Source organism: Cydia pomonella, chromosome 1 (genome assembly GCF_033807575.1).
Source record: "Cydia pomonella isolate Wapato2018A chromosome 1, ilCydPomo1, whole genome shotgun sequence".
Taxonomy (NCBI): domain Eukaryota; kingdom Metazoa; phylum Arthropoda; class Insecta; order Lepidoptera; family Tortricidae; genus Cydia; species Cydia pomonella.
In genome coordinates this window covers 1,917,799-2,206,156 of record NC_084703.1, presented here as the reverse complement: position 1 = coordinate 2,206,156, position 288,358 = coordinate 1,917,799, and the positions used below count along the sequence as shown (strand labels likewise).

Here is a 288,358-nt window from a genome sequence, read left to right as displayed (position 1 = left end):
AGATTATTTAATATTTGGCTGCACTTGGTTTTTTGGGCCCTTTCTATATTCGCTCGTGACCCACCAATGGGCCACGAATCGTTCGAAAAATGATGCTCTTAGTTATATCTTTTTATCCTAAATTAAAAATATAGAAAAAATCGTCAACAAATAGAAAGCTGTCATTGCACCCCTCAATTTCCGACAATGACTTTGAATTCCGATCCCCAGAGCCCTTTGCAACGTTCCATCTTAAAATTCATGGCCGACGAGGAAACAGGAGCCAACTTGCACAACCTTACCCGCGACGCTTAAATAAATGAGTGGGTTTGCAAACTTAGAATTAAGTTGGGACCCTGGGGAACCTCGCTTGAATGGTCCATTGTACTCAGATTATGTTATGCCTGTGTAATCTTGGTTATAGCTCAAGACCTAGGTACTTTAGACCTAGAATCTGGATTTTTAAAATCCTGGTCACGGCACCAAATTGTAACACCCCTTTTTGGCTTTATTCAGTCTTATCATCGAACTAGAATGTTATTCACTGTGGGCACGACTAACCTGATAGACTTCAATAACTCATTCTTGAAGTTATGTTAAAATGATATCTTTAAAAAAAAATGTGTATTTGTGTCTGTGTGTTCTGCACACAACACATTATTTATTTTTAATTCTTGGCAAAGAAAACAATACAACGAATAAGTAAAGTTTATCTGTTTACACATGATTTTAGCGATTTTTATTTTAACTTGAATGTAAGTTAGTAGGCATGTCTAAACCAAGTGACATCCAAAAAGAGGCGTCATTGCCAAAAACGAGATTTTCACCGCGTTATAACAAACAAATATTCACAACAATTATCATTACCTCTTTTTTTATGATTTATTTGTTGTAAAGTCAGGTACATAATAAATCAAGATGTTATACCATAAAATACAAGTCAGACCATGACACCCTGTAAGGGCACACAACATTAACTTAAAACTAAACAAAACAAGTCTTCTCATTTAAACATGACAATTAATAATATTACAAAAAAAGCATGTTATAAACTATCGTCATTAAGAAAATCCTTAACCGAATAATAACATTTATCAATTAATATTTTTTCTAATTTATTTTTAAACACTGTGTTCCGAGTTTCTAGCTTAATATTATTGGGAATTTTATTTGTTATTAAAATACATTTATATTGGGGACTATTTTTACACATCTCTAGGTTAGTCTTTGGTAATAGTAGTTTATTTCTATACTGCGTTCTCGTGTTTTCCTTGTCTTGTTTTAATGTGAATAAATATGAATGTTCCCGAACAAAAAGTGCAGCCTGTAATATATAAATACAAGGCAAGGTTAATAACCTATATTGAATAAAGTATGGGCGGCAACTGTTTGGGATACGCACATTAGCTAAGATACGAACACATTTCTTTTGCATCACAAACAGCTGGTCGGTCTCGGTGCCTCGGTACTCTTAAACAATAACTATTTCAAAAAAACTTAGTATAACATTTTAGTCTCTAATGCTTGTTACAAATGAACATTACCTACGTAATAAAAAACTTGTAGGTAATAAAAATTCAATTTCATAATTGTCTCTTACAACAGTTGTCTCAAATGTTTATTAGACAAATTTTATCCTACCGATTCGTATAGTAAAATCGCGAAGGCATACTTTAACTTTAAGTTGGTTCGAATCCCGGGTGAGCCAAGTGAATTTTAGAAGATCTTTGAATGCAGTTTTGTTTCTGTTTGTTGCCGCTTGGCAACTAATCCCAGGAATTGGAGTACTAGTTTATACGAAAGCGACTGCCATCTGACCTTCCAACCCAGAGGGTAAATTAGGCCTTATTGGGATTAGTCCGGTTTCCTCACGATGTTTTCCTTCACCGAAAAGCGACTGGTAAATATCAAATGATATTTCGTACATAAGTTCCGAAAAACTCATTGGTACGAGCCGGGGTTTGAACCCGCGACCTCCGGATTGCAAGTCGCCCGCTCTTACCGCTAGGTCACCAGCGCTCGAACAACATTAATGAGCAAAAAACAAAAATATTCTCGTGACGACTGCGCCATGTTGTAGTTCAACGGAATATGATTATAAACATCATATTTTAATAGAAATTTGATATTTATGATAACATTTAGAAAATCCTGAAGATAGGCCAGGTCAAGAGCACCCTAAACCGACGAGCGTGTATGAGGAATGTCATGAAAGTGAAGGAAGCGAAAGAGGTATGCCAGGATCGTAGCAAGTGGAAATCCGTGGTCCCTGCCTACCCCTCCGGATATTATAGGACAATTTTACACAGATTCACCTAGAGATGCTCAAAACGCTTCACTGAGTTGAAAAGAGTGATTAATATCTTTCACTCGCGGAGATATACATATATCACTCATTTCGCTTATTTTACTTAGTGGAGCTGTAGAATCTATTGTTCAGGAGAGAGTGGTCCGTGGTCTCTGCCTATCCCTCCAGATTTTATACTACGTCGGTGGCAAACAAGCATACGGCCCGCCTGATGGTAAGCAGTCTCCGTAGCCTATGTACGCCTGCAACTCCAGAGGAGTCACATGCGCGTTGCCGACCCTAGCATTCCCGCCCTCGTTGAGCTCTGGCTCCAGATAGTAGGCGTGATTATATTTATGTATGTATGTATTAACTAAGGTCATGCATTATCTTGGCCCGACTCTAACCTCCCAAAGCCCACGGTCCTACTCAAAGCACTTATAACTTCAATGTAATTTATATCATTTCAAATTGTAACACAGTTGCATTTCTTTCAATTCGTTCGTTAATGAAAGGGCCTAACCGGAAAACCATAATAAAATCGCCCCTGGCTGAATATGAAATATTCTTATGAACGTTTATTATTCGATATAATTTTAAGAAATATTATGCTTTAAATGCTTATTTTATTATTTATTTTCAGGGGTGATTTTTACTATGGCTATTAAAGGTCCTTTTTGGGCTCCGTACCCAAAAGGTAAAAACGGAACCTTATTAAGACTCCACTCTTTGTCTGTCACCAGGCTGTATCTCATGAACCGCGATAGCTAGGCAGTTGAAATTTTCACAGATGATGTATTTTTGTTGCCGCTTTAACAACAAATACTAAAAACGGAATAAAATGTGGCATTATCTAGGAAAAGAGACCTTTTTTGTCGATGGCGCTTACGCCGCACTGCGTCGCGCAGTGTATTTGTATGACGGCAGAAGCGCCATCGACAATAAGGTCCCATTTCATAGTAACGTCACAAATAAATATTTACGCGGGGCTCAGATACAACAAACGTGATGTTTATGCCGTTTTTTGCGTAATGGTACGGAACCCTTAGTGCGCGAGTTAAGCGTTGGGTCGGAGACCAGGCTAATTAAGCCAAATAAAAAACTGTAAAATACCCAGTGCACTTAGGGGGATAACCCTAGCCTCTCCCAGTCCCTGGATCGATGCAAAATGCCTGTTATTCGGGTCATATGCACATGTCTGCTCCCACGGCCCGACACGATATAGTAAATAGAAATAACGTAAATGGAACAAAGACTGATGGCTTACTTGGATTTTTATAATATTATTCCGTTTAATGAATTAATTATACATCAAACATTTATTCAGCAAAGGGGCACATTTACATGTCAATAAAAATAACCAAAAAATTACAAAATAAATTTACAAATATGGAACAAATGATATATTAGATTTATTAGAGATGTATACAGTATCTAAATGTCGAATTACACAAACAATAACTATGATATATAATAAAATAAATAAATAAATAAATATTATAGGACATTATTACACAAATTGACTAAGTCCCACAGTAAGCTCAATAAGGCTTGTGTTGTAGGTACCTAGACAACGATGTATATAAGATATAATTATAAACACTTAAATACATAGAAAACAACCATGACTCAGAAAAAAATATCCGTGTTCATCACACGAACAAATGTCCTCACCAGGATTTGAACCCGGGACCATCAGCTTCGTAGGCAGGCCAAACCGGTCGTCAACAAACAACAAATACTAAAATTCTTTAGAGATGTAAAGGGTCTTCAAGACTTGAATTCTTATATGAATAATTAAAAGACAAGAAATTAAATGAGAAAGGTATGTTGAGATGGTTTGGACACGTGGAAATAATGAGTGAAAGAAGGCTGACAAAGGGACAAGTAGACGAGGGAGCTGGAAGGGGTAGACCTCGGCGGACTTTCTCTGATCAAATCGGGAAAATCCTGAAGAGAGGCCAGGTCAAGAGCACCCTAAACCGACGAGCGTGTATGAGGAATGTTATGAAAGTGATGGAAGCGAAAGAGATATATCAGGATCGTAGCAAGTGGAAATCCGTGGTCTCTGCCTACCCCTTCGGATATTATAGGACAATTTTACACAGATTCACCTAGAGATGCTCAAAACGCTTCACGGAGTTGAAAAGAGTGATTAATATCTTGCACTCCCGGAGATATACATATATCACTCATTTCGCTTATTTCGCTAAGTGGATCTGTAGAATCTATTGTACAGGAGTGAGTAAGAGAGATGGCGAATCATTAGATACAATCCCGCTGTTTTCCCGACTCCCTCCGAATTCTTCCTAACCGCTCTGAAACTGTCGTTTCGCATATTCGCATCGTCTCACTCGTTTGGCTCGGCTGGCTCATTTGAATCATGAGTGGGCAAGAGCGAGCAAGTAACTGAGATAGATGAGTTACAGAACGAGTTAAATCTTCAGTGAGTTGAAGAGTGAGTGCGTTCAATCTATTATTAGATTGAACTCACTTGCTCGTGAAGGACATGTCGACTATAGTTTTTGCGTTAAGAATGCAGTAAAATCATCACTGCCCGCTGGCTTAGCGATGGTGGTGACAAATCAAATCGTTCCTAATTTGAAAATATGATTTCAACTGGTCACTGTGAACTTGACTTTCTGATTAGGAACGATTTGATTGGTAGCCGGCGTGGCTATATCGGCGGACATTAATGATTTTACTGCATTCTCAGCGCAAACGAACTATATTCTCACAGTAAGCTCAATAAGGCTTGTGTTGTGGGCACTCGACGTCGATATATATGTATAACATACATATAGTTATATATTTTGACGACCGGTCTGGCCTAGTGGGTAGTGACCCTGCCTATGAAACTAATAATGGTCCTGGGTTCGGATCCCAGGAAGGGCATATATTTGTGGGAGGAGCACAGATATTTGTTCCTGTATCTAAAATAAGGAAATAAATATTTTTCCATTTTTTCATTTTCATTTTCACAACATCCATAACTCAGGAACAATTTGTGATCAGCACACAAATATATTTTATTTATTTAAACTTTATTGCGCAAATTTACAAAGAAGAGTACAAATGGCGGACTTAACGCCTTGAGGCATTCTCTACCAGTCAACCATTGGGCTGAACAGAAACAGTTTGGTGGCTAATAAATGCCCTTTCCAGGATTCGAACCATGAACCTCCTGCTTCGTAGGCAGGATCATTCCAGACAAGGCTAGGAGAAGGGTGATCCAAAAATGTAAAGTTAATACGAGTAGGAATAATACCTAAATATTCCTTTTTCACAAATTATTTTAATCCATTTTGATTTTAACGGCGATCACTTCAGCATAATATACCGGGTGTGCCCAGTACCCCTAGTGTAAATTTGATCGACATCATAACGTGACGAACGCGTTTGCGTTAAGTCTCATTTTGTATAGGATTTTGAGTTTCCAAAACGTCCCGCTTGTGCGCGCTCTTTCTAAATCCAATACAAAATGAGACTAAACGCAAACGCGTACGTCACGTTTCGAAATCGGATTTATTTACACTAGGGGTACTGAACAGGGGCAATAAATTAAACTGTAGGCTGTACCCCTCAAACTGACCAACATTTGTTCAGCAACTTTTTAAAATAACTTTTGATTTTTAGAACACTTTAAAGTTTATTCTAAGACGCAATGTATTGCGAATTTCGTTAGGTTTAAAACGTGAAAATCAACGTCAATTACACAGATGACAGCGTACATTGAAAGTAATATTTAATTTGTATGAAAAATAGGAAGTCTAAAGAATTCATAATTTTCTAAACTCGCTGAACAAATGTTGGTAAGTTTGAGGAGTAGCCACAGTTAAATTTATTGCTCGTGTTAGAGGCCACGCCCGGTATTCTAGGTTTATAGGCTTTGCTTTTTAGGGTTCCGTAGCTAAATGGCAAAAAACGGAACCCTTATAGATTCGTCATGTCCATCTGTCCGTTTTCTGAAAAAACATTGTTTGTTGCGTGAAAATGTTAAAAAAAGGAAAACCTATAATATTCGTAGTACATTACGATACAAGTGCGAAAAATAGGAAATTCGAAACGAGTGGCGATAAATTACAACACGACCGAAGGGAGTGTTTTAAATCGACACGAGTTTTTCGCACATGTATCGTACAGTCAGCATCAAAAATAGCGGATCAAACAACGCTCCAAAAGTATCTAACATTCTGTAACAGCTTAACAAAAAGTGATAGTTCTAAATGTAGTACAATTTAGACTGCAAAAGATATACGTAAGGACGTACATTTTAGAGATTTATCAACATTTTGAAAATTTATCTGGAATATCAGATACTGTTGGTGCGTTGTTTCATCACCATCAGCTACTTTTGATGCTGACTGTACAACGTTTTACAGTACATATGGCCCTTTAAATGTTTTTTTATGGTTTTTTTTATACTACGTCGGTGGAAAACAAGCATACGGCCTGCCTGATGTTAAGTAGTCTCCGTAGCCTATGTACACCTGCAACTCCAGAGGAGTTACATGCGCGTTGCCGACCCTCTCCGCACCCTCGTTGAGCTCTGGCAATCTTACTTACCGGCAGGAACACAACACTATGAGTAGGGTCAAGTGTTATTTGGCTGCAATTTTCTGTAAGGTGGAGGTACTTCCCCAGTTGGGCTCTGCTCTAGATCTAGAATGACATCCACTGTGCTGTGCCCTACCACACAAAGCGAAATGACATTCACAATGCCTATACCTCTCTTTTGGACGTAGTTTAAGGTCATACCCGGGTCCTCAAGATGCTCGATCGATTTCCGCAAGGAAACTCGCACTCACATAATAAAATGCACCGAAATCGGCCCATCCGTTGGAGAGCTACGATGTCACAGACAGACAGACATTGGCATCAAACATATAACACCTTAACACTCTTCTTTTTTCGTCTGGATTTAAAAGAGTTATTTCAAGCCAACATACACACACACATTGTTCCTAAATTTTTAAAATTGGCCAGTACCGCACCTGAGCAGGGGTTGAGAACATTTTCTATTTTCTGACAATAATTAGAAGCACGTGCGGTGGTCAGGCGTCGGGGACAGCACTTCCGGCACGCAATGCCCAGGGGTCGGCAAGCGTTGGTCTTTTTCATTATTTGTATTTATTATGCTTTGTGTGGTTTTTAAGTTGTAAAGAGCCGTCGTTGGCGAAATATATAAGCTATATAATAAGAAAGAGATAGCGTTTATAGCTTGTTTTAATGTTTTTAACATTGCAAATCATAACGGCTACTATACAATACAATACAATACAAATCCTCTTTATTGCACAACCTGAGAATAAATGTACATGGAAACACATATAATACATGAAGATAGAGGTAAACAACAGGCACCCTTATCGCTACAGAGCGATCTCTTCCAGACAATCGTTAACCTGCTATATGTTCAAAATTAGGCATTATTGTGTTTTTTTAACTAATTACACCCCGAATCAGCTGGAAACGACTGCCTTATCAAACTACATTTTTAATGTTAAAACATTGGTCTAGTCGAATCAGGTGACAAACGACTTTATACTCAACGGCTAGTTGTCAAATTAATGGACAATGTGTCAATAAAGCTCAATTACTTGCCGTTGTTTCCATACAAAAGTATAGTCGTCTCCGATTCCGACGTAAATAATGTTAAGAAACGCATGATACTTTTTACAAAACTCGATCTATCCGTAAAAGTTAAGAACTGATCAAGTGATCAACGTCAAAATCACTATTGCAACCCCGAGCGGAGTTCACGGTGCCAAACGGCTTATCCAAATCCACTCAACCCAAAGAAATCTTGACCAGATCGATGAGACAGTTATAAAAAGGCTCGGCTCAAAACACAATCCGCCTAAGCCTCCCCTAGAAAAATATTTTCTTACACCAAGTAAGTTTTCCTTACCTACAACTTAACTTTTACCGTCCATTTGCCGACCTTAACACCCTAAGTCAACCGCATAAGACACATTGTACTATAGCACGCATTTTTACAGCTGCCATACGTAAAGTTAGCGTCTTTACAAAACAAGCAAACGTTTGCGGCTTTGGAAATGCTAGCGCAACTCTATTACGTGCACATACGAGCGTTTATCGCGTGGTTTTAGGTATACCTATTTTTATAGGCGTGTAGGGAACGTTAGGGTTGTCACCAGCTATCAATATCCCCTGTAAACTGACGTGCGGGCCTTAAATCGATAAAGTGTGTTCGAGATCCTTAGCAGTTCGGATGACTTTATTGGTAGCTTGACATGTCTGAAGTTGGGTCTGAATAAAACAATTGTTTGTTGGGTTTGCTGAATTAGGTTGATTAATGGGATAAAGTCGGGGCTCGGATAGTTGAGGGAGGATATTAGAGAAAAAACGTGGGTGACAGACTGAAAGACACTATAATGTTTTGTTTTTCACTTATAGTATGGAAATGTATGGTTACTATAGTATGGTTTCTGTAAATTATTTTTACAAATTTGATCAAAAGTTTTTAGATTGCATGCAAATTTTACAAGTCTAGTCAAATCATGTTTGTTTTTTTAATAATTTACTTTGATTTTCATTAATAAAAATAGCAAAATCATTGAGTTGTATTTTAAATTCGTTTCATCTACATTAACATGAAAAAATTAATTAATCATTTTATAAACACAAAATTATCTAGAATAGAAGAAAGAAATAATATCATTTATTTCAGTATAAGTACACAGTTATACAATACATATAGAGAAAAAAGAGAAAAAATTACTTATAACTAACTTGTACACTGTATATAATTATACTGAAAAAGGTGAAATTACAAACTGCTATAAAATTGTAATAAGTACAACCCGGCAAAACCTCTGTAAGTACCTAAATGCAAAACAACGTGAAACGTAATACGCAGTAAAATCCTCACTAACACATTAATACACCGGACAGCGCGAGCACGGTCCAAAATTACAGTATCCTTTATAAAATATTAATAATCTAAACGCACGTATTACACCGCTTAATGCCGCATAGCCATTAGAATGCGAAAACCCATATCCGGGTGGTTGTCAATCCCTGCCCGGAAGCGTGTAGTTAGGCAAGATGGCGGATCCACCCAAACATCCGTTCGTAACATCAAGTGTATAGGGTTTTATAATTGCGACCAGGTTACGTGTACCCCTGGCCGCGGCGCTAGCGTCGCGGGCTCCGTACTATTTGTATGGGGGTTTTTAGTTCCTTTTTCGTCCGCGTTTTCGTGCCTACCCCCTTTTTATTGGCCTGCCATCTGTTATGATTGGGGGTGATTTTTATAAGCGAGCTTGACATTATGAGTGTTTCGAGTACCGGTCATTTTGTGGCTGTGATTCATTGTGAAGGTGGTAGTTTTAAAAAGGGAGTATTCGTTCTCTTTTTTACTTTTTGAGTTTTTATTTTGTTGCTAGCCATAATTTTGACTCGAATAAATTGATAATTCGAGGATCGAAAGGAGATTAAGTAAACTCGTACATTGCCGAAGATGTGTTGTATTCTTGGTTTACAAATATATAGAAGAGCGGGTATTTACTATAAGCGCTGGTCGTCTAGCGGCAAGAGCGTGCGACTTTCAATCCGGAGGTCGCGGGTTCAAACCCCGGCTCATACCAATGAGTTTTTCGGAACTTATGTACGATATATCATTCGATATTTACTAGTCGCTTTTCGGTAAAGGAAAAAATCGTGAGGAAACCGGACTAATCCCAATAAGCCTAGTTTACCTTTACAGTCGCTTTTGTAACAGCTAGTGCCTAATACGCCAATTGTGGGGATTAGTTGTCAAGCGGACCCCAGGCTCCCATGAGCCGTGGCAAAATGCCACGACAACGCGACAAAGAAGAAATACTATTGTATAACAGAAACGTAATGAGCATTGAAGAAATTTTTCACTTCACGGCCATGTGACGGTTAGCGAAACGGCCAAGCCATATATTTTGACCAAGGTGTAGTTTGTAAAATTAGGGCTTGTAGAGCTTTTGAACACGCGACCTCCGGATTGCAAGTCCACCAGCGCTTATACCTTACGCTTTTGGACCCGGGTACGTCCTTCAAATACGTCCACAAGAGAGGTATGGGCATTGTGAATGACATCTCGCTCTGTGTGGTAGGGCACAGCGCAGCGGTCATTCCAGATCTAGAGCAGAGCCCAACTGGGGAAGTACCTCCACCTTACAGAAAACCGCAGCCAAATAACACTAGACCCTACTCATAGTGTTGTGTTCCTGCCGGTGAGTAAGGTTGCCAGAGCTTAACGAGGGGAGGGAGGGGTGTTAGAGTCGGCAACCCGCATGTAACTCCTCTGGAGTTGCAGGCGTACATAGGCTACGGAGACTGCTTACCATTAGGCGGGCCGTATGCTTGGTTAGCCAACAAACCAAGCAAGGTCGTCGGTACTACAGTCAGCATCAAAAGTAGCGGATCAAACAAGGTTTCAAAAGTATCTACATTCTGTAACAGCTTAACAAAAGTTGACGGTTCTATATGCAGAACAAAGAAGACTGTAAAAGATATACTTTTGAAGGTGAATTTTAGAGATTTGTCTATATTTGGAAAAGTTATCCGGGATATCAGATACTTTCGGCGCGTTGTTTCATCCGCTACTATTGATGCTGACTGTACAAGAACTATTGTATTTTTTTTCTTATACTAATAAGAACTATTGTATTTTTTTCTTATACTAATAAGAACTATTGTATTTTTTCGTATACTAATAAGAACTATTGTATTTTTTTCTTATACTAATAAGAACTATTGATAGTTCTTATAGTAACGAAACGGCCAAGCCACATTCGTACATATTAGCATGAACCTTACCATCCATGTTCCGTCTGCTCGTTTGCCTCCTTTAACATTAAAAAAAAACCGTAGGTGGGTCAGCAATTGTAGTCTATGGCCGTACCTAACGTACACTATACGAGTATTTATATCTGGTAGTCACGTGTGAAAATATCGATACGGACAAAGTGCCAAAAATATGTATACACGACCTTATTGCCCATATAATTCACTAACACAACTTAAGAATGCATTTAAATATTGATTATAACTGGAATTTGTTATTTGCTTAAATTTAATGTACTACGACGTATATGTAACGTATTTTCTACAGACGTATCAAATCACTGATTTACATATTTCAAGTATTTGTTATTATAAAATACAGATTTAAGCCTTTTTGTTTTTTGTAATAACCACGGACCTGTTTATATTTTATTTCTACATAATATGAAACTATAGGTCTATTTTTTGTCTATAAGTTTTGATCAAAAATTGTGTATGACTGTTTGTTTCTAAATAAATAGAAAAAAAAATTAAGGTGGTGTATACATATTTTCGGCACTTTGCCCGTATCGATATTTTCAGACGCGACTGTAAAAAGAAAGTGCGAGTAGTTATAGTATGTAAAATCAGACTAGACTACGCAAACAAAGTCACGGAAGAAGCTAGTGATTAGGCGGTACCACACAGAGCGAGCATACGCGCAAACATTTCCTCGCGCGTATGCGTAGAGCGAGCTCTGTGTTCAATAACTTCTGCACAGAATTCTCCTGTCTAACTTCGAATATTAATTTTAGTGCAATCGCTTCGTAACCAAGCCTAGTCTTAGCCCAAAACTAGGCAAATTAAATGGTCTTAAAACTTAGGCATCCTCTATAGTGTTTGGTCTAGATTACTCCTATTAGGTAATTAAATTGATATTCCTGTAAGATTACTAGTGCATGCCTCAGTGCACATAAATAATAATAAATGTCATAGGATATAATAACACAAATTGACTAAGTCTAACAGTAAGCTCAATAAGGCTTGTCTTATTATATCTCCTTGGATTTCACGGGCCTATAAATCCCGGTCTTTTGATAGACTTGCGTGGGAATATAGATCCAATACGTAGAGGCTCCTTGGAGAGCTTTAAAGTCATCTAGAACGCCTGCTTGAACAATAGACACCCATGAACCGGTCGCAGCAGGCATTAGGACTATTGTAGTAAAAGTGAACAGTATAACGGTCTATGGATTGAAGTTTGGGAGGACAATGAGACTGGGTTATTGCAAAGACGTCCGGACACCTGCCATAACAATGTTTTCACTAGTTATCGAGGCAGGCGGTGACTCGCCGCCAACTAGATGGGCCCCTGAAAATGCCTTCGTGATGACGACCAGGAGCAACACCGGTGTGAGCGGCTCAGGGGTGTCGAGAGGTGTACGCCGCTTTCTACCCAGTGGCTGATAACAGCCACTGTGCCAACTCGCGTCTTATGCAAGTTTTCACTTCCACCCCTGGAGCATTTAGCTTTTTTATATTATTATTATATCTCCTTGGATTTCACGGGCCTATGAATCCCGGTCTTTAGATAGGCTTGCGTGGGTATATAGATCCGACTCCTCTCTGGACGGCCAATGAAGGCAAGCCAGAGCTGAGAGTCCTGCGGGTCCCCTTGGAGTCCACTCCGACCGACGAAGACACGCCAGAGACGGAGACCCTGACTGACTCTCGGGAGTACTTGGGTCCGTGGGGTCGTTACTCCCCAACAGCTCGCCACAAGCTGCCCTGCGGATTATTAGTTTAATAAATTATTATAATTTTACTTATATTTGTATAACTTATGTGAAGTGCTTATTAGCTTACTTAAATAAATTATTTATGAAGTTGAAGTTGAAAAAACGTGTAGTACAAAGGCGAACTAATTGTAAGTAAAATACCCGGTACCATCAACATTAGACTAGGCCAGACAGATCTTTTTTGACGTACAAGAATAGAAACTTAGCATGTTCGAACTATATTTCGATTACCAAATGAATCGAAACAGCAAACAGCACAACTGTTTTAGCGTAGCATTTTGTGGTCAATTAAACAAAATTAAATCACCGCTAGAATAAAAAGCCAAAACTCGGGCCAGACGTCTGTCGGTCCATCGGTGTCAATCAATTTATTACATGCTTTCAAACGATTCTATTTAAAACTTTAAATGTACTGCCACAAGGTCTAGAATGTGTATACACAGTACACAGTGGAGTTTCGTGAGTACGGGTACGCAGCCTCAAATCTCAAGCCACGCCTTCTATCGATCCGGTCCGCCCCCTAGCGGGAATTTTCGTGTAGCTATCGCACTATGCTCTCCGCTTTTCGGTGTGTTTGATCAAATGATTCCCGCCATTGGCAACTTTGATTGGAGTGAATGTCAAAAGTTGAACGTACGGGGAAATGTGAATTTTTGAAAATGATTCAGTCACATCATTCTGACGCCAAAAAGCCGGTGCTGAAGTTACGCTCTCGTTTACAAATTACATGAAACTTAGCGTGACGCGTTTTTGGACCCGGGTACGTCCTTAAACTACGTCCAAAAGAGAGGTATGGGCATTGTGAATGTCATCTGGCTTTGTGTGGTAGGGCACAGCCAGTGGATGTCATTCCAGATCTAGAGCAGAGCCCAACTGGGGAAGTATCTCCACCTTACAGAAAACAGCAGCCAAATAACACTAGACCCTACTCATAGTGTTGTGTTCCTGCCGGTGAGTAAGGTTGCCAGAGCTCAACGAGGGGGGGGGGCGGGTTTAGGGTTGGCAACGCGCGTGTAACTCCTCTGGAGTAGCAGGCGTACATAGGCTACGGAGACTGCTTACCATCAGGCGTGTCATATGCTTCTTTGCCACCGACGTAGTATAAAATGGACATTTCATTCCGTTATTATTGATAACTAAATTAGCTTGAACATATTAAATATGTTAAAACAGTACCCCTAGTGTAAATTTGATGACATCATAACGTGACGAACGCGTTTGCGTTAAGTCTCATTTTGTATAGGATTTTGAGTTTCCAAGACGTCCCGCTTGGCGCGCTCTTTCTAAATCACATACAAAATGAGACTAAACGCAAACGCGTACGTCACGTTTCGAAATCGAATTTATTTACACTAGGGGTACTGGTCACTCACGTATTTTAAGTCGAAAACGGTCGACTTGTTTCACTCCGTACCGTGCGTCCGAACGTTTTCGACTTAAAATACCCGTTTTAACATAATTGAATACGTTGTTTTGTTTTCAAATTCGCACTCATTTCTTTGTACCTATTCCAATTTCTAACAACCCACAAATCGTTAAGAAAAATTTACTCTCCCATAGGAAATTTCAACATAAAAACCAGCAAAATGTATGAAATAGACAAAAAAAATCCGCGTTTCAATGTTGGTCCCATAGTAAAAGTTACTCACTATGACCTAAACATCATATGTTACTTAAATGTGCTTGTCATATTACATGATATTTCAGAATAAAGTTTGCGCAGAATGAGAGCGTATCCTCGATTATATGGCGGCATCTATGTTCGTGTTAATATTAATAATTTTATAAACCTATAGGTATATTATAGGTATTTACTATGGTTCTGGCCTGGTTGTGACCCAGTCTATGTACCTGATGGTTCTGGATTCAAATCCCGGTAAGGGCATTTATTGATGTGATGAGAACAGATATTTTATCCTGCATCGTAAGTGTTTTTCTACGTATTTAAGTATTTGTATATATATCGTTAACTGTATTTAGTTATAGGTAGCACCCCCCCCCCCCCCCGACCCCCCAATGTTATTGCAATGTACAGAATAAGTTTCATATTATATGTGTACCTTTCAGACATAGAACGCCCTCGAATGTGCACTATTGAAGTTTTGAATTTTAAATTTGGAATACAATATAGGTACAGTCAACATAGACGTTAAACTTGAGTTCTGTGCGGTCATTGACCTGATATACCCTTCGTGGGTGGCTCGTACACGATGGGCCATCATACTGGCCCACTAAGATGGGCCAGCGTGTAGAGAGGGTAGTGGTGTCGGATAGCGTATGATGCGGCGGGATGGCGATGGAATGGCCACAGCGTCGGCTTGTCGTTCGCACATCGAGGCTCCTCTACACGATGGACTATCATACTGGCCCAGGCCAGCGTGTAGAGAGGGTAGTGGTGTCGGATGGCTTATGTCGCGGCGGGATAGCGATCGGATGGCCACGGTGTCAGTTTTTCGTCCGCAGATCAAAGGTAGTGGGCCAGCGATGGTGCGTACGCATCTACACGTGGCCCATTCCATAGTACGTGTCCCATACGCTGGGAAGTCCTGTGCCGAATGATGGCAGTAAAATTGACTACAACATTTACTTTGTCCGTGGTGATGCGGATAAGGGGGAGCGCAAATAGCATCCTGAGAATGACAGAGAGGTGGGATTCCGATATTATCCGCCGACATACCGCCCTTCATGTCATACGACCTAAATAATCGGTATTTTTATAGCTTTTTTTTATACCACGACGGTGGCAAACAAGCATACGGCCCGCCTGATGGTAAGCAGTCACCGCAGCCTATGGACGCCTGCAACTCCAGAGGTGTTACATGTGCGTTGCCGACCCTTTAAAAACCTTTACACCTTTTTTGAAGAACCCCATACTGTAGACCCTCGGGAAACCTCGGAAGAGAGCTCATTCCACAGCCGGAGCGTCCGCGGGAGGAAATTCCTCTTGAACCGCACAGTACGCTACCATTTAATACGGCACAGACGGTGCAAGTGTTCAGTAAACGTCATAATTTCATAGAATTGTGACATTTAAAATAACCCGTGCACCGTCTAAGTTATCAAATTCGTTGCAAACTTATCTTGGTTTGACTCTAGTTGGCTAGACGCCGACGCTTGGGAGACACTAACCCGGCCCGTACTTTTCATGCCGTTGACGCAAAAATGACGTAATATAACATATAGGGAGTTAAGTACTACAAATTTAGATAACTTACTTATTGATGGGTATCATAATAAATACTTGTTACGTGAATAAAACCTTGTTACGCTGTTAAAAACCAAAAATATGTATTATTTCATAAATTAATAATCTATTATTTATTTGTGTGACAATAAAATGAAAGTCAGACGTTTCTATACTGATTGTAGTATATGTATACAAGTATATGTATCAGTTACCTAAAGAGGTTGACAAATGATTAATTATTACGAAAATACTAATTGGAATCATACTCTATGTAGCGTGACGTCATTTTTCTGTCAACGGCATGGAATGTACGGGCTCTGAAGTTAACAAGCCGCTAATAATCGTTTGTCCCTTTCCGACGTATTGGTATGATGGAAAGGGACAAACGATTATTAGCGGCATCGTAACTTTAGTACACGTTTATGAATAAGGCGGTAAGTGTGTCACAAAATTGATGATAATGGCGTTATTCATAAACGCGTTACTGGTCTGAATTAGCTATGAATCGTTTGTCTTTATCCGTCATTTTGACTTCTGTATTTGTCAGTAAGGGATAAAACATAATTTAACTAAATCAGGCCCGTAAAGTTTTATTAGTAAGACTTTATTCGCAGGCTCGAGTCCGTACGGTAAAATCCATACTAATAATATAAATGCGACAATGTGAGTGTCTGTCCGTCTGTTACCTATTCACGCTGAAATTGCTAAGCCGATTTAGTTTAAATTTAGTATACAGGGTGTTTATTTAATCACCTGCAATAATTTACGCGCTTAATATATAGGTCATACCTACTGAGGAAATTTTTGTATGGGACCAACGTCGAAATAGAAAAAACATATTACTCTATAGAAAAAGAGCGCTGGTGGCCTAGCGGTAAGAGCGTGCGACTTGCAATCCGGAGGTCGCGGGTTCAAACCCCGGCTCGTACCAATGAGTTTTTCGGAACTTATGTACGAAATGTTATTTGATATTTACCAGTCGCTTTTCGGTGAAGGAAAACATCGTGAGGAAACCGGACTAATCCCAACAAGGCCTAGTTTTACCCTCTGGGTTGGAAGGTCAGATGGCAGTCGCTTTCGTAAAAACTAGTGCCTACGCCAAATGGGATTAGTTGTCAAAGCGGACCCCAGGCTCCCTTGAGCCGTGGCAATATGCCGGGACAACGCTAGGAAGAAAAAAAATATTACTCTATAGAAAATGTAAAGGTCAGACAGCCAAAATGTATGGAACGGCCAATTTTTTTCGCGATTTCTGGGTTGGCCCCATAGTAATAATTACTAATGTAGATTTATAAGTGTCTTGTAACACTAGACCCTACTCATAGTGTTGTGTTCCTGCCGGTGAGTAAGGTTGCCAGAGCTCAACGAGGGGGGAGGGGGTTAGGGTCGGCAACGCGCATGTAACTCCTCTGGAGTTGCAGGCGTACATAGGCTACGGAGACTGCTTGAGATTGACCATCAAGCGGGCCGTATGCTTGTTTGCCACCGATGTAGTATTAAAAAAAACTAACAATCTGAAGAATCTGTTTTTTTTTTAATACACCTCTATACTAAATTATCTCTGCCTATAGTTAGGTACAATCTATATCCGAGCTATATTTATACTAAGGGGTGTTCGCCATAAGGCCATAACAATTACGCGTTAACGATTACTGTTATATGCCAGTAATGGCGGCTCGGTAAGAGGCAATCTCGACTCGTAATCGCAGATGGGTACTGTCTAAGTACCCTTACCACGAGTCACTCGGCCCGATTCGAAGAATGAGATACGATAACGATAAGTTCTCATTTAGATATCGTTTATATGTCGTATCATTGACATAAGCAGCTCGATTCGGGCAACCAATGACACTTTGACGTTAGAAATATCGTAGATAGATCTTAATGAGATCACAGCGGAATCGAAATAAACTTCAGTTTTGACATGTCGTTTAGTTATCGATCTTTTAAACGTGTCTTAATCATTCTTCGAATCGGGCCGACTGACAGTGTCAACACTGACATATACGCGAACGTCTACGTAGCTTTCTTTTCATCACACTTGCTCAAAAAAGATCATTTCATGCAGGTGTACTGAAGGATAAAGGCCTATAATGTTCCCGCGCGAGTTATGGATTGTGAGAAAAAAAGCTTAGTTTATTTTATGTCACTAATTCATACAAGTATAAATGAGTTTTACTTTTAAAACTTTTGTATTTTATTTCAATTATTTATGTTTTAATTTTTGTTTTTTGATTAATTTAATAGCCGTTTAATAGTACATTGTGCAACGAGAGAGGTAAGTGAAATTTTGGATACGAGAGTGGAATTAAAGACCCTAGTTTGCAATATTCCCAGAGTTACACACAATGTTTTTCATCACACTTGCGAAGAGAAAACTAAATTTTAAACGAAATAATTCTTAAATACGGTGACATATCAAACATTCGTCCGCCATTTTGTAATTTCTTGGCAGGTTAGCATCGAGGGCACAGACCTATTCGGCATTCAGCCACGATTGAAAATTATATTAAACGGCTGTTAAATTAATCAAATTATTTAATTTTAAACATAAACAAAAATATTAAATTATAATCGTCAGTATTTTAAAAGTAAAACTCATTTATGCTACTTGGTTTGTATTAATAAGTGACATTATTAAAAAAAAAAGCTATAACTCCCTAGGGGAAATTTTGAGTTTCAGTTCTAAGTATGGGGAACCCCCCCCCCCCCTTGTTTTTTTTCTATTTTTGTGTGAATATCATAATGCGGTTCATAGAATACATCTACTTACCAAGTTTGAACAGTATAGTTCTTATAGTTTCGGAAAAAAGTGGCTGTGACATAAACAGACAGACAGACGGACATGACGAATCCATAAGGGTTCCGTTTTTTGCCATTTCGCTACGGAACCCTAAAAAACTACATCAAATCCATTACATTTTCTATAATGTTAATCCAGTGAGGCAAATGACTGCTTTTGCATAGAGAAATGGTCCCGAGACGAAACAATTTTAGTATTCACACATCTAAATCTAAAACATACCTCTCCCTAGGTACCCCTAACTCACACCTGGACCCTCCAAAGTTGAGACGTTAAAAAAAATTGCAAAGCACTCAAGCTACAATTATACAGACATAATCACTCTTAAGGAGTTTCCCTTCTAATTCCCCCTTAATACAAGACTTTAGCCCTTTAAGGGAGAGGGCTTATGGAAATTTCGTATAAAAATAGCCAATGAGAATGGTTGGGGGAGATGGGGTACTTCGGAATAGATAATTATCTTATGCAGTTCGGATCGGTGGGTGAGAGGCTTTTATTATTTCCAGTAGGGTTTAGTGTGCGGTCACGTCTGAAAATATTGATACGAAGAAAGTGCCGAAAATATGTATACACGGCTTTATCGACGACCAGTTTAGCCCAGTGGGTAGGGACCCTGCCTACGAAGCCGATGGTCCCAGGTTCAAATCGTGGTAAGGGCATATTCGTGTGATGAGCTTGGATATTTGTTCCTGAGTCATGGGTGTTTTCTATGTATTTAAGTATTTATAAATATTTATATATTATATATATCGTTGTCTAAGTACCCTCAACACAAGCCTTATTGAGCTTACTGTGGGACTTAGTCAATTTGTGTACTAATGTCCTATAATATTTATTTATTTATTTATTGCCCACAAATTAAGGTAGTGTTTACATATTTCTGGCACATTTTTCGTACCGATATTTCCAGACGTGACTGGACCGAATAGGAAAGAGGTGAAATATGCTTTTTAAATTATTCTTTTTTATTTCTCATGCTCAGAATGTGTAGAAAGTGATACGTTTCTGCACTAGAGCGTTTTACATTACAAGTACTTACGTTTTTTTTTTTTTAATTGTACCATAAGCAAATAAAATTTGATTTTAAATGGATTTGTTGTATAATTTCCATTTTGATATTTAACTCTCCATTCCATAAATAACGATAAATTAACCTTTGTTTTTTTTTAAATACAAATGTATTTTTTTTTTAATTATTGAATATTATAGGGACAATCTTCAGTGGGCAAAAGAAAGGAAGGGAGACCTTGCAACAGATAAATAAAATAAATAAATAAAAAAATAAAAATAAAAAAGCCTTTTATTTCTTGCAGGTACTTAATTAACAAACATAATTAGCGAAAGCAATACTCTTGAATTAACTCTAGGCTTAGTATTTAGTTACTATGTTATAATATCAAGCAATTAAAATTTCGTTTAAATTTGCTTTTTTTTCTTTTTTCTATTTATTTATTTTTTATTCTGTAAGAACCCCTCCTGTGAAGGTGAAGGCCTTGCAACAGATGGGAAGATGAAATTAAACGCACAGCGAGTCCTAATTGGATGCAAACAGCGCAATCCAGAGAAGACTGGCTCATCTTGGAGAAGGCCTTTAACTGCAGAGGCTACTCTTACAGAATAACAAATTAAATTATAATATTATAAAGTATCTAAAATTCTTTTATAAAACTGTAACTACTAACTACTAAAAATAAACTACATTTTTTTCTCTTATTTGATACTAACAAAACTAACTTTGTAAACTAGCATTTCTGGAAGAAATAAAAGGCTTTTTAGGGTTCCGTAGCCAAATGGCATAAAACGGAACCCTTATAGTTTCGCCATGTCCGTCTGTCTGTCTGTCTGTCTGTCTGTCCAAGGTTTTGCTCCGTGGTCGTTAGTGCTAGAAAACTGAAATTTGGCATGGATATATAAATCAATAAAGCCGACAAAGTCGTACAATAAAATCTAATAATTTAATTTTTTTTAGGGTACCTCCCCTACACGTAAAGTGGGGGTGAAATTTTTTTTCGCTTCAACCCTAGAGTGTGGGGTATCGATGGAAAGGTCTTTCAAAACTAATAGGGGTTTTCAAGAAACATTTTTTGATAAAGTGAATATATTCGGAGATAATCGCTCCGAAAGAAAAAAAAAAATGTGCCCCCCCCCTCTAACTTTTGAACCATAGCTCCAAAAATATGAAAAAAATCGTGGAAGTAGAACATAAGAAAGACATTAAATGAAAACTATAGCGGACATGATCAGTTTAGGTGTTTTTGAGTTATCGCAAAAAGTTTTCCCTTCATAGTAAAAAGCCTTATTTTAATTAGGTACTGATTATGCAAATTTGCCTATTTGTTTAACTCGCGTGAAAGGTACCGTTTCATCCCTTGTTTAACAATTTACTATACTTTAAGCTCCAGTTTAGCTTATTGTGACGGAAGAGTAACTACGGAACCCTACACTGAGCGTGGCCCGACATGCTCTTGGCCGGTTTTTTATTTTTATTTATTATAGGTACAATCTTACACAAATTGACTAACGGCCCGATTAAGAGGCTGTCAATACCTAAAGCGCGCACACTGTCTATTTGTATCGGAGTAAATGAGATAGCACTGTCGCATGTTACTGGGCCTGGGCAAGGGGATAATAAGAAAATTATTTAAATAAAAAAAGTGGATTATTAGTATAATATTTTACTCAATAGCGGTTTAGATATAAATGTTTTGAAATTGTGATTTTAATTGCAGACCCATAAGTCAAAACAATAAAGACATAAAACCGTTTAATTGTGATTTTAAGACCAATCTTTGCAATTATTTTCTATCGAGCCGATTTCGTTCAATCATGTATCGAGTACAACCACGGTCTTTGAAATATAATTAATATGAACATATATTTTTCTTACTTGACTAAAACAAATAGTCTTTCTTAAAAAACTGTTTAAGTAACATCAATTTCAAGGACATTGGGTGTTGAAAGCCCCTTAAGACACGTTTAAGATCTTGGAAAGATCTTTAAAAGATCGATAACTAAACGACATGTCAACATTGACGTTTATTTCGATTCCGCTGTGATCCCAATAAGATCTATCTACTACATTTCTAACGTCAAAGTGACATTGGTTGCCCGAATCCAACTGCTTCTGTCAACTATACCACATACAAACAATATCTAAATGAGAACTTATCTAAACCAGAACTTATCGTTATCGTATCTCTTTCTTCGAATGGGGACGTAAAAGTTGTTATGTGTCAAAAATGGCAGTAAAAGTTGACTACAAAATGTACTTTGGCAATACGCCTCTATACTCAATTCTCTTTGGTATGAGCGTCGCTAACTGGCGCGGATGCGTACGACGGATTTCACTTACAATGGATACCCGCGTGCGTCCGCGAAGTGCATCCGCGCCATCTAGCGGACGGCCTAAACAACTCAAAATTTTAAGTGTACAAATGTACGTTTACTTTACCTACTCCTTACTTATTTCTTGTTTGCTAATTTTCTAGCCATCCAACTAGATTATACTAAATTATAAGTCAACAATTATTGCACCCTATACCTAGAAAGTAATAGCGTTGCATTCTCTCTCTAACACAAGCTGTAAGAAAGAGACGCATTGTCAGTGTTTTCTTCTACCACTTTGTTTTCTATTTTTAGTTCCTAATAACACTAAGCACTCAACTCAATAAAGTCATAACTCGCGTTAGTGACAAAGCGAAATAAACTTTATATCAAAGTAATAAAGCTGATTATACAATGAGTAGTTAATAGCAAGTATTTTTAATTGACATGTATTAAAAAAGGTGTTTAAGACAACAGCTATTATAATTTCCTGTATTGTTTAATTTAGGTTTAAATACTAGGATTTAATTAACAGGTAGACAATTTTAACCCTCTAATGCTGAGAACGCAAAAGTAAAGAAAAAGCTATAGATGCTCTAAAATATGCCAAAAAGCTAAAATGGAAATGGGCCGGGCATGTAGCACGACTGACAGACGGCCGATGGACCCTACGAGTGACATCGTGGAAAGGCCCACGTGGCAAACGCGGTAACGGAAGACCGCGAACAAGATGGGCGGACGAGATAAATAAAATAGCTGGTCCAAACTGGATGCAAATAGCCCAGAATAGAGCGAAATGGGCATCTTTGGAGGAGGCCTTCACCTGCGGAGGGGTTCTTGCACTTTAAATACAAAAAAAAAAAGTTAGTGTTATTCATAAATCTAGATTTAATGTCTTTTTTAGCTATGGCAAAATGTATAGTCTTAGTTTGCAGGAAATAAAACGCTTTTTATTTATTTTATTTTTATTATTTATAATGCTCAGAACGCAAAAGTGTCGTGGGCAGACCCCTTTATCAGTGATGAAAATTTATTGAAGTGTAAGTTGGCACTGCACATATTTAACATGTAGTCTTTCGGGGTAAGTGCACGCTGAGGATAAGAGGTCGCGGTGTACTGTACCCCAACTTTGATCGACATCATAACGTGACGAACGCGTTTGCGTTAAGTGTCATTTTGTATAGGATTTTGAGTTTCCAAAACGTCCCGCTTGGCGCGCTCTTTCGAAATTCAATACAAAATGAGACTAAACGCAAACGCGTACGTCACGTTTGGAAATCGAATTTATTTACACTAGGGGCACTGTACCCCTAGTGTAATTTTAGTCGATAGCGAAACGTGACGTACGCGTTTGCGTTAAGTCTCCTTTTGTATAGGTTTTTGAACAGCGCGCCAAGCGGGACGTTTTAGAAACTCAAAAATCTCATACAAAATGACACTTAACGCAAACGCGTACGTCACGTTTCGCTGTCGAAAATATTTACACTAGGGGTACAGATCACCGGCGAAGGTGATGGGAGCAAAGTGCGTATTAGCAGGATTTGAAGTTCTTTGTTTCGACATTTTGGAACCAAGTGCTGTACATTTAATGAAATCGAATCATAGAGTTACCACAAAATATTTATTGTGTGTACGGTCACGTCTGAAAATATCGACACGGGTAAAGTGCCAAAAATATGTATACACTTAAATATTATAGGACATTGTTACACAAATTGACTAAGTCCCACAGTAAGCTCAATAAGGCTTGTGTTGAGGGTACTTAGACAACGATATATATAATATATAAATATCTATAAATACTTAGATACATAGAATACAGATACTTAGATACACTACCCTAATAATTATATGGGCCATAAAGTTCTTTATACATATTTTTGGCACTTCTATCGTGTCGATGTTTTCATACGTGACTGTACGTCTGATTTTTTGTTAAAAATTATTTTCGAAATTGCATTTGGTTTATTATTGCATCGTCACTGAATCTGCTTAAATATAAAAAAAAGCGGCCAAGTGCGAGTCGGACTCGCCCATGAAGGGTTCCGTACCATTTATGACGTATTAAAAGAACTACTTACTAGATCTGGTTCAAACCAATTTTCGGTGGAAGTTTGCATGGTAATGTATATCATATATTTTTATTAGATTTTTCATTCTGTTATTTTAGAAGTTACGGGGGGGGGGGGGGCACACTTTTTTTCACTTTGGAAGTGTCTCTCGTACAAACTATTCAGTTTGGAAAAAAATTATATTAGAAACCTAAATATCACTTTTGAAGACCTATCCGTAGATACCGCACACGTATGAGTTTGAAGATTTTTTTTTTTTTTAATTTTATGACGTACCTATAAAAATAACTACTTACTAGATCTCGTTCAAACCAATTTTCGGTGGAAGTTTGCATGGTAATGTATATCATATATTATTATTAGATTTTTCATTCTGTTATTTTAGAAGTTACGGGGGGGGGGACACACTTTTTTTCACTTTGGAAGTGTCTCTCGTACAAACTATTCAGTTTAGAAAAAAATTATATTAGAAACCTAAATATCATTTTTGAAGACCTATCCCTCTAGATACCCCACACATATGGGTCTGATGAAAAAAATTTTAGCAACGCGCATGTAACTCCTCTGGAGTTGCAGGCGTACATTGGCTACGGAGGCTGCTTACCATCAGGCGGGCCGTATGCTTGTTTGCCACCGAACTAGTATTAAAAAAAAACTTACTTATACAGGATGTCTCCCATTATGGGCTGCAGAAAGTGATACGTTTCTGCTTTAGAGCTTTTACTTTCCAAGTACGTTTTTTCTAAGATAAGCAATTAAATTTATTGTACAGTTTTCATTCTGATATTTATTCCCCATTCTATAAATAACGACATTTCCTATGCTTTATTTGAAATGTCCCTCAAATATATTATACAATACAATACAATACAATACAATACAATACAATACAATACAATACAATACAATACAATACAATACAATACAATACAATACAATACAATACAATACAATACAATACAATACAATACAATACAAATAATTTTATAATAATAATAGATAATAATAATTTATAATTTTTTTTTTATTTTTTTTATTATAATAGAATATACTTAATCATGTTTTATTATAAATACCCATGCATTTAAAATTCCTCGTATTCGAAACCAAAAGTAGAGTCTTTCCATTTCCATTTCCATTATCCATCGGACACAGTCACTCATACCTCCCGCTAGGGAGGTATCGAAAGACACCTATCATCATCATCACGTAGAGACTAAAATGACTCATTTAAAACCCTCTGCAACTACCCATTCCCGCTGCAAACCGTCCATTTTCCATTATCCATCGGACACAGTCACTCATACCTCCCGCTAGGGAGGTATCGAAAGACACCTATCATCATCATCACGTAGACACTAGAATGACGCATTTAAAACCCTCTGCAACTACCCATTCCCGCTGCAAACCGTCCATTTTCCATTATCCATCCACGGTCACTCATACCTCCCGCTAGGGAGGTATCGAAAGACACCTATCATCATCATCACGTAGACACTAAAATGACGCATTTGAAACCCTCTGTAACTACCCATTCCCGCTGCAAACCGTCCATCTTCCATTATCCACCCTGTATATCCAACAATATATCTACGTATAACATTGTTTTGTAAAACCCCCGCAGACTAACTGTGACATCTCGGGGCTGCATAAATAATTAACGGAGCCCTTTGGAGGGCCTAAATGGCGAGACTAAATACCCTCCCACCCTTTCCCTTTCACCCTTAACTGTACAGAAATAAGGGTAACTTTAGCCCGATTTGGGGGTTGGAGGGTCGGAAAATTTTAATACATGGAAGTTTAGGTAGTTTAATCAAAATGTGCTTTTTAGGAGGATATTTGTCGTTGTTTGCGACGGTCTTAAAAAGGTTTTCAATTTGGTAATTTTTGGGAAATTCGAAATTATTTTGTTGGTAAATATATACTACAATACAGATACAAAATAAGAGCCTGTATTAAATCCTATACGACGATACTAAAGGTTGAAAACACACACGGCCCGATTCGAAGAATGATTAAGACACGTTTGACGACCGGTTTGGCCTAGTGGATAGTGACCCTGCCTACGAAGCTGATGGTCCCGGGTTCAAATCCTGGTAAGGGCATTTATTCGTGTGATGAGCATGGATATTTGTTCCAGAGTCATGGGTGTTTTCTATGTATTTAAGTATTTATAAATATTTATATATTATTATATATCGTTGTCTAAGTACCCTCAACACAAGCCTTATTGAGCTTACTGTGGGACTTAGTCAATTTGTGTAATAATGTCCTATAATATTTATTTATTTAAGATTTTGAAAGGTTTTTAAATTGACGTTTATTTCTATTCCGCTGTGATCCTAATAAGATCTGTCTACGATATTTCTAACGTCAAAGTGACATTGGTTGCCCGAATCGAGCTCCTTTTGTCAATTATATGACATACAAACGATATCTAAATGAGAACTATCTAAACCAGAACTTATCGTTATCGTATCTCATTCTTCGAGAACTAGGGGGCCTACACACTGTTCACACCCTTGCCGACTTATTTATTATCACATACGACTTATATATTATAAACATGTAACACACACATACCCTCATTTTATACATCTGCTGTGACCTGGGTTCCGGCAGAAAACCAGTGCTTTACTCGAAAGAGTGAAGAGTATCACTGAGCCGTGACCCTTTTGTCCTGCTGCAACGCACACAGTATGTAGGTAGGTAGGTACTTTTATTTTATTTTATTGTTTATTAATTATGCCTATTTTGTTGTCTCAATTTTCTTTTGTGCTATTTTTATTTTGTTCCTGTAATAATTTGTGTTCTTTATGATGATTTAAACTTTATATTGTGTGTTTTTGCAGCTGCCAAATAAATGATTTATCTATCTATCTATCGTCAAATCAGGCCGACAGTCTTTTTGAAGATAACTGGCAGCAGTCAAAGATTTGAATTTAGAACTATCGCCCAGCGAAGCTTTTATCGTTGGCTGTACTTTTCTTACTAAAAAGACATACGTAGATTTCTGCAAGGAATAGAATCTCCATATATTAAAAAGTGTCCGACAAAAAACCTTAAATAGGTGGCGCTACAATACCTAGAATACTTGAAAAAAAAATCAAATCATAGACAGCGCACTTCACTCCGCCAATAACGCCTACGTTCTTAGCTACTCTAGCGCTACTCTGTAGCGATATGGAACTATTATAGTTGGTCAAACCAATTTGTCAGTAAAAAAGAACAAATAAAAATATACTCATCGTTTTCTTTTGGGTGCTAGTACTAGTGTAAGACAAAGATAGTATGATTCTCTCTGTCTATGTTTCAAATGAGATAGTCCTTTGACAAACTATAATTATAGCTGACAGCTGGACACATTTGCAACAGTTCTGCCTATGGAGATTATATTCCGTACCTTCACCTTCCATACTTTAAGCAATATTAATGAACAAAAAAGAATTAATCAAGATGGTGCTCGAACCGGAACTCCGTGTATAAATAAATAAAATTAATGTCCCTAGCTGTCACTGCCAATGTCGAACTTGTCTTCAAATAAATCCAAGATGGCTGCCTTGTCCTCATCAAAGTATTTTTACCTGTAAAGTAAACTAGAACTATTAGGGCTACTTTATAACCCAGCCCACTTTGGATTCTAGACTTTGTGGCTTCAGATTAAAGTGGGTTTTAGACTGAGACCTGCATCTGCGAAGTAATTATATCGATTTTAGATTCAATGGGAAATTATGGTTTTTATGTGAGGGTTTCAACGTAGGTAAGTTTTTTTATGGAGTTCGCGTGTATTTTTATAACTACTAATATTATAAATACAAAAGTAACCCTGTCTGTATGTTACCAGCTTCAAGCCTAAACCGCTTTTTCATCCAATTTACATCCAATAAAAAAAAAACTTAAAATGTTATCAAGACGAAACCAAAAGGTTCGCACTGTCAAAAACATATCAGATGTCTTGTAGAGCCAAGCTTTTAACTCTACAAGCCCTAACTTCACAAACTGTATGTTCACAAACAAAATATATGACTTGGCAGTTTAGCCAGGAAATTAGAAAGGAACAAAAGATGTACCGCGCCGCGCGAAACTTGCGACAGAAGATTTGGCGATCGCGGCGGTTCCAACTTTTTACCTCAATATCTCTGAAATAATACTTCTGTTAAACATTTTGGGCCTCCGCTAGCTGGCGCGGGCGCACGGAGCGGACGAGCGGGTTAACGAAAAATAGTATGAGCAACGCTAACTGAAGCGGACGCGTGCGGCGGATTTTACCTACAAATAGCACCCGCGTGCGTGCGCACGCGGCGGGCGTCCGCGTCAGCTAGCGTAGGCCCTTACTTTTAGTCAAATCCCTCAGCTTTATCACTAGCTATTTTGTACTAAAATAAGACTACTATGGAATGCAGTGTAACGATATACAATAAACAGAGGATTACTATAACTAGCTTAAATCTAAAATAGGCCCTTGAGACATCGTACCAAGGATGCTGACGGCATTTCCTCGTTGTATCACATTACTGATACGTTGCCCGAGGAAGCCGCCAGCTCTTTGGTCACCAGTTAGATCAACAAGGCGCTTCGCAATTTCTGTAAACAACTTGTGCGCGCTGGGACTCCAATGAAAATAAGACATGTTTTCGAGATTTTTTTTATCGCGTCAACTTTAACTTTTCATGGTTTTGCTTAGAGTTTTCCCTCGGAAATAAAGTCTAGTCTGCGTTATAATTTTTTCATGGAATTTGCCCTTGATTAAAACGTGTAAAAATTCAAACTAGGTGACAGCTTTTCCATACTCACCACTTAGATGGTTGGCAGTCCTCAACTGTGCGTTTCTCCAGGAACTTTCTGCCTCGCACAGCTAAACTGTGGAATGAACTGTCGCTTGCGGTATTTCCGGACCGATACGACCTTCGTACTCCCATCTTAAAGGCTGGCAACGGCCTTTGGTGTTGCAGGTGTCCATGGGAGGCGGTAATCGCTTACCATCAGGTGATAAGTCTGCTCGTTTGCCTCCTCCTCCTGTGCGAAGTGCATGGAGGGGGTAAGTAAAGCGATCCCAGAGCATAAGGTGGTACAAATTAAAACTAACTGCGGATAGCGTCTTTAACATTTCGTACAAGTTATATGGCTCGATATGAAACTTTAATTTACGATTACTCCTGAAATATTCATTTAAATTGTATAGTGTAAGGGACCATTGTAATCTGTATGAAATGCTTAATATAACTAATGTATTTAATTTGATAATTATGAATACTGTATCCGTGTAAATAGCTTTACAAATGCCACATATTACGTGATCTTTTTCTAGAAGTTAAGAATAGGTATAGTAAGTTATCCTTAAAAGATAGACATTTAACATCGCGGACTTTTTGCAGACCTATGAAAGAGAGACAACCTCACCATACATTGTGTTGTTATAGCTCAAACGGATCAGGCAGCGTTTTCGATTAAAGCAGCCAGCGTGATTTTTTCCGACAACATCGTTATATTTCAACTAATTTACACAAAACCGTAACAAGTTATATACCTAAACCTTCCTCAAGAATCACTCTAATGATAGATGAAAGTCGTATGAAAATCCGTTCAGTAGTTTTTAGTTTTGGAGTAGTTTTATAAGATGTAGTGCATTGACGTTTTCCGCTAGACTTGCGGACGCTAGGTTGCGTGACAGTCGTGCACATAGCGAATACCTTGTTTTAACTCGGGCATTAAATTTAACTCAACCTAACAATTGAAAACTGTGACATATCAATGTCATTCGAACATCGATCGTTTGAAATACTACATAGTACTTACGTTTAGTAGCAAATGTATAGGGAGCGTGCATGAACTGTAGGAGGCAGCACAGGAGCCGTCAGATTTTTGGCGCGAGGCGTAAATGTGATGTTTTTTGTTCCGATGTAGCCCACAAGATGGCAGAACCTACTATGCACAAGAAAACACGTGACGTGTACATGTGCATGTTTATGGTTCCGATTCAGGCCACAAGATGGCAGACCCTCCAACGCGCACGGTCCCTATAAACGCGTACTTAATCACTACTCATCAGATAAAAATAAATTATTGATTTGATCTCCGAAATTGAAATAATTAGAATACCGGTGTCTTTGAAAAAGTTACTTAATTTAAGCTCAGGAATGCATGCTTGAAATATCACGGTGTGTAAATAAAAAAAAAAACACAAAATAAGACGTTTTGATAGTTGTCTAACTACGCCCCCACGGCCCCAGAGAATCATCTCTTCCAAAATGATCTAAGGCATTTTTTGGCGTTGAAACTCTAGGTCCATGGGGTCCCAGCGCGCACAAGTTTTTTGGAGAAATCGCGAAACGTCTGGTTGACGTAACTGGTGACCGAAGAGCTGGCGGCTTCCTCGCACAACGTATCAGTATTGCGATACAACGAGGAAATGCCGCCAGCATCCTTGGTACAATGCCTCAAGGGCCTATTTTAGATATAAGCTAGTTATAGTAATCATCTTTATATATCCATTATGTATATTGTTATTGTAAATAAATTAAGGCATTTTTGCCATGAAATTGTTTTCGGTTATAGTTATTATCCGCTAATTTTGATGCTGAGTGTACTTCCACACTTTGTCACAGCAAAGTCTCTCATAATTGCCTTGGTCCAACACTATTAATAACAGAACACCGCCATAAGTCATCCACCTTGAAATGATATCGTCGAGACCTATAATTCAAAATGGCGTCCGTAAGGCAATAATAGCTGTGTTAATCATTCCTCCAATGTACGTCAAAATACTCTTTTATTTGCCGGTAAACGAGGTGATTAGCGACCCTGTTATTTAAATGACCATTTCAGATAGACCTTTGCTCGTAAAACATAAGTAAAGATATCGGCACTGTCTCCTCCTTCTCCAATTGAGGGGGGATTTAAATCTTCGCTGGTCAGAGGTGTAGGGTTAGTGCTGGTGTAGCTTTATTTGATGTTCATAAGTATATTGTATTGAGCGCTGGTGGCCTAGCGGTAAGAGCGTGCGACTTGCAATCCGGAGGTCGCGGGTTCAAACCCCGGCTCGTACCAATGAGTTTTTCGGAACTTATGTACGAAATATCATTTGATATTTACCAGTCGCTTTTCGGTGAAGGAAAACATCATGAGGAAACCGGACTAATCCCAACAACGCCTAGTTTATCCTCTGGGTTGGAAGGTCTGATGGCAGTCGCTTTCGTAAAAACTAGTGCCTACGCCAAATCTTGGGATTAGTTGTCAAGCGGACCCCAGGCTCCCATGAGCCGTGGCAAATGCCGGGACAACGCGAGGAAGAAGAGAAGTATATTGTATTAAACACAAAAGTGTGGCTTGTAGAAAAATGATTTTATTGTGTTAATGATTATTTATGTTACTCATAAGTATTTTTATTCTTGAGATAAATATGTAAATACCTATATATGTTGCAAATGTATGTACACCTGAAAAGATAAAGTCTCAGTGTTTTTTTTTATACTACGTCGGTGGCAAACAAGCATACGGCCTGCCTGATGGTAAGCAGTATCCGTAGCCTATGTACGCCTGCAACTCCAGAGGAGTTACATGCGCGTTGCCGACCCTAACCCCCTCCCACCCTCGTTGAGCTCTGGCAACCTTATTCACCGGCAGGAAGACAACACTATGAGTAGGGTCTAGTGTTATTTGGCTGCGATTTTCTGTAAGGTGGAGGTACTTCCCCAGTTGGGCTCTGCTCTAGATCTGGAATGACATCCGCTGTGCTGTGCCCTACCACACAAAGCGAGATTAACGGAATGTGTAATTGTATATTCGACCTGCAATGTAACCTGATTATTATATACAATAAATAACTTTGAACTCTGAAAGATTCGTGTAAAATGAGCAATAAAAATATTTCGGTGGCGCCACCACATATCCGCGAGTTCTACCAAGAGAGTAACGATGCCCCAACGTTGGCTGTAATTTGGGTTAGTGAATATGTCATAGAAAGTTTATAATATGTGTGTAGATAAAATAGTGTACGTAACTGTACATAATTAGGGATTAAAACACTCGTGTGATCCTTTTAAGAAACTCACTTCGTTCGTTTCGTAAACCCACACTCGTGTATTTTAATGCCTTTTATTATGTAGCAGTCATATAAACTACTATTATAAATAGTTCGTGTCATACACGATGACGCGCAGATTTGTCAAATCTAACCTTTAATAACATGACATTACGAGTCAAGCCACGCGTCTTCGTGAATGACACGATCTATAGATTTGAAGTCACGCACACAACAACAATGGGTGGGATCACAAACACTGGGAATTGGCTACTTGACTGTTTTTTGTAAATAATGTCAAACGATCTTGATTTTCCTGAGGATCAAATGTCTATATAGGACTCATGGCATTTAAGCAACACAAAGGTCAGAAATGAGAGTTAAAGTCTGACGCTCGCACTCGACGATTGAAACGCCTCTAACAAAATGATAAGGTGATGTGACGTCACATCATATAAGTCTGTCCTAAATGTATGGAAGAACAAAGAAATTGCCATTTTGACCCTGAAATATTGCGTTTATGTGTATAGTTGTCATACAATTTATTTTTCAATAAAATGTAAGGAATCGAATGGTATTTTTCTTTTCTATCTTTGAAAGACAAAAAAAAATTATTTTTGAGATTTCGGAGCCTTGTATCTTTTTATAATCAGAATATAATTTTTTAAATTTCACTTTTTATAATGGATGGCTCATTTTCTATCCATTTAACTAAATTTTGTTATAATATTCAACATGTGTCAAGTACCCAATTTTGAAATTAGTATTCTTTTATCGTACCGATCTGCCGCCGCCAACTGCAAGATGAACCAAAAAGTTTCTTCAATATATTTTATCGTTTTTAGCCTAACGTCATGCGCTTAAGATCTGATTTATCAAATATTAGATAAAATTATCTGTCAAATAGGGATAACAGGCTCCCTTTCTTTCACAAGCAAGAAGAAAAAGAGAGTGTTATCTTTCTCTGACAGATAATTTTATCAGATGTTTGAAAAATGAGACCTAAGTCACATAGACTCATTTATTCATATACCTGTTTTTGCGATTAGTAGACTGGCGTGTTCAGTAAAGGTTTGCAGCGTTTTGGACGGCAACTGGCAACAGTTACATATTTGAATTTAGAATCATATCTCGCTGTTACATATTTGAATTTAGAATCAGGTGGAACGGGTGGGCCGGCATTCAAGGAAAGGCAGCCATTAGCCTAGCTAGGAGTCTAGTCGGATTGTCACGAAGCTAAAATGTTAGAAAAATAAAACGTTTAAACTGCAACGTATTTTTGCAAATAAATAAATGATTGATTGAACGAGTGTTTGTCATCCTCCCCGCTAGGAGGATTCCCCGCTAGATGCTTCCCTTACATCCTAACAATTCAATAATAAATTAATCATTTACCCCAACTGTCCTGGCAAAGTCTTACAATAGTTATTTGTGTCCCAAGGGAGGAAAAGTAAGAAATTGCGTGCCGCGTGTAAAATTGTTACCCGATCCGAAGGCGAGGAGGGCAAACACGCGGGATGGAATGTCCAACGTTTCCTCCCGTGCTGCGCATACTATTTTTCTGCTCGACGGAGGCGGAGAGCCGCAACTTCGTTTAGCGCAGCGGGAGCAAAGTTGACGCTTTCCGACCGGAGGGCAGAAAAAATTATTTTACATTATCGCACAAAACTAAAAAATCTAACAGTACAAAAGGCCGACTTAAAGCCATGAGGCATTCTCTACCAGTCAACCTTAAGGCTAGGCAGAGAGATTGTGAGCGCCTACAACAGCAAAAGCAAATCAAATAAAAATACATATAATAACATATAAATACAAATATATTATACACATATACTATAATAGTAGCTTGTTAACCAAGGGTGAGATGGTTATTTTTACCCGAGTTAAACACTACTTTTCATTTCGAATATGAGGAAAGTCAAACACAAACCAAGAAATGTAGGTTATGAGTTATGACTGCAGGAAGTGGCGACATTTACATTTTGATGAAAAAAAAATCTATAACCATAGACAATCCGATCTTAAATTGGGTTGTGTCTTTAACAGCCTAAATATGTGCTTAAAAAAGAGTGGAACCGAATGAATGAATGTAATGTAATGATAATATTTTAAACATTTATATTGATTTATTTACAAATATTTATGTTTATTTCATATAAGTATATTTTTTAATAATACTTGGTAAGAAAATGCGGAAGCTTATATGAGAGCTTGTAACTGAATTATATGGCTGTTAGCCGTTGCTCGAAGTACAAATAAAAAAATAATTACTTTCCACCCTAGGGTGGGAAATGCAATTTTCCACCCGGCTATCTGCCTATGAAAGGTGAACTTTCCGATAAGGAGGGATGAAAATATATAGTAAGTATATGTGTAAATAACGATACATATGAACCTAATAAATACATTAAGAATATTTTATTCTGCTAGCAAAGAAAGCACGTAAGTATTGTTTGAAAGCAAACTTATTTGGCGCATTTTTGATGTTAAAAGGAAGTCCATTCTAAAGAAGCGCCATCTATTACGTGTGACTTAGACTAACCACTCCTAACTACACTAAGAAACGTAGAGCTCAACCAATACTGGAAAACTTACAGAAAATTTGTGAATACATAAGTCGAATAGAACAAACATGGCGTGTCGCTCCAAGACGTTTACCGTAATCTATCGTACGGTAATTTTTATTCGATTAACCGTGCAAAAGGAAACATTACTGTAATGGCTGAGTTTTTTTCCAATGCCTACTAATGATTAAAATGAAATGAAAAATCTATATTTTCAGGCAACTATGGGCCCATAGATAAACACCTTAAAACTAGTATACTCGTACATATTATAAAATATATCTTAAAAACGTAAACACACACTATGGCTGCGATGCATTTCGCAACCCCGCTGTGTCAGGTACCCGGCCTCGGAACCGCCGAAACTTGACACCCGTCGGCCAAAACTCCTCCTTTCTTCAAGGTCGCTAGACGTTCAGTCGGAACGCTCACCACAAAAGAATTGAAATTCGCGTTGTGTCGAGATTCCAACTTCGCCTCACACCTTACATATTAATCAATTAAATAAATAAATATTATAGGACATTATTACACAAATTGACTTAGTCCCACGGTAAGCTCAATAAGGCCTGTGTTGAGGGTACTTAGACAACGATGTATATAATATATAAATATTTATAATAAATACATAGAAAACACCCATGACTCAGGAACAAATATCCATGCTCATCACACGACTACATGCCCTTACCAGGATTTGAACCCGGGACCATCAGCTTCGTAGACAGGGTCACTATACCCACTAGTCCAAACTGGTCGTCAAAAATTGTAATAAATTATTCATTATATGCATATTATTACATAATTATACTTACGTATTAATTACGCATACGTATTATTTTATCTCTTTTTGTTCAATAAATTCTTTAACTGTTTACGGTTTTGGCAATTTTTCCTTTATCTGTGCTATAATACGTTGCTTCGTACCAAATTTCAAGATTCTGAGTTCACGGGAAGTACCCTGTAGGTTTTGATTCCCTTGCGAGTGTCGAAAATTTGCGCCATGAACGGCTGTATCTTTTGATTGCGTTGGCTTAGAAGTTTAATTTTTTCACAGCTCCAAGACACAGTAGACCTGAGTATTTGATATAAATTCCAGCTTGATACCTCCACGCGTTCCTTGACAAAAGGGTCTTGACAGACAGACAGACGGACGGACAACAAAATGATCCTATAAGGGTTCCGTTACAATACATATTTTACATAATGGTATGGAACCCTCCGTGCGCGAGTCAGACTCGCACTTGGTAAATTTTTTCGAGTCTTTATTTTTCCACGAATTTACCAGGACATAATAACGGGTTAAAATGCTGTATCTTGCCATCCATCCAAGCGCAAAATCCTTTTTTGCCATTTAGCTTTACGCCGATCTTCATTAGCTCACGTCACAGTTTCACCGACAGACAGACAGACATGCGGTGTGTTATATACAGCGAGGCGAGGATAACACTGAAAGTTTCTGGAATTACAAAATCGATATTGATGAAATCAACGTTTTATCTAGCATCACTTTATTCTCTAATGATGAGAATAACAAAACATAAACTATTACTAAAATTAAGTATAATATAAATAAATAAAAACGAATCAAAACGAAAAAATAAAACTTATACCGACCTATCTTAGGTCTCCTAGGATCTGTCCTCTTCGGAAGGGTACCCATAAGGCTGGCCACATTCCCACGCTGAATAGCTATGCCTATTCTCTGGCATAGGAATGAGCCAGCCAGGGTCGCCCGTAGTCTCAATCAGCATTATTAGGCCCTGAAAAAGATTAATAGCCCTAGGGTCCCTAACGCGAACGCCGCCCACATTTTCCGACGACCGGTTTGGCCTAGTGGGTAGTGACCCTGCCTACGAAGCTGATGGTCCCGGGTTCAAATCCTGGTAAGGGCATGTATTTGTGTGATGAGCATGGATATTTGTTCCTGAGTCATGGGTGTTTTCTATGTATTTAAGTATTTATATATTATATATATCGTTGTCTAAGTACCCTCAACACAAGCCTTATTGAGCTTACTGTGGGACTTAGTCAATTTGTGTAATAATGTCCTATAATATTTATTTATTATTATTTATTTATTTATTTATTTATTTATTTTGTTCATTTAAAATTGAATCTATTTAACGGACATTGTGAAATGTATAAATAACGAAATAACGGTACATTTTCTATGAAATTTCATTTCAGGAGAAAACGTTTTCTACTAACTAAATCTTACCAAATCACTTTCATTTTGATGTTGATCGCTTCAGCATAATATATTCTAGGTTTATAGGTATCGCTTAAAAAAATTACAAAAAAACCTATAAACCCTGTTTAACTAGGCCTTATTATTAGTCCGGTTTCCTCACGATGTTTTCCTTCACCGAAAAGCAACTGGTAAAAATCAAATGATATTTCGTACATAAGTCCCGAAAAACTCATTGGTACGAGCCGGGGTTTGAACCCGCGACCTCCGCTAGGCCACCAGCGCTTCAAAATCAACACCAAATGAACGTTATTAAATATTTTTCATTAAAAAGTCAATTCTAACAATCTAAAGAAACAACCTAAAATGTGCATCAAATTACTTTGCATCTCCTGTGGATAAAATGCAACTTTCTTTTCAGTTTCTAAACAATAAAGAGAGTGTTTACCAGCTGGTATGGTTAAAAACTTATTAGCCTATTGTCTACCTTATTGTCAAGTCACAAGGTTCACAAATGGCCAGCCGTTGTTATAACTATTAATTGAATCATCGGTCTATTGGAACTGTTTGTTTGGTCATTAAGGACTCTGTTATGAAAAATTCATCCGTCGTTAGGAACGAAGTATAATAGGCTAGTTGCATAACATAACCAATCAATCCAGTTTTTATGAAAATGGTTTGTTACTGCTATTTTTAGGGTTCCGTAGCGAAATGGCAAATAAATGGAAAAATAAATGGAATGGAAATGGAAATCCCAAAATTTGGCGTAGGCACTGGTTTTTACGAAAGCGACTGCCATCTGACCTTCCAACCGGGTAAAACTAAGCCTTGTGGAGATTAGTCCGGTTTCCTCACGATGTTTTCCTTCACCGAAAAGCGACTGGTAAATATCAAATGACATTTCGTACATAAGTTCCGAAAAACTCATTGGTACGAGCCGGGGTTTGAACCCGCGACCTCCTGATTGCAAGTCGCACGATCTTACCGCTAGGCTATCAACGCACAAAATGACATTAAAAATTTCAAAGTCGTTTATCCAAAACAGGTCTAATCTTCATAATATTGTCCTTTGGCTTTCTTGTTTTCATTTTTAGTACACTTTAAAGATATTTTTGGTACAAGTTTTTATCGCTGACTGTACTTTTCTTTCCACAGGCAATTAGTACTCATCGAGATAATTCTAGAACACCAAACACACTTAGGTTACGTTGTTTTATCACACATTATGCCCCGTCATTCATTACGTCATTTCTCCATCATCAGATCAGCTCGATGGTACCATAATATTGCATTGTCACCCGACTTACATATGTATGCATTCTTTGGAAGTCGAGAATTGGTTCTCAAATTTACTTGCAAGATTTGACCCGTACAAAGATAGTTACCTACATACATACATACGTACATTGCAAGTTAATAAAAACTTGTAATAGTTATTTGTGTCCCAAGGGAGGAAAAGTAGGACATTGCGTGCCGCGTGTAAAATTGCGTGGCAAACACGCGGGATGGAATGTCCTACGATTCCTCCCGTGGTGCGCATACTATTTTTCTGCTCGACGGAGGCGGAAAGCGGCAACTTCGTTTAGCGCAACGGGAGCAAAGTTGATGCTTTCCGCCAGAAAAAACACTTATATGACTGGCTCACCTCCTGCACCAATCGCACGTCATGACTTGTCACTATAACAAGTGAAATAGACCCCCAAGCCATACAAATATAGTAGAAATGACACAACCATACCCTTTGCGTGTTTTTTTAACGTAGGCATGCTTCGTCCCGTTCTTGAATAATATATTATATGAACGTATCATTGAATTAAACCGTAGGTAACTATCATTATACCTACTACCGTCTTTAAACTGCCAGGGAGTAATGAATTCATGAAGAGTTATAACCAGAGATCGGACAAATTTGCGTCATTGCTCGCAAGAATGTGGACATGACTCCAAAGTTAATCAAATATGTAATCATTTAATTAATTTGTTACTTCTGTTCTTTGTTTAGTTTATCCCGATTTTGAGGTTATCGCCCACAACTTAGAACAGAAAATAAACTCTGAATTATACTGGAATAATAATATTCCTATAAAACTACTTAAGTTTGCCCCATTAACATCAGTGGAGTGCGAGCGGAGTTTTTCAGCACTTAAGTATATTTTTGATGTAAAAAGAAATACTGCAGAAAATTTGGAAGAAATACTGATTATTTTCTTTAATAAATCTATACTTTAACAAACTTTTGTATTTATTGACTAGGAATTAAAATTTAAGTCAAGTAAGAAATTAATTAAATGATTACATACTTGATTAATTTTGGAGTCATGTCCACATTATTGCGAGCAATGACGCAAATTTGTCCGATCTCTGGTTATAACCTACGTTCAACGCCGAGTCGGCTGTAGGCGGCGCTGGTGTAGATTTTTGCAAATTAGCTTTACCCTCTTACGTCGAAGGATAATTGCTAAGACAGTTCTTTGAAATCTCTTTTGCTTGTACGGTCGAGGAAATTGATTATTTAGCAGTTTACGGTTCACTTTACATTGGACATCTCTTAGCATAAGTACGTACAACCAAATTTACTTGAACCGCAAGTTGCTAAAGAATCAATTTCCTCGACCGTACTCAATTAAAAAAGCGGTTTTAACTTATTCATAGTGTTAATGATGGTACTTGCTGTATTTGTTTAAAATTTTAGGTACAGTCAGCATCAAAAGTAGCGGATGAAACAACGCGCCAAAAGTATCTGATATTCCGGATAACTTTTCCAAATATAGATAAATTTCTAGAATTCGCGATCAAAAGTATATCTTTTACAATCTTTGTTGTTCTATATTAAACATCACTTTTTGTTAAGCTGTTACAGAATGGTAGATACTTATGAAGCCTTATTTGATCCGCTACTTTTGATGCTGACTGTACCTACGTCTAACGGTCTTTGAGAAAAACGCATTTAACCGATTTGCTAGGCCGAAGTGAACTCATAATAGCTCCGAACAGTTTTGTGTGGAGCTGTAATAATTAACAAAATATGTTTTTACCGTATTTTTTACCTAAAATGTTACATTTCTAAATACATTCATATGAATAAATTAATATGGATTTAAAAAAAATGTCTACAAATATTTTACCTTACAGCTACTTATGTACGAAATATCATTTGATATTGACCAGTCGCTTTTCGCTGGAGGAAAAACATCGTGAGGAAACCGGACTAATCCCAACAAGGCCTAGTTTACCCTCTGGGTTGGAACGTCAGATGGTCGTCGCTTTCGTAAAAACTAGTGCCTACGCCAATTCTTGGGATTAGTTGTCAAGAAAGCCACAACGCGAGGACGATGATATGGTGATACACTACAGCGCCACCTATAGGTAACAATGATAAGGTACGCGGCGTTGAATGTAGGTTGTCAGTCTTATATTTACTAGCCTATTCTACTGTTCACTTTAAACCCAAGTTTAAGAATGGAGGTTAACGTTCTACGGCTAATTATAGAAAATTACAGCAAATTAGTTAAATTGCTTTAACATTGAAGTCTGTAAGTTTTTTTACTCATATAACTTTGTTTTAAACGTAAGTTAAAACGTGTAATGTTTATAATTAAAATATCCTGATAATATAGTCGGTCAACCAACTTTTTCTATAGAAAAAGGCGTGAAATTCAAATTATCTATTGGACGATTACCCTTTGCACTTACTTTTTTTTTAAATTTGTCGCTTTTTACAAGCTTTTATTTACTTTCACCTGACCGTTGTCTGTTTGTAATCAAATCTTGCAAGTTAAATTTGATCCACTTCCCGGTTTCCGATAGAGCTGAAAATTTGCATACATATGTAAGTCGGGTGACAATGCAATATTATGGTAAGTACCATCGAGCTGATCTGATGATGGAGACAGGAGGTAGCCACAGGAACTCTGTGACAAAATAAAACAACGCAACCTAATTGTGTTTGGGGTTTTTAGAATTGTCTCGATGAGTATTAGTTGCCTGTGGAAAGAAAAGTACAGTCAGCGATAAATGCTTGTACCAAAAATGAAATTTCTGCCAAAAACTTATTTACTTTCACCTGACCGTTGTCTGTTTGTAATCAAATCTTGCAAGTTAAATTTGATCCACATGCCGGTTTGCGATTGAGCTGAAATTTTGCATGCATGTATAAATCGGATGACAATGCAATATTATTATGACATAGAGCTGATCTGATGATGGAGACAGGAGGCAGTCATAGGAACTCTGTGATAAAACAACGCAACCTAATTGTGTTTGGGGTTTTTAGAACTGTCTCGATGAGAATTAGTTAACTGGGGAATGAAAAGTACAGTCAGCGATAAAAGTTTGTACCAAAAATTAAATATTTTCCAAAAACTTTTTATTTCGTGACGTCATTTACTAGTTCATATTTCATTTAAAATCCATAGTGGCACAACGTTTTGACAGTTGGAAAAAAGGAACTGTTTTGACTAGTAGTCAACTATTGAGTGGTGTAGCTCCAGGCAATCAGAGAATTAGTTAACTGGGGAATGAAAAGTACAGTCAGCGATAAAAGCTTGTACCAAAAATTAAATTTTTGCCAAAAACATATTTTATGTTGCTAAAATTATACTGTAGTGGAGAGTGTCGAGACTAAGTACGTAATCAATTATTTATTTGTTTGTTTAAACTTTATTCCACAAAATGCCTCTAGGCATTCTCTTTCAGTCAACCATAATACGAAACGGAAATGAGTCAAGGGGTGCGTCAAGCTATCTGCCTTGCCTACACGATTCATGTCCATTTTCTTTTGACTCAACTGTTTAGTTTAAATTAAACTGGAAAGCATTTAAATTAAACCGTAAAACATACAATTAAACCGTGAATTTTCCATGGATTCTTTAACTAAACAAACATCACCCAAACGCCAAGCTCCCGGGCGCAAGCGAGCTAATGTAAACCTTACTCAAAAGTGTGAAGGTTACTTTGACAGCGTCCGCCATAACACCTATAGTTGTCCTTGGCGCTGTGGGCACTAGTAACGACGACTTAGGTGTTCTTGGCGTTCAAAGGGTCAATAAGGGCGTCCGCTAGCTAACGCGGGTGCACTTCGCGGGCGCACGCACGCGGGTGCCACTGTAGGTAAAATCTGCCGCACGCGTCCGCGCCAGTTAAGCCCATCACAGACGGGGCGATAATGTACCAAAACATATTTTAGAGCAAGGCATCTTACGATATATATTACGTAACATTTGACAGGTAAGATATATTGTGATTAATACCTTGCGATATATAGCTCGGTATGTTACGATATATTTTGGTGCCGAGACGTCCGGGTGTTGGTGTGCCGAGGCCAAAATTTTCTTGGGCAAATTGGGGCGGCGGTTGAGGGAGAGGGGTCATGACCCTCGTTCCGGGTCATTCCTGATGCAGAGGCTGTCTATCGCGATTCAGCGCGGCAACGCGGCGAGCGTGATGGGCACCTTTGCGTCTGGGAGGGCTCGGGACGGGTTGTTTGATTAGTTTTTGTATTTGTGTCTTTCTTTTTGTTTACTTTTACTTCTATTTAGTTTATAGTCCATTTTAATGTTTTTTAGAGTAATTAAGAATGTAATCGTTTTTGTATGTCTAAATTGAAAAATAAATAAATAAATAAATAATATTAATTTATTTAGGTGAGTTAAAACGATTGCTAATAAAATATTAAAATATATATATATTTTGGTATATTTCGTCTCTCTCACATTGTAGGTGCTAGACAGACAGTGATATATATATTTTTATCGCTGGCGTGTCTGGTGCTTAGCTAAACTACCTATAAGATATCTGTAAGTACCTTACGGTATATGTCATACCTTTTAACGAGCAATTCTTGCATGTATATGACACCGTAATGTTGTACACCTGTTAGTTTATAATCTCACGTAGGATAGGTTAGTTTGTAATCTAACTACCGTCAGTTTATAATGTAACTAGCGAGATTATAAACTGACGATAATTTATAATTTTACGGTGACATATATATATTCATATATTTTGGGAATCTCGGAAACGACTCTCGATTTCGATGAAATTTGCTCTATAGGGGTTTTCGGGGGCAAAAAATCGATCTAGCTATATTTCTGGGAAAACGCGCACTTTTAGGGTTCCGGAGCCAAATGGCAAAAAACGGAACCCTTATAGATTCGCCATGTCCGTCTGTCTGTCCGATTATGTCACAGCCACTTTTTTTGTTTTTATATGTTTTCCGAGCAAAGCTCAGTCTCCAGATATGTATATTAATTAAATACACCATGTTTTTTTTTATAACCGTACATTTCAAGTGGGCATTCCTGGACTTAAATTAAGTAACTTTCTCAAAGACACCGGTATTCAAATTAATTTCATTTCAGAGATAATCAATAATTTATTTTTATCTTATAAGGCCCTTACGAGCGTTTACACTTGCCTTAGGGCCTGTTTACAAATTGATTGGTGTTTAGTACGAGTATGTACATTTTCTACTAAACGTGAATACTATCTCAGACGATTGATGGTTGAATTTCAAACTTTGAAATGACATCGATATGTCAGAGTTTTCAATTGTTACAAAAACGCTACCCATAAAAATATATTTTTTTAAACTTAACTATGACATTTAGTTTCCTTAAACGCACTTACCCATGCCCCGGAGTTAACGGAATTCAGTAAAAACACGGTGTATATTATCGATCCGTCTGTGGGCTTTAGCGTTGTTCATACTATTTTTCTTAAACCCGCTCACCCGCTCCGTGCAACCGCGCCAGCTAGCGGGTGACCTAATACATGTGCATGCGATCCATAATTATCTGTACAAACTTTGATTTCTATTACAGAGCCGGATACTCGAAGATGCGTCACTGATGTGTAACTCCTGGTCTCCGAGACATAATGTAAGTCCATTTTATTTATGCTTTCGTATGTCCGGATGTTCTCTAATACAGGGACGCATTGTTTTTGAATTTTTCAAAATGGCGGAGCAATAATTTATTCAGTTTTAAGTTAAGCTCGCGAGGTCTACACGGCTTACACTTTATCAGCTACACTTTATTTTATTTAAAACAGCAGATAACACAATATTATTTTAGTTTGTTAGGCATTCATTTATAACTTTTGAATAAAAATATTTTCATTATTTGCGTCATTCTCGTCTCAATTTAAATTAAGAACTATGAAAACTCAATACACATTAACATCGCAACCAAATAGTGTCCTTACGACGCTCACATAAAATTCATATTGCAATAACACGTATCTGAGATACGACTTATTAAAAAAATACGATTCCAAATTCGAATATAACCGTCAAATTAATATCGTCATCGTACTTGACGTCGGTAAATGGAATTTAAATGCATTGCAGAATGGACAGTTGCAAAACGAACCCTGTCTCGATATAATTAAAGTCCAAATTGAAAGCGATAATTAGTGACGTCTATATGCCTATTTGTTTTAATTTTCGTATTCCATATGTAACTGAAACGTGTTCTATTTTCAACTTTAGTCAGCGGGAAATAGAGTTTCAAATTGTAATAAGAATTGAAACCGTTTTGTTTATTGGAAATATTTCAATTATGACGAAATTTGAGGATTATAATAGTTTAAGCGTATAATTTAAATTTATTGAAAGACAGACTGTCAATATACAAAGTGGTTGTCAAATAAAATGCGATCCATTCCATTGAAGTGTCTGATGAGGCTTCATTGATTCAACACGTTTTAATCATTGTTGTCGTTATAACCAAAGAGAATTTAAAGTAGAGGTATATTGTCAAAGAAAACTTACTAGCCACGAAAATATATTTTACCTTTTTGTCCATAATCTAGCGTAGAAATGACATCTCACCTCTCTCGAAACGATGCCGCCATACCTTTGGCTTTTGATCTATTAGATGGCGCCACTTTTTGATATTTAACAAATTTAACACATATCAGTGAAAGAATAAAAATCAAAGTCAAATTGCGTTCTAAAAGTTCTAATCATGTGTCGAAAGATGGCAGTAAATTACTGTGGCTACAAAGGTTTCTTTGACAATCCACCTCTATTTCAAATTCTCTTTGTTATAACATAACTAAATGTGATAAATCGTATTATTTTTGGCATTAAATAATATGAACAAAAACATAAATAAAAATAGTACATTGTGCAACGAGGGGGGTAAGTGAAATTTTGCCATAATCTTGCGAGTTTGCAATATTCTTACCCCCGGAGTTACACACAATGTTTTTCATCACACTTGCGAAGAAAAAACTAAATTTTAAGCGAAATCATTCTTATTAGATACCTACTTCTCCACTATGTCGCCCCAGCGAATATACTAATACATAACTATACTTAATAACTACACTGTACCTACAATTATTTATTACTGCGTGCGTGTATCTAGCAGCAGTTTTCAAATACATGCAATCCAATCTGTTTGCTAACATACTCAGAATGCTGTTGGAGCTGGTCCTCACTCTGCGCACGAGGGATGTAGCTCGCTTGCGCATGGTGGTGTAGAAGCAGTCTACCGGGTAGACTGGTAGACTGGTAGGCGCGGGTAGACTCTACCCGCGCCTCCGCGAACATCCCCGATGCACTACAGAATTTGGGCAGACCCATCAGCACTCTGAAAGCGTTATTACTAGGACTCCGCTGTCTCTCTGTCTGTTCGTCTGTCACCAGGTATCTCATGAACCGTGATAGCTAGACAGTTGAAATTTTCAGACGTGTTTCTGTTGCCGCTATAACGACAAATACTATAAAGTACGGAACCCTCGGTGAGCGAGTCCGTCTCACACTTATCCGGTTTTTTACAAGCTTTTATTTAACTTTCTCTGTGAAAATGCTATATTGTGGTACCATCGAGCTGATCTGATGATGGAGACAGGAGGTGGCCATAGGAACTCTGTGATGAAACGGTGGGGTTTTCAGAATTGTCTCTATGAGTATTAGTTGCCCGTGAAAAAGTACAGTCAGCGAGAAAAGCCTGTACCAAAAAATCAATTATTTTCCTTTTCAACTCTAAAAACTGACCATTTTCATTGACTATTTAACTGATTTTAATTTTAAAAATATTTTTCAATACCGGTATCCAATTACCAATACCGGTATCGAAACTCCGTTATTGCGGCTCAATATCGGATTTGAATACCAGTACCTATTGGGAATCGTTCGATATTGGATGGCCTAATAAGGACATGGCGATTGACATATCACGATATGGCTGTTTCCAATCAACTTGCGATGGGCTTTTTATAAAAGCCTTTTTTTTTAATGTGTGTTTAATTTACTATATACTATTACTTATACTGGGTCTGAGCATGGGAATTAATAAGAAAACTATCGAACTAAATAAAATGTGGAATATTTGTATACTTAATATTAACAGTTACAAATGTTCTGAAATTGTGATTTTAATTGTAGACCCTAACCTATATGATTACCTACCTAGTTTCATAAAAGGATTTATTTAAAATCAGTACCCCTAGTGTAATTTTATTCGATAGCGAAACGTTACGTACGCGTTTGCGTTAAGTCTCATTTTGTATGGGATTTTGATTCCAAAACGTCCCGCATGGCGCGCTGTTTCTAAATCCGATACAAAATTAGACTTAACGCAAATGCGTACGAATAAATTTACACTAGGGGCTCAGATCACAATGGCGGTTGTCAGAAAAAAATGTATAATTCACTTTTTTTTCGAAAAACTACAAACTATTTAGTTATTTCGACTCAGAATCACGAGGAACATTGATTAAAAGGGAGAAAAAAGTGTTCCCAGTTTTTGATACAAAATTTGGGAGTATTTTTTTTTCTTTAAATTAATAGTCCATAATCGAAAAACTGATAGTTTCTCGAAAAGTACTCTAAAAGTGTACTTTTCGTATACTTTATTCTGAAAATGCTCTAATACCGACTGCAGTATTAAACCAGCTATATAAAGTACATTTTTAATTATATCCTTTATACACCATGGCCCAATATAACCCGACAGATTTTAAAGGTGTATTCTTGACCGCATTTAGAGATTAATATGCCATAAAAAGCAAGTAAATTGAACTTATGCTAACACAAAACAACTTAAAACTAAATATAAAAGATCTCCCTCAAATCACTTCCTTCCGGCATGGTCGCAAGAACGCTGGCGGCGTTACCCCTCTGCACCGCCAGACTTAGCCTCTGGGCAAAGAAAACGCCAGCCCTATGATCGCCCGAGATGCCTATCAGCCGAACTGATAATGGCATAAATAGTTTTCTGAAAGGTCTAGTTTTAGAGATAATGACAATTCTTGTGAAAAATTGTTTATGTAATAACTGTAAATAAAAAACGCCTTTTTAGATGCGACTCTGCCACTATGAAATAATAATTACGTCAATTATTATTAATTACGTCACACGTTTAGGGGGTGGGAGGGGGTCAATAAAATGTGACATGTTGTGACTTTGGAGAGAGGGGGAGTCACAATCTTTGTGATGTCACTTTAACTTCATCAGGAACCAGCGACTATTTTTTTATTCGCTTTACAGTTAAATAACGATTTCTTGGAATGATAATCATGTGTTTGTATATTTTATTTTCCTAATCAGCTACGTGTTATATTTCTAATATTGCTTTTATTAAGAATATTTTTTCATTAAAATATTGATACCATTAGAATCATCGATTTCGTTGAAAATATAATTGCTAAATATGTGACATCACACCAAGGGGGAAAGGGGTTTACCAAATGTGACAAAGTGTGAAAAGGAGGAGGGAAGGGGTCAGAAAATCTATAAATTCGTGTGACGTAAGTAAGTAAGTAAGTAAATATTCTTTATTGCACCACAAAGAAAACAAATTTAAAAACAGATACAATGTAAAGAAAGGTAGCAACAGGCGGTCTTATCGCGAATTAATGATTGACCCCTAAATAAAAAAATAAACTTTAGTTTTTCGTTGCAATGGTTTTTTTCGCCAAGATGTAAAAACAAATAATGTACGCCGTGCAGAAAAATACACACACACACATATTATTTTTGCCGAATTTGACCAAAAGTCATATAACATTGTTTGCTCTTCGTGACATCAGGAAAGCGTTGATGTGTCGTGATTAACATCTGTCGAGTTATGTATATATGTATAAACTCTTTATTGTACAAAATACGTACAGTTGTGTGCAATATAATAGCAGTACACTCTGCGACGAAGATCGTCTTATAGAAAAGTTTATTTTTTTCTGTATGACTTGGGTTTGGATGTAAAGCTTTGATTGGAAATAATAGGAAAGATTCTAAGTTACAATTATAGTACACAATTGTATTTTTTCGTAAGATTTTACGTTATTATAGGAATTTCCGCAACTTAGTAAAAACAGCCGATTTTCATGATATATTTGTTTCACTTCCAATATCATTTAAGTAAAGGTTACAGTTAGTTTTGAAACAATATACAATTACATACAATACAATTAATAAAAATTAAATTATATACAATTTATAAAATAGAAATTGTGTCCAAAAATAACTTCTGTCTACTTTTTTCTAGTAATATTCTGGTGCTTTATTTCATTTCAAGCATGATGTAACTTATTTTTAATACAGTGAACATCCCCATACATAACGTTGTTAACATATTATTGCATGTGCCTATGTAAAATAGTGCGTGTTATTTAACTTAATGTTAAATATTAAGATGTTGCTATATGTGAGATCCTATAATTGGCTCTGTGTCACTATTTATGTTGTTATTAGCATAGTTATAGCTGTTGGTTCTCCATATAAAATAAATAAATATTAAGTAATGCAGAATAATTATATAAAAAGATACAATATTATTGATCTAAAGTTATAGTTTTCCCTTAATTTACATTTTCTTATGTACTGCTATTATATTGCACACAGCTGTATATGGCACCGGATAAGCAGTGCAAAATTCAAAATTCAAAATTCAAAATTCAAAAAATTATTCTGCAAGTAGGCCTCAAGGGCTCTTTTACAAGTCAATACAACATTTATAGTAACATCATATAGTGACATGTGCAGGTTATATGGGCCCACGGTGTATAAGTACATACGCCTTTGAAGTTAAACTACAGATTAGTACAGTAATGTGCTTGTAACAGCACATCATACTAATCCAGGTACAGCCGCGCACACGAGCGTTACGGATTATATTATATTTTCTATATAGGGTAGAATTTTGCTCGAGGATTAAGCCTAGACGGGGCTTAGCACTAATGATAAATTAGGTATTAAGGCTTTTTAGCTTTGATTACCGGGTGTTTAAAACGCGTATAACGTAAAGTGTATATTTAGGTCATAATGAAGGGTGTTTTTCATTATCATATTGTGTGGAGTATTTAGATCATATTTAACAATACTATGGGATCTAATTAGTTAGAAAAAGGCACTCTGGGAGTGCCGAGAGAAGTGAAAACTTGAATCCAATCTCAAAAAATGCCAACATCCACGTGTATCTATGTATGTACATACACAATATATGTACATATACCAGGTGTTTCCTGTAACACGAGCAAATAATTAAACCATATATTGTACTCCTAAAACGATATAACTGTTGATTAACAACTTTTAAAAATTATGGAATCTTTATATTTTATCTTTTTCATCCAAATTTAATATTATTTTCAATGTACGCTGACATCAGTGTGTTTGACGTTGCTTGTCACGCTTTAAACGTAACAAAATTCGCAATACATTGCGTCTTAGAATTAACTTCAATGTGTAATAAAAATCAAAACAAGTTATTTTTGAAAGTTGCTGCACAAATGTTGGTGAGTGTGAGGAGTACAGACTACAGTTTAATTTATTGCTCCTATTACAAGAAACGCCCGGTATACGTTACGATAACGGTAATAGTTTCGCGAGTTCAATGGTCCCCATCTCAAATAAGTTTTTGGCAAAAAATTCATTTTTGGTACAAGCTTTTATCGCTGACTGTACTTTTCTTTTCACATGCAACTAATACTCATCGAGCCAATTCTAAAAACCCCAAACACAATTAGGTTGCGTTGTTTTATCACAGAGTTCCTATGTCCACCTCTTGTCTCCATCATCAGATCAGCTCGATGGTACCATAATATTGCATTGTCACCCGACTTACATATGTATGCAAATTTTCAGCTCAATCGGAAACCGGGAAGTGGATCAAATTTAACTTGCAAGATTTGATTACAAACAGACAACGGTCAGGTGAAAGTAAACAAAAGCTTGTAAAAACGCTACAGCGTATCGAAAAGAATATTATAGTTGAGTTGGGATGAAAATTACGCAATTGGAGTTTACTATACGAAATCTTAATTCAACCGTTACAGTCGACGTGTAGAAAAATATATTTAAAAAGCACGCTCAAACAGAAAATAACCGAGAAAAAATAACATTTATTAATACCGCTATAACCGGAGCTAGTTTACGACACTCACAATAAAAATGGCCGCCGGGACCACTAAGGATAGTTCTGTCATTTCATAAGTGAAGTTTTACAGTTACCCGGGACATGGGGTCCGGCGGAATGAATGTAGTTACTTATTTCCTAAATTGATATGTCTCCCATGTCCTCAAGAAAAGTCCGGGCAAGGGAAGTGAATATATGTTTACTTGTTGTTTATTCGCACGAATGGGATATCCATAATTGAATATTGCTAAAATTAATACAGGCTGTTTATTTAGTCACTGCGACAATTTACGGGCTGAATATATAGGTCATACTGAGCAACTTTAACTTTTACTAGAGAACCAACCCCGGAATACTCTCCCATAGAAAAAGACAAGGTCAGGCAGCCAAAATGTACGAAACAGCCAATTTTTTTGCGATTTCGGGGTTGGTCCCATATAGGGCTGCCATCCGTCCGGGTTTTCCCGGATTCGTCATAGTTTGGAGGCCGTCCGGGGGGGGGGGGTGCCAAGAAGTGTCCGGGGAAAACCCGGACACTTTTCATGTAAGGAGGCACATTAAAACTACATGTAAAATTAAAGGCCTTGTTTTTTAAAAATATTATTTTCGGACTCGCTCGGGGAAAAAATGCGAATTACGCCAAATGTCCGGGTTTTTTTAAATCTTTGTCCGGGTTAGGCGAAATTCGAGATGGCAGCCCTAGTCCCATAGTAAAAGTTGCTCAGCATGAGCTATATATTCACCCCGTAAATACCCTGTATTTTACTGCAAGAAATATGTGTTTTCAAATATTTAATAAGTAGGCTTGATTAGTACAAGGCGATCTAAAAATATGTACGTCAGTCACCTAGCCCGCAGCAAGCTCGGTTCTCCTTACATACGTAGTTACGCTGTGTGCAAAAATATGAAATACCCCGCGTTACCAACTATTATGGAGATAGAACATTAAGAAAAATTGTTGCCGTATTTTTTAAATAGTCTGCCTGAAAATATCAGACTTGAGCCCAATAAAATTAAATTTAAAAAAGCACTAAAGCTGCACCTAATGGAAACACTTGGGTGACAATTGTATGCTTGTGCCTGCAAATGTCACTCAAGTGAAGAGAGTTATATTCATGGTGTAAGTTTTAATTAATAATATGTTACGTTGACTATGTATGTAAGAACTTATAACAGAGACTCGCGCCTGTGTAAACAGTTTTGCAGGAAACTGTACTAGATTATAAGTAGTAGTCTTAGTAAGCAATTTAAATGGATACATAGTATATATATATAATAATAATAATAAAATGCTTTATTGCACAAAAAAAAATAATTTTTTTTTGAGGCTTCCTAGCCTTGTATTTTTTTATAATCTCAATATCATTTTTTAAATTCCACTTTTTTATAATGGATGGCTTATTTTCTATCCATTTAACAAAATTTTGTTATAATATTCAACATGTGTCAAGTACCCAATTGTAACAATAGTTTGCGTTTATGTATCAAAACTCTACACAAATATTTTGAAAAAAAAAATTCTTATACTTAAATCATTATAGTGTTACCCCCTTATTCATAAAGCTTTACCTGATTTAGTTAAATTATGTTTTATCCCTTTCTTACAAATACATAAGTCAAATGACAGATAAAGACAAACTGTTCACAGTTAATTTAGACCAGTAACGCGTTTGTGAATAACGCCATTAATAAGTGCCCAAAAGGTAAAACGGGACCCTATCACTAAGACTCCACTGTCCGTCCGTCTGTCCGTCTGTCACCAGGCTGTATCTCATGAACCGTGATATTTAGACAGTTGAAACTTTCACAGATGATGTATTTTTGTCGCCGCTATAATTTTTTGCGCTCCCGTGCATTAAAGGTGATTTTTCTGCTCGTTTTTATAGATAATGGTACGGAACCCTTCGTGCGCGAGTCCGACTCGCACTTGGCCGATTTTTAATGATAATTGTAAAAGAAGGATTAAAAAAGAATTCTTTGGCCATCCTGTAATATGTATGAGTGTTGTACCCGACAGTACCCATCAAGCTTGCATTTAGCTCCTGACATACGATACGGACTATGCTCCCCTTCATTTAATAACTATACGCATCTCACAAGTATAGAGATACGATCTTATAACATTTTCCTACTCCTCTACTGTTATCTGTCATTTATGCATTCATTAACACGAATATAAGAACATACATAAAAGGTTTCAAGAAAAGTCTATATTGTCTATTCCTCATAAAAGCTCTTGTGCTTTTAATCGCTATAACGTTACTGCGATTAATGGCTACCAACCTAACAAAACCAAAAAGAATACAGTTTTAAACTAAGTGCATTGCGGCCAACTTACAAAATATTCATTTGGTTGCATAGTAAAAATAATTACTTCATAAGTCAGAAACACGCATGTGACACCCGTAATATAGCAACACCCATAGACTACGAAGACCGCTTAGCGTTGCTTTTTAGTCTCCGTAGGCTACGGTGGCCATAATTGAGAAAAAACTGTCCAAAAATTTAATTTAGCAAGTAGCAAGTACCAGGGCCTCATGAGTTACGAGGTGTCGCTGACCGGCCGGCCGCGGCCCGGGGCGGGCTGGGCGCGTAACAAGGTATACTCGCGCGTCTTGGCTATATACTTTTGCTTTGTTTACCTAAATTAAGATTTATTTTTGTTGACTCGTAGGAAAAATATTGTATGCAACGTTGTATAAGTAGGTCAAAAAATGCTCGTGGCGTATTCCTTTACAATTTTCGCCTACGCCTTCGGCTCCGGCTCACATTGTAACTCACGCCACTCGCCTTTTTTGACCCTTCTTATACAACTGTTGCATAAAATACTATAAGAGCATTCCTAGCTGAGCAACTTTTCAAATCTCGAATTTTTGAAGCTTATGTTTCCATCGCGCTGCGGTGGGCGGGAGTGCGTGCGTGCGATAACTGCAGCTCGGACGCAAAAATCGAGGTTTCGCTCTCCACTGTTTCCTCCTCCAAAACGCAGCCAATCATAATGATATTTTGGAAACTGTAAGAGGAAGAAATAATCTATGCCGCTATGTTTTGATTTTTTGGATGTTTGTTGTCATGGTTGTATACTGCGCCTATTTTTGCAGCCAATTCAATTGAGCCGTTTTTGCAATTTTCGAGGCACAGCGCCTCAAGTTTCTTCAAAATAAAATAATCCAAAAAAGCAAAACATAGCGGCACAGACATTGATAATATTGATCTTATTTGAAAAAAATCATTGCTCTAGGTTAAAAATCCAGGGAGGAAACAGTCGAGAGCGTTTGTATGGAGAAATCGCAACTAGGAATTCCTCTTAAGGGTCTGTTTCATAATGTCCAAGTATAGTCTTGAATAAGCTACTTGCCACTTATCTGACGAATAAAGTCATCGTTGGCGTTTCACAATCTTCAAATAACCTTAACTGGTAGATAAAGTGCTAAGTTTTCCAGGAAGTTTTATCTGGCAGTTAATTTATTTGTTAATTAGCTATCCAATAATTAGACATTGTGAAACAGGCGCTAAATATTATAAGGGCATTCTTACACATTTTGACATCCCACGGTAAGGTCAAGAAGGCTTCTGTTGTGGGTACTCAGACAACGATATTATACAGGTTGACCTTAGCCATTGGACAAACCCTGAAATCCCACGTAGGGTTACTTCTCAGGAATGCTCTGACGTTAATATATTTTTTAATTAGAACAAAAGATAAAAAAATATTTTTCGAACAAAACTTAGTTGCAATAATCGACAACAAAAAGAAACACACTGTGTTAATCTTTGGCAGTGTTTTTGACAATTTGTTCGAAATATTTGATAATGATGATATTTTTCAAAAGTCAGAAGTACGGAAGGTGGAGGTAAGGAAATAAATCTCCATGTAACAAAAAGTGTCATCAAAAAACCTTAAATAGGTGGCGCTACAATACCTAGAATACTTGAACAAAAAAATCAAATCATAGACAGCGCACTTCACTCCGTCAATAGCGCCTAGGTTCTTAGCTACTCTAGCGCTACTCTGGAGAGATTTGAAACTATTACTTATTTATAGCTCTCAGCTGGACACTTTTGCAAAGAGTTCTACCATAAGAGATGACACTCCTCTTAATTCCACACTCCATAGTCAGAAGCTTATTAGTGTCATAAATAAAAAAGAAAATCAAAAAGGTCGAAGAAGGTTCCATACTATTCTTCGAGGATATTACCTTAGGAGCTACTAACACGTACAGGCTGCTCCAAAGTAAATAAATAACCGGCCAAGAGCATGTCGGGCCACGCTCAGTGTAGGGTTCCGTAGTTACTCTTCCGTCACAATAATCTAAACTGGAGCTTAAAGTATAGTAAATTGTTAACCAAGGGATGAAACGGTACCTTTCACCCGAGTTAAACAAATAGGCAAATTTGCATAATCAGTACCTAATTAAAGTAAGTCTTTTTACTATGAAGGGAAAACTTTTTGCGATAACTCAAAAACAGCTAAACTGATCATGTCCGCTATAGTTTTTATTTAATGTCTTTCTTAAGCTCTACTTCCACGATTTTTTTCATATTTTTTGGACCTATGGTTCAAAAGTTAGAGGGGGGGGGACACATTTTTTTTTTCTTTCGGAGTGATTATCTCCGAATATATTCACTTTATCAAAGAATGTTTCTTGAAAACCCCTATTAGTTTTGAAAGACCTTTCCAACGATACCCCACACTCTAGGGTTGAAGCGAAAAAAAAATTTCACCCCCACTTTACGTGTAGGGGAGGTACCCTAAAAAAAATTAAATTTTTAGATTTTATTGTACGACTTTGTCGGCTTTATTGATTTATATATCCATGCCAAATTTCAGCTTTCTAGCACTAACGACCACGGAGCAAAGCCTCGGACAGACAGACAGACAGACAGACAGACAGACGGACATGGCGAAACTATAAGGGTTCCGTTTTATGCCATTTGGCTACGGAACCCTAAAAATGGTAATTTGGTAATTTCTTCGAAACCGCTACACCGGCTGTTATGATACTTTGTACACTGGTTCTAAATACCCTAATGCATATGTACATTTCGGCTTTGTCCAATGGCTAGGGACACATTGTATAATACAAATACATAGAAAACATACAAGACTCAAAAACAAAATATCTGTGCTCATTCCACTAATAAATGCCCTTACCGGGATTCGAACCTAGGACCATCGGCTTCATAGGCAAAGTCACTACCCACAAGGCAAGACCGGTCATCAAACCTGTCACCGGTTATAATTTTTAACCCGCTTGTTATTGGAGCACTTGTTCAAAATGTATATAAATTCGCCATATTGCGGAATTTCATTGGAACAAAATTTTTCATACTAAACTGAACTGTCACTCTATACATGAGAATAACAGCGCCCTCTTGACAATGATCATATATTTCTGGTCGGGAATAATAATGTTGAAATAACCCCCCCCCCCCTTAAATCTTTATCATTCGTCAATATTGATAATTGTTGAGCTTAATGTCAACAATGAAACCACTTACAATTGAAGAGTCCTCACGACCCCTCACACAATATGTCAAACTAATCTCACTTACTGAAATGGCGTGGGAACTACAACATGGTCATTATCACCTTCTGCAGCATGTATTTTTGATACGAACGCACAATCAAAGGTAAAAAACTTAAGTAAGCCACCTGTTGTATGTAGGTAGTTGTGGCGTGTTCGAATAGACAATACATGTTTAAAAGACACACACAAACAAAACAAATGTCTATTCGAACACGTCACAACATACAACAGTACCCCTAGTGTAAATATTTTCGACAGAGAAACGATACGTACGCGTTTGCGTTAAGTGTCATTTTGTATGAGATTTTTGACTTTCCAAAACGTCCCGCTTACCGCTTAGGTACCGCTGATGTGATATCGTGGAGGCGGACCTGCGTCGGCTGAATGCCAATTCATGGCAGGAAACCGCGCTGGATCGGGACAGGTGGCGTTCTCTCGTTTCGGAGGCCAAGATTCTTTTTGGATCGCTGAGCCAAAGCAGTTAGTTTAGTTAGTTTAAAACGTCCCGCTTGGCGCGCTGTTCAAAAACCCATACAAAATGAGACTTAACGCAAACGCGTACGTCACGTTTCGCTATCGACTAAATTTACACTAGGGGCACTGGTGACTTACTTAAGTTTTTTACCTATAGTTAGTTTAGGCTACAATGAACTTACTTTCATATGATATTGAATTATTGATAGCACACTTAAAAGTTACTACTGGACAACGACACTTGACATTAGCAAAAACGTCATAGATTTGATGGACGCCATATTGTAAGCTGTTTTGTGACATCTACCAGCCGTTTTAGTCATTAATTTTTTTTTAATACCACGACGGTGGCAAACAAGCATACGGCCCGCCTGATGGTAAGCAGTCGCCGTAGCCTATGGACGCCTGCAACACCAGAGGCGTTACATGCGCGTTGCCGACCCTTTAAAAACCTGTACACTCCTTATTTGAAGAACCCCATACTGTAGCCCCTCGGGAAAACCTCCGCAGGAAGCTCATTCCACAGCCGAAGCGTTCGCGGGAGGAAATTCCTCTTGAACCGCACAGTACGCGACCATTTAGGTTCTAGGGTGTGAGGATGAACACCCTGCCGACGGCGAGCGGTGCGGTGATAGAAAGCGGCCGTCGGCATCATGTCAAACAATTCTTCAGAGCACAGCCCATTGTACAAGCGGTAAATTGTTAATTGTTCATTCGACAACGTCCAAAATAATACTCAATTTTGACACATTGTATTCATTTCATTAGAATCATCATCTTGACCTAAAATATCTTCCTTATTGTGTGTCAAATTCACTCTTCTCTCTAAATAGTATCTCACAATAACGAACAAACAGATATTCCATATAATTATATTAGTACAGATTAGTAGGGTTGACACAGTGTCACACCGATCACGTTACCCCTTTGGTCTCGCTTTAATCGTCTGTGAACGCATAATCGACTGACAATTACAGAGTGACAACCCTATTGTAGTTAAAAAGACACTTGACTATATTGAATTCGCTAATCCGTACACATTCTCATCTTCACTCTGATAATACTTCCCCATTCTAAACTGAACCTTATTGTAAGTAAATATGATTTGAATTTGAATGAATTAAAGATATGACTTTGCTAAAATTGACGCTCGATTTCGTATTAATGATTACTGGTAAGAACGACGTATGTTGCTAGTAGCGTTCATTGGAAATGCAACTTTGTTGAGATAAACTTAAGGTTTAGAGTAGTTTTGGCAGATTGATTATGAATTTGCGAGTACAATCGTATACAGTTTCAGGGGTGGCCCAAAATAAATTATGATTATTGTAATATATGTTAGAGTGGGTTAGAATGCAATCAGCAATTACATTTAGAAGGTCGACACGGTGTTTGGAAGATTGTTTAATATACAGGGTGTGTAATTTATGACTTGTGACATTTGAGTAATTTAAACTTAAATCATAAGAAATATTTAAAAATGCTTTTTAAAGTCACACGCATCTAGGCGCTACCATACAATTGAAGTTGCGCTCTAATTTTAAAACGACATGTTTAAATTGTGGAATTTAGCGGTAGCCCGCCGCGTTGAATTTCGCCGCTGGGGGCTCTAGTGTAGACGGGGTTCTTTCAAAATGTCAAATGCATAGTATTTTTGAGGGTTACAAGCTTTTTTATCATCATCATCATTCATAATTGTGGTAAATCTTATTTCTATTTTTGATTATTCATTGTAAACATAAGATATAGATAAATGGTAGTGGTTTCAAAACTGGCAAATAAAATATGTGCAAACTGAAACAGTACCCCTAGTGTAAATTTAATCGACATCATAACGTGACGAACGCGTTTGCGTTAAGTCTCATTTTGTATAGGATTTTGAGTTTCCAAAACGTCCCGCTTGGCGCGCTCTTTCTAAATCACATACAAAATGAGACTAAACGCAAACGCGTACGTAACGTTTCGAAATCGAATTTATTTACACTATGGGTACTGTACCCCTAGTGTAAATATTTTCGACAGCGAAACGTGACGTACGCGTTTGCGTTAAGTGTCATTTTGTATGAGATTTTTGACTTTCCAAAACGTCCCGCTTGGCGCGCTGTTCAAAAACCCATACAAAATGAGACTTAACGCAAACGCGTACGTCACGTTTCGCTATCGACTAAATTTACACTAGGGGTACACATATTTTTCTGGACCACCATCAATAGTGGCGCCACCTGGTGAGCACAAAAAGCGATGAATATCGCTGGCCCAGTGCCTTTGATGTGCGGACGAAAAACCGACACTATGGCCATTCCATCGCCATCCCGCCGCGCCATAAGGGCTCCTCGATGGCCCAGCGTAGGCCAGTCCAAAACACGCAGCTATGCGGTGAAATGAGATAGCAATATCACTTGCTCTCTGGACTGGCCTACGCTGGGCCATCGTGTAGAGGAGCCATAAGCCAACTGAAACCACTACCCTACACGCTGGCCCATCTTAGTGGGCCAGTATGATGGCCAGACAGAAGTTTTGGTGGCTTAAAGTGACTGACAAAATGAAACATCGACATGTCCGTTATCGATGTTACCTTAATGTTATAGATATTTTTAACATTGTATGAGAAGATAGCAAACGCGAAGTACGCAACACGTTCGATATCTTCTTTGATATATTGGTATTGTGTACTACAGTTTACGATTTTATTTGTAAGTACGAAATATTATGTACTTAAAAAAGAAATTATGTATATTCTTGTTATTTAAGCGCTGGTGGCCTAGCGGTAAGAGCGTGCGACTTGCAATCCGTAGGTCGCGGGTTCAAACCCCGGCTCGTACCAATGAGTTTTTCGGAACTTATGTACGAAATATCATTTGATATTTACCAGTCGCTTTTCGGTGAAGGAAAACATCGTGAGGAAACCGGACTAATCCCAACAAGGCCTAGTTTATCCTCTGGGTTGGAAGGTCTGATGGCAGTCGCTTTCGTAAAAACTAGTGCCTACGCCAAATCTTGGGATTAGTTGTCAAGCGGACCCCAGGCTCCCATGAGCCGTGGCAAATGCCGGGACAACGCGAGGAAGAAGAAGAAGTACATTCTTGTTATTTCTCGGTAATTTACAGCAAGTAGAAGTTACACCTTTTAATTATTAATATATGACTTATCGATAACAGATTTGTCGATGTTTCATTTTGTCAACCACTCGTAAAGGCCACAAAAACTTCTATGTCGTAGTGTATGTGTGCGTACAGGGCGGTTACTGGAAAAATCGAAATTCGTCAATTGCGGGCATTTTTCTCTGTCACTCTAACTACGTCATACTAAGAGTAAAAGAGAGAGATCCCCGCAATTTGCGAATTTCGGTTTTCGCGGTAGGCCCCCTGGAGCCACAGATGCCGTAACGTACTATTTTTGAAGTTAGTCTAAATATCATATCCACATAAACGTATTACGTCTCCTTCTGAATGTTTAAGCATTCGTTTGACACGGCGCGGGGGTCGTACAAATTCATAAATAATTCAATGCACTTTTAAATAATTCGCACTTCAAACATGTTCTTTGGCGGCCTCCTAGCCTAGTCGTTAGTGCTGTCTACGAGCAGGAGGTCCCGGGTTCGAATCTCGGTTAAGGCATTTATTTGTGTGTATATCACAAATGTTTGTCCCTGAGTGATGGTGCTGACACATTGGCTGTCATAAATATTATATAACAACGTGTGTGGACAACATAATACAACACTATCAATACTTTCATGCCGTCCCTCTCACACGATGTTATATCACCAGATCACCGGAGACACACCCCGCTAGAGTCAGACCAAGCTAAGTTGGCAGCAATCTTGATAGCCCAGCCTGTGCAAGTGTTTAGTAAACGTCATAATGTCATAGACGTTTGACGTTTAAATAACACTTGCATCTTCTGGTCTGTCAAAATCGCTGCCAACTTATCTTTTTTTTATACTACGTCGGTGGCAAACAGGCATACGGCCCGCCTGATGGCAAGCAGTATCCGTAGCCTATGTACGCCTGCAACTCCAGAGGAGTTACATGCGCGTTGCCGACCCTACCCCGACTCGTTGGTCTGACTTTATCAAAGTAGCCTAAATTCGCCTTTAGTACATAACTTTGCCTAAACTAGCATAAAATCATAAAAATTATAAGGCAGATGGGGTAGCGAAGAAAAGTTTTTTAGTATCTCGTACCATTTTTAAGCAACTCTTTTTATTGTAAATACATTGGATCTATTTCTTGGTAAAATATTATTTTAAATTTTACTTCAACGTCTTCGGGCACCAACGACAGCGTAAAGAGTTTTGGCAGCCCTGATTTTCTATAAATTGCAGAAATTATAACGAGTTTGGTTATACTCATTAGCTAGACTGCATTCGACATTCGAAATACAACACCGCTCGTAAACCGCCAAAATTTGAAAGGATCGTTCGAAATTTAAACTCCGATCCTACATCCACCATTCAAATTCAGGTCGCATCTCGGGCAAATCGAAAAGAAAACTATTCGTTTTAAAAGTGGTGTAGGCTATAAAACCGTGTGTTTGGGAGTCAGGAGGAGCTCTCAGGCCAGGGGTGCTCATAAATAATTTAGAGTAATACTCGACCGAAGGTTGAGCGCTCATGACTTCTTGATGGGATCTCGGGTGTGGACTTTTTGAATTTGAGGCCTTTTTTAAAGTTTAGCGCCAATTGTTTGTGATTACTGGATGTCGCAGTTTTTTTTTAACTACGCGATTTCAATGTTTTCTTAAATTAATATGAAGTTAATAGTACACGAGTACAGTCGAGTTCACAAATGTATTTGCAAACCAACGTTCCAGAATAGTACAATTGTGTGTTAACGGCGGTAAACAAGAATTTACGAACAAGTTTTAATTAAGTCCGAGGCGTCCGAAAAATGTTTAAGATTTTTTTTTTCCAGAGAGTCCAGGGGGATCTCTTTGATGGTCCAAACGATGACCTAATTAGTGACCTAAACCTTACCGTAAATTTTTTCTGTAATGGTGATGGTTTTTTTTTTACTTTTTAGGTGTTTTTGCGGACGGGTCATAAAAAAAATTACATTATTGGTAGGATTAACGGGGAAACCTTTACTGGCACCATTTGTATCTACCCAAGTACCAAATACCAATACGCATTTATATAAAGTTTAACTTTTTTCTCCAGGGTGACCTCTTCGGTGGTCTAAACGACGGCCTCCTAAGCCGGGCAGAGGCCCTCGCGGCGGTAGACATCAGCAAACACCAGAGCGGACCCCAGCCCGGACCCCTGCCGCAGCTCAAACATGACATGGTGTACCACCATGGGGTCGGCGGACCACCACCGCATAACGCTAGACCACATCAGGTATTATTGCTTTTGATATAGAAAAAAGACTAAATTGGCAATAAAAATAGCTACAAAATATTAAGCAATAGATTAGACCCTAGATGAGACCCTTGAGCAGCTCAAACATGACATGGTCTTCCACCATGGGGTGGGTCAAAAACATTAATAAGCATTAGAGTGGAGAGAGCCCTGCATAGCTCAACCACGACATGGACTGACCCCCGCTGCATAACGCTAGACCACATCAGGTATTATCACTTTAAATACGTCAATTTAAGAAAATAAAACAAAGAGAAGAGTAGGTTTAAGAGATGGCTTCAAGATTGGTAAACAAGTACAGTCAACCCAACCCAAACGGGTTTAAACTACACATGTCATTTAATACAAACAGCAGCGTTGTCAGGCGTACGAAAAATATTGGACATGTACGATCATTTGGGCTCGAGTGCGATGTACGTTCCAAGAACATTATCGTACGCAAAAGTACGATAATTTCAGCCCTTGGACGATGCCACCCAAAAAGTCTAGAATTAGACACAGAACATGACACTTTTCCTTAGAAATAGGCTAGGCTTTTAGGTATTCGGCTCCTTGGTGTAAGTCAAAAATGTCGAAAATTCCTGTAATTTGTTTAGATATATAAAATTACGTTTTTCTAAATTATATATTAGTCATGTAAGCTTATTTTGTAAAAATGTAGGGGCTTTTTGATAGGTGTACGATATTTTTTCATCTGTACCATAATTCTCTTCCGCTCACCTCGTAACACTGACAAACAGTCATAGAAGACATCTGAACCTTTCGTTCACATCCGTCATACCGATACCATACTCGTAGGTATTACTTTTAGTTTAGCATTTGTCGATAAATTGTCATCATGGTTGCAGCCCCTAACTCGTCTCATCACCCCGGCTAACTCTCTCATCGTATGCCAATCAAAAGTGAAGTAATGCATGGAAAAGATCACGACACTCTTCGTAGCATTTATCATCCCAAAACATTTCACTTTTCGATGTATGTTGCGAATGCAACTTATTATTATATAAAAAATATTCCCAATTCAATTCAATTCAAATATACTTTATTCATGTAGGCCTAGCAACAAGCACTTATGAATAGTAAGACAGTATTACATATAATTATCTTAATCTAATTATCAGAGCAATTTATTGATGTTGTAAATATTATTCCATATATAATACTAATGAATATAATTCATAGATCAAATTTAATACTAAAACTTTCACAAAATACAGTCATACAAAAAAAATGTATAAAAAATACTAGTCTAGATTGTTTCTAGAATAAATTCTAAATGTCAAACAAATATAATAAAAACAACAAAGGAAATACATGCATTGGAATATCCATTTCATCATCATTATTCAAATATAATAAATAATTAATCATTTCGAATCACAATTAATCCCACGTTGTTTTATCATTCATGTAGTCTTGTGTGGTATAATAAGCTTTAGAAATAAGTTTACGCTTTACATGATTCTTAAATTCATGCAGTAGCTAAACGCAGCCGTCGGGCTCGGCTACTATTCAGAGGCTTTTCAATAGCACCAATAGGAGCGCTCCACATATTCTGTATCCCGGCCAATTAGAAGCACCTAAATTTAAACCACCTTTTGTACTGATCAAATATTGCAAATCACTCTCTCGTCTTCCATACTATCAACAACCAACCACTTTCTACATTTAACCGTTTTGGCAATTTAAACCCTTGTAACCAGTACATTGGAAAATTATAACACTTCACTAAGAATCGAAGTTTTATTTGAGTCGTCGAGATCCTGACCTGCACGGCGGCTACAATGTACGCTTGTCATATTGCCCAGGACCATATTTAATGGAGCCCCCGTTAATCCAAAAATCAATCCTCAAAAGAGCGACATCACCCATCACTCGAGTAATCTTCAAAAAGAAAAAAACACTTAACTGGCGAAAATATTTCACCCCGACATTACTCCGACCAGATGCAAGTCTCAAGGCATATGCAGGGGCGTAGTCCCAGAGGACTCAAGCACGTAGGGGAAGGGATACAGTACAGTAAAAATTAGGTAATTTTATGCACTACAATATTGTGTTCCGCCCTTGCGATTTTGTTTTTTTATTCAAATGTGATGGTGATTTCTGCTCTTTGGTAATGCAATGTTTGGTGTACTTAATGTCTCATGTTGATAATCTTTAAACAAAATTAAAAATTAAAAAGCTTTTTTGATAAGTTGCGATCGATTTTATCAGGTTAGGGTTGTTGTTAATGCTTTAGAACGTATTTAAAATTGAAGTAAAGTTTAGTCAAAATTCCCCAAAATGAAGTGCCTAAGCTAATCATATAGTGGAGTTCAAGAGAAATTGCAAATAATGTAAACAAACCATTTTATCTTCATATCTTCGTAACCTCGCACTTTATATACCTAAATCTTTTATTCATATCAACTAATATTTAATATATATGTTAAAATTTATTAATATTTCAATGAAAATAACTATCGTAAAACTTTTAGGTCATACGTGAAATGCTAACAAAATTTGTCATATTTGTTTATATTATTTGCTATTTCTAATTGATCTCCACTTTACAAGCCAAATCGGCAATGACCTATAAATAATAAACTCTCTTATATGTATAAATCGTCAACCTTCTTCACATCTTCATCACCTCTTCAGTTAGAAATACTCATAACGTATGAATTATCGCTATGAGTCTAGTCATAGCCACAAATAACAAAAAGAATCAATAAACAGAACATTTCAAGAGAACGTCCACTATTACAGTTAGTCAAATGGAATCAAGCAGTTTAAAAAACTTACAAAGACAATGCAAGTTTTTTAAAGTACTAAAAACTAAATGCATCTAAAATCCCTAAACTACATATGATCAATAGGCGATTTTATGTAAATATGGACATGTTTTTTTTTCATTTCTACTCAGGATCACAAGCTTTTTTTATCCAAATAGGTGAACAAAACTATTTATCGTTCCTTCCGTTCCGCTACCGTCATACAATGTCTATGAATATTAGTAACGGAAAAGAAGTAAAAATCTTAGGACACTTTTTCTCCTTTGAGGATCAACGGAGCTAGAAAATATAAAAATGTACAAATAAAAATAAGTTTAGTTAAGTTAAGTTAAGTCCCCAATATAAGTTTATCACACCACTGTAAAGCCCAAAAAACCAATTCTAATAAGATCTAAATTCAATTTGTTCAAATTTTAGTGCTCGTCGACACCGGAGTCCCGCAAGGAGCAATTCTGGGTACGCTCCCTGCACCATATTTACAAATTAGGGTTCCGAAATTGCTACTGTTGGACCCGGGGGCGATAAAGCACAGGTTACGGGTTCCATACGAGGGGACTATATTGACTGTAGTCTTTATAATTGGTAGTGATACAATGATACAGTGTGATGGGATTGCTATGAACGCGGTTTGAAGTTGTAATTGATTAAGTAAAGGCGTTTGACAGGGTGTGTCGCTTAAAAGATTAATGTTTATTTAATTTGCTTTTAAGGAATTTTGGATTGTATCTTTTAGAATGGAACCTTAATGTTAAATTCAGAGAGGGTCCTATGGAATCATAAATAATTTATTGTAAACTAGCTAGAAGGAGGTGGAGAAGAAGGCTGGCTCAACTAGGCTCGATTGGAAAGAGCTGGAAGTAGCCACTCAGGATCGCACCAAATGGAAAATTCTTCTGCGAGCTATATGTCCCTGAGGGATGACAGGATTAGGACGAAGATGTTTTGATAGAAACTATCTGTCATTCCCCGGCCCTCAAACTAAATTCCTACCAAATTTTAGTGAATAGGTAACAGACAGATAGAGTTACTATTGCATTTATAATATTAGTAGAGAAGTCGGAATCTAAAGCTATACTATGTTACAACCCACTCCTTTAAAACAAAATAAATAAAATTACGAATGTGTAATACAACACAATTATATTCGCTAATTCACTAATTCAGTACCTAGTCACAAAATGTACCTAGTATGTATTATGCTACTAACAATATAAATATGATATGAAAAACAACATTTGCATTAAATATGTTTTGTTATTCAAACATTTGCCGACCGGTTTGGCCTAGTGGGTAGTGACCCTGCCTACGAAGCTGATGGTCCCGGGTTCAAATCCTGGTAAGGGCATTTATTTGTGTGATGAGCATGGATATTTGTTCCTGAGTCATGGGTGTTTTCTGTGTATTTAAGTATTTATAAATATTTATATATTATATATATCGTTGTCTATGTACCCTCAACACAAGCCTTATTGAGCTTACTGTGGGACTTAGTCAATTTGTGTAATAATATTTATTTTATTTATTTATTTGCATTCTTCAATAAGAGATGAAAAAGTCACCAAATGTTTCCAAAACGAGATATTCTTTGCTCATACAAATGTCTAAACTTACACGAAATGTAATACAATAAAATTCTATTCGCTAATTCACTACCTAGTCACAAAATGTACCTAGTATGTATTATGCTACTAACAATATAAATATGATATGAAAAACAACATTTGCGTTCTTCAATATGAGATGAAAAAGTCACCAAATGTTTCCAAGAAGGCATATTCTTTGCATTCACACAAATGTCTTATCTTACATGAATATCCCACGGTTTTACGTTCTTTTAAAAGTGATGCCATAGTCACACACAGACTGCATTTTACTTTATGATTATTTACTGCGAGGGGTACCATCGACAATTTTATGGGTACCCTTATTTTTATAGTCGCTGTACCATCGATATGATTGGTATGTTTTTGGGGTATCGTATTTGATTTTTATTACTTTAAAATTATATTTGAAGGGTCGTTGGACAAGTATAAATAAACTTATGCGTTTCTGATTTTCTGGAAGGTGAAACTTGTGGGAATCCGAAGACAATTTTGATATGGTTTGCGATTTATATAAAATCTGTGACTTTATGATTTTAATATAAAAGTATTTTATATTTAGAGGTTTTGAATGAAGAAGTCCATACACATACCTTATATGTAAATTATTACTTTGCAGCCAAATAACACTAGACCCTTATCATACTCTTGTATTTCTGCCGGTGAGTAAGGTTGCGCGGTGTCGTGCGGAGCGTTAGGGTCGGCAACTCGGCACCGCGCATGTACATAACTCCTCTGGAATGGCAGACGTCCATAGGATATGGAGAACACGCACTGTAGAATGGGCCACGTGTAGATGCGTACCGTCGCTGGCCTATTACCTTTGATGAGCGGACTAAAAACCGACACTATGGCCATTCCAATTCCAACCGGCCGACCGGCCGCCGGCCGGCCGGCCGGTTTGACGACCGGTTTGGCCTAGTGGGTAGTGACCCTGCCTACGAAGCTGATGGTCCCGGGTTCAAATCCTGGTAAGGGCATTTATTTGTGTGATGAGCATGGATATTTGTTCCTGAGTCATGGGTGTTTTCTATGTATTTAAGTATTTATATATATTTATATATTATATATATCGTAGTCTAAGTACCCTCAACACAAGCCTTATTAAGCTTACTGTGGGACTTAGTCAATTTGTGTAATAATGTCCTATAATATTTATTTATTTATTTTATTCCATTGCCATCCCGCCGCGGCATAAGCCATCCGACACCACTATCCTCTCTACACGCTGGCCCATCTTAGTGGGCCAATATGATGGCCTATCATGTAGAGGAGCCATTATGGATACTATGCTGTGGTTGTGTAGACAGGTGTATATACACCGTGGGCCGATTAAACCCGAAAGATTTCAAAGGTGTATTCTTGACCGCATTTAGAGACTAAAATGTCATACAATGTTTTCTGAAATCGGTCTTGTTTTAGAGATAATGACAATTTCTGTGAAAATTTGTTTCTTTTATAACTTAGTCAAAAACGCCTTTTTAGCTGTGACGCTGCTACTATGTGACTTGGTTTAGACATACCTAAAGAAATTTTTTTTTTCGGCAAGAAAAAATTTTTTTTTGACGAATTTGACCAAACCTCATATAACATTTTTTGCTCCTTATGACCTCAAGAATGCGTAGTTAAAATCTGTCGGGTTTAATTGGCCCACGGTGTATATTATAATTAGATTACTGACAATCAAAATTGACATATACACTATCGAGAACGTAATTTACTTTCTTTACATCTCGCTCGCACTTATATGCGAGTACGAGCGAGATGCATAGAAAGCAAGTTACCTTCTCGATAGCGTTTGTCAGTGCCGAACTGGTGGCAGTCATATAGGTTAAGATATTTTGCTTGTACTAACACTATGGATACATTGTTTGTACGAAATAAAGATTATCATTCTTATCTTAATAACAGTTTTTTATAGTTTAATTATGTATAATTAATACAAATAAACGAAATTGGTGAAAAAAAAAAAAAAAAAAAAAAGGGGTGACATGAAATTATTTGTGTACTCATGAATTTTACTTCACTGAAAATTACTCAAGTTTCTACAAAATATCTATAACACGTTGAAAATAACTAGAGTCTGCGAAACTGAGTCAAAGACTCAAAGTAGACTCAAAGAACTCAAGTGGTAATCAACACTAGTCTCAATTTCCTAGTCAAAGTTAACTAAAGGACTAGACCTAACAACTCACAGCCCACTTTTATCGTCTAAAAAATGTCCCCAGCAGCACAAATTGTCACGTATTTCGTCCCCAGGGTGCCCACCCTTTGTGTGTTTGCACTTCGAACAGAAGGGCTCTTGTGCTGAGCCAAAAAGTCCTAAAGCCCCACAAATGTGTTGGACTTGTGTGTTTTAGACTCGAAAGAGAAGGGTAGTCACGCATTGCGTCGGTTGGTAGCTAGTCGACCGTTAAAAGCATAGAAAACAAGTGTGTACATTTTCGTATGTTTTATGGCGTTATGTTTTGACATGGCTATCGAAATTTGGATAAGGGTAATATTACAAAGGCCCCTTACGTCCTTAACGGTTTCCTACTAAGCTAAGCTTGCACGGGGTACAGGTTATGTTTTTTTTTTAATACTACGTCGGTGGCAAACATGCATACGGCCTGCCTGATGGTAAGCACTATCCGTAGCCTATGTACGCCTGCAACTCCAGAGGAGTTACATGCGCTGCAGACCCTAACCCCTTCCCACCCTCGTTGAGCTCTGGCAGTCTTACTCACCGGCAGGAACACAACACTATGAGTAGGGTCTAGTGTTATTTGGCTGCGATTTTCTGTAAGGTGGAGGTACTTCCCCAGTTGGGCTCCGCTCTAGATCTGGAATGACATCCGCTGTGCTTTGCCCTACCACACAGAGCGAGATGACATTCACAATGCCCATACCTCTCTTGTGGACGTAGTTTAAGGACATACCCGGGTTCAACGGGTTAAAGTATGTAACTTTACTTTTGAGTCTGTTTTAATTTTTTGTCTTTTAATTATTTATATAAGAATTCAAGCCTTGGCGACCCTCTACATCTCTAAGGATAATTTAATGTCTTTTTTTATATTTTATCTCTGACACTTAAGAGACTTATACATCTCTAAAGAATTTTAGTATTTGTTGGTTTTTTTTTTTTCTTAGTTTTTTTGTGTAATTTGACATTTAGAGACAGTATACATCTCTAATAAAGTATTGATTATTTCATCGATTCCATATTTGTAATTGTTTTTTTGTAATTTTTATTGTTTGTAAAAATGGACATGTAAAAGTGCCCCTGTGGCCTATTTGCTGAATAAATGTTTGATATTGATATTTGATACTATTTCTAACACGTGCGTGTGTTCGAAATAGTAGGAAACTTTTTCGTGTTAGTAACCGTTAAGGACGTAAGGGGCCCACCGATTACCAGTTCGCCGGACGATATCGGCCTGTCAGCATTCTAAGGACAGGCCTTAAGAGCAAACGGGGCCAGCGGCGGTATCATGGTCGCATTTTTATCACTTGTCATGTCATGCGTCACTTTCACACTTACCTATTTGTAAGAACGTGACAGACATGATGACAGATGATAAAAAACCGACCATCTTAGCCCGGCAGTACAGTGGTTTCACGCACACGCATTCGAGCCAATCGTGCAGTCTAACGCCACAACGCGATTGATTGATGAGTTCGCATCACGCAAGCAATTAGTCGCAACTAGTTGCGTTAGACTGCACGATTGGCTCGAATTCGTGAGTGAGATCACTGAACTAGCGCCATTCTTAGTGCCCGTAAAGTCTGTCCATAGATATATGTCAATGCTTGCCAGCTATACGCGAATGTCAGCTTTTGCGAATAACTGACAGGCCGATATCGTCCGGCGAACTTCGTTTTATAGATATAAAGCATCACGTGACCACTGATTACCCGTCATAGAAAACGAAATGTTAGACGCCTCGGCCATGACCCGGACTGTTCTAGCGTAAGTCATCATTTACGCATGTTTCCTGTGCATAATTTTGTTTTCTTTAGAGTTCCGTACTCAACTAAGAACCCTTTATATCAAACATTTATTCAGCAAATAGGCCACAGGGGCACTTTTACATGTCCATTTTTACAAACAATAAATTAAAAAAAAAAAAAACAATTACAAATATCGAATCTATGAAATAATAAATACTTTATTAGAGATGTATACTGTCTCTAAATGTCAAATTACACAAAAAAAAACTATGATAAAAAAATAAAACCATAAAATACTAAAATTCTTTAGAGATGTATAAGTCTCTAAGTGTCAGAGATAAAATATAAAAATATATATTAAATTATCCTTAGAGATGTAGAGGGTCGCCAAGGCTTGAATTCTTATATAAATAATTAAAAGACAAAAAAATTAAAACAGACAAGAACCGAATGAAGTGTCTCACGTTAATGTCACTCAAAAGTAAAGTTACATACTTTAACATAACCTGTACCCCGTGTAAGCTTAAACAGACCGGTCTCCACAAACAGCACCCGTTCACGAGTATGACGTGTATCTCAGCCATCGCCTCCCTCAACCTTCATTCGGGAAAGTCTTCATTTCGTATAATAATATATACTAAAACAGTAAAAATGGAAATTCATATAAACACTTTAAAACTTTCGCACGTAACGCTTATTTGTTCGTCAACATGTATGCATAAGTGTCATTACACGAAAGCCCAGGACCCTAACATAAGGGATCGCATGCGTTATTTCACGCGCACTAATAATAACGCACTCATCATTTTTGTCAACCCTAGGGGCCGTGGGGCCACGAAACTACCGAGTTCATGAGCGGTTTCACTAGCTATCATTATTATAAATTCGTTCGAATTCATATTTATTTATATTATATATTGAATATTTATTTATTTTTATTTATATATATATGTATGCATTATTTTATGGTTATTTTTCTATCTATGTATATTTGTATCAATGTGTATTCAAAACGTGCATTTCATTAATTTCAGTGATTGTACACTTTTGTTTGTGTTTGTCATTCATTCACCGTTACTTCTGTTTTACTCATTTCCTCAAAGGTTAACTGGAAGAGATCCCATACAGGGATAAGTTCGCCATTGTTGTATTTAATTTACTCTGTAACTGTGTTTTTCGTTTTTTTATTTCTATGTACAATAAAGTATATACATACATACATACATACATTATATACAGGAGTTAAGAATTGTTCAAAAATGCACCAGTTATTGATCCTTTTCCGTTAGGTTTATTAATTAATGTTTGTACCAAGTGCGAGTCAGACTCGCGCACCGAGGGTTCCGTACAAACCTGTAGGTATATAAGTAAAAGTTCACCCATCACGACAATCGGGTCATGTCAATTATTATATTTTTATTTTATGATGTAACTAAAAATTTACGGTTTTCGCAATTATTCCATTATATGTGCTATAAGACGTTGCTTCGTACCAAATTTCAAGATTCTTTGTTCACGGGAAGTACCCTGTAGGTTTTTGATTCCCTTGCGAGTGTCGAAAATTTGCGGCATAAACGGCTGTACCTTTTGATTGCGTTGGCTTAGAAGTTTGATTTTTTCACAGCTCTAAGGGACAGTAGACCTGAGTATTTGATATAAATTGATACCTTGCCTCCAGCTTGATACCTCCACGCGTTCCTGAGAAAAAGGGTCTTGACAGACAGACAGACGGACGGATGGACAACAAAGTGATCCTATAAGGGTTCCGATTTTTCCCTTCGGGGTACGGAACCCTAAAAATTAACTCATAAATTTCCATAAAATATTACACAAATGGGGATGGCGACGGGACGGGATAGGACGGCTTCCCCACTTTGCGAATGCGGAGAGGAAGAGCAGACCATCGAACATATCTTCCAACGCTGCCCACTCCACTCATATCCTGGGCCTGCTGAGGACCTATACACTGACACCTGACCTGGTTGCCTGACTTAGCAACCTCAAGGCTACACTCTGATTGCCCTCAATGTATATAAAATGCCATACTATTAAATAAATAAATAATAAAATATTTTTAATTTCTCATAATAAATAATCTGATAGTTTATTACATTCAATTTGCATATTTTGTTATTAAAATATTCAGTGAAATGTATAATTTCAATCGCCATTCAATATCTATATGTTCAAATTTACCTATGGCAATTTCACATTCAAAATTCTGACAGTTCCTAGGGCTTTCGAGGTTCTTATCCGATTCCCCAATGATAATAACAATAATCATCCGCAAAAAGCGAAATTCGCAAATAACGGGATCTTTCTCTTTTACTCACGCTAAGACGTAATTAGAGTGACAGAGAAAAATGCCCGCAATTGACGAACATCGATTTTCGCAGTTATTGCCCAGTCGCTTGTTTCGTGGCCACACCCTCTGTAAATTCGGCCACTTGTCCAAATCATAACGTTGTGATACAAATCACTATTAACGGAATATAATTTATTTAATATCTAATAGCGATCAGGTGTAGGGAGGGGCAAATATCGGTATATAGAAAGGAAAATATCGATATGTTTTACAAATTCAGATTCAGATTTATTTCTTACACAACATGCATTACGAATTACATTCATGACAATTTATATGAATCTAATATTCTTCTTCTTCTTCTTAATCGCGTTGTCCCGGCATTTTGCCACGGCTCATGGGAGCCTGGGGTCCGCTTGACAACTAATCCCAAGATTTGTCGTAGGCACTAGTTTTTACGAAAGCGATTGCAATCTGACCTTCCAACCCAGAGGGTAAACTAGGCCTTGTTGGGATTAGTCCGGTTTCTCACGATGTTTTCCTTCACCGAAAAGTGACTGGTAAATATCAAATGATATTTCGTACATAAGTTCCGAAAAACTAATTGGTACGAGCCGGGGTTTGAACCCGCGACCTCCGTATTGCAAGTCGCACGTTCTTACCGCTAGGCCACCAGCGCTTATATGAATCTAATATTGTGATCATCAAAAATAAATTCTAATAATGACTAAAAATAACATAATACTCCAGATAGCAACAATTATAAAAAGGAAATATTTACTTGAAAAGCCAGATATTATAGAAAAACCATAATAAAATAAAAATAAAATAAAATCAATAAGAAACAAAAACAATGTCAAATATGGAAAAATAAATTATACAGCTATGTAAAAAAAATCACTTACTGAATATAATGGATTTAAGCTTTAACACGTTTTAAAATTACGTTTGCGCCGTAACGAACGAAACACTATCTCTCTCTATCGCACTTATAAGGAAGAGTGATAGAGATACAGATAGCGTTTAGCTCGCTACGGTGCAAACAAGTGTCATCCTAGCTAGGCTATTGCAATATTATATACCATTGTGAGGGATTTTTCAGGACTTTTTTTTTAATACGACATAAATATCAGTACTAATCTCACTATTGAGGTGGTGTGAATTTATTTTGAATAAATTTGTTTTCATACTGCCAAATGACAAACATGTGAGATATAAGTTACATTAATATTATGCTAGACATTAATCTCAGTTTTTCGAAACTAGGCTATAAACAATCTATATAAAAATTACAAATAATTATTGCAGTTATAAAAAAATATAGCTACTTGTACATAATAAAGTTAAAAATGCACGGAAATTGAAATGCAATGCAAGTTCAAAACTATGTAACAACAAGCGTAAAGAGTAAAGTAGGTAAATCTTACATACGTATAAAATAAAATAATACTACTTTATAGTCAGACCAAGATAACAAGATAAATATTTCATAGTCATGAATGACTGAATGATTTATTTGCATATGAATATTGGGTTACATAAGTAGGTGTTTGGTACAATATTTTGAATTAGTTTCTCCAAGATTCTACCTATACAGGTGTACATGCACTGTATATTGGCTCTATTCGCTGCTAACAGTATCAGAATTTCGTCACATTTCAGATTTTTTTTATTGATACTTAATTATAACATTTGACACCACAGTTAAATTATACCTATTTTATTTGTTCCAATCACGTCGGTGCAACGATAACTTAGATGGATTCTAGTTAAATATTCATTTATCGTATCGATATTATCGATAACGTCCCCTCCCTCAATCCACGGGGGAGCATGGCGCACATCGGTGACATGCTCACCAGCTCACCCCATCGTGGGGACAGCGGGGCAAGGATTCACCTGCGAGCCGCAAGTGCTGTTTAAATGGCACTTTTACTAGGGGCTATGTGGAGGTACTTTTCTACAATTGGTGTTGTGATATATGAATATTATTACCCCTTTGGAGAAGAATGGAGGGTATAAGCTGGAAAGAGAGGAAAACAAACACGGAAGTATTAGATTTGGTAGGTGAGAAGAGATAAAAAAAAAGCGCTAGTGGCCTAGTGGTAAGGGCGTGCGACTTGGAATCCGGAGGTCGCGGGTTCAAACCCCGGCTCGTACCAATGAGTTTTTCGGAACTTATGTACCTACGAAATATCATTTGATATTTACCAGTCGCTTTTCGGTGAAGGAAAACATCGTGAGGAAACCGGACTAATCCCAACAAGGCCTAGTTTACCCTCTGGGTTGGAAGGTCAGATGGCAGTCGCTTTCGTAAAAACTAGTGCCTACGCCAAATCTTGGGATTAGTTTTCAAGCGGACCCCAGGCTCCCATGAGCCGAGGCAAAATGCCGGGACAACGCGAGGAAGAAGAAGAGGTGAGAAGAGATCACTGTTGAGAACGATCGAAAACAGAAGGGGAAACATACGGCACGATACTTATATAAAAATATAAAAAAATATTATAGGACATTATGACACAAATTGACTAAGTCCCACAGTAACCACAGTGGACCCGGGTACGTCCTTAAACTACGTCCACAAGAGAGGTATGGGCATTGTGAATGTCATCTCGCTTTGTGTGGTAGGGCACAGCGCAGCAGATGTCATTCCAGATCTAGAGCAGAGCCCAAATGGTGAACTACCTCCACCTTACAGAAAACCGCAGCCAAATAACACTAGACCCTACTCATAGTGTTGTGTTCCTGCCGGTGAGTAAGGTTGCCAGAGCTCAACGAGGGGTGGGAGGGGGTTAGGGTCGGCAACGCGCATGTAACTCCTCTGGAGTTGCAGGCGTACATAGGCTACGGATACTGCTTACCATCAGGCGGGCCGTATGCTTGTTTGCCACCGACGTAGTATATAAAAAAAAAAGTAAGTTCAACTTATATTAAATCTATAATTGAAGGAAGAATAGAAAAAAAGGCAGGGGAAGACCGTGACGTGTTTTTTTTTGGATAAAACCAAAGAGGAAATCAGAGAAGTGACGTGTGAGACGCTCAAGACAATGGCAGAGAGAACGGGATGGCGGAATGGCAGAGGTTTTATCACACCAAACAGGATTTATAGATTAAATTATCTCGTAAATTACATTAATGAATATAACAATAAACTATAAATAAACTTAATAATAATAAAAAAGGCTACAAATAAACTTAAAGTAAAAAAAAAACGTCTCCCAAGTCGCTGCCGATGGGCAGTGTGCTCAGAAGGCTGGCCGCATTGCCACGTTGGATGGCAATGCTTATCCTTTGAGCAAAATACTGGCCAGCCCTCTGGTCACCTGTGGCATCTATAAGGCGCGACGCTAGGTCCTGAATAAATATAACATTTTATCGATTTGATCTCCATCCGTCGAATAGAAACACGAAAATATTAGCTTTAAAAAAATAATAATTGGCTGCTTGTTGATTTCGTTCGCGCCTTTGCCTTGCTCGCGCATTGGAATCGTGTGTTAAAAAAAAACGCGCCAGCCATTTTCCGTATTTGTCATCAAATTGGAATAGTTTTGCATGTTTTTAGTGTATATATTGACGAAAATGTCATTTTCTATCATTGAAAATGAAGAACACATAAAATTGACGCTGCCAGTAATACTAATAGAGGCAGGAGCCGAGAACGATAGCCTTTTACCATCAAAATCGGGTGAAAAATAATTGGCGGCATATGAAACTTTTATTCAATGAAAAATCAGCAAAAACGCCCAGTCTTTCTTTGAAAACGTATTGGTAGCTTACTTCAATGAACTGACGAATACTTATTCGTCCTACAAGCCCAGCACGCTTTGGTGCAATTATTCGATGTTAAAACTGTAAACCACCATTTTGACAAAATGTACTTTTACTGTGGTTTGTCAAAAGACAAAAAAAAAATTATAAGTTTTGTTTTTTCCTCGCAATTGTGTTGAAAAACGTCGTATGAAACGCGTATGCATTGGTTATTAACTCATTACCCACATAGGCTTTCTTATTGCGTCGTGTGTCATTCCACATTAACTGTATACATCTCTAATAAAGTATCTAATATTTAATTGATTCCATATTTGTAATTGTAAGGTAAAAGTACTAGTGTTCGACGCTGCACTAGTACTCGACATGGGCACTTTATGTCAAAGTGACAAGGATTAAGTTCGAATTATAGTGCTTCTTCTCGCATGGTTACTCTAAACTATTACTACTACAACAATCGGGATACTTGCAGGTACTCTGACCTAACCAGTTCATTACGATGCGTCCTCTTTGACGGCCTCAACCCAAGTGAACGAGCCTGTTCAACATTTACCGTGTCCCCACCACTTGCTAAAACTACCGTGTTGCCAACAGTACGTTATTTTCCCAATTACCCCTGTATTAATCGGGGTAACATAATAATGTTGTCACAGTTTAATTATTATTTAACTGCTATCTTAAATGTGAACATATATAAATCATGACAGAATACAGAAAAATCTTCGTTGTTCAAATTTAACCTATATTTCCATGAAATAAAGTGCCCATGTCGGTGACTAGTGCAGCGTCGAGCACTAGTAGGTACTTCTACCTTATTGTGTTATTTTTATGATAGTAATAATTTGACATGTAAACGTGCCCCTGTGGTCTATTTGCTGAATAAATATTTGTTTGTATGTTTGTAAGTTACACTAGCGAATACGTCAGTTTCAAAGCAGTGGTAGCCGTACAAATCGGTGGAAAGTTAGTGTAAAAACTAACCCTTATATCATTAATACTACATCGGTGGCAAACAAGCATACGGCCTGCCTGATGGTAAGCAGTATCCGTAGCCTATGTACGCCTGCAACTCCAGAGGAGTTACATGCGCGTTGCCGACCCTAACCCCCTCCCACCCTCGTTGAGCTCTGGCAACCTTACTCACCGGCAGGAACACAACACTATGAGTAGGGTCTAGTGTTATTTGGCTGCGATTTTCTGTAAGGTGGAGGTACTTCCCCAGTTGGGCTCTGCTCTAGATCTGGAATGACATCCGCTGTGCTGTGCCCTACCACACAGAGCGAGATGACATTCACAATGCCCAAACCTCTCTTGTGGACGTAGTTTAAGGACATACCCGGGTCCAGATTAAAAGCATCATAAACTTTATTAATTTCACATTTACATCAAAAACGCCCCCCAAACCAACGAACTATATGAATAATTATTCCCAAAACCGGATCATACCAGATCAAAGCAGATTACCGCGGCAGAATAAATGCATTATTTTTCGTCCTATTACCCTCCCCTTGTGCGCAAACACTTATTTTGTATGGGGCGTGTGACGTTGATCGTTGAAAGTATACATTGTTCTGTTTTCGAGTGTTTGTGCCCATATGTTGGACAATCGAGTCGAGAGGACGCCATTAACTCTGATTTTCTGCCTATTATGCTTATGTATCGTTCAGTGATGAGCACGGCATTGTTTTATGGGGAATTGCAACGGACGCTTTTTGTAGAAATTAGCTGTATTTTTGTTGTTGGCTTAATAGGGTTGTTTCCAATTTTTTGAAACGCTTGTATTACGTTCTATATTAACTAAAAGTTGCCCCAAAATTCAACTTTTATACTAAAAACGGCTTAAATATGTTAAATTAACAAAATATATTTTGACAGATGCTTTCGCGCCCAAAACGCTCTTTGAAAATTGTGTGACGTCACAGTTTACGGTTTGACACATAACTACATACACACGTAGAAGATACGAACTGTCAACTGACATTTGTCATTTGTTCTTTATCCCCTAACTGTCAACAGTGTCAATCCGAGAGTTGTGACGTCATCAGAATCTTCAATGACGTTTCGAGTTTGGTCACGTGACGTGTGCCAAAAGATATTTTAATTTCAATATTTACAAATATATGGTCATTACAGGTCCCCTAAAAGTAGTTTAACATGTTCTTATAATCCAAAAGAATTTATTGGGATACAATTCTGCCCTAAGATTTGTAGATGGAAACAACCCTATTGGAATTGTGATATATTCTAGCTAGATATATTATTCGATACAACTACTTTAAAGTTAAATAGTTATCATCGATAAGCGAATTATCGTTTTATTTTGTTCTTCGTCTCACATTGCCAAGTTAGTATATTATAAGAGACGTTTTCTAGCATTAGAAAGAAGGTACGCGATTTTGACGTATCACAACACTTTAGTAAAATAAGGCACGCAAATATATAACAATTATTAAATCATATTCGATCATTAACTTTCTATTGCTTTCATAAGTAACTGTAAGTACTATAGAGTAACTATAGAGTTTTTATTTTATTTTTGGTGGTGGGTTGTTATATTTATTGGCGTATTTATTTTTGCGGTGGGAGGGTGGGAACATTAATTGCATGTAAAAATACGCAAGTAAGTATAACGGGTTAGCACTGATTGACTAACACGTTATTTTCTCGCGGATTAGCAAAGTAATATTTCTTGCTTTAATTAGCATGGATTTCCGCAAAGTAACGCCTGATTCTATTAATTATTCATAAGTAATAGTTACTGATTTTTTTAAACCGTTTTTTCGATAAAAAGTCATGTCAAGATTGTTACCTTTTTTCCAATTCTAAAACGAACTATAGGAGACTTTATAAATTTGCATGAAATTTGTATTTCGCTCCTAACTCAAATAATAACAAAAAATCTAAAAAACGACAAACGATACTAATGAACTATAATTCGGCGGGGGGCGCGGAACATGGGACAACGGGTTTAGCGGTGTACGGTCCCCGCTTCCCCTTCGTTGGTAGGAGCCACAACAGTCAGTATAGAGGAAAATGGAGATTACGTTTGCATGAAGAAGTGGTCATCCACTATGCTCTTTAGCCATCTTAACCACAAGAAAACAATTCCAACCCGCCATTAGTTACCTAGTGGCATCGACAAGCCGTAAGTCCGTAATTTTGTACCCGTCCCTAGGGGGTTGTATGTCAGAGTTAGTGTTCTGAGGGAGCATCGGTGGCCGATCTGTCTTCTTTTATACCTAGCACACATACAATAGTAAGCGGACAGCGTAGACTATAGACGCTTCCTATTTCACATGGTCTAATGTATGTTGCTTGCTATTTAATAATATTAAAATTCTTAAAAATAGTACATTGTGCAACGAGGGGGGTAAGTGAAATTTTAGATACGAGGATGGTGATTACCGACAGCCGCAGGCTGGAGGGAATTAAAGACCCGAGTTTGCAATATTTTACCCCCGGAGTTACGGAGTTTTTCATCACACTTGCGAAGAAAAAAATTAAATTTTAAGCGAAATAATTCTTAAATACGGTGAAATATCAAACGTTCATCCGCCATTTTGTAATTTCTTGACAGGTTAGGCACAGACCTATTCGGCATTCAGCCACGATTGAAAATTATGTAAAAATATTTTAAACAGCTGTTAAATTAATCAAATTTAATCATTTTAAACATAAACATAAATATTAAATTATAAACGTCAGTATTTTACGAGTAAAACTCATTTATGCTCCTTGGTTTGTATTAATTGTATTAATAAGTGAGTTAATTAAAATAAAAGCTATAGCTCCCTAGGGAGCTATAGCTTTTTTTTGACAATCCATAACTCCCGCGGGAACAAAATAGGCTTTTGTCCTTCAGTACACCTGCATGTAATAAGATCTTTTTCGAGCAAGTGTGATGAAAATAACTTTGGCGTGATGTATCTACGGAGTGTCGGTGGCCGATCTGTCTTCTTTTATACCTAGCACACATACGATGGTAAGCGAGCAGCGTAGACTATAGACACTTCCAATTACAGAGGTGTTTTGTGCACGTTGGCTTGCTATTTATTGTACGGTCGAGGAAATTGATTCTTTAGCAATTTGCGGTTCAAGTAAATTTCGTTGTACATACTTATGCTATGAGCTTTCCAGTGTAAAGTGAGCCACAACCTGCTAAAGAATCAATTTCCTCGACTGTACAATACCAAACTAGTCCAAAATTTATTTCGCGTGGTATGAGGGGTGTCGGTCCGATCTGAGTGTATTCTTTTTCATCACACTTGCTCGTAAAATGTGTTATTGTATGCCAGCATACTGAGATGGAATGAGCTACATTATGTCCATGGGCGTTTATTTTATTTTTTTTATTTCGCTATGCCCATGGGCATATTTTAACTGTCACTAATTCATACGAACCAAGAAGATATAAATGAGTTTTAGTTTAAAAATACTGACGTTTATAATTTAATATTTTTGTTTATGTTTAAAATTATTAAATTTGATTAATTTAACAGCCGTTTAAAATATTTTTTACACCATTATCAATCGTGGCTGAATGCCGGATGGATCTGTGCCTTCGATGCCTAACCTGTCAAAAATGACAATATGGCGGACGAATGTTTGAACTTTGAAACGTCACCATATTTATTATAATTATTTCTATAAACGAAAACGAAACTACCTTAGCCGTGGTTATTTATTATTATTATTAGTTATTGACTTATTAAAAATAAACATAAATTATTTATTGACTTATTAAAAATAAACATAAAATACATTTGATTCTGGGTCTGCACTTATCGGTTTGCAATGTTTTGATAGTGGTTTATGTGACAGCTACATAATGAAAGGCGTTAAAATACGAGTGTGGGTTTATGAAACGAATGAAATGAGTTTCATAATAGGATCACACGATAATTTTGTACAGTAATATAAACTGCTTTATCTGATTCAATATCATAAATCATAAGCATCATTCATTTTATATAGTTTGTCAAAGGACTATCTCATTTGAAACATAGAGATAATCATACTATCTTTGTCTTACACTAGTACTAGCACCCAAAAGAAAACGATGAGTATATTATTTGTTCTTTTTTACTGACAAATTGGTTTGACCAACTATACTTACAATACCATTTGATATATTATGATAAATTTAATCCTTTTAGTTTTTTTAGAGCTATGCAATAGTTTTTATTCAAATGATTACAAAGAAATACAATTATGATATAAAATAACTATTAGAATTAATAATAAAAACTATAAGTAAAGTAAAACTAAAATATGACTAAATTAAATCTAAAATAAAACATAAATAATCTTAAAAATGGCCCCTGCGGCATAGTACCGAATACGCTGGCAGCATTTCCTCGCTGGATCGTTAGACTGATGCATTGAGCGAGGAAGCTGCTAATTAAACATCAAAATGGCGGTAATGCAAACTTTTTCGCGCATGCCACGCATCCGTTGTTTTTTTTTTTCAGAGACAAACTAGAGTCGTGGCCGACTGCCATATCGTTCGATATCAAGTAACATGCAAAATTTGTCAAAATTGTTTACAACTGGCACTTCATTTCTAATAAAACGTCATCTCGACTGATACTCGTATTAGAATAGAGGCCCAATCAAATTTCTTTGTTTCTCGGAGATGTTCTAAATTTGAACGTAATTAAGGAATCGGTTGTCGATAAAGTCAAAATAACGATGCACCTACATAATATACAGCGGCGGTATCATGGTCGCATTTTTATCACTTGTCATATTATGCGTCACTCTCGCACTTGCATACTTGTTACCTTGTTAGAACGTGACAGGCATGATGACAGATGATAAAACACCGACCATAATAGCCCTACACGTTTGTTCGTTTCTGAATATATTATTAGGTTATGATATAGATGTAGATAAAAATGCTGTATATGTATACTTACTCCATATTCATGGGTCACAATAAATATACACAACAAATTTTAAAGAAACCCCGTTAATTACCACGACTCTTTTATTCTATAATGTACCATACAATAAGTAATAAATTAAGCCATCTTCCAAACCAATGCCATAGCTATTGACAGTACGATAAAACGAATTACAAAAAGCATTTCTTCTCACAGATGGGCCACCACGGAATGGAGAGCCTGGACATGCTGGACCCGCTCAGCTCCTCCTCCATGACCACACTGGCCCCGATGGGGGAGGTCGCACCACCACATCACCAGCTACACGGCTACGGGATGAACCATGTCATGAATCACCATCACCACGCAGGGTCCTTAGGGCATGCACCACCAGCTCATCTAGCTCATCCTTCCGCCGCTCTCCATCCAGATACAGACACAGATCCAAGAGAGCTTGAAGCTTTTGCAGAGAGATTCAAACAGAGAAGGATTAAATTGGGAGTCACCCAAGCAGACGTCGGGAAAGCACTAGCTAACTTGAAGCTACCTGGTGTTGGAGCGCTCTCCCAAAGCACTATTTGCCGCTTTGAAAGCCTTACCTTAAGTCACAATAACATGATCGCTCTAAAACCGATACTGCAAGCATGGTTGGAAGAAGCGGAGGCCCAAGCGAAGAACAAAAGACGGGACCCCGACGCGCCCAGCGTCCTACCGGCTGGCGAGAAGAAACGCAAACGTACATCCATAGCAGCACCAGAGAAGAGAAGCCTCGAAGCGTACTTCGCTGTCCAACCACGCCCATCTGGTGAGAAAATAGCAGCGATCGCGGAGAAACTCGATTTGAAGAAGAATGTGGTAAGGGTGTGGTTTTGCAATCAGCGGCAGAAACAGAAGCGGATGAAGTTCGCCGCGCAGCACTGACCGGGGGGAGGCGGCGCGGCGCTGCTCTACCCGGGTACCGGGTACGGGTACTAGCCGCCCGCGTCATCTTACCCGGTCTCCCCCTGGGATAAACTACTCGTGAGCAATAATCGTTTCGATCTCATTCCTTTAACACATCTCAATTTGTAGCGTAGCTCCTTTTGTATTCTCATATTATATTTTTCGAGACACAGGGTATATATTCGATTATATACATATCATTACAGTAACTAGAGGTCGCTTCATCGTATAATTTCTGCCGTTTTGATGTTTTACTAACATCTTGTACATGAAAAATTGAAATTCAGGATTTTAAAGAGAATGTGCCTTGCAAATATCAATATTCTGTGTTTAATGTTAAAGTAACTTGAACGCCGTGTGGCGTCGATAGTGGCGCCGGCCACAGGCGGTAGCGGGGCGGGAGCGATCCGCTCTCCGCTCGAACCGTGCGTGGATTGGACAAGTAAAATGTCAGACGAAGCCTTACTAGATGCAAAAGCGTGAACAAAATTTAACTAAATCGCAACGAAACACAAAAGAAATGTTAATGTTATATATTAGTATAAAGTCTACATATTACTTGCCCGATTCGATAAAATTCGATCAATTCGTTAGTTCTGTTCTGACTATAAAACTGTACAAAGATTAATTAAGGATATACTATCGATTTTAGTTGTAGATAGTATCCAGTAGTTCATGGTTTAACGATCATTTAATATAAAAAAGCATTTCACGAAAGGCACAATTAAATTAGCTTAAGAAGTTACTAGTGACATTTAGCCAAAATAGTTTTAAAATTTCATTTGTAAATAACACATTTCGATCTAATAGGCATTTAGAATAGTTATATAATTCAAGTGAGTTAGTACAATGCAGGATTCGTGCCGTTGATTTGAAGCATGCCAAAAATAAGTGTATGATAGTTTTGAGGCCAAATCTCCGGACATTTGATGGAAGTTTTCTTACTTGACAAATCGTTATGGCAATAATATCAAAACAAGCCCAGAAAAATACAATTTTGATATGTCGAAAATATTCAAATCCTCTGAGTGGACAGAGGATAAAAATGTGATGTAGTCAATATTCAATTAAATATCAAATTAAACTTTGATGTATCTGGTTCACCAAATTTAACAACTTAAAGCTTATTGTTATAATGTTGGTATTGTTAAGAAAACGTGTTCACTGATTTTTCTTATAACGCTCCGCTTAATGCCGCATGGGCACAGCCTTATCCACATTACATTTCTACAATGAAATATTAATGAAACGACAAACTTTCAACGAAATATCATACTTTATATGTCCTATATTAAATGGAATTGTACCTGATCACCTTTGAAGAAGCAAGATTTAGGGTAAAGTCGGGCAATTGCGTACCGTGCACAATTCCATGACACTATACTTCATGTTATGTTGTGTTATGTTGTGTTATGTTGTTGTGTGTGTTATATGTGTTTATGGGGGGGGTTTACGGTCCTTGATAGAAAGCACCAATCGTAACTAAATAATGTATGAAAATAGTGATTTTTCGTGACATCTGTCATTCTGATACGTATTTTTTATTTATTACGAAAAGCATTTGACCACAATCTCACCTGATGGAAAGTGCCGATGCGGTCCAGGATGGAACATGCTTACCTAAAATATGTCTATTCACTCTCGAATTAATATTTTCGTTTTGCGTTTGTCAATGTACGATGGTAGTCCGGTAATAAGTTTTCTTTGTATATTCTTCCAAAAACTGTATGGCATGTTCAAATTGTGTTTATGTATAATTTAATTTAATAACGCATAAAATGAAATATATTATATGCTTTCATCGGAAATGATAAGAACTCAATTTGCACGATTATAAAGAAAGAGAATTTCCATCAATATTCATTAAAGATTATAAGCATGAATCCAGTTCGAGACAGCTTAAGAAACTAAAAAAAAAGTAAAAAAGTTTGCGAATTATAAATAGTATTTTTAAAAGATATTTTGTAAATATAGAATCTAAATAAGTAATCAACACGTGCAATTTAGACATCGGTAATTATTGTAACTGATAGTAATCTATTGTCTTACTGAAACTACCAAATAATGTTTTAAGTCAGGCAGTTGTACACGAGACTAACTAAAAATACGTCTACTACTTTTTTTAAATATTCTTTATGTAAAAATACGCAAAAACTGAAAAAAAATAGACTAAGAAATGTTACTCATATAATATGATCTCAGCCTCAAGTCTACGCAGCAGTGGAATCTCATGCAGCGCCTACAAAATTTTATTTGGCCCTGAAATAGCGTTTCTAAAAGCAGCTTAGTTACATATGCCGACCGGTCTGGCCTCGTGGGTAGTGACCCTGCCTATGAAGCCGATGGTCCCGGGTTCAAATCCTGGTAAGGGCATTTATTCGTGTGATGAGCATGGATATTTGTTCCTGGGTCATGGGTGTTTTCTATGTATTTAAGTATTTATAAATATTTATATATTATATATATATATATATATCGTTGTCTAAGTACCCTCAACACAAGCCTTATTGAGCTTACTGTGGGTCTTAGTCAATTTGTGTAATTAATGTCCTATAATATTTATTTATTTTTATATGACATATGGCAATAAAGTGGGTACATCATATAAAATGTCAGTACCGGTAGCGACAAAGACTAATTCGCAATCTTCTGAAGACGCCTTGTCTGTAATTTTCTGAACAAAAAGTCTGCCCATTTTTGCGGAGGAGAGGCACGTCAAATGTATGGCTATTTGTATGTAACGTACAAATAGCCATGTCAGATAAACGTCAGTCTATACAATACTTTTTTTTTATACTACGTCGGTGGCAAACAAGCATACGGCCCGCCTGATGGTAAGCAGTCTCCGTAGCCAATGTACGCCTGCAACTCCAGAGGAGTTACATGCGCGTTGCCGACCCTATACCCCCCCTCGTTGAGCTCTGGCAACCTTACTCACCGGCAGGAACACAACACTATGAGTACATATGGCATTGGCCGTGGTTTTCGACAGAGAGGTAACCTCTTAAAGGTGACTCCAGTTGTTAAATCCTCCAAGGCATTCCTTCGCCCTTTTATGTAGTTAAATGTTTTATTGTATTCAAAATATTTTTTCTTGCATCTTTGACAATCTAGGTGTATTTTTGTGGTATAATCGTTTAAAATTGCGAAATCATTTCTTCTTGTTTACATTGGTGACATTGGATGACATTCAGTACATTTTCAACATCTGTTGTCGAGTCTTGCCAGTAAAATAAATTAGTCAGAAGGCCAAATAAAATCTTGTCAAAGCAGAGTTCTTACTCAGTAAAAGGAAAAACCTACAGTTTATCATAGTCAATATTTAAAAACAATAATGTAATAAAAAAAAAATAATTGCGTTTGAATTGTAATTCCCACTTAACTATAATATTTATAAACAAACGCTGCAGTAAACTATATTAAAATGGACCAAATACATGGCGCCGCGGTCCAGTGATAAAGACACCAACGCGCGACTGAGTGATGTGTTATGCACTCGTCGATGTTTTTTGTACTACTGAGTTATCTAATTTTCTTTAATTATTTAGGTTTTATACTAGAAAAAGTATTATTTTAGATGTCTCGTAGAAAAAACATTGTATACAATAGTAATATAATCAAGCTTTTCATTTAAATGCTCTCTAGCACGATTGTATAAAATGCTATTTTAAATTGACGTGTTGAAATGAACCAAAAAACTAAGTCTCGTATACAACTAAGTTGTAAAACGCTTTCATCTGAAACAATTCTAGTCCTTTTTTTATTGTTTTTTGACGCTTAAAGAAACTTAGTGTGATATTATTTTTAATATTTATTATATTTCAAAGATTTCGATGTAACGAAACGAGTTATTTGACAACAATGCTACAGTCAAGGACTTTAATTGCTGAGCCATTAGGGTTTACTTTACATACCGTTAGTATTGACTACCAAATTAGCTTGAACCCTAGATGGCTCATCTATTAAAGTCCGTGACTGTACATTAAAACACTTTAATCAGATTGCCTTTATTTAACTGCCAACACATATTTATGTAAGAAAACATGGTAAAGATTCGAACTACTTAAGTTGTCATACGACGTCGCCGCTGCCATGAAGTTACGCACTCATTTTAAAACGACTAGCTAAGGTCTGTTTTTTATTCCGTAGACTAAAATGACGTTTCATATGTAAGAAATGACATTTCTTAGTACCACATGAAATGTCATTTTAGTCTACGGAATAAAAAAAACAGAATATAGATTGCTCTGAAACTTTCTACTAACAATAGGATAATATATATTCCTGTAATTAGTTTATGTAGCATCACAATTTAAACAAGTAACCGTCATAAAATTTTTGACACATACTTTTATTGCCGACTACACTTTCTCTTTTTTGTATGTCTATCAAATACTTCTAGAGACCTTTCAAATGAGTCTAAATTCAATGTGTTTACGTTTACCCATCAAAGAGTTCATTTGGCTACCTTCCGACTGCATCATCAGATCAGCTCCATGTTAGCATACTATTGCATTGTCATCGGAAATACGGAAGTATACCAAATTTCAGCTCAAACAGACACCAGGAAGTGGTTCAAATTTAAGTTACATGATTTGAAGCATATATATATATATGTAGATTTATACAAAGAAGATACGCTTTGAAGCTAAATAAAAGTGTGTATAAAAGTGTATAAATAAAAAAGTGTGTAAAAATAGAAAGAATTAAAGTTTTTCATACAAAACTTGTTTTTGCTCTTTTTTGTTTATAACTCATGTCATGGTATGTGCAGTTTCATTATAATCCAACACGTAATTTTAAAATGCATTTACAACAAAAACCAGATAAATATGTTACAGATGTAGTGCATGATTGTTTTCTATCGTATTTTTCTCGGAAACGTTCGTATTTATCATGCTACTTCAGTCAAAATGTTACCGAGACTCGAGTTCGAGTTCGTGTGTTTCCGTAAAACTATGACGATAAATAATTATGCACTACATCTGTACATCATTGTTCACAAGTTTTATGTAATGTCGTGTATCGTTTTAAAGTGAGAGCGTAACTTAAATTGTATGGGAGCGGGTTTCTTGGTGGCGGATTCGTGTGATACTGAACTGAAGTGGCCAATAGCTCATAACAAATAACTCGATTCAACAATGCCTAGTTTGTTTCTACATTTAGATTTAAGTTTTTTACGTTGTTTTTTAATTTTAAGAGAGGGATATGTCATTAATTTCATATTTTTTTACTTAAAGAAGTTTTTTTTACATAATTTTTAAGTAGTTTTCGTATTAGATTATTTATATTAACTTGATAAAAAAATATCAATACATTCATTATACTTTTTAAGAACATTAAATTGAACTGTAAACTATTTTACAGTACATATGGTGCTACTTTACCGCACTAATGCGAAAATTAGCATATTACGTTACTGTGTCGAACATTTAAAAGGCCATATGTACTGTAAACCGTTGTACGATACATGTGCGAATAGGTAATTCGCAACTCATGTCGACTTAAAACACTCCCATCGGTCGTGTTTTAATTTATCGCCACTCGTTGCGAATTTCCTACAATTCACAGTGTACGATTAATAAGGACAAATATTATTATAATTTATTAATTAAATATTTTAAGCTTATAATTTAACAATGGACGGTCCCTCTCTCGCATATATGACTGTGAATCGCTAAAAAAATCCGTTAGTAAAAAACATAGATTTTTCATCTCAATTGAAATAAAAGTAACATCGAATAACGTCAAGAAACAAGTTTTATTTATTACATACATAATATTACTGATTATTAACTAAACTTCGACAAAACCAAATCTACCATTAATACCACCATTACCATTACCATTTTATTGTTCAATTGAATTTTTATTGAATATTATCAAGCGCTCGCAACTGCCCAACTCTCCCCTAACCAGCAATATTTTGTTAAAATACGCATTTAAAGACAAGCATTCACGAATGAGAATAATTTCCAAGAAATTGGTTATATTATGTAACCAATTTCTCGGTAACTATCAAACACCATTTATTTCGCTTGTATATAACTGCATTTGTTATATTTATATACAATAATTTGAAGTTTTAGTTTAAAATTATACCGTGAAAAAAACAACCTACTAATGGATTTTAACAGCGTAGACAATTAGACTGTTTTTTTTTTAACAATTATGACCTGGATGCGAGTATTTTAAGCCAGTTTATTATTTTGATTTATTGTCATTTTCTATCAGCGATAAGTTTAAGTAGGGCCTAGATTCTTGCAATCATTATTAATTAATTGTTATGGATAATAAAACGAAACAATCTTATTTCGGAAACCAATAAAAAATTGAAAATAGAAATATTAGTAAACCCTGGTTTTATTCCGCCTTCAGACCTAGAATATGCACATACGGTCAACCAATTTGATTCCTAGGCCACTATACTCGTAGAACCATGTCATAATGACTTCTACGACAGTGCTTATTGAGTGATGCATGTCATGTATAGAATAGTTAAAGCGACAAGGTTCTATAGTGGCCTAGGATTCAAATTGGTTGACTGTACATACATATAATCACGCCTATTTCCCGGAGGGGTAGGCAGAGACTACGGATTCCCACTTGCTACGATCCTGGCATACCTCTTTCGCTTCCTTCACTTTCATAACATTCCTCATACACGCTCGTCGGTTTAGGGTGCTCTTGACCTGGCCTTTCTTCAGGATTTCCCAGATTTGATCAGAGAAGTTCGCCGAGGTCTATTCTTCCAGTTCCCTCTACTTCTCCCTTATGCAGTCTCTTTGTTAGCCTTCTTTCACTCATTATTTCCACGTGTCCAAACCATATCATCATTATATCTTGATCTAGAATATGGTTGGTTAGTTTAAATCAAAGTTGTACACAATTTCTGTTTTCGGATTTTTATATATCTACTCATCAGAATCAGGAGCTCTTTCGATCTTAATATGAAAAATAAGAATCCTAAAATTTCCATTCATTTTTCATACTTTCCATTGCGTTGCCAATGCCGTCACACAAAGTTTATGTTATGAAAAAACGACACATTACACTTTTAGGGTTTCGTAGTTTCTAGAAACCTAGTTTCGCCATGTCCGTCTGTCCGTCCGCGGCTTTGCTCCGTGATCGTTAGTGCTAGAAAGCTGCAATTTGGCATGAATACATTAACCATGCATGGCGGCAGAACGGTAAAATAAAAACTACAAAAGTTTTTGAGCTATTACAAATCTTCTCCTCTTAAAAAGACGTACAAAGCGCTGCAAAGGTGGTCCCTTATGCTTGTAATTTATATGATACTTACTAATAGCCCTCGTTTGGCCTGTTCTGACAGAATGGTAACTACGAAACCCTACACTAAGCACGGCCCGATGATGACCCATTTCGTCTCTTGATTCAGAGTAGATATAACGTAAGTATAAACACATAACACGTAAAATTTTGTGTTAACCACCAATTGTTTGTTAACCTGTTGCTACCGGTGGAAACCTATAATTGGCTCTCTATTACTTACATACATACATACATACATAGCTGTTGGTTCTCCGAATAAACATTGACATATATATCTAAGGACGGGCCTTACGGGCACTAAGAATGACGCCAGTTCAGTGGCGTCACTCTCGAATTCGAGCCAATCATGCAGTCTAACGGACCTAGTTGCAATCAATCGCGCGCGGGTTGCGAGCTCATCAACCAATCGCGTTGCGGCGTTAGACTGCACGATTGGTTCGAATTCGTATGCGTGACACCGCTGTACTGGTCCGATTCTTATTGCCCATAAGGCCCGTCCCTAGATATATATGTCAATTATAATAAATAAATAAGTTATGGAGTGTGGAATTAAAAGGAGTGAAATCTCTTATGGTAGAACTGTTGCAAAAGGAACTAATAGGGCCTCCGCTAGCTAGCGCGGGTGGACGGAGCGGACGAGCGGGTTAACGAAAAATAGTATGAGCAACGCTAACTGAAGCGGACGCGTGCGGCGGATTTCACCTTCAAATAGCACACGCGTGCGTGCGCACGCGGCGGGCGTTCGCGTCAGCTAGCGTAGGCCCTTAGCTGTCAGCTATAAATAATAGTTCCAAACCTCTCCAGAGTAGCGCTAGAGTAGCTATTATAAGAACCTAGGCGTTATTGACGAAGTGAAGTGCGCTGTCTATGATTTGATTTTTTTGTTCAAGTATTCTAGGTATTGCAGTGTCCATTCCTTACCTCCACCTTCCATAAAATAAGTACTCCCAAATCTGAAAGAAAGCGTGTGGTGTACAACTTTGAATTAAATTACCCTATTACGCTTTATAGTTCATGTCATCCACGATGACGCGCAGTTTAATCAAATCTAAACTTTAATATCTTGAAAATACAAGTCAAGGCTCGCGTCGTCCTGAATGACCCGATCTATATCGTCTGTCAGCGTAGCCGTGTTTTCATATAGGTACGGCAAATCTTGGTTAATCGGTGATACGTAGTTATTTGGCGATATACAGTTTTATCACAGTATGAGGTGGAAGTTGTCTTTAGACCCAGTAGTCCAACTGCGAACATTTTAAAATACTCGTTCGAATTCACCATCTTGCATCTTATTTGCATAATAATAATAAAGAGGAGATGGGTAAGTTATCGTTTGCGTATCGACTCACAGACCAATCCGAGCTTTAGATTTTAAATCATATTGGAAACATATCGTCTATTTAACAGCCGGTTAAAATATTTTTACATAATTAATCGTGGCTGAATGCCGAATGGCTCGGACGAAACCCTAAAAAACCTGTCCGCCCTCGGAGTAGCCAACTGGCGTGAAGTGGCGCAGGATAGGGCAGAGTGGCGCTCTCCTGTGTCAGGCCAAGATTATGTTTGGGTCACTGAGCCAGTGAAGTAGTAGTAGTATTTTTTTCAACCCTTATTTTCTTCTGTCACTTATCTCAGGTAGTTGGTAAAGAAATGGTTGGTCGAATGATGGTTCTTATGACAGTTCCTTCAAGTTTCTTTTGATTGCGTTAATTTTATTGAGTAACTATAGTAATGCATACGTTCTCCCGTATTTTACAAGCTATTATTTACTTTCACCTGACCGTAGTCTGTTTGTAATCAAATCTTGCAAGTTAAATTTGATCCACTTCCCGGTTTCCGATTGAGCTGAAAATTTGCATACATATGTAAGTCGGGTGACAATGCAATATTACGGTACCATCGAGCTGATCTGATGATGGAGACAAGGGGTGGACATAGGAACTCTGTGATAAAACAACGTAACTTAATTGTGTTTGGGGTTTTTAGAATTGTCTCGATGAGTATTAGTTACTTGTGGAAAGAAAAGTACAGTCAGCGATAAAAGCTTGTACCAAAAATGAAATTTTGGCCAAAATTTTCATTTTTGGTACAATTTATTACTTAAATTTTACATGAATGTGCAAAAATTTCATAAAATGTCTACAGAAATGTTACTTGACAGTTACTCCATTAATTTAGGTAGGAGTCACATAAACTACTATTAATTTGCAGTGGTAGAATAAATAAATAAATAAATATTATAGGACATTATTACACAAATTGACTAAGTCCCACAGTAAGCTCTATAAGGCTTGTGTTGAGGGTACTTAGACAACGATATATATAATATATAAATACTTAAATACATAGAAAACACCCATGACTCAGGAACAAATATCCATGCTCATCACACGAATAAATGCCCTTACCAGGATTTGAACCCGGGACCATCGGCTTCGTAGGCAGGGTCACTACCCACTAGGCCAAACTGGTCGTCAAAGAAGTTTGGGAATAATTTCAATAATTTTTATCGAATATTGCAACATCTCTATATCATAATCAACAAGGAGGAGTTTTGGCCGAAGGGTGTCAAGTTTCGGCGGTTCCGCGGCCGGCTCCCTGGCACTGTGGAGTTGCGTAATGTATCGCAACCATGTGATTTGTAGTGTCCAGTTTCTAAAGAATATATTGTTAAAATATATTGTTATTGGGCCTCTAGTCGCCTGAAATAAAGGTTTTCATTTCATAATCCCGTAAGGGATTCATGTAGGAGGTGCAAGGGCGTATAGCTCGCTCTTAGAGTTGGTCAAGGACGTCTAGTCTTACTAAGCTGGCATAATATATAGTCGAGATATTGGGACAGGTTCCGTAGCCTCGAGCAGTGTTTTTCAACGTTTTTCATGAGCCCCTTAGTACAAAATGTTTCGCTTTTGTATTGTTTTACGGCTGGTACCCACAGATTGAAAAATCACTGGCCTAAGGGTAGGATGGGTACGATTCATCTTTACAACCCGTCGTTACAAAACCGATCAAAACGACGAATTGATAGTGTATGTTAATATCGTTAACTTTTTACTTAATCGCCAACGATATCGGAAATCGCAACAAAATACCGTACAATCATGAATATCGTAACGACGAATCGACATTGTATGGTTCTTTGCGATCAACGATTTGGTTTGTCTCGATGTTTGTCAGGCGCCGCACGCATTGCATTCCTCGATCGCGCATCGATCGTAACGACCAATTGCTCTATGTATGAGCGCTGGCTGAATCCCTCGATTGAACATCGATCGTAACGACCAATTGCTCAGTGTGTTGACTATTATTTACCGATCGTCACGATTCTCGTCAGATTGATCGAAGCGATTAATCGTACCATGAGTGAACCCAGGGCTAAGGTCAGCTCTTTATTATTTGTCACGTTCTAACAAGTATGTAAGTGCGAAAGTGACGGGCATAGTGACAAGCGATAAAAGACTTAGCTGCGATAGTTAAACACACCGGTTGGAATCCGTCCTTGCCGTGTTAGGTTACATAAGTTGTATTTAGCCAGGTAAAGGCCGGTGTCCACTTGCGGCCGTGAGTTAGGACCCGCCAGAGCCATACGTCACGGTTCCCGAGGGGCTGGGGTTGTAGGCCCTTACCATTGTTACTATTATGGCGTCGTGAGTTCACGGTGCTTCGACGATGTGCAAGTTAACCCTCCGTAGCGTAGCGTAGTCATCTCTCTCTATCACTCTTCGATATTAGTGCGACAATGACACTACATTTCGTTTCTTCGAACGCAGCTTGCTGGGGGCCGTACCACGAAAATCGAAATTCGCAAATTGCGGGGATCTTTCTCTTTTACTCTCACTGAGACATAATTAGAGTGACAGAGAAAAATGCCCGCAATTGAAGAACTACGATTTTCGCGGATATAGAATTAAACGGACGGTCGTGCGTGATCGCGGACACTCGTATCATTGTTTTTTAATTGTTATATTTAGTCAATTTTTACAATAACTAAATGATTTGAAACTTAAATGACGCATTTTTAGAAACCATTTTCATATTTAATGATATTTAATCGCGGTAGACGCCGTTAGACGCATTAATATCATTAAATATGTGTACAATGCTATATCCTGCCGGTGAGTAAGCTAGCCAGATCTCAACGAGGCTGCGAAGTGTTAGCGTCGGCAACGCGCATGTAACTCCTCTGGAGTTGGAGGCGTACATAGTTCACGGGGACTGTTTACCATGCGGGCCGTATGCTTGTCACCGACGTGGTATAAAAAAAAATTAATCAGCTGAAAACAATTACGTGTCTGTTATTTTAGACCAGGGACGTCACGATTGTCGCATTCTTCTCGCGAATGCGAATACGAATGTCCAGGATGCGAATGCGAATACGAATGTCCAGGATGCGAGTGCGAATACGAATTTCCAGGATGCGAGTGCGAATACGAATGTTAGGGAATATGCAGTTGTTATGTTTATTACTAACTGGAAAAAAACCGGTTAAGTGAGAGTTCGTTTTCCTCGCGCGCCGAGGGTTCCGTACAAACTTTGAATTATCTCGTGTAACTATAAAGGAAAGGTTTTGAACAGAAGTACCTATACTAAGTATAATTCTGTACAGCGCCATCTATCGGCAAATTGTCTAACTAATTTGCGCGATATAATGCACGTAACTATGTTGGTTTTTTGAGGATAATTCTCTATCATGTGAATCGAATTCAATCATTGTTCTTTTATTTGAAATAAGATGTATTTAATGTTATCTCATAGAAATTTCAAGTGTTATATTGCAAACTGAATTCGGAAAGGTTTCTTGTCAATTAAAAAAAAAGGAAGCAAAATAGAGGTTGGATTATATTTTTCCTGTAAACTTTATAGCAATATTAATATCATGTAAAAATTTCGACGTAAACTTCGTAGATAAGGGGGGGGGGGGATATTTTTTTCGCATTTTCCTTCATATTTTATTTTTCTATAAAAAAAAATTGTTTTGGACTTGCACTTGACCTAGTATTTTGCCCCTTCTTCCAATTGTGGCATTTTCCATAGTTAATAAAAATAAATTAACAAAATAATACTTTCAATGTGGTTGGATCAGCGTTGTTCATAACTATTACAAATCAATAGCTTAAGTGGTTCTCGAGATATTTAGCGATATTACAGACGGACGGACGGACAGAGTCGCACCATATGGGTTCCTTTTGTACCTTTTTGGTACGGAACTCTAAAAACAGTACATAAAACATATGTTACCTTAGAACGGGATATTACAAAGTGTTGCGAAATGCAACTTGAAAGCAGTTTGCGCGCACTGCCCATACGTGAGTCGTTGGGAACCATGGGCGAAACAGGACTTGATGCGAATGCGAATGTATAAAATGATGCGAATATTCGTATAAACGAATGCGCCTGCTCTATGCTACTCTCAAACATAATATATCAAAATAAAACAAATCAGAGGCGGACAGTTGCGTAACATTCCTTGTGAGTTAAACTCGTAGTAGGAGCTTCGGCCGGCAAACTATACGTTTTACTGTAAGACAAGCCCGAATTAAATTATATAAGCTATATACACGGTATTATCTTGTGGCGTAGCCTTAAACTCGTAGAAAATTTCACCGTGAGGAACTTTTTCGGGTCATGTTCATTGAGTGGAAAATTTGAGGTTATATTCAAAATTCAGACGTCGTTAACATGTGCATTCTGTCTGTCAATTAATCTAGTATTAAGAATATGGAGTGTGGATTTAAGAGTAGTGAAATCTCTTATGGTAGAACTGTTGAAAAAGTGTCCAGCTCTCCAGAGTAGCGCTAGAGTAGCTAAGAACCTAGGCGCTATTGACGGAGTGAAGTGCGCTGTCTATGATTTGATTTTTTTGTTCAAGTATTCTAGGTATTGTAGCGCCACCTATTTAAGGTTTTTTGATGACACGTTTTGGTACATGGAGATTTATTTCCTTAACTCCACCTTCCATAATTAAGTATGGATTGGGCATGAGTCGTGGGAACTGATAGAACGGGATAGCCTTAAGTATCATCCTGCGCAAAAGCTAAAAGTGGCCAAGTCAAATGCTTACACCTACATTAATATGGCTGTGATAGTACTTTGTGCAACGAGGGGGGGTAAGTGAAATTTTGGATACGAGGGAATTAAAGACCCGAGTTTGCAATATTCTTACACACAATGTTTTTCATCACACTTGCGAAGAAAAAACTAAATTTTAGACGAAATCATTCTTAAATACGGTGACATATCAAACATTCGTCCGCCATTTTGTAATTTCTTGAAAGGTTAGCATCGAGGACACAGACCTATCCGGCATTCAGCCACGATTGAAAATTATTCCAAAATATTTTAAACGGCTGTTAATTCAATCAAATTATTTAATTTTAAACATAAACAAAAATATTAAATTATAAACGTCAGTATTTTAAAAGTAAAACTCATTTATGCTACTTGGTTTGTATGAATAAGTCAAATAATAGCTATCTCTCTAGGGAGTTATAGCTTAAAATTTTTGATCGCTGGCAACATTTTACCATAAACAAGAGCCATAGAGCAGCTTAAGTATAATTTTTCATTGATATTTGTTAGTTTGAAAATTAATGGCGCTATACATCCCATGACTGGAGCAAAAAACCATAGTTTTAACTGGTTAATAATATTGAAACCAATTGCAGTAGCTTTCATTAAATACATAGAAAACATAAAGGATGAATTAGACATTCAACTTTTAAAGCATAAAGCGGTTATTTTACAGATGTCAGTGAAATATCAAAAATACTCCAAAATTCCTCTTACATGTCAAATGGTTGGTGCCGTTAACATACATCTACTTCGGGGATCTAGGAAACGGCTGTAACGATTTCGATGAAATCTGCTTTATCGGGGGCGAAAAATCGGTCTAGCCTAGGTCTTATCTCTGGGGAGCTGCGCATTTTTGAATTATTTTTAGCTCCCAGTCCTCAGTTTATCATGATACTCATTTATGTAACTTAGAGGTTGATTTTTAGGACTTAAGGTAAAATAGCGCTTATACCGTACAGAATATGGAACTCCTATCCACCAAATTTTACCGAATAAAAAAACAACAAAAAACAGCCCTTAATGTGTGACAATACAAACAATAATAACCGAAAAATATCAAAAAAGTTAAACAAAGGTGCAATGATTACATAAAATAATCCGCGGCTACCTAAAAAAAAAAATATTTTACAGTACATATGGTGGTACTTTACCGCACTAGTGCGAAAATTAGCATATTACGTTACTGTGTCGAACATTTAAAGGGCCATATGTACTGTAAAACGTTGTACGATACATGTGCGAATAGGTAATTCGCAACTCGTGTCGATTTAAAACACTCCCTTCGGTCTTGTTTTAATTTATCGCTACTCGTTTCGAATTTCCTATTTTACGCACTTTTATCGTAAATAATCGTAATGTACTATTAACGCTTCTTCTTCTTCAACCTAGTGTTTTCCCGGCCTAGCGCCAGGGTCCGCTTTCCTACTTAATCTAAGGTTTACGCATAAAAAACTAAATTAAACGCCGGTACAAAACTAAATTAAATTAAGGGATTATAGCCCAATCAATGTGAAGTTTGTTTCAGTTTTAGCTGATGAGATGCCGTCGGCTACATTTGGGATGAGGGCGGTTGAGTAAATAGAAAATGTGGGCAAAAAAGCTGAGAGGTGCTCCTCGAGGGTGCAGTACGTTTTTTTAATTATTATTATAGGACATTATTACACAAATTGACTAAGTCCCACAGTAAGCTCAATAAGGCTTGTATTGAGGGTACTTAGACAACGATATATATAATATATAAATATTTATAAATACTTAAATACATAGAAAACACCCATGACTCAGGAACAAATATCCATACTCATCACACGAATAAATGCCCTTACCAGGATTTGAACCCGGGACCATCAGTTTCGTAGGCAGGGTCACTTCCCACTAGGCCAAACCGGTCGTCGGTTTAATATAATTACTTTTCATATATTATAGTTTTTTTTGTGGTAAGCGATTACCGACGCCTGCAACACCAAAGTTTGATATATCGTCCATCAGATCCCTTTGTTTGGCATAATTATCGAAAGTCATAATTTAATAGTCATATTATCATTAGTCATAACTCTGAAACCGTTCACTTTTCAGGAATTTCCTTAGGTTATCCTATAGATAGGTTAGGTTAGGTTAGGTTTGTTTTATGGCAATTCTGAAAAGTTACGCGTTTCTGAGAAAAACCAAATTATGACTAACGAATATGCGGACAAACAATAGATTATGACTTACAACTTTATAGGAAACAATAGAGAGCCATCTTCATTTTTAATAACGTAATAAAAGTCATACTAAGGTAAAACACCCAATCTTCGACAAGGCACCAATGTCCGACATTAAAAAAGTTTTCATAATAAAATAAGAATATTTTCTGACTTCTGAACGCATTCGAAGCATAAACTATAGACCAGGGTTATCTAGCTGTCATTGTGGATGACGTTTCATACATTCGGCCATTTTGTACAAAATGGCGTAATGATATGTTTAGTCCGCGGTAGATCTCGAAAGAAATCCAGTTTTATTAGTGAAGTCGTTAAGGAGGTGAGTAAGATTTATTGCCCATAACTTTTAAATGTTTTGCTTTATCGAAAATGTTAGTTATTTATGAAATTAGGATAGACATTCACAACTTTTTAATAATTTCATTAGAAGGGTGAGGTTACATTAAAATGTCAAAACACCCCTGTCGGTAATTGGAGATATTTTTTTTCCGTTTTCTAATCTTCGACAAATGTCGAAACATTTTTTTATTTTAGTTTGTGCACTCTATTATATTATTTATCTAAGCTTGTTCAGCACTCTAAATATATAAGCCTTTTATTCAAATATTCAAATTGCTTCCAATGATCGACAGCCGTGTCGATGATTGGATATACCATACGTTCCAATGACCGACAGCGGTGTGTCGATGATTGGATATTCTATATGCTAGCCTACATGTCCCAGTAACCGACATTATTTGCAGGTTGCAGGCATGGCGCCTTAAAAAAAATTACACGCCTCTTCAAATGGCCCAGGCGGTAGAAGCCTCATTAAGTCTCATTAAGTTTTGTTGATTAGTATTAAGCAAGTAAGTAGATGAAACTTAGTATTAGTAACCTACTTAAGTAACAAAAATGTGATTAAAAGTTGACATAATAAATAAGAAAAAACTATTTTATAATATAGAGGATTAAAAAAATTAAAACATTAACACCATAGTGTTAAAATTATTAGTTACTTAAGTACTACAATTACCAAAGCATTACATGCCAACATGTCCTTGTTTTTATTTAGCGAATTAAAATGATTAAAAGACTGAGTAAGACTTTTATTTGGGAATGGTGTTCGAAGTTAGGTCGATATTTGGATGACGATAAATAGGATATGTTGATTACTAGATCACGATTATTGGAACATGTCGATTACTGGGTGTCGATATATAGAATTTTGCTGTCGATAACTAGGCTAAAAAGAGCCTAAATCTATCTCGTCTTATTTCCTAAGTTATTAGTATTATACATCTTTTTACTGTAAAATAATATAGAATGAAGCCTAAAATTTCACTCAGTGCATTAAAGAACCATGTATCATCATAAAGAAACCAGATATTTAAAAAAATGCTCGAATCTCGACGTTAAAGTGTCGATAATTGGGTGTTTTACCTTACTATGTTACCTAATCAACGACATAAATAATTATTTTTGGTATAATTCTTATAGGATATATTTACACTTCCTTTAATATACAGTTCCTTAATTATTACATATTTTAAAACATATTTGTTCCAACTAGTGACATTATAAAATTATATTGTATATCAATAGAAATAAAAGATTCCCAAGGGGGGGGGGAGGGGATATTCTTGTTTTTATAAGAACTAGGTCACTAATCAAAACGGTTAGATACAGAATTTTCTCATTTCATTCGAAGTTAATAATGTATATATAAGCTCCATATGTTTTGTCGTTATTTATGTATATATTAAAAGTAATATAAGTATGTATATTTGTGTTTTAGAATCGCGCACTTTTAATAAAAACATCGTATTACCTGTTAAGTAGTTTATGTCAGCAGTAGTATTGTATTCATTTTGTTATTACTATTCCCTACTGGAAACAAAAATAATATGTAATTTGCATCACTATTAACGCTCCCTATTTTTTTTTTGTATGTATCAACTTATGTATGCATGTATGTATGTATATACTTTATTGTACATAGAAATAAAAACACGAAAAACACAGTTACAGAGTAAATTAAATACAACAAAGGCGAACTTATCCCTGTATGGGATCTCTTCCAGTCAACCTTATCTCATTAAGTGAAATGTAATATTTCTTTTGAGATAAATAAAAAATATATTTAACCCAATATTTATATGTATTATGTATGTATAGTATGTTATTGTATTATATTTGTTTGTTGTTGTCTAGTAGCACCGCCTACAATCTCTCTGCTTTGCCTAAAGGTTGACTGGTAGAGAATGCCTCAAGGAATTAAGTCCGCCTTTTGTACTATAAGGTTTTCTTTTGTGCAATAAAGATTAAATAAATAAATAAAGTTTTGTAACGATTGGTTAAGTTTTGGGGGAGGATAATGTCGAGAACGAAACTCGCCCCCCGAAGCCAACGCCGGAGGCCGGCACCACGGAAATATTTACCGGAAATACTGAAATCTGAGAAGGTATCTGATATATCCTTTTAAGATTAGAAGCAATTCCACAACGCCACTACATTAAGAGTTATTTCCACTATACTTATTTAATTATCAATGAGCGGAATTCTTCATAGCAAAAATCAAACTGTCAGAGGGATTGACATAACTGTTTTATCGACTTATCGATAAATATTTGTCACTTAACGAAACACAGGTGTCCCTAATTAGCTGACCGCTACTGTATTTTGGTATAATAGTAAAGAATAAAACAGAAAATACTTTTATGATGTAAATGAACGTAACATTTAGAGCAATATATTGTGGAAGAATCTTCTTTGAAACTGAAATAAGAATCTTTCTGTATCCAGTTTTTTATTGTTTTCTTTTAGGATTAACCATTTTAGTAACACGGCACGGAAATCACTCATGAAAACTCAAGTGACAAAAAAGACATATGTAACGCTGACATGATTTACTTTAATACGGAGATGCAAGTTGCTTATCAAAGAGGTCAAATGTTACAGAATAATCTTTTAAGTTTATTATGGATACCTAATGCGATATTATTCCCTAACATCGATAAGTCGATAAAACAGTTAGGTCAATCCCTCTGACAGTTTGATTTTTGCTATGAAGAATTCCGCTCATTGTTAATTATACATCCATCCATAAGTTATCCCTGAAGGTACCTGACCAACCCTTGGTTATTATTTATCGTAAGGGTCCTTGGTCAATTCAATTACTTGAATTTACGAGTATTGTTAGATTACAAGATAGAATTAGGAACGGTGTGATAAGAGAAAAGTGTGGACTGGACGAAGATGTAGTGACAAATATTGAGAAAGGTATGTTGATGGTTTGGACACGTGGAAAGAATGAGTGAAAGAAGGCTAACAAAGGGAGTGTATACGGGAGAAGTAGAAGAGGGAGATATGATATGATTTGATATGATATTTATTGGTAAATATTTACATTTACAAGTCATTTTATATACAATTATCTTGTGATAGATTTTACATTGGATGTCTATTACAAATAATGTAATTACTATATTCATGTATTAATAACTTTCGACTCGTATAGCATTAAAAATATTAATACATAGTAAGATAACAAGATGTTATTATACTCCTATATAGTTTAGTAGGTACACGATTGAGCCAATGACCCGTGGCCATCGAAAAACTCGTCAATGGTATAGCAAGCCATTTCTAGTAGTACAGCTTTTAGTTTGCGGACAAATATTGCATCGCTAGAAGCTTGCTTTATTTCATCGTCCAGTATGTTGTACAGTCTGATTCCCATTATATGCATAGACTTCCTGGTTTTCACGAGGCGACACGCGGGCACGACCAACTGATTACGCCTGCGCGTAACGCTACCTCGGAGTTGGCTATGAGTAGGGAGCTGGAAGGGTAGACCTGGGTGGACTTGCTCTGATCTAATCGAGGAAATCCTGAAGATAGGCCAGGTCAAGAGCACCCTAAACCGACGAGCGTGTATGAGGAATGTCATGAAAGTGAAGGAAGCGAAAGAGGTATGTCAGGAACGTAGCAACTGGAAATCCGTGGTATCTGCCTACACCTCCGGGAAATAGGCGTGATTATAATTATGTATGTGTACGTATTTTTTGTAGTATAGTCAATTTCAAGCAAACTACAGTTTAATTAATAAATCCAATTTCTTTGGATTCAGTTGGTCGGATCGAAGTTGACACAATTTTTAACAGGTAAACTTCGATCTTATGTGGCAAAAATGACCACCATATAACAATGATTTTAAACTTCATTTTAAAATGACAGGGTTCAATTTTACGAATTCCTGATACTCGTATGTCTTTTAAAGGGTTATAGGGACCGTGCTGGTTGGAAGGTCTGCCATCTGGTGGCCTGAATCGGAACCATAAACATGCACATGTACACGTCACGTGTTTTCTTGTGCATAGTAGGTTCTGCCATCTTGTGGGCTACATCGGAACAATAAACATTACATTTACGCCTCGCGCCAAAAATCTGACGGCTTCTGTGCTGCCTCCTACAGTTCATGCACGCTCCCTATATCACATTCTAAGCATGTTAAAAGTTAAACAAGATTTTCATTAAACTAAATCATAATATCAATAAAAAATGTATCATTTTTTTCCAAAAACTAACAACTCTTGGATTATTTCAACTCAGAATCACGAAGAAAAAAGTATCTCCAGGTGTTCATACAAAAATTCACGTACATTTGTATAGACTAACACGTAAAGTATGACTCACGCTAGAACGGAGCGAGCCCGGGCCGTGGCGTCCGAAACGCCTTTTTCTACGACGGCTGATCGGTACACGTGGTGCTTTCCATAAAAAAAAACTTACTATGTTTACATAAGCATATAGTAGAACTCTAAACGCATCACCTCCCCCATCCGTAGTCGGTATAATCAAATAGAGGGTACAATAACCGTGATTTAGTAGCATCTCAGATTTAGGGGATCGCTTGATTTATACGATACCATGTTACGGGTACCAGGTATGGCACTTAGGCGCCGATAGCCGGGTCCTTCTCATTTGTACCGACACAAAACGAATTTGACTAAATACTGATTTAAATTTCCACGATTTTTACACTTTATTAAATTATAGAAACGGAAACATTGAAATTTCAATCGGGACGAGGGTTTGGGGATCTCATCCACGTGGAATCCATTCATTAGTGTCTGTAAGCGGAAACGAATATCGACAGTCGAAAAATCGAATATTTTTAGAGTTGTGTGTCGACAGAGTAATATCCCTAGTGCGCAAAACGTTCAAGTTGATAAACAAGACCAAGTGCGAGTAGTTCGATATCAACTTTAGCCAGTCATCTCCGACACCACGGGGACAACGCCGTCCTCGAAACGTTGGAGGTAAATTAAAACTCAATACGCGATTAAACAAGATATTAAACAGTGCTGTATTGTCTTGTTTGCCATTACTATTAATATTAATATTACCAGCTATAGAAGATAAAGAACCTTCACTTAATCTCGTCTCGTCTCGTCTGCGAACAAACCATACTCTGGTTTGGCGGATGTTGTATTATATTTTATTTTATTAAATAAAATAAAAAAAGTCTCACATTTTGACTAAGGTTTAGAGTTTGTGAAGTTAGGGCTTTGAGAGTTAGTAGCTAGGCTCTACGTAAGATCGAGAACGTTTTGACGGTCTTGATAACATTTTACATGAAAATATTTTTGGTGGGATCACTTTCTGCACAATTCATAAAACAACAATGACCCACTTTTCGCGCAGGATAAATAAAAAATATTTTTCTCAAACTTGCAACGAAATGTTGACATGACTTACTCCAAAACAGGTCTGGGAACACCACGTATCCGGTGCAATGAGTGAAGATGATATGTAAAAAAAATCATACAGCTTTACACACCTAGGCCAGTAAAGCAATCTCCTTTTTTCTTAACGTTAAATTGTGACACATCGAAGCAACCTTCTTTTCTTTTTAAACGTCAAATTGTGACACAACGTCTTGGTATTCAAACGTCAAATTTAATTATGTATAAACCTACGAATAAAACAAATCGAACATTTTTCTTTTCATTGCAAGTTTGAGAAATGTTATTCTTTTTTATTTCGAACTGTGCGGGTAGACTTAGGAAGCGACTTAAACTTACCTTAGCGTGGAATTTCCGAAAAATCAGTCGCCTTCGAGGCATTTCTTCCTCTGTCTCCAATTTCGTGTCCAATCCGAAATCGATTGAAAAAGCTGTATTTTTCTCTCGTGTGATGCTGAATTCAGAAGTCTCGCCTGAAAAAAAAAACCAAACAGTTATTTACGATACAAGTGCCAAAAATAGTGAATTCGTAACGAGTGGCGATAAATTAAAACACGACCGAAGGGAGTGTTATAAATTGCCACGAGTTGCGAATTACCTATTCGCACATGTATCGTACAACGTTTTACAGTACATATGACCCTTTAAATTTTCGACATAGTTACATAATGTGCTAATTTACGCACTAGTGCGGAAAAGTAGCACCTTATGTACTGTAAAGTTTAATTTTCGATTCATGTGTTTTGCCAAATATTATGACCAAATTGCAGGAATTACGGCCTTTGCCCAGCAGTGGGACATTCTAAATAGGCTAGTAAAAAAACCGGCCAATTGCGAGTCGGACTCGCACACGAAGGGTTCCGTACCATTATCTATAAAAACGGCAAAAAAAACACGTTTTTGTATGGGAGCCCCCTTAAATATTTTTAGTCTGCTTTATAGTATTTGTTGTTATAGCGGCAACAAAAATACATAATCTGTGAAAATTTCAACTGTCTAACTATCACAGTCCATGTGACAGACGGACAGACAGCAGAGTCTCAGTAATAGGGTCCCGTGTTAGCCTTTTTTTGTGAATTAATCTATTTTTAAGGTTCCGTAGCCAAATGGCAAAAAACGGAACCCTTATGGATTCGTCATGTCTGTCTGTATGACGAGGATGTTATATGCGTGTTGCCGACCCTAACCCCCCCTCCCCTCGTTGAGCTCTGGCAACCTTACTCACCGGAAGGAACACAACACTATGAGTAGGGTCTAGTGTTATTTGGCTGCTGTTTTCTGTAAGGTGGAGGTACTTCCCCAGTTGGGGTCTGCTCTAGATCTGGAATGACATCCGCTGTGCTGTGCCCTACCACACAAAGCGAGATGACATTCACAGTGCCCGTACCTCTCTTTTGGATGTAGTTTAAGGACGTACCCGGATCCAAAAAAACGTACCCGGGTCTAAAAGTCTAAATATCATCGGATATATGGAATTGTGCCATATATAAGCGCTGGTGGCCTAGCGGTAAGAGCGTGCGACTTGCAATCCGGAGCTCACGGGTTCAAACCCCGGCTCGTACCAATGAGTTTTTCGGAACTAATGTACGAAATGTTATTTGATATTTACCAGTCGCTTTTCGGTGAAGGAAAACATCGTGAGGAAACCTGACTAATCCCAACAAGGCCTAGTACCCTCTGGGTTGGAAGGTCAGATGGCAGTCGCTTTCGTAAAAACTAGTGCTCACGCCAAATCTTGGGATTAGTTGTCAAAGCGGACCCCAGGCTCCCTTGAGCCGTGGCAATATGCCGGGACAACGCTAGGAAGAAAGATATGGAATTGTGCCAAATTTCAGCGAAGTAGTTCAAATTTAAGTTACAGTCAACGATAAAAGATTGTACCAGTTTTTTTGACAAAAAGTTATTTCACAGTCCATGCAATCAGACTTTGGAACGTTCTCCCACTCTCTATCAGACAAACGCAGACCAAATTCACATTCAAGCACATGTTGCGCAAGTATTTCCTTGACAAACTTTCTTCTTCATCAACTTAATGATTCACACTTGGTATTCACACAGGAAATTGATTCTTTCGCAGTTGACGGTTCACTTTACATTGAACAACTCTTAGCATAAGTATGTATAACCAAATTTAATTGAACCGCAAATTGCTAAAGAATCAATTTCCTCGGCCGTACCAATATATGTGTTTATTTGTATTAAGTATATATGTAAGTTTATCAATATATACTTTATATTCATATGTAGTCTCGGTTACAAATTCATTTACTTTAAAAGACACTGCACCTACTTAATCTTTCTGGTTTAACCCATTGGTTGACTGGTAGAGAATGCCTTAAGGCATTAAGTCCGCCATTAGTACCTTCATGTATTGTGCAATAAAGATTAAATGAATAAATAAAAGATTATTCCAACATGATATACGTACATAATGTAATTTAAGTGTATACACATGTATCCTCAATGTATTAATCAGTGTATAGCACAATGCGCGGGCAAACCCGGTGAGCAAACACTAGTGTTCCAATTAGGCTCTGTTAGATTAGCCAATATTGTTTGTTAGACAATAGGAACCCAATCTGAATGCGAATAGTAGGATAAAGATGTGGTACGCAGACCCGACACTTTCATTTGGCGTTTATATCTGTGCCCCTAGTGTAAATTTAGTCGATAGCGAAACGTGACGTACGCGTTTGCGTTAAGTCTCATTTTGTATGGGTTTTTGAACAGCGCACCAAGCGGGACGTTTTGGAAAGTCAAAAATCTCATACAAAATGACACTTAACGCAAACGCGTACGTAACGTTTCGCTGTCGAAAATATTTACACTAGGGGTACTGATATAACCACACTAAAACTAGTAAAACGATTCCGAAACATTTTTTTTTATTTAGACTTAAACACAAACAGGACAAATTTCATAATATAACAAAAACAAAGAAAGTATAAAGTGCCACGAAATGGCCTTATCTCAGCATGTTGCTGGTGGCTTCCAGCGCTGATCTTCCGACGAGACCATCAAAGGAGAAAAATCACGAAAGGTAACAGACAAGAAGAAGATAGTCATAAAATAACATAAAATGAACAAAGCTTAAATAGGAAAAAGAAAACGACTAAATTAATAAGGATTATTTATATAAATCAAGCATCGTACACATAACACTGTATCGGTCCGGTCCAACCATACCTTGGCTGAACATTACAGCTGCATACGGCACAAACGCCAACGGTACACGAACTAAAAAGCAAGGACAGACCAGACCAATATGGAGCATCCATTAGATCAATTTAACAAGATGTGTTTATTATCAAAACAGTATACTCGAAGACGAATACTAACATAATAATATATTTTTATCTTTGACACATCTGTTTCTATTTATTCTTATACCGATAACGAGCCAGGGCGCCCGCGGCTCGCAAACAGCCTCCGATATATGCCCGTCGTGACGCGTACTACGTATTTGGCTACTCGATATACAGGATGACCTTAGCCATTGGACAAACCCTGAAATCCCACGTAGGGTTACTTCTCAGGAATACTCTGACGTTAATATTTTTTTAGAACAAAAGATAAAAAAAAATTATTTCGAACTAAAGTTATTTGCTATAATCGACAACAAAAAGAAACACACTGTGTTAATCTTTGACATTATTTTTGATAACTTGTTCGAAATATTTGATAATGATGACATTTTTCAAAAGTCAGAAGCTTATTAGTGTCATAAATAAAAAAGATAATCAAAAAGGTCGAAGAAGGTCCCATACTATTCTTTGAGGACCTTACCTTACCTACCTTACCTTACCTTACCTTAGGAGCTACTAACACATACAGGCTGCTCCAAAGTAAAAAATGGTAATTTGTTAATTTCTTCGAAACCGTTACACCGGTTGTTATGATACTTTGTACACTGGTTCTAAATATCCTAATGTATATGTACATTTCGGCTTAGTCCAATGGCTAGGGACACACTGTATATGTATGATAATATGTGGTGATTGATTCATTTTTATCAGTATATTTTATGACACCTCTGCTTCTATTTATTCTAGCGTTTAAGACGTTCAAAGACTTCTATTCATTCATAAAACATATAACAGCAATACACACAGCAAATAGTTTACATATACATATATTAAACTACTAAGAATAACATTAAAATCTGATCTAAATAATACGTTTTGGCAAACATTTCATTTTTGGTACAAGCTTTTACCGCTGACTGTACTTTTCTTTCCACAGGCAACTAATACTCATCGAGACAATTCTAAAAACCTCAAACACAATTAGGTTGCGTTGTTTTATCACAATAAATCCAATGGTCACCTCCTGTCTCCATCATCAGATCAGCTCAATGGTACCATAATATTGCGTTGGCACCCGACTCACATATGTATGCAAATTTTCAGCTTCATCGAAAACCGTGAAGTGGGTCAAATTTAACTTGCAAGATTTGACCCGTAGGTACATATCTGCAATGTACCTATATTGCAAGATTTGCAAGTAAATAAAAAGCTTGTTTTTAAAATACATCTAAATAAGGGCGCCGCGGCATTGTGCCAAAGATACTTATGCGCTGCGAGATAAAACTGCCAGCTCTCTGGTCACCGGTAGTATCAATAAGCTTTTTGCTTAGTTCCTTAAATAGAACATGCGCGCTTGGACCCCACGGACTGAGGCCAAATGTCTCGACACCAAATGGCAAACAGTAAGCATGATTTCGTGCGGAGTTGATGTCAATCTGAGCTTCCTTAAGGTCTCTTCCGACCGCCAAGTGACGGGTCTACTTCCATGGTCGCGTGGCTGGGTTACAGGCAGGTTCACACCCAACTTACCGGGTGATCTTCTTCGCGTCCTTGGACGTGGCCGTGCCATTGCCATCCAAGGAGTTTTTCGTGGTCTCAAAAAATAGTTTATCACGTTACAAGATTAAATCTTCATTAGCTGCACATCCACGTTAGTTCACTGCATAATACACTATCAATATTACACTTTAATCAACATTAATGAGCAAATAACAAAAAAAAAAACTCGAGCACACTTCGCCATTTTGAACTTCAACTGACATATATGACATTGACATATTCTCTCGAGCGTGTACCTATAGGGACTGTGCGCGTTGGAGGGTCTGCCATCTTGTGGCCTGAATCGGAACCATAAACATGCACATGTACACGTCACGTGTTTTCTTATGCATAGTAGGTTCTGCCATCTTGTGGGCTAAATCGGAACAAAAAACATTACATTTACGCCTCGCGCCAAAAATCTCACGGCTCCTGTGCTGCCTCCTACAGTTCATGCACGCTCCCTATATTAGAAGGTAAGTTACGCAGACGTAAGCAGTTATGTCAATTCCAAAGGAAGAACTTTACGAATCAGTTTTCGACAAAAAAAAATACATTTTTGGTATAAGCTTTTACCGCTGACTTTCCTTTTCTGTCCACAAGCAACTAAACATATACGTATTATTGGTACTGTGCGAAGTGCATGGTGGGGGTAAGGGTCCAAGATCCCAGAGCCGCCAGACCTTACTTATTTTCTGTTAGTATAAAGTAAAGGGATCCCAGCGCATAAGGCGGTAAAAATTAGAACTAACTGCGGATAGCGTCTTTAACGTTTCGTACAAGTTATATGGCTCGATATGAAACTTTAATTTACGATTACTCCTGAAATATTAATTTAAATTGTATGGTGTAAGGGACCATTGTAATCTGTATGAAATGCTTAATACAACTAATGTATTTAATTTGATAATTATTAATATTGTATCCGTGTAAATAGCTTTGCAAATGCCACATATTATGTGAACTTTTCCTAGAAGTAAAGAATGGGTATAGTAAGCTATCCTTAAAAGGTAGACATTCAACATCGCGGACTTTTTTGTAGACCCATGAAAGAGAGACAACCCCACCATACATTGTGTTGTTATAGCTCAAACGGATTAGGCAGCGTTTTCGATTAAGCTCCTAGCCAAGGTTATTTTTTCCGACAACATCGTTATATGTCAACCAATTTACACAGGACCTTAATAAGTTATATACCTAAACCTTCCTCGAGAATCACTCTATTGATAGATGAATGTCGTATGAAAATCCGTTCAGTAGATTTTAGTTCTGGAGTTTTTTACATGATGTAGTAAATTGACGTTTTCCCCTAGACTTGCAGACGCTAGGTTGCGTGACAGCCACTGCGCCATAACACTTTTCGTTACATCTGGTTTTGATCCGAGCCCCTCTACGGGTTTCTTTTCTAAAGTTCACGTCAAAACGGTCGAATTGATAACCTCCTCCTTTTATGAAGTCGTAAGTATAATATATTCTAAAATTTATCCCTTATACTAATCAAATCGGAAACAAGCTATTACTAGCTAATTATGTCAATAAAAATTATGCATCGAAAGCCTATTATCATCAAAACGACCATAACAAAACCGTTGTTTCATCGTAAATTTACAAACCTATATAATACAGCTCTCAAAGGCGCTGCTATCGCTTAACAGAACAAAGAAACAACCAAACCGAATTAGTATCGTTGTAACCACCCGCAAATATAACTTTGTAGAGTTGAAGCACTACAATCGCGTGACGTGCGCCCATTCTTTTATTTACATTTGCGCTCGCTAACTTTCGAATCAATCTAAAGTAGTCTTTATATACAGTTGTGTTATAGTGTGTTAATAAGTTGTGTAGCTGCATTTGTAAGTTGGTACGGAGTCCGCAAAGCGTCGAGAAAATCACTGGCAAGCCTACTGAAGAATTCACTCGAAAAAACTGGTAATGAGGCGAAGCGATCAAAGTTTCATAGATAGGGAGGGGATGCAGTGGTCAGTTGCTTATCGATAAATGCTAATCAGAGGTTTTTTACTCCATTGACGACCGGCGCCTGGTCTACTATGTATGCTAGTTTTAAAGAGTATATCTATGGGCCACTAGTTGAAATTGTGGGGACCTTATAAATCTCCAAACTTAATGTATTAACCGTGGAGACTATACGACTCTGTCATATTGTATAATATACTTGACTTGGTACATACTAGTTATGTACAGAATGTAGCATTAGTTTATGAGACTGCTAGTTTAACAGTCCAGACGCGGTTTATTTATTTAGTATAAATTTTATTTTGACACTTGGAGAGACTTTACACCTCCAAATTTTATTACGTAACGTATCGACAGCGTCCCAACACTACCTCTTCCACTGCAGCTCGGAACTTGTCTACGCCGGCTCTTTTCTTTCAAAACTTTAGGTATTGTGAAAGAATACTGTACGTCCGGCTAACGGACATTATAGTTCCTACACCCCAGGCCAAAACTATGGAGACAAACTATGAACTATCTTATAAATAAATAAGTAAATATTATGTTAACGGCACCAATCATGGGATATTTAAGAGAAAATTTAGAGTATTTTGATATTTCACCGACATCTGTAAAATTGCTTTATGCTTTAAAAGTTGAATATCCAATTCGTCCTTCATGTTTTCTATGTATTTAAAGAAAGTTACTGCAATTGGTTTCAATATTATTCACCAATTAAAACTATGGTTGTGTGCTCCAGTCATGAGATGTATGGCGCCATTAATTGTCAAACTAACAAATATCAAAGAAAAATTAAACTTAAGCAGCTCTTTGGCTCTTGTTTATGGTAAAATGTTGCCAGCGATTAAAAACTAATGGTAAATACTTGTTTTACAGGATTTGTCTATACCATCCCATTACTGGTGCCTGTTCCATTATAGGGGTGTTTACTATATAGGACATCGTCCAAATTGACTAGAGAACTGTTGCAAAATTGTCCAGCTGTCAGCTATAAATAATAGTTCCAAATCTCTCCAGAGTAGCGCTAGAGTATAGCTAAGAACCTAAGAGATTAAAGAGATTAAGGCACGTTGTCTTCTTAGACTTTATTAATCTTATACGGAATTATATATATCTTTGCTATTATACAACGCTGACTGTACACTAATATTAGAACCTGGGAATATAAAGAAAACAGCGATGTGTCCATACTTTTGGCCTGGGGTGTACTTGTGCTAGTGCTTACAGAGAAGCTTAGCTAAAAAACTTAGCTGTTAAATAATAATAATAACCCTCCATATACACCCACTAGCCTACATCCTTCAGAAAGCTGTCAATAAAATGAAAACATGTTGGTTAGCACCTATGGTCCAAGATCCCAGAGCCGCCATACCTTACTTATTTCTCATGAATAAAATGTATGGGATAATATAGTGTTAGTACGTACTTTTAATGTCTGCATACTTGCTATATTGGCCCGACGGCCATTTGTCCGGTACAAGGTGCTAAAGGTTGGTAAAAATACTAACTTTTCTTAAAATTCTCATGGCCGATTTTTATGTATGTTTTAGAAAATATTGTAAATAAAAACCGGCCAAGAACATGTCGGGCCACGCTCAGTGTAGGGTTCCGTAGTTACTCTTCCGTCACAATAAGCTAAACTGGAGCTTAAAGTATAGTAAATTGTTAACCAAGGGATGAAACGGTACCTTTCACGCGAGTTAAACAAATAGGCAAATTTGCATAATCAGTACCTAATTAAAGTAAGTCTTTTTACTATGAAGGGGAAACTTTTTGCAATAACTCAAAAACAGCTAAACTGATCATGTCCGCTATAGTTTTCATTTAATGTCTTTCTTAAGCTCTACTTCCACGATTCATATGTAATAGATAAGCTTCAAGATCAAGAGCAGAGGTCGATTCTGATGTACACATTTCTTATCGCTTTGATCTTGTTATGATACGACTTTCCCACGACTCACAGGTAGTGTTGGCAGGAATCCAATGTCTAAATTTGAAGAAGTCGACTCGCTAGCTATACTTTGTGTCTTTATGTATATAAATAAAAGTAAACACACAATTCCTATATTTTCGGGTAGTTATATTCGTAATATAATATTTATTGGTTAACCAACCAAATACAAAATCGCCTGGATCTGTCACTGAACGACCTGACTTTAAACCTACATTATTTGATCATGTAATGTTTTCATCTACCCTCAACTGACTTAGATTCAGTTCTAAGTATGGGGAAACCCCAAAACTTACTGTTTTTTTTTCTATTTTTGTGTGAAGATCCTAATGCGGTTCACAATACATCTACTTACCAAGTTTCAACAGTCTAGTTCTTATAGTTTCGGAAAAACGTGGCTGTGACATACAGACGGACAGACAGACAGACATGACGAATCCATAAGGGTTCAGTTTTTTGCCATTTGGCTAAGAACCCTAAAAACTGTCAAGTATCAAATTGTACAATCAGAATCGACCTGTATCGAGTAAATCCCGGCTCAATATCTAGATCTAGATATCCGTAAGCCGCTTTACAGAAACCGGCGTAAACCTGTGCTAACTGGTTTCCAGGCCAAAGCTGAATGATACCACGGAATCTTACCAGATTATTTATTGGCGGAGTGGGATTACCTGGGACCTTTATTTTTATAGATTTCTCTTAAGACGAATGCAACTTATTATTATATAAAAATATTCCCAATGCAGTAGCTAAACACACCCGTCGGGCTCGGCTAGTATTCGGAGGCTTCTCAAAAGCACCAATAGGAGCGCTCCATATACCTCCATTTAATTTAAACCACTTTTTGTACTGGAAATATTGCAAATTCACTCTTTCATCATCCTCCATACTATCAACACCTATTCGACATTTAACCGTTTTGGCAAGAACCCTTGTTAACCAGTACCTTTTGGAAGATTAAATAAATAAATAATAAATAAATATTATAGGACATTATTACACAAATTGACTAAGTCCCACAGTAAGCTCAATAAGGCTTGTGTTGAGGGTACTTAGACAACGATATATATAATATGTGCCTTTTGGCGTTGAAACTCTAGGTCCATGGGGTCCCAGCGCGCACAAGTTTTTTGGAGAAATCGCGAAACGTCTGGTTGACGTAACTGGTGACCGACGAGCTGGCGGCTTCCTCGCACAACGTATCAGTATTGCGATACAACGAGGAAATGCCGCCAGCATCTTTGGTACAATGCCTCAAGGGCCTATTTTAGATATAAGCTAGTTATAGTAATCATCTGTATATATCCATTATGTATATTGTTATTGTCAATAAAAATATATAAATATTTATAAATACTTAAATACATAGAAAACACCCATGACTCAGGAACAAATATCCATGCTCATCACACGAATAAATGCCCTTACCAGGATTTGAACCCGGGACCATCAGCTTCGTAGGCAGGATTACTACCCACTAGGCCATACCGGTCGTCAAAGAAAGATTACCTAACACTTCATTATATATCGAAGTTTTAGTTGAGTCGTCGAGACCCTGACCTGCACGGGGGCTACAGTAATAGACTAATATAATTAGTCAAAGAACTGTCAAATCGTATGGGTTACCGTGGCAACACACTATTAGTCTAATATTATAATATAATATTAGAATAATACCGTTCGAGAAATGTGCCCCTGAAGTGCAAGGAGGTATATTGGGGCCGTTGATTAATTACAAGCTTTTATTTACTTTCACCTGACCGTTGTCTGTTTGTAATCAAATCTTTCAAGTTAAATTTGATCCATTTCCCGGTTTCCGATGAAGCTGAAAAATTGCATACATATGTAAGTCGGGTGACAATGCAATATTATAGTACCATCGAGCTGATCTGATGATGGAGACAGGAGGTGGACATAGGAACTCTGTGATAAAACAACGTAACCTAATTGTGTTTGGGGTTTTTAGAATTTGCCAAAAACTTATTATAGGTAAAAAACTTAAGTAAGTCACCTGTTGTATGTAGTTGTGACGAGTTCGAATAGACATTTTTTTTGTTTGTGTGTGTCTTTTAAACATGTATTGTCTATTCGAACACGTCACAACTACATACAACAGGTGACTTACTTAAGTTTTTTCCCTATACAACCTTTTATTTATCTTGCTGTTCGTATGGATGTTATTTTGTTTGTGTCAAATGCTGGAAGCTGAAATGGACCCACTTTCCCATTGAGCTGAAAAATTGCATACATATATAAGTCGGGCGACAATGCAATAGTATGGTTTCTATCTACCTCGCGAACTACCAGCACGTGCAGGTGAGGTTGACAATTGGGGTCGGTAAGACCTTCGACCGTTTTCCCCCTTACTCCCCATACTCGTTTATTTACTAATAATTCAAGAAAAAGAAATAACAGAATTATATACCTACGTAACCTATAAAACTAAAAATCTAAACTTAAAAATAAATAAAACTAATCTTAAAATAAATAACTGTCCCCCTGCGGCATGGTGTCGGAGACGCTGGCAGCGTTTAAACTTTTTTACGTGTAACTATTAAATATTTATATTAAAAAAAATGAATGCCTTATTATTTAGATAACTAACAAAAAAAGGTTTTAGCAATTTTCTTTAATCAACACACTTTTTATGGCACAAGTTACGATTCCATTCAATTCTCGAACAATTATATACAAGACTTCACTTGAGGGGGGATTAAAAAGGCTCTTTTTCCCATCTTTACGACACTTACGGAGTTGGACCCCTCTTTTATAATTTCATTAGGGGGTAGCGGTCTAATTATATTTTTAGGGATCCGTATAAAAAAGAAACTGATAGTGGAAAGGAAGGCCTTTCGAAAGATCTGCAGTCTGGCCTAGTGAGTAGTGATCCTGCCTACGAAGCCGATGGTCCCGGGATCAAATTCTGGTAAGGGCATTTAATTGTGTGATGAGCACGGATATTTTTTCTTGAGTCATGGGTGTTTTCTATGTATTTAAGTATTTATACATATTTATGTATTATATATATCGTTGTCTAAGCACCCTCAACACAAACCTTATTGAGCTTACTGTGGGACTTAGTCAATTTGTGTAATAATTTCCTGTAATATTTATTTATTATCCTGGGACCTCAATCCAATCCTGGGGCCTATCAAGAGAGATGATGGCACGTGGGGGATAAGGACGAATACCGAAATCCAGGAGTTGGTGGACGAACCCAATATCTTCGGCGAAACCAAATTCCACATACTGGTTCAGCCATCTTAGTGTAAGGCCTGAGTGGACGCTCAACTTGGGCGTGCAGCGGGGCGGGGCGTGCGGCGTGCATGTTAAACAAATGCAAACGTATAGGAGCGGCCTTAGTGCACGCTGCTCACAGCACTTGTGAGCCCGACGCCACGCTGCACGCCCCGCTGATCGCTCCGCTTCGAGCGTCCACTCAGGCCTTACACTTAGAATAGAAGAGGATCGGGCTGCCCGGTGGGTCGACCCAGACCGCTGGGGAGACAGCGTTGAAGCGGACCTGCGGCTCCAAGCCGATAATTGGCAGGAAGCGGCGCAGGATCGGGAAAAGTGGCCAATTTCGCAGGCCAATACCCTCTCTGGGTCACTGAGCCACATTAGTTAGTATAAAAAACTGCCTTGAATTATTTCAAAATGGCGGGTCCCGCCGTGCGGCCATATCACGCTTCACTCGTTTAATAAAACCACAGGCGACTTCACTCAGCCGAGAATTTACGAAATTCACCAATTTGTGTGCTGTTTGATTGGTCCAACGTTTTTAATCACTTTTCTTTTTTGGGTGGCTTTTATAAGTTTAATTAGTCCCATTGGCGTGTAATTTATTTAACGCTTTCGACGCCATGTTGAATTTTTTTTACGGCTATTAAAAGTTTTTTGGGTGCAAGGCAAAAAAGCGGTGGTGGCCGAGTGGATATGACGTCCCACTTTCAATCCGAAGGTCGTGGGTTCAAATCCTGGCTCGTACCAATGAGTTTTTCGGAACTTATGTACGAAATATCATTTGATATTTACCACTAGCTTTTCGGTGAAGGAAAACATCGTGAAGAAACCTGCATGCATCTGCGAAGAAATTCAAAGGTGTATGTGAAGTCCCCCAATCCGCATTGGGCTAGCGTGGGGACTATAGCCCGAGCCCTCTCGCGCATGAGAGGAGGCCTGTGCCCAGCAGTGGGATTATTATTAAGGTTTGCTTATCAAATTTTTGTGGTGGTTTTTCCAAGCCCGATACCTATGTATGATCGTGTTCACGAACGCGTGCCTTGACACATATTGTTTGACATATATCTAAAGACGAGCCTTACTGGCACTAAGAATGGTGCTAGTTCAGTGGTGTCACTCACTAATTCGAGCCAATCGTGCAGTCTAACGCAACTAGTTGCGACTAAACGCGCGCGTGGTGCGAACTCATCAACCAATCGCGTTGTGGCGTTAAACTGCACGATTGGCTCGAATTCGTGTGCGTGACACCGCTGTACTGGCCCCATTCTATAAGGCCCGTCCTTAGATGTCAAAGTCATTGTCATTTGTCATTTTATTGAAGGATAGATTTGACAATCCTGCGCATCATTGTATTTATGGAGTGTGGAATTAAGAGGAGTGGCATCTCTCATGGTAGAACTGTTGCAAAAGTTTCCAGCTGTCAGCTATAAATAATAGTTCCAAATCTCTCCAGAGTAGCGCTAGAGTAGCTAAGAACCTAGGCGTTATTGACGGAGTGAAGTGCGCTGTCTATGATTTGATTTTTTTGTTCAAGTACTCTAGGTATTGTAGCGCCGCCTATTTAAAGTTTTTTGATGACACTTTTTGGTACATGGAGATTTCGTTCCTTATCTCCACCTTCCGTAATTGTATTGGGGATGAATCGAACACCCCTAAGACAAGTCAATTTTTAATGGGTTAGTAAGAAACATTAAAGCCAACATGATTGGCTTAACATATGTAGTTAATAGTACAGTCAGCATCAAAAGTAGCGGATGAAACAACGCGCCAAAAGTATCTGATATTCCGGATAACTTTTCCAAATACAGATGAATCTCTAAAATTCACGTTTAAAACTATATATTTTTCAGTCTTAATTGTTCTACATATAGAACCATCCTTTTTTGTTAAGCTGTTACAGAATGATAGATACTTTTGAAGCGTTGTTTGATCCGCAACTTTTGATGCTGACTGTACAAAGATTAAATAGTAGAATGTGTCAAGTGGATCAAAATTACTTATTTACAGCGTGGGCGCATAATTGAGCCCCAAGCGTAGCGAGGGACTAAAATAGAGTCCTGAGCAAAGGGAAGGATTCAAGCTGGAAATAATTTTGCTACCAAGTAACACATACTGCATTATTTTATTTTTTATTTTATTTAAATACACAATAAGAAATACACAGAATAATTCTTTTTACATATTTTTTCGCCAAACTGCTTGACAGTTTGTTGGCGAACGGTAGCACTCAACATTCTTCCTTAATCTACTGTGTAAGGTACCAACAGCATCACACTTACCTGACCAGTCCTTGGGCCTTATCTAATCGCAACAAGGTTCAAAACTGGTCAGAGAACTGTGACACTGATGAAATATTTGTATCAGAGAAAATACTCAACATACAATCTTATATCTAGTACTATACTATATTATAATATAATATGTTTAAATTATTGTTTTTAAAATATTATTTAAGGTAAATCCAGTTATGAGGTCATGTCATACTATACTTAGGTACTTTATGTTACAATAATTTGACAATAAACTCTGTGTAATATGATAAATCCTGTTGCTTTTTATTATATACACTATTTGCTATCATAGATAATATTATTTACAGACATTTCAGATACTCTCCCATACACACGGACACGCGAGCGTACTCACAGACACACACACACACACACACACACACACACACACACACACACACACACACACACACACACACGCACAGCACACTCACACACATACACCCCCCCCCCTACTCCCCTCTTAAGTGAACTGGAAACCTGGCATCTTTACCCTGTAAATTTATTAATTTTCTTTTCTATTTTCTACTCAACTCATCATGTAGTATCATTTTCTGTTTTTTAAGTTAATCTGTATCGCCTTTGTTAGTTAAGATACTTTACTGCGGAAGAGCGGTGTCTCTTATCACAAGTATCTCTGAATACTTAAAAAGAGACATCTACCCTGTTATTGTAAAAAGCATGTATGCTAACGAATAAATAAAATTTTATTATTTATTTATTTAATTTTATAAGTGACTAATGCTTCCTAGTGACCGAAAATAACAAAAATATTTCACAACCAATTTCATTTCATTACAAACATTCATTGGAGATATGTTGTTTATGAGATTTTCCCTTCCTCTGGTTCCTTTTCTATACAACAGGCGTAATGCAAATCTTATACCTTTAAACGAGCAATTCTTGTATGTATATATGTATATATATTTCCGGGATCTCGGAAACGGCTCTAACGATTTTGCTGAAATTTGGTATATGGGGTTTTTGGGGGTAAATAATCGATCTAGATTAGTCTTGTTTGGGAAAACGCGTGTTTCCGAGTTTTCATGCGTTTTTCTTTCGACGCAGAATATGGTCGCTAATTTCGTATTACCGGCCACTGTCCGTCTAGTTCAGCGGGTTAAGACGCGGACTGCTAAACGAGTGTTACGGGTTCGAATCTCGCCCGGTGATTAACTTTTTTTTTTATATGTTCAAGTTTATATATTTGTAATTTTTTAATTTTTATTGTTTTAGACATGTTTAATTTAGTAAAAAAATGTAGTTAAGATTATCACCTTATACACCACCATATTACAATAAATAGTTATAACCGAGCAAAGCTCGGTCGCCCAGGTACTTTAGGTTTATACACCGTGGGCTGGTAAAACCCGACAGATTTTAACCACGCATTCCTGAGTTCATGATGAGCAAAAAATGTTATATAAGTTTTGGGAAAATTCTGCAATAATTTTTTTTTATCAGACAAAAAGAAATGATTTGCTTTTTCTTCATACGCCACGTTATTTCTTCTTACATCTTGTCGAAAAAAACTAATTAGTTACAACGAATGACTAGTTTTTTTTATTTACAATAAAAATTGCGAGTTTCGTATAAAACTTATAACTGCCAACAGGTATATCTAAACCAAGTCACATAGTGGCAGCGTCGCAGCCAAAAATGCGTTTTTCACTAAGTTATTACAAAAATTTTTCATTATCTCTAAAACAAGACCGATTTCAGGAAACTTTGTATCACATTTTAGTCTCTAAATGCGGTCAAGAATACACCTTTAAAATTTGTCGGGTTTTATCAGCCCACGGTGTATTTTTAGCCACACAAAGTGTAAGGAAACGCTCAGAAAAGCTCTTCTAAATATGACTACTAATCGTTGTAAAATGATCATAAGTAAAATGACTGCATTTATAATGGGATAATTAATCGATTAATGTATTATAGTATTGAATTGCTAAATTATATTATGTGTTTTGTAAATGAAAATTAATTTTCATTACCAATGTTTGCCATATTTTTAAGTCTTTATTCTATATGAATGTAACCATGGCATACATGTTTTTAAATACATTATGTTTATTTTAATGTTCATTATGTCCAACCTCTGTATGTATTTCCTAACTTTATTTGCAAGAAGGTAATTTTAGTTGTCAAATAGGCTGCTAGATGTCGCTATACCATGTGTTGAAAATCCTAGATCGCGGTGTTAAAATTTTTCCGAGAAACATGACGTCTGGCCGGTACTAAACATTGTCAAGCTTTTATAACAGTTGTACCTCTATTGAATTAATTACATTATTGTATAGGGAGCGTGCATGAACTGTAGGAGGCAGCACAGTAGCCGTCAGATTTATGGCGCGCGGCGTAAGGCCGGCGCCCCACTGCTGCGCACGCTACATCCACGGCCCACGTTTTAATACAAACCGTGGGCAAGCCCACGAAATTTTGTATAGGAACGTGGGTCGTGTACATAGCGTGCGCTGCAGTGGGGCGCCGGCCTTAATGTGATGTTTATTGTTCCGATGTGACCCACAAGATGGCAGAACCTACTATGCACAATAAGACACGTGACGTGTAAATTTACATGTTTATTGTTCCGATTCAGGCCAAAAGATGGCAGACCCTCCAACGCGCACGGTCCCTATAGCCAACAAGCGTGCTTCTCTTTTTGGGCCTTTTTACACATTACTTTCTTCCATACTTAAATTTGTACTAATAACAGTGCTTAAACGCAAAGTCTAACAACCAAATTTACACCTTTTTTCAGCGAACCCCCGAGCATACATAATCACGCGGATTTCACCCAATTCGGGCCTTAATACGATGAGGGTGATACTTCGTTACCCCAATTAACCAAACTTTTAGATTAAGCACTCTGTTTTTCCGCTACGGCCAGCAAAGTTGGACTTTGCTGCGCCCTTTTTCCCTGTAAACTGAAGGTCAAAGTTAAATGGTAGAGATACTGGGATGGGTTTTTCGGCGAGATAGTTTTAGTTTCGTTTCGGCAGGGTCCAGTAAATAAAAGAGACTGACAGTCCCTCTACAACGACGCGAGAATAGTCAATGTTGTAGACGACAGTATATATTATTTTTACTTTTTAGTTATTTGCATTGGGCTAGCGTGGGGACTATAGCCCGAGCCCTCTCGCGCATGAGAGGAGGCCTGTGCCCAGCAGTGAGACGTATATAGGCTGAATTATTATTATATTATATTAGTTATTTGCATATAAAAACTGTCAAGCTATTGATATTTATAACGTAACTCAAAACGTAAATGGGCCCACTGATTACCAATCCCGTACCATGAGTCACTGACAGTATCAAAACTGATATATACGCTAATCGAGAACGTAATTTACTATACATCTCGCTCGCACTTATATGCGATTACGAGCGATATGCATAGAAACTCAGTACTCACCTACTAAAATAAGTTTGTATAATGTATGAGTAGGTATGACACAACATTGCTAGCTTTATTTTGGAGCGCACTATTCGCCAACAAACTGTCCACAGTATAGCGAAAAAATATGTATACCTACCACTTAAGCCTTCTCTTGAAAAAAAAAAAAAAAGAAAAAAAAGTTACGTTTTCGATAACGTTTATGTCAGTGCCAAATTGTTGGTAGGTGGTAGCCACACTGTTTACCGGACGATATCGGCCTGTCACTTATACGCAAAAGCTGACGCGAAGAACTGACAGGCCGATATCGTCCGGTGAACTGGTAGTCAATGGGCCGCTTTAAATAAGATTTCATTGATCGCGGTTATAATCACAAAAGTAGATATAAAGCCTAAATAAAGCCCTTAGAAAAGGTAAAATCTTAAAAATATATGTCCAAAATGCCTTTAATATGATGAAATGAGGGCTACCGCGTATAAATCGTCGCTAGAGGCGCTGGCGTAATGTCAACTGTCACTGTCTCTGGGTGGGTTACGCGCGTTTATTACAATTATAATTTTTTGCTAACTTTTTCGATACTTTTTTCGGATTATTTATCGAAAATATGAGTTACGGATCAATAAGTGTCAGTACTTTAAAAGAAAAAGAGGTGCAATTTATATATGTATGCAAAATCTCATCTCAATCGGAAATCGAGAAGTGGGCCAATTTAGCTTCCAAGATGACCCACACTAACATACATACGTAACAGTGTATTTTACGTAACAAGTATTCATTTTTCTGTGTCAATAGATTAGTTTACCAACTTCTAGTGTTATAAAAAAAACTGTATGTTAAATTACGTCATTTTTTCGTCAACGGCATGAAATGTACGGGCCCTGATACTAACAGGGCAAGCTAAATAAAAGCTTACAGACAAGGTACAGTCAACCAATTAGAATCCTAGGCCACTATAGAACCTTGTCGCTTTAACTACTAGATACTAAACTTGACACGCATCACTCAATAAGCACTGTCGTAGAAGTCATTATGGCATGGTTCCATAGTGGCCTAGGAATCAAATTGGTTGACTGTACGCAATGTTGGAAGGTTGCGCGTCGTAAATATGAACTAGTCCCTGGTTCGTGCTGGACAGTGAGATATTCGCTAATTTTGTTGTTACAAATTTGTTTGCGTGGTTAATAATTAGTTGTTCGTCGGTCGGTTTAACACTTTTTCCGGATGGGAGGGGACGAATTTCTGATGTTTTGCCGGATTGTTTTGATTTCAGCTATCTTCTTCTTCCTCGCGTTGTCCCGGCATTTTTGCCACGGCTCATGGGAGCCTGGGGTCCGCTTGACAACTAATCCCAAGATGTGGCGTAGGCACTAGTTTTTACGAAAGCGACTGCCATCTGACCTTCCAACCCAGAGGATAAACTAGGCCTTGTTGGGATTAGTCCGGTTTCCTCACGATGTTTTCCTTCACCGAAAAGCGACTGGTGAATATCAAATGATATTTCGTACATAAATTCCGAAAAACTCATTGGTACGAGCCGGGGTTTGAACCCGCGACCTCCGGATTGCAAGTCGCACGCTCTTACCGCTAGGCCACCAGCGCTTTTTTTTAATTTCAGCTATATTAAAAAAAAACAATAGTTTTGCGTTATTTCGCTCTTAAGAGGAATTCCTAGTAGTATTAGTAGTAGTTTTTCCATACAAACGCTCTCGACTGATACCTCCCTGGATGTTTAACCTAGAGCAGTGTTTTTTTCAAATAAGATCAATATCATCAATATCTGTGCCGCTATGTTTTTTTTTTTAATTGGAGTTATGTAAACAAGAAAGGATCATGAATGTAGGAGTGGACCCGGGTATGTCCTTAAACTACGTCCAAAAGAGAGGTATGAACACTACTGTGAATGTCATCTCACTCTGTGTGGCAGGGCACAGCACAGCGGATGTCATTCCAGATCTAGAGCGGAGCCCAACTGGGGAAGTACCTCCACCTTACAGAAAACCGCAGCCAAATAACACTAGACCCTACTCATAGTGTTGTGTTCCTACCGGTGAGTAAGGTTGCCAGACCTCAAGGAAGGTGCGGAGTGTTAGGGTCGGCAACGCGTAGGTAACTCCTCTGGAGTTGAAAAAAAGATTTGCGGATGTTAGGTGGCGTGACAGTCGTGCACAAACAAAGTCGGTACAAACAGTAGGTGGACCAAAATATTTTTTTCATCACACTTGCTCGAAAAAGATCTTATTTCATGCTGAAGGACAAAGGCCTATTTTGTTCGCACGAGAGTTATGGATTGTAAAAAAAAAAAGCTATAACTTTTTTTATTTATTTATTATTATTATTATGTCACTTATTCATTCAAACCGAGTAGCATAAATGAGTTTTACTTTTAAAACACTGGCGTTTATAATTTAATGTTATTTATTAATATAACAGCCGTTTAAATTATTCTTACACAATTTTTAAATCGTGGCTGAATGCCGAATACGTCTGTGCCTTCGATGCCTCACCTGCGAAGAAATTACAAAATGGCGGACGAATGTTTGTTATGTCACCGTATTTAAGAATTATTTTGCTTAAAATGTAGTTTCTTCTTCGCAAGTGTGATGAAAAACATTGTATGTAGCTCCGGGGGTGAGAATATTGCAAACTCGAGTCTTTAATTACCACCCTCGTATCCAAAATTTCACTTACCAATGCACAATGTACTATTTTTGTTTCTGACCATTCTGTCACGCTAAAATTTCCGTCTTCTATCAAATAAATAGAATAAAGTCTAGTGCTTTCGCTATATTCTAGCTTTAGATTATATTTTAAATGAGTAAAAAAAAAACATTTCATACAAAAAGCTCCAATCCGTCACATATTTTGCGGACAAAACCCAACTAAAAAAAAAATTTGACCCACGTACAGTCGCCATCAGATATATCGGACCGGCCAAGGCGCTCACAAATATCTGAACACGCCTCTATTATCAAGGCGTTAGAGTGTTCAGATATTTTTGAGCACATCGGCCGCCCCGATATATCTGATGGCGTCTGTACATTACATGCTTATCGCAGGCCGGCGCCATAACGCAGTATACATATTATGTAAATGGGGAAATTCTAAAAACAAAGGATATAGTGGAGAGCGCACGATAAATTGCGGCACTCGCGGGACTGCCCTGCCGCGTAGGGTGACCATGCGGTGGGAGACGTTCGGATAATCCGAAGATAGGCTTAACCTATTTGTCTGTGTATAATATTCATATTCATATGTAAAATAATTATAACAGACTGGCTTAAATGTAAGAGTTATTATGATACAGAAAACTTAATTCAAAATATCTTAGGACTTTTAACACACACACACACGCACGTACACACAGACACACACACACGCACGTACACACACACACACACTCATATGGACTTGCAAGTCCATCTTCTCATTAGGTTAAATTAATCTATAAGCAACTACTTTTGTTAGTGTCTGATATGTTAATTTTATCTTTTTATTTCTTTTAAAAAAAAAATGTTGTTCTATTACTAATTAAGGAAGAGCGGTGCCTCTTAACACAGGTATTTGTTACTTAAAAAGAGGCGCCAACACGTAAAACTGTATAAGTAATTCTTAAACAGAATAAACAATTTTTTTTTTTTCATTTTTCAATGTACACATACATTACACGTCAAAATTAGAGTCAGTGAAATAATAATTAAGCCGATTTTGATTAGTACTAACATTTCAATAATAATATAAAATATTGACAAATGTGTTCAATAAAATTACAAATTAAAAACTATAATATTTATCTATGTTCTCGTTTCCAATATTTCATTAATATCATAAAAGGCGTTGTCAATTAGCCATTTTTTAATTTATCATAAAATGTATTATCATTTGATATAGTGGCTATTTGTTCAGGAATGGTATTGTAGATTTTTGGGCCCATAGCATAGGTCATAGCATATATCCTAGAAGAGTTTTTAGTAATCCTTTTGCATTTCTTTTTTCCTGAACGATTTTTCCTGCTGTAATACATTGGTGTAGCAAAAATAGCTAGAAACCGTTTAAGCCCTTAGAACACGATACTGAATATACGCATATTAGTATATTTAAAAAAAAATCTCTATACCCAAGTAATGTTACCAACAAGTGAGGAAAATGAGTCCTACGTTTATATAGGGAAGCGGTCATCCACTGTATTTTGCATGTCGCCTCTGTATTTGCAGGCGTCCATATGCTACGGTGACTGCTTACCATCAAGCCGTATGCTTGTTTGCCACCAACGTAATATAAAATTATCCTTAAAATCTGCGACATAAGGCACTGTAATTTAACTAATTTAACCCCTACTATTTTCTTGGAACTATGATGAGTCAGAGGATATATTGAAATATCGATAGACGACAATATTCAATTTAGTCTGATTCCAAAAGATGAATAACTTGTACAGCTACTTTTCTTTACTGTTTTATCACACATCCCTTAGTCATTCACACGCAGATATTCATACATACATATTCACATACATACACACATTCCCTCACATAAACACTTTCACTTACATACAACTTACTGAGACCTTTTTAACTGTCTTTGTACTTAGTTTGATGAGTATATAATAAATAATCTTATATATAATTTAGCTTTAGCAATAATATATTCTGTTAAAATAAAAACCGCACCTTTTCCATATTTCTCTGAGATTCCCACGTTACAGGCTGAGGCTAGTGTTGGGATCAATGTACAGTCAAGTGTAAAAATATGGATGTACACTTCTAACTCAAAAATATGGTCCTTAACATCTTATTCCACTGTAACCAGAGCGTAGTACCATATTTAGACGATTCTCTCGATACATACTTTACAGCTGACTGTACTGCTGCTCTCGTACTGCCAAATTCTTGAAATAAATATATTCTTCTTCTAAATATTCTTCTAAACTGGCTGGTCACCCTACACACGCACGGGCGGCGCTGATTTCCCGCGCGGGCGGAATGAATCGACTACTTACTGCACCGTACCGTTGCCTATTTCTACGTTTATTACCGACAATAGTACACTAAGAGCTAGACCCAGTAACTGAGTACTATTTAGAGAGCAACGAGAACCTTATAGACTCAGTTTTATATCCCAGATTGCTCTAAATTTTTTTTACAGTACATATGGTGCTACTTTAATGCACTAGTGCGAAAATTAGCATATTACGTTACTGTGTCGAATATTTAAAGGGCCATATGTACTGTAAAACGTTGTACAATACATGTGCGAATAGGTATTTCGCAACTCGTGTCGATTAAAAACACTCCCTTCGGTCGTGTTTTAAATTATCGCCACTCGTTTCGAATTTCCTATTTTTCGCACTTGTATCGTAATGTACTATTATACTACGTCGGGGGCAAACAAGCATACGGCCCGCCTGATGGTAAGCAGTCTCCGTAACCTATGTACGCCTGCAACTCCAAAGTTACATGCACTATGCCGACCCTACACTCAGCACCCTCATTGAGCTCTGGCAACCTTACTCATCGGCAGAAACACAACACTATGAATAGGGTCTAGTGATATTTGGCTGCGGTTTTCTGTAAGGTGGATACTTCCCCAGTTAGGCTCTGCTCTAGATCTGGAATGACATCCGCTGTGCTGTGCCCTACCACACTAAGCGAGATGGCATTCACAATGCCCATACCTCTCTTTTGGACCCGAGTCCAATCTAATATCCATATTAATATTATAAATACGAAAGAGTATCTGTCTGTCTATCTGTTACCTCTTCACGCTTAAACTGCTGAAGCGATTTAGTTGAAATTTGGTTTAGAGATAGTTTGAGTCCCGGGGAATGACATAGGATAGTTTTTATCCACAAAATCATCCCTTAAGAAGGTTGACAGCGAAAACTAATGAGTTAAGGACGTGACAATACAAGTCAAGGCAAGCGTCTTCGTGAATGACACGATCTATGACATTATACGTAGCTATTAGGTTCGGTTGCACCGGCTACAGCCCCGGGGCCTCCACAAAAGAGGGGCCCCCGCAATAGAGACATCGGAAAACTTACCATTTTATTCTGGAAAATAATTTGGGGCCAGGGGGCCTCCACTCCTTTATTGCCCGAGGCCTCCAGACCTCTAAATCCGGCATTAATCAAACCATCTGTCACCGTTCCAATCGATCCCCAAATTTTATTGTATGGGAATTTTCATAATACTTTGTTGAGTGATATTGATCAGTCTGTTAAGTGTGATTGGTGAGACTGAGCCTTAAGGGCTCATTATTATTACCAGTTCGCCGAACGATAACGGCCTGTTAAGTGTCAGTTATTACGAGTTCGTCGGACGATAACGGCCTCTCAAGTTTCAGTTATTACCAGTTCGCCGGACGATGACGGCCTGTCAAGTGTCAGTTATTAAGTACCAGTTCGCCGGACGATAACGGCCTGTCAAGTCAAGTGTCAGTTATTAAGTACCAGTTCGCCGGACGATAACGGCCTGTCAAGTGTCAGTTATTAACAGTTCGCCGGACGATAACGGCCTGTCAAGTGTCAATTATTACAAGTTCGCCGGACGATGATGGCCTGTCAAGTGTCAGTTATTCGCAAAAGCTGACAATCGCGAATAACTGATAGGCCGATATCGTCCTGCGAACTGGTAATATGTGGGCCTCTTAGTCAATTTCCATCATTTTGAATATTTCCCGATTAAACGAAAAAATATATTTAACTTCTGAACCAGCTCAGAAAATTTCACGAGAATCGGTGAAGATTTGCGACCTGTAGAGAAGAACATCAGCCCGCGTAGCTAACGTGACTATCTTTCACGGTCCGTGGCGATCGAAACGCAACTGTCACAGTCGCACTAATATCTAAGAGTGATAGAGAGAGATGATAGAGATTGTAACGTTGGCTAATACGCGGCCAGGACTGCTAACCATCTAAGTGGTGGAGATGGAAATGTTGTCGTATAGAACGATGACGGAAAGAAGCGGCAGGGATATTCCGGGGCTGATGACAATTCGCATAAACTGACAATCTCGAATAACTGACAGGCCATTATCGTCCGGCGACACAAACAACAGTAGGTAAAAAGACTATTTATGACGAAGAATTCCGGCAGTGTTGTATGTGCTTTGTTTTGTCGCATACATAACCATAATCACTCTTTATTCTGAAAATTATAGGCACAAAGTTCCGATAATAATTCTATCCTGAGGGCCTACCGCGAACCACGTTCGACGTGTTGCCTCTCTGTCGCACTTGTTACTGCATTGTTTTTTATATAATAATAAGTTGCATTCGCAAGTTTGACAGGGTGGCAACACGTCGGACGTGGTTCGCGGTAGGCCCACTGTTCTGTCAGCCAATATAAGTCAGTAGGTAAGAGATGCTTGGCTGACATCCTCTAATTTCGCAAATTGCGGGCATCTTTCTGTCACTCGATTTACGCCTTGTGTACATAAGTTTGACAGGGTGGCAACACGTCGGACGTGGTTCGCGGTAGGCCCACTGTTCTGTCAGCCAATATAAGTCAGTAGGTAAGAGATGCTTGGCTGACATCCTCTAATTTCGCAAATTGCGGGCATCTTTCTCTGTCACTCGAATTACGCCTTAATTAGAGTAAAAGAGAAAGATGCCCGCAATTTGCGAACTCTGGTGTTCGCTTTAGGCCCTCAGCGCTGGAAGTTGCCTGCATCAGGAGTGATGGCCATTTCGTGGCATTTTGTAATCTCCTTCCTAATATGTTTTTCTGTTTCATATAAATTTCTCTTATGTGTTTGTCCTTGCTTACGAAAAAAATATTGCTATTCTATCTACGCGAGGAAGAATTCATACCTAAACCACGCGTTCCAACCGATTTACTTAGAGAGAAGAAAAACAACAAAGTAAAACGGGTGATGGACTCATTCACAATAATAATAATAAAATAAACTATTGAACACGTTTCACACATCCAAAAAAAATCTAATTACGTATGTATATGTATACATATACAATCAATCAATTTTTCGTGTTATGGCTCCATCAAGGTGTTGATGATTCTGATATACACCATAGCACAAAATATCTGACAGAATCAGAGACATGTCAGTCGCTTCGCTGACAGAACCAAGTGTCATACAAGTTATTAATGGTCTTTGGTAACTGCTACCTTTATATTTATATGTAAGTAACTAACTAATAATTACAAACAAGATCCATTACTTTTCTGCTTCGTCAAACGAGTAAGAAAAAAGGATAAAATATTTTTCAAAACTGGAGATATAACCCTTAACACCATCTATTGGGTTTTTCTCAAAGGTATAATTTTCTCAAGTTAACTGATGAAAGTTGTTCTTTCACGCCATCTAGTAATTATAAATGAAACCAACCAGAATAGTTAGCACAGATAATAAACATCATCATTGAAAAAAACAAAACCACCTGTAAAAATAACAACTAGATAAATAATGATATTTTTTAAGTAAATGTAAAAACATATTCGCTGCAATTTTAAATATTTATTATCTAAAATTTAATGTTCTTTAAAGAACATGTAACGTTTGCAATAAAATATGTTACCAGCATAATAAAATATCCTAAAAGTAAAGAAATTAAACTTGGAAACTTCGTTATGACTAGGACAAGTGCACTTCCATTCCACCCAGTATCGGAACTGGTGATCAAATTCCCGGGACATCTCGAAATTTCGGAAAATTTATTAAACAATCAATTGTAAACATTAATTGACGGTCGTACCAATATGTTCTTGCTGCGCGGGTGTTCATTGTATTTTTTATAATAATTATTCTAACAGTTTTGTAATACATAAATGTACTATATTGAATTGGTTTATTAAGCGGCGATAAGTTTGTACTTACGTTAACCAAATAGCATCCAATAATTGTAAGTGAATAAAAAAGTTAAACGCGATTCTACGACTGGCTAACATTGCGGGAGTCAACAAATAGAGACGGTCAAAGCAGGCCTATAACCACAAAAATCGAAGTTCGACAATTTCAGCCATTTTTCTCTTTCACTCTAATTACGTCTTGGGGAGAGTAAAAGAGAAAGATCTCCACAATTTGTGAATTTCGATTTTCGAGGTAGGATTCCAGATGTCTGCTGTAGAGTCTAGAGCGATGGAAGCTTTACTGCCAGTCTTCAATATGACACCAGTGAATCAATCACTCAAGTAGTCCGATGTATAGTTGTGTATCAAGAAACAAAGTGCAAGTGTTATTTTAAACGTCAAACACGAATGAAATTTTAAATTATGACGTTTATTTAACAATTGCACAGGCTGCGCTATTAAAATCGCGGCCAACTTAGCTTGATCTAACTCTATTACTATTATTAAAACCTCCCTAGCATATCGATACGTGTATTTATTTGGTTTAAAAACGGAGGATAGTAAATCTTCATCAAATTGTAAGCGTTTTTAACTCTACTACTGGCAACACTGTCCATCCGACCTCACGAACTTGTTCACCGTTGATTCGGTTTCATCGTTCGCACCGCCAGCGTGGTAAACGTCAATGCCAAGACGGTCTTATATTTTAAACGTAAATAGCACACCCATACGCTAAAATGGACTTTTTCAACAAAAAAGTGTGTGTTCTGAAGCTTGCCGCTGCTGTTCTGCTATGTTTGCACCTCTCAAGCCCAGTAAAAGGTAAGTAATACAGTGTAACTAAAGTAAACAAAGAAAAAACTGTGTATTTTCGAACAGTTGAGGCCTTGTTCGCGTATGTCGTGACTCAAATCTATTCGATGCTAATTGTTAATTTGCCAACAACATAGTTTCGTTTGGGCTTACGCGGGCGAGCGAATTGTGTTTATTAGGCATTATGATGATTCCTGTGCGTTACGATATAGTTTTAAAAAAGTCTAGACTTTTCTATGGTTAATAACTTTTTTTAACTGCGTCTTAGTGAGTCATTATTAGAGGACACTTGGATGCATACAAGATGCTTTGATGAAATCACTGCTGCGATAACATATTGCTAAGCTAGCTTGCTATAGGTTGCTTTTTATCTAATCTATATGCAATGTAAACAAGTAGTGTTTTTATTTTCTCGAATACACATTGTAAAGAAACCTTTGATAAGATACAAATTATTTAAAAACAAATGCTGTTAAATACTTTTAAGATTATTACCTGCTTAGCATATATTTGGAGATTGTCTCACAAATCAATGATAAGCTGGTACTTCGGCTATTAAGTGACCAATATTTGGCTAAGAAACAAAAAATTGTGTTTCTTGTATGCTTTTAATTAAACTCAACACCAATAGTTTCAAAAGCAACATTTCTAATATAAATATGTGGGTAGACGAAAAAAAATGTAAGAGGAAAAGGGACAGCTGTTTTTCCATACTAATGTAGTCCACATTTTCCTCCCTGGATATTAAATAAATATAAATAAATAAATAACTATTATAGGACATTATTACACAAATTGACTAAGTCCCACAGTAAGCTCAATAAGGCTTGTGTTGAGGGTACTTAGACAACGATATATATAATATATAAATATTTATAAATACTTAAATACATAGAAAACACCCATGACCCAGGAACAAATATCCATGCTCATCACACGAATAAATGCCCTTACCAGGATTTGAACCTAGGACCATCGGCTTCGTAGGCGGGGTCACTACCCACTAGGCCAAACTTGTCGTCGAAAACTGGTCGTGGTGGTGGTGATATTAACATAATGGAAAATATTTTTACATATGTTCATGTATATTAACCATAGCTGTACCCCTATGTTTGACCTTATTCAATGTTTTAATTATTCTAAAAATTAGGAGTGAATATCAGATTTATACAAATTTATTAAATTTTTCATTATTTTATTTTTATTTATTTTACAAATTTTAAACAACAAATTACAAACTCGTCAACATTCTTGTCTTTGATTATAAAATGAAAATCACTAATTTAATGAGTATGAGTATTAATATAACTTGAATGTCAACTCCATAGCTTGTTATTAGTCTTACCATGCAATAAAAACTCCAATGCCTTGTTATTAAAGTAGCTGCCTTACACATCATGTACCTGACAAAATAAATCTTTGTGGAATGCCTTCCTAGGACTACTAGGTCTGATTATGTCGAGATAGTGAAATCACTAACCCCCTTATAAACATGTACTAAAGGTCCATCAGACCAATACGTCGGAAAGGGACAAATGATTATCAGCAGTATCGTAACTTTAGTACACGTTTATGAAATTAATAAGGGGGTTAGTTGTTAGGTCTACTGCTTAACTTTAAGACCATTAGTGGGTCATTCATTATGACAACCTGTCGGGCCTAGTGGGTAGTGACCCTGCCTACGAAGCTGATGGTCCCGGGTTCAAATCCTGGTAAGGGCATTTATTAGTGTGATGAGCATGGATATTTGGTCCTGAGTCATGGGTGTTCTCTATGTGTTTAAGTATTTATATATTATTTAAATCGTTGTCTAAGTACCCTCAATACAAGCCTTATTGAGCTTACTGTGGGACTTAGTCAATTTGTGTAATAATGTCCTATAATATTTATTTATATTTACTGTGCAATAAAGTTTAAATAAAAATAATAAATAAATAAATAAAGTAGTGCAAGTACCTCACCAACTGGCTCTGTTTATATTCATTATGGGCTCTCCTGGCATTGTCATTTGTGCAAGCGTTTAACTTGTGACAAATAAATAAATATTATAGGACATTATTACACAAATTGACAAGTCCCACAGTAAGCTCAATAAGGCTTGTGTTGAGGGTACTTAGACAATGATATATATATAATATATAAATATTTAGAAATACTTAAATACATAGAAAACACCAATGAATCAGGAACAAATATCCATGCTCATCACACGAATAAATGCCCTTACCAGGATTTGAACCCGGGACCATCAGCTTCGTAGGCAGGGTCACTACCCACTAGGCCAAATCGGTCGTCAAAATTGTACAAGTTGCCTTTGGCCGCAGCTATAAGAATTATATGTGCTGTTCATTTTCCCTAATCCATAAAAAAATCGTACAAGGCGGGAAGAACTTGATAAAATCGAGAGAAATAATTGAAGAAATCTGAACCTTATGTAGATCTATTTTAAATTCAAATTTCCTAAAATTTTATATCACGAGTTATCAACTTCTTCCCGACTTGTACCTGTTTATTGTATTTTTGTACTGTTACTTACAAAACCTGCTTGCCGGACTATTAAGAAGAAGTTTTTTAGGGTTCCGTACCCAAAGGGTAAAACGGGACCCTATTATTAAGACTCCGTTGTCTCTTTGTCAGTCCGTCTGGCACCAGGCTGTATCTCATGAACCGTGATAGACAGTTGAAATTTTCACAGATGTATTTCTCTTGCCGCTATAACAACAAATACGAAAAAGTACGCTACCCTCGGTGGGCGAGTCCGACACGCACTTGTTTTTTACAAGCTTTTATTTACTTTCACCTGACCATTGTCTGTTTGTAATCAAATCTTGCAAGTTTAATTTGATCCACTTCCCGGTTCCCGGAAACACATAAACTAAAATTAACTAAAAAGTTTTTTTATTTGGGGGTAGCCTCACAAATACATTTTTAAAAAATTTCCATGTCAATCAATAGATATGTCCAGACTAGATCTCAAAGTGGCAATACTGCAGTCAAAAATGTGTTTTATACCGACTTATGGCGAAAGAATGATTTTGAATCTTGATATCTCTGGAACTAGGCCTAATCCAGAAAATTTTATGTGACATTTTAGTTTCTAAATATTACCAGGAATGCTTAGTTAAAATGTCTCGCAATGCTCACGGGCACCGTAATCATCTTAAAAACCAGTACCTTCTTAAAGTGAGTTGACAATATAATTTGATACTTATGTAACTGTCTGTACTATCAAGTTACTGCGATAATGTACTCACATAACCATCTACTGTTGTAATTTGACTCTGAGAATGAGCGGAGAAATGTACGGTCGAGATCACAAACATCTTTACAACCCAACATTCCAAATATATATGTACAAGAAATTGTCAGGCGTGTAAATATATACAGGGTGACATTAGCCATTGGACAAACCCTGAAATCCCACGTAGGGTTACTTCTCAGGAATGCTCTGACGTTAATATGTTTTTAATTAGAACAATGTAACACCTCTGGAGTTGCAGGCGTCCATAGGCTACGGTGCCTGCTTACCATCAGGCGGGCCGTATGTTTGCCACCGACGTGGTATAAAAAAATATTTTTTTCGAACTAAAGTTATTTGCAATAATCGACAACAAAAAGAAACACACTGTGTTAATCTTTGGCAGTATTTTTGACAATTTGTTCGAAATATTACATGACATTTTTCAAAAGTCAGAAGCTTATTAGTGTCATAAATCAAAAACATAATCAAAAAGGTTGAAGAAGGTTCCATACTATTCTTTGAGGATATTACCTTAGGAGCTACTAACACATACAGGCTGCTCCAAAGTAAAAATTGGTAATTTGTTAATTTCTTCGAAACCGCTACACCGGCTGTTATGATACTTTGTACACTGGTTCTAAATACCCTAATGCATATGTACATTTCGGCTTTGTCCTATGGCTAGGGACACACTGTATATGTACACGAACTTGTTGTCAGGCGTGTAAATATATATATATATACACGGTGTAACATGAGGAAACCGAAAGACTTGTAGTGTATTCCTGATCACATTTAGATACTAAAATGTTTTATAAACTTTTCAGAGTTAATACCATTTTTTTTTATATTGTAACTTAGTGGGAAACGCCTTTGTGATCGCGATGATGCCATTATGGGGCGTAGTCTAAATATCCTTATTGATAGATGTCAAAAAATAACAAGTAACCTCTGCAAAAACTAGGTTTTACACAAAAAAAATTATAAAAATTCATTTCCAGTGCCGATTTTACCTTAACATTATTTTTTTATGTACAAATACATTCAAAAATTGGAAAAAAAAAACAAACATTTTTTTGGCGAAATTTACTCAAAGTCATATGTCATTTACAAGCTTTTATTTACTTTCACCTGACCGTTGTCTGTTTGTAATCAAATCTTGCAAGTTTAATTTGACCCACTTCCCGGTTTCCGATGAAGCTGAAAATTTGCATACATATGTAAGTCGGATGACAATGCAATATTATGGTACCATCGAGCTGATCTGATGATGGAGACAAGAGGTGGACATAGGAACTCTGTGATAAAACAACGCAACCTAATTGTGTTTGGGGTTTTTAGAATTGGCTCGATGAGTATTAGTAGCGTGGAAAGAAAAGTACAGTCAGCGATAAAAGCTTGTACCAAAAATGAAATTTTTGCCAATAACTTATTTTTTCCTTCTTTTGGCATCAAGAATGTGCGTGCTTAAAATCTTTCAGGTTGCTCGTGTTACACCGTGTATTATCCTACTCCACCACTTCTTTTTGTCAATTAAATGACTGCCAGTGATATATAAATCAACTTCATTATAAGCGCGGTGGCGAGCCGGCGCGTGTCTATAATATCATAATAGCAGTGTTATTATGAATATTTGTGTTTTTTTTTTTTGATGTTAACCTCTAGGGCAAATATGTGTCTTCCTCGCGTTGTCCCGGCGTTTTGCCACGGTTCATGGGAGCCTGGGTTCCGCTTGGCAAATAATGGCGCAGGCACCAGTTTTTACGAAAGCCCCTGCCATCTGACCTTCCAACCCAGAGGGTAAACTAGGCCTGGCTGGGTTTAGTCCGGTTTCCTCACGATGTTTTCTTTCACCGAAAAGCGACTGGTAAATATCAAATGATATTACGTACATAAGTTCGGAAAAACGAGGGCAAATATATTCAAACCAAATTGATTTACCATTGTATAGCCCCCTTATTCATAAACGTCTGCTAAAGTTGCCGCTAATAATCATTTGTCCCTTTCCATCATACCAATACGTCGGAAAGGGACAAACGATTATTAGCAGCTTATCAACTTTAGTAGACGTTTATGAATAAGGGGGTAAGTATTTACTTTGATTTTGGCTTGTAAAGATGTTTGTGTATTTGATCGTATCTATACTAACAGCAACGCTCTTGACCACCAAGGTTCACTAATTGTCAATTAAAAAGGCGTAAAGCCAGGAAATTAGAAAGAAACAAAAGACATGGCACACCGCGCCAAATTTGTGACGGAGGATATGGCCAGATTCCGTACCCGAAGGTTAAAACTGCACCCTATTACTAAGACTCCGCTGTCCGTCCGTCTATCTGTCTGTCCGGTCACCAGGCTGTATATCATGAACCGTGTAGCTATCACGGTTTCGGGACAGTTGAAATTTTCATAGATGTATTTCTGTTGCCGCTATAACAAATACTAAAAAGTACGGAACCCTCGGTGGGCGAGTCCGACTCGCGCTTGTCCGGTTTTTACCATATTACAAGCTTTTTATTAACTTGCAATGTACGTATGTATGTACAGTACCCCTAGTGTAACTAAATTCGATTTTGAAACTTGACGTACGCGTTTGCGTTTAGTCTCATTTTGTATTGGATTTAGGAAGAGCGCGCCAAGCGGGACGTTTTGGAACCTCAAAATCCTATACAAAATGAGACTTAACGCAAACGCGTTCGTCACGTTATGATGTCGATCAAAGTTACACTAGGGGTACGGGTCAAATCTTACAAGTTAAATTTGACCCACTTCCCGGTTTCCGATGAAGCTGAAAATTTGCATACATATACACCGTGGGCCAATTAAACCTGACAGATTTACACCACGCATTCCTGAGGTCATAACGAGCAAAAAATGTTATGAGTTTTGGCCAAATTAGTCAAAAAAATTTTTTTTTTGCCGAAAAAAAAAATTCTATTTGCGTTTTCTGCACACGACACGTTATTTATTTTTACACCTTGGTAAAAAAAATCATTACAACGAATAAGTAAAGTTTTTCATTTATTTACAGACGAAAATTGCGAGTTTACTTTAAAACTTTAATATCTGTCAGTAGGTATGTCTAAACCAAGTCACATAGTGGCAGGGTCACAGCTAAAAAGGCGGTTTTGACTAAGTTATAAAAGAAACAAATTTTCACAGAAATGTTCATTATCTCTAAAACAAGACCGATTTCAGAAAACATTGTATGACATTTTAGTCTCTAAATGCGGTCTAGAATACACCTTTGAAATCTGTCGGGTTTAATTGGCCCACGGTGTATAAGTCGGGTGACAATGCAATATTATGGAACCATCGAGCTGATGATGGAGACAGATAGTGGCCATAGGAACTCTGTGATAAAACAACGCAACCTAATTGTGTTTGGGGTTTTAGAATTGGCTCGATGAGTGATAGTTGTCTGCGGAAAGAAAAGTACAGTCAGCGATAAAAGCTTGTACAGTCAGCGTCAAATACTTCGTAGCAGTCAAAGTAGCCAAATAGTTCGGTACACCATATATTTAGTATGGTGTACGAACTATTTGGCCACTTTGACTGCTACGAAGTATTTGACGCAGACTGTACCAAAAATCGAATTTTGCCAAAAACTTATTATCTTAATTACTCTGGAAATATACACCGTGTTTTTATTGAATTGCGTTAACTCCGGGGTTTCGGTAAGTACGTTTAAGGAAACTAAATGGCATAGTTAATTTAAAAAAAAAAAAATTTTTTTTGTTTTTTTTTTACTATTTTTTTTTTTATAAAAAGTAACTAAATGTTGCATATAGCGTTGTTGTAACACGGGCATTACATTTAACTCAACCAAACAATTGAAAACTGTGACATATCAATGTCATTTCTAACATCGATCGTCCGAGATAGTACGTACGTTTAGTAGCAAATGTATGAACTCGCACTAAACACTAACTAATAAGTAAACAGGTCCTAAAGCAAGTGTACACGCTCGTAAGGGCCTTATAATATAAAAATTTATGATTGATTATCTCCGAAATGGAGTTAGTTAGAATATCGGTATCTTTGAGAAAGTTACTTAATTTAAGCTCAGGAATGCACCCTCGAAATTAACGCAAATCAAAAAAAAACACGGTGTATGTGACCGCGGCCGGCAAAACGTCCCACTTTGTCGCTTGCCACAAGGACGAGATTTGCTTGTATCTTTACACGAATAACCTGTCGCCCTTACGGCGACAGTGGGACGTTTTGCCGGCCGCGTTCACATATTTCTGTTTAAAATTTCGCTCGTCACATCCCTCGGCTATCTCACTAGCTATTTTATACTAAAATTAAACTGCTATGTTATGGACTTATGGATACCTTAAAAACACACAATAGTACATTACGAGCATTAGTTTATGACGCGGTTTATTTTTTTATTTTTTTTTATACTACGTTGGTGGCAAACAAGCATACGGCCTGCCTGATGTTAAGCAGTCTCCGTAGCCTATGTACAACTGCAACTCCAGAGGAGTTACATGCGCGTTGCCGACCCTATCCCCACCCCCCCTCGTTGAGCTCTGGCAACCTTACTCACCGGCAGGAACACAACACTATGAGTAGGGTCAAGTGTTATTTGGCTGCGGTTTTCTGTAAGGTGGAGGTACTTCCCCAGTTGGGCTCTGCTCTAGATCTGGAATGATATCCGCTGTGCTGTGCCCTACCACACAAGGCGAGATGACATTCACATTGCCCATACCTCTCTTTTGGACGTAGTTTAAGGACATACCCGGGTCCAAAGGGTTTATTTATTTAGTATTAATTTTATTTTGACACTTGGAGAGACTACACCTCCAAATTTTATTAGTATTAGTACTCTGACATTGGGGACCTTTTACATCTCAAGATTTAATCTGTTTTTAACCATAGAGACTATACATCTCTATTGTATTGTAGTAATTATTTATTTTAAGATTATTATAATGTAATGTATACCCAGGTATTGGCTGTTGTATTTATAAATGTTGTTATGTATTTTTCATGTCACTATATGATGTTACTATAAATGTTGTATTGACTTGTAAAAGAGCCCTTGAGCCCTACTTGCAGAATAAATTTTTGAATTTGGAATTTAGAAATTTTAAACGATACAAGTGCGAAAAACAGGAAATTCGAAACGAGTGGCGATAAATTAAAACACGACCGAAGGGAGTGTTTTAAATCGACACGAGTTGCGAATTTTACCTATTCGCACATGTATCGTACAACGTTTTACAGTACATATGACCCTTTAAATGTTCGACATAGTAACGTAATATGCTAATTTTCGCACTAGTGCGATAAAGTAGCACCAAATGTACTGTAAAATATATAAAAACCTACATTCCTCGATTTAATATTAAGCATTGCGGTTTTTTGCACAGCCACCTGTAGGCCTCCCAAGGGCCTGTTTCACATTGTCCAAGTAGGATAGGTAATTAACAAATAAATAAACTGCCAGATAATACTTCCTGTAAAACTTAGCACTTTATCTACCAGTTAAGCTTATTTGAAGATTGTGAAACGCCAACGATGACTTTATTCGTCAGATAAGTGGCAAGTAGCTTATTCAGGACTTTACTTGGACATTGTGAAAACTCACATTATCCTTATTCCTACTACTGTTTGTAATAATAATAAAAAAACTAAATTTAATATTCACTTTTCAAAAAAAAAATATTTAGAATGTTGAAAATTTGCATGAAAACCTTTTTTTTATACTACGTCGGTGGCAAACACGCATACGGCCCGCCTGGTGGTAAGCAGTCTCCGTAGCCTATGTACGCCTGCAACTCCAGAGTTACATGCGCCTTGCCGATCCTAACACCCCTCTCCCTCCTAAACCTCTAACCTCTCTTCTCTTCTTTAACCTCTAAAAGTATAGATTATTGACGACCGGTTTGGCCTAGTGGGTAGTGACCCTGCCTACGAAGCTGATGGTCCCGGGTTCAAATCCTGGTTAGGGCATTCGTGTGATGAGCATGGATATTTGTTCCTGAGTCATGGGTATTTTCTATGAATTTAAGTATTTATAAATATTTATATATTATATATATCGTTGTCTAAGTCCTCAATACAAGCCTTATTGAGCTTACTGTGGGACTTAGTCAATTTGTATAATAATGTCCTATAATATTTATTTATTTATTGGTGATACAGGAATAAACGAAATAACGCTCTTCTTTAACTGCCTCTTTGATACCGCTCTTCCCTTACAAACAATAATATTGTAAGGTGTAGTGATTCATTTCCATATTTGGCATATTATATCATAGGTACAACTTTAAAAAAAACATAATAATAATAAATTATATACTAAGATATTAAAAGTAAAATATAATAGAACTTAAAATGAACTTATAAATAAAAAATGCTCCCCAGGTCACCTTCATGTATTATGGTACCCAGAAGACTGGCAGCGTTACCTTTTTGGATGGCCAGGCTTATCCTCTGGCCGAGATAGCTGCCAGCCCTCCGGTCACCTGAGGTGTCTGTTAGGCGCTGGGAAATTTCCTTGAATATTACTTTTGCGCTAGGCCCCCACGGTCCCAGAGTTTCTACGCCAAACGGCGCAAATATATAGCCCTCACCGAGGACAGCATATTTGCGCCGTTTGTTCTGTTCTATTTGCGCCCATATTATGTGCCCTATATGCTTATGCCCTTCGGTGATTCAAACAAAAAAAGAGACAAATTCACTCATTGTCAACTCGGTTTTCACTTTCTACAGTCGAGCTAAGGACCAAAACACACTGCGCCCGCTATGCGTACAACTTCCAGGCCTCTTTAGGTCCAGTATATCTGGTTGGTTCAAGCCGGCCCAGTTAAACGTCACGGGTCAAACACCTCAATTAAGTTTAGTACAGGAAACTAAACAATTAACCATGGTTTCGATTCCTTTCATTGGGAGGCCAGTGCCCAGTACTATTGTGTGTTTTAATACGTAACATTCAGCGCCACGTGGGCCGCCGGCGGCCAAAAAGTTCTCGAGTACAGCAGACCACTTTGATTTTTGAGTACCTTTATCAGGGAGCTGTGTGGGTCGCCGGCGGCCCGCCGTGAAAAAATCGTTTGTTCTACGGCGCTGAAAGTGTTCAGTCCCTGCTTCACATATGGGTCACTTAGAATCGACCATTGTAGTTAATCAGATTCAAATTTATTTATTACACAACATACGATTGCATTACATATTACATTAATGTCAATTTATGATTATACACAGATAGCTTCATTTCAATCATTATAAAATGGGAATATCAACTGAAAAGGATCGTTAAGTTAGAATTTTACAAAAGCAAAAATAGAATTAGAATAAAAATAAAATCAATAAGAAACAAAAACAATGTCAAATATACAAAAATAAATTATACAGTTAGGTCAAAATATTCACTTATTCAATATAATGGCCAATAGGTTGTCCAGCAAAAAGTTTCTCAACCGACGCTTGAATGTCGCCAGCTATTAATAGTGTAATAGCGGACGCCCTTAGGCAACACGCCGCATGATGCCCTTAGACAACATCGTGCGTGTGTCGTATCTTAGTGACTCATATGTGGGGCACGGACTTGTAGAGATAGTTCGTCGTGACCCATATATGGGGCACTGGACTTTGAAGCTAAAAATAACTTGGGAGTTTGGAATTTGATCTGTCACTTTATCTTTGGTGTTTGTATGATTGAGGTAGATGTGAGCGTAAAGGAAACACAGCAGTTCAGTCGACGGTCCGTTTATTACTGGTGGATACAAAAGGGGGCGCGGGGAGCGACACCGCGCCCGCGTCGGTTTGCATGCATATACTACATTTCTCCCACACTAATCTTGAAACCTAGTAACAAACAAATAATTAATATTAATAATAATAAGTAGGCATATTATTTTCCTACTCCTAAACTTTATAGTTAATGTCTTTTCTTGGACGCAGCAGACGTCTTGATGAGGACTCTGCGAGAGCGGTTGACTCAGCGGTCTCTTGCACAGGTGCGTCGACCGCGCTCGGCAGCTGCACCGGCGTCCCCGGCGCGGAGCCGCTCGGGGAGTACAATGATACAGCCTCCTAGTTCAGTCGGTGACCCTGCTTACGAAGCTGAAGGTCCCGGATTCGAACCTGGTATTTATTTGTGTGTTCTTCACAAATATTTGTTCCTAAGTTATTGATGCATTTCACTATCAATTAGGCGATGCATCAATTATCACACTTTCGGGGTGGAAGTATGATCATTTTCGCCCTCAAGGGATGATTTCCGGGATAAAAACTATCCTACATCCTTCTCCGGGGCTCAAGCTATATCTACAAGTTGGTTAATTAGTCACCTGCAAATCCTGCAATAATTTAAGGGGTGAATATATAGGTCGAACTGAGCAACTTTTACTATGAGACCAACCCTGAAAACGAGAAAGAAAATGTCTGTTTCATACATTTTGGCCTGATCTTGACATTTTGTATGGGAGAGTAATTTTTTTTCGCGTTTTCGGGGTTATCCCATTGTATAAGTTGCTCAGTATGACCTCCAGCAGTGGCAAAATGCCGGAACAACGCGAGGAAGAAGTAGAAGCGAACGAAACGCAACTGTCTCTATCGTACTAATATGGAGCGTAGTATTCTGAGCGAGAAGTTTACCGATCGCATTAAAAATACAATACTGCGCTCCAAAACTGGAATAACTAATGCAGCTGAAACTGCTTCTAAGCTCAAATGGGACTGGGCAGGGCACGTCTGCCGTATGCAGGATGACCTGTGGTCCAAAACAGCCACCTGTTGGGTCCCACAGGTTACAAAGCGTCACGGTAGACCTCGTCGGAGATGACGGGACGAACTTGACGCTTTTGACAGAGTCCGGTGGGAGACTTCCGAGGATAGGGACTCGTGGAAGAAGAAGAGGGAGGCCTTTGCCCAGCAGTGGGTACAATATGGGCTCATAATAAATGAATAAATAGAGAGAGATGACTACGCTACGCCACGGAGCGTTAACGATTGGCGTGTTGGTTGCGCGGGCTGCACAGCGACGCCATTTTATACAACGCTGACCAGACGCCGACGCTCAAAAGTCGGTAGTGTGGTGTCTCTAAATACTAGCAGGAACGTCGAAACGTTATGAAACTTGTAAACATGCAACGCGCATGTAACACCTCTGGAGTTGCAGGCGTCCATAGGCTGCGGTGACTGCTCACCATCAGGCGGGCCGTATGCTTGTTTGCCACCGTCGTGGTATAAAAAAGACTTGACTTTTGAAGTGGCGATAACACACTTTGACGTTGCCAAGCTGAGATGCACTTTGCACTCTAATGAGACAAAGCGACCAGATGTTTTCGCGGGAATCCCTAATATGCAACATCATTTTCAACAATAATCAAGTGACGTAATTCCAAGAATTAATGTTATTCACAATAAGGAAAATAAATAAATAATGCTCAGTTTAATGTAAACTTTTTACATATCCGCGAAGAATTTAATAAGTGAACGAAAGTAATTATGGTGATATTTTAAATTCATACCTTCTATAAATTCCATGTACCTTTGCAGCACTTGGCTGAATTACTGGTCAATGACGTCACTTGCCAGTAATGTCAAATTATGTACTCTAATACTTCGTAGGTTAATTAGAAATTATGTCAAAAAATTACTGCATGCTACGACTTTCCAATTATTTTCTAATGTATCATTTGTCGGTTTCCACCTTGTCCACTGTAGGACTTGGTTAGTTTTTTTTTGTACTCATGTAACATTTATTTTCAGTTTATAATTTATAAGTTTTTGGCAAAAACTTATAAAGTATAAACTGTAAATTTAGTCGATGAAATTGTACACCTTTTGCTAAGTATTAGAAATAACAAGTACTGGTTTCTATTAGCACGTCTTGTTATCTTTCATTTTAATAAATCAATTTTTTGAAAACAGACTCACTTAATTAGTAATGTAATTTTTTCTGATGGACGTTAAGGTAAACGCGCGTAAAGCGCTGATTTTGTCGATCTTATTTGTAAATTTCGTAAAGTTAGGACTGCTAAAAATGGTAGTTTTGTATTACACATATCCTGTACTTCAACTTTAATTAACTACATTTTTGTTATTATAAATTTGAAGTAGTTTAAATGAAAGTTAGACGAAATCAATTTTCTCCAAAAATTACTTCAATACAAGTGACAATTTCTCTGAAAATCGATTTCATTTCCACGTAATTTTGATACTTAAACAATCTACAACATCTGCTGAAACTGTCCTTATACATCATTTTGTATAATTTACCACCATAATTTTTTGATGAATTTTTAAAAACTGTCCCTTCTCGTCACATATTACCGGGGACGCACGCTCATTATTAAAAGGCAAGATGAGAAGACGTGCTAATAGAAACCAATACTTGTTATTTAGATATTACGTAACAAACGGTGTACAATTTCAACTACTAAATCTATCCATTTTACATTTTAGCTCTAAAATCGTTACCGGGCTCTTAAACCCATCAAATCAAAATATTTATTTACAAAAAGATGGAGTCTTTCCCTAGTTGTTTTTGTCCTCAAATATCGGTATTCCCATCATACTCATCTGCTTTCATTCTATATCAAATGATGCCAACTATGCATTTATTAATCATACTAATAAAAAGCTACCTTAAATATATAAACATAAAGTTTAATTCAGGACGCGTTTGACTTACGATCTTTTAATAATCAATTTAAAGTATTGGAGTTCCCTCACTTAGCAAAACAACATTTTCAACTTATACCCAAAACGTCACAAGTGCGCATAAACTATCACATGATTTTAAACCTTATGCATATAGTAATAATAACATAATCGTGTGTGATGGTCTGTGGGCAGACCGCGAACACCGAAGTTCGCAAATAACGGGCATCTTTCTCTTTTACTCAAATCGACGCGTAATTAGAGTGATAGAGAAAGATATCTAAGCCTGTATCGTCTAATTTTCCTCATACTAACCGGTCTCAACCTGACCTGTCCTCAACTGGCATTTAGAATTTTTATTAAATATCCTAAAAATATTCCTAACACTCGCGACATTATACACTCGAGGACCATGAAAACCGGTCAGTTTCTATACAATTTCCATACCGACGTGTCCTGTTTTTATTGCTGCGGAGTGTCCATGCATAATTATACTATTTTTAGATGGGCGTTCGGGACGTACCCAAGTATATTAAAGATGTTTAACTTTAAATGTTTTTTGTTAGATTTTCCTGACTTATTTTCGCTTTCAACGTCTCATCGCAAGGTAAATAGGTACGTTTATAATCCCCGTCATACAGCCACGGGCGTAATTTGTTGACCCACCTGCGGGTCAAGCTAATTTGGCTGTCTATACTCACACTATGACATTTCCAATGTAAAGTGGACCCTGTACTTGTAATTATCTTCCGTTCGATTGTATTCTATTAAGTGGTTTTCTTTGTGATTGTGAGAATGGCGAAGCGCTAGTGTTGATAGGAATTAGTCTTTTGAGTCTGAAGAGGGAATATTACGCAAAACTCTGCGTAGGGGGCGCCACTACCACAATCCATCACAATCCTGAGGGTCTACCGCGAAACAAGATAATTCGACATTTCGTTATCTAACCTCTCTATCACTTGCGTATTCGAGCGAAAAAGAGGCAGATAACTAAGATTCGATTTTCCGGTAGACCCTTTGTAAACATATCGCCTTGATGCATAATGTCATATTTTATTCAACTTCTTCAACTTCAACGTTTATTCAGCAAATAGGCCACAAGGGCACTTTACACGTCAACATGGAATATACATACAAGCAAAAACAAGCACATCAACAATTATAAAATACAATTACAAAAAATTACTATAATAATAATAATATAAACAGATACAAAAAAAAACGAAAGTTATTTAGAGGTGTAATAAATAAATAATAAATATTATAGGACATTATTATACAATTTGACTAAGTCCCACAGTAAGCTCAATAAGGCTTGTGTTGATGGTACTTAGACAACGATATATATAATATATAAATATTTATACATACTTAAATACATAGAAAACACTCATGACTCAGGAACAAATATCCATGCTCATCACACGAATAAATGCCCTTACCAGGATTTGAACCCGGGACCATCAGCTTCGTAGGCAGGGTCACTACCCACTAGGCCAAACCGGTCGTCAATAAATAAATATCTCTAAATGTCAGAACTAAATGACTTTTATCAAATTATCCTTAGAGATGTATAGTCTCTAAGAGTCAAAATTCCGTATAATTAAAACATTCATTAGGATAAAAGAAACATACGAGTACCGAATGAGATGTCTCACTGTAATTATATACTCAATAAAGTTGTCTGTGAAAACTTGTCAAAAAACAGTTTAAGGCACAGTATGTATAGGTTACTTTATGGTTTATGAAAGGTGCTAGAGCTGCACTCTGGCGGCAGAATATTGCAGTAATACTCTATTTGAAGAAGGCGACTCGTTTTTGCGAGACTCGTCGCTTAAAAAACTTCCGAGTCTTTTAAGTCCCGAGGCAAGTACTTTATTGAGTCTTTTTAAAGGCAACTTAAAAGGACTCGAGCCGTAAATAAAGACTCCGTCAACAATTTCATGTTTTACCAAAATAAAACTAAAGACATTATGTGTCGTTGTATTATTTGTGCGCCTACTCCACGAATATTACAAAAAGCGGCCAAGTGCGAATCGGACTCGCCCATGAAGGGTTCCGTACCATTTATGACGTATAAAAAAAAAACAACTTACTAGATCTCGTTCAAACCAATTTTAGATGGAAGTTCGCAAGGTAATGTACATCATATATTTTTTTTAGGTTTATCATTCTCCTATTTTAGAAGTTACAGGGGGACACATTTTACCACTTTATAAGTGTCTCTCGCGCAAACTATTCAGTTTAGAAAGAAATGATATTAGCAACCTCAATATCATTTTTGAAGACCTATCTATAGATACCCCACACGTATGGGTTTGATGAAAAAATATTTTATAGTACATATGGGGCTACTTTATAGCACTAGTGCGAGAAGTAGCATATTACGTTTAATTTATCGCCACTCGTTTCGAATTTCCTATTTTTCGCACTTGTATCGTAATGTACTATTTTGAGTTTCAGTTCTAAGTATGGGGAACCCCCAAAGTTAATTGTTTTTTTTTTCTATTTTTGTGTGAAAATCTTAATGCGGTTCATAGAATACATCTACTTACCAAGTTTGAATAGTACAGCTCTTATAGTTTCGTAAAAAAGTGGCTGTGACATAATCGGACAGACAGACGGACATGACGAATCTATAAGGGTTCCGTTTTTTGCCATTTGGCTACGGAACCCTGAAAACATTGAGTTTTCTGAAAAGGACTCGAGTATCAGACTCGAGTCTCTAACAAGTTGACAAGTACTCGAGTTTAGACTCAATATGCGAGTATGAAACACTGAGTCGAGTTTCAAAGCAGAGGACTCAAAGGACTCGACTCGAGTCTTAACCAACGGCCCGATTCGAAGAGAAAAATAAATAGTGACTACATGAGACAGAACATAATTGTGTAGTACAAAGGCGAACTTATCCCTAAGAGGGATCTCTTCCAGTTAACCTATACCTATCCAATTTTTATGAGCGAAAGAGTATAGGTTTAGGATACACTCGGATTTAATTTTTTTAAGTAATATTATAATATTTAGTTTAATTATCACGTTTTTATCACAAGTATTTACAGGAAACGCTCCCGACATTTAGGTAAATAAAAGCATTTGAATTTTTAACAATTTTTTGATAAACAGGATAGGATGTTCAGTACGGGTATAACAAAAACCAATGATAGACAAAAATTGTGGTTTGAAGAAAATTAAACTATGTTTTTCTAACCCCATCTCACCTTAATCCATTCAGCGCTAATCGTGACACATTTTGCCGCTACTAAGCATGTCCGCTACATACCGGGAAACCCATGCTATCGGTTACGGCCTTACGCTACGACGAGGCGATAATAGTAGCATAGTTTGAAGAAATGTATTCCAAACGTTTTACAGTTTCTACCTTCGTTAATTTATATCTACGAGTATAGACATTTTATTTTTAATAGGTATTTGTTTCGTTAATCCATGCTATGTAAAGCGCTGGTGGCCTAGCGGTAAGAGCGTGCGACTTGTAATCCGGAGGTCGCGGGTTCAAACCCCGGCTCGTACCAATGAGTTTTTCGGAACTTATGTACGAAATATCATTTGATATTTACCAGTCGCTTTTCGGTGAAGGAAAACATCGTGAAGAAACCGGACTAATCCTAACAAGGCCTAGTTTACCCTCTGGGTTGGAAGGTCAGATAGCAGTCGCTTTCGTAAAAACTAGTGCCTACGCCAAATCTTGGGATTAGTTGTCAAGCGGACCCCAGGCTCCCATGAGCCGTGGCAAAATGCCGGGACAACGCGAGGAAGAAGAAGAATCCATGCTATGTTTTATTTCATTTCATTTATTTCGTTGTAAAATCATGTACTTTATGTACATGATTTTACAACGAAATAAATCTAAAAGGTGTTAAACAAGTAATAATGTCAGTCCGTAGTAATAATGTTCGTTTGGACGCCCAGTTTTGGGCAAATGCCTCCTCCATATCACGCCATTTGTGTCGGTTTCTAGCTGTTCTTTGCCATGTTTTGCCTGCCAGTTTTATTATGTCGTCTTTCCAGCGCGTCTTCTGCTGGCCACTGCTTTTTATGCTTTTCTTTCTGGCGTCTCTTGGATAGCATTGTACGATGCGTTCGCTCCTGAAGAAATGTTATAACGTTATATTAAAATGACCCATTATGGAAAGGGTTTATAACTGGTATAAAAATGTACGGTCACGGGCTTAAGTTCTTGACCAATTTGGTTCAAGCTAATTTGGCTGTCAATTTTAGTATATGAGCTATGTCATCTCTAGGATTGGGACTTTTGGATGCCGTGGTTCTAGAATCCACGGAGTCGCCATTGTGTTATGATATTTTTTTCGAAGTCAAAGTGTAAAAATAAAATATGCTGTTATATCAGTAATAAACACGTATTTACTCGTATTTATAAATATGTATGTATTATATATATAGTTGTCTAAATACCCGCAACGTAAGCCTTATTGAGCTTACCGTGGGACTTAGTCAATTTGTGTAATAATGCCCTAATGTCCATATTTATTTATTTAATAAACACGTTATCATGACTGCAACTAAAAAATTTATTACTCAAGTGTTTTTTTTTATTTTTTATTCATAAAATATATGTCAGTAGTCTGATACAACACAAGTATCAAAGAAGATGCATAATTAAATAAACCATATATAATGCATATGGAGTCAGCTGTGAACTGTGTATAATAGTATGGATTTATGATAAAATTAATTGTCGTCATAATAACAGCATAAATCATGAATGACATCTAAATAATATTTTATTTTAACACTTTAAACTAACTAACTAACTAACTGCTTTGGCTCAGCGATCCAAAAAGAATCTTGGCCTCCGAAACGAGAGAACGCCACCTGTTCCGATCCAGCGCGGTTTCCTGCCATGAATTGGCATTCAGCCGACGCAGGTCCGCCTCCACGACATCACACCAGCGGTACCTGGGGCGCCCGATCGGTCGACGGCCGGTTGGTCGCCTCAAGTACGCTTCCTTGAGTACGCGATCCACCCCCATTCTGAGTAGGTGACCGAGCCAGCGAAGTCTGTGGGATTTAGTTACGCCGATGATATTGGGCTCAGCCACCAACTCTTCGATCTCGGCATTTTTCCGGATCCTCCAGGAGCCGTCGTCACTTCGGACAGGTCCCAGGATCTTCCTGAGCACTTTTCTTTCCACTATCAGTTCCACTATTCCACACACAGTTCCCAAAGTTTCCACTATTTTAACACTTTGACTCCGAATAAAATATTATCACATAATGGCGACTCTGTGGACTCTAGAACCACGGCGAGCATCCAAGTCCCAAGCCTAGTCATCTCCAATGTAAAGTCAACCCTAAATGGTTCAGCAATTAAAGTCCGCGACTATACATTAGGTTATTTCAAATACCATAGTTAACTAGGTAAACCAGGGTTTGAACAGTGACCCACGAGACCTTTACCAAGAAGAATTTTATTCACCCAAGTAATATCCTACGCTGCATATATTTATGAGTACATTTGGGGCATATATTTGAAAAAATTGTTCAATGTAACCAGATTATGTTACTCGTACTATTAACCATGTGTCAACCTAATTTGCTACTTGACAGTTTTTTTTTTGTAAATAATGACAATCGATCTTGGTTTTCCTGAAGATCAAATGTCTATATAGGACTCATGGGATTTAAGCAACACAAAGGTCAGAAATGAGAGTCAAAGTCTGACGCTCGCACTCGACGATTGAAACGCTAACAAAATGATATTGTAATGTGAAGTGACATTACTCACATTACATTAGTCTGTCCTAAATGTATTGAAGATCAAGAAAATTGCCATTTTGACCCTGAAATATTGCGTTTATGTATATAGTCGAATCGAATGGTACCATTTTCTTTTCATTCCATTTTTGGAAGAAAAAAAAATTTCGTTTGAGATGTTGGAGCCGTTTATTTCTTTATAATCTCTATATAATAGATGGCTCATTTTCTATCCATTTAGCTAAATTTTGTCATAATATTCAACATGTGTCAAGTACCCAATTGTAGAATGTCCATCGACGACGCGGGCAATTATTCTCGTTCAATATGGCACCGAAACTAGACCGTCGTCCCCAGTTAATGATGCCGTATTGGGATCTGTCTCGTTCGAGTGCGTAGTACAATTGATCTTGGTAATTGTTACCCGCGAACATGTGAGATACACTGTGGACTATTAATAGAAACGTAGAACAAAGGAAAGCAATGAAGCTGAAACAAATACTATGTATTTATTTTAAACTTAATGGCCACACTGTGAAGTGGGGGCACGAAATACTAAAGTGATGTTTATTATTAAAGTTTATTAATGTATATTTACGAATTTGCCCATTGAAAATCCTCTATTACTGTAAACATGGTGTCTAATGTAGATTCTCTTTGTTAATAAATTATAATAAACAGCACTTCAGTGTTCGTGCCTCGATTTAGCTCACGTAGGTTGATAGATCGTGTCATTCACGAAGACGCTTGCCTGAACTCGTATTCTATTATACTACTCGAGCTCACAAGTGATGTGAGCAGCGTGCACTAAGGCCGCTCCTATACGTTTGCATTTGTTTAACATGCACGCCTCACGCCCCGCTGCACACCCAACTCAGCGTCCATTTAGGCTAGGCAGACGATTATAAATTTCGACAAAAATATTTACAATATTCCCTTTTTTTCAGCAACATGGGAATACAGTACCCACGAGACCGGTATAGACTTCGTGCCGTACCGTCAAAAGCGGGACGCGCCACCCCCACCGACGCCCGCCGTGCCGGAGCCGACGCCGACCGCGCCGAAAACCGCTGACGCGCCGGCGCCGACGCCGACAAACGCCACTGTTGAGGATAGTAACAGGACTACTAATCTAACTAATACAAGTAAGTTTTATTACTAGGTACAAGTTTTTATACTAAACCTATAGAGGGTCTTAATAGGCTGCCTGGCGCCAATGACCTTCGATCTGTTTCCCTTAGTTTTCTATTGTTTTTTGTAGCTTAGCCATCACAATGGCTTTAAGCAATATACTATCCCATATATACTCCAAAGTTCTTGTCTTCGAGATATTTGGTATCAAAGCTGGACAATTGTACGCCTAAAAACTGGTTTTCTGGCCATAATTTTTGTGTTAATTAGTTTAAAATTAAAATTTCTGACCAGTTTTTAGATACGTCAAAGACGAACCCAAATATGTAGATTACGTTTATGTAAGATCCGTCACAGCAATCAAGTGACAAAAAAAGTGTTTTTAGACGTTTATAATAATCATAAAAAAATAAGTATTCATTTCATCCGAAATCCGGCAGACCAGACTGGAGATAAGAGATTGAAAAACCGATAGCCGTTTGTCTTATAATTCTATCTGTAGTGAAAATGTAGGAGTAACGACTCAAAACTTGTCAAAAATCGATGAAAACTGGTACTCTTAACAGCTACCAATTAAACGATCATGTATGTACACTTTATGCGTTGTAAGCTACTGTCCTTGCAATTATGCAGCTCGCTGTACAATTAGCGTCATACAGATAGTAGACCAATGTGGCCTTAAGTAATTTATCGTAACACACCTTTATTACCATAGGAATAAGGATGGTTTCCTTTCGATATAGGGGGGTGATTTTGAGGTCGTGATTCTCACCACTTAGATGGTTGGCAGTCCTCAACTGTGCATTTCTCCAGGATCTTTCTGGCTCGCACAGCTAAACTGTGGAATGAACTGTCGCCTGCGGTATTTCCGGACCGATACGACCTTCAAACCTTCAAGAAAAGAGCGTACTCCCATCTTATAGGCCGGCAACGCACTTACAACCCCTGGTGTTGCAGGTGTCCATGGGCGGCGGTAATCGCTTACCATCAGGTGATCAGTCTGCTCGTTTGCCTCCTCTACCATAAAAAAAAGCCATAAACGTGTTATGATGGTTAATATGATTATAGTGTTCGTTTTGTAGCTGGCCCGAATGGCTAATCCTTTGTCTATTGTAAGTAAAATGGCACGTGCTACTTACCTGCATAAAAAAAGTTCGCTTTAACCGGTTATTGATTTGCGACTCTATGCGAACTACAATAAGATTCAAAATGAACTAATGGAGAAATATATTGCGAGGCTGTGTGTGGTCCCTCTACGGTTACTGTGTGCCGGCGAGTCGAACGCTACAGAACCATTCTAAAACGTGTCATCGAGATACGTAACAAAGGCGCGTTATCGGAGACCACACTTACACTGGTTTTTTGAGCGTGCGACTAGCCCGCGCTCAGGGGCCAATTAGAATAATTTTTAGCACTTGCGGTTTTACTTACAATAGACAAATGATTAGCTGGACTAACACAAAATCGCGAAAAAAAAATCTAATGAACACGTTGAGGGCTCGAGAGAATCTAAGGATAACGTATGGTATATTGGGTACAGGGGTATATTTTTTCACAATTTTCATATTCGTTCCATGGGTAACCTTGCTTAGTATGACCATCTTAATACATTGTATCTGTTTGATTCATCGAAAATTAATGGTTTTCATTCGTACTGAAAGCAAAACCTGGTACAGTTGATGTCCAAGACATGTTTACAATTTTGCACCTTACTCGGTGCCGGCGAAAAATGAAAACATATCTGTGTTGTTGACTGTATGTAGGTATTTTCACCAGAGGACATGCGTACAACATGCCATGTTTTAACAGCGGGATTTTAAACGTTCTTTTTCTCAAAGTTACTATGAAATGTTGACTGGACTTACTTCAAATTAGGTCCGGAAATACTACCGTATCCGGTGCGATGACTGAGGCCGGTGTTTTCGCCGGAAACCGGACCGTGTTACGCGACTACGTCCGGTTTTGTACATGGCTACCGACAGCTACACCCAAGAAATCCAGACATCGTCGCCGAACCCGGACAATTGTCCGGCGAAAACACCGGACGTCTACAACCGGCCTGAAGATGGTATTATGAAAAGGAATTTCATACTGCCTTACACACCTAGGCCTGTAAAGCAACCTTCTTTTGTTTTTAAACGTCAAATTGTGACACATATAATAAGCTGGATAGCAGTACACTGGCCAAAAAATGTGTCCACATGAGAAGTCAAACTAGCACCTTGCATCTCGTTCTAACTGGGGTGACTATAAGTTGGACTACTAACATATTCAAGCGATAAAGGGACAGATAATGTTATTTCGATTTCCGCATTTAGCGGTAGACGTCTGTATACAAGCCACCTTGATGCATCAATGTCATAACTTCTTAAAAAACTGTTTAAGGTATCGTATAAGTTACTTTATAGTTTACAATATGTGCTAGTGCTGCACTCTGGCGGCAGAACATTGCAGTAATACCGCCTATTGTATTACCTTTTGCTCGAAAACGGCGCAATGGTATATTTATGCAAGTATATTTGTAGACAACAGGTTATCTGTCTTGATAACCTATAATCTCATGTTGCGTACGAAAATGGGCACATATTCATTCAATACGATTTCAGTGAATTAATAAAGAGGTAACTATTTATGTACATCTTTGCACGTTCTACTGTCTGTACAATGCTCCGAAGAACTTTTTGAATTGGTGCCATCGTCACGTTTTTATCACCGCACCTCCCGCCAAAGGAGCTCACTTCTTAGATACATGGTACACAAAGAATAAACGGGCATCTCGCTCGTTTCGTCCTAGAACGTGTGGAATGTGGAATGAGTTGCCTCCTGAGGTATTTCCTTTGCGCTACGACATGGAATTCTTCAAGAAGGGTTATTTAGGCTTGTCAAGGGTCGGAAACGCTTAAGTGACTCCTATGATGTTGCTTATGTCCATGGGCGACGATGACCGCTTCCCATCAGGCGGATCGTCTGCTCGTTTGCTGATTATAATATAAAAAATTATTTACAAGCTTTTATTTAACTTTCCCTGTTAGTATGTATGTTGGTTTGTTAGTGTGGGAAATCTTGGAAGCTAAATTTGACCCACTTCCCGATTTCTGACTAAGCTGAAAACTTGCGTACATATGTAAGTCGGGTGACAATGCAATATTATGATATGGAACTAATCTGATGATGGAGACAGGAGGTGGCCATGGGAACTCGTGTGATAAAACAACGCAAACTAACTGTCTTTGGGTTTTTTTAAATTGTCTCTATAGTTGCCTGTGGTAAGAAAAGTACAGTCTGCGATTAAAGCTTTTACCAAAAATTATGTTTGTGGCACAAACTTCATTTTGAAGTGAAATAAATTGTTGGGATAGGACAAAGGCTGATGATACCTGTATAGGTAAATGTGTAAAAGACGTCGCTTACGATAAAGACGAGATTTGATTTTATCTCTATACGAATAACCTGTCAGAGCGTTCTTATGGCAGGCGACAAAATGGGACCTTCCTCTTGGAAACGACACAAATAATGTCTGGAGAAATAATGCAATTCAATATAAACAATATTTAAAAGCAATAAAACCTTTTCTCGTTCTGGCGATTGTTACCGAAATGTTTGCGCTTGCGCAAAATGATGCAACTTTTAGTAGTCGGAAACAAATATTTCATTGCGCACTGCAAGTAGGTCATTATAATCGATGGCCTGTCTGCAAAGAAAAAATATTTATTTAATATTGATTGACATTTAATTTATTACACTTATATTGTCATGTCATGTCATGAAAGTGAAGGAAGCGAAAGAGGTATGTCAGGATCGTAGCAAGTGGAAAGCCGTGGTCTCTGCCTACCCCTTCGGGAAATAGGCGTGATTATATGTATGTGTGTATGTACTTATATTGACCGGGACATGGATCGTGATTGCCTTTTGTATTGTTTCCGAGCTCCCGATCCGACGCAGTTACATGCATCTTGTCCACAGGTAACGGATATTTTAGGCCTTAGCCAGCCAGTGAATTTCTACGCCGCAGAGGGGCATACATTGTATGACAAATCTGAGCTTGGGGAGATTTGCCGGACCTCAAAAATGAGCCCATGTGTATTGTGCCACGAGCGCTGGAACTGTACTGCGCGCAACTTGACAACGACTAATATTTTCATGTTTTACATATATAATTTTATTGAAGACTTAAAAAAAAAATATTGACCAAATACAACTCTTTTAATAGCGGGAAATTGTTTATTGGGTATTATTTATAGCGGGGTATAGATAATAATAATAAAACCATTTATTTCAAGTATATTACACTCATATCTTGGTTAGTAAAACTTAATTCTAAAATATGTATTAGTACTTAAAACCTAGGAACATATTATATACATTATTTTCTTTCCGCTGAGTACGGCACATGTAGCCGACTGCAGCGTAGCAAATAGGGGGAGTCCAGCCTGCCCCTATCATTTTCATGATGGTGTTGGGGCTGACGCGAATCCAGGGATGCGGCCCTCTTGCGGATACAGGGCCGGATTTAGGGGAGGGCAACCGGGGCTACTGCCCCGGGCCTCCACAAAAGAGGGCCCCCCCCCCACAATAGAGAATTAGTTAAATTTACCATTTTATTTGGAAAAAATTTGGGGCCAGGGGGCCTCCACTCCTTTATTGCCCGAGGCCTCCAGACCTCTAAATCCGGCATTGTGCGGATAGTGGCATAGAAGCAATCGACCCTGGCTTCGGCGAACATCCCTGATGCGCTACAGAAGCGCGGCATATATGTCAGTATTTTTCTTAAATTCTTAAATCTGAGATAGGACATATATGTAGCTGGCCTTTCCTCTTAAAAAACAAGTTAGTTAATTATAAAAACAAAAAACCCCACTGCTACATATATTTTTGAACTGGAGTTATCACTAGCTTTCATTACATACTCATATCGCTATGGTAAGAAATCCTCCCTCTCCCCCCGCCTTGTTTAGGGTTCCGTACCAAAAAGGTACAAAAGGAAGCCCTTATGGTGCTACTCTGTCCGTCAGTCTGTCTGTCACATCGCTAATTATCTCGGGACCCACTTAAGCTATCGATTTGAAATTTGGAATAGTTATGGACAACGCTAACCCAGACAATTCGAAAGTATTTTTTTTTTATTATGTCACTACCAGAGTTCTGACGAATTCCACGACATCTCATAAAAACCGTCCTGCCGTTTGGGCGGTAGAGCGTGGTAAAGCAATGGACATACATACCCACATAGTTACATACACTCGAAAAACATTACCCTCCTTCTGACGCTGTCGGTTAAAAAGATGTAGTTCCTTCTTCCTCGCGTTGTCCTGGCATATTGTCACGGCTCATGGGAGCCTGAGGTCCGCTTGACAACTAATCCCAAAATTTGGCGTAGGCACTGGTTTTTACGAAAGCGACTGCCATCTGACCTTCCAACCCAGAGGGTAAACTAGGCCTTGTTGGGATTAATCTAGTTTCCTCACGATGTTTTCCTTCACCGAAAAGCGACTGGTAAATATCAAATGATATTTCGTACATAAGTTCCGAAAAACTCATTGGTACGAGCCGGGGTTTGAACCCGCGAACTCCGGATTCCAAGTCGCACGCCCTTACCGCTAGGCCACCAGCGCTAAAAAAAGATGTAGTTAACACATCTTTTTTAACGTACCTTATGAATACGCGTTTAGACGAGCGCGTAAATGCAGTCTATTCAGACTTTATTACATGGAAATAGAGTTCAATTTCCGTTAAATCTGATTACTATGTAGTATACCGATACCCGTTTATTATCGGAGACGTACTGACGTATGCAAATTAGCGCACTTAGAAACGTGTCATTTTGTCCTTACTGAAATAAATCACGAAAACTGTCATATGTGGTGTATTTGTAATAAAGCTTATTATCGTTTAACAGTTGACGATGGTACAGTTGAGTACATATTGTAACTCAGGATACGTTACAGGCATTCCAAAATTGAAGCGCATACATTGTGACAAATTGTACAAGTTGCCTGTAGTCGCACCTGGGCAAGCGAGAAATGTGCACGCGCTCACGAGTACCCGCTCACCGAAAGAGAAAGAGACAAGCTTATGTTTAACCAGGAGTTCGACAAAGATGAATGGAAAGCGAAAATAAATCAAAAATAGCAGGTTTCTTCGCTACATAACATTTGTTGATTTAATAAACTGAAGTATAGTAAACGACCGCGATGGTCATTTTATTTTTAAAACCGGTCCCCTGAAGTAATTGGCGACTCCTGGTTTAAAGTGAAGAAATAAATAAAAATTTATAACGGCTCTAACGATTTCGATGAAATTTATCGATCAAGCTAATATGTCTTCTCTGGGAAAAAGCGCATTTTTGAGTTATTATATGCTTTTCGAGCAAAGCTCGGTCTCCCAGATATTAGGACTTATCACACTAATTGACTAAGCCCCACAGTAAGCTCAATAATTATTGTGTTGTGGGGACTTAAACAACGATATACATAATATATGAATACTTAGAAAACACCCATGACTCGGAAACGTAAATACAACAAAAGTAAATAAAAATAATTGTAAATTAACCATGCCATTCCGTTTCCTTAAATGTATTTAGCCACACGTCGTGTATTTATTTATTTATTTTAACTTTATTGTACAAAATACAAAAAATGATGTACAAATGGCGGACTTAATGCCTAATGGTATTCTCTACCAGTCAACCATCGGGCTAAGAAGAGACATGTAAAAATGGTGCAATTAGAAAGAAAGACGATATTTATTAGAACTACTGAAAACAACTGAAAAACTTGATACAATACATATGTTAATCCACAAATAAAAATACTAAAATATATTTTACATACTCATTAATATATAATGAATAATGATGAACGCTACTCGAACTCTTCTTTCAGCAGATACTATACTATACAGATCACAACTTAAAAAAAATGCCACGAAAATTCCGGCCTCTGCTAATAACCAATTCTAATATTAATTGACTTACTTTAATACTAATTGCAAGCATTATAAGGACTGCTATTGGTCATTTCCGTACACGGCGGGAAGAAGTTGATAACTCAAGACATAAAATTGAAGAAATTTGAACCTTATGTAGTTCTATTGTAATTTCAAACTTCAATTCTATATCTCGAATTATCAACTTCTTCCCTCCGTGTACCGATTTATTGTTAATACACAAATGTTTTTTCTTACACCGCACACAATTATATCTTATAGCTATAAGTTTAAGGTCTAAAACCGCATGGATGCGATAAGTACAGTCGCCATCAGATTTATCAGAGCGGCCGGGCTGCTCTTAAATATCTGAGCTCGCACTCTAACGCCTTAACAATAGGGGCGTGTTCATATATTTGTGAGCACGTCGGCCGCTCCGATATATCTGATGGCGAATGTATGTTTAAACAAGTGTGGGAATCCACCGTGTGTTTTGGATGTTTCGAGGGGCCTTGAAACCGATATTGTAATTATTTGTGTTGCACGCAAGTTTGGTATACGTCGTATGTACTATGAGTGAGTTAAATGGATCATTCAATTTGGTAAAGATAAAGATAGTTCAATTCAAGTAGGCATATTATAATGCGCTTATGAACGTCTAATAAAGCTACGTCGGCTGTAACCCTACACCTCTGACCCGAGATCTAAATCCCTCCTAAATTGGAAAAGGGTATCCCAATATGGGACCGGCAAGAAACACGGCGGGACATTTTTTATAACACTACATATTATAATCAACATGCATTTTAAAAAATACAATTTAAATCACTACAAAATGCTCTGGGAACCTACACAAATCATAATAGGCTAAGGGCTTGTTTCAGAGTCTTAAGTATTGGATAGCTAATTAACAAATAAATTATGACGACCGGTCTGGCCTAGTGGGTAGTGACCCTGCCTATGAAGCCGATGGTCCCGGGTTCAAATCCTGGTAAGGGCATTTATTTGTGTGATGAGCATGGATATTTGTTCCTGAGTCATGGGTGTTTTCTATTTATTTAAGTATTTATAAATATTTATATATTATATATATCGTTGTCTAAGTACCCTCAACACAAGCCTTATTGAGCTTACTGTGGGACTTAGTCAATTTGTGTAATAATGTCCTATAATATTTATTTATTTATTATTTATTTAAATTAACTCCCAAATAAAACTACCTTATCATCATCATTCGCTTGCCCTTATCCCATTCATTTGGGGTCGGCGCAGCATGTCTTTTCCTTCCATATCTTTCTGTCACCCGTCATCTCATCGTTCACTCGCGTTCGTTTCATGTCATCTCTCACACAATCCACCCTTTTCCTAGGTTTTCCTCTGCCGTTCCATCCCTCCACATTAATTCGTAATACCTTTCTCGTCACATGACTCATCCCTCCGCATCACATGCCCATACCACGCTAGGCGATTCGCTCTTACTTTTTCTATTATGGGTGCAACTTTCAGACTTCCTCTTATATACTCATTCCTTATCCTATCCATTCTAAAAAAAACTACCTTATATTGTATTTTATAGCGGTATTTATCTTCCAGTTAAGCTTATTTGAAGATTTTGAAACACCGAAAATGTAGTAGGTATGTTTAGACCGGACCGATACAGTGTTATGTTTACGATGCTTGATATATAATATTTACTTAATTTAGTCGTTCTATTATTTATTTTTCAATCTGTACCCCTAGTGTAACTAAATTCGATTTCCAAACGTGACGTACGCGTTTGCGTTTAGTCTCATTTTGTATTGGATTTCGAAAGAGCGCGCCAAGCGGGACGTTTTGGAACCTCAAAATCATATACAAAATGAGACTTAACGCAAACGCGTTCGTCACGTTATGATGTCGATCAAAGTTACACTAGGGGTACTGTTCACTCTATATTATTTTATGTCTTTTTCCTTCTCGTCTGTTACCTTTCGTGATTTTTCTCACTTGATGGTCTCGTCGGAAGATCAGCGCTGGAAGCCACCAGCAACATGCTGAGATGAGGCCATTTCGTGGCACTTTATACTTCCTTTGTTTTTGTTATATCATGTAATTTAATGTGTCTTGTTTGTGTTTACGAATAAAAATTATTCTATTCTATTCTCTTCTTATTCAGGACTTTACTTGGACATTGTGAATTAGATTTTACGATGTTTATGTAAAAAAAAATAAGTGTCGATATTTTTATGGCACTGTTCTAGAGTTTATTATGAGTTAAAATGGTTAGATCAATGTCGATATAGTTGATTACCACTTCAAGTTTACACTTTAGAAGTATCTGTAAATCAAACATGTAGTTTATTGTTTGGAAACTTGATTAATAATCAGTAATTACTAATTACGTCTGTAACACGAAGTTTTGATTAGAAACCAATTACCTTTGATAATCGGAATTAAAACCTAACTAGATTCTATTTAGCCTTGAGATCGTGTCGCTATAAACAGCTTACAATAAGGCAATAATATGTGTACATCAGACATACTATACTTCACTGGCTCAGTGACCCAAACAGGATCTTGGCCTCTTGACACAAGAGAGGGTCACTCTGCCCTATCCTGCGCTACTTCACGCCAGTTGGGTATTCCGAGGGCGGACAGGTCAGGGTTTCGTCACTCCAGCGGTATCTGGGACGCCCAGACGAACGTTTGCCACCCGGGTGCCTCATAGCACGATCCTCACCCATCATCTCCAGGTGACCGAGCCAGCGATGACGTCAGACATAGTCAACTAAAATGTTAGTATTAGTACGTTCTGAAGGGCGGTAAATAAGAAATCTTGTACCGCCCGTAGCACACACAATGTTTTTCATCGCACTTGTGAGGTAAAAACTAAATTTTAAGCGTAATAATTCTTAAATACGGTGACATTTCACACATTCGTTCGCCATATTGACATTTTTGACAGCTTAGGCATCGAAAGCACAGACCTATCAGGCATTCAGCAACGATTGAAAATTGTGTAAACATATTTTAAACGACTATTACTTTAATCAAATTAAATATTTATGAATTATGAACATACACAATAAAAATTAATTTATAAAAGCCATGTATTTTAAAAGTAAAACTCATTTACCTACTTGGAAAGAACATTTGCCCCATTTGCCCATGGGAGTAATAAAATTAAAAAAAATGTATGTGGGCATAATATAGCTAATTCCATCTCGAATAATTACAAAACATTATTTATTGGAAATAAATAATAATAATAAATAATAAATATTATAGGACATTAGTACACAAATTGACTAAGTCCCACAGTAAGCTCAATAAGGCTTGTGTTGAGGGTACTTAGACAACGATATATATAATATATAAATATTTATAAATACTTAAATACATAGAAAACACCCATGACTCAGGAACAAATATCCATGCTCATCACACGAATAAATGCCCTTACCAGGATTTGAACCCGGGACCATCGGCTTCGTAGGCAGGGTCACTACCCACTAGGCCAAACTGGTCGTCATAATTTATTTGTTAATTAGCTATCCAATACTTAAGACTCTGAAACAAGCCCTTAGCCTATTATGATTTGTGTAGGTTCCCAGAGCATTTTGTAGTGATTTAAATTGTATTTTTTAAAATGCATGTTGATTATAATATGTAGTGTTATAAAAAATGTCCCGCCGTGTTTCTTGCCGGTCCCATATTGGGATACCCTTTTCCAATTTAGGAGGGATTTAGATCTCGGGTCAGAGGTGTAGGGTTACAGCCGACGTAGCTTTATTAGACGTTCATAAGCGCATTATAATATGCCTACTTGAATTGAACTACCTTGGAAATGTTGGAATGCTACGTAAATCTTCAAGACCCTTTATCGATGCAATGTTTCACTGCATTCAAAATATTTTTCATTTTTTTTTATACCACGACGGTGGCAAACTAGCATACGGCCCGCCTGATGGTAAGCAGTCACCGCAGCCTATGGACGCCTGCAACTCCAGAGGTGTCACATGCGCGTTGCCGACCCTTTAAAAACCTGTACACTCCTCATTTGTCAAGTGCTACCTTTCTGCACTAGAGTTTTTACTTTCCAAGTACGATTTTTTCTAACGATAAGCAATTGAAATTCGTTATACAATTTCCATTCTGATATTTAACCCCCATTCTATAAATAACGATATTTTAACCTAAATGGTTAATGCTATAAAATATACTTAGTCATGTTTAAAAAAAACATATGTATATTACTTTCCCCGTATTCAAAATAAAAAGGTGAGTATTTAACTCGGATCTAATGCATCATTTCATCCTTCGGTTAACAATCTACTATTTTCTTGTATATTTGCCAATCTTTTTTGGCATTTTTGTGCTAAATTCTTTAATAATTACGAAATCTTTTCTTGTGTGCATGGGTGACATTCAATGACTTTCAACGTCAGTTGTCAAGGAGTCTCCTTCCCAGTAAAATAAATAAGTCTACCGACTACATAGTACCCTAAAATTTCAGCTCTCTAGCATTTCCCAAACCGAAAATACAAGGGTTCGAAAATACGACGAAACGTGCCGAGAAAAGATATGCGCTGCCTTTTGCCCCATGTCTCGTCTTGGCGGGGCACGGCCGTGCCCTCAGATTAGTTCCCCTGAAAATCAGCAACATGGCGAAGGTCAAATAAAATCTTGTCAAGGGTATACATTGTTTTAAGCAGATTGATTGAATTGATTTAATTTTTTATTTATTTATTTATTAATAAAACTTAAATCTATCATTACAGGTTTAGCCTAATGCGATAGATAAGCGACAAACCAATAATCAGAGTTATTGACTATATAATTATAAAATTATAAACTTAACCTAATGTTATCATTGCAGCCTTTGTGAGATCATTCAGAGAGCACGTAAATATGTCCAACTTCAACGCAAGTTTATTGATAGTGCGAATGGCCCTCGTTAGCGGGGCTTCCCTCAGCAGTTTTGTGCGAGCAAGGGGTACGGCCAGCAGCGGCGGGCGGCGGCGCCACACGTGCCGGTCCGGTACGTACAGCGCCAGGGCGTGCAGGACCCCGGGGTTACACAACTCGCCTCTCATCACCCTAACTACATATGAAGCGAGGGCAAGTTCCCGCCTCGCCTCTAGCTTGCTATACCCTATCATTCCCAGCACGAACAGCGTGGGATACAGCAAGGGATACCCCGGTTATACGCCATATAGCTTTAAGTAAAGGAGCCTTGATTGTACTAAAAGTGTAAAGTCTAAGAGTCAACCACACTAGCGTCTCCCGAGCGTCAGCGTCTAGTAAACTCTAAACTCTATGGCCGCTGCTCGACGCAACGTTGGCGCAACTGCGCAGCGTCGCCATTTTCCATAACAAACGCCGACGCTTAAAAGACGTAGTGAGGGGTGGCCCGTAAGGGGTCCGCTGATTACCAGTTCGCCGGACGAATTCGGCCTGTCACACTGAAAAAAATAGATAGCCGAACTGGTTTTGTAACTTTACAAAATAACTAAACTACGGTTATAAGAAAATAAACTTTGCATAAATTTACAAACTTATTTTGTAGTGTATACCCAGTACCTGAACACTGATAGCCAAACACGGTTTTGTAACATATAACCCATAGTTCGCAAGTCCCAATTTTTCTGTAAACAGTAACCAAAATTTTGTTACAGTTATGCAAACATTTCTTTCAGTGCAGTTATTCGCAAAAGTTAACAATCGCGAATAACTCAAGTATACACTTATTTATTTATGATTTTTGAAACATTGTCTAAAAAACACTTTTTATAACTCGATTGCTATGAAGGATTTTACATATACGAAATCTTCATATTTGGGTTCGTCTTTGACATCTCTGAAAACTGGCCAGAGATTTTGATTTTAAACTAATTATCACAAACATAGTCAGCAAACGAGCAGACGAGCTGCCTGATGGGAAGCGGTCATCGTCGCCCATGGACATAAGCAACACCATAGGAGCCACTTCTGGAAGAATCCCACATCGTAGCGCAAAGGAAATACCTCAGGAGGCAAGTCATTCCACATTCCGCACGTTCTAGGAAGAAACGAGCGAGAATGCCCGCTTATTCTTGGTGCGCCATGTATCTAAGAAGTGAGGATGAACTTTGCTCCTTTGGCGGGAGGTGACGATGGCACCAATTCAAAAAGTTCTTCGGAGCATTCCCCATCAGTTTTTTGGCCTATGATTGTTCAACTTTGATACCAAATATCTCGAAGACAATGAACTTTGAAGTAAATATGGGATACTATATTGCTTAAAGCCGTTGCTGTTAATATGATAAGCTTCAAAAACCATTAAAAGACTAAGGGAATCAGATCGAAGGATCCCCTTAGGACCAAACCTTGCTTCAAATGTGACATCTATATTAGGGCTCGCGGTCGTGTCCGTGATTCGTGAACCCGTAGCCGTGCGCCCGGGTTCGTGTTTCACGGCAACGGTTTTCTGCACGGTTAGCACATGATGGGCGCGACAGTCGACAGGCGAGAAAATGCCGCGACATAGAGCTTTCTCGCGAATCGGTAGCATAAGACGCGCGCGACAACCCGCTGTCTCGCGGACAAATGTCAAAGCGACATAATTCTGTCGTTTGACAGTTCCACGCGGGATACTCTCGAAACTCGTAGCACAAGTGCACTATGGGAGAGAAAATATCCCGCGTTTCAACGTCAAAAGGAGAGAAATTGTCTTCGAGGCTAGAGGGTTGCGAGAAGCATATTTTATCAAAGTTTTGTTGACTTTGGTCTTAAAAGAAAGTTAATTTTCTATATTTTGTATTTATTTCATTCTACAGCAATTTTCTGTGTAAGTTTAATATGAATCCTGAGTTTTATGATTTGTGCGTTAGCTAGGTAGGTAAGGTGTACGTGGTATTGTTTTATAACATACCTATTAAGATACCTATATCTATATCATGCCGGTAATAACAAAATGATTGTATTTTTTCACATTTACTTGTTTGTTCTCTTAAGTTAAATGAAAACTCGACAGAAAAATTTAAAGCCTAAGATTGTGCCACCACATCAACAAAGCAAACAGTTTGATGGCGAATTGACTGGAGGGCGATTAATAGAAATTACTTTGTGGAAATCTGTATTAATTGATACAAAAATATTACTTCGCTTATCCACGAAATAATAAGAGTATTCTGTAGTTACCACCCTAGTGTACGATTCCCACCGACTGGCTGGAGTCAGGCCGCACCGGAGCGCATTTTTAATGTGCCTATACATTATATATCGCAAAAGCGATAGAATCCGTCCGGAGGCGTCTCCGTGTCCGCGAGCAGCCGACCGGCTTGCGGCCACATAAATGTGAAATGCGATCCGACTCCGCCCGTTCGGTGGGAGTCGTAGTAGTCGTACTTAAATCTAAAAGAGGTCAGAGTAAATAAAATAACTTAATGTTTATGGAGCGTTTATTTAAAAGTTACATTATTTGAGATCGTGCTTAATTTTCTTTAGATAATTAACGGATATTCTGACATTGTTTTGTGTATTTGCAATATGAGAAAACTTGAAAAACTAACGCTGCATCCATAGATCGCTAAAATACAAAACACGCAAAAATAACTCATTGTTTTTAACATTCGAGTGTTATTGTTCGTTGTATGGAGTAGGTTCCCAACTTGAGCCCTTCTATGTCCTCCGTGGCAGGATGGCTGCGCCCAGCAGCAGCATGGTATAGGCGCCGTGTTTGATGACAAACTTGTGCATGTCATCAATCTATCTTCGAAGCCAGCGGTGCAGCAACTAGCCAGCCACAAGGAAGATATGTTGGGGATTATCATGAGATTTCAGTCTTCGTAAAGATGGTAGCTTATTAGCCAAAACTTTCGGGTAATCTCAATTATCTTAACAAAACGCCAATCATTTGTAAGGAGTTGTATTTAATTATTATGTAGGTAATTATCTTTAGATATAATAATGTATTCCAACTTGTAACGACAAAGCGAATCAAATTATGATTGACACATTGACATTTCCGACTTAAAAATAATATTTGCTATTTCTTTAATCTTAATACTGCGAGAAGGAGACAACGTTATCGTGACTAGGGACGCTCCGTTTCTAAAGCTGACTGTTCATTATTTTTCCGATTATGTTAGTACCGATTCAGTGTTGCCACGAAAGAAAAGTGTGTTCCAAGTATAAATGGCCACACTGGCTAAGTCGCGCGCGGGATGGCTCTCTCGCGTGGAATTCTTTTCTCGATCTGCCAACTTGTGCTACCAAAATCGAGAAACTGACAGGTCGACATAGAAATTTGTGACACGCGACTGTTGTTTCTCGCGGCGCGAGTTATCCCGCGTGTAATCATGTGCTAGCCGTGCTGGTCCGTTCCACACGTGACATTCGGCTACGTGAAATTAGGGTACGTGAATTCGTGTAGATCCGTGTAGGCGTGATCACGGCTTCACGTATCTTAAGAACACGCCGGTTCGGTCCGCCCGCGACGTTGAGTGAAGATACGATGCGGTCTCTAAGAGCTACGAATAAAAATGTATCGTGAGTTTTTTATTCATAGCTCTAATTCCGTTTCATTACTTTTGAATTAAAATTTATTTCCAATAGTAAGTCCTTTTAAATGACATGCTGAGATGAGGCCATTTCGTGACACTTTACTCTCACTATGTTCTCTTTTATGTCTGTCTATTACTGTTTGTGTGTTTATGAATAAAACAAATTCTATTTCTATTTCTAAATATGAATGAGTAATAAATGAATAGAACAAAACATTAATTACAATGAATAGCTACTTTAATAAACGGGTTGCTAAAATAATACCACAACACTGTGTGTCAGGAGACCAACTGTGATGTCAGGAGTAACTAATGACAATGAATGTGAGTTCAAAATTCTAAACTGATTGTAAAACAGAACATCGCGGTCACATCTTTCAACTTCACGAACAAAAGGTAAAGCCCACAGCTACTTATGTATATTGTTTGTTTCATTTTGTCTGCACGTGCAACTGCACTTCTTATCTACAAAAAAAACCCGGTATGTTGGCTTAGCTTGTTAGTCATACAATAAAACACTCTAACAATAATATGTCATTATTACCTTCAATCTAGAAATAAACAGTACTCTTTAATGTGCCGAAAGTCCGAAACTGATAATAATAATAATATATATAAATTATTTATTCACGACCAACTTGGATCATTATGTGTTAGTGACAAATTTTATCTTAATGCTAATGTTAATATATAAATATGTATTTAATTATAGCAAACTATATACTATATTTGAGTTTCTTATAAATAAATAAATAAGCGGATTCAAGAAAATCCGCCTAGGTACTCACTTATTCCTGCGCACATGAGTCATGCAGCAGTTATTTAAATATAGGCCATCAACCCTGTCCGCAAGCATGGTCAGGATGCTGTTGGAGCTGGCCCGTACTCTGCGCACCAGGGATGTGGCTCGCTTGCGCATCGTGGTGTAAAAGCAGTCTACCCGCGCTTCCGCGAACATCCCTGACGCGCTACAGAATCTAGACAACCCCATCAGCACCCTGTACGCGTTGTTATATTGAACGCGCAGAGCATTGTACCGTTTATACGTGTAGTCTGCCCACATGATAAGAACTGCAGCTGCGTACTTTTTTTTCCGTGGCCCCGTACATGTGTTTTTGTTGAATTTGTTTACCTGTATTACCTTTATCATATCTACCGAAGATTTGCAGAAATTTACCCTTTTGTTTCTTTGAATTAGGATTGCCTTGTTTATATTTAGGCTACGTTATATTCTTTGATAGTAGCAAGCTTTTACAAGTATGTTTCATTAATTTCATTAATACTTAACAGAATAAAATGTCTTCTTTTGATTTAATAATGACAACCAGTAGCACAGCGTTGCTTAAGTTCATAATTATAATGATACTTACTACGAAGCTGATGGTCCCGGGTTCAAATCCTGGTAAGGGCATGTATTTGTGTGATGAGCATGGATATTTGTTCCTGAGTCATGGGTGTTTTCTATGTATTTAAGTATTTATAAATATTTATATATTATATATATCGTTGTATAAGTACCCTCAACACAAGCCTTATTGAGCTTACTGTGGGACTTAGTCAATTTGTGTAATAATGTCCTATAATATTTATTTATTATTATTATTTTAGTGCAATGCAACGAGCAGGTCGCTAGTTTTGACTAAAATCAATAGCTGGTTATACAAAAAACAGAACAACCCCAAATTATTTAGATATAACCATTATATTCAAATGATGCAAAAAATACAATTTAAGTTTAATTCACACGTAAATGTTTGTCCGACGAACGTCCCGTATTCTATATACTAAGTGGTAACTCAATTCAACAATACCTAGTCCTTATTTATTTTTCTCCCGGGCGTGTCGAACATACGAGACGTGCGATAAGTACCTATCCAACGGAACCGAGCCCGAAGCTCCGCACACGAACGCAGGTACGGGCTACGTATCATGGCGTGTCACGGTCACGGCGTGTCACGTGAATCCGGACGCGAATGCAGGTACGAGGTACGTACCTTGCCGTGTTCGTGAAATTCGTGATCTTAGTACCGCCGGGCTTAAGAACCCGTAGCTACGGATCGGCGTGTATCACGGATATCAGGAGCCCTAATCTATATGTGTAAGGTGCTGTACGGCCCCTTACATTATGCTGTACAGTCGTGTGCAAAAATATGTATCTAAAGAATCGTCTCATAAATATGGTATACGCTCTTATTACACTGGAATAAGATGCTATGGGACATATTTTTGAGCAAGATGTGTACACCGATATTTTTACACTTGACTGTACCCCTTGCGTTTGATATTCCAGTTTCCAGTTACATCAATTCAAATTCGGGTCGTTTTTTTTTCTTAGATATGATTTATTTCGTTTATAGTACAATATGTCTCGCTCTCGCAAATTAACGTTTAATATTGCTTTGCGTATTGTTTAAGTTATGTGCCGTACTTTGTTTACATATCTCAAGTATGACTCGAGCTGTTGCGAACTATCTCATTATATGTTTATGTGTACGTGACGCATCGCGAATATTACGAGCATTTGCATTACAAAAAGGATTGGATATTTCAAGGCCTTATGATCTTTAAATGATTTGAAGGTCCCCACCAAGCTCGGTCCTCCATACAAACGTACTATTGGGAGCGTGCACGACTGTCACGCAACCAAGTCTAGGGGAAAACGTCAATTCACTACATCTTATAAAACTACTCCAAAACCAAAAACTCCTGAACGGATTTTCATACGACTTTCATCTATCAATAGAGTGATTCTTGAGGAAGGCTTAAGTATATAACTTGTTAAGGTTTTGTGTAAATTGTTTGAAATATAACGATGTTGTCGGAAAAAATCACGCTGGCTAGGAGCTTTAATCGAAAACGCTGCCTAAGCCGTTTGAGCTATAACAACACAATGTATGGTGGGGTTGTTTCTCATTCATAGGTCTACAAAAAAGTCCGCTATGTTAAATGTCTATCTTTTAAGGATAACTTACTATATCCATTCTTAACTTCTAGAAAAAGATCACGTAATATGTGGCATTTGCAAAGCTATTTACATGGATACATTATTAACAATTATCAAAATAAATACGTTAGTTATATTAAGCATTTCATACAGATTACAATGGTCCCTTACACCATTCAATTTAAACGAATATTTCAGGAGTAATCGTAAATCAAAGTTTCATTTCGAGCCATATAATTGTACGAAATGTTAAAGACGCTATCCGCAGTTAGTTCAAATTTTTACCACCTTATGCGCTGGGATCGCTTTACTTACCCCCACCATGCACTTCGCACGGTCCCAATAAACGACTAGCTAAGGACCGTATCGAAAAGAAAGTAGACAACTACTTAGTGTAAAAGCTATATAATTAGATCGTGTTTTTGAAAAATAACAAAAGTAAATAGAAATATGTAATCTGAAAAAGGATATTTTTTTAGATAAACAACTGCAATGCCCCTACTTTGCCTGAAATCTGACTTTCCTTTTGATGTTCTGCATGAGGTTTTGGACGACTTTCTTGGTCACGCTTTCAGAAGCCATATGCCACTTTTTTTTAAAGTTAGCAAGGGAAGTTGCAGCCTTAGCATTTTTTTGAAGATATCTTTTCATAAGGGCCCAGTATCTCTCGATAGGGCGAACTTCCGGACAATTAGGCGGGTTCATGTCTTTCTCTACAATATCTACCTTGTTGGCCTTATACCACTCTCTAGTCACTTTCGCATAATGACAGGAGGCCAAGTCTGGCCAAAATAATGTAGGCATCCTGTGCTTCTTGATAAAAGGCAACAATCTCTTTTGTAGGCATTCGTCGCGGTAAACTTGGGCATTTATAGTTCCCGTAGCGAAATAAGCTTTTGATTTCAGTCCGCATTGACAAATTGCTTGCCAAACTAAAATTTTCTTTCCAAATTTTTCCATATTGATCGACTTATCTTTTTGAGAAACCTTTTTATTTGCCGAAACTGTTATAAATTGTGGGCCAGGTAGAGTTTTGTAATCGAATTTACAATAAGTTTCGTCATCCATTATGATACACTGCACTTTTTTTGTAAGAACTCGGTCATAAAGTTTTCTGGTGCGTTTTCGAACAGCGTGCGTTTTTTGTACGTCTTCAGGTTGCACCTTTTCTTGATACGCTGGATCATTCCTATAGAAGTTTTTGCTTTACGAGCAGCATCCCGAATAGACAGAGTTGGTTTTCGATTGAACATTTGAACGACTCTTCTTTGCAATTCCGGGTCGGAAGGGCCTCGTTTTCGTCCAGACTTTGGTAGATCTTCTAAGGTAACAGTAGTGCTAAACTTATTAATTAATTTATGTACACCTGCGGGGCTAACATTGTATTTTTTAGCAAGCTTTCTTATAGTTAACCCTTTATTTTTCCACCAGTCGTCCAAAATATTTTTTCTCACTTCTAAATTAATCTTCCCCATTTTGACAGATATGATAGAATGTCAAATTTATTTTTAGTTTTAATAGAGTTAAGAAATAGGTTTATATTTCAATAAAACATATTTGTGTCTATGACGTCCGTGAAAAAAAATATGCAGTTGAAAAGTTGTCTACTTTCTTTTCGATACGGTCCTTAGATAGCTCTGAAACTTTGTACTTACAATAGGATAAGGTATATCTAGGCCTGTAATCAGTTTCTGTAGCTTCAGATACTATAGTTAAAAAAATACAGCGTATTTAAGTTTTTCATGAAAAACTTGTTTTTAGGGTTCCGTAGCCAAATGGCAAAAAACGGAACCCTTATAGATTCGTCATGTCCGTCTGTCGGTCCGATTATGTCACAGCCATTTTTTTCCGAAACTATAAGAGCTATACTGTTACTTGGTAAGTAGATGTAGTCTATGAACCGCATTAAGATGTTTACACAAAAATAGAAAAAAAAACAATAATTTTTGGGGGTTCCCCATACTTAGAACTGAAACTCAAAAAATCTTTTTTCATCAAACCCATACGTGTTGGGTATCTATAGATAGGTCTTCAAAAATGATATTTAAGTTCCTAATAAAAAAAATTGTAAACTGAATAGTTTGCGCGAGAGACACTTCCAAAGTGAAAAAATGTGTGTGCCCCCCCCCCCCCCCTGTAACTTCTAAAATAACAGAATGAAAAATCTAAAAAAAAATATATGATATACATTACCATGCAAACTTCCACCGAAAATTGGTTTGAACCAGATCTAGTAAGTAGTTTTTTTTTAATACGTCATCAATGGTACGGAACCCTTCATGGGCGAGTCCGACTCGCACTTGGCCGCTTTTTGCTCTTTTGTTTTATAAACTGGAGCTATATAAACTACATAAGTACACGACTAGATATACCTCATGCCATTGTATGTGCAAAGTTTCATTATAATCCAGTTTCCAGTTTTAAAATGAATAAAATCCCTAATGCTATCAAATACGAACTAAATTACAAAACTTTTATCTCTAAACTGAAAAGACTATTAATAGAAAATTGTTTTTACACTGTAGAATCATTCCTGAAATATAATACGCTATAATATGTTAATTTTATTATGTTACTTACTTTACAAGCGTTAAGATAATAGAACTGTACCCCTAGTGTAAATATTTTCGACAGCGAAACGTGACGTACGCGTTTGCGTTAAGTGTCATTTTGTATGAGATTTTTGACTTTCCAAAACGTCCCGCTTGGCGCGCTGTTCAAAAACCGATACAAAATGAGACTTAACGCAAACGCGTACGTCACGTTTCGCTATCGACTAAATTTACACTAGGGGTACTGTACTATTGTGTGCCCTTACAGGGTGTCATGAACTGGCAATATGAAATGTAACACCTTATTATGTACATGACAAGGCTATATTAAATAAATGACGAAATGAATGACTATATCATATTTAAAATAAATCGCATTTAAATTACTAGTACCTGGGCGACCGAGCTTTGCTCGGTTATAACCTATTTATTGTAATATGGTGGTGTATAAGTGATAATCTTAACTACATTTTTTTACTAAATTAAACTTGTCTAAAACAATAAAAATTAAAAAATTATATATAAACTTGAACATATAAAAAAATAAACAAAAGTTAGTCACCGGGCGAGATTCGAACCCGTAACACTCCTTTCTAGCCGTCCGCGTCTTAAACCGCTGGACCAGACGGACAGTGGCCGGTAACACAAAATTAGCGACCATATTCTGCGTCGAAAGAAAAACGCATGAAAACTCGAAAACACGCGTTTTCCCAAACATAAGACTAATCTAGATCGATTGTATACCCCCGAAAACCCCCATATACCAAATTTCAGGGAATCGTTAGAGCCGTTTCCGAGATCGCAGAAATATATATATACAAGAATTGCTCGTTTAAAGGTATAAGATTTAGACGATCATCTGTTACAACTTTGGCAAGCCACGCTACCGTCTGTTATCACACTACAAAAACAAACTACCCTCTTTGTTACTTACGCGAATAAATTAGCCAACCGACATATTTTGGTTGCCTCTTCCATTTCCCCGAGTGACTCGCGCCGCGTCACATCGCTGTGTTAAATTTTTGTTAAGTTTTCGTTTTGTATGTTTATATATTATGATTGTTAAAATGGTTTACTATCGCCCACTTTCGTATCACACCCAGTGGCGTTGTCTGAGCGTTTTGGAAATAAACGAACATTTTCTGAAATGGTGAGTTGGTTCAAATGTTTTGGGTAGGTCATGACTCAAATAAAATGTATAGTAGTTTAATATTCAGTCTCAAATACGTTGTTACATAAATATAAATCGTGTCATTTACGATACGTGACTCGTAATTTCACGTTATTGTAGGGATAGATTTGTCAATTCTGCTCGTCATCGTGGATGACGCGAATTATATCAGGATAAAATAAAAAAAGTTGTGCACCTGTAACAGCAATTCGTACATGAAATTTAATCGAGGTATTTTTACATGAGTTTTATATTTTTACAGTACATATGGTGTTTATTTCCCGCCCTGGTAGGGTAATTGCGTATCGAAAATTTAAATTACTGTAAAACGTTGTACAATACACGAGCGAATATTTAAGTGTATGGCACATTATAGGAAAGTTTTGAGAACATTTACGTGATAAAAATATAGGCACAGGTCTATATTTAAAGTCATATTTTTTCATGTTTATTAGTGTGGGTAGTTTTTAATTGAGTCTGGATTCAGACCAGTTTTAAAAGACCGTTAGGTATCTTCAAATGGCCGAAGGCCAAACAGTACAGAATAGGAGCCCCACGGAAGCGGGGCTCCGTCGACATCGCTATGAAGTTAAGGTAAAACAGAAAAAATTATGTGGGCATTTTGCGTTCTAGTCCGTTAGAGTGGTAGACTATAACCGATGTAGGTAAAATAGTGTAAAATTTATATAATAACAAAAAAGTTGTCGCCATTTTTACTTTATCTGTGCTATAAGACGTTGCTTCGTGCCAAATTTCAAGATTCTGACTTCACGGGAGGTACCCTGTAGGTTTTGATTTCCTTGCGAGTGTCAAAAATTTGCGGCATAAACGGCTGTATCTTTTGATTGCGTTGGTTTAGAAGTTTGATTTTTCCCAGCTCCAAGTGACAGTAGACCTGAGTATTTGATATAAATTCCAGCGTGATACCTCCACGCGTTCCTGAGAAAAAAAGGGGTCTTGACAGACAGACAGACGGACGGACGGACAACAAAGTGATCCTATAAGGGTTCCATTTTTTCCTTTCGATGTACGGAAGAAATATCTGATAAATACAGAAATAAATGCCCGTTCCATCATTCGAATCCGGGACCTCCTTCGTAAGCAAGGTCACCACCGACCAGGTTAGGAGGCCGTCGGTGATTATGATGAAATACTTGGTAAAGTAAGCCAAATATGTATGCTTCATTTTATATGCATATGCATAATTATTACTACGCCACTGCTTTAGTTATTACGTATCCGATTGCAAAGCGAATTGGTTTTTAAGCTACTTAATGTACAGTCAGCTCCAAATATATTGTCACTATCAATGACGGCTATAGTGGCTAAATATATCGGAACACATTCTCATTTCTATGCTAACAAAGGTCACTTTGGTCGTCAGTATACAATTGGCTACTTGACAGTTTTATGTAAATAATGTCAAACGATCTTGATTTTCCTGAGGATCAAATGTCTATATAGGACTCATGGCATTTAAGCAACACAAAGGTCAGAAATGAGAGTTAAAGTCTGACGCTCGCACTCGACGATTGAAACGCCTCTAACAAAATGATATTGTAATGTGACGTCACATTAGGTACATAAGTCTATCCTAAATGTATGGAAGATTTCATTTCATTAGGTCAAGGAAATTGCCATTTTGACTCTGAAATATTGCGTTTATGTGTATAGTTGTCATACAATTTATTTTTCAATAAAATGTAAGGAATCGAATGGTATTTTCTTTCCTATTTTGAAGGACAAAAAAAAATTGAGACTGGAGCCTTGTATTTTTTATAACCTCAATATAATTTTTTAATTCCACTTTTTTATAATGGATGGCTCAATTTCTATCCATTTAACTAAAGTTTGTTATAATATTCAACATTTGTCAAGTACCCAATTTACTTGACTGCACAATGATTTTAATATGTCTAACCTTACTCCGAGGAATTGTTCACATTTATCCCTATGATACGACGTTCAAACCCTCAAGAAAAAGAGCTTACTCCCATCTTAAAAGCCAGTAACGCACTTGCAAACGCTCTGGTGTTGCAGGTGTCCATGACCGACTGAAATTGCCACCAGGCAATTTGTCTGCTAATTTGCCTCGTATATCTCTCTCTTCTTCTTCCTCACGTTGTCCCGGCATTTGCCACGGCTCACGGCTGGGAGCCTGGGGTCCGCTTGACAACTAATACCAAGATTTGGCGTAAGCACTAGTTTTTACGAAAGCCACTGCCATCTGACCTTCCAACCCAGAGGGTAAACTAGGCCTTGTTGGGATTAGTCCCGGTTTCCTCACGATGTTTTCCTTCACCGAGAAGTTGGTAAATATCAAATGATATTTCGTACGTAAGTTTCGAAAAAGTCATTGATACGAGCTGGGGTTTGAACCCGCGACCTCCGGATTGCAAGTCGCACGCTCTTACCGCTATGCCACCAGCGCTTCATAAAATAATAAAGTTTTATACTCACCTTACATTGTGCAAAAAGTTTCCTAGAAGTATAAATTAATTAATGAAAATTATTTTCGTATATCATTCTAGCCACCACCACTACGACTCAAGTGTCAGTCACGCAGATCCCACTGCTGGGCGTCAATGGATCTGGCATCTATAAGGGGAACACCTCCGTACCCAGAGTGAGCGACCCCATACTGGCCGATGACAGTAAGTATTTAATTTACAAACAACTTTTTTTTTTCTTCCTCGCGTTGTCCCGGAATTTTGCCACGGCTCATGGGAGCCTGGGGTCCGCTTGACAACAAGACCATGTGGGGAGTGAAGTACTGGATATTGATTCGGATTTTATAACTGCCATATTCCGACACATGATTAAATCTTTTAGAACGCTATTTGACTTTGATCCTTATTCTTTCACTGATATGTGCTAAATTTGTTAAATATCAAAAAATGACGCCATCTTACCGGGCATCGGCTTAAGGTTGTGGCGCCATACCTTTGGCCTTTTATCTATTAGATGGCGCCACTTTTTGATATTTAACAAATTAACGCACATCAGTAAAAGAATAACGATCAAAGTCAAATGGCGTTCTATAAATTTTAATCATGTGTTGAAAGATGGCAGTGAATTTATTGTGGCTACAAAGTTTTCTTTGACAATCCACCTCTATTTCAAATTCTCTTTGGTAAAGATAAGATAAAATAATCATTTATTTCATTTCAATCTTATTTGGTAAATACGCGGTGGTCGAGCCCTCCTATTAGGTATGATATACCTGTGTCAAAGATAAAATTATGTGACCAATCGATGCAAATTAAATTTCGTCAACTATACCTACTTGTTTCTTTGCTCATATCGTGTCCAAAAGTGGTATGGGCAATGTGAATGTCATCTCGCTTTGTGTGGTAGGGCACAGCACAGCGGATGTCACTTGGGGAAGTACCTCCACCTTACAGAAAACCGCAGCCAAATAACACTAGATCCTACTCATAGTGTTGTGTTCCTGCCGGTGAATAAGGTTGCCAGAGCTCAACGAGGGGCGGGAGGGGGTTAGGGTCGGCAACGCGCATGTAACTCCTCTGGAGTTGCAGGCATACATAGGCTACGGATACTGCTTACCATCAGGCGGGCCGTATGCTAATTTACCACCGACGTTCTATAAAAAAAAATCGTATCTACGAAACAGAACCCTTTCATTATATTTCCTTTACATTGAATTTTAACTGTCAATAATAGTACATTATTTTCAGACATAACGACTACTAACTTCGAGCATCAAGAAGCCATTATTGAGGCGCAAAAGAACATCAACAATTTGACTTATGTAAGTGATCAAATGTACAGAATGCGCACCTTTATGCGACGATCAAGAAAAGTAACGAATAAAAAAAAATACCCTTTGACCGCCAATGACGTCAACTGACGCGCGTGGTTTCAGCCCAATGTCAATCTTAGTGCATTCCGATAAGGTTCACAATGACGCGCTGCACACGATAGGTGAGGCGTTCAAAGGGTTTAAGCACATTTTTTATTTGGGACAGATTAAGAAAAGTAACGAATAAAAAAAAAATACCCGTTGACCGCCAATGACGTCAACTGACGCGCGTGGTTTCAGCCCAATGTCAATCTTAGTGCATTCCGATAAGGTTCACAATGACGCGCTGCACACGATAGGTGAGGCGTTCAAAGGGTTTAAGCACCTTTTTTTTATTTGGGCCAATTTTTTATTTATTTAAATGGAAGACTGTTATTGGCCTTTTATGTAAACATTAATATGTTTTACAGTACATATGGTGCTACTTAGCACTAGTGCGAAAATTAGCATATTACGTTACTATGTCGAACATTTAAAGGGCCATATATACTGTAAAACGTTGTACGATACATGTGCGAATAGGTAATTCACAACTCGTGTCGATTTAAAACACTACCTTCGGTCGTGTTTTAATTTATCACCACTCGTTTCGAGTTTCCTATTTTTCGCACTTGTATCGTAATGTACTATTAGTTATATTTATGGTTGTTTTCTTGATTACCTATAAGTTTAAGGGCAAAATTTTCATTTTTATCGCTAACTGCACTTTTTTTCTACAGGCAGCTAATATTCCTGATCCCTATAAGACAGGTTTACTTAGTTTAGGGCTCAGGACACTATTCCTAGGCTATCTAGAAATAGAATGCTCTTAAAAATGTAATACTCTTCTACTGTGTAATAAGCTGCAATTTTGATACCTAAATAAATCATTTTTCATTCATCGAGACGAATTCTAAAATCCCCAAACTCAATTTGGTTGCGTTGTTTTATCACTGAGTTCCTATGTCCACCTCTTGTCTCCATCATCAGATCAGCTCGACGGTACCATAATATTGCATTGTCACCCGACTTACATATGTATGCAGATTTTCAGCTTCATCGGAAACCGGGAAGTGGGTCAAATTTAACTTGCAAGATTTGATTACAAACAGACAACGGTCAGGTGAAAGTAAATAAAAGCTTGTAATATAAATTAAATAAAGCAATTTATTTGTTTCTGGCAGAAGGCTGTCAAGATTTGACTTGTCTTTTACAGGAAGCCGATGGTCCCGGGTTTAAATCCTGGTTAGGGCATTTATTCGTGTGATGAGCATGGATATTTGTTCCTGAGTCATGGGTGTTTTCTATGTATTTAAGTATTTATAAATATTTATATATTATATATATCGTTGTCTAAGTACCCTCAATACAAGCCTTATCGAGCTTACTGTGGGACTTAGTCAATTTGTGTAATAATGTCCTATAATATTTATTTATTTTACTGGACAACTAACAAGTGGTAATTTTACAAGCTTTTGTTTAACTTGCAATGTAATTATGTTTGTACGAGTCAAATCTTGCAAGTTAAATTTGACACGACTGGCTCACATTGGTTGCGCACAACGCGATTTGACACCAATGTACTGGCCCACTTCATTTCGCCCGTAAGGCCCGCCTTTACGAAGTAATTCATAATTATTTAATAATAATAATAATAATTCAGCCTATATACATCTCACTGCTGGGCACAGGCCTCCTCTCATGCGCGAGAGGGCTCGGGCTATAGTCCCCACGCTAGTATAACTATTTATTTGCACATAATATGTATGTATGTATGTATTAGACGACCGGTTTGGCCTAGTGGGTAGTGACCCTGCCTATGAAGCTGATGGTCCCGGGTTCAAATCCTGGTAAGGGCATTTATTCGTGTGATGAGCATGGATATTTGTTCCTGAGTCATGAGTGTTTTCTATGTATTTAAGTATTTATAAATATTTATATATTATATATATCGTTGTCTAAGTACCCTCAACACAAGCCTTATTGAGCTTACTGTGGGACTTAGTCAATTTGTGTAATAATGTCCTATTATATTTATTTATATTTATTATTTATATACTTTATTGTACATAGAAATAAAAACACGAAAAACACAGTTACAGAGTAAATTAAATACAACAAAGGGGAACTTATCCCTGTATGGGATCTCTTCCAGTTAACCTTTGAGGAAATGAGTAAAACAGAAGTAACGGTAAATGAATAACAAACACAAACAAAAGTGTACAATCACTGAAATTAATGAAATGCACGTTTTGAATACACATAGATACAAATATACATAGATAGAAAAATAACCATAAAATAGTGCATACATATATATATAAATAAAAATAAATAAATATTCAATATATAATATAAATAAATATGAATTCGAACCAGAAAAAAAAGGAAATTAAAAAAAGTAGAAGTACTTAATGGAACTAGGAGGTCGTAACCAAAGTATCGGAAAGCCACAATTTTTTTAGCTTCTCCTTGAGTGATGTTACAGATTGGGATTGCCTCACGGACACCGGAATCTCGTTCCATAACTTGACGGCATGGACAGTAAAGGATTTCTTGTATAATGGTAGTAATAATAAGCCAATGATTTAAATCTAACTTCTATTTCCAGGACAACCACATATTCTACAACAGCACGTTCATAGGCAACGTGACCTTCTTCCTAGAGCACTGGGCCAACATCACCAAACCCAAGCCGGACATACACGCCGTGCTCAGCAACTCCCATAGACGGGCTACGGTAACCATTTTTTTATTCAAATAATCTTTAGCAAAAAACAAAAAATATAGTTTCTTTTTGACCCAATGGTTGACTGGTAGAGAATGCTTTAAGACAGAGGTTTCCAAGTGAGGGCCATGTTGCACCTCGGGCCACTATCGGTCTTTGGGCCGGGGGGGGGGGGGGGTGTAGGTTAGGTTAGATGCTGAACCCCTGGAGCCTGGAAAACTCCTGTCGCATTGGGTGTCGGCACGGGTTTGGAGACCCCTGCCTTAAGACATTAAGTCCGCCAAAATAAGTAAATAAAAAAACTCGGATTCACACCATGGCTCGGAACCGGTTATTAAAATAGCGTTAAATACCGGTTTATTTTGATATAACTCCGAACTTTCATAAGAACGCGAACGTTTTAAGAACTTTATTGTAACCTAAATAACCGGTTTATTCGAGGAGCGACGAGACGGACTTTTTCTTTTGTTGGAAGGAGTTCCATTCTGGTCTCACACCTTTCCCAAATAGCACTATTGAATTGCAAATGCTTAGTTTTTTAGATAAAAACTAAAAAAATCGCTATGAAATTTGAGGAGTTCCCTCGATTCCTCATAGATCTGGTCATTAGAACTCTAGCTAGACAAAAATGTCTTGAAAACTCATCTTTTTTTTTTTATACTACGTCGGTGGCAAACAAGCATACGGCGTGTCTGATCGTAAGCAGTCTCCGTAGCCTATGTACACCTGCAACTCCAGAGGAGTTACATGCGCGTTGCCGACCCTAACCCCACCCCCCTCGTTGAGCTCTGGCAACCTTACTCACCGGCAGGAACACAACACTATGAGTAGGGTCTAGTGTTATTTGGCTGCGGTTTTCTGTAAGGTGGAGGTACTTCCCCAGTTAGGCTCTGCTCTAGATCTGGAATGACATCCGCTGTGCTGTGCCTTACCACACAGAGCGAGATAACATTCACATTGCCCATACCTCTCTTTTGGACGTAGTTTAAGGACATACCCGGGTCCATCTCCATCCTGTAAATTGATCGTGGCTAATTCCTAACCCCCTTATTCATAAGCGTCTACTAAAGTTGACAAGCCGCTTATAATCGTTCGTCCCTTTCCGACGTATTGGTATGATCGGAAGGGACAAACGATTATTAGCGGCTTGTCAACTTTACGCCTATCGTTTCTTGTACAGTGCAAAGAAAATACTGAAGACATGGATGTTGATTATCAGGCGAATCTAGACGCATTATACAAAGGACATAGAAGAGTCCAATTGAACGGAACTGTTAGTTTGTGCAACATTTTACTATAAGTAATATTTTCTACAGGGACCCAATTCTTGGCCGATATTATAGGGCGTAAAATTTGATTAGTTGTATTTACATATTTGTATCGACGTCATGAAAAAATAAACTTGGAAACATGATTTGAACAATGTTTTTTTTAGAACAATAATAACTGCATCAATAAATTGCTCTGATATTTAGATTAAGATGATATTTGTAAAATTTGACGATTTAAAAGTGCTTGTTGCTAGGCCTATTTGAATAAAGAATATTTTGACTTGACTTTTGATTATATTTGTAATGGCAGAATGGCCAAAAGCTTACTACATTAAAGTAAACTCAATAGAAAAAAAAACAGGAACATGTCTAAATTTAAAAAAAAGAATTAGTTGTGTACCGTTATAAAAGAGAAATTGAAATAGAGGTGGATTGTCAAAGTAAAATTTGTAGCCACAGTAAATTTACTGCCATATTCCGACACATGATTAAAACTTTTAGAACGCCATTTGACTTAGGGGGCGTCCACAAATTACGTAACGCAAATTGGAGGGGGGGGGGGGGTCAGGCCAAGCGTTACGGTCCTGTTACGTTGGGGAGGGCGGGGGTCAAGGTTTGCGTTACGTCACGCACGATTTTATAATAATACATAAAAAACTTTTTTTTTTGTTTTTCACATCCCTAATTTGCGGTAACTCATATTGCTTACGTAACGGAATTCAAGAATTCAAGGGGGGGGGTCCCAGATAACCGTGACGGTCCTGTTACATGAGGGGGGGGGGGGGGTCAAAAAATTAGGAATTTTGCGTTACGTAATTTGTGGACGCCCCCTTAGATCCTTATTCTTTTACGGATCGTTTTTTGATATTTAACAAATTATAGGGACCGTGCGCGTTGGAGGGTCTGCCATCTTGTGGCCTGCATCGGAACAATAAACATGCACATGTACACGTCACGTGTTTCCTTGTGCATAGTAGGTTCTGCCATCTTTTGGCCTTCATTGGAACAATAAACATCACATTTACGCCTCGCGCCAAAAATCTGACGGCTCCTGTGCTGCCTCCTACAGTTCATGCACGCTCCTTATACACATATCAGTGTAATAAATATATATAATAATTCAGCCTATATACGTCCCACTGCTGGGCACAGGCCTCCTCTCATGCGCGAGAGGGCTCGGGCTATAGTCCCCACGCTAGCCCAATGCGGATTGGGGACTTCAGATACACCTTTGAATTTCTTCGCAGATGCATGCAGGTTTCCTCACGATGTTTTTCCTTCACCGAAAAGCTAGTGGTAAATATCAAATGATATTTCGTACATAAGTTCCGAAAAACTCATTGGTACGAGCCAGGATTTGAACCCACGACCTCCGGATTGAAAGTCGGACGCCATATCCACTCGGCGAAAAATAAAAAATAAAATAGTCAAATAGCGTTCTAAAAGTTTTAACCATGTGTCGAAAGATGGCAGTAGATTTACTGTGGCTACAAAATTTACTTACACAATCCACCTCTATTTAAAATTTCCTTTGACCGTTATCCTGCATACCAATAAGCTACCTGCCACTTATCTGGCGAATAAAGTCATCGTTGGCGTTTCACAATCTTCAAATAAGCTTAACTGGTAGATAAAGTGCTAAGTTTTATCTGGCAGTTAATTTATTTGTTAATTAGCTATCCAATGCTTTACTTGGACATTGTGAAACAGGCCCTCCGTCAAATACCGTTCGAGAAAAGGGTCCCAAGTATAGTTAATATAGTTATGAAATATTAGCTATGGTCGAGACGGTAGACTAATGATCAAAAATAGTACGTATTAGTAGACTGAATAATATACACCGTGTTTTTTTTATTTGCGTTAATTTCGAGGGTGCATTCCTGAGCTTAAATTAAGTAACTTTCTAAAAGACACCGATATTCTAATTAACTCCATTTCGGAGATAATCAATCATTAATTTTTATATTATAAGGCCCTTACGATCGTGTACACTTGCCTTAGGGCCTGTTTACTTATTGATTAGTGTTTAGTGCGAGTTCGTACATTTGCTACTAAACGTACGTACTATTTCGGACGATCGATGTTAGAAATGACATTGATATGTCACAGTTTTCAATTGTTTGGTTGAGTTAAATGTAATGCCCGTGTTACAACAACGCTATATGCAACATTTAGTTAAATTTATTTAAATAAAAATAGTAAAAAAAAAAAAAAAAAATTTTTTTAAATTAACTATGCCATTTAGTTTCCTTAAACGTACTTACCGAAACCCCGGAGTTAACGCAATTCAATAAAAACACGGTGTATAAGTTATATGTATGAGTAAAAGAACAAGACACGTAGACAAAAAGTAATTAACACTCATTTTTTATTTGTAACTAATTAATTTGTCGCAATTTTGACAGTTAGCTTATATAGACTGAGTTTGGGCTCTTAAGAATTGTCTTCATTATTAGTAGAGTCGTGTAACGTTGAAAGAGAAGCAGTCTTTTTTTAAATTACAAACGTTATTCAAAAACAAAACATTTCTATCTGTCCCCGCTTCATATTAGCCAAGGTGGAGACAGATGGGAATACACCAAAACAAAGATTTATTTATTGTAGGTATATTACAAGCTTTTCTTTAACATGGAATGTATGTATGTAACCAGAGAGAATTTGAAATAGAGGTGGATTGTCAAAGAAAACTTTGTAGCCACAGTAAATTTACTGTCATCTTTCGACATATGATTACAACTTTTAGAACGCCATTTGACTTTGATCCTTATCCTTTCACTGATATGTGTTTAATTTGTTTAATATCAAAAAGTGGCGCCCTAACTATTGCCGACCCTAACACTCCGTACTTGAGCTCTGGCAACCTTACTCACCGGCAGGAATAACACTATGAGTAGGGCCTATACTCTGTATCTTTAGGTATTTAAATAAAAGTAAACAAACAATTTGTACATTTTCGGGTAGTTATATCAATTGGCTACTTGACATTTTTTTGTAAATAATGTCAAACGATCTTGATTTTCCTGAGGATCAAATGTCTATATAGGACTCATGGCATTTAAGCAACACAAAGGTCAGAAATGAGAGTTAAAGTCTGACGCTCGCACTCGACGATTGAAACGCCTCTAACAAAATGATATTGTAATGTGACGTCACATCATATAAGTCTGTCCTAAATGTATGGAAGATCAAGGAATTGCCATTTTGACCCTGAAATATTGCGCTCATGTGTATAGTTGTCATACAATTTATTTTTCAATAAAATGTAAGGAATCGAATGGTACCATTTTCTTTTCTATTTTTGAAAGGCAAAAAAGAATTTATTTGAGACTTTGGAGCCTTGTAATTTTTTATAATCTCAATATAATTTTTTAAATTCGACTTTTTTTATAATGGATGGCCTATTTTCTATCCATTAAACTAAATTTTGTTATTATATTCGACATGTGTCAAGTACCTAATTATTGGTTAACCAACCAAATACAAAACCGCCTGGATCTGTCACTGAACGACCTGACTTTAAACCTACATTATTTGATCATGTAATGTTTTCATCTACCCTCAACTGGCTTAAGGAGCCATATGAGGGTAGATTTTGTTTACCATTTTTTAAATACCTAAAATACCTAAATACAGAGCAATTTTGGGACACCTTTCACCGTGCCCTTGTTAGAAAAATACCATATCTGGATTTTTCTAAAAACACGCCAATGCTATCAATTTTTACCGCAGACTCTGAAGCTGTCCTTCCCGTTCCCGTTCTACGGTCACCCGCTCCACAACATCACCGTCGCCACCGGCGGGTTCCTGTACACGGGCGAGCACGTGCACAATTGGCTCGCGGCCACGCAGTACATCGCGCCGTTGATGGCCAACTTCGACACCACGCTCACTGTCGACAGCTGTGTCAAGATGTATGACGACGGTGGGTATCGTCCTAGTACTATCCTTGACGTCCTGATGCTGTCCTCCTACATCGCGCCGCTGATAGCCAACTTCGACACCTCGCTCACTGTCGACAGCTGTGTCAAGATGTATGACGACGGTGGGTATCGTCCTAGTACTATCCTTGACGTCCTGATGCTGTCCTCCTACATCGCGCCGCTGATGGCCAACTTCGACACCTCGCTCACTGTCGACAGCTGTGTCAAGATGTATGACGACGGTGGGTATCGTCCTAGTACTATCCTTGACGTCCTGATGCTGTCCTCCTACATCGCGCCGCTGATGGCCAACTTCGACACCACGCCTCACTGTCGACTGCTGTGTCAAGATGTATGACGACGGTGGGTATCGTCCTAGTACTATCCTTGACGTCCTGATGCTGTGCTCCTACATCGCGCCGCTGATGTCCAACTTCGACACCTCGCTCACTGTCGACAGCTGTGTCAAGATGTATGACGACGGTGGGTATCGTCCTAGTACTATCCTTGACGTCCTGATGCTGTGCTCCTACATCGCGCCGCTGATGTCCAACTTCAACACCACGCTCACTGTCGACAGCTGTGTCAAGATGTATGACGACGGTTGGTATCGTCCTAGTACTATCCTTGACGTCCTGATGCTGTCCTGCTCCTACATCGCGCCGCTGATGTCCAACTTCGACACCTCGCTCACTGTCGACAGCTGTGTCAAGATGTATGACGACGGTGGGTATCGTCCTAGTACTATCCTTGACGTCCTGATGCTGTGCTCCTACATCGCGCCGCTGATGTCCAACTTCGACACCTCGCTCACTGTCGACAGCTGTGTCAAGATGTATGACGACGGTGGGTATCGTCCTAGTACTATCCTTGACGTCCTGATGCTGTCCTCCTACATCGCGCCGCTGATGGCCAACTTCGACACCTCGCTCACTGTCGACAGCTGTGTCAAGATGTATGACGACGGTGGGTATCGTCCTAGTACTATCCTTGACGTCCTGATGCTGTCCTCCTACATCGCGCCGCTGATGGCCAACTTCGACACCACGCCTCACTGTCGACAGCTGTGTCAAGATGTATGACGACGGTGGGTATCGTCCTAGTACTATCCTTGACGTCCTGATGCTGTGCTCCTACATCGCGCCGCTGATGTCCAACTTCGACACCTCGCTCACTGTCGACAGCTGTGTCAAGATGTATGACGACGGTGGGTATCGTCCTAGTACTATCCTTGACGTCCTGATGCTGTGCTCCTACATCGCGCCGCTGATGTCCAACTTCAACACCACGCTCACTGTCGACAGCTGTGTCAAGATGTATGACGACGGTTGGTATCGTCCTAGTACTATCCTTGACGTCCTGATGCTGTCCTTCTCCTACATCGCGCCGCTGATGTCCAACTTCGACACCTCGCTCACTGTCGACAGCTGTGTCAAGATGTATGACGACGGTGGGTATCGTCCTAGTACTATCCTTGACGTCCTGATGCTGTGCTCCTACATCGCGCCGCTGATGTCCAACTTCGACACCTCGCTCACTGTCGACAGCTGTGTCAAGATGTATGACGACGGTGGGTATCGTCCTAGTACTATCCTTGACGTCCTGATGCTGTGCTCCTACATCGCGCCGCTGATGTACAACTTCGACACCTCGCTCACTGTCGACAGCTGTGTCAAGATGTATGACGACGGTGGGTATCGTCCTAGTACTATCCTTGACGTCCTGATGCTGTCCTTCTCCTACATCGCGCCGCTGATGTCCAACTTCGACACCTCGCTCACTGTCGACAGCTGTGTCAAGATGTATGACGACGGTTGGTATCGTCCTAGTACTATCCTTGACGTCCTGATGCTGTCCTTCTCCTACATCGCGCCGCTGATGTCCAACTTCGACACCTCGCTCACTGTCGACAGCTGTGTCAAGATGTATGACGACGGTGGGTATCGTCCTAGTACTATCCTTGACGTCCTGATGCTGTCCTTCTCCTACATCGCGCCGCTGATGTCCAACTTCGACACCTCGCTCACTGTCGACAGCTGTGTCAAGATGTATGACGACGGTGGGTATCGTCCTAGTACTATCCTTGACGTCCTGATGCTGTGCTCCTACATCGCGCCGCTGATGTCCAACTTCGACACCTCGCTCACTGTCGACAGCTGTGTCAAGATGTATGACGACGGTGGGTATCGTCCTAGTACTATCCTTGACGTCCTGATGCTGTGCTCCTACATCGCGCCGCTGATGGCCAACTTCGACACCACGCCTCACTGTCGACAGCTGTGTCAAGATGTATGACGACGGTGGGTATCGTCCTAGTACTATCCTTGGCGACTTGATGCTGTCCTTCTCCTACATCGCGCCGCTGATGTCCAACTTCGACACCTCGCTCACTGTCGACAGCTGTGTCAAGATGTATGACGACGGTGGGTATCGTCCTAGTACTATCCTTGACGTCCTGATGCTGTGCTCCTACATCGCGCCGCTGATGTCCAACTTCGACACCTCGCTCACTGTCGACAGCTGTGTCAAGATGTATGACGACGGTGGGTATCGTCCTAGTACTATCCTTGACGTCCTGATGCTGTGCTCCTACATCGCGCCGCTGATGGCCAACTTCGACACCACGCCTCACTGTCGACAGCTGTGTCAAGATGTATGACGACGGTGGGTATCGTCCTAGTACTATCCTTGGCGACTTGATGCTGTCCTTCTCCTACATCGCGCCGCTGATAGCCAACGTCGACACCACGCCTCACTGTCGACAGCTGTGTCAAGATGTATGACGACGGTGGGTATCGTCCTAGTACTATCCTTGACGTCCTGATGCTGTCCTTCTCCTACATCGCGCCGCTGATGTCCAACTTCGACACCTCGCTCACTGTCGACAGCTGTGTCAAGATGTATGACGACGGTGGGTATCGTCCTAGTACTATCCTTGACGTCCTGATGCTGTGCTCCTACATCGCGCCGCTGATGTACAACTTCGACACCTCGCTCACTGTCGACAGCTGTGTCAAGATGTATGACGACGGTGGGTATCGTCCTAGTACTATCCTTGACGTCCTGATGCTGTCCTTCTCCTACATCGCGCCGCTGATGTCCAACTTCGACACCTCGCTCACTGTCGACAGCTGTGTCAAGATGTATGACGACGGTTGGTATCGTCCTAGTACTATCCTTGACGTCCTGATGCTGTCCTTCTCCTACATCGCGCCGCTGATGTCCAACTTCGACACCTCGCTCACTGTCGACAGCTGTGTCAAGATGTATGACGACGGTGGGTATCGTCCTAGTACTATCCTTGACGTCCTGATGCTGTCCTTCTCCTACATCGCGCCGCTGATGTCCAACTTCGACACCTCGCTCACTGTCGACAGCTGTGTCAAGATGTATGACGACGGTGGGTATCGTCCTAGTACTATCCTTGACGTCCTGATGCTGTGCTCCTACATCGCGCCGCTGATGTCCAACTTCGACACCTCGCTCACTGTCGACAGCTGTGTCAAGATGTATGACGACGGTGGGTATCGTCCTAGTACTATCCTTGACGTCCTGATGCTGTGCTCCTACATCGCGCCGCTGATGGCCAACTTCGACACCACGCCTCACTGTCGACAGCTGTGTCAAGATGTATGACGACGGTGGGTATCGTCCTAGTACTATCCTTGGCGACTTGATGCTGTCCTTCTCCTACATCGCGCCGCTGATAGCCAACGTCGACACCACGCCTCACTGTCGACAGCTGTGTCAAGATGTATGACGACGGTGGGTATCGTCCTAGTACTATCCTTGACGTCCTGATGCTGTCCTTCTCCTACATCGCGCCGCTGATGTCCAACTTCGACACCTCGCTCACTGTCGACAGCTGTGTCAAGATGTATGACGAGGGTGGGTATCGTCCTAGTACTATCCTTGACGTCCTGATGCTGTCCTTCTCCTACATCGCGCCGCTGATGTCCAACTTCGACACCTCGCTCACTGTCGACAGCTGTGTCAAGATGTATGACGACGGTGGGTATCGTCCTAGTACTATCCTTGACGTCCTGATGCTGTGCTCCTACATCGCGCCGCTGATGTCCAACTTCGACACCTCGCTCACTGTCGACAGCTGTGTCAAGATGTATGACGACGGTGGGTATCGTCCTAGTACTATCCTTGACGTCCTGATGCTGTGCTCCTACATCGCGCCGCTGATGGCCAACGTCGACACCACGCCTCACTGTCGACAGCTGTGTCAAGATGTATGACGACGGTGGGTATCGTCCTAGTACTATCCTTGACGTCCTGATGCTGTCCTTCTCCTACATCGCGCCGCTGATGTCCAACTTCGACACCTCGCTCACTGTCGACAGCTGTGTCAAGATGTATGACGAGGGTGGGTATCGTCCTAGTACTATCCTTGACGTCCTGATGCTGTCCTCCTACATCGCGCCGCTGATAGCCAACGTCGACACCACGCCTCACTGTCGACAGCTGTGTCAAGATGTATGACGACGGTGGGTATCGTCCTAGTACTATCCTTGACGTCCTGATGCTGTCCTTCTCCTACATCGCGCCGCTGATGGCCAACGTCGACACCACGCTCACTGTCGACAGCTGTGTCAAGATGTATGACCACGGTGGGTATATTTTCCTAGTACTATAAGACCGCCATATCTTTCCATCTCACTCAGATTCTCACCAGACACAGCAAACACAAGAGCTACCTAAAACGTATGAAATAACGTGACGGAACCACTGCACAAACAATAGAACACCTCAACAATGTTGAATGATTCACCATTAGTTTCATTAGACTTGTCGACCCGGATATGGACTGATTACCAGCCCCGTTTGGTGCCGTTGACACAAAAGACGTCACGCCGCATATATTAACGGCACCAATCATGGGAAATTTAAGTGAAAATTTGGATTATTTTTGCTATTTCACCGACATCTGTAAAATTTCTACCGCTTTATGCTTTAAAAGTTGAATTTCCAATTCAACCTTTATGTTTTCTATGTATTTAATAAAACCTACTGCAATTGGTTTCAATGTTATTAACCAATTAAAACTACGGTTTTTTTTTTTGCTCCAGTCATGGGATGCGTGGCGCCATTAATTTTCAAACTAACAAATATCAATGAAAAATTAAACTTAAGCAGCTCTTTGGCTCTTATTTATGGTAAAAACTAATGGTTAATATTTGTTTTAAAGGATTTTTCTATACCATCCCATTACGGGTGCCTGTTCCATTATAGGGGTGTTTACTATAGGCTGATTCAATTTACTTTTTTCGTAATCATTTATTACGTAAATATAATATCTTAAAATAACAATATACATAATGGATATATACAGAGGATTATTATCCTCGTAACGCCCAAGGTTCTACCTATAGGACTTATTCAGTTCAATGAAATTTAAATCATATTCAATTGTAACAGGGTTGCATTTGTTTTATAATAAATAAATAAATAATAAATATTATAGGACATTATTACACAAATTGACTAAGTCCCACAGTAAGCTCAATAAGGCTTGTATTGAGGGTACTTAGACAACGATATATATAATATATAAATATGTATAAATACTACCTAGTGTGGCCTAGTGGGTAGTGACCCTGCCTACGAAGCTGATGGTCCCGGGTTCAAATCCTGGTAAGGGCATGTATTCGTGTGATGAGCATGGATATTTGTTCCTGAGTCATGAGTGTTTTCTATGTATTTAAGTATTTATAAATATTTATATATTATATATATCGTTGTCTAAGTACCCTCAACACGAGCCTTATTGAGCTTACTGTGGGACTTAGTCAATTTGTGTAATAATGTCCTATAATATTTATTTATTTATATAGGTAAAAAAACAGAAGCTAATAAAACTTTTCTATAACAGGCGAGAAATTCACCGCGCTATGGGAAAACGTGAATCTCCGCGAGGACAAAACGAAGAACTTCACGTTCGCCGCCACCCTGTACAAGAACGGGGATATAACGTTCGCGTACAAGGACATACCGATTCCGGTGCAATTGATCAATGATAACGAGCACCCGGTCAAAGTGGGGATCTCGGACGCCTATCTCACTGACAGGATGATGTTCTGTGAGTATTTGTCTGTGTGTCAGTTTTTTTTTTCGCTCTAGTCACACCTGATGGGAAGTGAAGACAGGGCCTAAGATGGAGCTCACCGGTTCAGTAGTAGCCTATTCACTCTTGCTTCAAAGAGACCGAGGTCATATTTATAGGGAATACAGACGAATCTTATTCAAATTGACTAAGTCCAACTAGTTATATTATAAATTAAGAAGGCTTATTTAATTAATTAGAGAACATCCATGACTCAGGAACAAATATATGTGCTCATCACACAAATAAATGCCCCTAGCGGGATTCGAACCCAGGACCTTCGGCTTCATAGGCAGGGTTACCCACTAGGCGAGACCGGTCGTCAAATGTGAACGCAAAATGATGTACATTGTAGTGCTAAGAAGTGTTTTATTAGTTTCCTTATAAAACGAATAGATAGTCATACTTTTTTCCATACTGTCTGGTTTTAAATGACTCCTTTTACACTGAAAGATCCAATTTCTATATGTAGAAAAAGAATGCTCTACGTCGGCGTACACCCAAGGCCATGGAAACAAGGTTGTTTTCTTTAATATCTCATGTTTTTGTCCTTGTTTTATTAAATTAAATTAAATTTTCATTTATTTCGACCATCTGGGATCATACAAACAAACATAATACATTACAATAAATTAAATAAATAAATAATTTATAATTGTAACCTAAAATTTACATTAAGGACCCACAAAAGGTTGAAAATACTCGCTAAATATCAAAACATCCTAAAATATAGTCAAAAACATAAAAAAAAATAGGTAAAAGTAACATAATTATACCCTTTTAATTGCTATGAAATATTGAACTGGCAAATATCATAGCCACATCTTGAGTAATTTACTTTTAAAAACTTCTACTATTATATTTACCATTTTGTTTCTAATCAGTAGTATATATAACATCGCTTAAATATAAGCTTGTTTACATACTTTTGGCCGGGAGTATATATGGATATAATTTCGGTGAAATCGATAAATGAGAATTCTCTATGACAATTCAAAAATGCCACGATAATTCTGGCCATATTATCTGCAGAAGAACACAGTCAAGGTATTTGATTTCCGTGCCACGTCTTTCCTTTTCACGGTAACAATAATTATGAACGCCACTGGAGATCACATTATGGTAGCTAAATTACAAATAAAATCAAAAATGGCAGATTAGAACGTAAAATAATGGAAAGGAATGTATATTCTAAATTTGAACCACTTCCTGGTTTCCGATGAAGCTGAGAATTTACATATGTAAGTACGGTGACTATCCAATATTATGGTACCACCGAGGTAGCTATAGAAACTCTGTGATAAAACAACGCAACCTAAATATGTTTGAGGCTTTTAGAATTGGCTCGATGAGTATTTGTTGCCTGTGGAAAGAAAAGTACAGTCAGCGATGAAAGCTTGTACCGAAAATATTTTTTTGCCAAAATATTTGCTAATCAAAAAATCTAAAAAAAGTTAAATGTGAGGGTATAGCTGTGATTAATATACATCAAATTATGTAAAAACATGTTCCATAATGTCGATATCCAGAGAAGAAGGACTACGTTTGGAGAAGCGGCCATCCCCTTTTCTCTCAACCATTAAGATGTATTTAATTCTTTGCAGATATGTTTAAAAGCATTGTGTGTATAAGATATGTTTAAAAGCAAGCGTTGTTGCGGTAAGAGCGTGCGACTTGCAATCCGGAGGTCGCGGGTTCAAACCCCGGCTCGTACCAATAAGTTTTTCGGAATTTATGTACGGAATATTATTTGATATTTACCAGTCGCTTTTCGGTGAAGGAAAATATCGTGAGGAAACCGGACTAATCCCAACAAGGCCTAGTACCCTCTGGTTTGGAAGGTCAGACGGCAGTCGCTTTCGTAAAAACTAGTGCCTACGCCAAATCTTGGGATTAGTTGTCAAAGCGGACCCCAGGCTACCTTGAGCCGTGGCAATATGCCGGGACAACGCTAGGAAGAAAGAAGTGTGTATTAATATTGTCTGTGTATGATAAAATTGTGACCATTTACCTCGCACAATGTACCATTATGCTATTAGTATGCATAAAACGTGTTTTGGCATTCAGGCGCGCCACCGAAATGCCACAAAGGCCAGCAAGAGAACTCGTTCACTATCCAGGGGAAGAACCACCGAAATCACGGAATACGTAAATACAATAATATACGTAGCGACGTTGTTTATTTTTGTATTATCGCTTTCAAATGTAGCTCTTATTTTTAGAGGCCTAAGACATATAGACAAAGAGAGCTTGAAATGGATGTGTACTGTGAAAAAAAAAATTCGGAACGACGTAAATTTTCTGCCGTTTCTCGACACATAATTAAAACTTTTAGGACGCCATTTGACTTTGATCCTTATTCTTTCACTGATATGTATTCAATTTGTTAAATATCAAAAAGTGGCGCCATCTAATAGATCAAAAGCCGAAGGTATGGCGGCATCGTTTCGAGCGAGCGGTTGTGCCCGGTAAGATGGCACTTTATGATATTTAACAAATTGAACATATCAATGAAAGAAAAATGATCAAAGTCGAATGGCGTTCTAAAAGCTTTAATCATGTGTCGAAAGATGGCAGTAAATTTACGTTGCTACAATCTTTTCTTTGACAATACACCTCTATTTAAAATTCTCATTGATATACAGTCTGTCGGAGCTTCGCACTGGCTTAGCAATTGACAGTGTAAAAGTGCCACCATAAACGTGAAATTTCTATGAAAATATCATTTATAGTGGCTCTGTCATACTTTGTTGCTGCCATGTTTTTTTTACATTCAATTACTAGCCTTAATTGTTGTCACTTAAATCATATTCTTTATTTTTCTTCATGTATTATTTTTCTAGTTAAATTTTAGATATATTTTGCGTGTATTTACGGTTCCCTTTTACTATTTATTATATTATATTATAAATATCATTTATGCAAACACATTTCCATCAAAACACCCATCATTGTTTATAACATACGTTACAGCGAACATTTCTATGTGTGTTCGACACTTTAGTTGTTACCAATGATTTATTATTACTAAAGATAGGTTATATGCGTTCCAAAATTGAAGCGCTTACCTTGTGACAGTACAAGTTGCCTTTAGTCGGATCTGGGCAAGCGAGAGATGTCCACGCGCTAACGTGCTCCCGCTCACCGATAAAGAAAGAGACAAGCTCATGTTTAACAACGGGTATGACAAAGATAAATGGAATGCGAAGATTAATCAAAAATAACAGATTTCTTCGTAGGTATAGAAATAAATATGGAATTATTTTTTGTGCTCCTTATGTATGAGTATAACCTATCTATAGTATCTATCATTGGTTGTTACACAGTTGATTTTAGCGACATCTAGGATAACACACAGTCATCATATTAGAATAGATGAAAAAACTATTAACTCTTAATACACGTTCGGATACTCGTTCCGGCACGTGTATCTGCGTACAAGAAATATATTTCCAAAAAAAATAAAAGGTCATGTGAGGTAAGAGAAACATAGTTTTCATCACATTTGCTCGAAAAAGATTTTATTTCGTGCAGGTTACTGAAGGTCAGGCCTATATTGATCCCGTGGGAGTTATGGATTGTGACAAAAAAGCTCACGTGTGAGTTAATTTCACTAATTCATACGAACCAAGTAGCCATAAATGAGTTTTCCTTTTAAAATACTGAGGTTTTTTTGTGTGTATGTTTATAAATATTTAATTTGACTAATTTAATAAATAAATAATGTTATTCATTCAGGTATCAACCCATTACATCACAAGAATAATTACAATGTAAATATATGATTAAATTGAATTTCTCTAGACTAAAATATGTCCGCTCCGCGTTATTTATTTATTTTTATTTTATCCGCGTCTTAAGAGCCGCTTAAAATATTTATACACAATTTTCTTTCGTGGCTGAATGCCAAATAATTAATACCTTCACGAGCAATTCTTGCATATTTTATCGGGGATCTCGGAAATTGCTCGCTGAATGAAATTTGAAAAATTAAGGTTTTCGGGGGTGAAAAATCCTCTGTATCTTTAGGTATATGTGGTAAGCAGTCTCCTTAGCCTATGTATGCCTGCAACTCCAGAGGAGTTACATGCGCGTTACCGACCCTAAATAGATATTGATATCTTGTATGGGAGCCTTTTTTTTAATATACTATGTCGGTGGCAAACAAGCATACGGCCCGCCTGATGGTTAGCAGTATCCGTAGCCAACCCTAACTCCCTCCCACCCTCGTTGAGCTCTGGCAACCTTACTCACCGGCAGGAACACAACACTATGAGTAGGGTCTAGTGTTATTTGGCTGCGGTCTTCTGTAATTTACTACATGGTTTACGATGGCGCGTCATATTTTATAATAATAATCGTGTCAATCAAAGCGTTAAGCTTCTAATATTTTCTCTAGACGTCCGAAGGAAGACTATCTACGAATACCACCGCGTGACCTACAAGGGGCATAACATTACCAGCCACACCCTCCTGAAGATGATCGCGTTACCGACCTGTCTCCAATACAACACGTGCGAGGAGTGCACCAATCACGACACGGAGTTCAATGTGAGTGTGACTTCAGTTTTACCCGATATGTGTATCAGTCGATGTGTGTGTGTTCGATCTACGAATACCACCGCGTGACCTACAAGGCCCACAAAATTAGGAGCAACACCCTACTCAAGATGATCGCGTTACCGACGTGTCTCCAAGAAAATATTTCGCAATTATAAACAATTTTACCATAAAATCGCCAAGAAAGATTATCTAAAATGCAAAAAATATTGAATATAATAAAACATTGATGAGCGTAACATTCCAATAAACAATGTTTTAAAATTAATCTAGTGCTTCGGCAGAAGGGAAATAGTACGGATACTGACTCTACGAATACTAGTTTTGTAACGGTTTCCAGCCTCTGTGTATTTTTTTACAGTGCTCGTGGTGCGAGGCGCTCAAGAAGTGCTCCAGTGGAACTGACAGGAACAAGCAGGACTGGGTGCTGAGAGGTGAGTGTGTTAGCACTCTGTACTCAATGCGAATCAAGTTGGCCCTGCCAACAGGACCCTAATGTCTCAGCACGCAAAACTGCCCGAAGCAGCCATTTGATGGACCAAAATACTTATTATATTATATTAAAATATATTTTTGATCCTGAGTCGAAAAGCGCCATCTGTGTTTGAGAGTCTTCGTTACGTTAAAGCGACGCGTGTCGCCATCTAGTGGTCATGCAGGTGCAGTGGCACGGAAAAGCGGTGTATACTTCGTGCGCCTATCTTGCGTGCGACAATCTGCGGTGGCGGCATGGTTCCATTTTTATCACCTGTCACTTTCGCGTTTACATTCTTGCTAGAAAGTGACAGGCATAGTGGCAAACGATAAAAATGCGACCTTGCTACAGCTGATGACGTACCTAGTTTATCCAAATTTGCTTCGAGAAAAGGATGGTACGGCCGTGCTTGTTTGCTCGACTTGGTGGGGACACTGCCGTGCCCCCAGATTACTTTTTTTTTAGCTTTTATTTAAATATTTACGTTTATTAATATTATTAAAAATAAATAATTATGGTCAGATTTTTATTTATGGATCGGATTAGGCATCGGAAATTATTTTGGCCCTAATAGCTCGTAAGCAATTTACCCTAATTTCGTGGCAAAAATTAAAATTGGTTGTCCTATTGTTACGGCCTATAGGGACATTTGCCAAGTCAGCTCATATCGCGGTACACGCGCACTTGAATATGAGCTGGAAGTGGCAAATATTATAGATACATACTAATTAGACACCAAATAATTAGGGGTGATGAGAAATCCCCGCTCAAGGTCTTGGCTGGTCGGATAGGTTTCCATCGCCATACAGCGGGGGAATGCTGCCGGCATAATGGGCCGGGCTTGTTGCAGGGATGGGTGTTAGTTTATAGATGTTTTTAACAAATAATTTTATGATGATGGTTAAAAAACAAATTACACCTGTAAGTAGTAGGCGAAAAAAAGAACTGTCCAATTGTTAATAATGGCATAATTTTTCAGCATGTGACAGAACTCAAATAGTGAACGCCAGCCAATGTCCAGCCAGTCCGAACCCGCAGCCCAACGGCACCGACGTCACCGGCACCGTGTACGTCACCGACGGCGAGCCCAGCCGGCACGAGGCCGTCATTAACACACAACCAGGTACAGCCCTTTATAGAACACTGGTCAATGCTCGGGTTGAACCCGCGACACTGACGTCTACGTCACTGACGGCGAGCCCTTCGGGTACGAGACCGTCATTAAAACACAACCAGGTACAGCCCTTTATAGAACACTGGTCAATGCCCGGGTTGAATCCGTGACACTGACGGCGAGCCCTTCGGGTACGAGACCGTCATCAACATAACCAGGTACAGCCCTTTATAGAACACTGGTCAATGCCCGGGTTGAACCCGAGACACTGACGTCTACGTCACCGACGGCGAGCCCAGCTGGCACGAGGCCGTCATCAACACACAACCAGGTACAGCTCTTTATAGAACACTCGTCAATGCCTGGGTTGAACCCGAGACACTGACGTCTACGTCACCGACGGCGACCCCAGCCGGCACGAGGCCGTCATTAACACACAACCAGGTACAGCCATTTAGAGAACACTGGTCAATGCCCGGGTTGAACCCGTGACACTGACATCTAAGTCACTGACGGCGAGCCCTTCCGGTACGAGACCGTCATCAACACACAACCAGGTACAGCCCTTTATAGAACACTGGTCAATGCTCGGGTTGAACCCGCGACACTGACGTCTACGTCACTGACGGCGAGCCCAGCCGGCACGAGGCCGTCATTAACACACAACCAGGTACAGCCCTTTATAGAACACTGGTCAATGCTCGGGTTGAACCCGCGACACTGACGTCTACGTCACTGACGGCGAGCCCAGCCGGCACGAGGCCGTCATTAACACACAACCAGGTACAGCCCTTTATAGAACACTGGTCAATGCCCGGGTTGAACCCGCGACACTGACGTCTACGTCACTGACGGCGAGCCCAGCCGGCACGAGGCCGTCATTAACACACAACCAGGTACAGCCCTTTATAGAACACTGGTCAATGCCCGGGTTGAACCCGCGACACTGACGTCTACGTCACTGACTGCGAGCCCTTCGGGTACGAGACCGTCATTAAAACACAACCAGGTACAGCCCTTTATAGAACACTGGTCAATGCCCGGGTTGAACCCGCGACACTGACGTCTACGTCACTGACGGCGAGCCCCGCCGGCACGAGGCCGTCATCAACACACAACTTCAGCAATCAATTAAGAGCGGGCTCCCGCAAAATTTTAGTTTTTTATTTTGAATTTTTACACGTTTTAATAAAGGGAAAATGATTTTCATTGCATTTTTCATACGTAAGTAGCAGTACTGATAAAACCGCTACTTGACGCTAGATGTCGACAACGAAAATAAATACCATTACTACTGGAACCAGATCCACATGCTGTCCACCTAGTTTTAAGTGTAAAAATGTGTATATGGAATAATGGAATTCTAAAATTAAATTATTTTATCTACACACATGTCATAAACCCTTTATGATGCCTTCCAAATCCGTAAATGATGGCCAACATTACGATAAACTGTTCACAAATTTTTCGTCTGTGATAATGTTGTTATAGCTTCATAACTACATCAAAATCGATTTGGTTATGCATTCAAATTTGGAACAGCTCTGAAAAAAAAACAGCAATTCGATTTGACCTTTATTCTAATATCAGTTGAGATGCCTTTTTGTTCGAAATGACATGTCATTTGCATACAATTTTGACATATCTCGCAGTTTGTATCGAATGATACGGAAATCAGTGTTCTATCGGATACATTTCGGGGAGTGTGCACAGGAACTGCACGATCTGATCCCACCTTCCCCTTTCCATCATCGGACGTCCAGGCGTGGGGAGCGAATGCACCCGTTCGTGGTACACATTCCATTTGTTCGCACTAAACGGTTTGCCTCCTCTTTTTTGTTACGGACGGCTAAAGAATGGAATGCGCTCCCGCCCTCTGTATTCCCTGATAAATATGACCTCGGTCTCTTTAAAGCAAGAGTGAATAGGCTACTACTGAACCGGTGAGCTCCATCTTAGGCCCTGTCTTCACTTTCCATCAGGTGTGACTAGAGCCAATCGCCGATCAGTTTTTAATAAAAAAAAATAGGCCCTTGACTCTAGTTTGTTTCTGAATTTAAAAAAAAAACTACATGCGTGAAAAAAGTTTTCATTTACCGCCATTTGACGTACAGTTTCTAATTAGTTTTAAGTATAAAATGAATATGTTTTGTTGTTTTTAAGGTAACTATTGCAAAAAATTCTTGTAAAATAGGCGATAAAAATATTTCGGTGACGCCACCATATATCCGCGAGTTTAACTAAGAGAGCAACGATTTGGCAACGATGCCCCAACGGAGGTTGTAATTTGGGTTAGCGAAAATTTCATAGAAAGTTTATAATATGTGTATAGATAAAATAGTGTATGTAACTGTACATAATTAGGCATTAAAACACTCGTGTGATCCTCTTAAGAAACTCACTTCGTTCTTTTCTAAAACCCACACTCGTGTGTTTTAATGTCTTTTATTATGTAGCAGTCTGAAGTATTTAAGATGCACTGACTATCCAGGAACTTCTAGAACGGAGAGAAAGCACAAGACGCGTCCGCTTGGTAACAACCATTTATTGAAAGAGAGCGATGATAAGTAGGTACTTATACATTATGTCAGTGAGAATTGTTTCTACCCTCTTACATCATTATACCCATATATTACACCTCCACCCTTATTTCTAACATGTATGAAAATTAATTAACTAGGTACATTTTCATGATAAAGTTTTTTAGTCAATCTCAAACCCATATCTTTTTACAGAACGTAACTTATCCCGAGGTCTCAGTGTGGGCCGGGGAAGGTTGACCGGGGGGTCGGTGGATTCTGACGTATTAGATCGGGGTGGCGAGGGAGCTGTCACCGCTGCTCCACCAGACTCCGCAGGGCATTGATCTTCAACCGTTACACTAGATGTGTCGTTGCGCTCACTCCTCAACCCGTCCGACTCTTGGATTGGTGATGACGGAGACGGATCCTCATATGTGCTCATCCAGCGACTTTTAATTTGATCCACATGTCTATGAATGGGTGAACCGTTTTCCGCCGCAACTATATAATTACGTGAACTTGTTTTTTCCTGAATTCTACCATCTAACCATCTACTACCCCCACTATAGTTCCTATACCACACATTTTCCCCCACGTTAAATTCCCTAGATGTACCGCCAGCGTAAGTTATTTGCTTTGTTTGTCGTTCTTTGACTTTGTCTTCTACCGATCCATCCTTTAACAAGTCTAGCCTGGAACGAAGCTTCCTACGCTGCAATAGCTCTGCCGGTGATACCCCTGTGGTACTATGTTCTACATTCCGATACGCTAGAAGGTAAGCCTGCAACGCTGCATCTATATCGCCACCATCCCGCATAGCCTTTTTAATAGCCCGCTTGCACAACTTGACTGCCCCCTCGGCAGCCCCGTTGGAAGCCGGATGGTACGCGGCCGCAAAAGTGACCTTGACCCGATTATGTGTCATGAAACTTTTATACTCTTGACTTGTAAAGGGTGGTCCGTTATCCGAAACTACTTCTCGTGGTAAACCGAAACGCGAGAAAGTCTCTCTTAATACCTTTATTACAGCTTTCGCCGTGGTCGACTGCATTTGGAAAACCTCTAACCACTTAGAAGTAGAATCGATAAGAATCAAAAATGTCCTACCCTGTATGGGTCCCAAAAAATCAATATGTAATCTGGTCCAGACGTCCGTCAAGTACCGCCAGGGCTGCGGCGGCGCGCGCGGCGGCGCCGAGCTCTCCGCCACGCACGTGCCGCAGCTCCTGCAGGTACGCTCCACGTCCGCGTCGATGCCCGGCCACCACATGACACTGCGCGCCATACTCTTCATTTTTACAATACCCATGTGTCCCACATGTAGCTCCCGTAATAACTTTTCCCGCAATACTTCTGGGATTACTAACCGGTAGCCCCAAACCATGCAGCCCCTGTCCATATACAATTCGTTTCGTCGTAAAAAGTAAGGTTGGACCTCTCTGTCATTTACTGATGATGGCCACCCGGTCTGTAAATAACTTACTATTCGCCTTAATACAGAATCTTTTTCTGTGCTAACTTGAACCATTTTTTTATCTATAGGTAAAAAATCTTGAACAAAATTCAAATACGTAACTTCTTTCGTTAAACTGACCGATTTGTTTACCGGCAAACGGGACAGGGCGTCTGCCGCGTTACTCTCACTGCGCACATATTCAATATTAAAATTATATCCGGCTAGCAATACCGCCCATCGTTGAAGTCTACTAGCTGCCATTACTGGTATTCCTTTCTTTTCGCCAAAAATAGATACCAGAGGCTTATGGTCGGTCCGTAAAGTGAATTCCCTACCATATAAATATTGGTGGAATTTTCTCACCCCAAATATTATACTCAATGCTTCACGTTCAATTTGCGAATAGCCCTTTTCTGCCGCATTGAGTGTTCGCGACGCGTACGCCACCGGCCGCTCGCCGTCCGGCGTAATGTGAGACACCACAGCGCCCACCCCCAAGCTACTAGCGTCACAAGTCAAAACCACCGGCAGATCGAGAGAATAATGAGCCAGGACTTCACTAGACGTTAATATTTCTTTTATTTTCCTAAACGCCTCACTACACTCCTGGTTCCACTGAAACGTAACCCCCTTCTTTAGTAACTTGTAAAACGGTGTGAGTACCGTACTAATATTTCGGACAAATTTCGCATAATACATTACTAAGCCTATAAAAGACCGTAACTCCGTAATACTATTTGGTTCGGGAACCTTTTTTATTGCTTCTATTTTCTCAGGACACGTGTGTACACCATGTTTACTGATAACGAAACCTAAGTATGTCACCGATTCGGAAAAGAAAGTACATTTATCTTTCCTAACCTTTAGACCGTAAGTTTTGAGCCTTCTGAACACCTCATGTAACGTTTTTAAATGCGTTTCATCATCTTCCCCGGTTATTATCAGATCGTCTAAAAAAATACCTACGCGCGGTAAATCTCCAAATAGCTGTTCTAATTTCCTCTGAAAAATACCGGGGCTCGAAGCTAAGCCGTATATAAGTCGATTGTACATGAATAAGCCTTTATGGGTATTTATCACTGTAAACCGTTTGGATTCGTCTAATTCAAATTGTGCGTACGCTTGCGATAAATCTAATTTGGTAAATCGAGTCCCTCCATATAATTTAGCAAGTAAGTCATCAACCCGTGGCAGCGGAAAACGGTCTACCTCCAAACATCTGTTGAGAGTTAGTTTAAAGTCAGCACATACCCGAATGGTTCCATCTTTTTTCATCACCGGAACAATAGGCGTAGCCCAGTCGGACGAGTTTACCGGAGTGATCACACCGTCCGCCACCAGCTGATCGAGCGCGCGCTCAACTGGCTCGCGCAGCGCGTACGCCAGAGGTCGCGCGCGCAGGAACACGGGCGCCGCGCCCTCTCGCAGCCGGAACCCCACCGTTCCGCCAGTAAACCTTCCCAAGCCGCCTTCAAATACTTCACAATATCTGGAACTGAAATCGTTTATGTCAAAAATATGCTTTGTACTAACATTATTACAATTGACGGATTTTACTAAGTCAGGTAGTATTCCTAACTCTTTTATCCACTGTCTGCCGAGTAAACTCGTTTTCCCGTTAACCATTACATACAAATCTAACTCTTTACATTTTTTGTTATATTGCACCGAAGGTAATATTTTACCTACGGGTTTGACACTTATGTCCGTATAATAACATAAATTCAAATTGCTAGCTTTTAACGGACACTCAGGAAATAATTGACTATAACAATCATAGCTAATACAAGATATCGCACTGCCCGTATCTACTTCCATAACTAAATTTACATTATTCACTTTTAATTGCACCATGTAAGGCCCATACTTCTTCAACTTTTTAGCATCTATAGAAAAGTTATTTACCTCTTCACTGCCGTTACTGTCACTGTCTGAATACTGGTACCCTGCCTGCTCTTCTAACATCGCATGAAAAGAGACGTTTTTTTTTAAATTCGGACACATTTTCTTAAGATGCCCTTCTTTGTTACATACTCTGCAAACATAGGCCCTAAATTTACACGAGCTCTGTCCATGCTGCCCTCCGCACGCCGAACATTGCTGGGTTTGTCCTCCCTTCCAGTCCGCACTATTCGTAACGACTCGTCGCTTGCCCGCGCCCATAGCGCCCTTTGTCCCGTCGCCCTGCGTGACCTTTGGACCGCGCGGCCCATAGCGCTCGGTGCTAGCCGCCTCCGCCGACTGTCGCTTGTCCCGCTTCACCGTGGCCAGCTGATGCACTGCCGTTGCTATCATGGATGATGATACTCCCTCCTCTATTGTAGAACGGTCCTGTACCAACGCCGCATGACTTTCCGCTGCTTCCATCGCCACCGCCATTTTAAATGCTCTTTCAAATGTTAGGTTATCTTCCGTAAATAACTTTTGCCGAATGCTATCATTACGGATACCACACACGAATTGGTCTCGTAAATTCTCTTTTAAACTGGCTTCTTGAAAATCACAATGTTTTGTTAACTTTTTTAACTCCGCAGTATATTCCGCGATGGTTTCGTCACTTCTTTGTGTCCTCTGACGAAATTTAAATCGTTCGGCCATGGTACTCCGCGTCGGCTGTAGGTGCTTCTTCATAACCGCCACAAGGTCATCAAATTCTTTTGTTGACGGTTTGTCCGGTGAACATAAGTTTGCCATGAGCTCGTACGCCTCACTACCCATAACGGTGATTAAAGTCGCTACCTGCACAGCCGGTTTAACGTCGTTAACCACAAAATACTGGCCCAAGCGCTCCACATATAAATCCCAATTATCCTTATGCACATCGAAAGCACCAATTTTACCGATAGACATTGTAACAGCGATATTCACTCACGTCCACTAAAAAAAAAGTTTCACACGCGTTCACAGTTCGATTTCGTCGCCACTGAAGTATTTAAGATGCACTGACTATCCAGGAACTTCTAGAACGGAGAGAAAGCACAAGACGCGTCCGCTTGGTAACAACCATTTATTGAAAGAGAGCGATGATAAGTAGGTACTTATACATTATGTCAGTGAGAATTGTTTCTACCCTCTTACATCATTATACCCATATATTACACAGTCACATAAACTACTGTTATTCTAAGCAGCGTTTTGGATACGCGTTGGTCAATGATGGTGGTGTTATTAGTCTACGGTTTAAGCGATTCTTAATAATATGTTTCTCAACAGAAGTGGTTCCGTCCGGGCAAGCGGTCAAAGCCCCGGCGCCCGCGCCGCCCGCCGGCAGCTCTCCGGTCGGCGCCGCCGTCTCCGCTATAGCCATCATAGCCCTGGTGGCTGCACTCGCTGCGTGGGTCCTTTACGCTTTCAAGAACCCTCACACCCGCAGCGGGCAGCTGCTCATCAAGGTGCGTCATTAAACAAGACTGTTAATTCCTTTTTGGTCAACCTTTACGCTTTCAAGAACTCTTGTAGCAGGAGCGGGCAGCTGCTCATCGAGGTGCGTCATTAAACAAGACTGTTTAATTCCTTTCTGGACAAGTGGTCAACCTTTACGCTTTCAAGAACCCTTGTAGCAGGAGCGGGCAGCTGTTCATCAATGTGCGTCACTATACGTCGCGGGTGTAAAGCGAAAGTTAACATTTGAAATGTATTTTTTCTCAAACTTTCAATGAAATGTTGACATTAAGTACTTTAGTGGGTCTGCAGTGGCAGCATGGTTCCATTTTTATCGCTTGTCACTATGCCCGTCACTTTCGCACTTACGTACTTGTTAGAACGTGACAGGCATGGTGACAAATGATAGAGAGCAGACCATCTTAGCCTTACTGGAAATACTAAGTACGTCAAATTGTGACGTCTTGGCATTCAACCATCAAATAGAAGTTTTTTTTATTCCAACTTTGAGAAAAGAACCGTACAAATCTCGGCGAGAAACGGGATTGCCGGCCGCGTATTCCTACCGGCCTCACCACGCTCGGCCGTCTATATCTATTGGCCTGCAACCCTTGGTTTCCCCATCCTCTATAGTAATGTACTATATAAAATACCTCAAATAGTCTAAGCTTACCCTGTACAGGCTTTTCAGCACCAAAGTGTAACGTTGCCTCAATAAACGTTACAGCAGCGAACGAAAAAAACATGGAAGACTAACGTCAAACAAAATATCAGCGTAAAAGTGGCCCCACTATTAAAACACGCAGTACTCATAACGGACCAATTGCAACTCGGGTCTTGTTTTCTTCAACGTAACTTCGTTTGACCATGATTAGTCAATTTAAACCACCCAAACTACGATTGGTGCATTATAAAATAAGGCGCTGTGATTGGCTGTAGCGTTGACACTTGAAAATACATGACAATGGAAACCAGCTCGAAGTAGACGGTTTCATGCGATATAGAACGTTTTAAATGCAATATTTTTGTATGATAATTTATTATTTTATTTTAAAGTGTATTAATATACAGGCTTGTTATTTGTTCGTTTGTCGCACGTGTTTAAAGGCATTTAGGCCTCCGAACCAATTAATACATTGTATCGTTCATCTTATAGGGCACCTGTGATATTTAGTTTATAAGTGGCACAGAAATATGTCTGATAGAAATTAATGTAAATTTGATAGGTCAAAATCGGAAAAAAACAGCTGGCATTTGGGATTTTTAAATTTTGCTCTGATCAAGATGAAAACCGATATCTGAGGATCCGAGAGGACCTTTATAACGAATTTTAGATCAAACATGAGAAAAAAAACGCCCGCCATCTTGGATTTGAATTTTAATCTTGATCAGAGCAAACATGCAGAAATCGTATTGAAAACGTCGTAGGAACAGTTTGTATGGGAAAATATCATTATTGTTTTTACTATTTTCCTCGCATTCTTTCCATATTTTTTCACCGTTCAAACCGTCCCTGGACCTAGAAATATTCTAATATCAAAATTAGCCAAATCGGTCCAGCCGTTCGCGAATTTAACGAAAAGTTATAAATAGCAGCGAGATACCAGGACTTACTAAAAATGTACACATAAAAAGCGCCACCTACAACGACGATTCGTATTTACTATCACGAATCTAAATTATCAAAACTACAACCTGCACAAATTTAAAATGAAAGTTTCTTAATATCAACGATTGCTTAAAATGCATAACATCATCCCCATAGAAAATCTGTTTTGATCAAGAGAAATGAAAATAATATTATCCTAGCTAAACTATACGTGAATGGTAATCCCATATTTTTTCCAGTGTTTGTTGGAACGACTAGCACATCATTTATCCGCACAATAAGGCATATGTCTTTTATTAAAGATATAATTTTAATACTTCTTACTACGACTGTGACAATGGGCCGCCATTTGCGAACTAAATAGCTCATCGGCACAAAGTTGACGCCCCGCCCGCTTCGGCACAATATGTGTGGGGTCATTTTGCAGAGCTAGTTCGTCATCTATGTTTATTATCAATCGCTGCGTTACAGTAATTAGACGTTTTGGTGGCATCCTACACTGTTACTTACCAAGTCGGTGCATAATTAGCTTGCGGCAAGGAGGGCTTGGAACCGATTTCAAAAATGGCGGTAAATACCGGTTTATTTCTGTTTTACTCCATATTTTAATAAGAACGCGATCGTTTTAAGAACTTTATTGTAACCTAAATAAACCGGTTTATTCGAAGAGCGACGAGACTACCGTCCTGGTGCCGCGTAAACAAAGACACCGACATAGGAAGAAACCGGTTTTATTGTTCTAAACCGGTTATATGACAAGATGGGAACCGGTTTACAACTAACGGTTTTTCCAATGAAACCGAAATTAAAAGCTCTTGCGTCAAGTACATGATAACGGATAGGAAATTTAACCGGTTTTGGAGCCTTGGCGGCAAGCGACAGAGTGTAGGGTATTTGACTATTATCGTATGTGGTCGATAAATCGTACTATTCCAGGCATAGTACGATTTATCGACCACATACCCGCCATTAGAATTTCAACTTTAGCATTCCGATTTAAGGTTCAAATTAGATTACACTTTCAGGAAATGTTACTTGTCTTCAAATGAATCATCAAAGCCGGATTAATTGGAATATATTTGGATTTTTGGGAAAACCTTGTTTTTTTATTATTATTATAACATTAAAATATAAAATATGTGTACCACAAAACAAAATATTCGCCAAACTGCGAGACAGTTTGTTGGCGATGAGCTCGCTCGTTATACTTATAAAAAGGTACATAATTTTGCACTGTCCTACCGTCCCGGCATGGCCAATTTTTATGTAGATTGGTGCGGCCTGGAAAACGGTTAATAGTTATTTGTTTTACAAGGGGGAAAACTTGTGGCCTCCGAATGAAAAACATTTATCACCACACCAACGCGAGGATAGTACTAACTATGAAATACCAAAAAAATCAAATCCAAATTAACTTAATTCAGACGACCGGTTTGGCCTAGTGGGTAGTGACCCTTCCTACGAAGCTGATGGTCCCGGGTTCAGGCCGGCGCCCCACTGCTGCGCACGCTACATCCACGGCCCACGTTTTAATACAAACCGTGGGCAAGCCCACGAAATTTTGTATAGGAACGTGGGTCGTGTACATAGCGTGTACATAGCGTGCGCTGCAGTGGGGCGCCGGCCTCAAATCCTGGTAAGGGCATTTATTCGTGTGATGAGCATGGATATTTGTTCCTGAGTCATGGGTGTTTTCTTTGTATTTAAGTATTTATAAATATTTATATATGATATATATCGTTGTCTAAGTACCCTCAACACAAGCCTTATTGAGCTTACTGTGGGACTTAGTCAATTTGTGTAATAATATAATATTTATATTTATAATTAAAAATGTATCATCCAAAATCATAATTTAAAATTCAATTATAAAAGCTAACATAAGGAAACAACTCAAAATTTGTATCTGATTACTTTGCCCCACATGTGGATAAAATGCAACTTTGTCATTCGTTTTTCAACAATGTAGAGGGCCTTTTTACCACTTTTTACCTTTTGGAGGACGTACCCGGGCGTCCTTAAACTACGTCCAAAAGAGAGGTATGGGCATTGTGAATGTCATCTCGCTTTGTGTGGTAGGGCACAGCCAGTGGATGTCATTCCAGATCTAGAGCAGAGCCCAACTGGGGAAGTACCTCCACCTTACAGAAAACCGTAGCCAAATAACACTAATACAGTCGGCGTCAAATACTTTGTAGCAGTCAAAGTGGCCAAATAGTTCGGTACACCATACTAAATATCAGGGGCGGCGGCTCCATACAACCCGATTCCCACCGGCTTGCCTAAAATTTATTGCTACATAAACCAAACTTATAAATCATCATTAAAATTAAAAATATTATATCCATAATGAAAACACTACGTAATACATTACCTTGGAATTGTTAACACGATTTACTAAAGCTTCACTATTGATTACATTTCAACTAATCATAGCGAGCGCGCGAAGAGAAGCTCAGCTTGACTATTCATTCATGCGCCACTACACAGATACGAAAACTCACGCACACGCTCATAAAATTTGCTATAGAGAGTGCGCACGAATGAGCTTCAAAGCAACTCGGTCTTGTATCGAGTTATTCATTTGAATAAAAACCTTAAACGTAAGACTATAAGGTTTATATTGGAAAAATGCACGCACATATTCATAAAGTCCGCGAGTACTGAGGGGCCTACCGCAAACAACGAAGTTCGTAAATTGCGGGCAACTTTCTCTTTTACTCCAATGGCGTAATTAGGGTGACAGAGAAAGATGCTCGCTATTTGCGAACTTCGTGGTACGCGGTAGGCCCTTTGTACACGGTCGCGATAACTTCAGTTATATTACCATGCTGCTTCATTTGAATTTAAACCTTAAATACAAACAGGTAAGATTTATATTGGAGTGTAATGTTTCACAATTTTGAATCGGGTGCGTTTGCCGCGCGTATGCTTAATATTGCCATACAAAAACATTGAATTGAATAAATGGGTAAAATTTTATTGTATTTTACTATCATTAATACCAATTTTTGTAAAAACCTTTAAAAAAAAGATACATTTTGATACAAAATCCCAGTATCTTATGTAGTCTCATCTCAAATTTAATTATTTGATTACGAACGTTTCTTCAAAGAAAGTATGTTTGTAGGTTTGTAGTAATAGGTTTTAGAATTCGTGGGTGAAAATGGAATAATGTTATGATAACACTCCCGTCGCGGTTGTTACCAAGGCTTGTTGTTATTATTAGAGTTTTAAATGTATTTATGTGATTTTATTTAGTTTTGTGCGCAAATTTATATAATTATAAAGTTACTAAACCCGTGAAATTTTGTATTTTTTGTGTATAATAGTATGGCAAAGGTGGTTATTCACTACCTGCAAAGGTCGCGCCCAAGGATACACCTAGCGCACGCTTCACTTTTATCATGAAAAAAGTACATAATGATAAATTAGGTTTTTTTGTTCCGAGTTGCCTAGCCAGAATTTCCACGCGCCGCTACTGCTAAATATATGGTGTACCGAACTATTTGGCTACTTTGGTTGCTACAAAGTATTTGACGCTGACTGTACATAGTGTTGTGTTCCTGCCGGTGAGTAAGGTTGCCAGAGCTCAACGAGGGGCGGGAGGAGGTTAGGGTCGGCAACGCGCATGTAACTCCTCTGGAGTTGCAGGCGTACATAGGCTACGGAGACTGCTTACCATCAGGCGGGCCGTATGCTTGTTTGCAACCGACGTAGTATAAAAAAAAACCAGTTGGTATGGTGAAAAATAATAATTATACTAAAGTTTTCTTTTTTTTCAGTACCGACCATCTCAATGGAGCTGGCGACGGGGCGAGGCGCGCTACACCGCCGCAACCATACATATGTAAACAGCTTTACAAACTTTGCTCAGGAACAGCCCTGGCCGAAAGGTACCTTAAGCCCTAGTAAATATGTTTGCTAAACTAAATTGAGCCTTATCACCAAGACAGCTCAGACTAGAATTGGTCACGAACCAAACGAGAAAAGTTTGGAAATTTACAAGGAATATCAGTAGATATGAGGCCGATTCGAACATGCAAATATGAAACCGATATTAGAATAATATTGAAATCATATCAGTTGGGTCGAAATTATTTTCGTCGTTTGTTTTTTGTCCCCAGAAGTGTAGGTTTTTGTATGATTTTTAGTTTTTAATTTTTCTCGTGTAAATATATAGAGTACGGTTGCGTTTTTATCGCTTGTCATTACCATTACTGTCACGTTCTATCAAGTATGTAAGTGCGAAAGTGACGGGTATAGTGAAAAGCGATGAAAATGAAACCATGCTACCACAACAGCTATAAAAATATAGCGATGAGTAAGGTTGCCAGAGCTCAACGTGGGTGCGGTGTGTTTGGGTCGGCAACGCGCATGTAGCTCCTCTGGAGTTGCAGGCGTACATAGACTACGGAGACTGCTTACCATCAGGCAGGCCGTATGCTTGTTTGCCACCGACATAGTATAAAACAAAAAAATATATATAATATACAAGTTTAACAGAGTGGTCAGAAACATTACAACGAAGAATTTTGAGCCAGTTATCTGTCATTCGTGACACTAATACCAAAGAGGATTTGAAATAGAGGTGTATTGTCAAAGAAAACTTTGTAGCTACGTAAATTTACTGCCATCTTTCGACACAAATGATCAAAACTTTTAGAACGCCATTTGACTTTGATTCTTATTATTTCACTGATATGTGTTCAATTTGTTAAATATCAAAAAGTGGCGCCATTTTACCGGGCACTACCTAAAGGTTATGGCGCCATGGCTCGAAATCGCGCCATATTGCGCCATCGATCTATTAGATGGCGCCACTTTTAGATATTTAACAAATTTAACTCATATCATTAAAAGAATAAGGATCAAAGTTAAATGGCGTTCTAAAAGTTTTAATTATGTTTCGAAAGATGGCGGTAAATGTATGTGGCTACAAAGTTTTCTTTGACAATACACCTCTATTTCAAATTATCTTTGCTATTACTTGTGCGGACAAGTCTCAGCGAATGCACTCGCGAATTACACCTAACTGATATGATTCCAATATCATTATAGTATTTGTTTTATGTTTGTGCACATTCGAATCCTCTGTCTCACTATTTTTTTTTTATATTTTTTTTTGTCAGTTCGACATTATTGTTTTTTTTTCTATTATTAATCCTAAAGCTCAATCAGCTGTACATCCGTGCCTTAAATATCGTAAAAGTGATCTTTTGAAAACACCGTCCATATGTGGATTTTACCTAAATCCAAAAAAGGTTTGCAAAATCGTAAAGCACCATAGGAAATTTCTGAAATGTTCCCACCTGTGACACGACAATCGAAAGGTACCTTCAGCGTTGTGAATGGGATTTCCAATTTTAACCCTTTACTTATGCAGCCATATATGGCAGTTATAATATTCAACTATGATAGTGATAGCTATTAAATTTCAAATTTAATTTTTTTTTAAATGAAGGGGTTTAACGTACTTAGGTGTAACAAAATTAGTGGCGATCCGTTTCAAGGCATATCCTATACCTGTATATATATATATATATATATTTCGAGGATCGCGGAAACAACTCTAACGATTTCGATTAAATTTGCTATATGGCTTTAGGGGGCGAAAAATCAGCCCAACTAGATCTTATCTCTGGGAAAACGTGCATTTTTGAGTTTTCATGTTTCCTAAATAGGAAAAAGTGGAGAAACATTTTTTTTTTTGCGCGAAAGAATTTTTTTCTAATGGTCCAAGTCCCACCATACAAAGGCCAAAAATTCGCGTTGAAAAATATTTTCTTCTAGTTTTTTTGTAATCAGAAAACGATACTGATCCCCACTTTTTTTGTTACACTACATACAGTCAACATGTTAAGGCATGTAGCATATAGGTATACATCGAAAATGCCCGTAAAAAGGTTATATCTATTTACGAATTGTACCAGTGTTCATAAAACTAGTGCCTTAAGTTACGGACCAATCTACATCCTACATTATCCATCCTAATTAAATATATATGTATAAAATAGTGATGTCGCGAATATTCGCATCATTTCAAACATTCGTATCGACATTCGCATCATATGAAGCGAATTTTTCGCGAATGCGAATGTGCGCAGGTCGTGTCCTGTCTCGTCCACTCGCGTATGAGCAGTGCGCGCAAACTGTTCAAGTAATGCATTTTGACCAGTAAACAGCATTTCTCAACACTATAACATCCAGTTTTAAGGCTACATATGTTTTATGTACTGACAGATTTTTTTCTAATTAGGCATGATGATAACAACTACATATTCCCTAACATTCGTATTCGCATTCGGATATTCGCAACCTGGACATTCGTATTCGGACATTCGTATTCGCATTCGGAAATTCTCATCCCGGACATTCGTATGCTAGACATTCGTATTCGCATTCGGCCATTCGTATTCGCATTCGGAAATTGTCATCCTGGATATTCGTATTCGGACATTCGCATCCTAGACATTCGTATTTGGGCATTCGCAACCTGGACATTCGTATTCGCATTCGGACATTCGCATCCTGGACATTCGTATTCGCATTCGCGAATGTGAAAAATGCGATATTCATGACATCCTTGGTATAAGATACGCTTTCTAAACTATTATATGTACATGTTAGCTTGATGCTGTATTTGCATCGGAACCAAAATTGTACTAAGATATAAAACGTCACTGGCAACCTTTTCGACGCCGTGTCAAACTCGGACGTCACGTCACCCGAGTGTCAAAACTCAAATTGAACTTTATGCATACGCACGTAGGTCTATGTTGCTTTGTGGTCTGGGACGGATTAATCCGTCTTCGGCGTTTGGACCTGTGCGGATATATCCGTCATTGGCGTCAAAAAGGTTAAGCTAGGATAGCATTATGCTATTAAATTTAGCATACAACGTGTAACACAGCCACTGAATGTGGAGTGGGTACACGTTGTATAGATCATACTGAGCAACTTATTCTATAAGATAAGACACATCCCGAAATCGCGATAAAAAAAAGACCCGGACCCGGGTACGTCCTTAAACTGCGTCCACAAGAGAGGTATGGGCATTGTGAATGTCATCTCGCCTTGTGTGGTAGGGCACAGAACAGCGGATGTCATTCCAGATCTAGAGCAGAGCCCAACTGGGGAAGTACCTCCACCTTATAGAAAACAGCAGCCAAATAACACTAGACCCTACTCATAGTGTTGTGTTCCTGCCGGTGAGTAAGGTTGCCAGAGCTCAACAAGGGGCGGGAGGGGGTTAGGGTCGGCAACGCGCATGTAACTCCTCTGGAGTTGCAGGCGTACATAGGCTACGGATACTGCTTACCATCAGGCGGGACTCCCATACAAGATATCAACATTTACAGGCCAAAATGTATGTAGCGTCAATTTTTTTTTTTCGCATTTTCTATGTTGGTCCCATAGTAAAAGTTGCTCATTATGACCTTCACAACGTGTACCGCAATTTCAGTGGCTGGTGTATATTATACTTGCGCGAAGTATTCATTATATTCTACACACTATTGTCAATAGAAAATTTGTGTAGTCATTTCATTTTTTTTATTGAAAACATTTCGGATAGTAATAGGAAAGATGGTAAAAATTAAGTGCCTATGTATTTTGGACAAAGGTTTATGAAACCTGCATTGTTTGTATCAATTAATATTTAGGAATATTTGGAATAACATTTATGCATCTTTATCTAAGACATATCTTTAAAATTATGCGGCTATTTATATTAATCTCAAATTATACATCAACATTTAATTTCAACTATTTTTAATATAAAAAACGTAACTTATTGAATTTGACTCCAGCGTGGTAATTATTCTCGACTTAAATCGTCCGTCCCTTTTTAACTGGTATATTCAGAAAGAGACGAACAGATTAATATGTTTACTGAAGCGCTAGTAGTATGTTAACGTAATATAAATATTAATTATTTTATTTTTTATTATAATTAATTATATGTGCAGCTATATTGTAAAAAATATATAAAAAAAATTGTACAAATTTAATTTATCCGAAAATAACATTCCTTATTTCTGTTATTAACGATTTAAATACTTAATTTCATTTTGTTAAATTTTATATATATAAAAAAAGGTTTTTTTATAAAAAAATTATATTCATGTCATAAAAATTGAATATGAAGATGTAGATATATATTATTTAATGTTATTTTTCTATACGACCTGCACTGCACTTAAATCGTAAGTTTTTTTTATATACTTCAGAGACTAATAAATCATAGAGAGGTATCATAATTTACATAATATTTGTGTGTACGGCGCCATCTAATGAGCCAATCGGGCACGATTATTTGTCTATACTTTATTTGTCTCTGATGTGAATTGCAATTGTATTTTACTACTTAATATAATTAGGGGTGCAATATTTGATAAATTAGATCGATTTTAATATAAATATTTACGGTCAAATCTGTCCAAAAGGTCAAAAAAAGTTTGTAAACGTTCTAAAATATACAGGGTGAAATTTTTACCACCACCCAATCTGCGTAGTGACTTTTTAGGTCATACTGAACAACTCAAACTCAAAGATACATTGATTAAGATGTGTAAAATCTAAGACAATTTCGTGCTTCGAATTTGACAGATAAACGAGATGGCGCTGTACAGCTCCATACATTATACGGTATATCGTCAAAAGTTGACGTTTGACAATTCAGTTACCAAAACACATAAGGCGTAGTACAGCGCCATCCGTTTTGGATGTCAAACTAAGGGGCGTGTTTTTTTCTTACACCTCTCTATTACAATCCTCTTTGGTATAACAAAATTTCACCCTGTATGCATTCTTAAGCGTTCTAGGTTCGATTCCCAGTAATTGCAAACATTTTTATGACTTTGAACGCTTGTTTCTGATATTTCTATGAACCTATAGGTGTTTACGTCACCTAGTACCCGTGTGAGCATAGCTTTTTGGTACTAGGTCGATATGTATAATTGTACCCATATTTTTTACATGTAAATTTACTAAACCACTGCTTTTTCACGTTTATTACGTTAAGGTTTTAAAGAATTTACATTCACAGGAGAGTATGCTTTTTGTTTTTATATTTACGAGTACCTAGTAATTGCTTAGAGTGGTCCAACTTTACTTGGTATGTGGCAAAAAAATGAAATAGATTTTATCTTCACAAGACTCCCTTTATTATACAAGGTGCCCGTGAGCATTGCGAGACATTTTAACTAAGCATTCCTGGTAATATTTAGAAACTAAAATGTCATATAAAATTTTCTGGATTAGGCCTAGTTTCAGAGATAATTAAATGTTTTTCGAAATCATTATTTCGCCATCAGTCGGTACAAAACACATTTTTGATTGCGGTATTGCCACTTTGAGGTCTAGTCTGGACATAACTATTGATTGATGACATCGAAAAATTAAAAAAAAATGTATTCGAGAGGCTACCCTCAAATTAAAAAAAAACCTTTTAATTTTAATTTTAGGTTATGTGTTTATCAATAAAAATTACGTTTTATGTACAGGAGTGTTCAAAAAAAGGAAAAAAAAAACAAAAAATTTTTTTTTTGTCGAATTTCACAAAAAGTCATATAGCATTTTTTGCTTCTGTTGCCATCAGGAATGCACCGTTAAAATCTCTCGCAATGCTCACGGGCACCTTGTATTCTGGAATAATCTGAACTCATTTACAAATAATTTAGTAAGTACCTGTTTTTGTGATTTGCAATATCCTCATACAATTAAAAAAAATGCAAACTAACCAAAAAGCTTAAAAAAATCAACCGCCTTATTTTTAACATACTTATGACTAATAAATAAAACGTATAAGAAGTCCTTAAAGACATTTCCAAAGCAGAATTATTGATGGGTCAATTTATTTTCATACATTTTTTTTATGACAGAATTGTTTTATTTATATCGACGCCTAAATGATGTTTAATGCTCTAAATTTTGGCCTGTAAGCTGTAACCGAGATGCTTCATCGTACGCGTCGGTTTGTTTGGTTTGCCAGTCTTTTCAGTATTTTTTCCTCCTCGAAGTCCTTGAATCGCAATAGAAGGAGTTTCACGGTCTTAATTTTAGCGAGGCGATCCAAATTAAAAGGCTCTAGGATACTTATATTTAGACATTGAACCTGAGAAAGCGTAACGTATAAACAACCTAGAAGATACCCCAGGTCGACCACTACTCTAAGCAATGTAAAGGTTACGTTCGGATTCCCCACCGCAGCTGCACTACTGCCGCAGTATTTGTAACGCGACATTACTGCCAACTGCATTACTGCCGCTGACTGAATAATGTAAGTTCTTTAGGACGCCAAGTTCTTGTGGCAGTGCCGTTATCAAATCTGACCATTACAAACTAAAGGCGAGGAACGGGTAGAACATGATTAGAAAGATACATCAAACAATGCCAACGGACCTATTTTCAGTAAATGACCTCAAAATGGCATCATTGGGCCGTCTCAACATGCAACAAAAATAACGAAACAAAAACATACAAAAACTCTGAGCATTTTAACTTTTTAAGCCAGTCAAGACCTATGTTGGTGCTGATGGACCGGTACAGACTGGACGTTCGTTTCGTCCGTGCAATTTTATTTAGTGTTAAGTATGTTCGTCATATTTATTTTATGTATCTTTCCTTTTTTCTTTCACCTTCCGTGATTACTTCGCACTCGATGGTCTCATCGGAAGATCAGCGCTGGAAGTCGCCAGCAACATGCTGAGATGAGGCCATTTCGTGACACTTTACTCTCACTATGTTCTCTTTTATGTCTGTCTATTACTGTTTGTGTGTTTATGAATAAAACAAATTCTATTTCTTCTATTTCTATGTATCTTTCTAATCATGTTCTACCCGTTCCTCGCCTTTAGTTTGTAATGGTCAGATTTGATAACGGCACCGCCACAAGAACTTGGCGTCCTAAAGAACTTACATTATTCAGTCAGCGGCAGTAATGCAGTTGGCAGTAATGTCGCGTTACAAATACTGCGGCAGTAGTGCAGCTGCGGTGGGGAATCCGAACGTAACCTTTACATTGCTTAGAGTAGTGGTCGACCTGGGGTATCTTGTATATATATATATATACTCTCCCGGCCGGTTTCGACCACGGCGACTGTTTCAGCTCCGTCGAATACGTTGGTGTGCTCGCAAGTGGCTCGCGTAACGGATTTTATTTGCGAAGACCCGTGCACACGACGGGCAAGAAAGCACACCATTCACGTAATTGTACGTAATAGCCGCTGGTTGTATCTTGTAGTAGGTTGTTTATACGTTGCGCTTTCTCAGGTTCAATGTCTAAATATAAGTATTTTAGAGCCTTTTAATTTGGATCGCCTCGATAAAATTAAGACCGTGAAACTCCTTCTATTGCGATGGTCGTGTCTGGGAGTTAATTGCAATGAAACAAGAATAAGATAAACATAATTAGTGTTTATAGAATTAGACGTTAGTGCGCAACATGGACAAAGAAAATGCAAGAGCCAAAACAAGGATTCCTTTACCCCTGGCACCTCTGCCACCTTTCCCGAAGCAATTGCTGAGTAAATTAAGCAAGAGACGCCCATTGAATATCTTAGCTGGCCCTAATGGACTCAACCATCATGTGACCTCTTTGAATTTGCTGTGCGTGGCTGGCCCAAGCAAGCCTCGCTAAAATTAAGACCGTGAAACTCCTATTGCGATTCAAGGACTTCGAGGAGGAAAAAATACTGAAAAGACTGGCAAACCAAACAAACCGACGCGTACGATGAAGCATCTCGGTTACAGCTTACAGGCCAAAATTTAGAGCATTAAACATCATTTAGGCGTCGCTATAAATAAAACAATTCTGTCATAAAAAAAAATTATGAAAATAAATTGACTTTTGGTTAGGAATTACAGGTGGCGCTTCAAAATGGTTACAAAAAAGTTTCACGAGAGGGCTCCGTTTGTCCTATATATTATACTACTCTTTGCTTCCCCCTCACTCAATAATAACACTGAATTTGTTATAATAAAGCGACATAAAATAGCTTACAATACAATCCAGTCAGTGGCCTAAAATAATACGGTTAAATTCATAAAAAAAATAATGTGGGTAGTTCAACCCCGCTGTGAGATTTTTATGCACCCAACCGGCATCATTTATCTTAAACATATTAACGGTCGCGATGGTCGTGCCTGGGAGTTAATTGCAATGAAACAAAAATAAGATAAACATAATTAGTGTTTATAGAATTAGACGTTAGTGCGCAACATGGATAAAGAAAATGCAAGAGCCAAAACAAGGATTCCTTTACCCCTGGCACCTCTGCCACCTTTGCCGAAGCAATTGCTGAATAAATTAAGCAAGAGACGCCCATTGAATACCTTAGCTGGCCCTAATGGAGTCAATCATCATGTGACCTCTTTGAATTTGCTGTGCATGGCTGGCCCAAGCAAGACTCGCTAAAATTAAGACCGTGAAACTCCTTCTATTGCGATTCAAGGACTTCGAGGAGGAAAAAATACTGAAAAGACTGGCAAACCAAACAAACCGACGCGTACGATGAAGCATCTCGGTTACAGCTTACAGGCCATTTTCGAACGTACACTGACATCAGAATCCACTAATTATATATGAACCATTTTATTTAGTTATCACGCGTCTCGCTTGCGCCAATACATGTACGGACTCCGTAGAGTACGAGCGGAATGCATGATAACTGAATGGCATTAATATTCGATAATAGGCGGTCCTAAATATAAAGTAATGAAAATTCCTTTCCGTGCGGGTTTTTTTTAATTCCAATATACGTAACAAGTATCCCTAGCAAAATTTAGTGCATTAAACATCATTTAGGCGTCGCTATGAATAAAATAATTCTGTCATAAAAAAAAATTATGAAAATAAATTGACCTTTGGTTAGGAATTACAGGTGGCGCTTCAAATGGATACAAAAAAGTTTCACGAGTTTCGAGTCACAAAAGTTTCTGTCATAAAAATTGTATGAAAATAAATTGACCCATCAATAATTCTGCTTTGGAAATGGCTTTAAGGACTTCTTATACGTTTTATTTATTAGTCATAAGTATGTTAAAAATATGGCGGTTAATTTTTTTTAACTTTTTGGTTACTTAGCTTTTTTAAATTGAGGATATTGCAAATCGCAAAATCATAGCGAGTACAGCGACCACTAAATTATTTGCAAATGAGTTCAGATTATTCCATAATATAATAAAGGGAGCCTTGTGAAGATAAAATCTATATCCCTATAGGGAGCGTGCATGAACTGTAGGAGGCAGCACAGGAGCCGTCAGATTTTTGGCGCGAGGCGTAAATGTGATGTTTATTGTTCCGATGTAGCCCACAAGATGGCAGAGCCTACTATGCATAAGAAAACACGTGACGTGTAAATGTACATGTTTATGGTTCCGATTTAGGCCACAAGATGGCAGACCCTCCAACGCGCACGGTCCCTATTCGATTATTAATTCCTCTAAACAGTAGAGCCATACATCTATTCACTTTAAGCTATACTCGCGAGGTCTACAGCTCACAGAGCTACTAGTATAAATTGTCTCTAAATGTACAACAGACTAACTGCCTGTTTCACCCTGTCCAAGTAAAGTCTTGAATAAGCTACTTGCCACTTATCTGACGAATAAAGTCATCGTTGGCGTTCCACAATCTTCAAATAAGCTTAGCTGGTAAAGTGCTAAGTTTTGCATGAAGTTTTATCTGACACTCGAATTTATTTGTTAATTACTAATTAGCTATCCAATACTTGAATATTGCGAAATGGCTAACAGATACTTGAACGCGAAATGTGGTAATTTGTCTCTGAATCCACCCCCAAATGGCTCCTGAAACCAGTTGAAGGTAGATGAAAACATGATCAAATAATGTAGGTTAAAGTCAAGTCGTTCAGTGACAGATCCAGGCGGTTTTGTATTTGGTTGGTTAACCAATGTTATAACTACTCGAAAATTTACAAATTGCTTACTTTTATTTAGAGGTAAATATCTTAAGATACAGAGTATATTGGAATCCACGTTGTCATATACTTCAGATGCATTTCATCCGCTATTTTTGTTGCTGATTGTACACTACCGACCAATATTGGTGAACCAATGCCTACTGTACTTATTGTAGATATATTTCTTAATAGCATTGTCATACAGGCCTTACGGGCACTAAGAATGGCGCTAGTTCAGTTGTGTCACTCTCGAATTCGAGCCAATCGTGCAGTCTAACGCAATAGTTACAACCAATCACGCGCGTGATGCGAACTCATCAACCAATCGCGTTGTGGCGTTCGACTGCACGATTGGCTCGAATTCGTGTACGTGACACCGCTGTACTGGCCTCAATATCATTGCCCTAAGGCCCGTCCTTAGATATACAAGGTGCCCGTGAGCATTGCGAGACATTTTGACTTAGCATTCCTGGTAACATTTAGAAACTAAAAGGTCATATAAAATTTTCTGGATTAGGCCTAGTTTCAGAGATAATTAAATGTTTTTCGAAATCATTCTTTCGCCGTAAGTCGGTACAAAACACATTTTTGACTGCGATAATGCCACTTTGAGGTCTAGTCTGGACATACCTATTGATTGACATCGAAAAATTAAAAAAATGTCTTCGAGAGGCTACCCCCAAATAAAAAAAAAACTATTTAGTTAATTTTAGGTTATGTGTTTACCAATAAAAATTACGTTTTATGTACAGGAGTGTTCAAAAATGGGGGAAAAAAAAATTTTTTTTGTCGAATTTCACAAAAAGTCATAACATTTTTTGCTTCTGTTGCCATCAGGAATGCACCGTTATAATCTCTCGCAATGCTCACGGGCACTGTATATGGCAATGCTTAATAGGTAACATTAGTATACAATTTTTCCATACAAACGTTCTCAACATCTTTATCTCTGGAGTTATAATATTCTTTTGACTCGATTTCTCACTTTGAATGGGAACTAGGCAGATTTATAATTTTTGAAATAAAGTAAGCATTTTTCTTAATTCGATATTAATATAAAACACATTTAGGTCCAAAGTTGGTTTGCAGTAGGCGTTGTCTTGTGTTGGACTAGCATAAGGGTATTTTATAATTAATTATGGATATTAGAGTGATATTACGTGTATAAATATAACATTAGCTTCACGTTACTTAATATATTATATATTTTTCAAAATTTCATTATACACTGGTGTCTATCATTCATTTTACACCAAAGAACTGAAAAGGTTTACTGAAAACATTGGCTCATTATTATATGTTTGTTAATTTAAATGTATATTTATCGATCAGATTTATTTTTAGGTGTCCACTTGTATGATATCCTTGAAATAAATTGTGCTGTTGAAATTGTGTTTTTTTTTTCTTTTATCCCTTAATAGCAAAAAAAAAAAAAATTTTTGCTGACTGTACCTACTTTTCTTACCACGGGCAACTAATACTCATCGAGACAATTCTAAAAACCCAAACACAATTAGATTGCGTTGTTTTATCACAGAGTTCCTATTGCCACCTCCTGTCTCCATCATCAGATCAGCTCGATGGTACCATAATATTGCATTGTCACCCGACTTACATATGCAAATTTCAGCTTCATAGGAAACCGGGAAGTGGATCAAATTTAACTTGCAAGATTTGACCCGTACATCATCAACATTCATAGAATTTCAACTTTAGTATTCCGATTTAAGGTTCAAATTAGATTACACTTTCAGGAAATGTTACTTGTCTACAAATTATTAATCATCAAAGCTGGATTTATTGGAATATATTTGGATTTTTTGGGAAAACCTTGTAGATTGGTGCGGCCTGGTAAAGGGTTAAGGACCTGTGAATAGTCTTTGTTAATAGATTCCATTAAATTGAATTGTATTATATTTATTGTACTTAATTTGCCACACACACACACACACACACACACACACACACACACACACACACATACACATGTAATGTGAAATTGTCATTATACACCATACATTTGCATGCGTGTAACTTGAATAGAAACAGCTTCATTGTCAAGACAAACAATTAACTTCAGATTAATCACAGGTCCTTAACTTAGTAATTTTTTTGCAATTCATCATTGGAGGTTAGATTTGACAAATTTACGCATCATTGTGGATACACGAAATATAGGGAAAATACTGTAAGTACGAGAGTTTGCATGAATTTATTATTGTAATCGTATAAAACATAATTAAACTATATAACTTAAAACCTAAATTTAAAAATAAATAATACTAAACTTAAAATAAAATACTAAAAAATATCCCCCTGCGGCATGGTGCCGTAGATACTGGCAGCATTTCCTCGCTGTTTTGCAAGACTAATTCTTTGAGCGAGGAAGCTGCCAGCTCTGCGGTCGCCGGTGACCTCTGCTAACCTTTTTGAAAGGTCCTTAACGCATTCACTGCCACCGACGCATACACCGTCACCATCATACAAGTTTGTTCCTAGGCCACGCCCCCTGGCAGTGAATGCGTTAATGAGCTTAAGGGCACTTGGACCCCACGGGCCAAGGGTCTCGACGCCAAAAGGTATGAAATTGTATTCGGTGCCAATGCCGGATTTAGAGGTCTGGAGGCCTCGGGCAATAAAGGAGTGGAGGCCCCAAATTTTACCCAAATAAAATGGTAAATTTACCGAATTCTCTATTGTGGGGGGCCCCTCTTTTGTGGATGCCCGGGGCAGTAGCCCCGGTTGCCCTCCCCTAAATCCGGCCCTGTTCGGCGCCGAGACCTCTATATTTGGTCATATATATTTTTTTTTTTATAGGACATTATTACACAAATTGACTAAGTCCCACAGTAAGCTCAATAAGGCTTGTGTTGAGGGTACTTAGACAACGATATATATAATATATAAATATTTATAAATACATAGAAAACACCCATGACTCAGGAACAAATATCCATGCTCATCACACGAATAAATGCCCTTACCAGGATTTGAACCCGGGACCATCAGCTTCGTAGGCAGGGTCACTACCCACTAGGCCAAACCGGTCGTCAAATTTCAAATTTTTAATACTTGAGTTCCAATAAATGAAGTAAAAAGGAACCTTCTAAGATTATGTTATATGTTTGAAACATACAAGCAAAAATCCAAAATGCTCCAGTTAAGAGGTTACGGGAGCTGAGATTTAAATATTTCAGGTGCATATATCCGTCTCGTTAACGGAAGCGGCTTCTAAAACTAGTGGGATAAGGACAACGCCAAATTAGGCGAAAAAACTCAAAAAACGATTTTTCGTACTCGACTGTTTCCTCCTTCAAAACTTAACCAAATGTAACGAAATTTTGATATCTAAATGGTAATAAAATTGTCTGCGTCGGACTGTTTTGCTTTTAAGGATAATAAACGTCAGTTTTTAATACCATGCTTCTCTTTGCGACTTAAATTAGGCCGTTTTTGCGAATATTTGAAGTGCACTAGCGCCTTAAGAAACAAAAAAATCAAAACAGTCCGACACAGATATTAATAATAATAATCTGTGTTGAAAAAATCATTGCTCTAGCTTCAAAAACCACGGAGGAAACAGTCGAGTACGTTTGTATGGAGAAATGACCACTCCTGTTGCCTCTTAAGAGGCTGTCAACACCCAATGTCCTTGAAATTGATGTTACTTAAACAGTTTTTTAAGAAAGACTAGTTTTAGTCAAGTATGAAAAATATATGTTCATATTAATTATATTTCAAAGACCGTGGTTGTACTCGATACATGATTGAACAAAATCGGCTCGATAGAAAATAATTGCTAAGATTGGTCTTAAAATCACAATTAAACGGTTTTATGTCTTTATTGTTTTGACTTATGGGTCTGCAATTAAAATCACAATTTCAAAACATTTATATTTAAACCGTGGTTGAGTAAAATATTACACTAATAATCCACTTTTTTTTATTTAAATATTTTTCTTATTATTCCCTTGCCCAGGCCCAGTAACATGCGACAGTGCTATCTCATTTACTCCGATAGAAATAGACAGTGTGCGCGCTTTAGGTATTGACAGCCTCTTAAAATGGCTCCAAGCCGCTTCCGCGCGCACCATGCGCGCGCGCGGGCGCAGACAAAGCGGTCCCGCGCCACTTTCTAGCGCGTTCTAGATACTAATTTATGATCTAACGTACATTATGTCACTTGCCAATGCTCCTTTTTGCGCATTGGCATTGTTTTGTCTTTTAATGGTAATTCGTATCGATCAGAGTAAAAGTAGTAGTAGGTACATTCCATTCCAGCCGGGAGACTTCATATGATGTTGGTTAAGACCTGGGTGCGTAGCTAACATGTCAATCGTTTACGCTCCGTAGCGAACGAAACGCAACTGTCACTGTCGCACTAATATGGAAGAGTGATAGAGAGAGATGACTACGGTTACGCTACGCTTACGTTATCGTCGTACAGGTTGAGATTGCGACAATTTCATTCTTTGGTATGGCTTCTCTATAATCATAAGTTTTTACAAAAAAACATTTTTGGTACAAGTTTTTATGGCTGACTGTACTTTTCTTTCCACAGGCAACTAATACTCATAGAAACAATTCTAAAAACCCGAAACACAATTAGGTTGCCTTGTTTTATCATAGAGTTCCTATGGCCACCTCCTGTCTTCATCATGAGATCAGCTCGATGGTACCCTAATATTTCGTTGTCCCCCCGACTTAAATATGTATGCAAATTTAGAGCTACATCGGAAACCGGGAAGTGGGTCAAATTTAACTTGCAAGATTTGATCCGTACAAACATACATAGTTGCATTGAAAGTTTAAAATAATAATAATATAAATATATAAGCTCTAGGGATGGAAGTGAAAAATTGCATAAGACGCGAGTTGGCACAGTGGCTGCTCGCAGCCACTGGGTAGAAAGCAGCGTACACCTTTCATAACCCCTGAGCCGCTCACACCGGTGTTGCCCTTGAGCCATCCTAGATGTCGCTTTTTGTGGGGGCCCATCTTTTGGGGGCAAGTCACCGTCTGCGGGAAATTAAATTCAATACCGTTGTATTAGGCAGGAGTCCGGTTTTTTTATCCCATAGCCCAGTATTTAGGCCATCGCTTTCACCCAATAGCCCAGTTCATTTTGGATTCCATAAACTCTGCGTGCGTCCCATGACACGGGCAAGGGCAGCATCCGCTCGGTGTACCCCTTACATTTCATTAAAGTATCAAAAGGGGCCTCTAAGTGTTGGCTTCGGCTCCGCGCACGCCTCCCAAAGGTCCGGAACACCATTGTTCCGTAATGGGAAAGATATAAAATACGAGTAGCATACCTAATAATAATAAAAGCTTGTAAAAATAACCCAATGAACCGCGGAGACACATTACTTCTATTCATTTACTTTGACCGCATACGATTGAAATAGTTTAGTCCAATTGACAAGGCCCAGCAAAAAATAAACAATAAAAATTCCACTTTAAATAAATACCATTAATCTATTATGTTGTTATTCAAAGATTACTTGACTAGTTGATTGATTAGAGTAAGACCAAGCTAAGTTGGCATCGATTTTGAGAGACCAGACTGTGCACGTGTTAAGTAAACGTCATAATTTTATAGATGTTTGACGTTTACAATAAAACTGCGATATCTGGACTGTAAAAATCGCTGCCAACTTATCTTGGTCCGACTTTACCTGTAGTATTTTCACACAGGTTAAGTCAAAAAGTAAAGTAAGTGTTAGGTACGGAGACCACATATATCATCTTTATCTGCGCTTCGTGAGATTTAGGTACACTCCTTTTCACTAGGCCCACATCACAGCAACCTCCTGCCGCTAGAGGAAGCACTAGCGCAAACCGTAAGCCATAGAGTAACTTACATATCCTTATAATGCCTTAAACGACTTAAACAGTTTTATGACAATTTTTCAGAGTATTTTTACGAATAAAATTAAGACATTGATGCATCAAGGCAATTTTTTTATACTACGTCGGTGGCAATCAAGCATACGGCCCGCCTGATGGTAAGCAGTCTTCGTAGCCTATGTACGCCGGCAACTCCAGAGATATTATTAACACTCCGCACCCTCGTTGAGCTCTGGTAACCTTACGGCAGGAACACACTATGAGTAGGGTCGTGTTATTTGGCTGCGGTTTTCTGTAAGGTGGAGGTACTTCCCCAGTTGGGCTCTGCTCTAGATTGGAATGACATCCGCTATGCTGTACCCTACCACACAAAGCGAGATGACATTCACAATGCCCATACCTCTCTTTTGGACGTAATTTAAAGTTTTTGCTGGCATCGCCTACTACACAAAATTTTGTATAATATTTCCTGTTATGTCCGCTCCGCTTAAGCCGCTTGGTAAGATAGTTACGCTGCTCTCAACACACAAGCCAGAGCCAAAAGCAGGGGGGGGGGAACAGCCCGAAACGCAGGCTCCTCTACCGCCAGTCGCTCTGCGCCCCCCGTGACGGCCGCCCGCGCCCGGTTCTCTCACCACGGACCATGTAACTCTCCTCCAGGTCAGTAAAATTATACCTAAACTACTCTTTATAAGTTACCAATAAGTTTGTGAACAGTTCATAAGCGATATTAGTGAGTTTCTGTAAAGTAGAGCAAGTTTGAAGACCGGTCAGACGAGAACTTTCGTACGGAACGCAACAATACTATCCGCGTTTTTCTGTTCTAAAACTTTGTTTCTAATGTTTTAAATGGAAACTTTGGTAGGTTTTGACATTAAGTGGCTAGTTTTTGACTTTTGGTTGGGTTTTGTAGTGGGGAAATTGAGTGAAGTGTGACTTTCATCAGGATGTTTCCACGTACGCAATCGTGGTTGTAAAAGAGCGTAAAAGGCAAATTAACCTGATTTATATTCGTCATGTTTTATATATAAATATTTGGCGACAATTGAACGACCTAGCCCCAAAACAAAGCTTGTTCATCGCCACTAAGCGCCGATAATCATAGATAAGTATATACTTAGATACACAGTCAACAAATATTCGTGATAAACACACAAATGAATCCCCTTACCGGGATTCCTCTAGCTTCGTAGGCAACACTTACCGACTAGGCCTAGGAGGCTGTTTTAAGATGTAAGTAAATTCAGTTATTTACATGTCTTCTGGACGTAAAAAAATGCTTAATATATAGAAATAATATAAATCTATAATCTAAGCTGGCGGCTTCCTCGCACAACGTATTAGTATTGCGATACAACGAGGAAATGCCGCCAGCATCCTTGGTACAATGCCTCAAGGGCCTATTTTAGATATAAGCTAGTTATAGTATTCATCTGTATATATCCATTATGTATATTGTTATTGTCAATAAATAGATTTTTTATTTTATAAATACGTAAGGTTGTAATTAAATCAGCAATTTGCCCTAATTATATGTTAATCCGCACTGGCAATGGTAATTTATATATGTATGTGTTAGTTTTAAATGCACAGCGAATGACTATTAAGTAATACTATACTTTATAAAAATATTCCGGTAAATTTAAAGCAAAAAACTTTTTAAAACTGTTAATTTTTGTTTAACAAAGGGGCAAAGTTGTTGTTTAACCGTTCGTGCTATACCCGAGCAAGCGAAAGATTGCAAAATTGAACCACAAGCGTAGCGAGTTCGATAAATGGAATCTTGAGCGTTGCGAGGGTTTCAAGGCACGAGGGTTAAACAAACTTTAAGAGTGTAACACAAAAAATTTCACCCCACCAACGCGAGTAAACTATTAACTATAAAATACCAAAATATTCAAATTAAATCAAATACAAATGAATCATCATTTAAAAGTCAATTCTACTAGCTAACCTAGGAAACAACTCAAAATTTGTATCTGAGAGTACCACATGTGGATAAAATGCAACTTTCTCATTAGTTTTTGAACGATAAAGAAGGCCTTTACTAGTTGGTGTGGTGAAAAATAATTGACCATGACATAAACTAAAGTAATTCAATACCTATAAAGAATATTTAATTTTGAAAATCATCTCACAGAAACAATTAGATTTACATGTTATGCATACAAGACATAACTTTGCTTAGAGAGTAAAGAAAAACAACACAATATGACTCTAATACCTTTTACAGTATACATGGTGCTACTTTACCACACTAGTGCGAAAATTAGCATATTACGTTACTGTGTCGAACATTTAAAGGGCCATATGTACTGTAAAACGTTGTACGATACATGTGCGAATAGGTAATTCGCAACTCGTGTCGATTTAAAACACTCCCTTCGGTCGTGTTTTAATATGTCGCCACTCGTTTCGAATTTCCTATTTTTCGCACTTGTATCGTAATGAACTATTACAGTACATATGGTGGTACTTTACCGCACTAGTGCGAAAATTAGCATATTACGTTACTGTGTCGAACATTTAAAGGGCCATATGTACTGTAAAACGTTGTACGATACATGTGCGAATAGGTAATTCGCAACTTGTGTCGATTTAAAACACTCCCTTCGGTCGTGTTTTAATATGTCGCCACTCGTTTCGAATTTCCTATTTTTCGCACTTGTATCGTAATGAACTATTACAGTACATATGGTGGTACTTTACCGCACTAGTGCGAAAATTAGCATATTACGTTACTGTGTCGAACATTTAAAGGGCCATATGTACTGTAAAACGTTGTACAATACATGTGCGAATAGGTAACTCGCAACTCGTGTCGATTTAAAACACTCCCTTCGGTCGTGTTTTAATTTATCGCCACTCGTTTCATATTTCCGATTTTTCGGACTTGTATCGTAATGTACTATTACATTACAAGAATAAAATCGGATTAAATTACCTGAGTATTTGCAATGAAAATGTGGCAGTGTCATCTCATCACTTACCAAGAGCTCTTATGTTTCCGGAATAAAGATTTTTAATCATTTACCTGAATATATTAAGTCGGAAAATGGCATCGCATTTAAAAATAAGCTCAAGAAATGGCTATTAATAAAAAGCTTCTACAATCTAAATGAACATTTTATGTGTATAAATGGTTAAAATTATTTTGAAATAGTATTGGTGTTAATATTTTGTTACTTTTAGTATATTTGACTAGTTTTAAGTTTATTATTGTACGTCCGAAATGGGCAAGCTGTTGGACTTTATTTTACCCACAACATCTACATGTACACAGTTCTGTCAATAAATGAATTTTATCTTTTTTTTATCTTTTATCAAGTCATCATTAATGTCAAATTACTATGAAAATATGTTCACTCCCTCACTTTGTAGTGTTCAAGTCAAAGGTAACTTAGACGGACCTTCCTATATACATACTACAATAACCTATAATAGGTTATTGTAGTATTCCCGACTGAGTTTTTTTCTATATGTAGCATTAGTTTATGAGACTGCTAGTTTAACAGTCCAGACACGGTTTATTTATTTAGTATTAATTTTATTTGGACACTTGGAGAGACTTTACACCTCCAAATTTTATTAGTATTAGTACTCTGACATTGGGGACCTTTTACATCTCCAGATTTAATGTGTTTTTAACCATAGAGACTATACATCTCTATTGTATTGTAGTAATTATTTATTTTAAGATTATTATAATGTAATGTTTACCCAGGTATTGGCTGTTGTATTTATAAATGTTGTTATGTAGTTTTCATGTCACTATATGATGTTACTATAAATGTTGTATTGACTTGTAAAAGAGCCCTTGAGGCCTACTTGCAGAATAATTTTGAATTTTGGATTTCATACATTAGAGGCCCGCCACGGCTTAAACAAGAAAAAAAATTATACATTCAAACCTTCCTCAAGAATCACTCTGACTATAGACGGCTAAAAACCGCATGACAATCCTTTCAGTAGTTTTTAAGTTTATCACAAACATACATACAAACAGACGCGGCGGGGGACTTTACTTTTTACGGTGTAGTGATTATTCAGAATAGGTATAGAAAATACAGTGTGTATTTTTGATATAACCTCAAACTTAAACTAGACGTAGGTTTTAGTGCTATAAAACAATTCTGAAATATTTTTTTAGTTTAGTCTTCTCTACCAGAGCATCATTATTTTTTTTTTTCGAGCGGCAATGTATTTCATACATCATGATCACTTGTGACGGTTGTGACGTCGCGTCATTAATGAGACGTTTTGAGTTAAAACAAAGTAGTGGTACATTGCTTGCTGAATTATTTGGTATGAGAAAATAAAAGTCGTCATTTTTTTATAAAACCTATGAAAGTGTGTTAATTACAGCTTAAATTAACCGCCCTTTGATTATGTGGTCCTATCAAAAATACACGTTGTATAAAGAATTGTTTGTCCAGCCAGCATCGGCACGGGCGCAGATTCGTGACGATCACAGAACATGTACAGACAACAAATTCATGAAAAGAAGTAATCATAAAGTGTGCATCACGAAATGGACCCAACTCAGAATAATGCTAGCTATAAAGCCAACGCTGGTCTTCCGTAGGCCCCATTCGGTGATTCCACGACAGATAACACATAAAGATACGTTTTGATATTACAAAAAAAAAAAACTAGCGGAATAATTACAGAAACAAACATATACAAGAGAAACCATCAACAAACAAAAAAGTCACATAGTAATACATGGTAACACTGTTAACTTATGTTTCTTAAAAACTAGATTTTCAAATCAGAATATTATTATATTTTCTATAAGGAATTATTTGCCCGGCCAGCGTCGGCACCGACATCTTACTACCGAAACCAGATTTTCAAATCTAGGTATTAACGGTTGCTAATTTAAAATTCGAACGTTTAGTCATTTCGTGAATTCACAATGTTTTGACCATTAAAATACATATCGAGTTTACATTTACATATTTAATGCTAGTATTTATTATATTTATTTATTTATTTTAAGCTGTAATTAACACACTTTCATAGGTTTTATAAATAAACCGACCAACAGCATATCGGGCCATGCTCAGAGTAGGGTTCCGTAATTACTCTTCCATCACAATAAGCTTAACTAGAGCTTAAAGTATAGTAAATCGTAAACCAAGCGATGAACTGTGGATGTACGTCTTTTTACTATGAAGGGGAAAGTTTTTGTAATAACTCATAAACAGCTTCACTGATCATATCCGCTATAGTTTTCATTTAATGTCATTCTTAAGCTATACTTTCAAGATTTTTTTCATATTTTTCTGACCTATGGTTCAAAAGTTATATCCCTAGACATTTTTTTTTCTTTCGAAGCGTTTATCTCCGAATATATTCACTTTATGAAAAAATGTTTGATGTAGACCCCTATTCGTTTTGAAAGACCTTTCCAACGATACCCCACACAGGGGTGAAGCAAAAAAAAATCACCTCCCCTAAAAAATTTTTTTAGATTTTGTTGTACGACTTTGTCGGCTATATTGATTTATATATCCATGCCAAATTTCAGCTTTCTAGCACTAACGACCACGGAGCAAAGCCTCGGACATACAGACGGACATGGCGAAACTATAAGGGTTCCTAGTTGACTACGGAACCCTAAAAATGGTCGACTTTTATTTTTCCATATAAAATAATTCAGCAAGCAATGTATGACTACTTTGTTATCAATCAAACTAACTGTTTGTCACAACCGTCACAAGTGATCATGATGTACTACAACCTTCCACTGCTGGATAATCAAGTTTTCATCCCGCTGGAGTGCAAACCGTTATTTTTTTTTTACATATTTATAGTTATCAGATATTTCCCGGTATTTGTAGTGAAAGAAAATTTGCTAAATATCATAGTTCTAGATCAACGGCAAGTACCTTATAAAGCATAGGTTTGGTATTGAGCATTTGGCAGTGTTAAACCCCCATGAATTTACTTGACTGTGCACTTTTTGCGTTGCTCGGAACTGCCAACTTTTTGTTCTAACTGACAGACCGATACCGCACGGCGAACTGTTAATCAATGGGCCCCAAACACAATTGCAGCGCTCGAACGACGCTCAGAATCCAACCCGAATTCTAGGGAACATTTAGACCATGAAAATTAGGAATTAACACGCCGATGTTCTTTCATTTTGAGGCTTAACCCCTTTGCTATAAAACTTAAAATCCTCTGATAGAGTTCGTTTGAGAAGCGTTGGTAACTTGGCGGGAAAACGCATTTTACCTCTGTCACAGAATAAATAATAGTACCTATTACCGTTCAGAAAGGAAACTTCCTACTAAACCGAAGTTTGACTGCGATTCAGGGCCGAATCATGTTGTCCTTTTCTAATCGTGGAGCTATTCCTTTCAGTTAGTTAGGGTTATCAAAATTCATGTAATTATCTTATCTGTGTTCGTGCACGTATAGGGACGTCAAGTTGTGCCAACCCTAATAATTGCTCGGAGCAATGCTGAGCCGAACGGAACCGAAAAAGCCCGAACGCTCTAGCGTTTTTCGAAACTTGTTTATGATATATCATTTAATATTTGGGCCGATTTTTATTTTTTGTCATATTTTGTCATTCTGGGTGGAATAATCACGAAATCCAAATTTGGGACAAAAAATGTAAGTTTCCGTTCAGGTACAGTCAAGTGCAAAAATATGTATCGAAAGAATCGTCTCATAAATATGGTACTACGCTCTTATTACACTGGAATAAGATGCTATGGGACATATTTTTGAGTAAGATGTGTACACCCATATTTACACTTGACTGTACGAAAATTCCATACGTTTCTGTAAGTCAGTGGCAGATTTTGTGGTAAGTCTATCTAGCCACCAAATTGTTACAAATCTGACAATAATAAAAAATGCCCGCAAAATTATAATCCGTCTAATTACCAGTCTCTTTTCGGTGAAGGATAACATCGTGAGGAAACCGGAACAATCCAGATAAGGTCCAGTTTCCCCTCTAGGTTGGAAGGCCGTTGCTTTCGGTAAACTACTGCCGAAATTAGTGTTTTTATAATAACAATTACTTCAAGTCTCATTTGGCTTGGCTTAATTGAAAAAAAATCCGTAATTTTATTACTTAAATGGTATATTTCTAAGTAAACCAACGTGCTAAACCTCCGAAAAATGTCTACAAACATTATACGTGACACGACGCGTTGGTATATTAGTTTTGCAAGCCATTTAAGTCAGTAGAAAAAGGCGGCAAGTTTAAAAAATATAGGCGCTGGTTGACCTTCCATGAAAAAATTAATTTTACGTCTTTTTCTACTACTACTACTACTACACAAAGGGTTTTCTTCTTCTTCTTCTTCCTCCTGCCCTTATCCCACGTCATGTGGGGTCGGCACAACATGTTCTTCTCTTCCATTCTCCTCTATCTTTCGTCACCTCAGCACTCACTCCTTTCTTTCTCATATCCTCTTTCACACAATCCATCCATCGTTTTTTAGGTCTACCATCCGCTCTCCGTCCATCAACATTCATTCCTAACATTCTTTTTCCTATATGGCATTCATCCCTCCTCATTAAATGCCCATACCACGCTAACCTACCACTCCTTATCTTCTCTGCTACCGGTGCTACTTTCAAACTTCCCCTTATATACTCATTCTTAATTCGATCCTTTCTCGTCACTCCACACATCCATCTCAACATTCTCATTTCCGCTGCGTGCACTCTTCTTTCATCCGTCACTTTCGTCGCCCAGCATTCTGATCCATACATTACAACAGGTCTCACGATCGTCCTGTAGATTTTCCCCTTAAGTTTAAGGGGCATTCGTGGATCGCAAGTTGTTCCAGAGACCTGTCGCCATTTCATCCATCCCGCATTTATTCTATTTTTCACGTCACGGTCGATGTTGCCGTCACTTTGGATCAATGACCCAAGGTACCGGAAATCGGAGCAGACTGGTAGGGATACACCGTCTAAGGCAATATGGGAAAAACTGGATAGACCACCGAAATCGCAGAACATATGCTCCGTTTTGGTTCTGCTTATTTTCAGTCCCACACTTTCCAGCTTTTCTTGCCATTTTCCCAGTCTGCTCTGGACCTCAAGTGCATTTTCTCCGACAAGAACAATGTCGTCAGCAAACAGCATACACCAGGGTGCTTCCTCCTGTATGTTCGATGTCAGAGCATCCATAACTACACAAAGAATATACATGTATACCACTATCAAACAAGGCTAGTATATAGAACCAGCTCGACATCTGTTGTCGCCCTCATTAGCATAACCACTGCCTTTTCCGTCGCATTCTTTATCAATCTGTTGTCTATGGACCGTATTTTAATCGTACAATGTGTCCTTAACGACCGCTTTATGGCTCCTCTACACGATGGGCCATCATATGCTTATGGCGCGGCGGGATGGCGATGGGATGGCCACGGTGTCGGTTTACGTCCGCACATCAAAAGGTAGTGGGCCAGCGATGGTACGTACGCATCTACACGCGGCCTATTCCATAGCGCGTGCTCTCAACTATCACACGGCCATCTCGCTGGTCCAGCGCTGGGCCATTGTGTAGGAGCCATAACCATCGCATAGCCATCTCGCTGCTCCAGCGCTGGGCCATCGTTTAGAGGAGCCATTAGCCTATATAGTAGTGGTGGGCAAAGTACGGCCCGCGGGCCAGCTTCAGCCCGCGAAATGATTGTATCTAGCCCGCCGCCTGTCCTGCGTATTTTATACATAGACCTTGAAATAATAAAAATGCATTTTTGCTGCAATTATGGCCCTCGCCTCAAATTTTTACAAGCTTTTATTTACTTTCACCTGACCGTTGTCTGTTTGTATTCAAATCTTGCAAGTTAAATTTGACCCACTTCTCGGTTTCCGATGAAGCTGAAAATTTGCATACATATCTAAGTCGGGTGACAATGCAATATTATGGTACCATCGAGATGATCTGATGATGGAGACAGGAGGTGGCCATAGGCACTCTGTGATAAAACAACGTAACCTAATTGTGTTTGGGGTTTTTAGAATTGTCTCGATGAGTATTAGTTACTTGTGGAAAGAAAAGTACAGTCAGCGATAAAAGCTTGTACCAAAAATGAAATTTTAGCCAAAAACTTATTTAAACGTTCTGGCCCTCCATAAAGAAAGTTTGCCCACTGCTATATGGTAATGTATTTAAAGCTAGTAGTCTTGAATTCGAATCCCGTTTAGGTAAATACTTCTTTTATTTGTATTTAAGTATTAAAAGTATTCATATAGTATACATATCGTTGTCTAAGTACCCTCAACACAAGCCTTATTGAGCTTACTGTGGGACTTAGTCAATTTGTGTAATAATTACTTAAGTCTCTACTCCCCTCTTCACGCTTAAGAGGGGACTTAAAGGAATTAAAAAACCGGCCAAGAGCATGTCGCGCCATCCTCAGTGTAGACTTCAGACCCGTCCATCAAAAAAGACTGCAAAAACTCAAAAACGGCTGAACCAATCTGTTATAGTTTTCCTTGAAAGTCTTTACTAAGCTTTACTTTCAGGATTTTTTCGTATTTTTGGACCCATGGTTCAAAAGTTAGAGGAGGGGGAAGACAAAAAAATAACTTTTCTCAAACTTGCTATGAAATGATGACATGACTTACGTCAAATTAGGTCCGGAAATACTACATATCAGGTGGCATGAGTGAAGATGATATGTAAAGGAATTTCATACTGCCTTACACACCTAGGACTGTAAAGCAACCTTCTTTTCTTTTTTAACGTCAAATTGTGACACCACGTCTTGGCATCCAACCATCAACTAGCTTCAGTTAGCTTGGTACGGTGATTTGTTGTGCATATTCGTTGCTAAGCAACGGCGGCGGCGCGGACTTACGCGCGTAAGGGGTAGAGTGGCGAGCCGAGTAGGTCGCCACAAAACAAATTGACTACAATTTTTTGTTTTAATTGCAAGTTTGAGAAAAGCACTATACATATCTCGGCGAGAAACGGGGTTGCCAGCCGCGTATCTCTATATCTACTTGGCCTGCAACCCTACGTTTCCCGGCCTCTATAGTAATGTACTAATAATAAGTGAACTGGTGTCACTGTTTCGCCTATAGTTCCATTTCGTTTAATTTCTGCAATGTAATTAAAACACATTTATTTTCTTATTAAAACACGTATAAAGCGCTGAGGTGTAATACTGTCTTTTGCTTGTAATGTATATGATACTTACTTATCTCCGTTTCGGGGGCTCCGTTTAGCCTATTCTGTCAAACTGCTAACTACGGAACCCTACACTATTGACCCGACATGCTATTGGACATTTTTTTTTAAATCTTCAGAACAACGAACTCAAAAGACGAAAGTGACCCGCGCGAAATCCCCTTTTCATACAAACGTAGACCTCATTTTCCCCTCTGGATATTAACATTATTTAAAATATTTTGACACGATTTGTTGTATATCAACCATAGCTATGCCCCTATTTTGATTTTTTTCTAATTTTCAACTATTATAGGAGTTACTTACAATCATTTAAAATTTTGTATGAAATCAAATTTTCCCTCCTATTTTTATAATATTATATTAGTATTCATAAGTATTAGTCGTGTCATAGTTTATTTATTTTAACAGTAACTTCGAAGTATTTTTTAATTTCATTAGTGCGCTACATAACAACGATTTTACATACAATTATTTGCTACTTTTATTGTTTTATGTATTCAGAATACCGCCCTCAAAACAGCTCTTTTCATGTGCTGCCGGCTCGAGTATTTAAATGACTTATATTTTTCTGACGCGACAGATTTAAAAAAAAATATGAGATAGAAAATGTGCCTTAAAAATGTCTCAGATTACTGGAAAAAAATTGTTTTGTTTGAAAATTCTATTACAAAATGATCCGCAAAATTCTTTGTATGAAAAATCGAATTTCTTTAAAGTTCTCCATACAAAACGCCAATTTCATAGGTAATGACCTAATAATACAAAATTCGAAATAATACAAACGTACGGCAGAGCTATGTTTAATATACATCAAATCATGTAAAAATATTTGCCAAAATATCAATTTCCAAAGAGGAAAATGGGGACTACGTTTGTATGGAGAATCGGCCGTCCTCTATCCTCTTAAAAATAAAAGAAGTCTCCCAAAATTTCCGTACCTTTTTCCTTACGCACGTCATATTGTTGTGTACTGACCTTGCTAGTTGACCAATTGTATGAAAACCGCGCCTAGCGTAGGAAGTGTGGCATCGTGAAACCAGTGCTCTAGATACATCCGTCGACGACATCCGGGTGGCGCGCGCGGGCGGCGGAAGCGGACGCGGGGGCGGTAGCGGGTCAACGTTCTGGGAAACGTTTTTCTCGACATTTATAATAATTATTGATTTGCAGCTACATTTTAATAAGACTTTATGTGCAGTACCATCAGATATATCGGAGCGGCTGAGGTCCAAAAATATCTTAACACGCATCATAGCGCCTTGTCTAAGCAAGTTCCTTCTGTGCAAGACATTTCACTGGCTTGCACAGAAGGAAGTGAGAGAAATATACGTAAAATTTTCAAAGAAATTTGACATGTTGACATTTCCACACTTTAATTGTCATTGCAGAGTTAACTTGGTCCGACTCTAGCTTTAAGTGTGTCTATAAAATGTACTTATTTAATAAACATCAGGTAGATACCAATATGTCGGCGTCCGATCATAGAATCAAACAGATATGATTACAATAAAATTCATAAGCATATTGTGACGTGAAAATCATTGTCAACCAAGGCTCCTATTTCTATACGTCATAATTTATTATATTAATTGAGTATAATTTTAAATGACACTCCGAGTAAAACTAGTTTATTCATTGAAAATTCAACAGCAAAAGAGACGGATTCCAACTGCAGCTTATACAAGGTGCCCGTGAGCATTGCGAGACATTTTAACTAAGCATTCCTGGTAATATTTGGAAACTAAAATGTCGTATAAAATTTTCTGGATTAGGCCTAGTTTCAGAGATAATTAAATGTTTTTCGAAATCATTCTTTCGCCACAAGTCGGTACACAACACATTTTTGACTGCGGTATTGCCACTTTGAGGTCTAGTCTAGTCTGGACATACCTATTGATTGACATCGAAAAATTAAAAAAATGTATTCGAGAGGCTACCCCCAAATTAAAAAATAATACTTTTTATTTAATTTAGGTTATGTGTTTATCAATAAAAATTACGTTTTATGTACAGGAGTGTTCAAAAAATTAAAAAAAAAAAATACAAAAAAATATTTTTTTTGTCGAATTTCACAAAAAGTCATATAGCATTTTTTGCTTCTGTTGCCATCAGGAATGCACCGTTAAAATCTCTGGCAATGCTCTCGGGCACCTTGTATAACTTCACAGAATGAATAACTGGTTTGAATGAATGATCGAATGATGTCACTTTTAATGTCGATCACATTACTAATTATTTGCAAGCGTACATAGGCTACGGAGACTGCTTACCATCAGGCGGGCCGTATGCTTGTTTGCTACCGCCGTAGTATTAAAAAAAAATAAGTTACAAGTTTTATAAAACGAAAATAATAATTAACGTCATCAAAGCCCCTAGTGTAAATTTATTCGATAGCGTGACGTGACGTACGCGTTTGCTTTAAGTCTCATTTTGTATGGGATTTAGACACAGCGCGCCAAGCGGGACATTTTGGAAACTCAAAATCCCATACAAAATGAGTCCCTGCCCAAACACGTTTCGCTATCGAATAAATGTACACTAGGGGTACTGAATTATTTAATTCAGACAACACTAACAGCAAGTGACATCATACGACATAGTTACCTATAAGAAATTATGACGATAAAACTTATATGGGCTGCCTGCCCCGCTACCGCTCATGCGACGGGCCATTGGAGAGCTGCACATGTGTGTCAGGTGACTCACTTCTCAGGCAGCCACACACACACACACATACAATCACAACAATCGTACGTAGCGCTACTGAGTTCCATTTTCTCACTATTATAATTTTATGACTTATAGTGGTGCCCTAATTTCTGTATGTACCGTAAAATGTGTACTTTGCTGCCCACTGGGTAATGAGGGTTACCTTTTGTGCTCCCTGGTTGGCGCCACTGTAGATGTATGAGTAGGTGCAGAAAAAGGTGCGTTTATGTGGCGCTATGCCGTCTTTAATGTAACTTACAAGCACAAATGTTGTATCTCACATTTTTTTTTATTATATTTATATTAATACAACCCGTCAGCTTGAACATGTTATGCTCGCTTAAAAGTCTTTACTTACGGTGGCGTCGTTGATCGGGTCGCCACTTTCCCGAATGAAGGTTGAGGGAGGCGATGGCTGAGATACACGTCATACTCGTGAACGGGTGCTGTTTGTGGAGACCGGTCTGTTTAAGCTTACATGGGGTACAGGTTATGTTAAAGTATGTAACTTTACTTTTGAGTGACATTAACGTGAGACACTTCATTCGGTTCTTGTCTGTTTTAATTTTTTTGTCTTTTAATTATTTATATAAGAATTCAAGCCTTGGCGACCCTCTACATCTCTAAGGATAATTTAATATATATTTTTATATTTTATCTCTGACACGTAGAGACTTATACATCTCTAAAGAATTTTAGTATTTTATGGTTTTATTTTTTTATCATAGTTTTTTTTTTGTGTAATTTGACATTTAGAGACAGTATACATCTCTAATAAAGTATTTATTATTTCATAGATTCGATATTTGTAATTGTTTTTTTTTTTAATTTATTGTTTGTAAAAATGGACATGTAAAAGTGCCCCTGTGGCCTATTTGCTGAATAAATGTTTGATATTTGATATTTGACAGATCCCTAAATTCTGATAAGTCTAGTATACTACGTCTAATATATATTAAATAGATAAAAATATAAGTAACATATAGACTACCGAGCTTGCATATTATAGGAGCTTCGTCTGCCAACAAACCACTCTGTGGTTTGGCAGAAGTATATTGTAAATATTTTTTTTTACTTACGCTCTATACGGATACGGTAGCGTGCGACTTACAATCCGGAGATCTAGGGTTCAAACCCCGGCTCGTATGGTCACGTCTGAAAATATCGATACGGACAAAGTGCCAAAAATATGTATACACTACCCTAATATAATGGGTCGTGTACCTATACATATTTTTGGCACTTCGATTGTGTCGATGTTTTCAGACGTGACTGTACCAATGAGTTTTTCGGAACTTATGTACAAAATATCATTTGATATTTACCAGTTGCTTTTCGGCAGTTGCAAATACATATACTTACATATACATACATACATATATATATGAAATCAGATGAACAACGTTAAGATTTACCTTAACCTTATTGACCTTATTGCGGGACTTACTGCCTTACACACCGCGTAATAGTCAATTTGTGTAACAATGTCCTATTATTTTTTTTTCTACCTATAAGTTGTGTGTCACCTAAACTTAACGGTACCTAGTATAAAATCATGATCATCACGGCATAAAGTAGCAAAACCAGGGCGCAATCAGTGAAGTCAACAAGCGGCTCCTTAGGGTCACCGTACAGTACCCTTACCATGAGTTTTTACGCGGCCTTAAGAGGCTGTCAACACCCAATGTCCTTGAAATTGATGTTACTTAAACAGTTTTTTAAGAAAGACTATTTGTTTTAGTCAAGTAAGAAAAATATATGTTCATATTAATTATATTTCAAAGACCGTGGTTGTACTCGATACATGATTGAATGAAATCGGCTCGATAGAAAATAATTGCAAAGATTGGTCTTAAAATCACAATTAAACGGTTTTATGTCTTTATTGTTTTGACTTATGGGTCTGCAATTAAAATCACAATTTCAAATCATTTATATCTAAACCGCTATTGAGTAAAATATTACACTAATAATCCACTTTTTTTTATTTATATATTTTTCTTATTGCAATCATGTTGTATACTTTCCTCTTAGTATAATGCCTGAGTGGACGCCCGAAGCGGAGCGTTCGGCGGGGCGTGCAGCGTGGCGTCGGGCTCACGAGTGATGCGAGCAGCGTGCACTAAGGCCGCTCCTATATGTTTGCATTTGTTTAACATGCACGCCGCACGCCGCTCCGCTGTACGCCCAACTCCAGCGTCCACTCAGACCTTACACTAAGGCCTGAGTGGACGCTCGCAGCGGTGCGTTCAGCGGGGCGTGTAGCGTGGCGTCGGGCGTGCACTAAGCCCGCTCCTATACGTTTGCATTTGTTTAACATGCACGCCGCACGCCCCGCTGCACGCCCAACTCGAGCGTCCACTCAGGCCTTACACTTAAACGCTAGCAGCTGCGTCAACTTAAACGCAATGTATCTCGTTGAACATGTCAGTACGAGGGAAATGCATTGTGAGATTTGTGAGTTAGTTTACGCAGTTATTCGCTAGCTGTCAGTGTCAATCTCGTGGTAAGGATACAGTTCATGAGGCAGAGTTTGTGCCTGCCAATTTTCAAATTTGGTTATTGTCGATTTAGATCAAACATGGTTTCCAGTGTCTAATCGCTATAATAAACATACTCCTCTATAATAAACATTCAGGAACATTGAATTTACATAGTAAAGTAGGATGTAAGTCAAATTAGTATTGTTTTCAATCTGACTCCACAACACAGGCATAGCCTAGTGTGGCAGTCATATCATAGGTTAAGGAAATCTTGTAAACATTTTTGGTAAATAAACTATTTTTTTATTTTATTTTTATAAAGTAAATCCTGCTGTTTGCGTTTTTTTTGCGTTGCATTGCAATTCCGTAGTATTTCTTATTTTGTGTGTTACTATTACGTTTGTATTAGACATCAACCATTTTTAAACTGTTCTCCCTTCCATGGTATTTCACCTGTCCAATTTCTTAGTAGAATGTTTATTTGCATCTCACATTTTGCTTAATGAGAGACTGAGACGCAATGCACATTGGACAAAGAAATTGGACAGGTTGAATAGCCACCCAAGCTGCTAAGCACCCACGCTCACACCTACTTAAAAGTATTGTTATAGACGCACGCACACAAACACAAAAAAGTCTTACTGGCCTGAATCAGCTATGAATCGTTTGTCTTTATCTGTCATTTTGACTTAAGTATTTGTGAGAAAGGGATAAAACATAATTTAACTAAATCAGGGGTAATAAAGGGGGTAAACATTTGCCGTATTTGTGTCCAAAAGACTAGTAAAATTGATTTTTAGATCTCAATGGGTGCTCTAGGCAAGGGCGCGCTTTTCAAGCCTTTGATGTTTAGAGACGCCTACTGACGCGTGCGGCGACAACCCAATATCATCCTTCGTGCTTTCCGTTAAGGTTCACAATGACACACCGCGTACAATAGTTAGTTTAGTGGCTATTAAAAAAAAATAAAGGGTTAATAGGTATTTGTTTTTAAGAGCTAAGAAAAGTCAAGGACGCCCTAGAGGTTGGGTTATAGATATTTAAAAAAGTGCCGGAGAAGACTGGATACAGAAAGCTCGTTCAAGGTCAACTTGGAAACTGATGGATGAGGCCTTTACCCGACAGGGGCCTTAGGGCTTGTGCACAAATCACGTGAGGTTTTTTCGGCTAGTTTTTGACCCCCCCTCCCCCTTGGTGATATTTGGCGAGGTTCTTGGCGAACCCCCCCCCACATAACCTCACTTGTATTTTTTTTATTTCGATTATTTTAAGATAAATAGTATTGTACAGAGTAAATCTTGTTTAGACTCGCTATGTTGAAGTCCAGTCGCTATGTTGGTATGCCATGGTTGTGTTGTTGTCAAGTGAAGATTTATGTTTAACAAAACCGAGAAAAAGTATGTGGTAAATATTTTTTCTTAGTATCGTTTACGATAGAAAAATACACGTGAGGTTTTCTTATACCCCCCCTCCCCCAACGTGATCTGTCGTGATTTTTTCGTGACCCCCCTCCCCCTATCGAATCTCGCGTGATTTGCGCACAAGCCCTTAATTACCTTTTATGAGATTGCTAGGTATTTATTTCCATTTATTATGTATTAGTTAAGGTAGATTAAGGATAAAAATAAACTATATAAGCTTATTAATTAATTAATTAACTTATTTTTATCGTCCTAGAATGACGGATTATGAGAAGATAAAGGCGGAGTGCCAGCAGCGCGGGCAGCTGTGGGAGGACCCCGACTTCCCCGCCGCGCAGGCTTCCGTGTTCTACCACCAGACCCCGCCCTTCCACTTCGTGTGGAAGAGGGCCAAGGTAAGCGAGAAATACTGGAAAAAGCGGGAGCTATGCTTAAAAGACGGACTCTCTAAACACACTTAAAATAGGAGATCATTTGACTTACGGCCTTTGGACTCGCGTAGGGCGCGCGCCTCTCTTATGGCTCCTCTACATGATGGCCCAGCACTGGACCAGCGAGATGGCTATGCCATGGTTGTGGGTCCTCTACACGATGGCCTAGCGCTGGACCAGCGAGATGGCCATGTGACGGTTGAAAGCACGCACTATGGAATTGGCCACGTCTAGATGCTTCGCACCGACACCGTGGCCATCTCATCGCCATCCCGACACGCCATAAGCCATCCGACACCACTACCCTCTCTACACGCTGGCCCATCATAGTGGGCCAGTATGATGGTAGATGAGCCACTAAACGCTCCGGGCCTTCGTTCTTCCCACGCGGAGCTCGGCCTTCGCAGAGCTGAACGCTTTGTCCTCTAGCCTTTTGCGCTCTGCCTCGCTTATTAAAACTCTTTATCTTAGTAAAATGCTTAAAAACAACTCGATTCATGGCTTAAATTAACTAAGTCTCGCTAAAACTCACTTAGGGAGAGTATTTTGACCTTCGGCCTTTGGACTTGCGTAGATAGCGCGCCTGTAAAGGATGCTCCGGGCTTTCGGTCTTACGCAGAGCTTGACTCTCCCGGACCTTATGGTATTTGAGTCACGCTCTAAAAATACTAGAAAAGCGTTTTATTCATGCTCACAATACTCGAAAATATATCTTTCGAATCATGCTCCAAAAAGTAAGTAACACATCAAAAATTCTCAAAATTGAGCTCGACTCACACTCAAAAGTCTGAACTAGTCTGAGGTCTTTTAAGCGCAGAATTATATGATCATTGTCAAGAGGGCGCTGTTATTTGACAATTTATTTTAGTATAAAAAATTTAGTTGCAATGAAATTCCGCAATATATTACTGGACAGGCTTTAAAATCCGATATCAGTAAACATCACCCAGAAAACTTCTTTACTTTAAGATGACTGATTTTAGTTTTTATTTGAGAAAAAAAATGTATATTAAGATTATTTTTTTGGGACGTCTCGTTATAGCGATAGTTAATGGAGGAATCAAACATATAATACACACAAAAAAAAATATTAAGAGAGAGACACTTTCAAAAAATTACTAGGTACATAATTACTAGTAAAATCAAATTTATATTAATTACACTACTGACTTACTACGTTTTATTGTGTGTAATGTAAACAAATGCAAATTTAATTTATGCAATAAGAAACTGGCGCACAGCATAAAGTAATTATTACTCGTACTAATTACTTCCTGAAATAACTTTGTTTTTACCTTGATATCTATAATTCACACTTCCACCTGCAGCCCAAATAACTCTTCAAAATCCTTCCTTATTGGATTTTTTTATTTATACCTATATTCCCCACCCTGATTGGGCCAGCGTGGGGACTATAGCCTAACCCCCTTATTCATAAACGTCTAATAATCGTTTGTCCCTTTCCATCATACCAATACGTCGGAAAGGGACAAACGATTATTAGCGGCTTGTTAACTTTAGTAGACGTTTATGAATAAGGGGGTACTTCTCGCGCATGAGAGGAAGCCTGTGCCTAAGAGGGACGTTAATTGATGAGCCATTTAGGGATCACTTTACATTGGACATTTCATACCGTCAGTATTAACAGGCAAAGTACCTGGGCGACCGAGCTTTGCTCGGTTATAACTATTTATTGTAATATGGTGGTGTATAGGTGATAATCTTAACTACATTTTTTTACTAAATTAAACTTGTCTAAAACAATAAAAATTAAAAAATTATATATAAAATTCAACATATAAAAAAAAAACAAAAGTTAGTCACCGGGCGAGATTCGAACCCGTAACACTCGTTTAGCAGTCCGCGTCTTAACCCGCTGGACCAGACGGACAGTGGCTGGCAACACGAAATTAGCGACCATATTCTGCGTCGAAAGAAAAACGCATGAAAACTCGAAAACACGCGTTTTCCCAAACATAAGACTAATCTAGATCGATTGTTTACCCCCGAAAACCCCCATATATCAAATTTCAGCAAAATCGTTAGAGCCGTTTCCGAGATCCCGGAAATATATATATATATATATATATATATACAAGAATTGCTCGTTTAAAGGTATAAGATAAGCTTGAACCCTAAATGGATCAACAAATTAAAGTTCGCGACTGTACAACAAAAACTAGAACCAGACAAAAATCTATGTCAAATTTCAGGTTCAGTACCCCTAGTGTAAATAAATTCGATTTTGAAACGTGGCGTACGCGTTTGCGTTTAGTCTCATTTTGTATTGGATTTAGAAAGAGCGCGCCAAGCGGGACGTTTTGGAAACTCAAAATCCTATACAAAATGAAACTTAACGCAAACGCGTTCGTCACGTTATGATGTCGATAAAATTTACACTAGGGGTACAGAACGTCGTTTTAAAATCAGGGCTATGGAGTGTGGAATTAAAAGGAATTAAATCACTTATGGCAGAACTTACGGAAGGTGGAGGTAAGGAAATAAATCTCCATGTACCAAAAAGTGTCATCAAATAACCTTAAATAGGTGGCGCTACAATACCTAGAATACTTGAACAAAAAAATCAAATCATAGACAGCGCACTTCACTCCGTCAATAGCGCCTAGGTTCTTAGCTACTCTAGCGTTACTCTGGAGAGATTTGGAACTATTATTTATAGCTGACAGCTGGACACTTTTGCAACAGTTCTACCATAAGAGATGTCACTCCTCTTAATTCCACACTTCTACCACTAGCACTAGCTAGTTCTTCATAGCAGAACTGTTGCAAAAGAGTCCAGCTGTCAGCTAGACACTTGTAGTGTAGTTCCAAATGTCTCCAGAGTAGCGCTAGAGTAGCCAAGAACCTAGGCGTTATTGACGGAGTGAAGTGCGCTGTCTATGATTTAATTTTTTTCAAGTATTCTAGGTATTGTAGCGCCACCTATTAAAGGTTGTTTGATGACACTTTTTGGTACATGGAGATTCCATTCCTTACCTCCACCTTCCATAATCAGGGCTATAACCGAGAAAATCGAAGTTCGTTAATTGCGGGCATTTTTCTCTGTCACTCTAATTAGGTCTTAGTGAGAGTAAAAGAGAAAGGTCCCCGCAATTTGAGAATTTCGGTTTTCGCGGTACGCCCCCAGACCGTAGGCGTAATATGGCGGCGCGGCGGCTAAGTTCGTGTGACGTAAACTAAAGTCACTTGGCTAAAGACCCATTTTAAGTGTAAAGTAGACTCACCCACTCTCTAACATATGACGCCACCGGCCAAGGCCTTGAAACTATGAATGAAGTGTTTACATATACATACTAAAACACGTAACCGACCGTGAACCTTAAGTCTTTTCGATAAGGTTCAATTTTGAGTAACTCTGTGGACGACGTTGTTGATACTTTCGTTGACACCGTTTACTGTTTTTTTTTTTAAATGGACGGCAAAGTCAACTTTACAAGTTAAAAAATAGATCTAGTAGTGCGCAGTTTATGGTCAGTCAATAATTAAAAAGTTAAAAATATTGCAGTCTCGATTTCGTAATAACTTCGAGTTCCAAACTCTTTGCGATTTTCGAGGCGCTGTATGTTTCTTCAAAATAAAATAATCCAAAAAACCAAAACATAGCGGCACTTCTTATTTGAAAAAATCACTACTCTAGGTTAAAAATCCAGGGAGGAATCAGTCGAGAGCGTTTGTATGGAAAAATAGCAACTAGGAAATTCCCTTAAAAGTTAAAATAGCCATATCCAATGAAGGCATAAGGGCATTAAGGTCTTAGCACACTATTACAACTCAACAGCCACTCGACTCAAAATTAAATATTGAAATTAAAGCCTTATCTTGTATGTCCTACAGTACAAGTTTAACATTTAGGTAACTGTCGGGTGGTCTACGCGTCGTCCACTCGTCGTCCACTAAGCTGAACCAAAAGTGAGTTGAGTTGGTGTGGAATTGATATAGTGTGCGAAGACCTTTAAACAGCCAAACAGATGATTAGTACTTATTATTATGTTTTTCCTACTCCTCTACTGTTATTTGTCATTTATGCATTCATTAACACGAATATAAGAACATACATAAAAGGTTTCAAGAAAAGTCTACATTGTCTATTCCTCATAACAGCTCTTGTGCTTTTAATCGCTATAACGTTACTGCGATTAATGGCTACCAACCTAACAAAATCAAAACGAATACAGTTTTAAACTAAGTGCATTGCTGCCAACTTACAAAATATTCATTTGGTTACATAGTAAAAACAGTCACTTCATAAGTCAGAAACACGCATGTGACACCCGTAATATAGCAACACCCATAGACTACGAAGACCGCTTAGCGTTGCTTATTAGTCTCCGTAGGCTACGGTGGCCAAAATCGAGAAAAAACTGTCCAAAAATTTAATTTAGCAAGTAGCAAGTACCAGGGCCTCATGAGTTACGAGAAGGTGTCGCTGACCGGCCGGCCGCGGCCCGGGGCGGGCCGGGCGCGGAACAAGGTATGCTCGCGCGTCTTGGCTATATACTTTTGCTTTGTTTACCTAAATTAAGATTTATTATTGTTGACTCGTAGGAAAAATATTGTATGCAATGTTGTTTAAGTAGGTCAAAAAATGCTCGTGGCGTATTCCTTTACAATGTTCGCCTACGCCTTCGGCTCCGGCTCACACAACTCACGCCACTCGCCTTTTTTGACCCTTCTTATACAACTGTTGCATAAATACTATTAGCTGCCTCAATTAGGTTGGAGTATTATCAGCAGAAAAATTCACTTCTATAATATCTTCCATTTATTAATAACATTTTTAACACGCTTTTATTAGGTCGACCTGTATGTAACTATGTAATGGAATCTAAGGTAACTAATTTAACCATCTTCCAAGGATCGTAGCGTCATGAAAATTGGCAGTTGTATGTAGTTCTGATGACAATACAATAATATGGTACTGTCGAACTGATCTGATGATGGACCCGGAAGATATGAACTGGAACTTCATGATGGAACATCGTATCATAGCTGTGTTTGGATTTGTTAGAAAAGTCTTGTAATGAACTTCGACCACGATTAGGTTTCAAGGTCTGATGATGAAGCCGGAAGATAGGCACTGGCATTCCATGATGGAATATCGTATCATAGTCGTGTTTGCACTTGTGAGAAAGTTCACTTAATGGACTTTGAACACGATCAGGTTTCAAGGTTAAAAAGCGTGTTTTTCTAGTGTTTTTTAAAGTATTAATTTATTTAAGAAAAAAAACAGTAGATATAGATAGCAGTCTTTTTTAAACACAAGTTCTATTTAATAAATAGGTTAGAAAAAAATGTGCATTGAAAACCTGCTTGACAAACATGCGAAGAGAACAAATTACCAAACGTGAACTATGCGTCGTTGAAGAGTTCCGTTCTGTACATCATCAGCAGTTCCACTTCTACAAATGTAAATGCTTGATTTGTTGATGAAAATACTAAGATCACTATATATATATGTCTTTAACATTTGAGGAGTTCCCTCGATCCCTCATGGATCTCATCATCAGAACTGAGTTTGGACAAAAACGGGACCAATCTGTATATATATATATACATGCATATTCAATCAAAAAAATAATTTTCATAATCGGTTATGAAGTAACAAACATAAAAAAAAAACATACTACCGAATTGAGAACCTCCTCCTTTTCAAATCATGAAATAGTTAAAAATAAATAACGTGAGATTTAAATTTCTGGAAAGAGTTTATTTTTAATAAAATTGATATTCGACTATCAGTTGTTTTCGTGCACCATTTTTGAGAAAATCACTATATATATATATGTATGTCGGCTCATTAAACCAATAGAAATGATAAGTTCGTTAGGTTGCTTCAGCATACCGAAGGGCAAATTGCCCAGAAATAGGATATCAGTTTTTTCATACTCTTTTAATCCTGCAAGCTGTCTACCTTTGACGTTTAGCTGGAGATTTTGATACGCCCATCAATTAAAAAAATACCTTATATTTATTTTAGATTAAGATCTTAGATTTGGATAAGATAAGAGGGTTAAACAAATTTACCTCCGAGTGAAAAACTAAATTTTTCACCACACCATCGCGAGGAATATACTAACTATGAAATACCAAAAAAACTAAACCAAAGTCAAATACAAATGAACGTAATAAAAATATACCATTCGAAATCATCTTTTAAATGTCAATTCTACCAGCTAACATAAGGTTGTCTACCCTACCCTAAGGTAGGTGGTGCTACCCTAATGTTGTCTGGAAGAGATCGCTTACAGCGATAAGACCGCCTGTTGCTACCTTTCTTTACATTGTAAATCTATTTTTTTATTTTTATTTGTCTTCTTTGTGGTGCAATAAAGAATATTTACTTACTTACTTATAAGGAAACAACTCAAAATTTGCATCTGATTACTTTGCCCCACATGTGGATAAAATGCAACTTTCTCATTCGTTGTCAACAATCAAGAGGGCTTGCAAGTTGGTGTGGTAAAAAAATTACACGTTTCACGATTTGCCTAGGAATTTCACGATCTGCCCGATTTTTCGATCGGTCGCTGACATACCAGATCAAGTGTGTAGCTGTTGATGTTGGTGTTTGTACGAACGTCGCTAATGTATTTATTTTGAACTTTAACTCCATTAGAATAAGGCGTAAACGACATACAATACACAGGCACAAAAAAGCTATCAATCAATAAAATATTCTAATATAATCGACATTAAAAACAATGTTGTACATCTGTCGTAGTGAATGCTACCTTACATCACTAGATTTAGGGTCGTTATTTGGAACGGACATTTTAATATATTAAGTTGGTCAACTTTCACCTGCTTTAACGTGCCCTGATTGTTAACAACTGTGGTCCGTAAGAAAATCGGCTGTCGTTTTATTCTAGAAGCCATTGATTTAGTTTAATTAACTAGACTTACGATCAGCCAAAAAATGTCCCCACAAAAGTAATGCTCGAACGGGTTGGGCACGACTTTTGCTGCCAGTCTCGTTTCGGCCGTCGTCGACAACTGTCAAATATGACGAAATTATCTGTAAAAAATGCTGTTAATAGCGAAACAACGAGAAAAAGCTCGCTAAGGTCGTGGTTCAATTTTGGAATCTTTCGCTTGCTCGGGTATCAATATCAATTAATATTGATGCTAATGCACGAGTGATCAAACAACAACTTTGCCCCCTTGTAAAACAAATAATTATTGTTAATCTACACACAATTGCCTAATTATAAAAAAAATCAAGTAATTCAATATATAATACCCATAAATACCTTCGTTGACAAAATGTGTTTTTAGCTGCATATTGTTTATAATTTCAACAAACTTTGCTTCTGTATTAGCTAAAGGAGAATATTTAGAAGATACGTTTGATGGAAACGTTTTGTCTAAGTTCAATGATATTAGTTTAGTTTTTAATGACACTTTACTAAAAATATTCCTAACTTTCAGTGTATTTTTGGGCCGATATTTTATTAAGCTGTGCCACCTAAAAGTTGTCTAGAACAGATCGCTTTGTAGCGATAAGACCGATCTATGCAGCTAGTCAAATGTTCGAACTAAGATTTAAATTTGCCGTATCAGAGTTCAGTTAGAAATCAACCAACTCCGATAGACCATTTCACCTAAAACAAAATTCTCTAAACCCAACATAACTTGGTATCTACATACCTTACTGTGCTACCAAATAAAAGTTCTCTTTAGACTGGTCCTTTTCTATGACCACAAGCCCGCTGCTATTCCACCGTATTACATTCCTAATTCAAAAACAGCACAAGTACTAAGTAAGTCAAGGCTTTTAAGTCTTTACTCTTCCACATTCAAAACTTTAATTCTAAAACATCTTATGTGCATATAAATATGATGTATGTACGCCTTTTTATTTCTAAGTTCGTTTTAACGGTACTGCACGGCAGCGGCGTGCAAAGATTGCATACACGACTAAGTTAACAGATCGTTGGAAAATGAACTTTGGGATGATGGAATACAGTTAAATATTGCTTGCGCGAATGTTCATTTCTTTTGCGTAAAAACGTAAGGTCAAGTTCATAATGCCTAGTTTTGATTGGACAGTAATCGTGGTGAATTGATAAAATGTTGTATATTTAGCTGATGGTATTTCTTTTTTAATTACTTTAAAGACTAAAGCTTACAGATAAAATCTCGACAGGAAAATTGTAAACTAATTCCCATAGAGCAGCATTTACCAAACTGGTAGCGACCGGGACCCATTGGTGGGTCGCGAGCGAATATTGAGTGGGCCCTGAAACATAAGGCGTTCCATCCGATCGGACTATCTGAGCGTAACCAATACTACTTATGTAACTATCCCTTGGAGTGGTAGGCCGTCGACTCCCGACCGATTACGTCATTTAAATTTGAAAATTGAAATAGAACCAAAATTCCAACAACTCAAAAATGGCATATGCCACTTGAAGAGCTATTTATTAGATTTAAAATATATTTAAAAAAACCGGCCAAGAGCACGTCGGGCCATGCTCAGAGTAGGGTTCCGTAGTTACTTTTCCGTCACAATAAGCTTAAATGGAGCTTAAAGTATAGTAGATTGTTAACCAAGGGATGAACTGTGGATGTACGTCTTTTTACTATGAAGGGGAAACTTTTTGTAATAACTCAAAAACAGCTAAACTGATCATGTCCGCTATAGTTTTCATATAATCTCTTTCTTAAGCTCTACTTCCACGATTTTTTTCATATTTTTGGACCTATGGTTCAAAAGTTAGAGGGGGGGACACATTTTTTTTTCGGAACGATTATCTCCGAACATATTCTATCTGTTTGTGTACTTTTAATGTGTATATGTGTGTAAATTAATTAATTTAACCAAATTATAGTTCGTATCTATAGCTAGTTATTAACGGCGGCCATATTTAGCATAGACTACATAAGCGTTTTTTAAAGACATATTTTATGGTTATTTTTAAAACAGGCTTCCAAAAGCGTCTGTCGAGTCGTTAACTTCGTCGTGTGCAAAAGTCACTTTAGATAAATCTACGTTTTAGTATAAGCAAAGATACATTGATTGAATAAGATGTGTAAAGTCTAAGACAATTTCGTGCTTCGAATTTGACATTTTTTTTTTTTATACTACGTCGGTGGCAAACAAGCATACGGCCTGCCTGATGGTAAGCAGTATCCGTAGCCTATGTACGCCTGCAACTCCAGAGGAGTTACATGCGCGTTGCCGACCCTAACTCCCTCCCACCCTCGTTGAGCTCTGGCAACCTTACTCATCGGCAGGAACACAACACTATGAGTAGGGTCTAGTGTTATTTGGCTGCGATTTTCTGTAAGGTGGAGGTACTTCCCCAGTTGGGCTCTGCTCTAGATCTGGAATGACATCCGCTGTGCTGTGCCCTACCACACAAAGCGAGATGACATTCACATTGCCCATACTTCTCTTGTGGACGTAGTTTAAGGACATACCCGGGTCCAAATGACTAGATGGCACTGTACGAGAGTACAGCTCCATTCATTTTGCGGTAATTCTGATTGCCAGAAGGGTCCAATTTCTTTTCGTTGTCTTGTTTTTTGACCCCAACAAATATGATGAAGTGGAGCTTTTTGGAGTGGTGATTGAATTTTGTTTTTAATTTTTCTAATTTAAAATATAATCTACAGTTGGAAAGACATATAATAGCACTCGACTTTTTTATTTATTTGATAGAAGACATAGATACAAGCGTTAAAGAGTGGTCTAAATCAGAAACAAGACAGAAATAAGTTCGGCCCAAAAAATTAACGTTTGAAAATTCAGTTCATTTATTTTCTCAAAAGAAATTTAACATTTCACTTAAATAGAGAAAATACAAGATAATACAAAATATGAGTGAGCATGCCGGTAATTAAAAAATTAAAACAACTAATAACTAAAACTAGAACATGTCATTTACGAGCATTACATGTAAAAATAGGCACACGATGGCGGACTTAGGGTGCCTTTCGACCAGAGATGTGCTCCAGCTGCAGCTACGTTTCAAATGTATGAAAACATAGCATAGCACATCTCTGGTCGAAAGGCACCCTTATTGAGGCAATGCACCGCACCGAGACCGTCAAGAATACAGCGATCACCGGATTAGCGAAGATCCGGATTATCGAGGCTATACTTTACATACATCGAGAGGTTGACGACCGGTCTTGCCTAGTGGAGTGACCCTGCTTATGAAGCCGATGGTCCCAGGTTCAAATCCTGATAAGGGCATTTATTCGTGTGATGAGCACGGATATTTGTTCCTGAGTCATGGGTGTTTTCTATCGTCGTCTAAGTACCCTCAACACAAGCATTATTGAACTTACTGTGGGACTTGGTCAATTTGTGTAATAATGTCCTATAATATTTATTTATTTTAAAGGTGACTGTGTGTTTCACTTCTAGAATTGCTACGTGTCCTCAAGGTTGACTAGCACCTACGCTCAGACTATAACAGCCCGATTTGTCTACGTTTGAGTGAAAATAGTGTTCTACTGCGTACATTTTTCATACAATCGTATAAAGGGTAGGTAATTTAGGCTTTAATGATCACACTTTCATAAGGATTTATAAAAAATCGGCCAAGAGCATATCGGGCCATGCTCAGAGTAGGGTTCCGTAGTTACTCTTCCGTCACAATAAGCTAAACTGGAGCTTGAAGTATAGTAGATTATGAACCAAAGGATGAACTGAGGATGTACGTCTTTTTACTATGAAGGGGAAACTTTTTGCTATAACTCAAAAACAGCTAAACTGATCATGTCCGCTATAGTTTTCATTTAATGTCTTTATTAAGCTCTACTTCCACGATTTTTTTTATATTTTTTTGACCTATGGTTCAAAAGTTAGAGGGGGGGACACATGTTTTATTTCTTTCGGAGCGATTATCTCCGAATATATTCACTTTGTCAAAACATGTTTGTTGAAGACCCCTATTAGTTTTGAAAGACCTTTCAAACGATATCCCACACTGTAGGGTTGAAGCAAAAAAAAATCTTATTTTTCCATATAAAATAATTCAACAAGCAATGTACTACTTTGTTTTAACTCCAAACGTCACATTTAATGACGCGACGCAACGTTTAATCACAACTGTCAGAGGTGAGCTCAACGAGGGTGGGCGGGCTTAGGGTCGGCAACGCGCATGTAACTCCTCTGGAGTTGCAGGCGTACATAGGCTACGGATACTGCTTATTACTATTACTTAATACACACTGTATAACCTCGTTAGACCTGATGTCCTTTTAAAAGGACTAATTTAAAATTAATAGAAAAAAAAGAAAGAAAGTGGAGTAGAACCGGGATGTTAGGGGAAAAGTTATATAGACGCCATAGTTTTGGAAAATTCTACTTAATTTTCTAGGCCATGTTTAATTAAAACCCATTTATTAACTGAGTACACTATTTTGGCTGTCACATGTAGAAAAAAAAACAACTTTTAAATCGTTATTTTGTACGGTTTTACCCCATGCCTTGTCCAAAAGGTTTTGTCCCTTAGTAAAAATAGCAACCGAACTTGCCGAGTTCTGTATGCTCTGTAGAGCCTTCATGGGCCCATTTTTGTGCAATTGATACATTGTTTTTCCGTGTATTGTACAAAAAATACGGTTTTATCCCGTCCGGTTTTGTCCCAACTAAACGCACTAAAGCAGTGGGGCGACACTAATCCTTTCGGGCATTCTCAGATCGGCACAGCAATCTCAGAAATTATTCGGGTTTATACATATTTATATATTATGTATATCTTTGTCTAAGTACCCACAACACAAGCCTTATGTAGCTTACTATGGGACTTAGTCAATATGTGTAATAATAAATATCCTTAAATATTTATTGATTGTTATTTACGCCATGCATCTCATAAGTTTAATCTAAAGCGTGACGTAGACAAAGAGACTTACTTTCGTATTTATTAAATTAACATAAGTAAGGATAGTATATAAGTGTGTCACTTGCAAGAACCGTTTATCCTCAAGGTGAACTTGCCCCCACGCTTCACTCTCTTCGATCAGCTGCCGCACTAACAGCAACTCTTTTAGGGCCTCTTGCGTGTTTCACGGTTAACGAACCAACTTGCAGTTCACCGTATATACAGGGTTAAACTGAGGTGGCAGTTTATCACTTGACACTATACCCAAGTCAAGTCAAATTTTTATTGCGTATCACAAATCACATTAGATTAGAGCTGCCATCCGTCCGGGTTTTCCCGGATTTGTCCTAGTTTGGAGGCCGTCCGGGGAAAACCCGGACACTTTTCATGTAAGGAAGCACATTAAAACTAACATGTAAAATTAAAGGTCTTGTTTTTTACAAATATTATTTTCGGACTCGTCCGGGGAAAAAATGCGATTTACGCCAAATGTCCGGGTTTTTTTGAATCTTTGTCCGGGTTTGGCGAAATTCGAGATGGCAGCCCTACATTAGATGGAACAGAAGGTGTAGAAGTAGAAGTGACGCCATGCAGGGGCACAGCAATTTAAGAGGACTAAATCTACTTTAAACAATTATTATTATTATCGTATGGCTTTATCCTCGTTGTAGGCATTTTACATTATAGTTTTTATATCATAAATCTATATCTAAGTTTAATAGCCAATCCCTGGCACCCGCTGTATGCTCATAGAGTTCTTCAACTCTTCCAGCATACCGTCTCCGAGGACACTCCTCTACTATATGCGCAATTGTTTGGTCCGGCGCACCGCAGTCGCAACCAGGCGAGGTCTTGTAGCCCCACCTGTGCAGAGTATGATTACATCGGCCAACTCCCGTCCTGATGCGGTTGAGAGACACAAAGATCTTCCGTTGCTCATTGAATCCTGGTGGCTCTTTAGTTGGATCCAGGACAGCGTTGCCTAAGCTCTGTGCATCCCATTGGTCTTTCCATTCTGTGGAAACACTGTACGTTTCAGGACCCTGAAACTTGCGGTTAGACCAGAATGGTCTGCGAGATGGCAGCCTCATATTAGGGAGATTGTCTAACGTTCTCCTTATGGGGAGCGACGGTTTTTGTGCTTTCACCCACTCTCTGGAGGAGGCGTAAGTTCTTCTTAATTCTGGTGGCGCAATGTGGGACAATACCGGCAGCCATTGAAAAGGTGTGGGCATTAGATTACCAGTTATTGTACGCATAACTCTATTGAGGTGTACGTCGATTTTGCTCGTATGCGCGCACATACGAGCAAAAACTTTAAACAATAAGAAACCAATAACCTAAACATTGCAATTAAATACATGAGTTTTAGCATAAACCATTAGTATTAGCATCAATCATTAGTATTCTCTTCAAAGTATTCACTTAGGGAATAATAGCATTTATTTATTAGAAATATTTTTAATAGTTTAGTGAATGTAGTAGTCTTTTCCTGATTTTTTATAGAGTTATGTAACTTATTATATATCTTAATAATCATGTATACCCGTCACTTTTGCGCTTACATGCGTCTTAGAACGTGACAGGCATGGTGACAAATGATAACGCCGACCACCTTAGCCCTTCTGTATTGTATGAACGGTTAAGAGGAGGTTAAGAGGTAACATTAGTGGTCATTTTTGACGACCGGTTTGGCCTAGTGGGTAGTGACCCTGCCTACGAAGCTGATGGTCCCGGGTTCAAATCTTGGTAAGAGCATGTATTTGTGCGATGAGCATGGATATTTGTTCCTGAGTCATGGGTGTTTTCTATGTATTTATTGATATTTATATATTATATATATCGTTGTCTAAGTACCCTCAACACAAGCCTTATTGAGCTTACTGTGGGACTTAGTCAATTTGTGTAATAATGTCCTATAATATTTTTTATTTATTTTTCCATACAAATATTCTCGACATTTTCGGCTCTGGATTTTGGCCCTAGATGAATATATTTTTTTAGGGTTCCTACCCAAAGGGTAAAACGGGAACCTACTACTAAAACTCTGCTGTCCGTCCGTCTGTTGACGGTCACCACCACTCATGAATTGAAATTTTCACAGATGATGTTGTTGTAAACTGTTGCCGCTATAACAACAAATACTAAAAAGTACATAACCCTCGGTGGGCGAGTATTCGATTAAAGCTGTTAGCCAGCGTGAGTTTTTCCGACTTCATTAGCAAAAATAGTCATATTTCAACATACGCCTTAACCTTTCTCAAGAATCACTCTATTTATAGGCGAAAACCGCATGAAACTCCGTTCAGTACTGTACCGCTAGTGTAAATAAATTCGATTTCCAAACGTGACGTACGCGTTTGCGTTTAGTCTCATTTTGTATTGGATTTCGAAAGAGCGCGCCAAGCGGGACGTTTTGGAACCTCAAAATCCTATACAAAATGAGACTTAACGCAAACGCGTTCGTCACGTTATGATGTCGATCAAAGTTACACTAGGGGTACAGGTCATTGAAATTATTACAATGTTTACTTACTTCTCGCCAAAAAATTGCTTCTTGCTCAATAGTTGTGACAAAATACGCCAGTTGCAACCGCCGTGTGGCGCTGTCATCGTGCACAAGAATAAATAATAGTACTACTGTACAGAAAAGAAACTTCCTACATAACCGAAGTTTGACAGCGATTCAGGGACGAATCATGCTGTCCCTTTCTTATGTATGGTACTATCCCTTTCGGCTATTTAGGATTGTCATTAAGTCATTATCTTATCTGAGGTCGTACACGCAAAGGGACGCCAAGTTGTGCCAACCCTAATAATTGCTCGGAGCAATGCTGAACCGAACGAAGCCGAGAATATCCGAAAGGAACAGTTTCGCCCCTTGGCACGGTACCATCTCGGAATGCAATACAACGGGCCAGGTGTAAGAATGACTCCTACACACCTGTTTAACTGGGGAGCTAAATGTCAACCAACATAAATTAACATGGCGGCTTTTTCGACTCGCCAACACTGTCAGTACCCCTAGTGTAAATATTTTCGACAGCGAAACGTGACGTACGCGTTTGCGTTAAGTGTCATTTTGTATGAGATTTTTGACTTTCCAAAACGTCCCGCTTGGCGCGCTGTTCAAAAACCCATACAAAATGAGACTAAACGCAAACGCGTACGTCACGTTTCAAAATCGAATTTATTTACACCAGGGCTACAGGTCATGACGTGCCCTCCATGTGTCTAGTATCATTTGTAGTAAAATCATAAAGAAATAAATATTAGGGAACATCTTACACAGACCGACTTAGCCCCAAACTAAGCACTATGGGTACTAGGCATAGAGGCGACGATACATACATACATACTTTACATACTTATGTCAAAGAGAATTGATTGTAATAAAGAGGTAAAGTTTAAGAAAAAAACATTATTTTGACATCAAAAACAGATGGCGCTGTACTACGCCATTTTTTTGGTCACTGAATTGGCAAACGTCAACTCACGTATGGAGCTGTACAGCGTCATCTCGTTTACCTGCCAAATTCGTAATACGAAATTGTCTAAGATTTTACGCATCTTACTCGATCAATGTATGTTTGCTTATATACATACGGTTCGTGTTGGAGTGTCTGCCATCTCGTGACCTGAATCGAAAGCGAAAACAATTCACACTTCTAAGTAGGAGCTGCTCCTACACTAAGATCTGCCATCTAGTGGATTAAATCTAAAATGTTTTTTGTTACAGGAAATATATACCGACCCGACTTTCGTGAGAGACAACTGCGATATATTTGACGTAGTACCAGGAAAATTAGGTAATTCTTTAATTTATTACACACGAACGCACTACTTTAAAACCGCTTCCATAAAATCCAAGTTACACTCACATGTTAAAACGACATACCCTCAAAACGGAGCGTAAGCGTAATATTTGTAATACGCGCGTAGAACGAGAGCGCTACAAGCACGTACAAGTTCAAACAAGTCCGCACACGAAGCGTCGTCCTAGCGTAGCGTATGAGATTTATGTCGTCATTACGACTGGCGTAGCGTAATACAGGCGTAAAAATCAAAACTATTGGTCGGACATAATCAACCAATAAAAAATCTTCTTCATCTGACGCGAAATTAAGATCGTCGATACATCCACCGAAGACATCTGACGCCAGCGACTCCATGATTTCAACTAATGAGATTACACTTATAAAACAATTACGCTTACGCTGACGCTCCGTGTGTTGAGGGCCTTACGTTACATGAAACTGGTTCACGTGATACAGAATTATCCTTGAATAACCAACATACATACAGGTTGCGCAAACTAGTTAGGCAATATGCCAATAGATGGCGCTGTAAACAATTAAGCTTAATATACTTCTGGTCTAAATTCTTTGGTGTTTATAGGTACATATATATAGATTATTACTTATTAGTATTCAATTTTAACAAAAAAATTGTGGTAACTACTTCTACCACAAAGTTTGGTGAAAAACTACTCAGTTGTTACCATTAGTTAGTGGGTACAGCATGTTAACATGTTACTGACGTTATCGTTTGTCCACAGGCGATAAGTGGCTGGTGTCGTGTCTATCAGTCCTGTTTCTGAGCAAAGGGTTGCTCTACAGAGTTGTGCCAGCCGACCAGCGGGTGGACGCTGGATACGCCGGCATCTTCAGGTCAGACTTTATGTCCTGTCCACGATAAGTGGCTGGTGTCGTGTCTATCAGTCCTGTTTCTGAGCAAAGGGCTGCTCTACAGAGTTGTGCCAGCCGACCAGCGGGTGGACGCCGGATACGCCGGCATCTTCAGGTCAGAAATTATATCCCTTGTCCACTATAAGTGGCTGGTGTTCTATCTATCAGTCCTGTTTCTGAGCAAGAGGCTGCTCTATAGATTTGTGCGGGCTGACCAACGAGTGGACGCCGTATACACCGGCATCTTCAGGTCAGACTTTATGTCCTGTCCACGATAAGCGGCTGGTGTCATGTCTCTATCAGTCCTGTTTCTGAGCAAGAGGCTGCTCTATAGATTTGTGCCGGCGACCAGCGAGTGGACGCCGGATACGCCGGCATCTTCAGGTCAGAAATTATATCCCTTGTCCACTATAAGTGGCTGGTGTTCTATCTATCAGTCCTGTTTCTGAGCAAGAGGCTGCTCTATAGATTTGTGCGGGCTGACCAACGAGTGGACGCCGTATACACCGGCATCTTCAGGTCAGACTTTATGTCCTGTCCACGATAAGCGGCTGGTGTCATGTCTCTATCAGTCCTGTTTCTGAGCAAGAGGCTGCTCTATAGATTTGTGCGGGCTGACCAACGAGTGGACGCCGTATACACCGGCATCTTCAGGTCAGACCTTATGTCTCGCCCACTATAAGTGGCTGGTGTCGTGTCTATCAGTCCTGTTTCTGAGCAAGACGCTGCTCTATAGATTTGTGCCGGTCGACCAGCGAGTGGACGGCGTATACGCCGGCATCTTTAGGTCTGACTTTATGTCCTGTCCACGATAAGTGGCTGGTGTCGTGACTATTAGTCCTGTTTCTGAGCAAAGGGCTGCTCTACAGAGTTGTGCCAGCCGACCAGCGGGTGGACGCCGTATACACCGGCATCTTCAGGTCAGACTTTATGTCCTGTCCACGATAAGTGGCTGGTGTCGTGTCTATCAGTCCTGTTTCTGAGCAAGAGGCTGCTCTATAGATTTGTGCCGGTCGACCAGCGAGTGGACGCCGTATACGCTAGCATCTTTAGGTCTGACTTTATGTCCTGTCCACGATAAGTGGCTGGTGTCGTGTCTATCAGTCCTGTTTCTGAGCAAGAGGCTGCTCTATAGATTTGTGCCGGTCGACCAGCGAGTGGACGCCGTATACGCTAGCATCTTCAGGTCAGACCTTGTCTTGTCCACTATAAGTGGCTGGTGTCGTGTCTATCAGTCCTGTTTCTGAGCAAAGGGTTGCTCTACAGAGTTGTGCCAGCCGACCAGCGGGTGGACGCCGGATACGCCGGCATCTTCAGGTCAGAAATTATATCCCTTGTCCACTATAAGTGGCTGGTGTTCTATCTATCAGTCCTGTTTCTGAGCAAGAGGCTGCTCTATAGATTTGTGCGGGCTGACCAACGAGTGGACGCCGTATACACCGGCATCTTCAGGTCAGACTTTATGTCCTGTCCACGATAAGTGGCTGGTGTCGTGTCTATCAGTCCTGTTTCTGAGCAAGAGGCTGCTCTATAGATTTGTGCGGGCTGACCAACGAGTGGACGCCGTATACACCGGCATCTTCAGGTCAGACTTTATGTCCTGTCCACGATAAGCGGCTGGTGTCATGTCTCTATCAGTCCTGTCTCTGAGCAAGAGGCTGCTCTATAGATTTGTGCCGGCGACCAGCGGGTGGACGCCGGATACGCCGGCATCTTCAGGTCAGACTTTATGTCCTGTCCACGATAAGTGGCTGGTGTCGTGTCTATCAGTCCTGTTTCTGAGCAAGAGGCTGCTCTATAGATTTGTGCCGGTCGACCAGCGAGTGGACGCCGTATACGCTAGCATCTTCAGGTCAGACCTTGTCTTGTCCACTATAAGTGGCTGGTGTCCTGTCTATCAGTCCTGTTTCTGAGTAAAGGGCTACTCTACAGAGATGTGCTGGCCGACCAGCGAGTGGACACCGGGTACTCCGGCATCCTCAGGTCAGACTTTATGTCCTGTCCACGATAAGTGGCTGGTGTCGTGTCTATCAGTCCTGTTTCTGAGCAAGAGGCTGCTCTATAGGTTTGTGCCGGCCGACCAACGGGTGACGCCGGGTACGCCGACATCTTCAGGTCAGATAATAATCCCTTTTAACCGCTTTGACTCCCGGAGTTTTAAATTTGCTAGTACAATAAATAAAAACAAGACCCCCGCATATGTCATGTTCATCTCACGAACTCCTTTTTCGGCAGGTTCCGGATCTGGTGGTGCGGCCAGTGGCTAGAAGTCCTCGTGGACGACCGTCTGCCCACCGTGAATGGGAAGCTGGCGTTCCTGCAGACCAGCTCCACCGAGCAGCTGTGGCCAGCGCTGTTGGAAAAAGCGTACGCTAAGTAAGTTATCAAAGGACCTAGCTAAGATAAAAATCTTTAGAAAAGGAAAACGCCAATCGTAAATTGGCGTCGCTACCCTTTTTTCGCTGCAAATTCGGTACAGAATTAACGTACTCTATTGGTACTACTTATACAAGTTTTCTCGCGATTTTCCCTCACCGAATAGATAATTTTTGATTGAGATTTTTTCATATCAAACTTCTGCTGACGAGCGTTTTTACTTAACTTTGTACCATTAACGGCTGACAAGCAAAACAGACGGTTGATGTCAAACAGCGCTTTGAGGTCTCATTCCTGTCTTCATCCCAAAATTAAATTACAAGTTAACATGGAATGCTCTGAAAGTAGTTCTTTTTGCAGACTCCATGGTTCCTACGAAGCGCTTAAGTACGGGAGCCTGCTAGACGGCATGGCGGACCTGACCGGCGGCATCACGGAGTCCCAACTAGTCCGCGAGCTGAGCGATGGCCATGCGCTCGCCAACCTACTCCGCGCTACTAGTGTGGTCACTGCACACTACCAACCTAGCGTGAGTAGAATATACAGCACTAAAGTACGGGAGCCTACTAGAGGACATGGCGGACCTGACCGGCGGCATCACAGAGTCCCAACTAGTCCGCGAGCTGAGCGATGGCCATGCGCTCGCCAACCTACTCCGCGCTACTAGTGTGGTCACTGCACACTACCAACCTAGCGTGAGTAGAATATACAACACTAAAGTATGGGAGCCTACTAGACGACATGGCGGACCTGACCGAGAGCTGAGCTGTGGCCAAAACTAAAGTGGTTAGAGTTTTTCATAGGTTATACTTATACTCAACCTATAAATCGCCTACCTATTGCTACTGTGAATTTATATTCGAAACTAGGCTGGAAAAAGCACTGGAAATGCGTTATTAAAAAAAAATTATAACTTTTTTATTTTATAAGGCTTGCAATACACGTAGGGGAGATCGAGTAGTGAGTTGAAACAAAGTCAATTTTTGGGTATTTATAATTGTTTTGAGGCAATGACGCAATTTATGTGACCAGCGGACGGAGGGACGCTAAACATCGTTTTTTCCAGCTCGATAACAGATATAGGTGTCCCAAAATTGACGTTGTTTCATTTCACACTATGTACCTCTGTTTTAACTCACCTCAGTCTACCCTACTTATTACAAACCTTATAAAATAATTTAAACTTTTTATAAATGCATTTCCAATGCTTTATGCTGAATATAGCCTAATAGATTCTAATATAAAGTCGTTACATGTGGCGATAGGTACGACTTAGGTTAAAAACTAACCTCAGTCTCCCCCTAAGCAAAATACTCGTGTTGCTTATATTATTTTGGGTGTTTGAATTTACTTATATTGAACGCTTGACTTATATTGTTACAGGGCGTGGAACAGAGGGGCTTGGAGCCAGAAATGAACTACCGCGTCTACAGCTGCGAAGATGTAAGTTCTTAGTTCAATAATTCACTCTTGGACCCGGGAACGTCCTTAAACTACGTCCAAAAGAGAGGTATAGGCACTGTGAATGTCATCTCGCTTTGTGTGGTAGGGCACAGCACAGCGGATGACATTCCAGATCTAGAGCAGAGCCCAACTGGGGAAGTACCTCCACCTTACAGAAAACCGTAGCCAAATAACACTAGACCCTACTCATAGAGTTATGTTCCTGCCGGTGAGCAAGGTTGCCAGAGCTCAGTGAGGGTGCAGAGTGTTAGGTTCAGCAACGCGCATGTAACTCCTTTAGAGTTGCAGGCGTAAATAGGCTACGGAGACTGCTTACCATCAGGCGGGCCGTATGCTTGTTTGCCACCGACGTAGTATTAAAAAAACTATATTTTTTTATTTGTTTAGCAAGATATCAAAAACGTTTTTGTGTTTCTTATCCTTATGCTTAATATGGACATTGAAATTAGCGAATGGTTCAAAAAATTGTTGGTTGGTGTTGGTGGTTGTTTGGCTTGTGAATAAACAAAAAAAAAAACTATCAGACCAAGCTAAGATGGCAGCGATTTTAACACCCCAGATAGTGCAAGTGTTATTTTATGACGTTTACTTAACACTCGCACAGACTGGGCTATCAAGAGATAGAAGAATTTAGAGTTTTGCTGCCGAGTTAAACATTTTTTTCTGGAAATTGAAATCTACTAGTTTGCGTTAAATTTAAACTTAATAGTACAATGACATAAGAAAATCCTCTTGTTTTCCAGATAGTGACGGATGAGGGCCTCATGCAGCAGGTGCGCTTGCGTCGGCCTCTCACGTCGCGGGACTCGCAGCGGGACGAGGCCGAGTGAGTCCTACGCTGATTTGAGCGATAGAAAGAATATAAGGATTCTTTATTTCATTTGGAAAACAGCTGTTATAACTCCTTGACTAAATGATTATTACATTTGTAAATTAATTTAGATTGCCTTTTATCTTATATATATTAAAACCCAGTGGCGGGCAAGACCAAAATTTTATGTGGGCAAGGCACTTTTAGCGAGGCCCTCTGGTGCCGCAAGAAATAACGAACATTTTTACGGCGTGTCCGAGATATAGGTACTTATTTGAGGCGCGAGGCCCCTCGGGCCGCGAGGCCGTAGGCGGTGGCCCACGTCGCCCACGCCTAACGCCGCCTCTGTTAAAACCTTTTATATTAAAACAGGAAGTACTGTGACTTAGTCTATGTTCAGAAGGGAAGGTTTACTACGGTCTTGGGCAGCGTGGATAACCTCCCACCCCATCCCCAATACACCCAACTCTTGCTCCACGGAACGGCTGGCGCCAAGTAAATTTAGGGCGACCATGTTTCCGTTTGCCGGGCATCTTCCGTCAGGGCCACTTGGAATAGGTGGTAGGTTTCTTTAGTTTTATTATTATTATGTCTGTCTTTTACAAATACTCGGGACCATGGGGTCCCGGACATTTGGAAGGCGTGCGTGGGGCCGAAGCCAACACGTAGAGGCCCTTTGTAATAAGACAATTTACTCTAAATATAACGTGACACCAACCGACGACTATCCCTGTTCACACTATAGCAGTGCACCCAAGGACAAGCCCCGGTTAGTGTAGGACTATTGTAAAAAAAGGGTACAAAAATAAACCGGGCTATTGGGTTGAGTTGCAAGTGGACTGGTAACCGGACTATGGAGGATACTATGGCACCTGCCCTGATCATATGTTTTTAAAAACACGACAAAATGGGCAGGTGGTGACTCGCCAACTCACAATATGGGTCCCCGAAAACGTTTGTAAAGCAGGCAGGCAGTTGAAAAAACTGATAATGCCTGTATCCAGAGTCATCAATAGTTTTCAGTGTTGAGTAGAATTTGCATTGTGCGCATCTAATTTATTCTTAAACTCATTGACACTTTGGGCCGATACTATACCCTCTGGGAGTTTCTTCCAAGCTTTGACCACTCTGTTGCTAAAGAAATGTCTATGAGGATTGTTGTTACTTATATATTTATTTTGTTTCTTTGTCTAGCCGTAAAATTACCAACGCCGACCGCGAGCGCCTCAACGCACCAAGCATCGAGTTCACCTTGAGCTTCGTCGACTTTCAACGGCTTTTCCACCGCGTGGAAACCGTCCATCTTGACGCGGAGACCTCTTGGCCCGAGCCTACCCTCGCGGACAAGATGAAGTGGCAGGTGAAGATGCATCAGGGTGCGTGGAGGAGGGGGGTCACGGCTGGCGGGTGCAGGAATTATGTCCGTAAGTATTTTGATTCAAATCTAAATTACTATGTAGCTTCATGGACTTTCACCGGCTTCCACCGCGTAGATAGACACCGCTATATCCGTAACGACGCTCTGTATTTGGATCACGTATAAACTACCTATAGGTAGCAGCACAGATGCCCCCTGTCTATTGACATGAAGTGGAAAAGTTTAAATTACACAATAATATTGATTAATACCTACCTTAAGTCTTTTTTAGGGTTCCGTAGTCAACTAGCAATTAGGTCGTTAGTGCTAGAAAGCTGAAATTTGACATGGATATATAAATCAATAAAGCCGACAAAGTCGTACAATAAAATCTAAAAATTTAATTTTTTTTAGTGTACCTCCCCTACACGTAAAGTGGGGGTGAAATTTTTTTTTTCGCTTCAACCCTAGAGTGTGGGGTATTGTTGGAAAGGTCTTTCAAAACTAATAGGGGTTTTCAAGAAACATTTTTTTGATAAAGTGAATATATTCGGAGATAATCGCTCCGGAAGAAAAAAAAATGTGCCCCCCCCCCCCCCTCTAACTTTTAAACCATAGGTCCAAAAATATGAAAAAAATCGTGGAAGTAGAGCTTAAGAAAGACATTAAATGAAAACTATAGCGGACATGATCAGTTTAGCTGTTTTTGAGTTATCGCAAAAAGTTTTCCCTTCATAGTAAAAAGACTTACTTTAATTAGGTACTGATTATGCAAATTTGCCTATTTGTTTAACTCGCGTGAAAGGTACCGTTTCATCCCTTGGTTAACAATTTACTATACTTTAAGCTCCAGTTTAGCTTATTGAGACGGAAGAGTAACTACGGAACCCTACACTGAGCGTGGCCCGACATGCTCTTGGTCGGTTTTATTTTCAATACTACAGCGTTACTCGCGACCGTCAACTTCGCTCTTCCGGCAATATGTTTCTATCCATCCCTCTTCACCGCACTGGGTTCATGTCGTTTTCCGTGCAGGCTTTGGAACGGACTTCCCTACGGCATCAAAGATGCTCAAAATAAGTTTGCATTTAAAACATACTTTACGTGGTTTCTTTGCTAGCTGAATGAAAAATTCATAATGTATGTGTAAGCTCTATATGTCGTTATTTATGCATATATCGAATAATTGCACCAAAGTGTGCTGGGCTTGTAGGCACGTATTCGCCAGTTCATTTAAGTAAGCTACCAACACGTTTTCCAAGAAAGACTGGGCGTTCTTGCTGATTTTCCATTGAATAAAAGTTTCATGCCGCCAATAATTTTTCACCCGATTTTGATGGTAAAAGGCTATCGTTCTCGGCTCTTGCCTCTATTAGTATTACTGGCAGCGTCAATTTTATGTGTTCTTCATTTTCAATGCTTGAAAATGACATTTTCCTCAATATATAAACTAAAAACATGCAAAACTATTCCAATTATATGACAAATACGGAAAATTGCTGGCGCTTTTTTTTTTACGCACGATTGCAATGCGCGCGCAAGGCAAAGGCGCGAACGAATTCGACAAGCAGCCATGATTCGACGGATGGAGATCAAATCGATAAAATGTCATGTTTATTAATTAATGTAATTTACGAGATAATTTAATCTATAAATTATGTTTGGTGTGATTAAACCTCTTTGTACTAACATCTGAAACCTAATAGTTGTGTAAAAAAAAATTACTCGACCAAATTAAGAAGGCTTCGTTTCCATGCATATTATTAGCAATCAGTTATCTTCTTAACTCAGTCGGATAATATGAAGAAAAAGCACGAGTGTTATAATATACTGAAAAAGCACGCGTGTTTAATATCTAAGATTATGAGCCAAAAATCGGTGGAATAAAAACGTCGTTTAGAGCAAGTGTGTTGAAAATTTATTTGTTCATTACATTAGTTATCCAATACTTTATCCAAGTCCAAAACATTGTGAAACAGGTACCAAATTCCTTTATTAAATATATTACATTTATTAACTTAGCTATAAAGTTCAAAATCTGACATACAAACTGCCCCCGCCCGCGCGCCCCCGCCGGCGCGCTCCCGACAGGCGCGTTCCTGAGCACAATTAACCTATAATATTGGATATTTTTGTGTACAAATTTCCTCGCAATCGAATAAATTGCCTCGGATAAATATGGATCACTTTGCCCTTGTTTTACAATCTACTATTTACCCATTTTTCAGACTTCTTCCACATGAACCCCCAAATCCAGATAGTGGTCTCCGAGACCGACACCCTCGTGGTGTCGCTCAACCAGCACAGCGTGATGGAGCCCAAGGTCATCGGCTTCAGCATCTACAAGCTGCCGAAGCTGCTCGTCGAGACCGCCACCCCGAATCAGTTCAAGAAGTTAAAGAGCACTGTGAACTCCCAGTATACGAATAGCAGACAAGTCAGTCACAGGTGAGGTATAATAGAATAAAATAACAAACTTAATGAAGTAAATATAACAGAAATAGAGATGTGAAGATGAAATGGCACAGATATAGTGGAATATCTTAGGAAGCTCTTAGTACATTTTACTTCATAAATGGTCTACATAGCTATATGATTGACACTTATTAATACGTTTGTAGAAACATATGTTCTCCGTAAATTTTCTCCATGCATGCGGGCCCCGCAGCTTTAAATAGTGCCCAACACACAATTACCGCTAGCAAAAAAAAGTTGTAATTGGTCCCTAAAAGTTTTGGCTGAAATTAAACTTATGTCAAATATCTTGAGCGTAAAATATGTGTAGTTTTCAAGCTGCGCGCAGTACAGTTAAGTCGCTCGTCGCACAATACACAATATTCAGACTTCTATAGTCATTCTAGTTCGTAGTACCAACACCAAACGTGATTATCATCTGCAACCCTCAACAGGAGAGACAGAAATGTATTTTCTTTCGTCTACGTCACAAACTCAACGGCTCATTTCAGATGCGACCTCCAGCCCGGCTCCTACCTCATCATGCCGACGACCTTCGAGCCGCGTGAAGAAGCCAACTTCTCCCTCCGAATCTTCTCCACCAAGACCATAAGGATGCGGGCCTTGGACTCCGCCCCGCAGATGATCAAAGCTGCCGTCATCAGGGCTCCACCTGGCTTGGAACTTAGCCGATCAGTCAGGTTAGCATTTCACTTTCCTTTTTGTTTTATCAGTCTTGGCCAGATCATAGAATTTGATCATTTAATAATTCTGGAGTGCTCCCTTACTAGATACACAGGCCATGTAGACGATTTTACGATATGTTCAGTCGCGTACCTGGGAAGGGCAAAATTTTAAATATAAGTATTTTGTATTGTATTTAATCCACTATGTCATACGATAAATGAAATGATCGCCACATCATGAAATGATCAATACTAAGATCTGGCCACGTCCTATCCACTATCCTAAACAATTAATTATCAGAACTGGTTCCATTTCCCGTTTTTTCTCCTCCACTGCGGACGCATACCGCGATTCTCATCATCATCATTGTTGCAACATCCACCCAATAATTCCTGGGATTTTTGCTAAAATCCCCCGTTCCATCATGTATAGTGTATGTGGGATGTCACTTCCGACTATCGTCTTTTGGGCGTCTAGTCAGAAATCGCTGAGCAGTTGCGCCATCGTTGCGTTGAGCAGTAGTTGACTAAACGCCGACGTTCAGATACCAATTTTTACCTCCTCAAAGGCCCTAGTGTCTTGAGATTCTGGGTGAGCAAACTGATAATAAGCTTTACGCACTGTGGATCGGCGCCATACTTGTGGTTTAACATGAGAATTTTCTGTATTTCTATGATAACTTTTTATGGTGTCGACAAAGAATCGTAAAGGTCGACAAAAATTCGTCGAAATACAGAAAATTCTTTTCACAGTCTAAATTAGAGAAGGCCCATTGTCTATATTATTTAGCTTAGGGTCTGTTTCACAAAGTCTGAGTAAGGTAATGATTAGGTAGATAATTAACAAATAAATAAACTGCCGATAAAACTTCCTGCAAGACTTAGCACTTTCTCTACCAAGCTTAAGCTTTTAAGCTTATTTGAAGATTGTGAAACGCCAACGATGACTTTATTCGTCAGATAAGTGGCAAGTAGCTTATTCAGGACTTTACTTGGACATTGTGGAACAGATCCTTTATAAAACAAATGGCGCCCGCCTAACAAGAAATGTAAAACAGTGCTCGAGAGAATGCTCAGTATAATCCTTCTTTGTTTTTCTAATTGTTTTATTTAATAATGATATCCGTACGACCTTCGTATGATCTTTATATTGTTTCCTTACTCGATAAAACTGCTTTTTTTCAAAGTTAATGTATGAATCCATTTTAGACTATTCTTTTACAGTCCTGAACATGAAGAACTAAAGCAGCTGTAAGTAAATAGCCAGTAAGCGAGTAACCCATAGTATTTTCGTGAGTTAACAACAACACAAAAAGTGACACTTATAATTTATAGGACCCTGGGAGAATATAACCTTTTTTTTTTTTCTTTATTTAGAAACAAACAGTCTCTTATATTGATAAATTATTATTATTATTGATTGATTGATTTTTAATACCCGTCACGTCTCGAAACCAACTTATTTTCTATTTTCTTAATAAGACGCAAATAAAAGAAAAGGTTAAGTGTCCGATGCATCATTTTAAGTATTAAATTGGGTCATTTTTTGTCTCCTGTTTTTGTGAACTTGAGTAGGAAAACTTAAACAAACATATATAAAAAGTTTTTTTACAAAAAAAAAAAGAAAATATAGTCCGTCAACCATATACGTGTATACAGAGTGGGCAAATAAGAAGTATACATTTTGGTATTAAGTGTTATTTTAAAAATATATTATTCATAGTTTTGAAAATACATGTTAAACATAATATCTACCAAACGTCCACCACTAACAGCAGGCAAGTATGAGCCCTTTTATCATCGCGGTTTTCCGTATACTTTCGGACATTTTCGGCGTAACCTTAGTAAATTTGTGTCGGATGGTCGGTTTTAACCGTATCATTTGAGAAAAAATTGCTTGCTGGTAGAGGTATACTGGGCAGATATTATCTTCCGTGTACATATAATTGCCAACCCTGAATAATATAATATTTTATTCTTAAATCTTTGCAGTTACTATAGTTAAAATTTAAAAACAAAGTGTATAATACCTCTTATTTGCCCACCCTGTACTTGACAGTGGAAAAAGACGTAAACTTCATAATTTGGATGGGAGATCGAGCCCGCGCGCCATTTTTCTAGTTTCCCTTTGACTAGCTCATATAGAGCCCTTGTTGGTCCAGCTTCGCCCAGTACGAGGCGATCTTCCTCCAGCTAGCCGACGAGCACCGCACCATCGACGCCTTCGAACTCCAAGAGTTGCTGGACGCCTGTCTGCCCAACGACTATATCAAAAGCTGTGCGTCCATCGACACGTGCAAACAGATTGTGCTGTCGCTTGATGTATCCTTTGTAACATCTACTAATCACCCAAAATACGAAAAAGATGTATCAGAAATCATCAATAAAAGTATAGCATAACAAAAGAAAGAAATTTTTAAACTTAGAATTAATAAATACTCGTAGTTTACCACGAAATGGTCCCGCCTCAGCATAAATGCTACCCAAAAATTTGTGAGTCCTGAACGCCACGGCATAAAATTGAACGCGACTTTGCGGCGGTGAAAGGGCGGCGATCAACGCCATCTAGTCTGCCGGCGTATGATGTATCGGGAATCGTTAACCGTTTCACCGACAAAGACGTCAACTGACGCGCGAGGCTACAGCTAATATCAACCTTCCGCATCATTCATGCATTCCGACAAGGATCACTGTACACGATAGGTGTGGCGTTAGAGGGATAAAAAGTTGAATTGTTCTTTTCATAATTTTTCTTTTTTTTATTCACTTTATTTTGTATGTGCTAACACGTTAATACTTATTCCCAGATTTTAAGAGACAGAGCTAGTCCCTTCCCGCGTTTTAAAAGAATTATTTCTTGTCATAATTCATTAAAATCTTTTAACCTTTTGAACGCCAAGAGCCTCTACAGTGGTCGTGTGCTGTCGTGCCTACCACGCCAACGACCACTAAAGAGGTCATGGCAGACGCTGTCAAAGCAATTTTACTGTTGACAGATAAAGTTTAAATTCGTTTCTCAATAGTTGACATATTGGCGTGTATGCCACATTTTGATGCGAGGGAGAAAGCGTTGAAAAGGTTAAGACGATTTTGCTTATATAAGCAAAAAAAATCGCAGACTGTACTTTTCTTTCAACAGGACACTAACAGTCCCAAACACAATTCAGTTGCGTTGTTTTGTCAGTTCCTATATTCATATTCATATTTGTAGGTATTGATAAAGGTAATTACACGTCAAGGTTTAGGTACCTACATACAATTGGATTACGTTTAACTTAATGTATATTGGCTATATAATCAATTAAATACAAATGTCAGTCATAATTATAAATCAAAAATCAAAGTAAAATGAAGATATTAGAGAAAAGCAATAAATAATAATTTAATATTGAGAATTATAATTAAGAATAATATTTATTCGACCAAACACCAAACACAATTAAGTACCAAAGACTAAGAAAAACAAGTACAGTAACAAAACTTAAAACCTACTACTAAAATTAAGTACGAACTAAAAAAAAAATTATAAAAGTTATACTCAGATTACTCTTGTTATATTGAGAATAAAATTTCACAGCTAAAATAATGTCAAAAATAAAATTCACAGTTAAATATAGACCTTATTTACATTGTGTGTGTGCGATGACACTCTGTCGAAAAATTCATCGGCCACTTCTTGTGTCCAACATCAGATCAGCTCGATGTTATCATTATGCAATATCAGTATCACATTTCGACACCAGTACCCCTAGTGTAAATTTTATCGACATCATAACGTGACGAACGCGTTTGCGTTAAGTCTCATTTTGTATAGGATTTTGAGTTTCCAAAACGTCCCGCTTGGCGCGCTCTTTCTAAATCCAATACAAAATGAGACTAAACGCAAACGCGTACGTCACGTTTCAAAATCGAATTTATTTACACTAGGGTAGGGGTCACAAAACCGCTAGTATTTTTGAAAACCGGTTTTTCGGTTTTTGTACATTACAAAACCGGGTTTTCCGATTTTTCGGTGATTTTTCGGTTTTACATATAAAAAGTGAAAAAAGCTGCATTTTATGAATTTAAACTTTAATATTCAGTCATTTAACAATGGATATAAAACCTTTTTTATATCTTATAATTATTAGGAACAAAAATTAAAAACAAAATAACTAAAATAATAACCTCCATGCACTTCTGGAACGCAAAATTAACTACAAATAGTTATCATTATAACACAAAACACAAAACATCGTATATTCCTTTTACGAAAGTAAATATATTGTTCTTTATTTTTCTTTACCGTGTATTCATTTGGTGTATGTTACATGCCGTGGTTTCACTGAAATGATTCCAAGTTTCCAACGGAAGACCAGAGATGTATTGAAAAACAAACTATACGTAGGGTAGGGCAATTAGCTAATTTTTATTAATTCAATTATATGTTCTATATTTACTGATAAACTAAAAAGTAGAAATTACAAATAAAAGAAGAAGTTATAAGTAGTAATAAACTGATAATCAAAGTAATACTTACAACTATCAAGTATTTAAGTGTAAAACCGAAAAACTCGAAAAACCGGTTTTTTCAAATTTGAAAGCCGGTTTTCTCAATCGACGAAAAACCCGGTTTTTTCGGTTTCGGTGAAACCGGTTTTGTGACCCCTCCTAGGGGTACAGTTTTACAAACATTTAAAGTTAAATAAAAGCAAAATATACACGAGTATAACCTCCCGCGTTTACGAGTATACTTTCTTTCTTCTTCCTAGCCTTGTCCCGGCATATTGCCACGGCTCAAGGGCTGGGGTCCGCTTTGACAACTAATCCCAAGATTTGGCGTAGGCACTAGTTTTTACGAAAGCGACTGCCATCTGACCTTCCAACCCAGAGAGTACTAGGCCTTGTTGGGATTAGTCCGGTTTCCTCACGATGTTTTCCTTCACCGAAAAGCGACTGGTAAATATCAAATAACATTTCGTACATAAGTTCCGAAAAACTCATTGGTACGAGCCGGGGTTTGAACCCGCGACCTCCGGATTGCAAGTCGCACGCTCTTACCGCTAGGCCACCAGCGCGTTTACGAGTATACATTAGTACATAAACCTTCCTTAGCCACCCCCCAGAAAACAGGCACCGGTCGCATCAGCCTCGCCAACTTCAAGGACCTGATGTGCTCCCTAAAGCACTGGCAGATGGTCTTCAAGGCCCACGCGCGGGAGAAGATGGGAGTGTTGCTCGCGGAGCGCCTCAGAGACGCGCTACGAGAGGTATTTGTAATTTATGTAAAGTTCCAACAGCTAACATACCGGGTGATTTTGAGTTCGTGATCCTGAATATCAAGAACTAAACAAACTTCCCCATGAGACTAACCACTAATTCGCGTAAAAGCCCGAAGTACTGATAGGTAAACGAAACGTACGGGCGTATGAGCGCAGGGGAATATTTTTTTACGATGTCCATATCGGTCCCATGGGAAACCATGTTCAGTATGACCATCATAATCATCACATTTTTGACATTCGAAATCACGTAACAATAACAAATAAAAAAAACTCAGTTGTGCTACCATTGGTAATAACTTGGTACGAGAAACTAGTGGGATTAACCCTAATTGACTACTTGACTGTTTTTTGTAAATAATGTCAAACGATCTTGATTTTCCTGAGGATCAAATGTCTATATAGGACTCATGGCATTTAAGCAACACAAAGGTCAGAAATGAGAGTTAAAGTCTGACGCTCGCACTCGACGATTGAAACGCCTCTAACAAAATGATAAGGTGATGTGACGTCACATCATATAAGTCTGCCCTAAACCTAAATGTATGGAAGATCAAGGAAATTGCCATTTTGACCCTGAAATATTGCGTTTATGTGTATAGTTGTCGTACAATTTAGTTTTCAATAAGATATAAGGAATCGAATGGTACCATTTTCTTTTCTATTTTTGAAAGACAATTTTTTTTTTTGAGATTTCGGAGCCTTGTATTTTTTTATTATCTCAATATAATTTTTTAAATCCACTTTTTTATAATGGATGGCTCATTTTCTATCCATTTAACTAAATTTTGTTATAATATTCAACATGTGTCAAGTACCCAATTACCTTTTCTAACCATTTTTTTTTTGCAGGTGGGCTTCGTGGTCCCAGACAGGGCTATGACCCTACTGCTGCTGAGATACATGAGGAAAGATGGGATGCTGCGGTTTGGAGACTTCGTGTCCACCGTCATGCACTTGCATCGAGCGTTCAGTAAGTTTATGTCTACTTGGGCGTCGCCAAGGAGGGCAGGGGGGGGGGGGGGGCGCTGGTGGCTTAGCGGGGAAGAGCATGCGACTTGCAATCCGGAGGTCGCGGGTTCAAACCCCGGCTCGTATGTACCAATGAGTTTTTCGGAATTCATGTACGAAATATCATTTGATATTTACCAGTCGCTTTTCGGTGAAGGAAAACATCGCGAGGAAACCGGACTAATCCCAACAAGGCCTAGTTTACCCTCTGGGTTCGCTTTTGTAACAACTAGTGCCTACGCCAAATCTTGGGATTAGTTGTCAAGCGGACCCCAGGCTCTCATGAGCCGTGGCAAAATGCCGGAACAAGCGAGGAAGAAGAACACATATCATTGAAAAAATAAGGATCAAAGCCAAATGGCGTATTAAGTTTTAATCATGTGTCTAAAAATGGCAGTAATTTTACAGTGGCTACAAAATTCTCTTTGACAATCCACCTCTATTTCGGGTTAAAGATATTTATTATTCTCAAAAGAAATTAACATTTCACTTCATGAGACTTAAAAACTATTTACATACATGCCATGCAATTGCGCCCGTGAGCTGTGATTTTATACTTAAATTATTAACAAATATCACAATAACAACATTCACAAAGGCAATAGTCGGTAGTTATTGCACTACGACAAATAGAGGGATAGGTAGAATACAATGTGCGCATGCACACTGCACTTAGCGCTCGGCTATTGCTAAGCGCCAGGCTCGGATTCAGGTGGCGGGAATATTAGTGATAACATAGACCTTTAGCTTTTTTTAAAGATGTTAAATGATTCAACCTTCTTAATATTTTTTGGCAGACTATTATATATATGAATGGAAAGATTTGCGAGGTCCTGGTAGACTTCCGTAGCTCAATTGGTTAAGAGCAACGCACGGACTGCGGAGGTTGCGGGTTCAAGTCCTGCCGGAAGCGTAACTTTATCCATTTTTTCCTTTAATATAAAATTTAGAGTGTCGCGTGCGTGCAGATGTCTGTAGCTTGTAAATAAATTAATTTATGTAACCAGTCTGTTTTCTTAGTATTTTATTTTTCAGACGTGTTTTACACAAACGCAGCCACATCCAACTACATAAACCTGAACCTATCTGAGGCAAGTATTCTCAAACAACACGGCCTCGCACATCTTATATCGAAGTCGACGACAACATTGTTATAGACTTCATATCGCTCCTTGAACACTATAGTTTCGTTGACAAAATCATTTGTGCTTTAAAATTTAACTTTTAAAAAATCTAACTACGACACTATTTAAATAGAATAGAATAATTAGAATGTAATAATATTTATTCGTAAACACAAACAAGACACATTACATTACATGATATAACAAAAACAAAGGAAGTATAAAGTGCCACGAAATGGCCTCATCTCAGCATGTTGCTGGTGGCTTCCATCGCTGATCTTCCGATGAGACCATCAAGGGAGAAAAAAATAGGACTTTATTTTTAGGATTCCGTAGCCAAAATAGCAAAAACGGAACCTTTATACTTTCGTCATGTCCTTGCGTCCGTCTGTACGTGTGTTACAGACATTTTATTGTCTTGTAAAGTGACACGACGCTCTGTGGATCTCAAGGAGCGATATATCCTAGCGCGACTCTCAGCAAGCCGTACAATATAGTCTGTCAAGCCATTTCCGTCAGTAGGAAAGGATTATCGTCGCATAGAAAATTTGAATTTCGCGCCTTTTTCTACTGAAGTTGTTTGACAGACTGTAGCCGGCAGGGGGCTAGCCAAGAGACAATCGGTTGCAGAAAACGAAACGAAACGCTAAGATAAGCTAAAATAAATATGGAAATTTTTACGTTTCGTTTTCTGCAAACGATTGCCATTTTGGTTATGCCCCCCAGTAGTTATCTCAGAAGCTTTCCTATTTTTGCTTTTCGTACCATGCATCTCATACATTGCCACCTGGTCCTGACACAGATCATCAACCTGATCTAAAAATGAAGGCCGGAGATCAAAAATGCAATCACGTTGAGTTTAGGCAATGATGTGAGTACAGTATGAATTTTATGAAATGATTTTTTCGGCTCGGGTCCAAATCTGTTAAACAATAAATTGTGTCCCAAAGGGAGGAAAAGTAGAAATTGCGTGCCGCGTGTAAAATTGTTACCCGAGCCGAAGGCGAGGCTGGCAAACACGCGGGATGGAATGTCCCACGTTTCCTCCCGTGGTGCGCATACTATTTTTCTGCTCGACGGAGGCGGAAAGCGGCAACTTCGTTTAGCGCAGCGGGAGCAAAGTTGACGCTTTCCGCCCGGAGGGCATGCAGCGATTACCAATGCTATCGCTACTAACTGAACGGGAACAATCCCATTTAATAAGCAATTTTAGCGTCCTAATTACATGGTTCAAATTCATGTAACTGCTCATTCTGGTACATGACAGACCACACACAGGCGGCTGATCATAATAAAGTCGTGTATACATTTTTTTGACAATTATTTGTCCGTATCGATATTTTTTAACGTGTGTAAATATTTTCGACAGCGAAACGTGACGTACGCGTTTGCGTTAAGTGTCATTTTGTATGAGATTTTTGACTTTCCAAAACGTCCCGCTTGGCGCGCTGTTCAAAAACCCATACAAAATGAGACTTAACGCAAACGCGTACGTCACGTTTCGCTATCGACTAAATTTACACTAGGGGTACAGAATATGACATTTATGACCAATATTTTTTTGTTTCAGTGGCTGAAGTGTGCGCTGACCTGTTAGCCATCAGTCGGACACCAGTCGTTCTTGTTCTGTTTGTGTTAAGGACGATTTCATATCGGCATTGATAATAAACTAGTTTTAAAGTGACATCTACATATATAGGTATTTTTGTGGTAATCGTATACTATATGGATGCTTAAATATTTGTCATTATTAACAGATAAAAAAAATACTCGTCCGTTTTCCACAGTAATTCATAAAAATAATCAAGTTATTACTTTTACAGTACATAAGGTGCTACTTTACCGCACTAGTGCGAAAATTAGCATATTACGTTACTGTATCGAACATTTAAAGGGCCATATGGACTGTAAAACGTTGTACGATACATGTGCGAATAAGTAATTCGCAACTCGTGTGGATTTAAAACACTCCCTTCGGTCGTGTTTTAATTTATCACCACTCGTTTCGAATTCCCTATTTTTCGCACTTGTATCGTAATGTACTATTGACATATTTCACAATATAATTATGAAATAATTTGAATTCTTAATTGCTATTAAGGTGGTTCGACTAGGTTACCCAAAGCTTAAACCTCACCAGATGGCGCCACAATTGCAAATTTTGAGTTTTAATTTTTTTGTGGAGTAGTCTTGGTATTTCTATACTGTAAATTATGTTTAGCGCACTCTTTAAATAAATATTGAACTATTACAACAAACATTGAACACTTCATTGTACAAAAACTACCCCTTAATGTCGACAGAATGTTTCTTGACTCTATTTCTAAGTATCACTCACACATTCAAACAGTCTTACTGGGATCCTTGTAGTAGACAATTTGGCACAGCGTGAGTAGGCTTCAATAGCGTTGCGGTATGTACGTGGAAATACATGCAAGAGGATGTGGGTTCGAGACTCATTAATTTTTTTTTGTTATCAGTATTATCAAGTAGGTACCTATTATTAATAAATTATTTTATGAGAAATATGAGCGTTTTCCATAAAAATATTAAAAATCTGATTCTCACACATCATGATATTTTTGGGTTCTTCCAACTCAGAATCACTAGCATAATCAATCCTCGTGCTAAAAAAATCCCGAAAATTTGTATTGAAATTTTAGTTTTACATTGAAATTTCTTTCACACTAAAATGTGACGTAATGGTATGGATATTTTAGGATATCTTTTTTTAATGCTAGGGTGGCGAAGATTCTAAGTAGAATGAACCTAAGAAAGTCCAAATTTGTAAGTCAGATTTTCCGGTATTTTTTTCAAAAAAAAACGCTGTTTTGTTCTAAAATTAAAACAATCCCTTACTGCCCAGCCTTTAAAAAAGTAGGTACTATTTTACAGTAGAATTACAACATTTTTTTTACGATACATTTAATTAAATTACAGTGAGTTACAAAATTGCATGGCCTTCTATTTATAACCATTATAAAAAGAAATGAGATATTTACCATGTTTGTTTATATTATTGATTTCCCGATATTTTGACACAACTAGAAGTTTCACACAATGCCTAGACATAGAAAATTATTTATTTATTTTATTTATTGTCAATTTCATTCAACGGATCACATCATATCCAATTTATGTGTTTATGTATTTCATTGTTTTCTACCTAGTTGGTTATTAAATTCTGTTACTGCAATAATCTTTATCTACATAAAATATACCAACGAAAGTTTAATAAAGTATATATTAAAATGAAGTACACAAAATCAGGAATTACATATGACAATATCATTCAAAATCGCCTCCTCTGGCTTTGACACAGGCCCTCAAACGACGAGGCCAGTCATCAATAGCGGCACGCACGATTGTCATGTCTAATTCCGTCACTGTCTTAACTATGGCCCGCTTGAGGGAGTTAAGATTTGTGTGGGGTTTAGCACAGGCTTTCTCCTCAATAACCTGCTATATGGCATAATCCAGGGGGTTAAGGTCCGGGCTGGAGGATGGCCAGTCTTCGTGGGCAATTTTGTTCCTTCGAAACCAGGCTTGAGTTGTTTTTGCCTTATGTGCAGGAGCTGAGTCCTGTTCAAAGATCCATGGCTGGTTTTGAAATAGGGTGTGGCTTAAGGGCTTCACTATTGGTTCGAGAACGGTGTCCAGTTTCCGGTTTTCACACCTTTTTCACAGAAATGAATCTGTGTTAGCCCTGAGTATGACACACACAAAATCATGTTTGGCGGGTGCCCACATTTGTGCAACGCAATAGGGTTGTTTCCATCTACAAATCTTAGGGCATAATTGTATCCCAAAAAAATTTTTGGATTATAAGAACATGTTAAACTACTTTTAGGGGACCTGTAATGACCATATTTTTGTAAATATTGAATTTAAAATATCTTTTGGCACACGTCACGTGACCAAACTCGAAACGTCATTGAAGATTCTGATGACGTCACAACTCTCGGATTGACACTGTTGACAGTTAGGCGATTAACAACAAATGACAAATATCAGTTGACAGTTCGTATCTTCTACGTGTGTATGTAGTTATGTGTCAAACCATAAACTGTGACGTCACACAATTTTCAAAGAGCGTTTTGGGCGCGAAAGCATCTGTCAAAATATATTTTGTTAATTTAACATATTTAAAGCCGTTTTTAGTATAAAAGCTGAATTTTAAGGCAACTTTTAGTTAATATAGAAAGTAATACAAGCGTTTCAAAAAATTGGAATACGATTCTCTTTTAGGTCCCAATTCATTATAGATAAGACGAGATAAGCGTTATGTGTGGTATATAATTATAGCTCACAAATCCACCACATTATGTCATTTTTTATTTTTTCGGTAGCATTTGTTTTAACGGAAATAAAGAGGTTGCAAATCGAGTAACAGAACTTCAGAACAGATATCATTTGATATTTACCAGTCGCTTTTCGGTGAAGGAAAACATCGTGAGGAAACTGGACTAATCCCAACAAGGCTTAGTTTTACCCTCTGGGTTGGAAGGTCAGATGGCAGTGGCTTTCGTAAAAACTAGTGCCTACGCCAAATCATGGGATTAGTTGTCAAAGCGGACCCCAAGCTCCATTGAGCCGTGGCAATATGCTGGGACAACGCTAGGAAGAAAGAAAGAAATCGAGTAACAGAACTTAGTAACCAACTAGGTATAATAGTTAGGATGTAAATGTCCATATCATGTTGGAGTCATATATGTATTAGCCAACTAATTATTCAAGATCAATACACTTAGCTCCCTTAGGTATTCGCCTAAGTACAATCTCGGGCAAAATTGAGTTTTATAAAAGTGAACTAGTTTCTAGGTCATATTTTCTATGAATTGGTCATTTTTGTAGACTCCAATTACAGCTACACTTTTCCTGGTTTTTCGCGGACCAGAATATCGATGATTTTTGTAACTTGATTTAGACGTTGCTATCATTTTCAATCCAAAAACACATAAAATCACAATTCAGAAGATGCGGCTGCTTTGTTTTCTATCAAGTACCTCAAGCACCAGGGCGGCTACCGGGGAAATCGAAATTCGTCAATTTCGGGCATTTTTCTCTGTCACTCTAATTACGTCTTAGTGAGAGTAAAAGAGAAAGATCCCCGCAATTTGCGAATTTAGGTTTTCGCGGTAGGCCCCCAGGTCCTGTCAAGTTTTAGCAGTGTTGCCAGGTGAGCGGAAGAGAATTATCGTACTTGAGTGTCAATATTATTGTACCGTTGAAAAAAATATCGTACGCCAATCAAAAAGGCAGCCCCTAAAAATGTCTTGCAAAATAAGCTTAAACTTCCAATTAATAATAAAAAAAAGACAATTTTCGTCTAAATTGCGCAAAAAATCTGTTTATGTTTGTGTATTTTTGGGATAGACTCAAACGGAAACTGTGACATTTTAAACTTTAAACTTACACCAAGGAGCCGAACACCCAAAAGATACTAATTTTAGCCTATTTCTGAGAGAAAGTGTCATATTTTGCTTCAAATTACTAGACTTTTAAGGTGGCATCATCCAAGGGTTGAAATTGTAGTACTTTAGTGTACGATAATGCTCTTTGGAACATTACGTCATACCGGGGCCCAAATTATCGTACATGTACGACAATTATCGTACGCCTGGTCACACTGAGTGTCAGTGTCGACAGAGTCAGCTAAAAACGCGTCAAACATCGCAACGTCGCGCCGATGCATGGAGTGGCAACGCCGCAATGTATTTGTACACGGCATTTGTCACACACACATGAGTAAAATTTATAAAAATATAACGTTGATTATTGCATGATTTCTGTATGAAACAAAGTTTTTCTATTAATTTAGCGCAAATGAATATTCGAAAGTAGATAGATGCGCAACTATTTATGTAATAATATTGTGTAATTAATTAATAAATAGCGATTGTTTTTTGTATGAAAATCGAACCACCTTAATTCTACTCATATTTTTTGAGCTTTTAAAAATATTTCGTATATACATTTTTGACAGCATTCAAGCTAAGATATAAATAATGTAAATGACATAGCCTAAGAACGTACTCTAAATTAAACGTAAACGCTGCATACACGGGTAAAAATCCGTAAAATCCCGACACAATAAATAGTTCTACAATATTTCACGTTTAGTAGTATGTTCATAAAAAAAAAACATTTATTTTGTTTGTCTTAGTCTAAAATACACTTAAGAGGCTGTCAATACCTAAAGCGCGCACACTGTCTATTTGTATCGGAGTAAATGAGATAGCACTGTCGCATGTTACTGGGCCTGGGCAAGGGAATAAGAAAATTATTTAAATAAAAAAAAGTGGATTATTAGTGTAATATTTTACTCGTTAGCGGTTTAGACATAAATGTTTTGAAATTGTGATTTTAATTGCAGACCCATAAGTCAAAACAATAAAGACATAGAACAGTTTAATTGTGATTTTAAGACCAATCTTTGCAATTATTTTCTATCGAGCCGATTTCGTTCAATCATGTATCGAGTACGACCACGGTCTTTGAAATATAATTAATATGAACATATATTTATCTTACTTGACTAAAACAAATAGTCTTTCTTAAAAAACTGTTTAAGTAACATCAATTTCAAGGACATTTGGTGTTGACAGCCCCTTAAAATAATTTCGATTAAGACAACACATAAATTAAAAAGAGCTCGTACTATAAAATAGTTGTATATAAAACTATATGAATATGAACGTTGTATATAAAACTATATGAATATGAATATACAACGACGACGACGGCAACGACGACGGTTTTATAGTACAGTCAGCTGCAAAAATATGTATCGAAAGAATCGTCTCATAAATATGGTACTACGCTCTTATTACACTGGAATAAGATGCTATGGGACATATTTTTGAGTAAGATGTGTACACCGATATTTTTACACTTATTTATTAGCTCTTTATTTATTTATTTTTAATTTTTTTTATACTACGTCGGTGGCAAACAAGCATACGGCCCGCCTGATGGTAAGCAGTCTCCGTAGCCTATGTACGCCTGCAACTCCAGAGGAGTTACATGCGCGTTGCCGACCCTAACCCCGCCCCCCCTCGTTGAGCTCTGGCAACCTTACTCACCGACAGGACGACGAACCGCAAAGCTAGATAGTTCTTACTAAATAACCCATATTTGTTGCCTAAAACAGCGCTGATATGTGAAAATTGTATTTATAACCATATTTTTTATTTAATTAAAAACGATTGCCAATTAAAAAATAATCTCGGCTCTGTTACAATCGTGTATAGCCAGCTTTACAATCGAATACTCGATGCATTTAAAATTAGATTAATGTATATGTTAATTAAGTCCAGAAATTTAATTGTAAACGATCTCGCTTTATTTTAAGTGGCATATCTAAAGATCACCAAGTGGCGTTATGCTACATACGGGAAATCTTATTTATAGTGATTTATTTTTATTCACAAGTCATAATACTTAAAACACAGAAAAAAAACCTATAAATATTCTAAGTCTAACAAAATTAAGTGTATAAACCAATTAAAGTGGTCCAACTTCGTCCCCTGGGGAAGGGTGCCCATGACGCTAGCTTCATTTCCTCGCTGGATGGCAATGCCTATTCTTTGGCCTATTAGGAATGAGCCAGCCTTAGGGTCATCCGAAGTCTCATGTAGTATTTTTTTAAACTTCGGAAAAGGGTGTGAACGTCGCTACTCCATGGGTTTATAAATGTACACTTTTTTAATTTAACTTTTTTTTTATTGTTTTTTTTTTTTCGATCCTAGTCGGAGAAAAAAAAATGAATGAAAAAATATTCTTATGAAATATGGTACAGTTAAGGTATTAAATATGGATACGGTCAAAATTGACAAAAATATGTACACACTACCTTAATATATAGGCAATAAGGTCGTGTATACATATTTTTGGCACTTTGTCCGTATCTATATTTAAAACCTTGACTGTACCATAACTGATAATGCATGGTTCTTTTTTTTGTTTTTTTTTTTCTATTACTACCTCTCACGTGATTTTGAGTAGAAATTACATAAATAAAATAGTCTACACCTTTCAATGAAATTATCGACACTTTTGCAAACTCAAATCAATCTTTAAACCCTTATTGGCTTAACCTAGCTTGCTGAGTGAAAAAGTTTCAGAGAAAAATATACGCGTGAGTGTTGTGGGACACTCGGTTGGAACAAAGTATATTATTATTGATAAACGTATTATATTATTGACTAACAAAAACAAAAAATCGACAAAATAATAATTAGCGAATCTGGTTGCAAAATTTCACAAATCAGTACCCCTAGTGTAAATAAATTCGATTTCGAAACGTGACGTACGCGTTTGCGTTTAGTTTCATTTTGTATTGGATTTAGAAAGAGCGCGCCAAGCGGGACGTTTTGGAAACTCAAAATCCTATACAAAATGAGACTTAACGCGTTCGTCACGTTATGATGTCCATTAAATTTACACTAGGGGTACAGTTCATAAATTCGTCTTACAGGCAGGGAGAACAACTCGACATAAGAAAACATCTTCTACGAGCTGAAACACGCTTAGCTTGTGCTGCACACTCGCTTAGTAAATCAAAAATATATAATTCAAGTGCAAAACTACAAAAAGTAATATCTGCATACACCGTCCGGGGATCGAACCCGGAACATCCCCGGTACTATTTCTAAGCGGCTGTTTGCCAACTGCGCCACAATAGGATATACGTAAGTCGGTGAAATTAGGCTACATGTTCTCGAGAAAGAATTGAAACAAAAGAGGGTTGTGACGGAAAAAAAATCACTTATTTTCGCCTAGCCCGATTCGCCAGCCGTCCGATAAGGAACTTCATTCCAAAAAGTAAGTCGTGGTATGCGACAGGGTACGATAATCTAATTTTAACATGCTAAAGTTAGCAATGTCTGCAGTAAGTAGTTAAAGCTTGGTGATCTTTAGATTATTGGACCTAGTAATATCTCCTTAAAGCTCTTTAATACTATAAATAGCTTCATTACTAAGTTTCCACCGACTTGGCGTTTTAAATTAATTGTAAGACTTTTTCCATGAAATTTTAAAATCCATAATAACATTCTTGTTGTATCCATATTTGTATCAAAGTTGGGTTTTCATCGAATTTTAACATAGTTATCTGTTTGTTTGTATATAGAAATGGCTACTTTACTGTTTTTGTAAATAATGTCAAACGATCTTGATTTTCCTGAGGATCAAATGTCTATATAGGACTCATGACATTTAAGCAACACAAAGGTCAGAAATGAGAGTTAAAGTCTGACGCTCGCACTCGACGATTGAAACGCCTCTAACAAAATGATAAGGTGATGTGACGTCACATCACATAAGTCTGTCCTAAATGTATGGAAGATCAAGGAAATTGCCATTTTGACCCTGAAATATTGCGTGTATGTGTATAGTTGTCATACAATTTATTTTTCAATAAAATGTAAGGAATCGAATGGTACCATTTAGTTTTCTATTTTTGAAACAAAAAAAAATTGAAATTTCGTAGCCTTGTATTTTTTTATAATCTCAATAATTTTTTAAATTCCACTTTTTTATAATGGATGGCTCATTTTCTATCCATTTAACTAAATTTTGTTATAATATTCAACATGTGTCAAGTACCCAAATATGTAATGTTCACAAACATGTCAAATGAAATACCTTAGTTATATTACTAGTTCTTTAGATGTTAGTGATTTAGGCTGGTTTATGTAAAGGCCAGTGGCGGCCTTAGGGGTGGCGAGCAGGGCAGTCGCCCGGGGCCTCGCACTAGCGAGGGCCTCGCATCAACCCGTTCACATGATTACAAGAGCCTCGCAAAGCAGATTTCTACAAGGCCCGCCAAGGGACGGCCTCGCGTTGGTTAAAGCCGCCACTGGTAAAGGCACTAAACACATGATTTGCTATATTTGAGCATTCTGAAACACCTGAGAACCCAGTTTTATCTAATCTGTCTATTTATATTCTATGTTTTATGGAAGTAATTGATCTAATTATAATAACTTTACACATTGTATGTACTATTTGTGCTTACAAATAAACATATGAAAAATAACTCTTGTCTTATAATTTATTTATTATTATCTATAACCTGACAAGGCGTCCTTCTGGCAAGCGACAAAGTGGGACGTTTTGCCGACCGCAGTCACATATAGTTACAAAAAATATGGATATTAGAACTTTCTCATCCTATGCACGTCTGTTCAATAATGTGCATCCATTGCCCTCATTGCCCAAATGAACCAGGGCTGCCAGATCGTATCATTCGATACGAATTTCATATAATCGTACTGTACCCCTAGTGTAAATTTAGTCGATAGCGAAACGTGACGTATGCGTTTGCGTTAAGTCTCATTTTGTATGGGTTTGTGAACAGCGCGCCAAGCGGGACGTTTTGGAAAGTCAAAAATCTCATACAAAATGACACTTAACGCAAATGCGTACGTCACGTTTCGCTGTCGAAAATATTTACACTAGGGGTACAGATTATCGTATCTATTATGTATAGGTAGTCGTTCGGTATAATTGGATACGAAAAAACACGAATGGTTATTTCGCATTTCTATTTCAGCACGGGATTAACAGAGACGGATTGCCAACTTGATAATACGATACGGTGACGGTTTGATTTTTTTTAGACTCACCATTTGATGGGTTTGGTGTTCTATATGATGGGTGTTTGTTAATATGTGAGACGTGTTTTACGTTTTTGTGCTGTGTTTCGGCGCTACTTACTCAGAGAATTTAGTTAATACTTACTAAATACAAGTCGGTTTTAGAAGTAAGAATTAAAAAAGTCGGGTATAATCGTTTTCGTATAATGCAATCGAATTTCGTATAATTTTTGACGTTGGACTGTATAATCAAGATTTATGTACTGGGGAGAATCAACTTTTTAGCGTCACTCGTTGCCATGGTTACGATTAGTTGTCCAGGGGA

General features: G+C 38.2%; 4 protein-coding genes across 5 annotated transcripts in view; 3 read left to right on the top strand and 1 right to left on the bottom strand.

Moving 5' to 3' along the window:
* The window catches only part of LOC133526634 (inhibitory POU protein), a 102,377-nt gene extending 18,046 nt beyond the window's left edge, over positions 1-84,331 (top strand). Inside the window, exons 2-4 of one of the 2 annotated variants that reach the window (XM_061863334.1) lie at positions 43,811-43,867; positions 61,520-61,699; positions 82,203-84,331. In XM_061863334.1, the coding sequence (XP_061719318.1) occupies positions 43,811-43,867; positions 61,520-61,699; positions 82,203-82,907 (942 nt within the window). In that variant the 3' untranslated portion in view covers positions 82,908-84,331. Of the gene's footprint in view, positions 1-43,810; positions 43,868-61,519; positions 61,700-82,187 lie in introns of both variants that reach the window. The other variant, XM_061863328.1, reaches the window with a different exon arrangement.
* A 47,004-nt stretch (positions 84,332-131,335) lies between these two features.
* On the top strand, positions 131,336-217,089 carry LOC133515462 (plexin domain-containing protein 2). The gene is made up of 12 exons (XM_061848040.1): positions 131,336-131,555; positions 152,088-152,285; positions 176,922-177,044; positions 178,089-178,162; positions 180,804-180,932; positions 185,921-186,113; positions 191,993-192,199; positions 196,623-196,774; positions 197,145-197,217; positions 198,238-198,381; positions 205,564-205,742; positions 211,126-217,089. Exons 1-12 carry the CDS (start codon positions 131,471-131,473, stop codon positions 211,192-211,194), a joined length of 1,626 nt encoding a protein of 541 aa, XP_061704024.1. The 5' UTR covers positions 131,336-131,470; the 3' UTR covers positions 211,195-217,089.
* LOC133515375 (uncharacterized protein K02A2.6-like) lies at positions 200,839-205,447 on the bottom strand. The gene has a single exon (XM_061847941.1). The coding sequence runs from the start codon at positions 205,198-205,200 to the stop codon at positions 201,076-201,078; it is 4,125 nt and encodes a 1,374-aa protein (XP_061703925.1). The 5' UTR covers positions 205,201-205,447; the 3' UTR covers positions 200,839-201,075.
* Positions 217,090-226,788: 9,699 nt separating the features above from the next.
* LOC133526711 (calpain-C) lies at positions 226,789-280,085 on the top strand. The gene is given in 18 exon segments (XM_061863435.1): positions 226,789-227,775; positions 244,165-244,303; positions 259,940-260,009; positions 260,759-260,870; positions 263,124-263,264; positions 263,625-263,876; positions 263,878-263,959; positions 264,648-264,707; positions 265,472-265,554; positions 266,734-266,963; positions 269,125-269,344; positions 269,863-270,051; positions 271,261-271,287; positions 272,199-272,358; positions 275,142-275,285; positions 276,150-276,270; positions 277,344-277,399; positions 279,003-280,085. Coding segments are annotated over 17 exon segments (2,112 nt in total). The 5' UTR covers positions 226,789-227,775; position 244,165; the 3' UTR covers positions 279,030-280,085.
* Positions 280,086-288,358: the final 8,273 nt, after the last annotated feature.

Excerpts from the sequence above, each read along its gene's own strand:
- LOC133515375 (XM_061847941.1), bottom strand. The coding sequence starts at position 205,200 with ATGTCTATCGGTAAAATTGGTGCTTTCGATGTGCATAAGGATAATTGG.
- LOC133515462 (XM_061848040.1), top strand. The coding sequence starts at position 131,471 with ATGGACTTTTTCAACAAAAAAGTGTGTGTTCTGAAGCTTGCCGCTGCT. Across the intron at positions 186,114-191,992 it reads TGTCAAGATGTATGACGACG|GCGAGAAATTCACCGCGCTA; the intron begins GTGGGTATCGTC and ends TTTCTATAACAG. Across the intron at positions 198,382-205,563 it reads CGTCATTAACACACAACCAG|AAGTGGTTCCGTCCGGGCAA; the intron begins GTACAGCCCTTT and ends GTTTCTCAACAG.